This window comes from Fundulus heteroclitus, chromosome 18 (assembly GCF_011125445.2).
Source record: "Fundulus heteroclitus isolate FHET01 chromosome 18, MU-UCD_Fhet_4.1, whole genome shotgun sequence".
Taxonomy (NCBI): Eukaryota; Metazoa; Chordata; class Actinopteri; order Cyprinodontiformes; family Fundulidae; genus Fundulus; species Fundulus heteroclitus.
The window spans coordinates 11,526,371-11,739,792 of record NC_046378.1 but is presented as its reverse complement, the minus strand read 5'-3'; the positions used below and the strand labels follow the sequence as shown (position 1 = coordinate 11,739,792).

Sequence of the window (213,422 nt, the reverse complement as noted above, 5' to 3'; positions counted from 1 at the left end):
ACCACTCTATCTTTACTCTTCTCCCAGACCACTTCAGGATCTTAACACCATTCTTTGTGTAATGAGAGTCGAGGCTGGTGTAGGAGAAACTCTAATTCGTTCCTCTGTCAATCACAGCAGTGGGAAAGTCCAGATATTTTTGCTTAAAACGTGGAAAGACAGTAACCAATTTTTCTAGTTTATTTCTTTGACAAAAAATTACACAATCATTACACTTCTATTTGTTCTACCAAAGTACTGGAATCTGCTTATTAATTTATATTTATGATATAATTGCTGGTTGGTTCATATAGCACTATGCCATCTCCCAATAAACAACTCAACTATAATTACTGTTTTAGCGCTGGAGAGAGATATACGAGAAAGCCCAGATGTAAAGTACTGCGCAGAATAATTCATATTCCTCGAAACTTTTGCTCATTTTCTCACATTACAGCAGCAAATTTCAGGGTACTTCATTGGGATTTTATGCAATAAATAAACATGCGTGATTGTGGAGTGGAAGGAAATTGATACATGATTTGAATTATTTATTTTTTCACAAATGAAAACAGAAAGCGTGTTTGTACCTTGTACCTTTTATGTAGATCAATTGCATTCAATCAATCAAAGTTTATTTATAAAGCACTTTTCAACAAGCCATATGGTGCACAATGTGCTTTACAAGCTAATATACAAACAAAAAGAGGCTGAGACTAAACAAATAAAATATGAGAATGTATAGCAAAGTATCAGGATAAAAAGAAATAGAATCTAAAAAAGTGCATGACAGCAAAACTCAAAACAGTTTAAGAGCTATATAGCAAAATAAAATCACAAAATAAACAAAAGTTTGTGAAAGGCCAGTGTTTTTAGCTGTGATTTAAAGACTCCTAGCTCAGTAAAGGATCGTCGCTCTGGTGGTAAAGCGTTCCACAACTTAGGAGCAAAAACAGACAAAGAACGATCACCCCATCTTTTGCACCTAGTCCTGGGAACATACAGTTTTACAAGCTCTGATGAGTCCTGATATTGTGGCAAACAATTCAAACTTCAGACAAATATGTTGGAGAAAGGTGATTTATGACTTTAAAAGCAAACGGCAGGACTTTAAGATCTATCCTAAAGCAATTTGGAAGCCAGTGGAGAGAGAACGAGGGTAATTTGGACGTGTCTGGGTGCGTTTGGGAGAAACTGAGCAGCTGCATTTTGGACCAGTTGAAGCTTATAGAGAAAGGACTAGCTGATTCCTGCACACAGAGCATTAATTAAATTCAATTAAATTTTATTTATGTAGCACCAATTCATATAGCATGTCATCTCGAGGCACTTTACAAAGTCAAATTCAATCATATTATACAGATCGGTCAAAAAATTCCTATATAAGAGAACCAGTTGATTGCTTCAAAGTCCCGACAAGCAGCATTCACTCCTGAAGAAGCATAGAGCTACAGGGAGAGTCGTCTGCATTGTCCATGGCTTTGCAGCAATCCCTCATACTGAGCAAGCATGGAACAACAGTCCAGCCTTGAGCAGAAATCCCCTAATTGGTAAAGAGAGCCTTCCTGTGAGTAAGTTATTCTCAGTATGAAAATAACCACTCTGTGCAGGCCTCAGAGGTTTGTTGAAGAGTTTTAGCAAATAAACAGCATCAGTTTGCTGTGTAGGGGTTAGGGTTGAAACACACTCTCCCTGTCATGAAGCATGATGGTGGAAGCATCAGGCTGTGGAAATATTTATTTTCAGCAGACCAAGTTGTTGGGAAGATGGATGGAGTCTAATACACGGCAAACCTGTTAAAGACGGCAAACTGTTGCAGACTAAGATAGACGTTTCTCCTTCCAGCCAGACAGTGAAGCCCAACATACAGTCAGGTCTGCAACAAAATGGTTTACATCAAAGCATATTCATATGTTGGAACTGCCAAGTTAAAGTCTGCAGCAAAATCTAATTGAGAATCTGTTGTAAGACTCACAGACCCCTTCCGTCCAATCTCACAAAGCTTGAACTATTTTGCAGTGGGAAGAAGGATGGGAAGAAAATCCGTCTGTGGACACACAAAGCTGGCAGAGATACACCTAAACACCTACAGCAGTAATGGCAACAAATGTGATTCCATAAAGTATTGATTTAGGGAGGGCATATCAAACGTTGGCCACACTTTTCATGATTTTATTTATAGAAAAACAAAAACTGTGTGTCATTTTTATATTCATATTTTGCTATCATATAGATCCCGAAACCCATTGACAGTGCGTAGCACCAAATCCATGCCAGTGCAGCTGGTGTTTATGCAAAAAAGGAGAGGGGTGTTTAATTAACATAAAAAAGCATAAATAGGTGTTGAAAATACACTTAGATGAGATTATATTGATGAGTGGTTCCTTCATTCGCCAGCTGAATAGATGCATTTGCCCAACCTTGCCTTGAGCATCTGATGCACAACTCTAAATCTGCAGGAATAAAGCTAACGATTAACATGCCAATAACCCTACTTTTTAAAGCAAGCTGGTTTCAGAAACTAACAGTTTCTGACACTGGTTAATGTTGACATCTAACGTTAACTGGCCTATCATTGTCTTTATACTTACAGCAGCGAGCAGCCTGGTTAGCAACCAGCTAAGCTAAAGACTTCTCGTGAGCAAACAGACATCAGCAGCAGCTGTCTGGCCATGGACTACTTTAACTTTAATTGGACTTTGCATAACAAACAAACTCGGCTCACCTTTGGGAAGAAAGCATTTAAAAGCTGCATCCCTTCAGTCTGTCTTCTTTCTTCTTCTTTCCTCTCTTTCTTCTTTTGATGCCCTGATACAGGTGTTTTGGGCATGATGATGATGATCATGATTATGACCCCAGGTCACTAAACCTGGGCTCACTAATGTTTCACTTGTCACTGTTTGCTGTCAAGCGGACTAAACCACTTTTACGCTTCCATGAGGGGGCCCCCAGAATGTCCGAATAATTGGGTGGACTGTGATAAAGTTCATTCTCTCAGAAGATGTTATCAATATGTTTGAAATAAATTATGAATTGGAGGGCCTAATTTGTTTGGGGGGAAAAAACATCACAAAAAAAATCAAAAAGAGGATTTTCATGGGCCCCTTTCCCTACTTTGGCTCTGGTTGGTCAGGTCCACTTTCCCCCCCACTACCACGTCCATGCCCATTGACAATAATGTTAGAAGGATCTGAAACATTTCAAGGGGCAGGACTATTTCTGCAAGACACTGGAGAAGGACGTCAGCTGTCATTTCAGCTGTATTTCTGTTTTAGGGCTGAACAAAGTGATACAAGGCAGCCAAGAAGGAGTAATGAAAAGTGAGGAGAGATCCACCGTCAAAGATATTTATTACGGAGGAATTGGTAGCATGCAGATGAGGAGATGAGTCATTGTGGACCTTTTCCATCCTTGTCGCACTTGGAACTACAACATTTTGAAGCACGTCAAAAGCTAAATCAAAGTGTATCAAACTCAAAATATTTTTCCCCTTTTAATTTCTAAGTAGTGAGAGATACAACAATGACGTGACAGGGCAGCATGAAGGAAGAGAGAGTTGCACGAACAACAGAAAAAGCATTTAAATAGGCAAGAGTGGATGTAAGATGTAAATGAGTTAGTGGTAAATATGAGTCCAATGAAATCCCACATATGCTTTAATTTTAGACTGGTTTTGTCTGCTGCTTCGCAAACCTGCTAACAGACAGGGACAGGTGAGAGCACTCATGCATTAAACAGCTCCCTGTGGCCAAGCTCCGCGGACCGAGACTCCACAAGATATCCAACCAGGTACTCAGAGATTTGACTCTTCTGAGGTCAAGTGAATAGATCAGTGATGGAGCGACAGCCTTCAATTATTTAGCCCAGTAATGAGATCCAAACGGACTGGACACGCAGCATCAGAGGGGACTGGGGCAAAGGTTGGGGTCAACCCTGACTGTCCACCTGGCCTGCAGATAACTTGGTTTAAAACCTGTCAGAATGTTCTATTTAGCTTTATGGCTGTGGCGTGCATAATTGTACTCATTAAAGGAGCCATAAGCGAAGTTTCACCTCTAAGCAGGGCTTGAGTACTGTCTGAAGACCAAAACAAGATGTGTAATAAGCCACGCCTCGCTCTATATCCACTGCAGCTGCAACCCCGCCCCCTCTTTCCTCTCATCTTCTCATTCGTCGCCTCAAATGTGCATATTTGCAAAGGATAAATACACAGTAAAAACAGCATCACCTTTCAGAGGAACATGTCTAGTGAAGAAGTAAGTAACTCATAACTTTATAATGCTGTTAGCAAGAGAACGTTTCTATCCGCTGGACGTGCTCTTCACCATTTTGCTGCTACGCTACACTGCTCCAGTGGTGGCATTTTATGGGCAGGGAGGGGCTAAAAACTGACTGGCAGCTGTTCACATGCACGTACACGCACATGCTTTGTAAACAGGAGACTAGAGAACAACACGGAGAGATGGGGTGTGACGTAATACCATAGTCCATCTGAAATATTACCTTTAGCATCATTATATTTTAGTTATATCTAAAATAATAACATTTTGCGTATTGCCACTTTACGACTATGATCGCTGGGAAACACTAAATGGACCGCTCCCGTACCATAAAGCTACTTACTGTACAAAAACAATCTGGTTCCCCAACAGTGAGCTCTGGGATTTTTTTCTCCTTTCTTCTCAAAAAAAATATTTTTTATTTCTAAAAAAAGAAATAAACACACTCAGTTTAAATGTCCAATCTTTCTACATCTTAAAAAATGTATGCTTTTGTAATATTATTATTCTGTTTCACCAAGTGCTTTATGAGGTTTACATCGACGGAGGGGAAAAATAGATTATCGATGTCTCACTGTTCTACGTTTATATTCGTTAGGGGGGGGATGTTCTGAGTAAAACAACGGTTGGCACGTTTTCACCGGACTCACACAGGCCTACGCAACGCACATCAGCTGGAAGATGTGCTGCTTTCCAAGGTCACCTGCTCAGAGGATTCCTAACACAGAGTTTATCTGATCTGACCTCTCTGTTACTTCTTCATCACTTAGTGGGAAATCCTACCGTAAGCAATTCACGTCATCCAAGGCCTTTATCCTGAAGCTCTGCTGAGACGCAAACTGATACAGAGCACTGTGCAAATGGACACTGTGTGTGCTGTGACACACACACAGACTCAGGCTAAATTTATTACCTTTCTAGAGCAAACATAATTCTGTTTAGGCAGACTAACGGGCTTCAGCTACTTCTTAGGAGTTAGGGTTAGATGATTAGAAACCGCCAACGTTAAGGTGTAGGAGGATTTGTCTTTTTGTGGAAAACACTTCCATCTTTCATGTGATGAGAAAACATCTCCAGTGACAGTCCAGAGGGCAATCTAAAATAGTTTTCTCTCTTACGTGTAGGATGGTAATACTAAAGTTTAAACCCTAATGAATAACATATCCTTATCTTAGCACGCAGAATTTATTTGACAGTACCAGCATGAATTGGTGCAGTATGAGCTACTTGAACTTCAACAAACTAGTTTGCCTTAAATCTATCCTACACTGCCCGCAAAACTGTTCATAGAATGACTAACTTCAGTGTCTTTTCTTACACTTATCCATGATTAACAAACACAGAGTGGTTGGCAGTAGTTTTTTGGGTTTTTTTTAAATGATGGGTGTTTGATGGGTGTTTGCAATAACTATTTTTTTTTCAATAAAATCTGCTGCAACCAGTGAAGAAATTACCTATTTAATAACTGGTGTGCAAAGCCGTGCATCATCGTCAAGATGGGATTTAGGAGCAAACTGGGAGAGAGTTGTTTGATACAGTGCCTTACAAAAGTTTTCACCCCCATTGGCTTTGTAGCGATTGTGTTAAATTCACAAGTGTAATTTAAATGCTCTTTAGTCTTATTTTAAGTGATGGCTCTGCACAAAATAGTCTAAGTTGGTAAAAAAGAAATGAGAAAAAAATAATAAATAAATGCTTGTAAAATATATTTACCCCATTTGCTATGACGCCCAGAAAAAGTAATTCTGTGGGTCTAGTTAACCTTAAAGGAGCTGCAGAGGTCCACAGCAGAGACTGGAGGATCTGTCCTCAGGACCACAATAAGCCATGCATCCAATAGAGCTGGGCTTTATGGAAGAGGGGGGCAGAAAAAAGACGTTACTTAGTGATAAAGTAAGAAGACGTGTTTTGAGCTTGCCAAAGGGAACATGGGTGACTTCCTAAACGTTTTGAGGAAGGTTAACTGGTCGGTTTAACTTTTTGGCCACTAATGAAAATGCTGTGGGATGTTTTTCAGCCACAGGGACTAGGAAACTGGTCCAATTTAAGGGAAAGAAGGATGGTGTTAAATGCAGGGATGTTCTTGAGCAAAACCTGAGTCACTCGGCCTGTGACCTGAGGACGGAGGTTCACTTTCTAGCAGGACATGCAGCTAAAGCAACACTGGAGTGGTTTTAGGGGAAACACTTAAATGTGTTGAGGTGGCCTAGTCAAAGTCAAGACGATCTAAATACGAATCTGTGGTTAGACTTGAAAATATGACATCTACATAGTTGTAGACATGTTCTGTAGTTGAAATGATGCAAATTGCCAAACAATCTATTTTATTTCCAGATTGTGAGGCAACAAAACTTAAAAAAGTGGGGGTACTTTATGTAGGTACTGTAAACTGAAAGGGTTTGAAATTAAAGTCACTGATCTGCGCGTGAAAAAGGCCCCTCAGGCTGCAAACTATATGGAACAATCTGGAACAGCTGCTCCTTCCGTTTTAAATTAAGCAAAGTAAATATGAGCCTCTGAACGTCCCACTGGTCTCATTTTCACTTAGAACTAATTAAGACATTTTATTTAGCATTGCGTGTTACTTTAATAAGGTGACACCATAGCTATGCAAATTTCCAAAGATCTACCCTGCTTTGGGGTTAAGGCCAACTGTTGGGAGACCCAATTGACAGAATATACCATAAAATTCACTTATTTTATTGGCATAAAATAAGGATCCAACTCGACTCCTAACATTGCTGTCCTGCTGTAGTGAACCACTACCCAGACGTATGCATGCAGATATCTGTCACAGTTTTGAGGTGTTTGGTTATGGATTCCATTTAGATCCACATTTTTCGTGTGATTTATTATGTTCTATAGGTCTTGCCATATCCTGTTATTAGTTTTACTGCTCAGGTTTTGCTTCATAGGTTCACTTTTCCATATACATACATGTTAGATGTTTTTTTCTATTTTTATGTATTTCTTTACTTTTAGCTTTCTAATTTATTCTTGTGTTAATTTTTACTTGGTGTCTTGTGCTTTTAATCTCAGTTAGATTTTGTCAGTGCTTCTGTTCAGCACTGAAAATGTCACGCTCTTTTAATATGGCTTACCTGGTGGCATATCTTACAATTTCTTACGAATCCATATTAATGGCTTCCTTATTTACAACCAAGCTTTGTATTTTTTTTATTTGGGTTTAAGCATTAAACGGACATTGCATTTTAGAAAAATGCTGCTTCGGCACCTGGAACTTGATGTATTCTACCAGAAAACCAGGTTTGTGACTTTTTTTGTGGTATATGAATCACCAGGATTCATATACCACTGAAGTAGTAAAAGTTCATCATATTATGCATGTCTATGAAGAAGTACTCAGTAGTATATGCATCTTGGACTATATATGGAAAATACGTTTTTTATTCCACCTGAAAGTTGGACGAAATATCCTTATGCTTGTGATCTGGTCAGGATTTTGACCCAGGATTACTCAAAAAGTGCACAGCAAAAGTACTTCATATTATGCATGCAAGTACTCTATGAAGTACTTTGTTCAGTAGTATATGAATCTTGGATTTAGTTCACTACCAGGAATAATTACTGTAAACTAGTTATGGTATGTTTCACGGGTCTGATTGAGAGACTGCAACCTGCCCAACAGTCACTACCAGCAGCTCTTCAGGGCTGTTTCATCACCAGTACCGTAAATGTTAGTGGATTGGTGCACTTGAAAAATAATGTGCGGCTGATTTTGACCAAGCAAAGGCGAGCGTGGGCTGGCTGGACGGCAGTCAGACATGCACGTGGGCACATTTTGTCTCAATTTAGCTCAAGTGTTCCTGCCCTCCCTGGTCATCTGGCACTGACTTATAAACACATTCTCACACCCCTCTGTCACCGGGAGCATTTATTATTGTCCGCACAGACAAGCTTTGACCGGAGACAGCTTCACACAGATTGCTGCAAAGCCGCATGTTCCTGGGAAGCAACACACAACGCCGCTGGTTGGGGGGGAAAAATTAACTCTTAGTCATCCATCATTTGGATTCCTAAATACTTAACATATCTTCCATTTAATATGTGTAGCCATGTCACCATTTTCTCTGAACAGGCTTTAAAGTTTCTCATTAGATTTTTCCGTCACCAAAACCTGGGTTGTCTGTTCAGCTTCCTGTGGCTCCCTCTGCTGGACTGGAAAACCGGAAACGCGCTTTCCTCGAGGAAAAAATGTTTTTTATACCAATAGCTGTGTATTTCTACAGGTTCAGTAGGAAAATTCAGACATCACTCTGTAGTTTGAGACTTTTTTGCTTATTCTATGGAACCGTAAATGTTTATCCCAGGCCAGGAGGGATACAAACTCCCTCCTGTGACTTTATATCTCTCAACAGACCCCCCCACCCCACACACACTTTAATTTGCACAAAATGTGATTATTCATCTGCTATAAACCCCGTTATGTACATTAGGCAGTTTAATTTTCCTAGAAGTTGATAGCCTTGAACTAAAATCCAATCTGCTGTAAACAAAACACCCTTTAGTGCCTAAAGGGACTTTAACTTTTAGCCTTACTAATTCCTACCCGTAGTTAGAGTTTCAGAAATAAAGAATGAGGGGGAAACTTATTTATTGCTTTTGATAAAAACACATACCATTACAATGATTATGAATACATTGTATTACATTATAAGTAACTAAAGTATAAGTAACAGTAACGCTAAACTGTAAAACATACAGAGGTTATTCAAGTAATGTAAAGTCAGACTCTTTAGTGAACATATCTTTTCCGAATCTTAAAACATAAATTAAAGCATCTAGTTTTAGTTTTGAACAGTTTTGCAGTAAAACCTAAATTTAAAAAGAACGAGAGAGGTAAACATTACATTAAATTTAAATAAGCTGCATTTAAACAGCAGGAGTTGGACGACAGTAGAAGGAACAAGTCTCTTTGTTGCCTAAGCAAATATCACAGCAGCTTTAATTTTAAATAAATATTCATTTCGTTGTGCAATATAATTTAAGAATGCTTTCGTCTAATTGAAAACCTGGGCAACTAGAATAGGAAGACCAACTCAATATTGATATTACATATCTTTGTGGCTCATCTCAGTTTCCCGGCAGTTCATCAATAGCCGTGGAAGCAAAGGATGTGTTGACATCCGTAGCAGCTGTAGCGAGAGATGCGGACGTGCCGGTGGAGGTGCCATCTTTGGGTTTGGGCCTGGGCTTCATCATTTCCTCCTTGTTGCGATCGGGTTTGAGCAGGAGAATGTAACACTTGGGGAGGAAGATGCAGGTGAGCAGGCCGAAGCTGGAGGCTAGGATGGCAAAGATCTGCACAGCGACCATGAACTTTCCTCTGGTGCTGAGGTAAGCCGGAACAAAGGAGATCCAGACGATGAAGAAGACCAGCATGCCAAAAGTAAAACACTTGGCTTCACTGGAAGATAAATCAAAAGCATACATGCTGGCTTAAAGTAGAACGGGAGGTCCAACCTCCTACAGATCCTTTCTTATTTTGTCTCCAAACAACTTCAAACTATAATGTTTTTTATTGGCATTACATATCAAAAACCAACACAATGTTTTTCAGACATTTTTATGAATAAGAATCATATGAATGTAGGATGCAATGGTATTTTGCCCTTCTGAGTCAGGAATGTGTAGAATCTTTGCTGCGATTACAGCCACAGGTCTTTTGAGGCATGTTGCTACCAACTTTCTACACCAAGACACTGAGATCTAGCTCATTCTTCAATGCCAAAAATCTCAACTTCAGTCAGATTGGATGGATGGTATCTGTGAACCTTGCTGTAATTCATTATCATGCTTTAACTGGAGCCTTTGCATTGTAGCCCAGACTGTGTTAACGCTTGTTGTTCTGCTGGGAGGTGAAGTCCTTTGCAGCATTTTACAGGTTTTTCTATCCCCATCCATCCTCCCATCAACTTTGGCCAGTTTTATTGTCCCCACTGAAGAAAACCCTCACCTGATGCTGCCACCGCAATGTTTCTCATCTGACTTTCTTCCCTCTGTTTGACAGGACTCCAACCCAACTTTCCATGGTACTTCTCGTGGCTCTTTTCTTGCCAAACTTGCATAAAGCCCAGATTTTTTAGAAACTGTCAATAGAAGTTGACAGTTTCTAAAAAACTGTCCATAGACAGTTTCTGTCTATGGACTTCTGTCTACAGTCCATAGACAGAAACTGCCTCTTGCTCTGGCTTTTAGTCTTACACTGTCAGCCGTGTCTCTAGAGGTTTGCACTTGATGCCATCCTCTTCCCATTGAACTGGGGATGAACTGAGGATTTCTAAGTGCTCTACAAGATGTTAAACACTTGGGATACTGTTCACAACCTAACTCAGATTTAAAACCTCCACAGCTTCATCCCTGACCTGTCGGCTTTGTTTCTCGGCCTCTGAGGCTTTCACGTTGCTCTGGATTTTATTCACGGGTATTGAGGACTGAACACAAATGCGTACACCAGAGTTCTATTTGCGAAAACCTTACAAACAAAACATTTACCCCTGCTTGAAAAACGTCAATCTGTTCGTTATCAAGCACTGTGCTACGTACCTGAAGTGGTCTTCCAGTTTGCGGGCTATAAAGGCAAAGACGAAAGCCAGCAGAGCCAGCAGGATGTCATAGGCGAAGATGCAACAGATGAAGACCACAGAGCCTTCGTCACACTCCAGGATGATCTTTATATTCTGGGCAGCGGTGTTCTTGACCGGGTGTGGCGGGAGGATGATGAGCCAAACAGTGCACGCCACAGCCTAGACAGAGGGAGGATCGTTTTTAAGATGAAATACGATAAGAAATTGCTTTATTGACCCACAATGTGGACATCTGGGAGGGTTACGGTTCGGGTTTTTATGGGTTTTTCAGGACCTGAGGTAACCTATGTTCAGAAATCAGGGAATTTACTTTTGTGTTTCTTACACCTCTTTTCATCTCATGTGACTAGTTTAGTCTTTTCCCAAAATGTCTCACCTGTATTAATGTTGCCACAGCAGCCATCGCCCTCTGGTGGCCAAAGGTGAGAACGTCAACTTCGGGCTTATCCAAAGCGCCTGGATCATTGTTGGCCGGGCTGGTAAATATCACGTCAGGACTGCCGCTGTTAGCTGCTGCTTCGGCTGCAGCTTTTGCAGCTTTGGCAGCTGCCTTGGCTTTGACTCTGGCCTTTTTCAGAGCTCGGGCTCTGAGCATCAGCACAGCTGCCTTGCCTGGGATCAAAGAAACAGGTCAGGGTACCTGGCTATCCTAAGATGAGGAGAAAAATGAAACGTAAAGCTGATTTCTACTGTTCACTGACCCATAATGCAAGAAAGGCACAGGGCAAAGCCAAGAGCTAAAGCTACTTGGCTGGTCATGCAGCTCCAGTTTTGTGGCTCTCCGAGGAAGACGATGGAGCAGAGGAAGGTTACAACGAGAGACAAGAGCAGCAAGAAACTCAACAGGGGGTCATTGGCTTTGACCAGAGGAGTTCTTATGTACATAAATAACACCACCTGGAAAAGGAATTAGGGAAATTAAACACCTAATATTTATGCTTCTGCACTCAGTTTTCAGTGGCTACATGCACTGTATAAAAATACATATAACCATGTTTTCCTTACAGGCTGATGTTACATCAGGATAACCTTATCGTGTTTTGGTCAGATAACCTTATTATAATCTTTTTTTTTTAACTAAATGCCAGAATAATGAAGCATATAATTTTGGAGAATTGTTATCATCTGCATATTGAGATGTTTACACACACTAAGGCCTTTTGTGAGCTTCTGATAGGTTCATTCAGCCTCTAATTCAACTGGAGGCAAACTTGTGGGTGCATTTTAAGGCAAAACATCAAACATACAGCTTGCTTACGTGATATCATTGGAAAATCAGCCAAGATATCAGGAAGAGAATAGTAGACCTCGACAAGTCTGGCTTGTCCTTGCGTATAATTTCTAGCTATCTGAAGGTGCCGCGTTCAAATGTTCAAATAACAACAGTATTGGGAATGTTCGACCATTTCACTGTTCCTTCTGAGGGTGTTACCAAAGAGATGTAAGTGTTTTGGTGCAGATGAGGGTATCGCCCCAAGAACCAATGCAAAAGACTTGGTGAAGACGCTGGCTGAAGCTGGTGAGAGAGCGTCATTATCCACAACAAAATGGATCCTGCGCTGACATGGGCTGAAAGGCCACTCGATAAAGAAGAAGCAAAATCAGCATAAAAAAGCCAGATAAGATTTTGTAGATGCACTCAGGGGCAAAGATGTCCTGTGGTCTGATGAAATGGCTATAAGGACCATTAGTACATTTGGAAGAAAACATGGGAAGCCCCCCAAGTCTGAGAACGGCACGCCGACTGGGAAGTGCAGGCATCATGTTGTGAGAAGATAAATGGAATCGGTGGGAAAGAAAATTTTGTGCAAATATCAAAACATTTCAAGACACCAGCCAGGAAGCTTGGGCATAAAGGACTATTCTAAATGGACAGTAATCACTAGCATGCAGCTAAATTAGTCACAAATTGGTCTCAGTCCCGTAGCAGATTTTTGGACATAGCTGAAAAGGTGTGTGTGAGCAAGGAACGGACCATACTACCTGCAAAATATTGTAGGAAACTTGTGGAACAACAACCAAAATTCTTGACTCAAATCACAGAAATACTAAAGAAATGTAGATGAACTTCTCAATTTGAAGAAAGTAATAAAATATTTCCTAAAAAACAAAATCTCTCTGTCAATATTGTGGTATTTTGCCAACAGTGTATCCCTAAATGACCAAAGTTGGCAAAAGTTTGAGGGAAAATATCATTCTTTTTAAATCCTTCATAAAAGCCTCCTTATAAAGTGTATGTAAAAATATTAATTGAGATAATTCTTACCCCAACACCTATGGTTATTAAAGCTCCAAAGGCAGAGATGACTATCAGTGTGATACCCAGCGGTTCTCCAAAGGCCAGGAACTCAATGATTTTAGGCACACAGGCATCGTGGGCTTGGTTAGACCAGTCATCCCCAGTACACAGGATGCATTCACGGGCATCTGTCGAAGTAGGAAAACAGAACATTTAAAGAGTAACAGATACGAAAGCAGTGGGGTAATATCTTTAAATACATTAGGCTTATTAGAATGATCTTATTTATGCTGTCAAAGAAAAGTGACAGACTGTAGACTTGAATGTACTTGTAAAGGTACTCTTGTCTTTTTGGGTTATAACGCTTAGATCTCAGGTAAAGAGAGCCATGGGCACTATTTTACAAAAAAAAAAAAAAAAAAAAAAAAAAAGGAACTTTATCAGCCACAATAAATCAAAGCATTCAGCTCTAACAAGTTTTTCAGAACTTTAAAATGAAGTGATAAAGATTTTCAAAAGGATCACTAAAAACATCGAACAACTCTGGGTTATTATCATTTATTTATCGCTAACTATTCTTAATCGAGGCTGGAACGGCTGCTCCTTGAACAATTAATCAGAGTTTTGTAGAACAAAGATTTTTTTAGCACATGTTTTAATTACAAGTAGATTTTTTCCCCCAAAATAAAACATGAATAAGCTTAAACGTATGTGTCAGTTTACCATAATGTCTTTTGTAAGCGGTGGTGAAGTTTGTGGTTTCTATTTGTCTGACAGAACTAAATAATTTGGCCAGTACTGAGGAAAATTAGACAGTCAGAGGAACTCAAATCTAAAAATTCAATCGTAGAGTTATAAAACATGGGAAAGCCTGCCAGAGCAATTTCCAAACAATGGCCGACTGCAAGATCATGTGTTCAAATTACTACATCTGAATGGGAGTGTTTGCGATGGCTGATCCATTTACCGAGGTCTGGAAAAAGATCCATGCAGTCATTATCAACTAAAAGGAAATCGGCCAGGGTGTTTAGAAACAATCAAGACACCAAGGCCTAAGTTTGCTATGAAATAGGAACGGCTGTGTCCCTTTCCATGGTGAAGCCAGTCTTACACCCTTATTGAGCTTAATGGCAAGATAGGAGAAACACTGAGCTGGTCCAACAGTCTTCAAAATAGGTGACGCTATCATTAAGTTTCTTGAATGGCCGTCCCATAACCCTGACTTTAACCTATTACAACTATATGGCCAATTCTGAGTCTTTGCGAGGACGTCCACCGATTTGCAAAAAACACCACTTCTGTCAAAAGGAGTGGTTAAATATATGGCCAGGGCCAAGGCAACAGCTCAGGGAGGTGTGACTAAATATTAGTTGGGGTATATAATGTGTTTCAACCTGTATGCATCACTTTAAGATACCTGAAAGAAGACTGGAAAGCTGTATACTGACTTGTGGTGTTACTGATTTCTCCGTCAGCGCATGGGATGCAGTCGAAACAACAGACCGGCTCCCCCTGCCGGATCCCCTTCCTGGTGCCGGGCTGGCAGTTCTCGCTGCACACTGAGCGAGGAGGCTTGGACACGTTCCGGGGGAAAGACAAGTTTAGTCACAGTAACATGGCATAAATGAGGCGCATCCTTAGCTCCTGTACCGACCAACCATCTAACTGACCTCCAGTTCTTCGTTGTTCCACACAATGGACTCGTTCCTGATGTGCATCCTCTCCTCCGGCGCGGCAGATCCGTTGTAGTGTCCCACGGTGACGTAGGATATCTCTCCATTCCCGTTGACCTGCCAGTTAATGATGTCATAGAAGGCCTCGATGTCGCCGTCTTCAAAGTAGATCTCCTCCCCGGTGTTGGGCATCTTGTAACGCACGTTCTTCACATAGTACATCAGCTACGGGAGACATGGTTGGTGAGTTATGAGGACGTCGAGAAGATCTTTGTAAAATCTGTACATGCCTACCTGCCAAGGCTCAAAGTTGGTCATGTTGGTGCAGCTGCCTCCAACAAAGGGGCCGTTCCCTTCCACGCAGTGCTCCAGGTTGTGCAAGGCGTGGGCCACGGCGTACACTGCCTTGTAAACACTGTGGAACCACGTTTCGTCTTAGCAATCGTCGTCATTGTCTTCAACCGAAAACATTGGTTGTATATACAGTATTTATGGCCTGCTGTCCCCAAAACAGTGTCAGTCATTGGTTGAATGATGTGTAAATAGCGGTCACAGTTGCAGCGGTAGAGGGACGGAGTATGGAGATTACAAGCATCAGTGACTTGTTTAATGGTTGCTTGAGCTGGGGTTACTGACCTGTAAGTGATTCGTAACTGGGAGACATCAGAGTAGGTATTATTGAGCTGAGCCACAGACTCACTGCCGGTACACAGACCATCTGGTAGCCCCCTCCCCGCTCTGGATAGAGTGCCGTTCACCTCTTTGGCCATTCTCATCGCTTTCTTATAGTCCAGTGTGCAGTTGAACAGCTAAGAGACACAATTACATAAAATTTACACATTTACAGCCTAATGGATCAGCTACACAGTTCCCAACAAACATGTGGTGCGTTGTCGAGTTTGCTGGGTCAAATAAACTGAGGCACACCGTCTCCCAGAACTCCTCTGTGACGGCATCTGCATAGGGATCCAGATCCAGCAGATGGCGCTGAAGACCAGGGATGTCAGCCTTTTTCACCCCGAAGCCAAGCGTACCAGACAGGATCGAGTTCACCTGGAGAAGGAAAGACAACAGGCACATTAAAGGGAAGGGTCATGATTTTTTAAAGGCTGTGTTTTAATCGGTTAATACCTCCAGTAGACTCTACTGTTGTCTCCATTCATTGGTTGGCCACAGAGGTCAAAACTAATGGGCAGTCCGAGGGGGACGAAGCCCAAAACAGATTTCTACAATCGTATCAGTGATTGACTTTTGAAAAAAAATCTTTTGATTGAGGTGTGTTGGACAAGGGAAACATCTAAAAGATGTGCAACTGTTTTAGGCAGTTTTTATTGTTTTAATTTACTGAAGTCAAGGATTTTGTTACACAGAGAATCAGTGAGGGAGGCTATGCTGGTGAAGATTCTCAGTCATTCAGGTCATGATCAATCCTAAAAAGGTTAAAAAAATAAAAGAACTTGACTTCTGTTCTAAAGCTGAGGACGTTTCGCTTCCTATCCAAGTAGATTTCTCAATTCAAAATGTCTGGAGTAGCGTGGAGGCCAAGCTTTATAGACCTGGCGAGAACTTTTTAGAGATTAGATTCACATGTAAATTCACCTGGAACTGATCGACCGAACAACAGAGGAGGGAGAGCTCAGGTTTCAACTTTCAAAAACTTACAACACAGCGATAGGTTTGATTCCTGCCAAGTTTCACTCCAACTCACACCGACATGTGACCACAACATTCCTCCTGTGTGCCAGGCAAACGATGAGCCTAACGGCTCTCCATTGTTGGGCGACCAGTTCCAGGTGAATTTGCATGTAACTGAGCTCCTCTGAGCTCGCCTGCAGGTCTATACATAAATATATAAAGATTTAGAGGTGATGGGAGTCTGCTTTGCTCTTGGCCCCTTTAAGGACACGCTGTTTAGCTTCATCCTCCAGGACCAACTAATCTGGGTTCGTACTAAATGAAGACACCTACATTTTATATATATATGCCAGTAAGGTATGAGCTGCCTCTAGCCTTTCAACAGAACCCAACCTCAAACATCCTGTTCTTTCCCTCGATCAAATTAAGCTAAAAGACGACATCTTCAACAAACAAGTCAAATGCCATCAGGTCGCTGAGCTCTCACCCCAGGCTGATTGATGAGGGCCGAGGTGACCCAGGCCTCGCTAGCGATCCAGGTCCGGTTCGTCACGTTGTGGCGGAGAAGCTCGCCGATGAGAGGGCTAAAGTCCACGTCTGACGAGAAGACCACGATGATCTTGGCTGTGGACTCAACTATGGTTTGAACGATGCTCTGGATGGCCTCTGGTGAGCTCACCTAAATTTCACGCACAGAGCTGATGTTAGGACACAGTGCCGCTCTGCCCCAAAAGGGCATCGGACGATGCGAAGGAACACGATCTACCTTAGGCAGAGTTTCCGAGAAGGAGATGCAGACTCCAGCTTCCTCCACCTGCTCCTTGAAGTCCTTGATGCCGTATTTGCCATAATCGTCTTCGGCAGCGATGGTGCCCACCCAGGTCCAGCCAAAGTGGAGCACCATTTGGGCCATGGCTCTGGACTGGTGCAGGTCGTTAGGAATGGTCCTTAAGAAGGTGGGGAACTGGAACTTGTTATTCAGTGCAGAACACGTTGAGGAGTAGCTGACCTGAAGACATGAGCAGTAAAAAAACCTGTTATCCATTTCTCTCATCTTCATCTCCTATTCTGACGATCGACAGTGGCCTACCTGTGGGAAGTGATAAAGCCCCAGTATCCTGGCTGTGGCGATGGACAGATCAGAGCCTCCAGCACCCACCAGAGAAGCGAGAGGTGGCCCATCGCCACAGCGGTAGTTGGGTACCGCTTCATCTTGCCCCGTCAGGTAGGTCAGGGTTCCCTCCACGGCCTTAGAGATGGTGAAGCAGGAGTCATAGATGACGTAACCCAGGTCAGTGTTGGGCAGCAGGTCCTCCCTTTGGTTGATTTCATTGATGGCGAACAGCATGGTCTGTGCCCAGCGGAAAGTACGGAAATTGAACCTGGAGCGTGGTCAAAGAAAAAGGAAGCAGCACAACTGTTGAGAGGGTCGGCTCGAATCACAGCAAACTAACCTGCTGGTTGGGGTCCCCACACCAGCAGTCGATCCCAGCAGCATTAAAACTATCACACAAGTCAGAATCCATATTTAAAAGTGAAATGTTATCACAGTTCAGAGCTAGAAAAGCCACAGACCTTGATTTTATCAAGCATAAATAAGGTACAATGAGCATTTCCATTGTGTTTCCACCTGGAAGCTTTTAAATCTATATACTCAGGGCGCCGGTCTGTTAGTTAAAGCTACTGATGATGCCATACGGCCTTTAAATGTCTTTTTTTATAAGTGATAGCGAAATTGGTCCTTTAAGATGCTGCATGCACGTCTCTCTTCAAATGAATGACCTGCTTTAGAGTTCTTCTGGTTTTGCTTTTTCATCATACTTAAATATTTCAAATCATTAAACAAATTTTAATGAGAGAAAAAATAAGACAAAACACAAAATGCAGTTCTAAAATAATTATTTCATTTGTATGCTAATCAAACCAACTCCTTCCCATGTGAAAACACATATTTGCATTTATCATTAAAATTATAGCTTTTTTTAGACAGTGTTCCAAATGTCTCACATGGGGGACTATAAGATACTTTGACTTAATCACCCTCTTGTTCAATTAATGGGAATAAACAACTTAATTTTCCTTAGGAAACGGATTCAAAATAACATCTGAAGCCCTGCAGGTCTCACTTGTCTCAGTTAAGGTCAGTTTTTTTGAAACATCTTTGGGAGAGATCTGAGGAAAAAGCCACAGTTGACCAAAAATAACACAAAGACTGGTGAGCTTTTTGGAACATGTGGCTCCTTATAGATCTGCCGACTAACTAACCTCGACTAACAGCTTCCTAGAAAAGAAAAACATCAAACATGGTAGAGGTTGTGTGATGGTCCAGATCTGCTTTGTTGGTTCAACACGCGTATGGGTTGTCGTAAAAGATGGAACTGTGTGCCAAAAAGTCCTGAAAGAGGATTTCCCGCCATCAGTTTGGTACTTTAATCTCAAGCAGCGGCAGGCCAGAAAATCTACAGATGAATGGTTGAAAAAATGAAAACAAAAATGAAGGTTTTAGAGTGGCCTAGTCAAAGTCTTGCCCTGAATTCAATCAAGATGCTGTAGGATGACTTTAATCAGGTTGCACATGGTATAATAATAAATAAAAATAATAATAACTCTGATGTGGCTGAATTAAAGCCATTCTGTAAAGACTTGTTTTAACTTTACCAACGTGTTTCTTCTGGTTAGCAGCTAGAAGAAGAACTCACATACTAATACACTGAAAAACAAAAAGGGTATAAATACATTTTAGAAAATAATGTGATTATCTAATAAGACATAAATAAAAATTTCTGACACCCTTTTTTTTTTTATTCATTTTATTACCTTTCACAAAATCCCTGTCTCATTTCCTACCTGAAACAAACCTTTTTAAAATCTAAATCTGCCTGGGGCATACTTTAGCTCAAAAACAGAAAAATCTGTAAACGCGAGGTATGAATTTAACGTTTTAAAACCTCCAAATATGATCCGAAGAGTTGAGCGAATATGATTCCAGCGCTACACATTTGGCTATCCTGTGACTGATGCTGATTTCTAATCGTAACCTGTTACTACTGGCTTCGTTAGAGGAAGAATGAATATTTTAGAGAGAGAGAGAGAATATTTGCTGAGTTGTTTTTATTGTGCTGAGGCTAGTTTTACTCGCCTATTTTGCTGAAATACTTATTTCAGACTAACTTTTTTTGTGTGTCTCGGCAGCATCGCTCTAATTCAGCGCTCACGGACTCCCTTATTGTTTAATATTACACCATAAAGACATGTTTTCATAACAGGACGGCTGCTGTAGCTAATTGGCCCCAAAGGCCCTGATGACCGGGGGAGTTGTGTCAAGAACTAAAGTCTGGTTATCAGATGGTAACCGGCCCGTTAAACCTACGAACTTTAACCGATATAGCAGATTGTTCCAACTTTTAAACTCTGTTTTTCAAGCGAGCGAAGCTTTGTAGGGAGCCCACTCACCCATCACACCCCGAGGAGGCGGGCAGGGCCGAAGTGTTGCCGTCGCTGGAAGCAACGCGCATGTGGACAGGAAACATCCCCCCGATCACGACCCGCTTCTTCTCCACATTCTTGTAGCCGCTCAGGTTGAACTTGGCCTTCAGCTTGCAGGTGGATTCCGCCCGAAGAGATTCGTGCACGCAGAAAAAGCAAAACAGTCCGAGCAAGAAGCCTCTCATTTTCGTGCCTTGTCAATGCTGAGCAGGTCTCTCTCTCTCTCTTTGGAGCAGACAGAGAAGTGAGCAGCATCCTGCGACAGGTGTCTCCTCTGTCCTCTGGGGAGGAGAGCAGCAAAGGTAACAGATTCAACAGGAGCGAAGCCGAAGCGCAGAGACGGCCGATAACTGATGGAGGCGTTAATGTTCAGATGTTAGGACTGAGGAAAAGTAAAAGAAAAAGAAAAAAAGTCCTGCCACCATGAATCATAGAATCACCCATGGGTCAGGAGAGGTCCCGGTACATTGGTGTCCTTTAGACTGAATCCTGGACTTTCAGAAGAATTCAAGCACAGAAATTGTGGAACCACTTCGGGGTTCCACAATTTCCAAGAAACGGGCAAATATATTTTCGTTTCATCTCCTGGCCTCCCCACCTTATGTCTCGTGTAAATACGCCTCATTATTCTGTGCAAACTGCCACAGGCTACAAGTTAATTGTCAGATGCGTGTGGTGACTTGTAAGTTACACGCAGTGCTACAGTTCACACACTGTTCCAACATCGGCCCGGGTCCCCAGAGCACCGGTCGGCGGTGTAACGGACCTGTTTGATCTTGTCTCTCAGTCTGGGGGGAGCGACACACACCTGAACCTCCAGCAGACAAAGATACATCTGCTGGGTGTACTGAACTATTAATCAGAAGCAGCTTTAATCGGCAGGTTTCTGCATACGAACAGGGAATCTGACATGGGTTCCACTGTGCTCTTAATGAACCAGAACCAGAACCAAACATGGAGAAGCAGCATTTAGTTCTCATGCTCCACTTATCTGAAACAAACTCCCAGAAGACGGTAAACGTGCTGAAACCCTGAGTGTCTTTAAATCAAGGTTAAAAACCTATTTGCTCAGCGTTGCCTTTAAATGTTAATGTTGAAATTTGCAGTCCAACTTGTCTTATACTGTATCAGATCTGCTGCTACTGTTCCAATGCAATGTGCTTTTGTCTGTAAGGTGTTCCCTCTGTCTCTGTAAGGCTTTCTTACAGAGAAATTGTCTAGTTACTGAAAAGTACTTTATAAATAAAACTTGCCTCGCCTTAATGAAGACATTTCAAATATAAATATATAAATATATATATATAGATCCATCCATCCATTTTCTTCCGCTTATCGGGGGTCGAGTCATGGGGGTAGCAGCTTCAGTAGGGAGACCCAGACGTCCCTCTCCTCAGCCACTTGGGCCAACTCCGCCGGGGGAATCCCAAGGTGTTCCCAGGCCAGCTGAGAAACATTAGTCCCTCCAGCGTGTCCTGGGTCTTCTTTATATATATGTGAGGCAGTAGGATGGCAACAATCCTGCAGCAGGACCAGGTGGTCTGACTGCTATTAGGTAGATGAGCTCCTCAGATCCATTGTGAGATCATATGCTGGTGCGGTTGGCCGAGAGTTCTTCCTAATGCAAGACGACGCCAGACCTCATGTGGCTGGAGTGTGTCAGAGGTTCCTGCAAGACGAAGGCATTGATGCTATGGACCGGCCCGCCCATTCCCCAGACCGGAATCCAGTTGAGCAGATCTCGCTCCATCCACCAACGCCACATTGTACCACAGACTGTCCAGGAGTTGATGGGTGTGTTAGTCCAGGTCTGGACCATTCTCCGCGTTGTAGGGAGGTCATACAGTCAGGTGGAGGCCAACCGCTGCTGAGCCTCGTTTTGACTTGTTTTAAGGACATTACATCAAAGATGGATTCACCTGTAATGTCTTCTTCCACTTTAATTTTGAGTGTGGCTCCAAATCCAGAGCTCCATGGGTTAATACATTTGATTTTCATTGATAATTGTTGTGTGATTTTTGTTGTAAGCACATTCAATTATGTAAAGAACAATGTATTTAAAAAGAATATTTCATTCATTCAGATCTAGCATGTCTTACTTTAGGCTTCCCTTTATTTTATGAGCAGTATATCTATCTATCTATATCGATAGATAGATAGATAGATAGATAGATAGATAGATAGATAGATAGATAGATAGATAGATAGATAGATAGATAGATAGATAGATAGATAGATAGAGTGTGTTTTTACAAAACAGGAAGTCATGGTTGGATGGATGCAAACATGTATGGTAATAATAACGGGCGTTCTGGCTTTCAAGTGTTCATCAGAGCCTGGGGGAAGGAACTGTCTCTGGGGCGGCTGGTTTTTATAAATCGTGCTCTGTAGCGCTGACCTGAGGGTAAAAGTCTGAACAGTTTGTGTTCAGGGTGTGTGGGACCTGGATTATGGTTAGGGTCAGCCCCGACAGTCCTCTCCGCAGGCCTATTTGTGTGTTGTTGTCTGGACCTGTTCTGTTTTGTGGAGGAGCCAAACAACACGGTGATGAACGTGCACGAAACAGAATGAACGACGGCCGTGTAGGAGATGACCAGCAGCTCCTGTGGACGGCTGTACTTGTTGTGCCGTCTCTGCTCGGCTTTCTCTCAAAAAGCTGTTTACGTGTGAGGAGGACCGTTTATTTAAATAGCCTTTTTCAGTACAGGAAGGGTTGACTGCATCCTCCACCGACCTGTTCGCCTGACAAGCAAACTGCAGAGGGCCCAGTAGGGGTCCTGTGATCTCCTTCAACACCAGGCTCACTAAGGAGGCCATGACCACAGATTAAAACGCTACTAGCCTGTAGTCATTGGTTGGTGGTGTGTTACGTGGGGACTGGGTTGATGGTGGAGTATTTGAAACACAAGGGAAGCTCAACATCTCCAGGGACTTGTTAAAGGTCTGAGTGAAGATGAGGGGCTCAGGGATTGTGGGGGCAGTCAGGTCTAAGAGCTTTATGGGTCTTTTTGATGCTGAATTTTCCTCAGGGCTTCACTCTGTAAAGTGCCTTGAGATGACGGGTTGTGAATTACATAAAAAAAACTGAACTGAATCTTAAATCCAGTCACTTCCCTCAGACCATTTCAAACTGTAGCTTCTCTCAGCTACCCTGATCTCCTAGGTCCAGGCTCAGGAGTTTTTTAAATTTCTGCCTATATGTTGGAAAGAGATGAAGCAGCGGTGAGAAAGTACCAAAGCGGCCCAGGTGACAGCCCAATAGGCATCTTAAATGGGGCTCCATTTGGTCAATTTTATTTTACCAAACCCAATTAATCAATTTTTTTCTCCTCCCATTTCACAAAAAGAAAATAACTGAATTACTTTTAAAAACTTATTTTACGTCTAGCATTTCTTCTGGGAGGTGACCTGAAGTCAAAGTAAATACAAGCTGTGAAAACAGCTTGTTAAACAAGATGGCGGCCATGCCATTGTAGACAATGAACAGGCTTCACCTCACTTGTGTAACTTCAAACTAACTTTAAAAAAAGTAAATAACTAAATAAAGTGCCTCGTATTATGGTAAAAAAAAAAAAAAAAAAGGTTTCTCTTTACAATATTTTGACAATATATTTTCCTAAACATATTCAGCATTGCATGATTTTCTCTCCATGGAAACCCAGTGAGTGCTGTAATTGGCAAAATAAAAATCACGATTTTCCAAAACTAAAACCTTAAAAAAAAAATTGTAAATTGGAATTAATCGCCCAGCCCTATAGGTCCACCCCTGGTGGGGAACCATCCAACAACGAAATGGTGCTTTATAATACTTTTACAGGAAGTGTAGGGGTGTTTTGAGTGTCTGATTTAAAAAAGGCAGACATCAAATAGTGATATGTTCCGAAAAACATTCGGTTGTTGAATTTAACAGAAATTTGATTTAGAGAAAAAGCATAGTTAAAAGAAACATGTGGTTAAAGAAGTTAGTTTTTAGTCCACGACATCTAAGGCCTCTTCACCACTTCACGTTTCCATGACAAGTCAACAGTCATGGGAAAAAACCTGCTGTTCCTCATGAATCAGCAGAGGGAAATTTAGCACCATCGTAATAAAAAGAAAGAAAAAAAAAAGCTTTTTTTGGACAACTTAGTCTTTCACGTCATTGTGGTTGAATTTTGACACACACACACACACACACACACACACACACACACACAAACACAAATCCCATTTCATTGTATTGAGGTCTGGGGAAGTTTATTTGTTCCAACACTTCATCTGTTGTGCTGTCAGTTTATTCATTGCCCTGTGGATTAGAGTTAAAGCTGGCAAGTTTCACCTGTTGGACAGATGGCCTCACATCTGACTCTACAATACAGAGCTTTAAGGAGGAGTTTGTGGTGGTTTCAATTATTGTGAAAAGGTTTAGTGGCTACAAAACTAGCCAAAAATCACCTACCTTCCTTCACCACAGCAGACGGTCTGCTAAATATTAGAGATTTCTTTTAGATGTACATACATTTCCCTGGTATTTGGAAAATGCTATTTTAAACTGCATAAGTACCAGATGGTTTTTGCTATCCTCCTTCTACAAGCTTCTTAAAATAATATATATATATATATATATATATATATATATATATATATATATATATATATATATATATATATATATATATATATATATATATATATATATATATATATATATATACATATATATACATACATATACACACACACACACACACTATTTAGTAAACAAATAATTTTGATGAGCTCACCTGAACCAAAGCAGGGAGAGTTTGGTCTAATTTAATGTTATACTTGAGCGGTTAATGGTCATAATATTATGCCTGAACATTGTATATTAATTTCTGGAACAAGAGAGAGAGCGAAAGAATGACCAATAATAGAAGTTAACATTGAGATCTTTTATTAAAGCTCAGTTTTGTACAAATGTCATAGTTGAAACTGCATGCAGTGGCTTGGTTTGAGGCACATTACTAAAGGAAAATGATCATCGCTGAGCAAACTTCAAAGTAAAGAAATTGAACACAGTATTGCATAACTTAATCTTTTTGAGATTTGCAAAAAAATCCACTTTAGTTGCTTCATGGGGACTTGTGTAACATAAAACACACACGCTTTAAAAAAAAAAAAAAAAGGCAAAAGAAAAGGACGATCCCAAACAGCAGTTAAGGTTAGGAAAATCAATGTTGTCGCTAAAAAGTCGAGTCAACAGAAGGATGAGAGGCACACGGACAGATGGAGGCATCACGTCTCTAACGGGACACTACACGCTTTTAGAAACTCAGTTCAACCTGAGCGCTGTATTTACTGAGGTCTAAACGACGAGACTGGAGGCCGCAAATGACGTGCTGAATGTGGTGAACATGTAATACAAGGAGCGCCGGCCCGCCTCCACCACCAAACGGACCTTTACCTCTACAGAGGGACGGGTCAGGCTTAGGATGAAGGTCCCACATGATGTCTGTACTGATGTAGCACCGAGGCTTTATGGGTGAAACGTGTGCAAAAAAATAAAAACATGACTCTGCACAATGCAGGAGCAGCCAAACCATCAAAACATAAAAAAAAAAAAGTCTCACAATGTGGTTAAAAGCTTTTACTACTGTACTTATAGGTTTGATATTAGTCATTTTGCCTTATAATCTCCTTTTTTATTTAAAAAAAGCACACATACTGCAGCATGAGGAGAACAGCGTCGTCCTCTCTGGACAGAGCCCATGTCGTTTCACACCGGACGAAGGAAAAGACAAAAAACGTAGAAACACACAACAGGCACATACAAAGTTACCAACCGGATCGGCCTCCTTTACAGGCCGCACGCGAGTCGGCGCTCTGAAGCTGCCGTCAGGCTGTCCCACAGGGAGGCACAGACTACCCGACAGCCCCTGTCCACAAACGTGAAGAGTCCACAAAAGTCAACACCACCACAGCATATTCCACTTTTGGCAAAATAAACAAAAAAGAGAGCGATCTTTAAAAACGGATTGGTCACACTGGCTGGCTGACTCGGCAGCCTACGCTGTAACACAGTATGGAGGCTGAGAGAGACGGAGGGTCGTCTTAGGCTGAAAACATCCTGCACTACGAGAGCCAAACAAAACAGAACGGCTGAAGAGCTCCGTCCATCTCCCACTACTGCGTTTCTCCTTCATGACATTCCTGTTAGCTTTTCACATTTTATCCAAGCCACAAATTAAGTCTTTAGGCACAACATCGAGTCAACTTAACCATCACAGCTTCTTACCGCTTGCCTTTAAAGGTTAAGCTCACAAAAGGGAGCAGCGAGTTGCCTTTGTATAATAGCCCGAACATGTACGTGAAATAAAAAGGACGACGCGTCAACCAGAACCAGCACTATTCAATCCATATTGCCGAAGAAAGAAAGAGAAAAAAAAGTAAAAATAAAAGTAAGACTAGGTAGGAGTGGGGGTGGGAGTGCAGAATGGAGGGGCTTCGTCACAGTACGGTCTGCCTTCCATGGGAATGTCGAAGAGAAAGAGGAGGTAAGGAGGGGATGAGGGAGGAAGGACAGAGCGGCTCAGCGGCCCTCCTGTGTCTGCGGAGAGTGTTTGTGCACGGCGTGTGAATGTGTGTCCCGCTGACAGGAGTCACGTCCCCGGGGCTCTACTCCCACTCTGTGGTGCCGGGGGGCTTGGAAGTCAGGTCGTACATCACTCTGGAGATGCCGGGGATTTTCTTGATCTCGTTCACCATCTTTAGCACCACCTGGTGGAACAAGCAACGGTTACGTCTTTAGAGGCCGAATTAGAGCCATAAAGTGATGCAAAAACAAACGAAACAAAGAACATTTGGCATATTATACATTTCTTCTGATTCGGTTGTTTTGTGTCAAACTAAAACCCGGCAGATGATCAAACTCTTTATGAGACAGTTGAGAGAAAACAGCATGAATGTGTGAAAAACGTGTGAAAAAGTGATCATCTTGATCAACATTAACTACTGGATAACTCACTAGTTTTGCTCAGCCAAGTTTCATTTCTCAAGCCACACCAAGGCACTGTTCTAACCTGTATATTTACAATATCACTTAAAATGGCACCAGTCCGACGACATGATGCAAAACAAAAGGTTGCAAAAAAAACAACAAATCAAAGCTCGATTTGAAGAAACAGAGAAATTCACTGACATGGATCAGTCTGGACCGGATCACTGTGGGAGAACCGTTCCCAGGAGTCGCCACGCCTCAGTTACTCTGAAAAGCACGTCTACATCTCATCTAGGAGGTCCAAAAAAAACCCAGGGCAACGTCTAAAGTCCTCACTTGCCTCAGTTAAGGTCAGAGTCCATGTTTCAACAAAAAAGAAAGGAGTTCCTAGGAGAACATCACTCCTTACAACAATCAGCACCGCACCATGTCTCGTGTTGCCTAGAAATCCCAAAGCTTTTTAGGAAACCGTTCTATAAACTGAGGAGATAAAAGTAGAACTTTCTGATGTTAAACATCATCTACAAAATGAGGTGTGATTAAATCTGGCTGGAGTAAAATCCACTCAGTGCACACAGACATGATCAATGAAACGTGGTTCTAAACGTTTGCACAAACATTCACCAGATAAATCAAGCAGGCTGACTTGAGCAGCTTCCCAGGGTGCGTTCAGTAGCTTTAAAAAGGGAAAGCAAAACATTTCTTTCCGTCTGCTCATTAATCTGCTTCTGGGTGTCGTCTCCTCAGAAGCTCAACATGATGCTGCAGCTTGCGTTGCTGTGATATTAAGCTGTGCAGGAAAACAATAGTCATAGTCCCACAGACTGAACGATCCTCCTGCTACAGACCTCTGGGCCCAGTGAAAGCTTAATCCTGCATCTGAACTGTCAGACAGAACCGACCAAAGTCCTCACGGCAGACCTGACGTGGAAGACACTGACGCGAGAGCTCAGACTGTGGCAAACGGCGTCGGACTCTGCGGGTCGTCATACCTCCTCGGGGATATGGTTGCCGGGCATGGCAGCGATGCCCGTCATGAAGTCGCTGGTGATGAAGGTGCGGACCACGACGGAGCGCCGGCAGGATGGCTGCTTCTGCAGGGGGTCGCGGTCAAAATGCAGGGGAGTGAGGATGACGGGCATCTGGCTGATCTTGCTTGAGTAACCTAGTGCGAAAAACAAAGGCTTGGCAGTGAGATTCAGAAACATCCTCCGTCAGATTAAAATGACAGCGCAAGGCTGGGAACAGCAGCTTTTTAAACTCCTTTTAACATTTATGAGGAAGTACATCTCAGGGGCTCAAGGGAAAGATGAGAAAAACCAGATCTGATCATGCAGACAAGCAGAACTGCAGTATTAAGACAGGAAAACATGAGCTTAGCCATGATACCCTAAGCAACTACTTATAAGCTGAAATCCATCTATTTGCACACATTAAGTTGAAACGTATTATTTTATTCTGAGAGTCTCTAGTGCTCACCGTAATAAGATAATGGAAGGTTTCAGTTCATTTATGGCACTAATTACAGCGTTTATTTGTCAGATCCCTTCACAGAAACTTACCAGACTCCCTCAGAATCGAATGAGCAACAAAGTCTGCCTGTCTGAGCGTGCTCAGAACGCCGGTGGTCAGGAACGTCGGGGTGATGTCTGCCGGCGGCTCCTTCACGTGAGAGCCAAATATATACACCACTCTGGAAACAGACAGCTCTACTTTAGCGAGCTCTTCGGATTTCTGAGGCCTGAGGGCAAACCGCTGATCTCGGTTACCTGTTGATGGTGTGGCACATGCGAGGGATGAGTCTGGCCAGGAACATCAGCGACTCCCAGTGAGGAGACTCTTTACTCGTCACGCCGCACACGTAACTGTAGGACCGGCAATCTCCCTAAAGCACACAGAATAAGAGGTTATATGGCGAGGACCCAACCAATAAACGGAAACAAAAGCTTCTGAATGGACATTGAAGATTCATGAAATCCTGTTTTGAGGTTCAGCTCAGGCAAAGAAAGCCGCTGGTGCTTAGCTACGGTGTCCTGTCCTGCCCACATGTTGAGGTCTGAGTTAAATTTAAACCTCTGGAGTCAGACAGGCAGTGAAAGGACACGCCTACAGCAAACAGTGGCTGGCTGACTTTGGCGAGGTTTAAACTGTTTAATCAAGCAGTCGGGTCTAACACTTGGACAGGAGCTCGCTCTGAACGGGTTCTGGAGGACAGAAGTGGGGCCAGGAATGAAAGCACTGAAGAAATGTGGCGGTTTGGTGTGGGTGTGTCCTGTGGTTGACGACCAAATTACAGTCCCTGCCCTGCAGGAGACAAACAGCCGGGGACAGACACGGCGTCAGAGTAGCTGTCTCTGAACAGACGCTAGTTCTCCCACACGTGTGCAGCAGCAGAAAACAACACCGCTGTTAACCGCTGAAGACTTCTGCTCCGCCTGTCTCAGGCTTATTTAGCCGTCGGATCTGCACAAACTATTCAGGGACGATAATGTTTAACGGGAAACGCTTTAGAACCGGAAACCCTTAAAATCACAAGCAGGCCTATCGGCTTTCAGAGCCGTTTTCTAGAAGCATTACATGCATGCTATTTTTGATTTCTGACACAAACAGAACAAACCATTTGGATGACGTCGTGTCTAGAGCCTCAGAGAATGAGCTCCAAACTAAAATAAACAGTTTCTAGACCAAAATAAAAAAAAAGAATTTGGTCTTTATTGGCAATACAGGACAGGATGGAGTGAGGGACTTGTCCCACAGAGTGAGATTTGTTTAGGCACATAGGTGAAGAGGGCAGATTCCTCCTGACACACGAGTACCAGCCTCTGTTGGACACAATTTGTCTCTGTGATTATAAAAGAATTCAAATTTAGGATTTAAGGGAAGGAAAAACCCAAAGCCGAGGGATAAGAACATAACACGATGATGCCATGGCTCGACCAGTCAGCAGCCAGACCATCAAGGCAAAACATTTCTCAGGTAAGAAATATTCAATGGCAAATGAAAAGTTATGATAAATCAAAGCTTAACACAGAGGTTTAAAATAAAAGAAGTTCAGTCATCATGCCCACCGACTCCATACCTGATTAAAACTCATGTTGTATGGAAAATGTGAAAATGGAAGAAAGTGTCGTAACATCTGTGATGGTGTGGCTTACCTGGACACCAACAGTTTTGATGGGCAGCAGGAAGGCATTAAGTGAATGAAGGCTGGTGATCTGCATGAGCTTTTCCTCCTCTTCATCTGATATGCACGACTTAACTCTCTGGAGCAAGGCATGAGGCTGGAAGGGAAGGAGACACGAGAAGGTCGACCGTGACGGAGTGAAGGGACAGCAGCCAGCTTTGTGCCAGCAAAGATGAGCTGTAACTGGGGAAATCACTTCAAAACATAACCTGATCAGCAAAACTCAGCAAACTCCACGTTTAAATGTCTTTAATAATATTGTTTGGGTAAATTCTCCATTTGAACTCACTTCTCGGAGCAAGATATTAGGGAAACGTGATTAATCAAGCAGAAGAAGCATCTCATTATTATGTCAGAGGCACCCAGATAAACAATAAAAAAGGTTTACTTCACAATTGAGTTTAACATCTAGTAATTAAAATTACTAGATGTTGCATTTTGCCTCAGTTTGTAATTTCACCCGACAAATCAAAATTGTTGCTAGAAAGCAGCAGGGAGTGGTCATCAGTTCTGGCGATCAGACCTTATTTGGTCATTTTCCTGTGGAGGTGAGCTTTGCTTTATGCAGAATGTTCGCTTCAGAGAAAACTGTTGCAGGAAACTGGCCGATCGTATTCTCGTGCTTCACAAACAAAAAAAGACTGCCCGGTGAGACAAAAGCCGATTCCCTATTTCACACTAACCTTTTTGACACTTGCAGAAAAGTCTGTGATGATTTTGAGGATGTTGTTCGTTTCAGCAAAATCCTTGCAAATGTAAGGCTCCTCAGCACAAATCACTCTGATGGACAAACCAGGTCCTACAGAAAACAACGATGGTCCATTTATGGTAAAAAACAGCAGTAATGTTTAACGCGGCTGCAAGACTTATTCAAATCAGTATTAAATCACATGATTTAAAGGAAGAAAAACTAGCAAAAATAAATGTATGATAGTGAAGGCATGTGCAGATATTTACTTACCGGGAAAAGGATGCCGAGAGACGATCTCTTCTGGCAGGCCTAGTTCTCTCCCCAGCGCTCTCACCTCATCTTTATGGAAATCTTTTAAGGGTTCGATTACTTTTCCCTGGACAGAAACAAATGGGTTGTGGATTTAAATCACAGGGTTTAGCCAGACAAACTAACGCATGGGCAAAAATCTGCAAAACAACCAGCAGAGCCTGCATGTTTTATTGTGCTGATTAAGTATGCAGGAGCACGTATGAGCCATTCTAAATGAGTTAAACCGATTAGTACAGTTTGGTTTTTTTTTTATTTACTTTTTGAAATCCTACTTGAGTTCAGTAAAGAACGTGAGCTAACACTCCAGCTGGTTAGGTCAGTGTGTGTGTGTGAGCACGGACCTCATCTCTGAGCTTGCGGATGAGCTCGGTGTCGTTGTGGTGCGTTTTGATGACCTCTGCCTTTCCGCTGGCAATATGAGAGGCGCTCTCAATGAGATCGGGCCGCAGCGTGCCCTGCGCCAAGAACACCTCCTCCGGGTTGAGGTTCATTTCTCCGAGTACTTCATTAGCCACCTGTGAAGGGACACAAAGCGGGATCGAAGGGTGAACCGATGGATTAAAGAGTTTGCTCTAAATGTGGCCAAACAGACCGACCGAAATGATCCGGAATGCCAACAGCTACTGCCAGGAAGATACAATTTTGTGTTTTGCAAATTTGCTTTAAAGATTTCTTTAAGTGCGGTAGAAAAAAAGTGTAATGACAAAAACGTAAATAAGAATTTTAAGCAGGGAATTTTTAAATAGCTGCTGCTCACTTTAACAAATGTGTCTCCGATAATCTTCCTTTTCTCCTCGGGATTGGTGGTCATATTCAGGGTCTTGCTGATGCGTTTCCGTGGCGTCCTGTCCTCCTCAGAGATGGGAAGAGTTGTTGTCCCGTTGTAGAAGGTGTGAGCTGCATTTACCACTAAAGAACAAAATAAAAGTGCACACTGATAGTAAATATCCATATAATGAACATGAACAATGAATGTTATATAATCTACATGTGCAGCTGAATATACAGTATTAGATGCAACTCGAATGATTTATTACAGGCAATTGTTTCTACTAATTTAGGATACTGTGGTTTACAGTTAATGAAAACTCTAAAATCGGTTTCTAAGAAAATTTGGGTACTTTCTAAGACTATTAAGAAAAGATTCTAATATAGCCATTTTCATTAGCTGTAAACAATGCTTGAAATCTATCACAAGAACACTTCTGCAGAAACCATAAAAGACGCAAGAACGTGTTTCCCACCTTTGAGTTTAATACCCAGCTTGGTGAGGGCCTCCTCCACACTCTGACTTTCTTTCTTCCTCATGAAGCCGTTGTCGATGTGGACCGCTATCACCTGCTCCTGGTTTAGAGCTTTGTTCAGCAGAGCCGTGCACACTGTGGAGTCCACGCCACCACTCAGCAGCACCTGTGGGTGCCAAAGGAAACTGCAGCTTTAAAAGGATGCATCATAATCTGTACAGGTGTAGCGTGAAAGCTCCCTGTGACAGATCATAGTTTCATTTAAGCAGTCAATTCTAACTGAGCTGCTGTAACCTCCTTTAAGCTGTGCCACTTACCAGAACTTTAGATGCGCCCACTTTCTCTTGGATTTCATTGATGCAAACCTGCTGCCGGTTGTGCACGGTAAAGTTACTCGTGCAACCTGCAATTTCAAACAGGAAGTTGCGCAGCATCTCCATCCCTCGCTCCGTTAGGTCAACCTCGGGGTGAAACTGCGTCCCGTACAGCTTCTTCTGTTCATTAGCGATCCCTGGGAGGGGAAACAGGATTGTTTCAAAGTCATGACCTGACCTGTGTTACTTATATGGCCCATTTGAAAATGTCTAGGATGCAAAAAGACCAAATAGTGTTTTTAAGTAGCACTGGAGCTTATACAGAAGCCTACATATAGGTTATATGACAACAACAACACAGGGCTGGATGATGTCAGCTCTGGGCAAAGGTTATCTGGCAGGCCCCTCACCAGCAATGATGTTCCCTGACTGGGCCACCACCTTAAAGCCATCAGCCACTTTATCCACACTGTCACCGTGGGTCAGCAGCACCAGTTCCTCCTTCTGAAGGCCTCTGATAAGAGACACACAGGCGTCAAAGGAAGATCGGAGGCGTTTATTGATTTGATGCGTGCTAGTTAAAGGTATACTACCAGTGTTTAAAACAAGAGCATAAAACATTAATACATTTGACATTTTTTGTGACTTTGGGGGGAAGATTTGTCAAGACATAGTTTCTGATCAATTATTAACATATTTTCTCCCAACATGACTAAAGTGTCAAATTAAACTTCCACATATCATCTGTAAATGTGACATGACTTAGGCAGAAGCTAGTTGGCAATGTTTACACTTACTCCGACCAGCCCTTGGAAATGAAGTGTATATTCCTCACAAAGAGGAAATTATCAAACATATAGTACTCAATCTGGCTTTCCACAGTTGATCTAAGCCTAAAGTTTACTAAATGAGTAGAAATGCAATATAAATAAGCTTTATTTCACCTGAAATTAGAATAAAATGTGTTATACCAGCTGCTGTAAGCAAATAAGCATTTTTATGTACAGCTACACCACTAATGTTTTTCCAACATTTATGTCTGTGTGTATATGTTCAGATAGTCCTTATAAAAGGTCCCCACAATACCTGAAAAGAGAGCAAGTGTTGTCCAGCGCAATGCTGAACACTCCATCCTCCCTTACGCTCTTTTTGTGGACTGTACCGCCGAAAACTTTATTCATCATCTACAGCAAACACACACAGAAACGTAGAAGCTACAGTAAATCATCTCAGAGGAGAAGTAATGTTTCCTTTTTCCTTTCTTAAAAAGAGGCAAACGTCATAAAGCGTGAAGCTTGGACACGGGTACCTGCATCCCATAGCAAATCCCAAGAACCGGCTTTCCTATGGTGAATATAGCCGGGTCGAACCAGGGAGCATCTTCTGCATACACAGACGCCGGACCTCCTGAAATAATGATTGCTCTGAGGAGCGCAAGAGAGGAAAAGCAATCAGGTGACACAGAACAGAGCAGCTTCACACCTCAGAATGAACAGAACATACAAAAAAAAAAAAAACATAAACGTTCTAAAACTAAAACGCTTTCTTCCTTTCTCACCTGTAACCCTGTTCTCTGATTGCAAAGGCTGGGGTCTCTAGAGGGAGGATCTCTGAGCGCACGCACAGCTCCCGCACCCGCCGGTCGATCACCTTCCCATACTGGGCTCCCGCATCCAGGATCGCCACCGCCCCCTCGCATGATCCGTTCTGCTCCGAGCTGTTGATCTCCAGCTGTGGACGCACAGTTTCACGATACAGTCACACACCGATGAAAGTTCCTCTGCTTTCACGTCTTTACAAACCAAAGCATTCTGCGAGCAGGGTTTCCGCTACATGCAATTCGACCGTGGCGCACCGCCACTGCAAAAATAAAAGCCGCCACGCCTTCAGAATAATTTTTTTGTTTAATATGCTGAAGCAATGTAAAGTAGCGCTGTCTCACAGGCACACCGCAGCTGCTGCTGCCTCGTCACATGGATATAGTTCTTAAAATCGTCCTTTTTGTTTCTGAAACTGTTGCACTAAAATAATTCCCTGAATGTGATTCACACAGTTTTAATAACTTATTCGCCTCATTCATTTTGTGCACCTCTGATAGCTGTATTTTTTGGTATAGTTTGTAGTGTGGATTCAGGCAATGTATTACAATTCAGAAATCATTTTATAAAAAGGTAATTTTTAGTTCCAAACATTTAATCACTATTTTTAATAACTTCTCTGTCTTGGCAAAGGGTCTCCTACTGTTTGGGTCCCAGATGTGTGAACAAATCATGACGTCATTTACCACCCCTCCACCCAAAAAAAAACAAACACCACCACGGTTTAGAAAAATCCTGGAGGAGAGACCCTGTGCCAGAGTTATAAAAATACAGACAGTCAATAGTATGTTGGTAGATTTGCAGGAGAGGCAGCATAAGGAAGCCGAAACTTTCCTGAGCTCCACTTTTTGGCCTCCTTGTGGGAAATGTGACTCAGTAATAGGCGTAGCGTGATGAAGAACACGTGAGCTACAACATAGACAGACAGGCACTCTTTTTAAAAGTGCTGCAACCATTCAAAAAAAAAAAAATACAAAAAAGTCACATTAAACTTCAAGTTAATCTAGGGTTGTCTGCTTCCTAAATGGACACTTTGGCTATTTTGGGACCCAAAAGTTTGCTCGAAAAGTAGAATTTCAGCCAGGGATTCTGCTAGAAATACAAAATAAACAACAACAATGAACCAAATGTCAAATAATACACTGTTCTATCCATCATGTGAAACAGGAACGATAATGCCCACGTAGCCAGACATTGGCCCTCCACCAAAACTAGCAAGAGAGGCAAGGAGAGCTTTAATCCGAAAAATATTCCAGAGGCCTACGGTGACGCTGGCGGAGCTGCAGAGATGGAACAGCTCAAGAAGGAGGTCACTGATGAAAGAAAAAGCCTTCTGAGGTCCTGCTCTAAAAAAAAATCTTTGCTACAAGATATGTAGAGGAAACAGCAAATATTATAGAATGTAATCTGGTGTGGGGGAAACCTCTATTGTTTTAGCCCGCCTGTGAAAGGCCATGACAGGTGGAGACCCAACCAACGCCAGACATCAACCTCAAAAACACCATCAACACTGAAACATGGCGGTGGCAGCATCATGCTGCGGGGGGGAGGGTTTTTGTAACACACGGACAGGATGAAATCACTCGTGAAACACGTTAAGTTGTGGTTGTAACCGACAAAATAGAGGAAAATCAAGGGCTAAGGGGTATAGAGCTGCTAAAATTGCCCCCACGTCGTGTTTCCCTCTATGATATTTACACATTAGAGGAAATTGACACATTAGGTGATGTTTCTTCTTTCTTTTTTTGGTAAGTGTGGCCAACGCCAGGTTAGCGGAGGACCTACGGAAACGGAGGACCAGCCAACCCGTTTACAACGATCCCCAAACGGACTCACGAAGAGCGGCAACAACGGGCAACACTACCCGCGTGCAAAGCGAAACCTATTCGAGTCGTTTCTCAATGCGCGTCGTGTTGTTTATCTATCTAAACCTAAAGTAGAAACGACTAATAAACAAGGGCTGGGGGGGGGGGGGGGGGGGGGGGCTAAACTTACCGTGTTGACCGCTAACATCGCAGTGGCAGCGAGTCGCCGTCGGTTTGAAGTTTGCTCAGGACTAGCTTAGTCCGACCGTTAGCCAACTGTCAGTTAACCGTCCTCGTTTCACCCTCAGCCGCGTGACAGCAGCCGCGCAGAGTGAACGAGTCCGCCACGAGGCACCGCTCTGGGTCCTAGCCCGACCCCGTGGCTCAGATAAACCATCATTACTCTGTTACTGGCGCTGTCCTGAACAAATGCCGCCCGGGCTAGGAGCTCGCTAGCAAAGCCCCCCCCCCCCCCTGCGTAGCGTGCTAGCGAGCTCGTGAATCAAGCCGTAATAACGAGCGTTGGCTGGCTGGTTGGGTGGTTAGCCGGCTAGCAGCACGGTTCACAGAGCTATGCTAAAAACCCACGTCGCGACCGGAGCTGCGGGGACCCACTGGACGTGGACCCAAACGGTGTGTGGGGGGGAAATATTGTGTGACAGACTTCCTCATACACCAGCGTAGCTGATTAGCAGCTACGTGCGACATGTTAACGTGAAACCGCAACAGGCGCACCAAAAAATGCTCCTCCGCGGGGGCTGTTGGGTAACATGCTGACTAACTTTCCCCCCCTTTTTGGAGGTGCACGGAGGCCGTCTCCGAACCGCGGGTGCTCTGCGGCTTCCGACGCCAAGTCGCCCGGTGGCCACTCGGCACTAAAGGGAGCATGCTATCCACTGACCTTGCTGTCTCCGTTGCACAGAGCCATGGAAGACCGCCGCCGTGTTCAGCTCTCCCTCTTTTCCTCGCTGTCCCGGCTCGCGCTCTAAGAGGGGCTGCTGGGTATCAACACGCCGACTGCCGCTGGAGAGGCAGAGCGCGCTTCGGGTCTAGTGCAGCTCCTCTTTCTCCTCCTCCGGACGGGGAATGGGAGCAGACTCAACAGTGGCTCCTTCAGGGTGGAGCGCAAAGTGGGATTCAACAGATAGTAGAGGAGCATAGTAGTCCCCCAGAGGGCTGGGCTTACGTTTGACTCAGCCTACAGAGACAGTCCTCTTTATTCTAATAGCTTTGAAAAAGACTAAAACTGATGATGTCTTACGTTTTTAGACACGTTTAGAACATTTCTGCAGCTTAAATAACGAATGCTATTGAACTCTTTCCAGTTTCGAAATACTACAAAACAAGCTGTATTTACAGTGCCCTGAAAAGGCATCCATATAGCCAGGCCCGTATTAAGACAATGTGGTGCCCCTGGGCATGATACCTCAAAGCCCCCCCCCCCCCACCCCCCCTTACCCGTGCTGTCCTCCGGTCAAAAACATCAGACATAATCAAGGGGATTTCTTTACTATTTACTAACTTACACAACTACATGTAGGCATATGAGCTGTGAGCAATATTCAAATATCTAATTTTAAAATGTTGAAATCAAAAAAAATCTTGATTTATTTATCATTTATTATTATTGTGACATCAGTGTTCACAAAACGAATAATGCATGGTCTTTCAACAATTCCAAGTAAATAATATAACAATTTATGAAAAATATATTTTTAAAGCATGTGTCATATGGTGCCCCCCATGGTTGGTGCCCCTGGGCGCTGGCCCACTGGCCCTTATGGATAATCCGGCCCTGCATATAGCCACTGAAACGTTTTTCATTTCTCCATGTTACAGCCTTAAACCTCAATGCGTTCTCACCGGATTTGATGTGAAACACCAATGCAAGCAATACATCATTTTATTTACTTATTTTTATTTTTTATTTTTTTTGCAAACAGGTCTAAAGGTGTTATGTGCAATCAGCCCCATACGCTCCGCTACCCTGAAGTAAAATCTAGTGCTTCAGAAATCACATAGGATATATGAGTATCCATCTTGGACAGGCCGCCAGTGCATCACAGGGCAACAGGACAGACAGAAAAAAAAACTGCACATAGCACTCTCATTCCAATTTAAGGAGACTAATTAACCAAACTTGCATGTTTTCTTTCTTTTGTTTGTTTGTTTTTTGAATGGGTCTAAACGAGTAAGTGGTTTCCTCCCCCTGTAAGTAATGAAAACTCAGTATACAAAAATGAAAGTAAAGTTTTTTTTTAAATGATCATGAGGTTGCTGTGTTGGAACCTCACAGATAATTAATAGGAAAATGAGAGACAACGGATCCAACAGCGCAGATGACCTGACGGCTGTTTTCGAAGCAACCTGGGCCTTGATTAGGCCACCACAGTACAGGCTGCCCGCCTCCATGTCACGCTGCATTGATGCAGTGATTCTGGCCAAAGGAGGCCCGAGCAAATATTGCGTGCATAGAAAAGATCCATGCTTTGCCGGACCCTCACATTTCTGTTAAAACCCTTTTTTCTATTGGTTTTATGTCATTATTTTATTTTATTTTTTCTGAGAGATTGAATTCTTGGTTTTAATTCTCTGGAAGCCATTATCAAAGTTACAAGAAACTCAGTCATATTCAAATAAAATGTGAAAATTATTAAAAAGTTCATTATTATCAGTAAATCGGTTCACAAGGGGAAACACGTTATATGGATTAACAGAGACTGATAATGTTTTAAAGCCTTTATTTCTATTATTTATAATTTTTTCCCACTTCCAGGTAATACAAACACAGCATTTAAGATTAGGATATTGTATCAGACCAATAAAAAAAATTCATGCAGAAATTGGGGCTTAATGAAAAGCATGTTTAAAACAAGTGTTCACTATACCAATCAGAAAGACACACCTTGGTTAATGTGCATGCCCAGCAATGAAACCTGCATAATTGATAATTTGTTAAATTCCATTAATCATTTCAGCATAGCTCTGACTACGAGTGGTTTATGTGCATCATATTGCGTATTAATTACCCATTACTTAATTACATAACTTGTAAGAAATGTATATTGACGTTTTTTATAATTCTTTGAGCAAATGGGAGACACCTTCCCCGAAACTGATAAAGATCAAACATGTCAAAATCTGTCAAAACAACATTCCCCTTTGTTAATTGTGTTTTCCAACAAGCACCATTAACATACCACTTCACAAACGTATGCTGTTTTGATAAAATAGTCAGATACACAGACAGCCGGAGGTATAAAGATTAACTACTGGTATGCCACACTGACAGAACACCGGCTTAAAAAATGTACTTTTAACAAATCTGTTATAAATGGATGATCTAATGCATTGAACATGAATGTAAAGGTTTGAACTCTTTTCCCAACAAATCTATGAGCTTCACTTTCTAAAATGAGCGACAAAAACAAATTTTGAAAAGCATCATGAAGACCAAGGGCCACAGCAGAAACATCAGGGATAATTTAAGATCGGACATGTTTTAAACAGGCTAAGGTTTTAAAACAGTATCCAGAGTTTTTAACACCTCCAAGAGCACCGCTCAACACCAAGACGTGTCCGTCGTTCTAATTCAACAGGCCAGTAAATGACAGCAATAACTAGAGCAGCAGCCAAAAGACACATGGTAACTCTGGAGGAGCTGCAGAGATATACGTCTCAGGTGGGTAATTATGCGTGCTCTCCACAAATCTGGCTTTTATGGAAGAGTGGCAAGAAGAAATCGATTGCAAGTCCTATTTAGCGTTTGCCACAAGCCATGTAGAGGATAAAGGAAACATGTTGAAGAAGGTGCTCTGGTCAGAGGAGATCAAGACTGAACTTTTTGGCCTACATGCACAACTTTGCGTGGCAGAAAATAACACTTCCTCATCCTGAATAAACCATCAGCACATGTAATGGGATGCTTTCCTTAAGCAGAGACATGGAAGCTGGTTAGACTAAATGGGCAGCTGGAGGAAGCCAAATCTGACTTATTTTACTGACTTTTTATTTATTTTATTTTTTTTTACAGAATTTTGAAAGCCATGTATCCTCTTTGCTTTCACTTGATAGTTGCGTAGAGCATTTTCTTTTGGTCTATTACATGAAATTACAGTAAAGTGCACCAAAGTCTGTTGTTGTAACAGGGGAAAATGGGAGCTACAGGTCCAGGAGGATGAATAATTTTACAAGTAAATCCTTCAGGTCATTAATTTGTAAATTTTACTACCGTAATATGTACACCATAGTGCCTCTACACTTCCAACTCTGTCATGCTAAAACGTCAATGATGTGAGAGATTTCTACTGTGCTGTTTATTACTTTTAGGTAAGTAAATTATAACAAAAGTTGCTTTGGAGTTCATTTCATTTCTTTCATTTTTGATATTCTTTTTTTCTGCTGTGATAATTTACAAAATGGAAAAAAGAAAATGCCATCCAATTCATAGTACAAGACATCTTTGTCTTTGCTTCCTTTTTTAGGGTTAGGGTTAGTTGTAAAAAATAAAAATAAAAAAATAACCTAGAAAATTTAATAAAACAGAAAACTGCTGGCATGAGTAAGGGAATACTTTTCAGCATGTGTTTTGAAAACATAACCAGCCTATTTTGCACATTTAGGAAACTATGTCTGTAACAAAGAGGCCAAACAAGGCGGAAACTTCAGCGGTGAGATATGATGATAACAGCCCCATCATGTGGAACATTTAATAAACAACACTTTATAACTGATGGCCTCCGGAGGTACTTGTGTCTGATCAGATTATATATATCTATAGTAGCAATCAGGAGTCCCTGAACCCTTGTTTTAGGTTCATTTTAAAGTTTAAGACCACACAAAGCCACACTGTTAGCCATCATCGACAGTCGGGTCCAGCTGTGCTCTGCATAAATTGCAACTGGTCTTGTGGAAATTCACAGCCTCAATAGTCAAGCATGTCTCTCTAAAAGCTACAACCAGTGTTGCCAGATCTGACTTTAGTTTCCAGCCCAAACACAACATAAAACCATCCATCCATCTATTTTCCAACACGTCTATCCTTTGTGGGGTCGTGAGGGGTGCTGGTGCCTGTGTCCAGCTGTCAATGGGCGAGAGGCGGGGTACAACCTGGAAAGGTCGCCAGTCCAACATAAAACTAAAAAAAAAAGCAGCTCAAATCTAAAACTCTTGAACTCATGTTAAAAGCATAGAAGTATTACACGCATAATGAAAAATAACGGCATTAGCGCACAAAAGCATCACACATACAGGCTACGTATAAAATGTGCAATCAGACAACCAAATACCTACACACACTAGATAACTTTTCCAATCACGTTGTGATAGCAACCATAGTTTTTTTTTTATCAATAGCCTCGAAAAATGAGTTGTAAATCTAATTTTATATAACATTTCTTTCTCACAGAGTACAGATCAATCTAAACATTTCTATTTCACACAAAGCCATGAAACATTTTGAAGTTGATCAGTAGAACTCAACCCCATCTGGGACATCTACGCCTGACATGACCAATATCATTTCATGTAGTGACACTTGATTAACCACAAACTATTAAAGGTTAGACAGATTCTACACATTTTCAAAATAAACAAACTAATAAAATGAGCACAACGAGACGCATTTGATAAAAACGTAGACGTTTTTACATTTCTGCCACACAATGACAATGATCTTGATATAATGTCCCCATCAATAGTTTCTAAAAACTCGCCAAATGTGAAATCTTAAAAACCAACCCAGAGCAAATTTTTCCCAACCCAACATGTTCAAAAAAGGCCCATTTGGGCGAAAACCCGCCCAATCTGGCAACACTGACCCCAACATTAGCCTTGGATCAAAAGTGCTTTTACACATCATGCTGTGTGCTATGAGCGTTGACGTATCCATGAGATACTTTCCCGTCCTCTGTTAAAATATTGTGGATGGTGTTTTATTTTTGTTTAGCTCATTTTGTTTTTTCCTCAAAGGTAAGATGAAATGTCAACTCATACGACCCTGGGGAAAAAAGACTTAACCCCTACATGAGCATATTGGACAGAGACAAAGCAGATTCGATTATATTGAGGGAAATGTTTTGTTTTTTTAAGATATAACTCATATAAGTGCAATATATCTTGGTATTATTACAGTGTCCCACCTGAAGCAAGAGGTTCCCAGCATCCGCCTCTAAAGGATCAGGACTTCCCCAAATTCAACGACTCGTGTTTGCCACATGAATAGTCAAAGACCTTCAGTTAGTTACTTTTCGATCATGATGTGCATGCTTATTAAAGCAGCAGTGGTGTTAACAAGCCATGCTTCCTGGGAAAGATGTGTTTTGGGGAAAGAAAGTTTTTACACACTCTGTGCATACAAAATGACAATAAAGTTGTCTAAGTCTAAAGTCTAAGTCTAGTTTTTGTCGCCTTTTAGAAACCCTGACGGCTCCTCTGGAAATCATTTCACAGACAAAATGTCAGCAGGGTGGTGGATACATCAGATCAACATATAATATATGGGTAAATAAAATCCAGAAACATAAACAGTCTAAAAAGCAGTTTATTTGGGAAGTGCAGTGAAATGGCATAGTTGTGTGTGGTAATGGCATCCCTACTTCTCAGAGAGTTGTACATTATCTGGATTAGTGGCTGTAATGGCAGTTTTACCGTGGCCCTTTCATCACATGCTGTGGCCCTCAAATATGCCTGTGTTGTCACATGTTTGCTGTTGGGATAAGCAATTTCACATGCGCTCACACCAAGCCACAAGGCAGAGCATGTCGTTATTCATTAGCTCTTAATTTAATGTGGGGTCAGGGGTGCATCATGACCCTAACTAAGATAGGAAGACATACAGACTGCTCGCTTAGAGTTAAATCACAAAATAGTATCTAATCGCCTTGACTCAGCAGCAACTAGATTAAACCAGAAATACATTGAAATAAATGTTATGTTTGAATACAAATTATTTATTTTTAAGTTTAAGAAATTGTTCTGAAGTAGAATTACAGTTAACTAAAATAGGAAGACAGGGAATGAGTCCTTTTTATAGTCTGACGTGTGTTCTCTTTGCTGTTGTCCTGGCTTACCAGGAGAACTACAAATAACTCTAGTTTTTAATGAGAAATCCTTGTCTGAAAAAAACAGAGTTGCTTCAAAATAAGGCACAGTATGGATAAAGGGGAAATAAAGTATTTTACATGGCAATTCAAATAAAATTGTAATCAGTGCTTTAAGGCAAAGCTTGCTCTTCATGAGAGTCATTGTCTGCTGGGGCGCTCTCTTTTAATTTAGCAAGCTGATTAAATAAACAACCATCAACCAATCAGTAAATTTGCTTCTATTCAAAAAAGGAAATGTCATCCATGGTGAAATAAAATGAAAAGAAACAACAAAAGACAAGGAAAAATTAAATCTACATTAAAACGTTTTTTTAATCCCGATGAAAATAAGAACAGGAAATTTAAACATAAGAAAAACATTTAAACAATTGAAGTTGGTCAAAGAAAGAAAGTTATGTAAATTTTATGTAGTTAGAAATAACTAGCACTTCTAAATGTAAGCAGTAGCAAAGCACACGTGTCTCTCCTTTATTCTCTCCAACATACACGTGCAATCATATAAACCGTTATTCAGTAAATTAGAATGTGCATTTCTAGGAGGCTTGTTTGTCAGATTAAAAGTACCCCTTGAAAAAAAAAACACTTTAAGCCGGTTTTAAAAAATACATTTCATGTCATGAAGCCCCCATTTCTGGATGAAAAATTTTGCTTTTTTATTCATCTGATGCAAGATTCTAATCTTAAATGCTGTGTGTGTGTGTGTGTGTGTTACTGAATGCACTTTCCAAAAATACTCATTTAACATGATAGTATAACTGTACTGGCGAACATAATGAACACAACACAAATTTTCAAATGTATCATTATTATTATTATTATTATTATTATTATTATTATTATTATTATTATTATTATTATTATTATTATTATGAAATTAATAGATAAAATTCTAAGGTTCGACCATTAGACTTTCACACCTCACTCACACAAAGGACCCCTGAAACCCCTTCCTACAGGCATCTTCTCTGTAAGCTGGCCAGCCAGGTAGATAATGTGTAACTCTCTGTGCTGCACAACACACAAATACCGCGAGAATTCAGCTTGCAGGCAAGGTTGCCTGCTCTCCACCGCTGCTGGAACCTAAGATCAAAGAGGAAGATGTCAACAGGGCCTTCAAGCGTCTGAGTGGGAAGAAAGCACCGGGTTCTGATGCCGTCTCCCCCCTCTGCCTAAAAACATGAAAAAGATCAACTGTCCCTCCACCAAAATATTCAAAGAGTCTCTAGAATTGAGTAAATTTCCCATTTGCTTAAAATACACCTATTGCCCTGACATCTGTGGTCATGAAGTCCTTTGTGTGCCTGGTGCGGAAGCATCTGAAATAAATCACAGGCCCCCTGCTGTACCCCCCGCAGTTTACCTACCGGGCAAACAGGTCAGGAGAGGACGATGTAGAGCTGGGCCTACACGTCACCATGCGCCACCCACCTCCACCATCCAGGAACGCACAGCAGCATCCTGTTTGTAGACTTCAGCTCGGCCTTCAACACAATCAACAATGACATTCTCCACCAGAAGCTTAACCTGCTCACAGTGCCCCCCCCTCCACCTGTCAGTGGATCACCAGCTTCCTGAGTGACCGGCACCATCAGGTGAGGCTGAGGATCATCTTCCTCCACCCAACAATCAACACTGGTACCCTCCAGGGGTGTGTTCTCTCCCCTCTCTTCTTCTCTCTGCACACTAACAACTGCACATCCGTGGATCTCTCACCCATACGTGAGGCTCCTAAAGTCTGCAGAACCATCAAAGACTGTGGAGACAATGCTTGATTTCAGGAGACAGTAGATGTCGACCCAACTCATCCTACTTACAGGTTATTCAGACTTTCGCCCTCAGGGTGCTGAGTGCTGATGGCTAAAAAACGAGCCAACACAAAGCCAGTTTCTACCCCCAGGCTGTCTGAGATGAACACCTTACAGCCAGGGGAGATATACTGCTGAAAGAACATATACAGATATATATGGAGGGGGGAAAAGACTCCCGTACATACTGCTCCTCTATATAAAAAAAAAATAATAAAAAAAATACTGCTCCTCTATTTTCCCCCAATGTTTTATATGTTATATAGGCTGTAGTTTACTGCTTTGCTTGTTACTGTTGTTACACAATGTGAGTGTTAGAATCTATAGTCAAACCTTGACTGTACCCACAAACTTGGCGGATAAAGTTTATTTTGATTCTCAGAGATGTAAAGTAACTAAAGCGCAAATACATTGTCACCTTACTTAAGCAGCAATTTTTGGTTGTCAATAAAAAACAAACTCAAAACAAATATTCAGATAAATAGCGCTACCCGAACAGAGTGATTTTGATTGTGGCTGGAGGCGGTACTGCCGCAAATAATTTAGGAAGAAGCACAAAACGTAGAAGAAGAAGATTTTGTTATTTTCCTGTTTTTATTTTTTGATTAGCCACTAAGATTAAGATTTTGACAACACTGTCTACTGTGTGCAGACAACCATACAAGGGTGATTGTTATAGGAGAGTAATTCACTCATTTTCATCTCCAATTTTGTTGTCTTACATCTGTTGTCCTTATCAATTCCTGTAGCTACGTATGGATATTCATTTACATTCCAGTAATAACAACTAAATTACTTCTACTTAAATAATTTAATTAGTTTTAAATCCAGTACGTTTATGCTTTTACTTGAGCAACAGGTTGATACTTCTACTTCTACAGAAGTACTATTAAACCCTACTATCTATACTTCTACTTGAGTGATAAATGCTTTCTACACCTCTGCTGGTTCTAAACTACCATTGCTGTGGTCAACAGATTATTAACTTATTTATTACTTTTAATTGTTTATTGAGTACTTTCTCCTGTTTTTTTTTTTTTAAATGAATTGAGACATTTGATTTACGCTGGCTTCTGTAATAAAGATCCGTCCGTCTTTATTCTCACGGCCTCTGAGGCGGAACTTTGCGGAGCGTCACTTTAGACACGTCAGCTGAAGCTACCCGGACACATTTGCGCGGTGCACACAGCGCTCTTCCTGGTCGTCCCGTGTATTTGTCCGCTGATGTGTTTTTAATTCAAACGGTAGCCTCCTATATTCGTCGTGTCCGTGTTTTCTCTGTTAGGATGTCGGCGTCTTTTGGCCGACCGAGCGTGTGAAACCAGCCGCTGATTGGCTCCTTCCTTCCTTCCGCTGATTGTGTGTGTTTGTCTCTGATTCTGGCATGCTGTCATCACCAGGTAATGCATGGACCCATCTATTGCGCTTCTTTTCTCCTGATGTGCTTGTTTTTTTTTTGTTTTTTTTTTTGCGTGTCGGTGGTTTTATGCAGGTTGTTTAAGTGTGTTATAACATTTGCTTTTAAACGACACCAAGGTGACAGCCGCAGATCTCACATTCTGTTAATTTCTCACCGACTTTAGCTTATGATTGAGCTTCCTGTTGGAGATCAATGGGTGTCTTCTTGACATGTTCTGTACTACACTTGAAATCAAAACTGCTTCTGAATGTTTTCTCTTTCTCGCCGCAATTGTTTTTTCTATGGAATGGATCAATTTGTTTACATTTCCCTTTTCAACAATATAATTTTTGGAGAGGATGTGGTTAATTTACACAGGAGCTTTCCAAGAGGGGGGAAAAAAAAACGAGATCAGAGTCCCCTGAGCCTCCATCCAGCTGTTTCACTGCTACTTCTACTTTCTTCCTGCAGATTCGTTGTGGGCACAGCAGGTTTGATGCCCTCAGCTCCGTCATGGAGCCCTCAGATTTGACCACACGCAGGAACGGGCGGCAGAGGAGAGTAGCAGGCGCGTCCACCCTGCCGGAGCACACTGGGTTCACGGACAGAGGGGAGGCCAGCTCTCCTGAGCCGGAGATGGAGGAGGAGGCGGATGGCCTCATCAGGAGCTCAGACTCTGAGGACAGGAGGCGACAGCGGGTCCGGCCGGGGATCCGCGCCGAGCTGGGCAGCATATCGCTTCTCCTGTTCCTCTACGTGCTGCAGGGCATCCCCCTGGGACTGGCCGGCAGCATCCCCCTGATCCTACAGAGCAAGAACGTCAGCTACAGAGACCAGGCCTTCTTCAGCTTCGTCTTTTGGCCGTTCAGCCTGAAGCTCTTCTGGGCGCCGCTGGTGGACGCCCTGTACTTCAGCAGGTTTGGGAGAAGGTAGGGGACGAACCCGAGCTGGGGGGGCCGATCCTGATGTGTGCCCTGATGTGTGCTTCGGTCTCTACACTGTGGCCCGTCTCTCCCGTGTCTCTGCAGGAAGTCGTGGCTGGTGCCCACCCAGTACCTGCTGGGCCTCTTCATGCTTTACCTGTCTGTCACAGTCAACTCGCTGCTGCAGAGCGAGAAGGGACCCGACGTGCTAACGCTCACAGCGGTCTTCTTCATGCTCGCCTTCCTGGCAGCCACACAGGTAACCATTAAAGAGGACAGTCACGGGGGGTTTTACGCGACGGCTCGTTCCAAAACAGCACTTAACGATGAAGCGGGAGAAAATACGGATATGATGTGTAGCTTTGTGCTGGTCTGTCACAAAAAAATCAATCAGATGAGAAAAAAGGTTTAACATGATGTGAATACCTGTATAAGTATATACTTAGACACTCACGTTGTCTTATTCCTCTCTCTCTCCGTACGCTAGGATATAGCTGTGGATGGCTGGGCTCTGACCATGTTATCCAGAGAAAACGTGGGCTATGCATCTACCTGTAACTCCGTAGGCCAGACGGCTGGCTACTTCCTGGGGAACGTGCTCTTTCTGGCTCTGGAGTCGCCTGAATTTTGCAACAAGTACCTCAGATTAGTGCCCAAAGACACGGGCATCGTCACCTTGCCAGGTACAGTGGATGTCATAAGTGTTACACGGCTCTAATTCCTATGTTTTTGTGACCTAAAAAAAAAAAAAAAAAACTTTGAAGCTTTCCTGAATACTTCAAATGAAAAACCAACAACGAGGGGGAGTGAAGGGTGAAGGAAGGAGCTGCATTTACCTGGTTGCATAAGGGGCCCACACCCTTAAACTAATACCAGCCCGTCTTCTGACTCGATTTCAAAAGGCAGCCATTTTTGGTACACACCTATCATCAAATACGGGGGATCAGGTTTAACTGTAAAAGGCCCTCGTCCAAGGTCCAAGTTCATCTAAAGCCCTAGTTAGCAGAGAGGTTAAAAAGGGTCAGATTGGTCTCATTGTCCAAAAGGTATCAGATGGGAGAAGTCTACCTGATTTAGCAGAGAAATATATGCACTACATGGCTCTGGGAAGGCAGACGCCAATGAATGGAGAGAATGTATAGCAAAGGCGACATAATTAAACGTGGATGTTCCTCCAAAATCTTTCCAATTGTCCCATTGTGGTGATGTGTTAGACCCTTACCAAAGGAGGCTTTAGCAAAGTGTGAAGTTATAGGTGTACACACTTATGCAACCAGGTTATTGTAGCCCTTATTTTTTATTTTACCCTTATAATCAGAAATGTAAATATTTTGTTTCAGGTAAGTTTGTACAAGAAATATCTCAGGAAGACATTTTAGAATGTCTTTTTTTTTACCGTCTCATTTTTTTGCATGAAAAAATGTGAGAGCCGAAGTATTCCTGGATCTTTTAGCTGAACGAGAGCTGCTTTTTTTTTTTTCTCTCTCTCTCTCCTGCTACAGATTTTTTGTTTTTCTGGGGGATGATGTTCCTAGTTTCCACCACTCTGGTGGCCATCTTTAAAAGAGAGAACGCTCCCGTCAGAGGAAGGAGGAACGTCCCCGAAGAGACTCAGGGCGTCATGGAAACCTACAGGCTCCTGTTCTCCATCGTCAAGATGCCCACCGTCTTCACCTTTTGTTCCCTGCTCCTCACAGCTAAGGTACATTCCTCTGATCAGAAGGACGACCTGTGGCGTCTCCATGTGACGATCATTCGCAGCGAACACGTCTTTTTGTCTTCTTTTTTTTTGCTTTAGATCGGGTTCTCTGCAGCGGATGCTGTTACAGGTCTGAAGCTGGTTGAAGCCGGCGTCCCCAAAGAGCAGCTGGCACTCCTGGCGGTGCCCATGGTGCCCCTGCAGATCCTCTTGCCGGTGATCATCAGCAGATACACGGCGGGGCCCCGGCCCCTTGACGTCTTTTACAAAGCGTTCCCGTTCAGGTAGCGGCTCCCAGAGACGCGTTCTTGTCACTGAGCTATATAATACACTGGAGTGCTGATTTTGCCGAAAAACTGAAGTCACTGGCCGCCATCTTGCTACTCCCTACTCTCACAGAATCCCATAGGATTTGGTTGCAACAACAAACATTTTTCTGGCTGTGTGAAAACGTTTCACAGGTAATTCTACAGTCAGTGGGTATACTAACACTATCAACTACTAGGCAATTAGGTGCTGAAATATTTTACATGTTTATATATAATTATATATATTATATATATATATATATATATATATATATATATATATATATATATATACGTGTGTGTGTGTGTATATATATATATATATATATATATATATATATACGTGTGTGTGTGTGTGTGTATATATATATGTGTATATATATGTGTATATATATGTGTATATATATATGTGTCTATCTCTATCTATATATGTATATATATCTGTATATGTCTATCTGTATATCTGTATATATCTCTATCTGTCTCTCTGTCTATATATATATGTATATGTATATCTATATCTGTATCTGTATCTATCTATCTATATCTGTATATATGTATCTCTATATCTCTGTCTCTGTCTATATATGTATATCGATATTATATGTGTATTATATATATTGTAATGTCTATGGTATATAATATATATGACATGGTATTCTATGATATAGATATATATATATATAGTATATATATATATATTTAATATTATATATATATATATATGATATTAGATATTATATGTATATATATATACACACACATTTATATGTGTATTTATATATTTATAAATGTTATATGAATAAAATGCTAAATATTTCAGCACATGACTTTCTCAGTACTTGATAGTTTTAGAACATAACATAAAAGTATATGGCATTTGACATTTTAAAAGTTTTAAGCCCCCCCTGAACATGAGAAAATCATCGTTATTCAATGCTGTAGCGCACATATTCCCTAGTTACTGGGAGAAAATAGGGAGTACCAATATGGCGGCTGGTGGCTTCAAAGCGACTCATTCTAACAGCGGGCTATTAGCACTCCCGTGTATTATATAGCTCAGTGGTTCTCGTGTGTGTAGGCAGGAGGCAGCGAGCTAGCAGAGTCCTGTTCTGTGTTGCAGGTTGCTTATTGGGCTCGAGTACGCCCTGCTGGTGTGGTGGACCCCCAGCGTGAAACAAGAAGGAGGATTCCCACTCTACTACTATGCCATAGTCTTTTTCAGCTATGCGCTGCATCAGGTTTGTTTCTCTTTTTTTGTTTTTCTCTGTTGGTTGTTCTCTCTTGGCTTTTGCTTCCAGTTCAGACAAGTTGTCCTGCCATCTGGTTCTTAACATCCCAACCATCACACTCCATCTGTAAACCAGCTACTAACGTTCTCTACTGAACCTTGGTTAGATAACGCAGAATTTTCTTTACAGTCTCATTTATGGAGGGTTTAGTTTCTTATTATTTTCAGGTTCTTAGTCTGGTATATCTGGATCATATGTGTTGATTTAGTCTTTGTTTTTCTGTCATGTTGTCTAGATCCTCTGAATCACAATTAGCCTTATTGGCCATGATTGTGGGCCCAATTAAGGAATTTGACTGCGGTTACAGCGCTCCAAGCATGCAGACATTAAATATATCGTCACCTTGGACCCTAACTGTTGCAGAAAACTGAAATTAACGGCACAGTGGACGATCTTTCAGCTTCAAGTTCAATGGGGTCATCTTATTTAGTGACCTGAGCGTTTCTTACCTGCATTTCCAGAAAAAATCGTCCACTATATCTTGCTATGTAGTTTTTAAAAATGTCCTTTCCCTAGTGTGTGTTTTCTTAATGTTGTCTTTGGTTTTCTAGATGTCATCGGATGCTAATTAAAATCAATAAGCCAGTTTAAGAGAAATCATAATTTTCTCTCTTCAGTTTTCTCCTTCAGTGTTTAGATTTTACAGGGTTTTAACCTGCTAACAGTCTGCGTCGTTACAAAGCGAACGTCATAAGGGTTTTATAATTATTTCACCCAGGATCCTGCTCCTATAATACCAGAATTGGCTGTTTGGTGAACTACATTTTACTTCTACTTGCCCCCAGAACAACGAGACACATGCAGTGTATAGGGCCTTGGAGCGGTTCTGCAGACGGACCGTATCAGATCAGATGATAGACGCCCTGTCATAGTATATCAATGAGAAAAAACATGTTTCCCCTTCTACAAGCGTTACACGCGCTTTTTATCACCATGAAAGTCAGTCAGGATATTTTTTGGGCTTATGAAGATGCATTTTAACCTTTTATGGAGGTGGCATGATGATACATCAAGCTACTTCAGTGGATTTCACTAAATGCACTGCAAAAACAGAGCTAAAAATAAGTAAAATTTTCTTGAAATTAGTGCATTTATCCTTGATTTGAGCAACTAAATAAGATTATCTGCCAATGGAGTGAGTATTCTGACCCCTAAACTAACATAATTGGATATACTGCACTTGAAATAAGTGCAAAATATCTCATTCCATTGGCAAACCACCTTGTTTACCTGCTCAAATCAAGGACAAATACACTAATTTCAAGAAAATTTGAATTACTTTTAGTTTAGTTTTTGCAGTGTGTGATTTTGGTGCACAAGTTATTAGGAATAGTTGGGAATTTTCTTTAATCTGAACCTGCTCAAATATATACATATGCCTGATGTCGTAGAGGAATTACATCTAGCCATCAACAAGCTACTGGTATAACTGTCTGGATATTTGACCAGGCTCCTCATCAGATATGATAGGTTTTATTCAAATTGGTTGGTGCAACACAAATAAAAGCAGTTCAGTAGCAACACGTACTGAGAGGTTCCTGAATGAGAAAGCGCCGCTGGTTTCAGTATCGACATCTTCAAGCGTGACAGAAATGCACGGCTGTCCTCACGGAGAAGCTCAGGGTTTCTCCAGAAATGGTTTGTGGTCAGAGACAGAGATATTTGGCAACATCGTCAAGAGGAGTGTAGACATAAGGCTGACCTGATCATAACCCCGTCAAACAGGCTGATGGCACGTCTAGAAGTACTGCTTTCTTCTTGTTTGCTTAAATCAAGCTAACAGAGGTCTGGATTGGGCCTGACATCAGCCGGATGGAAGTTCTGTGAACCAAGTTTTAACAAATCAAGTCACACTGCAAAAACAGACATAAAAAAGAGTAAAATGTTCTTAAAATTTGTGTTTTTGTCCTAGATTTGAGCAGGTAAATAAGATTATCTGCCAATGGAGTGAGTATTTTGACCCCTAAAATAAGATAATTAGACATCCTGCACTTGAAATAAGACGATAGGGATGGATTGTTCCTATTTTAAGTGCAAAAATCTCATTCCATTGGCAGATAATCTTATTTACCCAGTCAAATCAAGGACAGATACTCATTTTAAGAAATTTTTACTTATTTTTAGTTCCATTTTTGCAGTGCAGATCAGTGCCTGTAAAACCAAGAGGTTCAAACGAGCTCCACCATTCACTGCAAAAGCGGAACTAAAAGTCAGGGAAAGTGTCTTGAAATGAGTATTTGTCCTCGCTTTGAGGAGGTAAATAAGACTTTTTGCCAATGGAATGAGTATTTTGACCCCTAAAACAAGATAATTTAATAAACTGCACTTGAAATAAGACGATGGAGATGAGTTGTCCCTATTTTAAGTGCAAAAATCATATTCTATTGGCAGATCATTTAAACTTGCCTCCTAAAATCAAGGACAAACTCGTTTATTTCACGAAACGTTTACTTATTTTTAGTTCCCTTTTTGCAGTGTTTCTGACGAGCCGAGCGGTCAGCATCACGCTGGAAGCTTGTTTTATTTTTATAAACACCATGAGGATGTTTTTTGGTTTTTTTTGGAATGTCATCATACCACTTTAAAAAATAAAATGGTTCCAATGCATCATTAAAACCCAGAGATGAACAAAGTAACGAGCAAACCTGCGACTCGTGACGGTAAAACAGCCGACCAGCCGGTTGGACGGGCTCTAAATGTCTGATGCGGTCGGGCTCCTGTTTGCCTGCAGGTGGCGCTGTACAGCATGTATGTGGCCTGCATGGCCTTCCACGCCAAAGTGAGCGACCCCCTCATAGGCGGCACCTACATGACCCTGCTGAACACGGTCACCAACCTGGGGGGAAACTGGCCCTCCACCGTGGCCCTGTGGCTGGTTGACCCCCTGACGTCTAAGGAGTGCCAGGGGGCCGCGGGCCAGAGCTGCAGCACGCCGCTGGAGGCGGGGGTGAGCGCAACGTGAGACGGCTGAGAATCACCGTGCGTCTTTATTTAGAAAGTAACCCCCCCCCCCCCCCCACCCTACTTTTTCCTTCTCCTCCTCCTGCAGTTGTGCACTAAGGAGGGAGGCGTGTGCGTGACCGCCCTGGACGGCTACTACGTGGAGTCTGTGGTGTGCGTGGTGATCGGCCTGCTCTGGTGGCTGTGGCTGGGCAAGAAGATCAGGCGGCTGCAGGACCAGAGCCCCGCCGCGTGGAGATGCAGAGTGGGCCAGTGACACCGATCCCACGGACACTTGGTAGGGAGTGCACCTTGCTGCTCTGCACCAAAGCCGGCTGGACTCTACGGCACGTCCCCCTACCACCACACACCTTTATGCTCTGGCAGAGGAGACATTCCCCATTAAACCTGCCACTTTGATGCGCACACACGAAGCAAGCCACCACCGCTGTCTTCTTTTTATATATAAAAAAAAAAAAGCTGTTATCGCCATCTTTTAAAGATAGTCGTTTTTTTTTATATATATATCATGTGCTGCTTAAACTACAGAGAGCAGAGGCTGGGTCAAACATGTAGAAATCTTTTTTTTTTTTTATAGGAACTTTATTGTCTACAAAGAACCCAAAAGGTTCTTTAAAATGATTTTTTTTTTAAAGATGTTTGAATGTCAGCACTTCAAGTTCTGACTTACCTTACCGCCGTCTACCTTACATGACAGGAATATTCCCAGAGCAGATCCACCAATCAGAGCTCGTGTGTTTTCATGTACTGTACCTGTCAGATGGCGGGCGTGTACTATGAAGCGGGACCGTTGTCTCAGTGAGCGGAACCCAAACAGTATTCGGCTCATTATTTAAAAACAGAGAAATCAGATATGAGCACACGGAAAGAAAAAAGGACATCTGCAGCGCGAGGACGTCTCTTCTCTTGTCCCCATGTAGAAAAACGCACGTCGTCAGACATCCTACTCGCCTCCGAGACTTTAATATTTATGATTTAACAGAATCCTTGTCTCCTATAGTAAATAGTGTGCTGCATTACAACCTAAACTTGTTTTTATATTTTAGTATCGATCTTATAAGTTCACGAAACGTTTATTTCAAGCAGAGTTGCACCAATCAGGCTTTCGTTGGCCGGTACCGATTTTTTATTTTTTCTTTTTTTTTTATTTTCCTGGGGTCCAACGTTCCACTTTTTGTTTTTTTTCTACTCTAAGGACCGTAATACATAAAAAAATAATAAATAAATTAAAGGAACCGTGGGTTCTTTGGTAGATGCTGTAGACTTGAATTCAACAGAAGATGAAGGAGTGACACAATTATACCCGTTTATCCATCAAAGCACAGGCCTATAAACTTTACCCAGTTTAATATAATCCTAATAAAAAGGTATCTGCTGTTGGTTAATGTGCCTATAGTCCAAAACTATCGCACATTTTAGATTTGATCCATTTTATGAAAATAAAAAAACATTGTGATTAGATTTTTATCAGCATTTGACATTCGGGGGAAATAGTTTCCAGTCTTTGGCCAGTTGATTGGCACATCTGTACGATTTCTGAACCCCGAGTGGCAGGAAATTAGAAATGCTGGTAAATATGCCGATATTAGTCGCAGTAAATCCACATTTAACCCACTCCGGCACCCTGCGGTTACCTTTAGCATCCCGGCCGCTGTAGCCGGCGTCAGGCTCGGCTACCTGTTGCACTGAAGCTCCGACCAAAAGGCTGAGATCTTATTGCCATAAAATAAATCACGGCAATCGCTGACGCTTGAAACACAGACAACAATGGCTGCATCCCAAACAGTGGCTAGTGATATCACCATAGCAATGACAATACATTCATCCTGTAGCCCTAGAATGAGACCCGTACAACAGGGATGACTGTTCTTCTCTGTCTGATGGAAGCAGATTAAAACAGCTAATGATAAAAAGCAGCCTGTAGAACAGATGCTTGCATGTTAATAAGATCGGCTGAACCGACGGGGAAACCCGCCTCCTTTCATGATCGATCCGCTCAAATCTTTTATCATTTTGATTATTGCCGTGTTTATTTGGTTAACCTGTGCCTTGTTCTGGGCCGACACTTAGCTGTATTTGAGAAGTTATGTTGTCATAACGCGCGGATGGCAAACCCTCCATGTTTCTCTGTCACCAGAAATATAACGCAGTTCACCCGGTTTCCTGACGCGCTGCGGCGGCTTTAACCCGTCAGTCATTTGTGCGCGTCGCCGGAAGCGTTCGTTCCTTGAAGGATCCGATTTGCACTTTGTGGTCAAAACTGTCATCTATGGAGAAATGAACGCAGATGTGTTGCTTTTTTTTGTTTTTGTTTGTTTGTACATTACAAAGCTTCAGTGAGCATTAAAAAAAGGTTGGTCAGTATATTGTTCTAAGACATGATTTTGGTTTGTAATATCTAAGAAAATCTTTGCTTTCCATTTCTCCAGTTTATGGGACCTCTCATAACTCCATATTACTGTAAAGCATTAATGCTGGAAGCGTTTAACATCCATCTAGTCGCTCTCCATCCGTGGTTTTGCATCACTTTGACACCAGCCATGAAGGAAGAACAGCCAGCTGCCATTATTCTGTTTAGATGCTCGGTGAAAATGTTTAGTAGATGGATTTTGGGGGGTTTAGTTTAGCTTTTGTGTGTAGTAAACGCACTGAAGTAAAGGCAAACGTCTGTAACGGCCGAGGTGCACCTAAATAATACCTGAGCTGTTTCAGCATCTCGTGCTCTGAGTGAGTCGGACGACAGGAAACTAAAGATGTCCGGACTCCAAACCCGACTCTCAGCCTCGTTACGTTTTATATCTGCAGATCGTCAGCCGTGGAGACTTTTCTGGCATTGACACGGCGCTTTACTTTGACAGTCAACTACCCTGAGTTTGCTGTGAGACGGGTTTTTATTTTTTTCTCCCCTGGAAAATGTTTCGTACATTACTGTATTTTAAAAAAACATATTTATTTTGAAATATTGCACATCTTTTGTTCACAGCTGTTCCCATGTCATTTAAACAGAGGGAGGGTCCAACACGTTTTCTGCTTTAGCCTCGGGGCCCGGCCTAAACGAGCTCGGGTTTTCGGTCCAAACACTAAACCAGTTTCTGGTGAAATAAATTGATTTAAAAAAAATAATAAAAATGTTTATCAAAGTGAATTTCTTTCACATGCTTTATTAGCCCTGTGTCAGCGTAGACGGGACAAATGGAGATTATAATCGATTGAGTAGAGGCACTTTGAGAACGCCCACTGTAGCTTTCTACATTAGAAAAGACCACAAGAAAGGACTTATTATGGGCTGCCATTAAACTGAAGACGTGATGACGAAGAGTTGGCAACCTTTGTAAAAGGAAAGCTGTTTTTATACAATCCTGCTTTGAGTGATGCGTCTTTGAGCTGTTAAGGCCTGTAATTTAGATTTTAAGAAATATCCTGGTTTCCATTGTCAGAATTAGTCTGTGGATCTGACTAATGAAGTCAAGGCATCCGTCGGATCATTTTGAAGAGTTTACTGTACTGTTTTTAAGTGTTTTTACTTTATTTCTACATTGCAAAGACCAAAAGAAAGAAAAATCTACTGCAGTGCAAATAAAATCCCTCCATCACCCGAGGAATGAGTGCTGTGGGTTCTCACGTCAGAAACTGATGGATAACACTTTACACTCTAACTTATGGTTAGATGGAATACAATTTAATTTACTTTGAGAATAGAAATCAATCAGAAAAAAGATCATTTTTTTACTTTAAAGGATGGAACAGATTAAAATTGCAAATGTTTTCCTTCACATACGAGAAATACTGTGTAGTGATTCTGGGTTTCGCCCTCTAGGAGCGCTCGAAATCCCTTCCTGTTTGAATGGAGTTGTTTCCTTCCACTGTCGCCACATGCTCACTCAGGAGGGATTGCTGCGAGGTCAGCGGCTCTATGGCATCGATAGTGTTGTAGAAGGAAACGGACCGTCTTGTATTATAACTAGAAACAAATTGAATGTAACTGGAATGGTTTCCGATTCATCGGATCATCTCTGGGTCGCCATCGGGCCCGTTTGTCTTGTAAAGTGCCTTGAGATTACGTTTGATGTTAAAGTATGAAATGACGCCATATAAATAAAGTGAGCAGAGTGAAAAGTCAATCCAATGTTTAATAACACCGAAGGAGCCCTGTGTAAGGGAAATGATGGTTAAGAGATCTGAAATATTTGTGATTAAAAAAAAAAAACATCTACTTCTTCAGGTCTGCTTTCTGTTCTTTCGGGGATGTTGCAGTTTGTTTTATTCTACATTTTATCTTTTTTTGGTTTAACTGTTTTCCTGACGTAGTCGACGTTGACGCCGCTCCAGGTTGTCTCCAGCACCGAGGTCCGTTTGGCGTTGATGAAGCGACGGCGCTGCATGGAGCTGAATTACCACCGATGCTACATGTGTGCAGAGCGATAACTCAGCTATGGATTAACACGACGCGTCATTTCACAACACCAACGCTGGATGGACTGATAGTTTTTGTGTTTATTTAGAACAGAGGCTCTCTGAGTAGATTCACAGAACAGTAAATGGATCCACTTTAAGACTTCGTAAAACAAAGCAAGACTTTTTATTTGTTGAGCCTCTTTTTTTTTCGCCTGCTCATCATAATCGGCTTTTTTTTTTTTTTTTTCACATAGTAATCCTAATTCAGCTCATTTTCCAGAACCAGGAACCATTTAGTCAAATAATCCATCCAGTAGAGTTTACCGGCATCCACTAAAAGAGATCGGAGCACTTTGGATATCTTAAAGTACAGCAGACCGACTGCGTCTCAGTTCCAAGCGTATCGTAGCTTTGATAAATGACCGCCGGACGAAAGGTCGACAGACCTGAGGAGTCCGAGGAGGAGCGGCGAGGGCCGCCGCAGGGCCGGGCCCCCGAGCACGCGCTCCGGGTTGTGACAGTTCAGATGTGCAAGAAGTTTGGATTTTCATTGTCTTTAGCATCCATTCCTGTTTCTTTGCCTTTAAAAAAAGATCACCAAACCAGAGGGAGGAGGGGAAAGAAGAAAAGTCAGTGGTCATAGGTTCATACGTAGGTGCTCAGGCCGCTTGGCCACCACGGGGTAGGCTTGCTGCTTCATGTGGGCCACATTGACCCCGGCGGGTTGTCGGATGGGGAGAGGAGCGGAGGCCTCGTTGCTGCTCGTCACGTCCATGTGCTCTGCGGCGGACAGGTCCATGGCCTGCTCCAGAGGAGAGGGAGGGACGCTGGTTCCTACGCCGGGGACCAGGGGACTGCGAGGCCAGCCCGGGCTGAGAGGACGGCACACAACGCGGGTTAGAGGGGCTTCAGGGGGAACGTTGGTCAGTAATCTGCTCAGATCACACGTACCTGAGAAGAGTCCTTGGACTGTCCATGATGCGGCGAGGAGAGCGGGTCTTTGGCTCGAACGAGAACCTCTCCTTGATGTTCTCCAGAACCGATGGAGCGACATACGTAAAACCCTGAAGACAGAAAACAAGAGAGGCACCTTTTAGTTATTTCTAGCACACGTTCCCCCAAACGTGTCTAAGGCTTAATCTTCAATGTTTGCTGAATGAATAATGTTTGAATGTTTGTACACTGGCTTATAATCGTTTCCCCACATATTGCAACACTGCAAAAACTAAACTAAAATTAAGTAAAATTTTTCTTGAAACGAGTTTATTTGTCCTGGATTTGAGCAGGTAAATAAGATGGTTTGCCAATGGAATGAGATATTTGCACTTAAAATAGGAACAACTCATCTCTATCATATTTCAAGTGCAGTATATCTAATTATCTTAGTTTAGGGGTCAAAATACTCATTCTATTGGCAGATAATCTTATTTAGCTGCTCAAATTCAGGATAAATGCACTAATTTCCAGAAAATGTTACTTATTTTTAGCTCCATTTTTGCAGTGAACACTCCAAACATCTGATGTGTCCCGTTGGGAAGACTGTAAGGAGCCTAAATATGAAGTGGGCAGGAAAAGACATTTTCTTTACCAAGTCACCACTTTGAAGCGTTTCATATATTCCTGTTTACTCTCATTTAATCCAAGCATTTACAGATTACCCGTCGGTCTTTTGGGGTTATCCCTCTACTGGCTTCAAACATCTATGGATGCTAAATAGCTCAACCTCAGATTGGATGGAGGCAATTTGGTCATCGGTTTTTAAATCTTGCCATAGATTTTCTGGTGAATTTAGATCTGGACTTTGACTGGATCCTTTAAAAACACACAGATACGTTTTCATCTAAACCCTTCACATCCTGCAACCTTTAGGCGCGTCACCGTGTTTCAGGGAGGGGAACGGTGTGTTCAGCACTGCTAGAAAGTGGTGCCGTTTTCTGATGGTTGACTGAACAACACTCAGATGGTCAAAGCTTGGCATCTTTAGTTATAATTTACCAACTAGGTAAAGAGCAGATTTTATTCAAGAGTATCAGGAGTACTGGCCAGAAAGGGCCTGATGGCTGCGTCTCTCCCTGTTAGCTAAGACTAAACTTGATGGTCAACATCAGCGAGGTGAAAGTGAGGCCGAGTGTCTTTCGGCCTTACCAGGAAGGCTTGGTTTGCGCTCTCGCTGAGGGTCGAGTCGTCGGGGCTGTCCACCGGAGTCTGGCTGGTGAACTTCGAGTCAAACTGACTCACGTCATCCGCCGATTGCTGGCCGGACAGGAGAGGACACGCAGGTTTGGGATTACAGCAACATGAGACGGACAAGTCAAAGCAAGCAGCAGCCGTAACAGTAGAAGGCTGGGCCAGATCCTACAACAAGTATAGAGCGTCTGTTCATGGTTTTACTCACCAGGACCGGCTTGAAGGGAGGCTCCACCTTCCGGGCCAGCAGATCTTCCCAGTTGATGTGTCGAAAGAAAGGATGAGCCTTTAAATACAAAGAAAATGTATAAAAGGAAGACGCTAATGGTTAAATCCATAGACATAATATAAGAGTAGACGCGTCATTGGGCGGGTTCTGCCTATGCTGCGATGCGTCAGAGCGTCCGCCATCTTAAATGGGGCAAATCTGCAGTTACTCAGTCACTTAAACAGTATCAGAGGGACTTTAATCTCTGAATATACTTTGTATTCGTAGTATTTATTTTTTGTAATATTACAAGTTTATTTTCGTATCCCTTTAGTTTCATTCTCCTGAATTTATTCTCCTTAAGAATAAAAATAATTAAAATAATCTAACCTAGCCCTATTACTCCAGGAGTGAAATAATTCTGCAAACTGTGATTATTCTGCAAATGTTCCCCCTTAATTCTCATAATATGATGTTTTTATCATAACATTACCACGTTTGTTTGTTTATTTTTACTTTAGGACTTTTTTTTCCTCATATTAGTAATTTTACCTCTTTAATACTCACCCAAAAAGTCTGTTCCTAAAGGTTCACATGTGACACGGTTTTATGAAATAATGAAGACCAGATTGGTTAGATTTAACAAATTGATCCTTATATATATATATATATATATATATATATATATATATATATATATATATATATATATATATATATATATATATATATATATATATATATATATATATATATATATATTCTCTGATCCACGTTCACAATAACAGAACTCAACTTTTTTTCTGCCACATACAATATGGCGGTGACGTTGACGTGCGAACCTGCGTCCTATGACGCGTCTACGTATATATGTCTGTGGTTAAATCCGACAGACTGACGCTTGAGTCGGCAAAATGCTCGTTCCCGTTCTCACCTGCACTTCTGTGGCGTCTCCAGGTCCTGCTCCCAGCCGCGATGAAGCATTTCTCTTCAGCAACTGTTCAACCGGCAGTCAAACGTTAGGAGAACACCAGAAGGGCACATGATCCCCCCCCCCAAATGCCACTGAAGCCCCGGCAGAACGTACCCGCTTCAGGAGGTCCCTTGCTTCTTGCGTGAGGTAGGGCGGGAGGCTGAGCTTGCACTTCAAGATTTTGTCAATGGTCTTTTTTCGGTTCTCCCCGGTGAAGGGCGGCTGTAATTAGAGATGGGAGACGGGGGGTTACTGACACAGTCCGCCGGTCGACTCGAGCCGACGGCGACGACGGACCCGGCGTGCGCTGAACTGACCGCGCCCGTGAGCATGTCGTACATCAGAGCGCCCAGACTCCACCAGTCCACGGCTCTGTTGTGGCCGCTCCTCATCAAGATCTCCGGCGCCCTGAAACGGAGCAAGCACATTGGCGAGTGGGATCAAAAAGGGGGGGACCCTGGATGGGAGGCCGGAGGAGCAGAGCGGGACGTACATGTACTCGATGGTGCCGCAGAAGGTGTGGGTAACCGTGCCGTCGTGGATGGATTCCTTACAGAGGCCAAAGTCCGTCAGTTTTACGTGACCTGAGGGGAAATTAGGGAGAAACGGTCACATGTACGCAGTCACAGCACGGGCAGCGACAAACAAAACTCAGCGGAAATGTATTCACACCCCCTTGCTTTATTTCACTGCCGTTTGTAGTTTTAGACAAAGAGAATACTTTGCAGAACGATTAAAGCTGCAGACAGATATTTACTGGCTTCGCCCGACTGCATTTAGATTATCTGGACTTTATTTAGGAGCCGGCCCAGATTTTTTAAACCTAATTTAGGTCTGGACGTTTCTTAATCCTGGTCCTCAGGGGCCTCTGTCCTCCATGTTTAAGATGCGTTTCTGCTCCGGCACACTCGATGCTAACGACCGCCTCACCTCCTCGGCGCGCCACCGAGTGCAGCAGAAGAGTGGCTGAAGGTAAAACACCTAAAACATGCAGCACAGTGGGAGCTGGCCTGAGAAACACTGGACTACGTCATTCTGAGACACCAATCTGCCGCCATCTAAACCATCTTTTTGGAAATATACCCGTCTACATCCATCGTCCTGCTGCGAGGTGAACCTCCGCCCAGGTTTCAAGTGTTTTGCAGCCGCTAATACGTTTTCTTACTTCCTAATATGATTTCCCTGCATTCGGCTCCATCCATACTCAACTCTGATCAGATTTCCTGCAGAACAATAGATTTTATGTGTGTTGGGTCGCCTTGGTCTCAAAGATAGGCGTGGATTGAAATCACAGCTCTGTGGCGTCTGCAGATCTCTACAAATCTGCGCCGTACCTAAAACATAAACTCAGGGGTAACCCCTTTTTCCTCCCACTCCACAACTGTGCCCTACTTTGTGTTGGTCTGACACATAAAATCCCAATTAAAGTCTGTGGTTATGTGGAAAAATAAAGTCACAGAGGATAAATAAATACTTTGCCAAATATGCACACCATCCCGGATGGACCAACCTTGGCTGTTCAGCATGATGTTCTCAGGCTTCAAGTCTCTGTAGATGATGCCTTTTTGGTGCAGGTGACCCAGAGCCATGGAGATCTCTGCCAGGTAAAAACTACAAGAAACAAAAATAAAGAAACTTTGAATGCAACTAATACCACACCAAACATGAGAACAATGTGACATTAAAGCAAGCTGAATGTTACTAAGGGTGAGCCGATTCCTCGAACGATGCGAATGCCTCGATCACTTCGAGGGAAATTATCTGCCTCCAGACTTTGTTAAATTCTGTGCTAATATTCAGCGCAAAGTTTGAAGAGAAAAAGAGAAAAGAAAACACCACACAGCATGTGCTGCTACACGGAATCAGCTTTCCATCCATATGTTAGGACACAGGAAGAGTTTGGGTCGTCTTGGGGTATAAGCTACAAGTGCGACCCAAAAGCAAAGCAGCATCTGGCTGCAGTTTAAAGGCAGAGTGAAATGAAGTTTAACCTCAAATCTGCAGAGACATGTCAGAACTAACCATCCTACTGGTTCTGCAGTTTTTGCAATAAAAACAAGAAGAGTATAACTTTGCGCTAAAGTACACTACAAGGATTCTTTCACTTGGATATAACATTATAGTTTTTGATGTTAAAAAAAAAATAAAAATCCAGAATGCAAAATGCTAGCGACACTTAAGCACTTTTTGTTAAGTGAAGCAGAAAGGACTGAGCTTCTGACACGATGCTGAACAAATGTTTAACTGTCCGCTGAAAACGTACAATGTCACTGGACTTCAAGACATAAAATGTTGATTTTCTTTGAAAAAAAATAAAAATAATTGTTTAGTCACATTTCCTTTTCTGTGTATTTCTATAACTCATAAGCTTAAGCAATTAAATACAATACCTTCAGAATATTAACAGTTTTTGTTTTTGTCCGACTACTTGATTGTCAGAATAATGCATTACTCAAATAATCATCAACTGCAGCCTTAATTGTGATGAATACATGTTTTCAGGTTTTACCACAGTTCCGGATTCACGACACATTATATTTAATATATAGCATCCTGGTAAAGATAAGGTATAGTAAAGGCCTTAAAGAGTAACTCACCCTCAAATCAACTTTTTTTGCCAATAAACTGTTACATTGTTCTTTTATGGTACTGTCTACATATCCTGGTCATCTTTTTGACAAATGAGTGCATATATGTTGAAATCCTGCTTTTGTGTCTAAAATTGTCAGTGTGGCACCCTGCTAGGGTTAAACGGTGGTCTTGCATTGAATTTTATAATTTCGTATCTGTATTCCTATCAGTTTTAAACCTTTTTGTGACGCAATTTGGAGAAACTGACGTCATTAGTGCTGCAGCTGTGGGGTAAAAAAGCAGCTCTGTCTTAGAAACAAAGACAGAACCACCGCTCCAGCTTGTGCCTCCGTAGCGACCACTGTTGCATTTTTCAGACCCCCCTGCCAAACAAAGCTAGCAACTTTTTATGCGTTGTTGGCAACTTTACATAAAAGCACCAATTTCTCTGCAGTTAACCGTCTCTAGGCAGCAGCGAGTCCTGCCGTGAGCCCCCACTACTTCCCTCAGCGCTGTCTCACAGGCAGGCAGCTGCTGCCTGGTCCTGAAACCCGCCTGCAGTCAGAGCAGAGAGGAGACCAACTCCGTTTCCACATAGCTAATGAATCATGCAGGCGCGAAGCTGTCGGTGATCTCGCCTGGATTACAAAGCGGGAAATAAATGATAACTGCGCATTGCCGAGTCAGCGCTTAGGTTGATTTTGTTTCTGGGTAACCATATCCGATTTGACCATGTGGTTATGGTCATAACCCCAGTGTGACGTTATGCTACTGCAATAAGAAGCGGACTTTATTATTAAGGCTTTTTTACATGAGAAAATAATTGAGGAGAGCGCTGTGACAACAGTTTTATCTTCGGGATTAACTGTTTTTTTCCCCCCCCAGGCCTTGCGTGAACTAGGGCTGGGTATCATCTAGGATGAGCCGATTCGATACGATTCTCGATACACAGCTCACGATACGATACGATTCTCGATACATAGCTCAGCTTGATTTGATTCCAATATCGATATTTATTACTTTGAATTAATGCTCAGTGATTCAATCACCAAAATCAGCCAAATATTATGTTTATGTTCTATTTATTGATCACAGACATATTAACAGGAAAATAAAGTGCATTTGCTTCAATGCATTTAACATGTCACAGAAACCAAAAATGTGCCCAAACATCTGATTTTAGGGACAAAGGAGCTTCTAAAATCCTGTCGGCCGTTCCACAAATTCGTCTCACTTGCTCTCCTTCGCTGTGAACTGTAATGGTTGCGCTGTAATAACGCCCCCTAGTGGTTGGGAGGTATATCGATATTGAAAGCCAGAATATCGATATTAAATCGTTTTTAAAAATATCGATATTAATCTTTATATCGATTTTTATGCACAGTCCTAGCATGAACACTTGTCCTTGACAGTCATTTGAACAAATGAGAGTCTTAAAAGGCAACTTCCTGTTAGATGATACTAAACAGAAAAAAAAATAAAAAATCAATTATAACATCCGCAGTTAATGATTGAAACATGACGCCCAATCGACGCTCACCAGGCTGTGTCTTCCATGAAGATGCCCTCCCTCTCCAGCTGCATGAACAGCTCTCCTCCTGAGAAACATGAGAAACACGGATCAAACGCAGCAACGTAACAAGATGTGATGACGATCCAGGAATGAAAGCAGAACGTCTCTAAGGCAAAAAAAAGTGCTATGCCTTAAATTTCCTATCTTTACAAAGAAACTGAGAATAAAATGGCTGCAAGCAACTCATGTAACAGAAACAATCCTAATAATAGATTTATCCTGTCTGTAGCTCATTTACAAGATCAAAAAGTTACGGTATTTATCTGCAAAATATGGCTCAAAATATCTATGGCCAAAATTATTGAAACATTTTTTGCAATGTTTTAAAATGTAAAAGTAATAAATAAATGCTAGCCTTCACTTTTCTTTTACACTAACAGTTGAAGGAATATTTATGTGACGTAATGTTTTGTGTTTACGTTCCAAGCTACGTCCTTTTAGGGGTCATTTTCTTTCAATATTCTTGGCTGCATCAACGAAAATCTATTAATTAAGTTAAAGACTGACGATTTCCTTTATTTTCAAACCTAAAAACAAAAATAAAATTGTTTTTATTGTATTCAAAAAGCAAAGCAACCTGTAGATATTCAAGTAGAAAAAAAAGGCTATTGTGATTCTAAACACACGTTGTTTAAAAGCAGCAGGTCTGGTGTGTTTTCTTATAGTTACAGACCACTCAGGTACTCCAGGATGAGGTACAGCTTCCCCCCGGTCTGGAAGGCATAGATGAGATCGACGATAAAGGGATGCTTCACTTCCTCCAGGATGTTTCTCTCGGCCTTGGTGTGGGCTGTGTCCTTAGCGTTACGAACAATCATAGCCTGATGGTCAGGAAAATAAAGAAATACATAAAGTACACACATATATAAACATTATGGCCACACAAAATGGAGACATAATTTTACCTGACAGAAAACAAAGAGTACAATAAGAACAAAATTGATAACAGGATCGAGTCTGTAGCGCTGCCACAGAGAAATTCCCTCCTTATTATCGTAAACCTAAGCTGATAAACACCTTTGGTTCACATCAAAGCGCCACCAAACAATTCAAACATGTTAGGACCATTTAAAACCTTAGTAAGTATAATTTAAACGGTTAGTTTTTTTTTCTTCAGAGACTAGTCGTGCGTCAGTATCTCCCAATGAAGTAGATAAAAAAAAACAGACTTTCCAAAGTGATAATTTTTTTAAAACGCCTGCTGGGTATGCAGAAATTATTACCAGCAATGACGTGTGCATCCTGTCTGCACATGTCCAATATGTATGTGTGTAGAAAAACAGAAAAACAGAGGAACCGTATTACGGAGTGATCCATTATTTCCTGTTGTGGTTCCGGCTGAATTAAACTTGAAATGTGAGCAAAAAGAGACGTAGGATTGTTTTAGGGCAACCTTTAACCCATCACTGCTTTAGCCGTCCTTATAGTCCACGTTAAGGCCTCCGTTATCGCCAGCTATGGCCACCAAACAGGTATCACAGCATTTTAAACAAGATTCCATTGATTTTTGTTCTATCAGAGGAAATCTTTCTATTATTAAAAAAAAAAAAAAAAGAAGCTGTGTAGCTGTGGGCTGGTCACACTGTCGACATATCCTAGTTTCTACACGTCTTTCACCCGGCCTTTTGCAGGACTGTCCCTCTCCTGTGACCGGATTTTCCCATCTGTTGGCAGCGTCTCTCCTCGCTTCTGTTTACTAAACACATCTGTCTGACGGCTACAGAGCGGCCTGTCAGCAGCACTGCCGTCTCAGCGCTGACTGTTCAGAGCCGTGACGGCAGGCCAGTCAGCTCCGACGCTCCCTCGCTCAGAAAGTTCAGCGTACTCTCAAAAACGCAACGAAACCGAAGCTCTGATTTCTACAGCGCGGCTAGATTACGAGCAACACTGAACCGGTCACAAAGGACGCGAGGTTCCTGAAGCCGAAGGAAGACGTTACGCGCCCGAGACGAGACGCTCGACTTCCAACGTAAACGTATCATCTGCACCTGAAAGATATTTTCGGGCAAGTCGAGACGAAACGGAAACCTCGGGCGCTCCAAGTTTCTAAGCCACCATCAGATCTTTCCTTAATACGCCGCTTATGCTTTCCCCTGCTATGTTTTTCCATTAAAACCCCCCCAATGTGTAAACAGCATCTGACTGACAGGGTTCCTACAGCATAAGGCAAGTTAAATTCAAGACTTTTTAAGGCTTTTTAATGCCAATTGAAATAAAAAGTTAAGACCAACTTCACGATAAACAAGATAAACCTGGTTGCCACATAAACCATTACTTTCTTTTTGAAAAACATTCCATATAGGAAGAAAGCTAAAAACACACAAATTACAGATATATTTTTAACAACTACTGAACTGAATTTACAAACTTTGTTTTGTTCCCTACTAAAATAAAACTATAAATCAGTTTTAAAAACCACAACATAACCAGTGCCAACTCTTTTTCGCAGCTATGGTCGGCCGCAACAGTTTTTATTGGTTCCGCTATCGGGACGGAACCAATAATGGTTACATTGAGCCGTTTGGTAAATTAAAAAAATTATAATTTTGTCAATTATTTTTCTTTGGTAAGGATTACAAAAATAAAATCCTATTTATGACCTGGTAACAATTTTAAGACCTAAGAAAGATTGATTTAAGACATTTTAATGCCAATTAAGGCCTTAGTTTTATATTACAGAATTCAATGCCTTTTAGGACTTTTTAAGGATCCGCGGGAACCCTGGACTGACGTGTCACCAGGGAGACGCGGGCCAATCAGCTTCCAGCCTGGAGCTGAACCTGACGGGGCTCCATCAGAGAGGCTGCAGCAGAGCGCCAGCGACTAACTCTTATCCGGACAGACGTAACGTCCGTTTTTAAAGCACGCCAACCTGTTTATAGGCAACAACCTGGCTCTGCTTTTTTTTTTTTTTGCTCACATGAAACTCAGATTGAGAAAGATAACATCAAATACCTTCTTTAAGACTTTCATGGCAAATATTTTGCCCGCTGCGGCGCCAACAACTTTCCGAACTTGGAAAACCTGCAGAGCGAGGGAGAAAAAATAAAATAATACATCTGAATGTTCAGAACGATCACGCAGGGAGCTTGGGGGGGAAAAAAACACGGGTCGGCGTGATGTTAAGGAGGCAAAATAATTCAACACGCGCACCTTTCCATAGCCGCCTTTTCCGAGCACCCGCAGCAGCTCGAAGCACTCCGGCCGGATGTTCTCCGTCCCCTGATTGACGTTATCCTCGGAGATCTCGATCTTCTCACAGTCGTCCATGTTGCTGCGGAGAGCGACGTTTAAAGAATGGCTTTTATTTTTTGAATAGAAAACGTTTAATCAAGGCAACATAGCTCTGTATACTCACAACTCAAAACCACTGCACTGATCCATGATGTCGCTGTTCTGGGCCTGGTAGGAGGAACAGAGAACTGATCACAACAGCAAGCATTAAAAACTTATTCTGGCACCTACAACAATAAAAACTGTAATAACGCTCATATCTAATATTATTTGTGCAATTAAACCATTAAATCGTTTTAAAACGTCTATGATGAAGGTAAGCTTGACAGTTTTTCTATCTAATGCTAATGGAGAGTAGTTATTTTATGGTCATAGCTGGTTTATAGCAATAAAATTTGAGAATTTTTTTTTAATGTGAAACAAATAAAAAGTAATTTACATCTTGGTTTAACATACTTTGAATCGTTTGGATAAGGATCTCAAAAAACAGGAGCTGCTGTGATGCAGTGCAAAGTAGGTAAACATGCACAACCTTTAGCCTTATTTTCATCTGAATAAATAAAAAAAAAGTAAACACGCAATTTAATTCAGTTGTACGTATTTTGACGATCAAATCAAACTTTTTGTGTTATGATCGCTTAAAAATAAATAAATAAATAAAAACCATGAGTGACCATTTTTAAATCGCCGTCTATTTGTGGCGTGAAGCTGGCTCCCCCTGTGCAAACAGCAGACAGCCAGTCCTCAGCCCACACAGCCCCGCTCTGTCACATTTGGCCAAAATAAACTGTTGCACACGGAGCCACATTCATCGCCGCGGCACCTTTGGCCAAGTGGGGACGATTTGCACAACAACCCCCTGCATGACAGCGACGCACAAAACGCCCCTTCCTGAACCGCTCTGTAACAATATAGAAACCTAAAGCGGTGGTTCTGTTGGGTTCGCCGCTGATAGTAACCAGCAGACCGGGAGGCCCCGGCGGCTCCGGCTGCAGCCTGCAGGCCCGCGGTGGCTGCTGCCAGGCTTCCCCGGGCTAACGCAGCTAGCCACCGTGCGGCGGACACCTTCTAACCCACCACCCCCACGGCCTCCGTCAAGGTACCTCGTCGTTCTCGTCGTCGGAGACATTTTCCTCCGGCTGGTCCAGGTCGATGTCGAACACTCCAGCCATCGCAGCGAGTCGCTCTGTCACAGACCGCGGCTACAGCAGGCGTCCTCCCACCTCATGGACTAACACGCTCGGCCGCCATAACCGGCTACTACACCGAGCATGCGCAGTGCGACGCTCCCACAAGGGGGCGGGGACTTGTCAACAGAAGGCCCCCCTTTACACTGGATATGCTGGGTCTGCTCTGCTTTTACAGTTTCATTGAGTCAAATATAAAACCCGTTTGTGAGCAGAGTTGATCAAAATAAGTCAAATGTCTTTATTAGCTCCTTTATTTGTTAGTAACGCGTTTCTCTCTTTTTTTGTCGTTGTGCTATTTTGACTCAACTGGTCTTTAAACCAGTCACGTGATAGGGGGCAGCATTTAACCATCCCACACAAATTATGTGTTTCCACTGCGGCAAACTTTTACTGATGTCAGTGTAGTTTTCTGGGGACCCTCTGTGTCTCCTCCGGAAACCAAACAGTAACTAAATGTCTAGGGTAGAACTTGATTAAGGGAGAAGGTCCTGGTAGGGAGGTAGAACTATGAAATTGCAACTTAAAAGTACAAACCGAGCACTCCCATGAGTCTTCACAGTTTTAGTTGTCGCTAATATGTTTTTGCCTTGGACAAATTAAATTCTTATTTGTAATCAGAAGTGTAATGTAAAGATATCTAAGATGATACCCTTACTAGTAAACATATACTCCATAACTGACATTGTATTTGGAAGACCTGATTTTGTACATTTAAATGTCCTTTAAAAATATAAATGTTAAAAAAAAAAACTCTTACCAGCAGGAATGAAACTTTATATATACGACACAAAACTCTTATAAAGAAGAACTTCCACTGAGAGTCAGTCACAGCAGTATTCCTTTTAGTCCAGGTGTCTGAGCTATAGGCTGTGCTTTATGGAGCAGAAGCATGGACTGGTGCAGCTACTAGCAACAGGGAAGAAATCTTTTGGAGCCTTTTGCCTTATCAGATGGGAAAATAGACTCTTTTTCTTTAGGATAGGAGGATAAAGCAAACACGAGCAGGGTTTTATCCAAAGAATCTTGGGACCTGTTGATCAGCCTGGTCTGGTTGATGGCACGATTTTGTTGAAGTCGGGGCCCCTTGACCATACTCCTCCTTCTTGTCTGCTCTGAAGTGTCTTTTTTCTTGTCGGATAGGCAAAGCTTTCTTTCCTGAAAGTCCATAACACTTCAGTAACATGAGATAATCAACAGTCTACAGATACTGTAACATATGGCATCATACTGAGTTAGATTTGTAACATTATCAAATAGGATATTTATCTCATACAGAATTAAGGGAAAATCCTCTGTAGCCTTTAAAATGAAACAAACCACAGACTTGGGCAATTTACGACCTGTGGGCCACATCCGGCCCGCTGACTTCCTTTGATCGGCCTACGTAAGTTTGTGGTAAAAGTCTAAATCCTATTACGATATTATACACATATTGAGGTCATATGGCTGTTATCTTGAAGGTTAATACTACTTTCAAGAAATTAGCTCTGAACAATTGAATAAGTCAGATAACATTAAAAAAAAAGAAACATTTATGCAGAATAAAACATTTTTTAAAAGGCATTGATTTTTATTTCTTTATTTTTTTGTTGCTGAAATCAAGTATAAAGCCGTTTGCTTATTGTCTGTAGAACAAACACCGGTGTTTAAGGATTGAACGGACATTATGAGAGTAAAACATAGAGAAAAGTACACTTTGATGAAGAGTGGGAACCAGAATCAGAATCTTATCTTATCTTAAAGCAGGAAGGACCAGCTTTGTAAAATCCAGCACGACTGCAATGTATGGTGAGCTGTTCTCTGATGGGGACTTTATCAAAGACTATTTGGTGGAGTCTGCAACGCTAATTTTCCCTAAGAAAAAAACAGTACGCTTGCAAATATGTCTCTTAAGGCGCACTGTAACAAGGTTGTGGGGAATATGGTCCTCAAGCTAACAATTTTGACTTGTTTTCCTTGGCTTTAGAGAAGAGCTTTGAGATCCATACAGCCTGATTAGTTATGTTTGTACGTGGATTAACAGAAGACTTTGAGAAGACAGAGGAGCTCTTTGGTTCTCTCTACCTATATGAACAAACTTTCTTGGTCATGAAGTAGAAAAAAAATTAAGGATGCATACTTTGTGCTCCTCCTAACATTTTCCATTTAAAACTGTCTCCTTTCCGTTTCGTTACAATGGCATTTGTAAGCACGATAAGAAGCAACACTATCATATTTGGCTAAAAAACAAACAACAACAAAAACATGGTCAAGAGCAATGGAGATTGGTTGAATGGTGTGCACACACTTGATAATATAATATATTTTCTTTTCAATCAAACACGCAGCAATTCAGGTACACATTTTAGCAAAAAAAAAAGTAAAAGCTGATAAAACTCACAAATGTGTGTAAGGATGTAAATGCATTGAACTGGAATTTTGTTTTAAAACCTATGACAACTTCAGTCAGACTGATCACTCAAAACATCTATAATCAGAGCATACCAGAGCAGCAGTGTACTTTCCACACCACAGTATAGGGATACAGGAAAGAACAACTGATAATTAATACTGTATATACTATATTAAATATAAACAGTAGAATTTGTGGTGATACCCTTGAGTTTAAATTGGACTAAAGAACAGAATTGTCAAAAATATGTTAAAACTTCTGATAGTAAATCAGCTTTATCAAACATTAAAGAACTCAGTAAGAAAATATATAATTAACCAGATTCTTCTGTACAAATTTCACATCAAAAATGTCAGTAGAATTTGTTTGGATTACAGCACATTGCAATCTAAAAACCTAGAACTTCAGATTCCATTGAGGAAGGCTTAAAGCAAACTAATTATTAATAATTAAGTTAAAAAAAACTATAGGAATATTTGGAAATGAACAACACAGAAACCAATGTTTAAGCTGTTTTATACTAAGTTTCCTGATTAAAGCAGGTTGAAATGAAGCTTCTTGGATGTTGTCACGTTCCAAAATGATTGGTATTGCGGTTGTTGCCATTCTAGTTTGCATTCTTCTTGTCCGACCATCCGGGAAACCCGGGCTGTCTCCGATCAAATGTGACGTCATTTGAGGAATGTCCCATCGTACAGCATTCAAAAAAATGTGTAGGACATGCAAGAAAAACAGGAAAACAAGAGTCAGTTATTACATGTCTCACAATAGATCACAGAAACCTAAACAGAACACTTAAAGTTACTGAAAGGCAAACGTCAGGGTTACAATTGGTGTTACTGTAATTTGCCTGAATCTGTACAGCATGTAATCAGAAAGGAGCTCAAAGAAGTGCTGATTTAACTAAATGTTAGCTACAAAATTCAAAAATATATTTTGGTTTGATCTGATTAAAAGAAAAACTCTTTTTGAAAAATACCACCCTGATAAACTATCCCCCCCCCCCCCCACTTCACCTTCCTGTCTACGCTCCAGTCCATTTTTTTTTTTTATAATCTTTATTACAATATTCTTTATCATATACACTAAAGGAAATAAGCATAACTTTCAATAAACAATCGCCGGGGGTTTGAACAAATATAACAATAATAAGTGAAAATAAATAATAGTAATAATAGTAGTAATAAAGTAAAGTTACAGATAGCAGCATGGAATGGGATTATATAAATACTTTGAATGTAGAGCACACAGATGCAGTTTTAATAGCTTTTTTGTTATTGGAGGAGGACAATGTAGAAAAATAAGTTGTTGCTTCCTTTAAAAAAGAGATATGTGAGGGTTTAGTCATAATAACTTTGCATTTGTGTATATGCTGTTGGCATATACTGTTGGCCAACAGTAGCAAAAGATTGCATAAGAAAAAAAGGTCAGAAAGTTATTTTTTATATTTTGTGATTCCAAATAATACATCCTCAAAGTAGAGTTCAAATTTGTGCTGTGGTACCGTTGCTGTTATCCAGTAAAATAATTTTTATATTTAATCAAAAATTATTTTACTGGATATCAGAGATGAATGATCTTAAAGGAAACCTCTTTAACCTTGTTCACTAGTAAATATTTATCGGGCAGAGACCACGTTTTGTTCCAGCATACATCTGAGACCATACCAGACCAAACTGAAATTACATAAGGAACTGAGATGCAGTTTCCTTGGAATAGAGTGCGAATATGTTTGTTATTTTTAGGAGATTTGGGTTGAAAACACAATCTACCTACAGTACATAAGTGTCAGTTAGATCAGGCTAAAGTCCCTTAAAGATCATTTAATTTAAGGGACTTTAGATCAGGCAGAGGTCTTGGGCCTCCAGTCCAGTTGGTGTGGATAATGCATTGTTCTGCCAACCGTCATAAAACACCAGAAGAAGAAGAAGAAGAAGTAAAAGAAAAATAATACGTTTTTCCCAGACATCATATTCCTATAAAGGAATATTTTTAGTTATTTGATGGTAACTGAGTTAGTAAAAAGAATACAGTTTTTATTTTCTTTTTATTCATTTATTTTGAGGACGCTTGTCCCGATACACGCCCCTCACCGGATGGTGGCGGTAATGCACCAAACTGTTGTTTTGTCGACCGCGATTAAAAAGAGAAGAAGAAGACTCGGAGCGCCGTTTCCAAAACAGAACCAGAACCCGAAGCCCACGGAGCCCGATGCTGGGACGTAGCCACGCCACGGGTGTGATCAGCGGCCATGTCTGTGGTGACAGTGCAGCTCGGCCAGTGCGGTAACCAGGTGGGTCAGCAGCTGTTTGACGTCATCAGCAGCGATGCTCAGGACGGCCAGAGGAAGACGTACAGCTCCGTCAGCTGGGAGCGCTTCTTCCGCCAGACCTCACAGGGAGGTAACAAAAAGACAAAAGAAAAGATATAATAAAAGTAAAGCAATAAGAGGAATTTATTACGATTGCTGTTATTACGTTTTTTTACGTGTCCCAGACTTTGAAGCCAGGGCGGTGCTGGTTGACATGGAGCCCAAAGTGATCAACCACAGCATGAACAGGGCAGCGAAGTCCGGCCGGTGGAGATATGCGGAGGCTTCCCACTTCAGCCAGAAGCAGGGCTCCGGAAACAACTGGGCCAATGGGTAAGAAACGTCACCCTCTGCCCTGCAACCCACCCCACGCCCCCTGAACGTCTCCACCTTCAACACACACACCTCAGTGGAGGGATGGACCCTTACAGAGTACTGCATAACCGGGAAACGGAGTGAAAGCGAGGCATGGCTTTCATCCATCCATCCATCCATTCATTCATTTCTGGGGTTTTAAACCAACAGCTCCTCCCAGAGTCAGTACCATGTAGATCCACCTTTCACTTGTTCTTTCAAACTTTACAACACATTCCGATTGCATTCGAGTCTGGAGCTTCTGACAGCTTTTCTTCCAGCGTTGTCCTTTATTTAAAGTAGTGTTGCGCCGATGCCATTTTTTGGCCCCGATACCTGGCTGTGTAGTATTGGCTGATACCGATACCGATACCATCTGTTTGAAATAGATGTGTGTGTATATATGAAGAACTGCATCCTACTTAGGGTAGTAGAACATTGTATTGCCTACCTGGAATGGGTGACAATAGTTGAATAAACTTTTGGCTCTCAAAGGCCAAAATAGTGCAACATTCGTGAAATTATAACATGTATAATAGTAGTGCAACAGTAAGACAGTAAAAATACATTAATCATTGAATAATCTCTTTTAAACCCTGAGTTTTGGCTCTCAAATGCCAAAATAGTGCAACTTTCATGAACTTATATAACATGTATAATACTAGTCGGGAGAGAGAAGGCTGCGTTCAAGTGACATACAAACATTAAAATGGTATCAGTGCCCTATTTGTTGGTACTCGCCGATACCGATACCACCATTTTAGTGCTGGGTCGGGGGCCCCGTCCGATACTGGTATCGGTGCAACACTAGTTTAAAGCAATTCCCGTTTTTCTGTCCCCGATGAAGAGGCGCGCCCCCGCAGCATGGCGCTGCCACCAAATAAAGAGATGGGGATGTTGCGTTCAGGGTTCGTTTTCTGCACACATAGTTCTGCATATTGGATCAAAAGTTCCATCTGGAAAGGTTGAACTAAAGGCAAATAGTTGCACCGGGTTTTATTCTGGGGGAGGATTTAGAGTTAAGGTGGCTGAATACCGACGCACTTTTCAGATTTTTTATTGTAAAGATTTTCGTTTTCCTTCTATTTCAGAGTGTTGGTATATCGCGTAGCGTCCCCTTTAAAAAACACCTAACTTTGTCGGGGAATGGGGGCAAAAAAGAGAAATGTTTTTTTTTTTGCAAAGCGTTATAGTTGGGCCTTTCATTCTGAGTGGAGAGAACATTTTCTCACCATGCGCTTCTCCTCCAGGTATCGCGTCCTTGGCCCTCGCCACAGGGACGCGGTGGAGGAGCTGGTGAGGAGGGAGGTGGAGCACTGCGACGCGCTGGCTGGGTTCATCCCCATGATGAGTGTGGCGGGGGGCACGGGGTCAGGAGTCGGGACCTTCGTCACTCAGTGTCTCAGAGACGTTTACCCATCATCCTTTGTCCTCAACCACCTCACCTGGCCATATGGGACTGGGGAAGTATGTGCACATCATTTGACTTATGACTTTCATATTAAAGAGGTAGTATTTATAAGTAGTAAATTGTCCACATTTATGTGAAGAATCAATATTTAGTGTAGGTCCCTGCTTCCTTATACCTTTTGCAGTTCACTCTGACCTGCTGGGTGTTAATGTTAGGGAAGCCATTCCTGTCCTACAAGTGCTTGGAGAGTTGTTTGTATTTTCTTTGCTTCGGTTTTTCGCCTCCTATTCGCAAGCTGAGCGCAGATCCCCACACGGGGTTAAGGTCTGAGGAGTCTCCTGGCTAGAACCATTTGTTGTAGGCCTGAATTAAAGTGAAGCAAAAAGTCAAGGAAAATTTTTTGTTTTTATGCCTCTCTGCAAAAGTAATATTCTGGACCTGACCACTTTTTCCACATTATTCTAAAACAGAGTTAAACGTCGGCACAGAACCACCACGACGCAAAGTTTGCAAAACACCGACGATTGTGATATTTCAGAATAAATTAGAATAGAAAAATCCTTGGATTTGTCCCTCTGTGTGGAAATTCCTAGAGTACATCCACAAAAACTTTTTTTTTATTATTTTTTATTTTATTTATTTATTTTTCCAGTATCTCTTAAAACAGATTTTTTTAAAAAACGGTTTTTATACATGTTTATTTATTTATTATCATCATTATTATTTTTTTCTCTTCTTTCAAATTTTTATTGTGAATATAATGTAACATGCTCCTTTATGTATTTATTTATTGTCTTATAATGGAATTTTTATAGTAGTGTTATGTGTGAATGCAGTGTGACACATAGTTTGGACTATGTAGCAGCCAGAGTCTGTAACCCAAATCAAATTTCCCTTTGGGACAAAAAAGTTAATCTATCTATCTATCTATAAAACAGGAGAGGGAAAAGAAGCACAATAAGCAATAATAAAGTAGAAAAACTGCAGAAGGGAAATGAATAGGGAATTGAAATTGTAACCAACATGTGCGCTCACGTCCAGCCGTCTTTCACGCCGTCACCCCCCTCTGCGCCTCGTCCTCCCAGGTGATCGTCCAGAACTACAACTCGGTGCTGACGCTGGCGCACCTCTACCAGCTGTCCGACGCTCTCCTGGTGCACGAGAACGACGCCGTGCACAGGATCTGCAGCCAGCAGCTGAATCTCAAGCAGATCTCCTTCGGCGACATCAACCGGGTCATCGCTCACCAGCTGGCCGGGGTCCTGCAGCCGGCGCTCACGCCCGACTCCTGCGGCGCCTACAGCGGGAATCCTCTCGGTAAGGGCGGGGCGGGTCGGTCGGGGGGTTCGTGTGTGCGCGCCGCCGTCGGCCCCCTGTAACTCTGCGCGGCTGTCGCCTCTCAGGGGAGCTGGTGAGCGCGCTCGCCTGCCACCCGGAGTACAAGCTGCTGAGCGCGTGCAGCATCCCTCAGATGGCCAGCGCCTCCATCGCCTTCAGCACCTTCAGCTGGCCGGCGCTGCTCAAACACCTGCGGCAGATGCTCATCGCCAACACCAAGATGGAAGAAGGTAAGCTCAGTCAAAAAAAACCCACAAACACCAATGGTAGTATCACTCACTGAGTTGAAAGGATGTGTCGCGTGTCAGGAATAGACTGGCAGGTCCGTCCACCTCCAGCCTCGGCGAGCCGGACCAGTAGCCTCACCGCCGGCGGCTTCAACGCCTCGCTGGCCAACCTGCTCATCCTGAGAGGGAAGGACGTCTACAGCGCAGAGACAGGTCAGGGACACACGTTTTAAAAGGACTTTGAATCGTTCAGGACTTTCATGCTGTGTGGTGTTCTAGCCACCGGCGTCAGTGTCTACTTGGAGATTGGATGTACTAGACCAACATTAAGTCATGCATAGTTGTGAAGGGGATGCAAAATAATGTATGGTTTTCTACATATAAGTCTAAAAACTGTGATGTCCAGGTATTCAGCCCCATTTACTCTGACTCTCCTGAATAAACTGTGGTCCAACCAGCTGGCTTCAGAAGTCCTCTATTCTGTAAGTCGGGTCCCTCTGTGTGAAAGGGAGTTGAAGGAGGGTCCTGTTTGCCTCTGCTCCTGCCACATGGGGGACAAAGGAAACATCTGGAAGAAGGTGACCCAGTCACATAAGACCTAAGGCTCAACCCCTTAGCCTACGTGTAAAAACGGGAGATGAGGTGGAAAACTAACGTTGATCCTCGATCTTGGTGGTGGCGGCATAAATTTGGAGCCAGAGCTACAACATAAGGGGTTTTGATCAAAGCATTTTTCTGTGTTTTAAAAGGGCCTAGTCAAAGTCACAAACATAAATTGAATTGAGTGTGTCACAGCCGTTCAGCCTGACTGAGTCCGTGTCAGTGTAGACGAGCAGAGCCAGTGAGGAAGTAACCTAAAGGCTAACGATGAGGAAAGTATTTGCTGTGGATTTTGTTTAGCACAAGGGTCATTAACCAGTGGTGGCTGGTGGAAAAAAAATCTTGGTGGGGCTGGCCAATAGATTTCCCTGCCTAACCCAGTACATGCCATCAAATTAAAAGTCAGAAAATTACTACGATTCCACAATAAGCATTTCATTCCCTTCTCAGAATCAGCAGCTTACAAATACATTCAACCATTTACAGCTATATTAGGTCTTATTTTGGAAAGGAACAGTATTAAATATAACACTAAAATTCACTATTTGTCACCAAAGTAGGCATACACCATACTGTACTGTCATTATCTTCAGCCAAACAGTTTCATACTGACACAATGGGTTTCACAACACAACAGAATTTCAAAATATGAAAAAAAAATATCAGCTGACAGAATGATGTACCTGATACAATGTTCACAGCACCTTCCAAAATCCTTTTAACATATAGTCCAATATTCAAACTCACTTATCACATGACAACATGTGTGTCTCTCTCTCTGTCGTCCTCGCCATCTCTATGTCACTGCCTGACTGACTGCTAGCTACATTACTTTATGTTAAAACGGCTTGCCATATACTTATATCACTGTGCAGCAAGGGCTATTATTCCAGTAGCCCCAAAGCCATTCATTTTGGCGATGCTGATTGGCCAAATATTTATACATTTTCCCTAGCAACAGTATACGATTGGTTATTTCGCTACACTTGTGGGGCTCCTAGAGTGACAGCCCTACGGAAGAAATGCTACGTTCTGTCTGTGGAAATGCACTGTTAAATGAAAGTCAATTAGTAGAAGTGTTTTAATAATTAATATTACACGTAGCCACATACTATTAATTAAAAACTGACATTAATAATACTTTTGAAATCTAAATATATTTTGACTTTTCCCCTCCACATCTAGGGAGGGCAGCGCCCGAGCGCCCCCTATGGGCCAGCCGCCACTGTTGTTAACCTTAATTATAAGTGGTGTAAACACGGATAGATAGGTTGCTTGAACTAGCTTCTCCCATTTTATTTTTTTTTCCACCTTTTTTTGTAATTTAAGTGAAGGTGAGTCTGGATTCCTCCTGATTTAAAGGCATCAGTGTAAAAGGGGCTTCCACATCACAGACGCCCCTTTGTGTTGGTCTAGCTCATAAAATCCAGTTGTTGTTATATTAAGGGGTGTGAATACTTTTTGCCCGGCCCTGCAGCAAAAGGTGTGTAATACCGTGAATGTCGTTTCTTTATACGCCCAGGCGGCTTTGAAGACCCGGCCATCTACACGTCATGGCTGCCGCCGGCTGAAGCGCTCAGCCTGTGGAAATCCCCCGTTCCCTTCGATAAGTACGAGAAGTCGGCCACGCTGGTTAGCAACAGCCAGGCTCTGCTCAGACCTCTGGATGACATGGTGAGGAAGGCCTGGAACATGTTCGCTTCCAGGTGAGCTTCGTCCTCTCATCACTCTGAACTCAACTCAGACATGTTCAGAGCCAGCGGCCTCGAGTCCCCTCATTTCTACCCAGGGCAGCCATTGGATAGTTTATGATGAGCGTAACTATTCAGTCTGGACTGATTTTTATTTATTTATTTTCTGTTTCAGGGCCTACATCCATCAGTATGTTAAATTTGGGATATCAGAGGAAGATTTCCTCGACAGCTTTACGTCTCTGGAGCAGGTGATCTCCAGCTACGCTCAGCTGCAGTGCTAGCAGTGATGGAAGCTGCCTGGCACCACCCACCGCCGACCGCATCATATATCATTTATTTTGGTTTAAACTGATATTTCAATCAAAATGATTTTCTATAAGAAATTTCTTCAGTCGATAATTATTCAGCCCAGCTTTCATCACAGCTGGTGAACCTCTTGCTTTGAGGTTTACGGTTTGTTAAACGATGGCTTTGGTTACAACCTTACTGGCAGCGGGATCCTGGCGTATGACGCAGAGTGATGACATCACAGCGGCTCGAAGGAAACAGGCTTTGGATTGTAAATGACTCCTTACAGTTCAGTCATTTTCACTCTGACTGGCTGGATAAAACTTTTAGAGCTGCAATTGTGGGGTCGTCAGACTAGTTAAAGAGTTGTACAAGTCGTTCACCATTTGTGGTAAATGATGTAAATATTTTTTTTAAAACAGTTTCCAACCTAAAGACAAGAAAAAATAGCTCTACAGAATATTAACAATTTAATATCATTCTATGAATGAAAGCTGATAAAACCTGCATTTATATCTATATTGAAAAACTTTAGTAGAAAAACTTGTCTTTAACCGTGAGTGTCTTGAAAGAGCTTCTAAATAAAAATGTTATATTAACGGTTTTAGCCTAAGTTATTCGGAGCTATTGTGTAAGATCAAATGAGCCGCGCGGTCTTAGAGGAAACCGTGGCTGAACTACGGAGAAGGATTTCAGCCACAAAAGTCCTTCTCTTCTAACTCCACTGCTTTTTTTTTCTTCTTCCATCTGTCTAAACTCAGCAATGCCTGGCACCCAACAGGCAACGCTTGACAACTCTTCTTTTTTTATTTCCTTTGGTTTTTTTCATGAGTTAGAGGTCGATTACATTGGACAACACAAAGTTACATCAGTTAAATTCCAATCGTTAAGCTAACATTTGTTAATCATAAAGCTTTACCATTTAATTTAGCTCAAGGTCTTAGATATACATCTACAAATCCATTCTTTATGCTTACACAAATAAATGCAAAATCACAGGAATAGATCCGTGCTCTTAATTTACAAAATATAAGACCATCCCAAAAGCATCTGTGGTTGCCAAACACAGCAAATAAAAGCTAAAAGGTGTCTGGCTGCCTGTGATCATTACCTAAAGACAAGGTAACCACTCTTATTGCTGCTGGCACTAAGCTGCCCTCTGGTGTGCAAATAACTAGAAGATCAGACCAAAAACAAGGAAAGTACAACTCCCTCTGGTGCAGCATGGCAGCCTTCATTAACACTTTACCCTGGCTGACAGGTCATTTAGCTGGCTGTTCCCCCTAAATGTGTTCACTTTGTAATTTACTTCAGTTCATCTGACCACTTTTCATGGCCATAAAAACTGAAGCAGTCTCAAGTATTTTAGTCTCAACACCTTAAGTTAGAGTGGTTCTCTTTAAGATTCAGTTTTCATTGTATGAACCAAAATAACTTGTTTCTAATAAACTGCTAAAATGCCTCTTAGTCTGTAAGGTCCTAAGCTTTTTGAAATGATCTGTTCATGACTGATTTCTACCATTTAGAGCTCAGAATTACTAGACATTATCTGTATTGGTAGTAGAAATAAAGGGGTGTAGACACATTGGGATTTTTGTTTATATTAGGAGCAACTGACTATCTTAACAGGCTCAGTTGTTTCATTAGATGTAGGAGTCCAGAAGTAGAATACATTTAAGCTAAAAGAGCAGAAATCACACTAACATTATACTTTCCATCTGCTGGATCATTCCTACAGCTGCTGCTCCAACCATGAACCACCAGCAGATTCATGAATGTGGATATCTAAAAGCCTTCTGACTAACCCGAAGGGCAAAAGTGGACAGAAACAAGACAGCGGAGGTGTTCAGTAACTGAGTTTATTGTTCACTGGGCTGGTTCTTACACAACAGGAGAGGGCCGACAGGACAGCAGAGCAGCAGTCAGCCACTGGGGGGGGCGGGACAGAGACGCTGAAGGGCCCACCGCTTCAGCCAGCTTACAGACCGCTGCTGCCATGGAAAAGTCGACTGCCAACACCAGTCTGATAAGCTAGCTGACGGGGCGGCTACAGAGCATCTTTTGGGAAATGTTCAAAATGTCACGCGTCGAGAATCAGAAACGTCTTAAACTAAAGATAATTTCTCTGATCAGACACACATGACTGAAACTCGATCCATTTACTTACCTTGTAGATGCTCAGTTCTTCAAAAAGGAAATTAAACATTAAAATCTCGGCTAGAGCAGTTGTTTTTTTCTTTTAGCATGAACATTTAAAAAGAGCAAACGTTAAATAAGACTCGGACTGAAAAAGATGTCATCGTTTCCATGTTTTATAGATGATCTGACCTAAATGTACAGAATAGAAATGGGACCGTTTGCTGAGATTACAATGGAGATGTTACCACCTTCTCTCTTACTTTTTTTTTTTTTTTTTCTTGGTTCTTGTTCACAGCAACAACTGGAATAGAAATACATCTGATCATACAGTCAAAAAGATAAACATATTTACACAATGTGCAAACCATTGATACCCCACTTGTGTAAGTTGATATTGCTGCCCCCCCCATCTCCATCACTTTAAACAGACAGTACAGGAAATAAAAAAGACAAATGTCTTGTTTACTGGGGGTAAGACGTGAAGACCCTGAAAAGAAAACATCCATTTGCACTTGTCTTGGCAGCACATCACAAAATAAAAATAAAAATAAAGTCAGACCAGCTCCCATCCGTCATTAATTGTTACATAATTAAATAAAAATCAAGTCCGTGAGTGGAGAGCTATATTCAAGGGAATTCAGGCGTTCCCGTCTTGCATAAGGCATAGCATCTGATGGGCGCTGCCTTCAGCGCGGCAGCCACCATCAAACCCCCGCTTTACGTCTGAGGTTAATCAAAGGATTAATTTACCGTTAAAGTAACACGTTAAGACCGCTAGCAGGAGTCAGTCACGCTACACACACGCAGGGTGAGATGAGAGGAAGAACTATAAAACCTGGAGACAGAAATAACACTCAACATACATCCTTGATAGCACGTGTGTGCGCGCGCACAGGCAAGGGATGCCCGTTTCGCTCTTTTCTTCTTTTTTTTTTTTTTTTCATTTTCAAACGCCTTCAGCCTCTCTTGAGAAATGAAGATGGTGAGGTTTGTTGGTAAGTTGTGAGCAGCAGCTGCAGAGACACAGTCACTCGGATGCATGTGGCGGCCTTGCGTCGCCGTCACTTGCTCTTCTCCTCAGAGTGCCTCAGCTGCTGCAGCCGCTTGGCGTAGCTCTGAGCCATGGAGTTGATGATGGAGATGACGAAGTAGCAGACCATGGCCAGCACCACCTTCTCAAACACCCACGACAGCCAGTTCTCATCCTGGAAACCACAAAAAGGAACACGGATATGGTATAAATGACGCTCATCCCTGTGAACCACTCAGATGGTGAATAGTCAAGGCCTGCTGGTGCTGAACTCCAGTGTAACTAATAATTTAAACACGTTTATAAAGGTTAGCCCAATGGAATATTCTGTTTGTTTCTTCAGCAACAATAAATCATGTTTAGTGCACTGTTTCTATTAAAGAAGATGTTGGAGAGAAGGGAAAAAAAAAGTCTTAAAATGTGTCTGAGGTCATTAAAAGGCTGGAGTTACTTCATTTGTCCAGCAGAGGGCGACACATTTAAGATCAGGAACTATTTAAATGGCCACATTTCTAAGTCTAAACCATTTGGTAAGCACATTTCTAAACTGAAATAGTCATCCTAACCTATCATTTGTCAGCTGCTTATTAAGCCATCTGTTAGATCTAAGGATCTTCTCATTACACAGATGGACAGACAGATGGAGGGTGGAAGAAAAAGAAAAAACAAAACAAGTAAAGGTTGTGAAACTAAAAAGCCATTGTTCTCACCGCTGGTCCACTCTTTCCAGCATGGTGCAGCTTGTTCTTCTGGGCTTCCAGGTACTGACTGAAGGGCTTCTGCAGTGAGGGTCCTATTTTAGGCACAGACCTGAAAGAGATAAAAATAAAATGGGGGAGAAAAAAGAAGAATAAGATTTACAACTCACCACTCAAGCAAGAGCCTTTAAGAAGCGTTGAGAGCTGGAAATAAAGTCCTGTCTGTCTCCAGTCACTGAACCACGGGGCCCACCGGCAGCATCCGGGGGCCCCATCCTACACACGGGCCCCGTGCTGCAGCGGCCACCACCTCTAATTGTTACTGTGAGCAGGAGTAGGCATGCAGAGAGGACTGAAGCACAAACTCCTCTGCCCTCCTTTTATATTCTTAAGCTCCTTATAGGAGTCTGTGTCAGCCCCTTCAATCAGGAAGTGAGTCGCCATGATGTCATCACCTTTCCCACCACTGCTGCTTTCGTGGTGGAACGTCAGCCAATCAGAATCCGCTAATTCCCCTATCAGGCAGGAGTGGAAACGCTCACCGGGGGGGGGACCAGTCATAACGAATACCACTTGAACGTTTCTCATGCCAGAGATCAGCTCTGCTGCCGTGGCTTTACGTTGTGGTAAAGCGAACGCCAGCCTGAATGGAACATCTACTTATAATTACAATGAAAAGAAAAAATGACCGACAGCCTCTGAGCACAATGCTCAGAATTCAGCCGGTCAGGGTGTAAGCATGTCGTCTAGACTAGACTAAACAAAAAGGAAGAGAGATAACAAGCAGCAAACTGAGAAAAAAAAAAAAAAAAAAAAAGGGTAATTCCTGCTGCTGAATAACACTAGATTTGACTGAGTCAGCGTTATCTCTCCAAGCCTCACACACACACACGAACATGAAACACATCCCGTGTCAGCAAGGAAGCTCCGTCTGTACAAATCATGGCGAGTCACCCAACGGCATCTTTGTGGGAAAGAACCTTAAAATTGACTGAATCAGGAAGACAAAAAAAAACAACAACTTTGGTCTAAATATGGTCAATGTTACTAGCCTGGTGATGCATGTTAGGCGACTAACCATATGAGAAACGAGTGGTCTCAAGATGTAGTCACAGGTTTTCAATGTTTAAACCACAAATTTCAATAAAATGTTTACTGGGCCAGACTAACAAAAAACAAATCTATCATTTCAAAGTGAAAAGAAAATGAGACCTGGTTATGCAAACATATTCATGCCTCTTTACTAAATGAACTCCAGTGGAGCCAATACCCATCTTCTGTCCACCAATTATTAAATACGGGTCTATAAAGTGAATACTGGCGGATAAAGATGTTGGGAAGCTGAAAGCAGTGTTAGGATATCCAAGCTTTATGCATCTCACATGGCTCGGTCCATTCTCCACACATGGAGTGTGGCACAGCAGCAAACCTACCAAGACAAGGCTGCTCATTTGAGCTGATGGCCCGAAAAAGGAGATCAATAATCCAATTAGCAGACAAGAGGCCCAAAGTAACGCTGAAGGAGCTGGAGAGAGCAACCGCTCAGGTGGACACTCCACAAAAATCAGACTTTTATTTTTTTAAGCCAGAGGAAGTCCTGTCTGCCACAAGGCGTGTAGAGGAAAGCTGTGGAAGAAGGTGGTCTTACACGCACATCCCCCCGCAACACACCAGTGAAACACGGCAGTAGCGCCATCATGCTGTGGGGACGCGTTTTGTCCCCAGCAGGTACAGGGAAGCTGGTCAGCACCGATTGGAGGATGGACGGAGCTCAGTGCAGGACAATCACTAGCAAGAACACCTGTGAGAGGGCAAATGTCACCGCCCAGCATCAGCAACACTAAGCATGTAGCCAGAGCCCCAATGGGCTGGTTTGTTCAGAAGCATTTCCATGTGTGAGAACGGCCTAGTCAAAGTCCAGAAGACTTGAAAGAAGTTTACAGCTGCTCTCCATCCAATCTGACTGAGTCTGAACTCCATCACAGAGGGAAAAAAAACAGAAATAGATGCGTAAAGCTGCTACACTGCAAAAAGGGAACTAAAAGTAGGTGAAATCATCTTGAAATAAGTGTATTTTTTATTGATTTGAGCTGGTAAATCAGATTATTTGCCAATGGAATAAGATTTTTGCACTTAAAATCAGAACAATTTATCTCTATCATCTTATTTCAAGTGCAGGATGTCTAATTATCTTATTTTAGGGGTCAAAATACTCATTCCATTGGTAAATAGTCTTATTTATCTGCTCAAATCAAGGAAAAATATACATATTTTAAGAAAATTTTACTTACTTTTAGTTCCCTTTTTGCAGTGTACAAACATCCTTTTTTCTTTTTTTTTTTTCTTTTACAAAATATTGTTCTATTACAGCTGAACTCAAAAGACATTTGACACTTTCTAGATTTTTATTTGAAACTCATGCATCAGCTTTCTTCCCCTTCATAATCAAGCAGCACCGTTTTATTTATTGAGGTGTGCAGTCGTAATCAGACTGAAGACAGGAAGGTTCAAGCAGCAGGGAAGAGAGCACTTTATCTCTGAAAACAGACTCTCTGATCCCAGTTTGATCATATTTAAACATTTCTGCTCAGCGACATTAATAACCGCTTATGGCTGCTGCAGATGCAGCGGGGGAAGCCTGAGAGGAGCTGAGCTAAGGGAGTTCCAGGCAGGCCCATCAGGCCTGAGCGTGTTGGGGCCGTCCTGTCAGTCAGAGCTGAACCCAGTGAGTCAGATCATTCGAAGGTGATCTCACCCCCGGCCACCGCTGCAGCAGAGATGGATTGCATGTGTGTTTGTGGGAGGAGGGGGGTAATACCTTTATGTTCACTCCTACGCAGTGAAAGCATTTCTTCATACAGGAGCCCCCCCTCCACCCTCCCCATCAGGGGAGAAAAATTCATGGGAAAACGTTGACGAACGTATCAACAACCACAATAACCAGACCTGTGACCCGTCTCCTTTACAGAGAAATGAACTGGGTCAGCCTTTCTCGCACACTTACCCCATAAGTGATACCATTTGCTCCACGATGTGCTTGCTGAAGGTGATGATGACAAAAAGTTTCTGTGGGGAAACGAGAGAGGACAATCAGCGGCTTTTGACTGATGATTTATAATAATAGTTTCACAAAGGAGACTCACAACTTGAACATGTCTTAAAACGGGAGCCTGAGCGTGTCGGGAGAAAAAGCTTTGACACGCGGCAATTAAAAAAACTGGAACCTGGAGCTTAAGCAGAATTCTGGGCTGGGAGGAGTTTTTCTGTGTGGTTTGCAGAAGACCAAAGCAGAGGGGTGGTGTGGGGGGTGGGGGTGGGGGGTAAAACCACATTATTTCCCTCCGGTTCTGAAAGTGATCAGCTTTGAACAGAGTGACGCATAGGCCCCCTGGACAAGATCAGACGGGGCGTTTCACGTGATGTCTGAGGAGTTCAAGGTGCCGAAGCGGCGGCGCTCCCCTGCAGCTTCTCAAGTCTGCTCCGTTTCCTTCTGCCTCCTCCTGTCCACTCAGCGCGGCCCGTAACCCCCCCCCCCTCCACCTCCACCTCCAGGTGACCTCCTGGAGCAGAACCTCCAGGAGATGGATTTGTTCTGAGCGTGGCGAGTCACTTTGACACAGACGGCCCCTCTAGTCTCGGCTTATATTAGTCACTGGTGTGAGTCTCAACCCCACCCCCATGTAATTAACAAAGATCTGATTTGATGAGTCGCTTTTTTTTTTTTTTTGTGTGTCATTGCAAACTGTTGTTAAAGAGTTCAAAGGTTTCTGCTTTTGGTCTTGGAGCCTCTTGAAAGGATCTGGAAACTCGCTCAAGCTAAAACTAGAGGAGGGGGGGGGGGGGGGGGGGGGGGGGGAACTCCAGAGGGGCAGAGCAACTATTGGTGAGAGTCAACCAGAAGTGCACAGTTAGGACTTTCATAGTAACCAACGCATAATCTCAGCACCAGGCCTGAGCTTTCCCACAATGCTTTGAGGTTCTGGAGACTCATCTCAGTACGTCAGTCAGCAGAGAATCCTTTCCTGCTAAAGAATAAATCGGATATTCTGCGTTACGCTGTGGTTAGAGAACCGCGACGCTATGCAGAAAGATGAATCATATCAGAATTAGATACGGTTACGTGGGCACGCCTGCATCGCTTCTTAAGAAAGAGGGAACAAAGCATGAGACGAGAACCTGAGGTGGAAACCGCCTCAGATGAACCCTGACCTGTATATGCATCTTGATGATGGCCTTCCCGATCAGAGTTGCACCAAAGAAGGTCCAGAAGGGAACCAGGAAGTGCCCGCAGGTTATTCCAGCCAAGTCAAACAGAGGATTGGGAATCTAAGAAACACAGAAACACATCAGCATATGCACTTTTTTAATGAGCTCAGAGAGTAAAAATCATAGAAACAAAGACGTTTTCACACAAAAGTATTCACAACATGCGACCAGCAGCGCTACACTGCAAAAAGGGAACTAGAATTAAGTGAAATTTTCTTGAAATCAGTGAATTTTTCCTTGATTAGAGCAGGTAAAGGAGACTATTTGCCAATGGAATAAGATTTTTGCACTTAAAATAGGAACAATTCATCTCCATCATCTTATTTCAAGTGCAGGATGTCTAATTATCTTATTTTAGGGGTAAAAATACTCATTACATTGGCAAATAGTCTTATTTAGCTCCTCAAATCAAAGAAAAATATACTCATTTCAAGACATTTTTACTTACTTTTAGTTCTCTTTTTGCAGTGTAATGTATTTTATGGGACACATTAACACAAAGCAGGGCAAAATGATCCAGTTTTTACCGCCTATAAAAGTCTGAAAAGTGCGGCACGTGTTTGTACTCTGGCACCCCGAAATAAAATCTAGTGCAAACAACCTCGGCCGTCAATCAGTCAACACAGTCCACCACTGTGTGTGGAGAACATCAGAGAACAAACGGCACCAAGAGGAGCATGGCCGACTCATTACGGGTTCAGGTTGCGACGTTTACGGCAGAGTTGGGTCATAAAGTGATATTTCACATTTTGAGCCCCTCAGAAAGAACTCGCACAAGCGCCAAACCACCGAGGCACGACCTGAAACCCGGCCTTTTGGCAAGAAGACAGCAATCGGTGAAAGAACGGCGGCAGAACTCTCATCTGCAGCTCTTCACGAAAATAAAAAGACGAAAATAAAACCAGCTGCTCTGCAGAGGGAAAGCAAATCCGACACAACACTGCAAAAACAGAACTAAAAGTAAGTAAAATTTTCTTAAAATCATTGTAATTTTCCTTGATTAGAGCAGGTAAATAAGACTATTTGCCAATGGAATAAGATTTTTGCACTTAAAATAGGAACAATTCATCTCCATCGTCTTATTTCAAGTACAGGATGTCTAATTATGTCATTTTAGAGATGAATTGTTCCTGTTTTAAGTGCAACAATCTCATTCTATTGGCAAATAGTCTTATCTACCTGCTCAAATCAAGGTAAAATACACTCACTTCAAGAAATTTTTTACTTATTTTTAGTTCCCTTTTTGCAGTGAAAGCACCGTCTGCACGGTGAAGCTGGGTGGTGGCAGCATCATGCTGTGGGGATGCTTCAGCTGGCCAGAGTTGAAGGGAAGAAGGACGGAGATGAATACAAGAGAACCTATTGGGGGGTTTAAAGTAGACCCTGTGGTGGGGGTCCACCTTCCACCAGGACAGTGACCCTAACCAGCCAGAGCTAGAAAGGAATGGTTTAGACCAAAGCCTTTAATGTGTTGGAATGGCAGAGACCCAAATTCAAATCAAAGTCGGGAGCACGGCATAAAACGGGATGCTTACAGATGTTCTTCATTCATTCAGTCTGGCTGAGCTTGAGCTATTTTCCAAACAAAAACAGACATACATTTTGGGGAGACACGCTCCAAAAGACTTGCAGCTGCTGGGAGAGGTGGTCGCAAAGAAAACTGAGTCATGTCGACGCCACGCCACAGTTTCCACATTTTTATGCGTTAAAAAAAAAAAAAAAAAAAAAAAAAGAAGAGAAACCCGTGCATCTTTTTCCCTGCCTTTTCTCAATTATGTGTTAAATTTGCTGGTCTGTCACATAAAATCCCAACAGAGAAACTGAAGTGGTTGTAGGGTTTTAAACACGTTCGCACGGTTAGGTGACCTAAAGGAGGAACAATCATGTCTACTTACAGAGGCACAGGCCAGGATCCCAAAGAATCCCACTTTCTGCACCATGTGCTGAACTCCCAGCTTTGCTCTGGTAACAACATCCTGGAAAACAAAGAAAGAGATCGCAGTCAGACACGATCAGAGAAACTAGTCTGCAGCTACCTTCAGGCAACAAACCCGTCTTATTCTAAAGCGTATTATTTTTGAACGTTTCATTCGTATGAATTTTAACATCTTGTACATCTAATTTGAGATCTTCACCCTTCTGTTCTGGTTCGGATAAATCGATGGCCTTTTCTTGGTGGCTGTCATTACGCTGCTTTACTGTAACAGTATAATGAGGAACAACAGCCCTGTGGTGAACTATCTGCTATTTTTGAGCACTGCAATTTTTGCTTCTCTCCTCTGCGTTCGGTAAATCTCGTGGCGTTTTTGCTCAAATCCATGGAGGTAGCAAAGAATCAGAGCTCTTCTGATTGCATCGGTGTTCCTGCAGGGCGGGCGTGGGGTTTAATGGTACAGATCACATGGAGGGGGATTAACAGGATGTTTAAAAAAAAACAAAAAACTGGTACAATTAAAAGTTCATTGGTTTAGTCTCAGTTTCATGAATGAAAAAACCTCCTGGCCTGATTTTTAAATCAGGTCAGTTCATACATTTGTTTCTCACAACCTTTGCCGCCATGATTTGGTGACATAAACTTCCCTTTGCTTGGTTCTAATTAAAGAATCCGGTTTCCAGATTCTCTGTTACGCTCATTCTGTAATTTTACTCAGAGTTAAGTTATCGTCTTTTCTGACATGTCGCTCTGAGGCGGAGACGGGCAGAAACGCAGGTGCAGGGATCCTCTTCACCAGTGGAGTGGGACTGAGTGATGGAGACAATGTCTCCGTTTCTGTGCTGCTGACTCAGCACCGGAGAGCCCGGCCATGTGAGCTCTGTTCCTGACAGCGCTGTCCGTCATTCAAATTAGAGGCCGGTGAGAGGCAAAGAGAGCGAAGCCCCGAGGGGATGATTAAAGAGGGAGCCGAGCTCAGGGGGGGGTGACTCACCCACCGACACAGGCATTTACTGGAAGAGCAGCGAGGGAGGGGCCGCGCTCAACTCGTGCGCTTTGTCCAGGACCAATCGCAGGCCCTTTTGTTCGCTTTTCAAAAGGAGGGCAAATTAAAACGGGAATCTGATCGTAGTGAGATGATGAGTAGCGAGGAGATCACCACGATGGGATGAAACCGCACAGATCAAAAGTTAAACACCAGTTTGGTTACAGGGCTTTTTTTAAAGTTTAGGCCGAGGATGGCACCAAGTAAAGGAAGGAGGAGTAAAACCCATCGGCTGCTTTAAGACCTCTGATTGTTTGGAAACGGCCGTCGGTAAGAAAATAGATGTTAAGCTGACACGTTTTTGATTAACGTTTCTTTAAGGCAACATTTAAATAAATAAAACAATTTAAAGCACCAATAACCTTCTAATAGAGGATTAAAGAAGTCGGTTCTTTACAGACGTATGCGTTTAGATTGCTGACCTGTGCACCTTCTGCTTGCTCGAGCATCTCCTCAAACTCCTCATAATCTTCATCGTCTGGATCGGTTCCTGACTGACGGGCCGCTCTGGCCATGAAATACGGCGGCAGCTCTCCGATGGCGGTCCCGGCGCCCTGAAACACACACAGCTGCCATCACGATGGGCTCCTGTCGTTGGTAATTGGCCGACATGTGCGGTAGCTGAAAGCGCGAGCTGGCAGGCATTCTGGTCGTCTCCTCCACTCACCCACATGCAGGCCTCCAGGCGGACCTTGGACATGATTGAGAAGATGGAGATGCTGGCCTCCACCCCTCCGTCTTCGGGACAGATGATCTGGTCTGGGTACGGAGGCTCGGGGAAGTCCGTGGAGCCGCATTCATAAGCTGCCAGGGTGACTGAAGCTATGTGAGGACCCTGAAAGAGACAGTTCGGTCACATGGAGACGATCAGAAATGAAAAAAAAAAAAAAAGACCTCTACAAGTCATGAAATACGAAGGGATTAAACATGGTTGTGCAATTTATATAGCAATTAAATCAGCAGAACGCGGTCCTGTAAATGTTTGGCTGCGTTCTGCTGTGCAACTCTCTTCTTCCTTTGTTCTCCGAGTAAAATAAACGCAGCGGATCTAAAAAAAAAAAAAGGATCTTAAAACGAGTAAATGTTCGCAAAGTTAGTCTATTTGTCCTTGATTTGAGCAGGTAAATAAGATTATCTGCCAACGGAATGAGTATCTTTACCCCTAAAATAAGATAATTAGACATCCTGCACTTGAAATAAGATTATGGAGATGGATTGTTCCTATTTTAAGTGGAAAAATCTTAGTCCATTGGCAAATAGTCTGATTTACCTGCTCAAATCAAGGACAAATACACTCATTTCATGAAAATTTTACTTATTTTTAGTTCTGTTTTTGCAGTGTAAACAAAATGACCGATCAGGTTAAAACAATCCTGATCTTAACACGGGCCTAAATAATTCAGATGTGTTTCCCTACGGTTAAATGCAATAACCCTAACCCTTTACAAATATCATTCATATCTTATTTCAATAATATAAATTCACCAAATGGAGAGAGCAACGTAAGTCGCAGCAGTTTAAACAGTCCCAGCTTATGTAAGCCTGATGAGTCCCTAATGGAGGACGTGAAATCAGGATCTACTTTCAGTCTCCATCTAGCAGTATGATCACTCAGGTAATGATTTCAGCAGCGATGCTGAGCTTCACTGGACCAAAGGGCCTCCGGTTTGCAGCTGGCCAACAATAAACGTTATTAGGCTTGATGCGTTTTTTGAGCTGGTAAACCAACAACATCCACCCTGCCACAGGAAGACAGACTGAAGCAGAGTCACACGGCGCTCCTCTCACAGGTAGACCTTTGACCTCCAAAGATTTCTGACGACACGCGCCCACCTGGCCGGCCCACCTGCAGCTGCAGCACAGGTAAGCCTTTATGCTGACGGACGGATCGCCGTGAGTCAGTGACAGCTTCAAACTGAGGAGAGCCTCACTGAACCGCCGTTTTTACAAGACACAACAAGCCAGTGTTTGACACACAAGAAAAAAAAAAAAACACTAAAATCAGCCACCTGACAAGACCAAAAAAAGAAAAAAACATCTGGATTGAAAGAAATCGCTTCAAATCCAAAAGAGAGATTACATCAAAACGTAAATATCAGTTCCAAGAAAGCTAAACGTAGGACTTCTTAACGCCGTCATTTTAACTCAAGACCTACTATTATTTACACTGAACTTGTCTTAATGCTTCCCTCCTATAATTTAAACTAATGAAAAACGTAATTAATTATGGCTCCCCCCCTTGTGTGGTTGGCCCTGGCATGCATGTCTGTTGCTTCAACACTTTTTTTCCACGCCTCAAAGCTTCAGACCACAGCATGCTGCTGGCTTCAGCTCTGTTAGCAGATTGTTAGATTTTAGAAACCAAACCTGATGAAACACGCCCTCTGCTGACAAAGGAGCTGCTTAAGGTAACAGGAACCTTTTGATTTCACTTCCTCAAACAAGCTATAATGAGGAGCAGAAGTCTTTCTGCGGCTTTTCGGGGAAGACTTGAGATAAAGCCTTTCCACCAGAGCCGTCTGCTGCCCGGCATCAAAGGCCTGGGTAGTCTCATCACAATACCTGAGCTCCTCAGCTATAAGCATGAATCCCACCAAGAAGAAATAAACAAGTGCAAAAATTTGAGCCTAAGGTCAAATTAAACCTAAGGTTTAATGTGGCTTACCAGAAGGTATAAAAGGGACTAAAATGGAGAGGATTAAATGCAATACTTTTTACCGATCCAGTAGAAACTCCAATAAAAGCTCCCAGTTTGCTTTAAAGGAACTTTTTTTATAGCCCTGGAAAATGAAAACCGACCTTTTGAAGAGGTTAGTTGAAACAAATGACAACACTGTTCCATTACAATTTATGTCCTGCCATTTTTTATTAGAATAAAATAAAATAAACTACATTAAGCATGTTTGAGCTGCTAAAACACAGATTTGAGCTGCGGACATTAAATGGACCTGTAGCGTTACTCATTCCTCTGCATTCTCTGAGTAGCGCTCTTCTTCTGCACGCCTTTTATGGGAAATGTCCTGCTACACATATTACCGTAGTAATAATAATATTTCTCTTTACAATCACACAGAGGGGAAATGTGTCTGTGTTTAACCCATGCCACAGGGAGCAGTCTGTGGTCAGGGGTCTTGCTCACGGACCCAGAGCAAGCTTCACTGCCCACTTTGGGTAACGTCTGGCTCTCTGACCGCTTAGATCACCACTTCCACAAATGTAAAGTAATACAAAATTAGATATTTCAGCATTTTACAAAATATATAAAATTAGTAATACAAAATTAGAATGCCGCATTGGACCCCCCCATTTGTATTTTTCTATTTTAAGATGTAACTGCATTTGTTTCAGAAAATACTTTTTTTTTTTAATCAAACAAACTAAATGGCTGACAGTCACGCTTTAGTTAATTTAATCATTGTACTCTTTAAAAGGTTTGGTTTTAAAGCCAAAAATAGATTCTCACTTAGTATTACTTTCTTTAAAACATTTATTCAGCATTTTTTAACTTTAGAAAGTTATATGGTCAAAGCCGATAATGAAGCTAGAAAACATAAAAATAGATGGGAAGTTTTCAAATGTTTATTCTGAAAATGTAACTTTGTGGATTAATAAACTAATTCAATGTGGGTGAATGAATGTGAATGAGTGGGAGTGGGGGGGGAGGTTTTTGGGTTGGTACATTAACTGTGTAAATGTATCCTGTGCTGTGTTTTATGTTGGTTTATTTAAAAAAAAAAAAAGAAGAAGAAATAAAAGCTAAATGGCTGAAGTAGAAAGGTACTGGCCTTTGGTTTGTCACGTCCTGGATGACTATCTATGTCGTTTGAATCCACCAGCAGATTCAAACGACAAAACTCTGAGGAAAATGAAGCACTACAACCAGACAAACAACTCTCATCTGTAATTTGCACTGCAAAAACAGAACTAAAAATAAGTAAAATTTTCTTGAAATTAATGTATTTGTCCTTGATTTGAGCAGGTAGATATGATTATCTGCCAATAGAAGGAGTAATTTTACCCATAAAATAAGATAATTAGATATACTGCACTTGAAATAAGTTGATGGAGATGAATCGTTTCTATTTTAAGTGCAAAAATCTTATTCCATTGGCAGATTATCTTATTTACCTGCTCAAATAAAGTACAAATACACTCATTTCAAGAACATTTTAACTTATTTTTAGTTCTGTTTTTGCAGTGTGAAAATTATTTCTATGCATAATTGATTTTTTTATAAATATAATCTAAGAAATATACCCTTTAAACTCATGTGGAAGAAACCAGAGGCTACAGTTTAGGCAGAAATAAGATTTACATTGTATTTTCTCTCTGTTTAAATTGCTGTAACATAAGAAATGAAGCAAGACAAAATGTTCCGTTTTGGACCAAAGCTGAGAGTGGAGGATCGGCGTTTTGAAACATCATGATGAATCACTGTGGTGACTGACTCCCATGAGCAGCACCATGATCTAATCCTCTCTGTGGGGCGCTTAAATCACCCTCCAGGGTGGAGGTAAGGCAGCAGAAACTCTGTGTGTGTGTGTGTGTGTGTGTGTGTGTGTGTGTGTGTGTGTGTGTGTGTGTGTGTGTGTGTGTGTGTGGCTAATCTTTACAATTGCCACATGTAATATGAATAACTATGGGATGGTGTTAAGTGAGGATGAACTAAATTTAGTGCATGGAAAAACAGGAACTGGCTCCTCGTCTCGTGAGACGCAGCTTCGTATCATGTGACGACGTTTCAGCTTTTCAGTCAAGGATGAAAATAGTCGCAGTAGATTGGAGACGCTAGAACCAGAGTCTGAGCGCAACAGGTCAGAGATCAGAGGACCTTTCAAATAATCAACCCGTTACCAACAATCAGCCCTACGCCATGTAGCTAAGGAGATTAACCCTTTAAAATCTGTTTTCTACCAAACATAAAAGTAGTATTAGAAAGCTGAAGCTCTAACAAAGAACTTGAAATGCCAAAGAATAAAACAAAACAAAAAAACAGACTTTCATGTACAAAGACAAGAAAGGAGCAGAGAGAATAACCGAGATGAAGACAGTTTTCTTTTTCGTGTTGAAGCGAGTTCCCGGCTTCTCTGACACGCAGTTAAACGCGTTATTTCCAGGTCATTTTCACAGAATGCTCATGTTCATAATATGAATGGAGAGAAAACCTCCAAGCAGCGGTGGGTTAGGGTTAGACATGGAGCTTTTACCAAGGACTGAGGTCACACTCCCTCTGCGTCATGTTGCAACGTTAGAAACAAATAGACACAAACAAGAAAGACCATGCGTACCAGTATGATAAGAACAAGTAAGACAAAGCAGAGAGAAACTAATAAAAAAACTAAAAATATGGACACTGACCCCAGGAACGACTTGGGTCTAGAAAGTCGCTGTAAACAGAAAGGTCACCCGTGTATGTTTTCCTATCATTTTGTTGCAACGGAAATCGCTGACTCAGCAGGCCCGCATGAACAAGTCCTCCAGAATGAAAGTCCACGATCACTTAAAAGTGAACAAACTCTGCTCACTTTCTTCCACTCTTTCTTAAAGCCAAAATCATGAAAGACAAATGACACACGAGAGTGACTCGGTTGATGTAGTCACTCTCTGACAAGCGTCAGCAGGGAAACTGAAGGCCACACCTGGTTAGCCTTGGGATACGTGGCTGTTGTGACTCAGAGTGTTTAACAGGACAACGGGTCTGTCTCAGTTCAGGGGCCACATCCTTCAAAGGACGTGTTAGCTGGCCCATTACGTCACAGCGCAGCAGCGACGGCTGTCCCAATTCACAGATCATTCTAAGACTCCTTCAAATGTGTCGCTTTCCCCGATTTGAAGGGTCGGTCCTTTGCTAATCCTATCCCATGATTCATTATGGCTCAAACAGAACTTTTTAACTAGAAACAGCAACGGTGGAGGGGGGTAAAAAGCTGTGAATTAAGTTGGATTTATTACACTTTCTGTGAAATAAAAGTAACTTTTAAACCATTTTTAGGCAGGAAGATAGCCGAGGTTCACCACGCCCAGAGAGAACACCTCTCTCCAGGCCGATCGCCCCCTCTGGGCTCGGTTTCCCCAGAGAAAACGCCTTTTTTTTCCCCCGGCACGTTGCTTTCAGACCCCTGCTGGCTTTACGCTATGAGAAATAATTCAGCTATCTAATGTCAGTGATTGGCTAGTTCAATATTATTATTGTCTAGAAATAAAATGATTCAAGCTTTGCTCAGAAGGGTTAGTGTTTAAGATGGAAAATGTTTAAAAAAAATAAATAAAAAAAAAAATCACACAAATGGTATTTGTCATCAATGGATTTTGTTTAGTGGTATAATTCAACTTATAGTTAAATATTTGGCTGATTAATGAATTAGTATATAATAAAAGATGATAAAGCAACATTTTTAACTAAAATATTGTGGGCCATAATGAATATGCATAGAGGAAAATACAGTTATTTGTAGTGGAGACAAGGGGATCAATCTTCAGGTTCAGTTTGTTTAGCTTCACAGCTGCTGAAGGGCGGGGACAGCTGGTGGAGGCCAGACCGTCCCAATTCACAAGCCGATCTCTTCATTCTTCTCTTTTTGGCGGTCCACAAAGGACCCGGCCCACATAGACCGGGGGACAGACCTTTGACTTCTATCTAGGACTGCGATGATGGCGCCATCATCTGGCGACAACAGGGATCGACTCGTAAGAGCAGCAAAGCAGAGCCAAGCAGATTACACCTTCTCCATTTATGATGTAGGCTGTCAGTTTTGCAAACACTGAAATAAATATTATTTTAGAAAAAGGACTCTAGTCCAACCTCTAAGTGGAATTAGTTGAAACTGTCGTATAGGAATTTAAATGGAATTCATCCAGAAGACGATTAGCTGCTGAAGTACTCTCCGGCTGCTGTAAATGTTCTCCATCTTTGTTAACCTATAGGATGACATTACGGAGCGTGCTACGATGCCGCGGGCGTAGTGAGCACCACCCATAAACGGCCGTAGTCCTCGACGAGGCTGACCGAGGTTTGATTCTGGCCTCAGGTCCTGTGCTGCATGTCTTCCCCACTCTCAAAACCAGTCTTGTATAGTAACGAAGTAAAAATACTTCACTACTGTACTTAAGTATATTTTGGAGTACTTTATACTTTCCTTGAGTATAACATTTTTTGATACATTTTACTTTTACCTCACTACATTTCCAAACTTAATTGCATACTTTTACTCCAATACATTTTTAATGTTTGGTTTAGTTTCTCATTACAAAAAGAGAGAGAGTGAGAGAGAGAAATGCAAATGTTTTGACCCCACCTACTGATAACGTTGCAGGTGTATCTATTAGCAGGTTTACCACTTCCTGTAGGTTAACTAAGCCTGGTTTATCACTTAACCATGTTCTTAGTCTACATCCCCTTGCCTGCACTTGGTTGTGTACAATTTTAAAGTGCATAGCACTGACCTTACTTGAAGAAGGAAAACTGAAAGCTTACAAAAAGTTAGTATTTTCTGTCTAAACTTGGTCTAAATTTCTCCTGCACTTGGTTGTTTATATTATTTTAAGTCAATTTGACCTTCAAAGTTAACCAAAATCTGAAATTTTTTTTTGCCTTATTTTACATTTTACTTATACTTTTTATTACATTACTTGATTTCATCTATTTTTACAGTAATTTTCATACTTAAGTACAAGACATTTCAGATACTTTACTTTAACTCAAGGTACATTTTAGTCAGTGACTTGGACTTTTACCAAAGTCATATTTTGGAGAGGTACCTATACTTTTACTTGACTCTGAGATTTCAGTACTTTATACAACACTGCTCAAAACCCCCTTTCCTGTCAGCCAACTTGTAAAAAACGAGCCACTAGTGCCAAAAACAACAACAAAAAAAACAGAAGAAGGATGTCATTACGACGCTTTTTGTTCAAACTCAAATTTGCACATAAAAACTGAGAAATATGGCATTGTACGAGTCAAGCAGATTGAAGTGTTTCCATGAGAAAGACACAGCTGGGAGACAGGAACTTTGTCAAAGATCTTCTACTTCTCATCCCCCCTCCCCATATCACCACAGTATAACGACTGATACAGACTTTAGAGCGTAAAACGTTATCAGCAAAGACCAATCTACTTCAGTTATCTTTTTTTGCATGTATTCAAACTGGAATCAAGTGGCCTGTCTTTCTGCGGAGCAGAGGTCGGTTAGAAAGTTTTGCTTATCCAAACCCCTGCGGCTCACGCTCTCTTACCAGGTAGAGGAGGAAGGTGTGCAGGCCGGTCCCCAGCCCCACTGAGGACAGGATTCCCAGGCCTACCCAGTAGGCGCACCACAGGAACTTCTTCTCCAAGTATTGAACATACTGTCAGGAAATGTGTGTATAAAAGAAAAAAAACAAACATTTTAGACCAACATAGAAAACAGAAAAATGTCAGTTTAATGTAAGACTTTGAAGTAACATCTTAAAAGATTCAGTATACTTTTATTTATATACATTTATTTACTGAATGATACTTCAGTAACTTACTTCAACGTTTGCTTTGCATAAAAGAATAAAAAAAAAGGAAAAACAAAAGGATTCCATATGTGACAATGGATACAAAGTTAAGGCTCTTGTATGAAAAAACACGACAAAACAAGATACCATCCATCCCTGATAGAGAAAGTTTCAGCGGATACCGGCAGTAATGAGAAAAACTAAACAGTCGCTGCTTCGGCAGGATTTAAGGATCAAATTAATTTAATCAACTCATCAACCTGTTTAGAAGCAGTCAGCTGCTCAGGGGAAAACGTTTGTGTTACCCCAGGAAAGGTCAGGAAGTGCAAAAGTCCAAGAGTGGTAATTCAAACTTAACGTGCGTAACTTTCATCCTAACAGTCCAACTCAAAAGAGACTGACCATGTTTGGCTTTTCTGAGACATTCTCCTGAGAAAACCTTTTCTCTAAGTTAGCACAACTTCGGTTCGCAAGGTTTGATCCGGATTACCCACCAGACCACTGCAGCAACGTCTAACGGGAAGGTGAGGCAGAAGCAGAAATGTGTGACCGTAACCCTAGCAGTATCTGCGATAAAACCAAAAAATACACCAAACACCAACTGACACGCATGGGGCGAACAGATGAGGATTTGCCGCTACAGGAGCTTTCTAGTCACTCGCCTCTCGCACTAAACACCTAAAGCCAAGATTTAGACGTCTGGTCACCAGAAGTGGGAACTTTCTGAAAAGAACTGGGGAGTCTTTTAACTAACACACACACACACACACAGGACAATGTTAAAGTTCCCTGAGAGAGAAAACCTCTCTGGACTTCAGAAAGTTGGAGTTTCTTCAGCGGTGGTGATGCTTGGAAATAAAAACAATAAGGCGTTCCACGCCATTGCCAAATTTAACCCTTTAGAACCGGGAGACGTGCGACACTCTGAGCACGCACATGCGGTGATGTGTGCAGATTGGTTTGTGATTTCGGAGCAGCAAGCAGAGGTACTTTGCAGGAAACTTGCAGCTTAACGAGAGAACTGTTTCATGAACGGCGGTGTGGCAATAGACTCCTCTGGTTACCAAAGTATTCTAATGTTGCAGTGGCGCTGTCAAAGTAAGGACTTCCTGTAATGGACAAAAATAGCTGCAAACCTCAGCAGATAAAAAAATTCTCAACAAAGATAGGAGGCCGATAAAGAAACAGAAGAAAAACTTCAAGTTATTCCGGATAAAAGCTGGTTTTGCAAGTGTCTGAATCATGTAGTACACTATGTGCAAAACAGAGCCAAGAACAACCCTTACTGACAGCGTGTAATTACAGGACTGCAGACCTTGGTTTAAAATGCTTCGTCAAGGGCTTGATTTCTCCTCATTTCGACTTGTTACTTTTCAGCCAGAGATTGTGAAACGAGCTTCTGTGCTTTAACTGAACCTTGTCAGGCGACCGGCGCTGTAAACAAAACTTCCAGCCAGCTGAGAGTGTGATCAAGGGTTACTTGACAACAGTGCGCACTGCATAATCTATCAGTGCAACGTTTCTGGAAGCAAAGTTTAAAAAGATAAAGACGGCATTATCGTTAACCGGTCCGCAGTTCGCGACGAGGCAGCGGCGTTCCTTATTTATGTGGCTGACAACACAGAGTGAAGCCTCACCGTTTGGTGCGATCCATCGGTGGAGTACGTGATGGAGAACAGAAAGCACAACGACAAAAATATGAACACTGTGCCTCGCCGGTGCCAAAGCCTGGGGGTGAAAAAAAACAAAACAATAGGATCAGTTAAAACCGTCCAACCATGACAACTGATTAAATCTTAAATAATCTTATGAGACATTACATTGTTTTTCATAATTAAAATCAGTATGAAGCTAGATTAAAAGCTTCGCTCTTACAAAAATGCACTCTGTAAGGTGACATATGGTTATATACTACAGGTTCTCAGCAGCTATGAGGGATTAGCCAACACAGGAAAACTGTAGCTGTTTGAAAAGCAAACAGGGCAAAGGGTCACAGCTATAAATGTATACCTGCACGACCCCAACAGAGCAGAGCAAAAAACCGGTTCGAAGGCTTACTCAAAAGTCAACTCCTTTAGCTTTACGAGGGTCTCCAGGAGGAAATAACGCAGAGTGACCACCGGCCTCCTCCACAGCACCAGAGACAGACGTTCCTCTTTGTCCCGCTGCCGCCTCTCTCTCGACGACAGGTCTGAAGGACAAACAGAGCAGGGATCACCTGGCGTTCCCGCACAACCACCGGGCTCATTAACCATCACATCCTGAGGAATGGACAACGCCAGACACATGACAACGCTGGCCGCCGCGGCTCTGCCCCGCTTCCTGACATGCGGCGAAAGCAACCAGGAAGTGACCCCAGCCTGAGAAAGTCAGCCACGGTGCCATGCGGTTTTTGCGGTTATCAGTCAGCGGGACCTTCTGGGTGGACTTTTAACTCCCGCCACCAACCTGGGGACGTGCCGTTCTGTTTATCTCTGGGTCCTGCTCGTTTCTGGGGCTGCTCGCAGCTTGCTCCGTTGGCTGCCATCTCAATCCGTCGCCGTTTCCAAGCTGCTCGGGCAGTCTGTGTGGGAGAAAAGGGGAACAAAAATGTTAGTTTCGCGTTCAGTCGCTTCCTAGTGCCTAAGGAGGCGAGGAAAGGACAGACTGGAGGAGCACTAAGCGGGAGAGTTAAGATCCCAATTAGCGGCTGTGGGGCAATAACCTGTCAAAGTGTCAAACACACCGGCTAGCTGCCGTTTCTGGTCGAGGCGAAGACGATAAGGGAGGCAACACACAAATAAAGGCAAAGGCGGAGGGGAATATTACCGACTGACGTCCGAAAACAAAGAATGAAGCCGAGTGGAAGAAATGTCTGTTTGTAGGTCAGCCTGTAACAGGACACGAAGTGAAATGCGCTCACAACACAACCCTCCACATGCTAACCGGCTAGCCAAGCGGGACACCGGAAGCCCTTACGTTTAGAAACCAGCTCGAAAACAAAAAAATACCGTTCGCCTCGTTTGCGGAGAAATGTGTCACCTTAAATGGTACCACGATACAGAGGAAAGAAAGGCTAAAAAGAAATAAAATGTATTTTTTTCCTTCAATAAAAAGGCACCAACCTACCTCGTTCCTGACTTCTTCACCCGGAAACACAAAACCTGAGCGTGTCAAAGTAAAAAAAAAAAAAAAAAAAAGACATACCAGCGCCGCCAAAGTCAACTGATATTCGGCAATATTTCATATTAAATAAAAGGGTGGTATTTTACCGGTATAGCATTTTTTTTTACATTTAAAAACTTTTATTATAAAATGAATGGAAATACGCATTTCCGTCATGGTGTGGCCGTCCAATAACGAGCTGCCAGATTTACAAAGCTGGATACGGTCACCAAGGCAACGCAAAGCTTGGCGTACCACAGGCTGGTCCCACCTGCGTCATTTTGGGTTTCCTAACCTTAAAAGCATCAATATCAACCTCATGAGGTCAATTAAATATTTTTCACTTGATATATGCACTTCATGCCTAATAAAGATTTTTTTGTTTCGTATGTATTGAAAAAAAAATACAGATTTTAAATGTGAAGGTTTTTACTTTTTTGCTTTTTCTAATATTATAATCACAAACGTCAATGTATTTTATTAGGTTTTTTTTTATAAGATAGACCAACACTAACAGTAGTCCTAGTAATAGTAGTAGTGGTCTCTCCTTTACGCTGATACCCACAAACATTTTATGCACATAGATATATTAAATTGCATAGACAAAAATACTGTACAAATATTTCACAAAAATTTAATTTTTGCATCTAATCTTTTTATATATATTTTTAATTTTAACTAGACTAGGCAGCAAACCAAATGAAATGGAAAAACACTATTTTAACATTTTTTTATTAAAAAATTTTTTTTTAAATCACTGGTACACACATTCTCCAAAAACATACTTTGAAAAACAAACATACCACTCAATGCCAACTGGATCAATCAAATGAAAGTCAAATATTGACCAAAGAAATGCTTTGAGTAATCCAATAACAAGTATCAACTATGTCAAAGTAGCCCTCAAAATAGTACTGTAATTGAAAAAAAAAAAAAAAAGGTGTTGTTTAAAAGGGTTAAATCATAAATAGTGCGATGTTTGCCTTCCTGCTGCATAAAATAGGATTTGACTCTAGATCCCCTACAGTGGTAACAGTCAGATCAAAGGTCCACAACAGCTTCTGCTTAAAGGTCCTACGGCACAGACAGCAACAGGAACCATAAACCCCGGCTCAGCAGATGGCCTGCTCTGTTCCTGGACAGTAGCTCGACTTGGTAGTGACGTGTTCTTCCTCCTTTGGCCTGAGCCCGCTTCTACTCGTCATAATGAAGAGAAGAAAGGAACTTATCCACATCCAAATCGTGGGGGAAACCGTCCATTAGTTTCTTTCTTTCCTGAGAAAAAAACAAAAACATAAGGGTTACATAAGCACAAATATCTTCATGAGGCATTCTTCATTTAATAGGGTGGAGGGGGGTATATCGACATCTTCGTCAAATAAAAATTTGACGAAGATGTCACACCCTCCATTCATTCTAGGCAGGTTTCTTTCCATGCCCATGCAAGAAGGGATGTGTCGGTGAAACACCTCTCTGACTTGGAAGAACCAGGGATTACGTAATCTAACATTCTTGTTCTAACTTCATGGTGTTTCACTATGGCAGCGGTCCCATTTTAGGGCTGAGGTGGAGCACTGTTGGCGCTAGCTCAGCCCGTCTGTCGCAGACGTCCACGGACCTCGCTGAGCGAAGTTGGAAAAAACGGACAACAGGGAAGAATATAATGAGCCGGTACACTGAACGACCCACAATAGGTCAGATTTAAATCAACAAGGGGACAGGGCCTTGAAAAAGGACTCGTGTTGTCCACATCTTCTCACATTACAACCAAAAACTCAAAAAAGCGAGTGACCAGCACGCAGTGGTGGACAACCGTGAAATATAAGGACATGACTCATTTTTAACAGAAGTCAAAGAGCGTGCTATCCATTTACAAACAGCTCTCTTTAACCTTAATAGCCCTAAATGAAATCCATCAAGTTGCCTGAGCGGTCCAATTTAAGATAAATACGGTTGTTCTGTGCCTGAATGTTTCGCTCTACGTAAGGAACATAGAAGGTTTCCCTTCCTGAAGTCAGTTTCACCATACTCACTTCTGGAGATGCTCCTGCACAGACGAACAGGGATCAAATATACGAGCGGTAAATCACATAAAGCAAATAAATCAATCCCGCTCTACTTACTTTGTCTTTCTTGCTGCTGGGGGACCGTCGGCGCTCCCTCTTGGCAGGAGGGCTCTCTCCCACCGGCGACTGCTTGCGCCTCTTACTCTTGGAGCTCGCCGGCGACTTGTCGCCCGCCTCCTCCTGCCGCAGGCTGTCTTTGAGCGGCGTCCCCGTCCTGGCGATGGCGGCGCGGGACAGGATCATGAGGGTGTGCGCGGCCATGTTGATGCTGTTTTCGCTCCCCGCCTCGCTGGCGGGGCTGCAGGTCGGCACGTCGGGGGTGTTGGGAGGCAGCAGCCGCTTCGGGGTGCCCTCGGCGCTCCTTTGACGGGAAGGGGTCCTCTGGCAGTCGGCGGGCGCCTCGCGGGGACGGTCGGTCCCCGGCGGGCCGAGGTCTGAGCCGCCCGGCCCGGCCTTCCTGCCCGGGGGAGGGGAGCTGAGGCCTTGCAGGTCTTGCAGCATTTCGGCGGCCTGCTTGGCCAGAGAGCTGGTTTTAGACGCGGCCTTTGAGGACTTGGCTGCCGGGACGGCCGGGGGGCTCAACTCCCTGGACGCGGCGGAGGATGGCGGCGGCTGTTTTCGTTCTTGCGAGCCGCCCTTCATCTCGTTCTCCTTGTTGGCTCTGACATCTGGAGCCTCCTGAGAGGAGGTCCTCCTCTCCGTCCGTCCCTCGCGTCCCTTTAAAGAAGACTTCTCGCCGTCCGTCCTGCCTCCTGACGGGGCTGGAGAATGGGACGGCAGCGACCCGGAGCTACAGGCGTCCTCCGCTTTTGGTCGGTCCTCCCCGGGTCTGGGCGATCCGTCACCAGACCCCTCCCCCGTTTGCGACTTCTTCTCAGCTTCAGGCGGCGAGGCGCTGTTGGCGCTTTGAGGCTCCGGGTCGTGAACGACGTGCATCTGTTTGCGAGGCGTCTTTTTAGCAGAACCTCTCTGCCGGGTTTGTAAAGAAACGGCCTCCCCCGCCAGGCCGCCTCCGCCCTGGGGGTCGGCCGGACACCTCACGGTCTCCACCCTCCTCTTTGGCTTGCTGCTGCCCAAGATGGCCGGTTTGGTGGCGTGGGCCGCTCTTCTGTGGGGCCGCTCCGCCTGCCGGGTGTGTGGTGATGCGTTTGGAGCAGCGGGTGTCGGAGTCACCTGGGACCGGACCTCTGATGCCGGAGAGTGAAAACATAAAATCCTCCGGTGACTGGATGCTTTGGCCGCATCCTGCTGGCCTGGAGGCGGAGGGACAGTCGCGTTTTTCTCAGCTCCTTGAATTCACATTAAAAAAAAAGAAAACAGAAGACAGAAAGAATAAAAGTGAAACCGTATTTTCCTGATTCTTTCAGAAAGCGTGAAGCTTCCCTGAACCTACAGCTTTAACTTACCTGACTTCATAGACTGTTCAGGCGCCGCCGTTCTGGGCTCGGCTTGGACCTTTTCTGCTGGCTGTACGGGTTTAGGGTTTGTTACATCGACCAGCTGTAAATATATGAATGCAAGTGTTAATATTTATAATGTAGATCCCAGAATAATCTGAATATTCACAGTTTATCATAAAAAAAGGAATAATTCAACTGCCAAAAGATAAAAAAAAGATAAAGTCACCTGACTGGAAACCACGGTGAGATTTCCCATTGTATTCTGTCCCAGAACAGAAACGGGAAGCACGACCGGCTTCACAGGAGACGGTAATAAAAGTGCTGGACCTGCGCAGGAAGAACACATTCAGGTTCACAACTACAACAACAAACAACCCTAAGAGTAAGAACCAGATGAGGAGTCTGCACCCTGTGGTAGCTAATAATGATATAGAACTGAGACCAGCATCTAAAACACCTTTTTATTTCCCATTTCTTATTTTCCTAATATTCTTGACGGTTTTGCAGCTAAAAAGCCATTTTATTTTGTAGTATGGAATTATTATTTTATTTCTATACGTTGATTTGCACTGTTTTAATGACCTGCTGAACTGAGATTGATGAACTGATGTTGCTACTGAATATTTCTCATTTTACTGAGACTTTTTACTGGCGACTGAGATGTGCTATAATGCAGCTCATAACTACTCCATGTTTCCAGACTTGATTTAAGTGTTACAGTTTATATAAAAAGCCGAGTTGGTATCTAAGCCCATTAAATCAGGTCGCAAAATCTGGGTCTGAATAGTCCAAATAGAGCAAATACAGATTCTTTAGACTCCAGTTTGTGATCGGTTATATCTTAGCGTCGTTTGCAAAGGTTAAAAACAATCTTAGCGCAGTTGCTTTGGGATCAAACAAAGACACTTCTACGGTTTAAGAATAATAACTAAGAATAAAAAAGAAACAGGTCCGGTCTATAACCTTGACCTGAGAGGGCCTACAGTCCAAAGAAGCGGGAGAATTGTTCTTTATGATTTTTGAAATAATGTTCAGATAGTTGCAGCAAATAAAAGATATGAGATGTAATCTGAAAATAAAATCAATAAAAGATTCTCAAACACAAAAACAAAGAGTCACGAGAAAAAAAGCAGAATTTAGTAAAGTCAAGGTAAAAAGCCCCTAATCTATCAGAAATTCAATTTAATGTTTTTTTCTATGCCTATCCAGCCTTCAGATAAAGATCAAATCCATCTCAACACCTTTCAGAGGTTTTGGTAAAGAGGCTGTCTGTAAAATAAAATAATAAAAGTGGTGAATAAAGATAAGCAGCCCCCTTTCAGAGGCGCGCCTCCTCCTCCTCCTCCTCCTCCGTTCTACCTGTGGAGAGGCCTGGTGGAGCGACGGCGTGCTGCGCCGTGGCGAGTCCAGCGGGAAGCAGCACCGGTCTGGACTGACCCTCCGGAGGCGGGGCCACAAAGAAATAGCTGGCAGCGGGTCCTGGGAGGCCGGGGCTGGCCGTGTCCACGGGGAGCTGTATGATGTACCTCTGCTGGGCCTGAGGCGCCGCTGCAGACGCCGCTGCCCCCCCGGCCTTACACACCAGCGGGCTCCCGCACCCCTCTGACCTCTGCAGGCCGCTCACGGCCTGCGCCGCTTCATCGAAGCCGGCCTTCGGGGTGGCGGGACGCCCGGGTGACTTTATGGGCGAGGAAAGGTAGATGGTGGGGATTTTGTCTGAGGGAACGCTGGGAAAGGCCTGATTTAAGGCGCCGTCGCCTTGAGAGTCCCCCTCCTGGCTGTCGCTTACGATGATCTTCAAAGACACGACGCCGCTCGGTTCTCCGGCCCTGCGCGGGCTGACGGGGACGGCGGCGGTCGGAGGGCTGAGCCTCGCTGCAGCCGGGGCTCCAGAGGAGGCGGAGGCAGCGGGGGGTCCAGGCGTGGATGGGGCAGCAGCTGCGGGAGCGGAGGCTGAGGAGGCAGACGGTACGGAGGCTGGAGCCGCCGTCAGACGGTCTCCACCAGGACCAAAGACGGCGGGTCGGCAGGAAGCCATCGCAGCGGCGCCGTTGACCTGAACGGCCACAGGAGACACAACCTCACGCTGATCAGCAGCCGCCGGGGGGCTTGGGTCGGTCCGCTGGCTCGGTCCTTTTGCCTGCTGATGCTCGTGGTTTGTGTCGCCATCTGAGGCCGACCTCTCTTCACCAGGGGGAAGCTGAGCCACGTCTGATTTAGAGAGTGCACCTAGTAGCGTGGTCCCCTGTGAAGGGGGTTCCTGGGTGAGCAGACCGTCCACAGGAGGGGGCGGCGTGTTCAGGGGTTCGTCCATATCCATTTGTGTTACGCCGCCGCCGCTAGTAGCCGGGGGTTTTTGCTTCCTGCCGGAGCCCCCCGCTGCAGACGAGGCGCCTCTGGGCTCCACGTGGCTTATCAGCAGTCTGGCTGAGCTGTTCTCAATCCTGGACGCTCGGCCGCTCGAGTCCAAGATGGTTTTCCTCAGCAGGGTGGGAGCGGCAGGCTTCCTGGTCTTACGCTCCTGTCCGGGTCTCGCCTTCAGCGTCCCCGCCGTCGCATCCGAAACGTTTAGATCCCTTTCAGCAGGACCTGAAAAATGAAACGAACCAAAACCTGTTCTCGTTATGGTGCTTTAGGCGCGTCAGCATCAGGGGTAAAAGGTGCAGAGAAGAAACGTTACCCGTCTGGGGCCCTTTTTTTAACGTCGCCTTCATAAAAGATCAGATTTTGCAAACATCTAAGCTGTTACTATTATTGCACTGACTGGATACGACTTAAAGGTACTGTCCAAGGCTCACATACAATAACCCTGGGATAGACTTATATAAAAAAATATATATAATAAAAAATAAAAAATAAAAAATAAATTAAAAAAAATATAAAAAAATAAAACACAGCTTGGGAAGGACGTATGAAATTTAATTATTTTATAATTTCAATATTTCCCTTTTATATAGTGCCACAGAGGAGAAATTTGTCTTTGCGTTTAACCCGTCCTCTAGGGGGCAGTGTGCTGCCACACTGAGTGGTACACAGGGAGCTATCCGGGGTTAAGGGTCTTGTATTTGTATTTATTTATTTAAAAAGGGACAATGAATTTACATAGTATACGTCCAAATCTGCAGAAATACTAAAAAAAAAAAAAAAAAAAAGATTATAGCCAAGGTTGATTTCCATCCTCCATCTCCTGCCGGCCCAGCTACTCAGCTAAGAAAATTCAATCTAATTCTTTGGTCCTCCCCAGGTTGCAAATGCCCAATCCTCTAACCACTAGGCCACCACTCCCACAGTTTCACTGCAGGATTTCACAAAGTTTCTAAAAAGCAATAGGCCGTGGGCCAGAATCTGTAGGACGCTTCCTTAAGAAGTTTCGTATGAACTGTCAGGGGGCAACTTTCTTCCACCAGGATAAGTTGCTACACATAGCAGTGATCTCAAAACACCAATGTTCCCACGTTTTCGCTTGCACATTAATAAGTTATAGCCGATAAAAAATCTAAACTGTGGCGCTCCGGTCCAAGAGGTCACGTGATTCGATTTTTGCTGCTCAGCCAATCAGATCGCTGTATTGTCAGCTGTGCGCGTTCATCAGTTCATCATGGCTGCGCTCGTAAGATGTTTGTATGCATTTGTTTCCAGATGAAGAAAGCCCAATAATAGCATTTTCTGGCGCCAGCTGGCAGAGATCTTGATGGCAAGAAAAAAATAAATAGCCCAGACCATCTGTCCATCCATCCATCCATCCATCCATTTTCTAACAGGCTTATCCCCGCTGGGTTTGCGAGGTGCTGGTGCCGAGCTCCAGCTGTCAATGGGTGAGACGCGTTGTATAAACTCGTTGTGCCAAACGAGTTATCCCCTTCGGAATTTGTAGAATTTTGTATTGTATTTTTGAAATCAATAAAAGTTTTAACCTCCAGCTTTGTGAAGTCTAAATATTTTAAACATCACATTCTAGTAAAATGAAATTTATTTTTTTTAAACTCCTAATACGTTGTTCTATTTTTAAAAGAGACATATCTCGTTTTCTTAATACGGTTAATATCTCGATAAGGTTCTTGGTTGAATTAAAATCTTATTAAATCTGATAATTTTGGCTGTGCCTTTATTCAGTGTTCATTTGATCACACGTGAAATCCGCTTTATATAATCTATTCATGCGGGTTTAGCTACCAAAAAAGAAAAAAAGAGAACCAGCAGACAGCTGTGATGGACTTAGGAAGGTGGATTTTGGTTTCAGCAGACAGACATTCGACAATCTAATAACATAAAGCTAATATTTTCGTGACACATCTGGAAATGACCGTTTTCTTTCTCATAACGTATTATACTGGATGGATGGATGAACGATAATGTAACGACACCATTGCTATATTTCGTTAAGAAAAGTAAAACATCCTCATTTCCACGCCTAATAGGTTGGAAATGAGGCGGAGTTGACTAGATTCATTCTTCCAGCTGAATGCGCTCTTGGCGCAGGGAATACAAATTCTGGCGGGGATAAGTCGTTTGGCACAACGACACCTGTGCTATCCTAGCGCAGCAGGTCTTGGTAATATCACAGTAAATTGGGCAAAAGTCTGGACTATTTCTGCCTTGCGATGGACTGGTGACCTGTCCAGTTTATACAACGCCTCTCGCCCATTGACAGCTGGAGATAGGGACCGGCACCTCGCGAACGCAGGGATAAGCGTGTTAGAAAATGAATGGATGGATGGATGGATGAATGGATGGATGGATGGATGAATGGATGGATGGTCTGGGCTATTTATTTTTTTCTTGCCATCAAGATCTCTGCCAGGTGGCGCCACAAAATGCTATTATTGGGCTTTCTTCGTCTGGAAACAGACACAACAGAAACAACCATCTTACGGGCGCAGCCATGATGACGTGGTAAACTCGCTCAGCTGACAATACAGCGATCGGATTGGCTGAGCAGCAAAAATCGAATCACGTGACTTATTGGACTGGAGCGCCACAGTTTAGATTTTTTATCGGCTATAACTTCTTAATGTGCAAGTGAAAACGTGGGAACATTGGTGTTTTGAGATCACTGCTATGTGTAGCAACTTATCCCGGTGCAAGAAAGTTGCCCCCTGACAGTTCATACGAAAAGTCACCGTACAGATTCTGGCCCACGGCCTACAAGCACAGAAATCTACGTGGACAGCTAGCATGAGGAAAAGCTACGATGAACAGAGTTCTACCAGGTTTGAAGCCTAAAGGTGACAGTGCCGGCGTTGACACAGCGGCGACCCAGGGATGGATCTCACTGTGGAGGCTAAAGCAAACGGGGACGGCGACAATGACCTCCAGCAAAAGGTAACCTGGTATGAATTTATTTATACTCCATTTGAGTTTCTCCATCTGGTCGTTTTGGCGCACAGTTGCTACCCATAGAACGAGGACGCTCGTTAAATAATGGTGACGATGGCAGTAAAGTGGCTCTCTGAACTCACTACTCTGGTTTAGGTGAACAACTTCTCCCTGTCAGACCGCTAAGCAGTGGGAGTCTTTGCTTACTGCTACCCTCTGGAGTTGGCTGGACTGACGGGAAGGAGAAAGGCTGCACTGGAGAGCAGGAACACGCATAGAGGAGCTAACTGGTAGCATCAGGCTCAGTAAGACGTCACATTCCTGGGAATGATTTTCAGCAGAATTAGCCACTGATGCAAGAGCTCATGGAGAAAATAATACAAAAGGAGCTCATCAACCACCCCATATGGTTCTTAAATCACAACCTGAGTCTATACATGACTAATGTAGATCTTTGATAACAAAGCCTGGCTGTTACAGTCCGCTCTGCTCCACAACCTGCCTCCATGTTTTATTGTTGCCAATTCTTCTCACACAAGGCTCACATCTTTTTGCTGCATCTGTGCAGAAAACACACGAGATGCACGTTTTTGCTTCGGCCCTGAAGGACACAACCGAACATCGTTCACTTTTCTGCTGAACTTGGTCTAAAAACCACCTGGACTATGTCCTGTAGTTACGACAAGTGGTCATAGGGGGCAGTGTCCGAAATTAACTTCCTGATTCAAGTTGGCCTGTAGATGTAAAAATAAACCTGTCATGCATATTTTTACCGAACAAAATATTAATTCTGACTGACTCCTGCTACATATCTCCACATAATCCCGCTACGTAACTAGCCTGAGCTAAACGCTAGTTGTTAGCAGACATGACGTAGTTGCTGTCGTTCTCGCATCACGTGTGTGAGTGTTTGTGTTTGTGCACATTTGTTGTCAGTGCAGCTGAACCCTGACTTGATCCAGACGCTGGATCAGAGCTTGTTTCGTCTGCAGCAGAGTTTGGAAAGCTTTTGCATCTCCCCGAATCAAGTAGGCCATCAGTGGGAAACAAAGTGGGCCAGACCGCTCTGGTGTGAACGCGCCCGGGGGAGACCAAAAAACACAAACGGACCCGCTCAGAACATCGCTGATCAGGTATGCTGCCATTGGAAGCTGTCCGCAGGGAGGCTTCTGTTTTGGACGGTACCCTTTAACTTCACTAAATAAGGATTTCCTGCGTATAGCAAATAGTGTTAGAAATAAGACACTAAAAAGCCTCTAAAAAGGACAAATTAATGTTAGTCTGTCGCTGTTGAAAGAGACGGAGTGACTACCTGGATCGGTGCTTTGGAGGAGCTGGACAGCAGACGAGGGTCCGGCTGGCTCGTTCTCGTCTGCGACGCGGGCGTTGCCGCCGTCCCCCTCATCTCCATCGGCATCTTTACTTTTATCTGCAGGAATGGGAACCAAGTCTCAGCCGGATGTTCAGACAGACATTAAAATAATTTCACAGGGAAAAACAAACAATGCAGATGATAGTTACGGTAATCAAAGAGGTCGAAGAGGGCCTGGAAAGCGGGGTCGGACTCGGTTTGCTCCAAAATATCGTGGATGGCGTCGTCGCTCATGTGGATTTCTCCCTGATAATGATTCAGAAAATGAATCGAGACAACATAAATGTAGGGTTATTTATAGGAGCAAAAACACTGTCACGGGTGTTTCACTAGATTTTTATAGCACCTCTAGTCCTAGGATCTCATCTATAGACTGGTCTGGCTCCACTGCAGCTGAAGAGGCCTTGGATGTTTGGGGTACTCCGTCACTAACGGCAGGAAGGGGAAAAAATGCAGATGTTATTTTAAGCTTGCTTACTGCGCGTCATCGTCACCATCAGCTTTGCACTGCAAAAATAGACCCAGAAATAAGAAATTTTTTCTTGAAATGAAACTATTTTTCCTTGATTTGAGCAAGTAAATAGGACTATTTGCCAATGAAATAAGATTTTTGCACTTAAAATAGGAACAATTCATCTCTGTCATCTTATTTCAAGTGCAGTATATCTAATTATCTTGTTTTAGGGGTAAAAATACTCATCCCATTGGCAAAAAATCTTATTTACCTGCTCAAATCAAGGGCAAAAACATTTATTTCAAGAATATTTTACTTATTTTAGGTCTCTTTTTGCAGTGTGTGCCTAAGGCAGCGCCTCAGTTTACCTGGAAAGGATTTTGTTGATGTTTTCAGCGAGCTTCTCCTGCAGAGACCTGTCCCCCAGTATCTTGTCGCGAGCGTTTTGGATCACGAGTTGCTGTGAAGATTTAGATATTTGCAGAAAGTTGGGAGAGCGTGTGAAATCTTTAGATGAGCTCAGCGTGTTGTGTCAACTAGGGCTGCAGCGTACGGGGGAAAAGATGTGGTATGAGGTAGGTAGTTTATACCCGCTTTAATTCCTTTTCCAGAATATGTTTAGAGTTTTCACTCATTTAAACATACAAAATATATAAAATACAAACATTCACGAGGTGGCAGACATGTCTACAGCTGATAGGCGTTATATAGGAGAGGAGGACGGGATGTAGGAGACGAAACAGAAGAAAAGGACAGGATGAAGGAAAGGAGGAGCACACAAGGAATGAATGGAGGAAGGAAAAAACACATTTAGACAGTGTAACGGAGAGTAAAGTCTGAAAATACAAACAGCTTTTACCTGCTATATTATGTTTCTTGCTCATTTAGAAACACAAAAAACTCTACATTCAGAGCAGGAAGTTCAATGAGTGAAAACTGATTTCCTACTTCAACACATCTGTTGAAAAAACAAGACATGCTGCCCCACATGAACTCACTGGGAAGTTCTCATTGACTACCTCCTCCGGCTGGGCGTCTGCACTCAGACTGTTGGGAGCCAGGGCCGTTTTGCTGGGACCCCCGGACCCGGTCGCACCGCCTCTCTTCCTGGGAGTATCCCTGAAAGCAGACGGCAGGTTAGAGCGCAGTTAAACAAACATCGCAAAGGCAAACTAATACATTTCTCTGCCAGTGTGTTCCTGATGGAAAACAGGAAAAAACTAAACTGAACTTAAGCAGAAGCGTCATGGTACAGGTCCACCAGCAGATACTTGTTCAACTACAGACTAACTACTAGCTAGGAAAACAGAGACGTGCTCACTGCAAAAATAGAACTAAAAATAAGAAAATTTTTCTTGAAATTAGAGTATTTTTCCTTGATTTGAGCATGTAAATAAGACTATTTGCCAATGGAATAAGATTTTTGCACTTAAAATAGGGACAATTCATCTCCATCATCTTATTTCAAGTGCTGTATATCTAATTATCTTATTTTAGGGGTAAAAATACTCATTCCATTGGCAGATGATCTTATTTACCTGCTCAAATCAAGGGCAAAAACATTTATTTCAAGAATATTTTACTTATTTTAGGTCTCTTTTTGCAGTGCTCCAACCATGGTGAAAATCACAATAGTGATTTGACCTACGATCAAATTATCATGTCCATTCGACAACATTTTACCGCTGTCCATTTAAAAGATTTAGCTGTGGGGAAACTAGCAATCTTTAGCATTTCTCTTGTTTGTTTTCCTTACAGCTAAAACTGCTACTGAACTTCTGAACTTGGCCAGAACATTTCTGCAGCTACTTTAGGTTTACAAGACAATAAATCGGGCCTTTAGCAGGCGCTTCATAATCCTCCATCAGCAGCTGTTTGTGGCGATGGTTCGTTTCCATTCTCACCATTTCCTCCGACCAGGAGAGACCGGGCCTGAAGCGAGTCGATGCTCTGAAATGACGACTTGTATGGGTGAATCTCCTGCGACGAACAAGAAAAGTACGCAATTCTTCAAAAGCTACAAAAACAAAGAAATCCCAACATATAAAGAAAGCTGCGGCGATACTGACGGGGCGTGCTGAGAGATCGGCTGCCATCGTGGAGTGGCTGTAGCGCCGCCACGCCGCCGGGCGCCGCTCTGCTCTGAGGTCCCACGTAGCTGACAGGAGTGGAGTGGCCCAGCATGCTGTAGGAGGGGTGCGCAGGGCTGATGATGGAGCTGCTTTCAGAGACGGAGGAGCACACCACGCCGCTGGAAGACGCCACCGTCAGCACCCGCTGCCTCGCCATGTTCGCCAGCCCCACGCGGGAACGTGCTGCGGCGGACAGAGGCCGGTGAATACGAGGGCCGCGAGCAAATGTCACAGGACGCTGTGCTGCAGCCGCCATGTTGGCAAACCATTATAGGACCGTTTTAGTCAGAGCACTGAAACACTCCTACTGTGAACGCTGAATTTTCTAAACTCAAACCGGATAAAATGCGATTTACACACGGCTTAAAAACACAGAACGTCTGCCTCCAGGTCCCGCTGTGAACTGCCACTTTAAAAGATTACATCAGCGTCAGATAATCAACACAGTTTTCTTTTCTTCCACACAGTTTATACATTTAACCTCAAAGATTCATCAATCTGTCATTTCATCGTTGGCTCTTAGTGATACAAAAAATTAACAAAAGTAGATTATATATTACATATTCAATTGGGCATATTCCAAATGAAAAGAAAATAGCATTTTAATCTCTTATTAACGTGTGTTTGAACTAGAGCTGAATGATTTTGGAAAATAATCTAATTGCGATTTTTTTTATCTTGATATTGCGATTTAATGTGATTTTTTTTCAGGTTAATTTATCATGTCTTTTCAAAACATATACAAACAACAAATCAATCTGTTTCATTGCTGTGCAGATCAGGTGCTAAAAGAGCCGCTGCGTCTCAACTCGGAGCAGAAATGATTGCGTTCTGCCAAACGATATATTTATACCAAAACTGCGATTTGATTTAGACTTTTCTCTGCATTAACTGCAAGCAACAAAAATGGCTTCTAGATAAAGATGCTTGTAAACAAAGACTATTTTAAACAAGAACTTTTAATGTTTTTATTAATCAGAATATTATTCAAGAGAACAGCTTTTAATTTAACTGGACATCAATCATTGTTGAACATAAAGTGCAACAAACAAAACAAGTCTGTGTATCAAATTGATTGACCGCTACTTAATGCCATGGTGAGATTCCTGAAAGTTTCTGGTAAAACAGTATGATTATATAAACTCTAAAACAAGTAATAAAATTAGATTATCTCACTGCTGCAACTCTCTTCCCTTCCATGCGGAGTAAACCCACTTTAAACATGTTACCCACACCTAAAGGACGCGTCTGATTCATATAAAGGTTACCTGGTATATATATATATATATATATATATATATATATATATATATATATATATATATATATATTAGTTACATAGCCAAAAATTGCAGACCGCTGCGTTTTGGAAATTGCGTTTTTTTTAAAATTGCGATTACATTGCAAATGCGATTAATTGTGCAGCCCTAGTTTGAACCTTAGAAACTGTAAGGGTGTGGAAACAGAACCGATGACTGATCCACGCTCGCTCTGTTTCATTTAATGTCAACAAGAGAATCTAATAATATATAAAATAAGATAAGCTTTATTGATCTCACAATGGAGAAATTCACTTGCCGCATCGGCTCATACAAGAAGGTGCAGAGTAGGAAAGGTGCATTCAGTTATATACTGTGAATCTTCATATATAAAAAAAAAACAACTTACTTCTCTGACTTGCAGATACAACAGGAGAATTCTGCAAAGACCTAGACAAAAAACAAACCAAACATAAACATCAGATCAACCCAGATAACATCAGCAGATGAACAGACTCTGATGTCTCAGCTCGTCAATCATCACTTGATTTGGTTGAGGGTAAAATCCAGCTTCTTCCACAGTGACGTCATCACGAGCGGGACTTCGTGTCCGGACTCTTTGAGAAGACAAAAACAAAAACAGTGATTATCATCCCCCCACCATGGTGAAAGAAAACACGCGTTTTTAAAACAGGACAGTCACCTTTACCTTTCGCTTTCACGGCCACATACTCGTTCAAGATGGCAGCTAGCCCCTTCCCAAAGATGGACTGCGTGAAGGAAGGGTTGGTTATCGTCTCAGCATGACAATCACAAGACAGGTACATGCGTGGGAGCAGCCTTCACACTCACGAAAACACAGGCGGGGATCGTCCCATCCCCCGTGGTGTGCTCGGCGTACTCCCTCAGGTTGGGGCTCTCGTGGATGAAGGTCTGGCTGGTGGCTGACAGCCCCTCTTCCTGGAGGTACCCTGCAGACAGACAGGAAGACAGACAGACAGACAGACAGACAGACAGGGATTAGCGAGCGAGCTCTGTCCTCACTTCGTTATGGCTGCTAGCTAAAAGCTATACGGCGGCCGTAGCTTCGCGTCCGGCTTACCCAAAACGAGCCGAGCGACGTCAGAAGGGAGCAACATGACGGCTCTGGACGCGATAACAGTAAAAGCGAAGGGAGGATAAACATAGTCCACGACACGCCGCGACGACTCGTTGCTCTGGCCGGCGTTAAAAGGACGCCGTCGGCGTTGTTATGAAAGCGACATCCTGACTGGGCTCCAGCAGCTTTCTCAAACGGCGGGGAACTCGAGCACCCGGAAGTAGCAGTTGAAGCCGCCGCGCGGATGCCTGGTAATTGTAGTCCGTTCGGAATTTATAAACGTCAATATACCCTGTAATGTGCCACATGGACATATATATCGGAACCTTTTGAACTTAATACGACAATAAAACTAATATAGGGATTTTTTTAGTGCTTAAAGCGATATAAATTTTATCTATTGACGTTGACAACCAAGTAGGCGAACTCGTGTATCTCTTTGTCACGACCAGGAAGTGAAAGCAGCGTCGCCGCACTCATCCTGGGGCGGGAATATTCCTGCGTGGCCTGCGTCAGTGTGCGTGAGAATGAACGCACGCCGATATGGCGAAGTAATCTTTGGTATGAAGGGATAAAATCTCCTTTGTCTGCTGCACCTGATCGAGTACCAGCGTGAGGACTACAGCCAGTGCGGACCGATGAGGTCAGAGAGCATGCCGGGAAGTATGCAAGTTCACATGGAGCTCTGCAAATCAACTCCAGAGTTAGTTTCGATTGTGTTTGTGTGCATGCATACACGCTCAGCTTGCTTGTGCAGAGTTTTTTATTTATTTATCAGAAGTTATGTGTTTTTAAAGCTTAATTATTTTTGACATACGTATTTTAGAGATGATTGCTGATAGCAGTTTGCCTACAAACTGGTTGATTTAGATTGTCCATCTCTGACGGTGATGTTTCCCACTTTAAAGGCCACGGCGCAGCGGATTGCACCCTTTCTTAGCACAGATTTGTTGGGGAGGGTCCTAGTGGCAGCTCTGCGGCCCCCATCCTCTGTCCGGTCTATATTTTCTTCTGTCATGTAGGTGCACTGCATGTTCTCAGATCCTGGTTTTTCCCTGGGCTTGTGTGGAGACTGTCACCTATCAGGTGTTTATTCCTTCAGGAATACATGTCAGTCATGACAGAAATTTAGTTTTTCACAAACCTTGTTAGCATATTTCTCTATAGATAATAAACATCATACAATCTGAATGATTTTAATCAGATCTGCCCCCATTTTGATTCAAATGACCATGGGTTATGATAGCTGAAATAAAAGAATCGTTTCAAGCACCCCATTCTTTTAAATGAACTGTTCTATTCTCCTTAACCCTCCCTCCTGAGCTAATCAGAAGACTCTGGGACTCCTCACCCTTTTCTGATGTCTTCCTCACCTTGTCCCAGAGTACATACTGATCTGTAGTCTGCAATGATGTTGTTGTTGTTCCTCTGTTGTTTCATTTGCAGCAACATATGCAGGGTGTCGGCACTGCTGTCTTTGCGGGTCCAGCCGTCTGTAAACTGACGCCACAATGAGTCTGGTTCTTCACGATCTGCTGGCCTGCTGCAGAGGCTTGGAAAATGACAAGGCTACAGAGAGGAAGGTGAACAAACTTTAAGGAAATCAAATTCAATGTTTTTTTTGTCTCTCTCCAATATCATCAGCCAATTCATCACTTATTTTGTTCCCTCCTTTGTGGAACCAGAAAGAAACCGAGCGCTTCAAAAGACTCATTCGGTCGAAAGAGGTCATCCAAGAATTGGATCGCACCTCTGGGACTAAAGCTAAAAGCTCCAGTCAGCTCACATGGGACGCTGTGTTCAGGTGAGTCTCTGCAGATATCAGAAACTGGTGTCTATGCTCATTCATTTCTTAGTACTGGGATTTTTTTTTCTTTAATTTGCGCACACTGTTAAACTTTTGTCCTGTTTTTTTTTTTCTTTTAACACTTTCCTTCTAAAACTCCTTACCTAGTTGAAATCAAATCGGGTTTAAACTTTTTCAGCTAGCCGTTGCCTTTCGCAGCGAAAATGCTGTATCGGACTAAAACATTGATTTTTTGTTTTTTTTTGTTTTGCACAATCCATCTCCACCCCCATCAGGTTCCTGCAGCGTTACGTCCAGAAGGAGACGGAGAGCCTGCAGTCGAGTAAATCCAACGTCACAGCGACCACGCTGGCCACGCGGCAGAAGAAGATGGCTGAAACGTGCTGTTTGGTCAAATTCTTCATTCGCTACGCAAACAAACGTAAGCTAGTCCAGCTCTGGGTTAGAATTACCTCCAGTCGGTCGAGGCAGATGGCCGTTCATACTGAGCCCGGTTCTGCTGGAGGTTTTTCCTTCCCGCTAATGGGAAGTTTTTCTTTCCACTGTCGCTTCATGCTTGCTCAGTATGAGGGATTGCAGCAAAGCCATGGACAATGCAGACGACTCTCCCTGTAGCTCTACGCTTCTTCAGGAGTGAATGCTGCTTGTCGGGACTTTGATGCAATCAACTGGTTTCCTTATAAAGGCCATTTTTTTTACCAATCTGTATAATCTGATTAAATTTGACTTTGTAAAGTGCCTCGAGATGACATGTTTCATGAATTGGCGCTATATAAATAAAATTGAATTGAATTAAACATAATTATGCGAGGTTAGTTAAAATCATTTTTATGGATAATATTTGGGGCATGCATCAAACAACCTTTTATTACCTAACCGTAGTTTCCAACACTGAAACTTCTCTTTACTTTATCATGTTAAGACCATAATCTCTAATTGGAAGTCCTTCAAATGTGTCTAAATTGGTTTTAGGTGTTGGTGTTGGCTGGACCACTCTAACCCATGAATATGATGGGATTTAATCCACTTTTGCAGTCTAAAACAAGTTTGCTTACAGGGTGGGGCAGAGTTAGTTTTCTGCCACAGGTGTTAGCACGTAAACACAAAAGTTTATTTATTTATTTATATTTTTAATGCTTGTAAAACTGATATGTGTGGAGATGCAACGTGGGCCGCAGTTCCAGGGTCTGTTTTGGCTGCAGGTGGGCCTCGTCTGAAATGCAGCGAGCTGCTGAGACACGTGATGGAGGTGCTGCAGAGTCCCTTCCTCTGCTCAGCGTACGGAGAAAACTACAGCAGCCTCCTGTTGAAGGACATCCTCTCTGTCCGCAAGTACTGGTGCGACATCCCTCGGCAGCAGTGGCAGAGTAAGTGGCCATTGGTCTGAAGTGGAAGTTGTCCTGAAGCATTCATTCTGGCCCTGGTTAAGAACCGGGATTGGTTCCTTGCAAAACAAGTCCAGCGTTGTTGTTTCTTTTTTTTTCTTCTCTGCTTTACTTTTCACCAAATATTTCTGAAAAATGTGAGAAATCTCAGAAACCTCTCAGAGCTTAGCGATTGTCGAAAGCGTTTGGGTCACGCTCGCATCGTAGTTATGTCCTTCATCTTCATTTAAAACTGTAAACCTGATCGCACTTTCTGTTGACCTTTTATAAAATACAAGGCTTATTTTTATTCCTTTATCAACTAAAAAAAAAGGTGAAACTATTACAGTTTTCCCATACAGTGTATGCCTTTCCAGTCTCATGCATCAATATTCATTTCCAAAGCCCCTTTATAAAATGTTAGCAGTCTTAGGGTTAGAAGATGCTTGCAAGTGATGTAAAAACAACTTAAACAAGTCTTAAAAACACACTTTCAGTATAGTGCATTACATTCATCGAACAGTCATTAATGATCAGGTTTACCAGTACTTTTTTAAAATGGATTTTGATTTGCTTTCTGTTTAAATGTTGCAGCTCTGTTGTCTTTTACTAATATTAAGGTTAAAATTACATAAGAGGCATTAGTTTCATAAACTGTACTGTGTTACTTATCTGATAAAACCTACATCAATAAGCGTTCTACCAACACTCTAGTGCAAGACGTGTTTTTGCCTCTCAGTGGAACTGTGGATATGAAGAAAGTCCTTAACCCATCCTCTTCACACTAAACTATATAGTTTAGATAATGATTCATTCCACTGCTAGGTTTAAATTCAAAGTCTTTTCTTTTTGTCCAAGATGCTTGTTTCTTTTGGGAAATGAGACGGCATATCTGAAAAGAAAATAAAGCAAAGGAGTATCAGTGTAGGGAAAATATCAATTTTATTTAAGTGAATAAAAAATGGAAGGTCAAAAATTATTTATACCTTTTCTCAAAAATCAACAGAAAAGTTATTTTTGGCATTACAGCAGTCAAAGCCTTTTTGTAATTGCTGACCAGCTTTTTGGAAGTTCCCTCTGATATTTTGATGATTTGTCTTTGGTAATGAGCTCAAAGTCTTTTAGGCTGCAAGTCCTCCTGGCCATCTCCCTAAATCTTCCTCTGCAGATTCTTTAATGGATTCAGGCCGAGACAATGGCTGAGCATTTATTATTACCTGTTGATAAAATCCAAAGATGACTTTTAACCTAAATCTGCCCGTTCAGAAACTCTGAAAGCCGTGAGCCAGAACGTGAAAAGTCTGCATCAAAACTAGTTTGTGGTTAGTCTGTGGTCATAACTGAGCCAGATCTATGCACAGATTGATGTAAACATGTGTAAGTTACTTAATGCCCATTTTTTTATTTTAATTAGACTATTATCCTTTCATAAAATAAAAGTTCAGAGATATTTTTTGCTTTTGCTTTGTACTCCAGGTCAAAGATCTAAATCTAAATCAGGACATCTGCTGGAGGCAATGTGGTCAAAAGCAGGCTAACTTCTATGTTTTTTGGAGGTTCATGAGGTCCTGGAAGAGGTCTTTAAAAGGAAAATAAGATACAACTGTTGTATTTTGGAGATCTTTCTGTAATGCACTTTTCAAAAGCGGATGTTTTTACAAAGGCTATAACTCGAAATTGGTTGAGTTCAAAAACGCCTACATTAAACCAGTGGATAGATCAGATTTATAATATTTTCAAAATGGAAAGGATTACCTTTAAACTGAAGTTGGAGATGGATATATTTCAGGATTACTGGTCAAAGTGGTTGACTTATGTGATTGTAAAAAGGCACGGTTTTGTATATTGTCATATTTGTATAGTTGCCCCCACTGTTGAACAACCTTAATGTGTGTTTTTGTTGTTAACAAAAATGAACTAAAAAAATAAATGTTTTGTTTGACATCTGAGGCTCCCAATCAGTAGATTAATCGGTAAATCTCCCTAAATGGTTATTTTTATCTCTTGTGTTACTAAAAATGAGTCGGATCAACTCATTGGACTGACTGGATCTGAGAGCCGCTTTATGTTGACACGTAATATTTTCTTAGTTTCTGGGAGACATTTAGAAATATTTAGAATATCCTACTCCCTGCTGTGGGCCCCTAGTTGTCATCTTTTACATTTTTTTGTAAATTATTTCGTAGTTAAAACGTTGATTTAATTAAAAGTATGCTCTACTTGCCTTGTTACTTTTTGATCTAAAGGTCTTTTGGAGTTGTACTGTGGCTTGTTCAGCTCCTCCTCCAAATCCATCAACCGAGTGCTGCTGAGCAGAGTCATCTACGCGGTGGTGAAGGGCTGCTGCACACAGACCGAGGGATTCAACGACGCAATGTTCACCTTCTTCTCTAAAGCTATGCTCAACGCCAGGTAAAAACTCCTGCCCCGTGCTGCTCTGCCTGGAAAAAAAATGTTGTTTTGGCGTCGTCGTGTTATAAACTGTGACGGTACATGAACACACATGTTGCCTGTCAGGCAGGAGAAACACCTGAGTGTCCTGGAGCATCTGGTGTCGGCGCTGAACGTCTTCCTGAGGGCCGCCGCCATGAACTGCCGGATGAGGGTGTGTCGCCTCGGAGAGGAGCTGCTTCCCTCTCTGCTGAACGTCTGGGCGGACATGAGGCCGAGCGCCAACCTCAAGGAGGAGATCGTGGAGTTCTTCAACCTGCAGCTCCGGGTCCACCATCCGAAGGGAGCCAAGACGCCGGACGCAGGTGCGGTGATGTTTCCTGTTTCAGAAGGAGAAGGTTTCAGCTACTGAGGGCTCTGATGGTGTCCTGCCACTTCAGCTGGTCTTTATAGCTGCAGTTGCACCGTTAAGGCAAAGCGAGGCTAGTTTGTGTGTATAGCATCCTTCACCTGGAGGTATTTCCAGGTGTTTATGAGATCATAATCGAATACAGGTGAAGAAAATACATTAAAAGAATAATAGGAAAAAATAGGCATCAGAAAAGAAACATTAGAAAGCACATTTAAGTCCCTTAAAAGACGTCATAAACATTCTCTGATGGAGTAATCTTGGAACTTTATTGGCACGCTGCAGTAAACATGTTTTCAGGCCTGATGTACAAGAGCGTGTTCAGATTATCTGAGCTGGGTCCTGAACGAAGGAGCTCAGCAACTAAATGCTGCTTCCCCCGGTTTATTTCTGTTCCTACCAACACGGAGGCGTCTACATGGTCGCAAAGTAACACGTGGTGATCTCTTAATCTGTGCGTAACACTGATTTGCGATATAAGAAACAGAAATACGATCGCAGGCAGATGAGCTTTCAGTTCACGTTGCTACAACGGTGGAATTAAAAGGGGCGGGGCTCAAGACTTGCAGCCGTCAGCTGCGGGAGCCTCAAAGTGAACGGCTGCAGTTTAAACTCTAACATCAGGTTTGGAGCACACTGCAAAAAGAGAACAAAAAGTAAGTCAAAATTTCTTTAAAATGCTGTATTTGCTGTTGATTTAGTCTTAGACTTAGACATCTTTATTTGTCATTTTGTATGTACAGAGAGCATACAGAACGAAATTTCGTTGCATACAGCTTGTAATTAAAAAGTAAACAGTTGAAATGTAAACAATGGAGGAGAAGAGAACAGTGAAAAACCATTTGTATGTGCAGAAATGATTGTGCAAAAGGCATTTGTGCAAAAATGCATTGGGAAACTACAAGTTCGGCAGCATTTCTAATGCTAAATAGAGATGCAATGATGCAAATGTGCAAGGTAAATAAGATGATTTGCCAATGGAATAAGATTTTTGCACTTAAAATAGGAACAACTCAATCATCTTATTTCAAGTGAAGTATATCTAATTTTCTTATTTTAGGGGTAAAAGTACTCATTCCATTGGCAGATCATCTTATTTACCTGCTTAATTCAAGGACAAATGTACTAATTTCAAGAACATTTTACTTACTTGTAGTTCCCTTTTTGCAGTGCATAAAGCGGAGTTATCAAAAACGATAAACCGACTCTGAAAACGGCATTCAAATTTGACAGTAGTAGAAATGTGACACGAAACTCTCAACCAATACACGACGGTCGCTCTTTTTTTTTTTTTTTTTTTTTCTCTCTGCAGGCGCTCACGCGGAGGACTGGACCAGGTGGCGCAGTCTGCTGTACAGCCTGTACGACGCCTTGGTCAGGGAGATCAGCCACATCGGCAGCAGAGGGAAGTACGTGACGGGCACCAGGCACATCGCCGTCAAAGACGACCTCATCGAGGTCACTGCCGACATCTGCCACCAGGTGGGAAACAGACCAGGTCAGCTTTGGGCTGCGGTCCTCCGTATCTGTCGTATCTTTTCCATCGTCTTGTGTTTTGCCCTCAGCTGTTCAGCGATGACGGCGACGCCCACGCGCTGGAGGTCACTCAAGGCTCGCTCAGAGGGATGCAGGTGGGCAGCCCCGGCCACGGAGCGGCCAGCAAGCGCCGACGCATCGAAATGGGCTGGGACGTTCTCCGCGACCACCTGCAACCGCAGCAGAGCGACTTCGACGTCATACCGTGGTATGGAGGTCGCCACGCCGGTCGGTTAGAAACCCATTCCTGTGCCGAGCTTCAAACCCGCGTCTTCCTCCCTCAGGCTGCAGATCACTGCGGCGCTGGCCTCCAAGTACCCGTCCATGGTGCCGGGCAGGGAGCTGGTGCAGCTGCTGTCGGTGCTGTGTCAGCTGCTGGCGGAGCAGCGGAGAGGAGACCGGGGGCCGTACGTGCTGCGCTGCCTCAGGGAGGTGGCCCACTGCCAGGCCCGCATCCCGCAGAGAGCCCAGGTCCACAGGGCGGAGCTGGGCAGGATCTGGGCTCGGATATGGCCCCTGGCGCTGCGCGGGGTCAGCTCGCCTCAGACCGAGTCCCTCAGCCTGGACCTGCTGGCCTCCATCGTCCACAGGGGGCTGGTCGACGCCGACAGGGAGTTCTGGAAACTCTTCCGCGCGTCGGCGTGCAAACCCACCTGGTGCGTCGAAGCGGTTCATGCATGAGAAATGTGTGCGAGTCCGCACTGCAAAAATAGACCCAGAAATAAGAACATTTTTTCTTGAAATGAAACTATTTTTCCTTGATTATACAGATTGGGTCAGATTATACAGATTGGTCAAAAATGGCCTATATAAGGAAACCAGTTGATTGCTTCAAAGTCCCGACAAGCAGCATTCACTTCTGGAGAAGCGTAGAGCCACAGGAAGAGTCGTCTGCATTGTCCATGGCTTTGCTGCAATCCCTCATACTGAGCAAGCATGAAGCGACAGTGGGAAGAAAAACTCCCCATTAACGGGAAGGAAAACCTCCGGCAGAACCGGGCTCAGTGTGAACTGAGCCCGGTCCTTGATCCTTGAATAACATTTTTGCACTTAAAATAGGAACAATTCATCTCTCTCTCTTTTTCTTCATAGTAGGTACACCTGGTCTGGTGTTCTGTTAACTGTGACATCATCCAGGGAAGACAGATCACCCGCTACTACCATCTAATGTAGAACAGATTACTAGATCAATGTGTGCTTCTGTGCTTTATTGTTTCTCTTGTTGTGTCTCTGTTCTGTCTTCTGTAACCCCCAGTCGGTCGAGGCAGATGACCGTTCATACTGAGCCCGGTTCTGCTGGAGGTTTTCCTTCCCGTTAATGGGGAGTTTTTCTTCCCACTGTCGCTTCATGCTTGCTCAGTATGAGGGATCGCAGCAAAGCCATGTACAATGCAGACGACTCTCCCTGTAGCTCTACGCTTCTCCAGGAGTGACTGCTGCTTGTCGGGACTTTGATGCAATCAACTGGTTTCCTTATATAGGACATTTTTGACCAATCTGTATAATCTGACCCAATCTGTATAATATGATTGAACTTGACTTGGTAAAGTGCCTTGAGATGACATGTTTCATGATTTGGCGCTATATAAATAAAATTGAATTGAATTGAAGTGCAGTATATTTAATTATCTTGTTTTAGGGGTAAAAATACTCATCCCATTGGCAAAAAATCTTATTTACCTGCTCAAATCAAAGGCCAAATACATTTATTTCAAGAATATTTTCCTTATTTTAGGTCTCTTTTTGCAGTGGCGTAGAACGAGTCTCTCACCTGTGCATTTGCTCTTTTGGCAGGAGCGCGGCGCTCTGTCTTGCCCAGGCCATGCTGACGTGGCCGATCCCGAAGAACGTCCTGTCAAGTTCAGGTGTCGACTACACGGGCGCCCCGGAGGGGAGCGCCTCACCCAGCATGAAGGAGAGCCTCATAGCCTGGCTGCTGATGAGCGACCAGAACGATGAGCTGGAGGACAGCTGCACACCTCACCCCGTGATCTGCAGGTTGCTGCTCAATTTACTGCTCATTCACTGTGTACCAGTTTAGGTGTTTGAACTGTAAAACAGACAACTTTCACATTAAAATGGAAAGTACGGCGCCTGAAAAAGTGTTTATAGCCCTTGAACTTTTAATCTTTAGTCAATTTGTTTATAATCAAATTTGATTTCATTTGTTTACAGCTCACCTGGCACCAGGTTTAGGGTTGTTGTCTGCCGCTCTGATTCTAAGGATCTGTAGATGTTTGGCCTTGCTCTGATCGGTTTCCAGCTGTGCCTTTATTTAGACGGTGGTCTGAGCTGAGCGTATAAAACATGTAGATCTGGACATAACATGGTTGGGATGTGTTTTTTTTTTTTTTTAGTCCTGCGTTAAACTCAATGTGTTCTTGATGCTGTTCCTTAAGTAATGTTCCACCCAAGCCTCTTATTTACTAAGTGATTCTGAGGGCGACTGGTTGCACTGAACTTTATTTAGCTTTCAGGGTATATTTATTGCAGGTATTATAAAATCTCTATAATCTACATTGAGTGGCGGTAAAACTTTATGGACTGTAGCCGACGCTTAAAGCCACTGGAGTGTTTTTAAACCGGAATCTCACGGTTGACGCGCATTTGCCGTGGTGAGACGGTTAACAGGAAATGTCCAGACGCTGTTCTTGCAATTAAAAGCCGATTTATTCTCACTTTTGCTTGCTTATAAAACAAAAGATGATACAGGCGGCCAGCTGTGTGGGGACAGCGTGTCCCGGCCCAGCGGTCAAAACCGATTCACCTTTCCTGGTGAAACACACACCCATACACACATCATTTGCTGTCTTATTATAATATTATAATTTACACACATTGGTTTCTACATGGGATATTGATCAGGGTTCCCGCGGATCCTTAAAAAGTCTTAAAAGGCATTGAATTCTGTAATATAAAACTAAGGCCTTAATTGGCATTAAAATGTCTTAAATCAATCTTTCTTAGGTCTTAAAATTGTTACCAGGTCATAAATAGGATTTTATTTTTGTAATCCTTACCAAACAGTAAAATAATTGACACAATTATATATTTTTTTTAATTTATCAAACGGCTCAATGTAACCATTATTGGTTCTGTCCCGATAGCGGAACCAATAAAAACCGTTGCGGTCGGACCATAGCTGTGAAAAAAGAGTTGGCACTGGTTATGTTGTGGTTTTTAAAACTGATTTATAGTTTATTTTAGTAGGGAACAAAACAAAGTTTGTGAATTCAGTTCAGTAGTTGTTAAATATATATCTGTAATTTGTGTGTTTTTAGCTTTCTTCCTATATGGAATTTTTTAAATAATTTTAAACATGTCTACTGGGGCAGAAAGTATTGGTTTATGTTTATGTGGCAACCAGGTTTATCTTGTTTATCGTGAAGTTGGTCTTAACTTTTTATTTCAAGTGGCATTAGAAAGCCTTAAAAAGTCTTGAATTTAACTTGCCTTATGCTGTGGGAACCCTGTTGATACTTTTGAAAGACAATATAGCTTTTGTTAACGTGTGCTCTAGTTTATTGACTTTTATTGCCGCCCAAATGTTATGTTTTCTGTGAAATCCTTATTTTGTGCTGTATTTTAAAGCCTGCATGGGTGATTGTGGTGTTGTCTGCAGAGACTTTCCTCATAATCTTATAGCCGGCATCCTGGTTTCGCTGACCTTCAAAGACACCAGGGCGGGGCTGAAGTTTCTGCTGGGTGCTGAAGGGCTAAAAAGGTAAAAAACAGAGGCCATCTCAGTTTTATCACAGCTAAATATACATTAACACAGATAATGTATCTGGTTTAAACTCAGCGCTTTATTTTTTTAGTGCCTCTCTCCAAGAAGACGTTTCCCCCGACGCCAAAGACGAGCTGGAAGACATCGAGACGCTGTACCAGCAGTTCAGCTTCAACGCGCCGCCGTCGGAGGTCAGCGCGACCGCCGGCGACGCGGGGAAGACCGCGCCGGCCGAGATCCCGCCGGCCGCCGTCCCCGCCCTCAAGAGCAGGCTGGAAAGGAGCCTGCTGTCCGTGGCTGACAGCCTGCTCAGCTGCTACTCCCCCGACGTGAGTGGAGCTTGACGTGTTCGCCCTGCTGGCTCCTTCCAAGCTAACGCCCGCTCCTCTCTGATCCTCCGCAGTCTCAGTCCACCCCCCCTGAGTGCCTGGTGCGCTGTGTGAGCCAGCTGACGGGCGCGCTGGCCGCTTTCGTCTCCACGGGGCTTCTGGCAGAGGAGGAGGCCTGCCGCTCGCAGCTTTTCACCAAAGCCAAGGTCTAGACTGCAAAAACTGAACTAAAAATAAGCAAGATTTTCTTAAAATCAGTGCGTTTGTCCTTGATTTGAGCAGGTAAATAAGACTATCTGTCAATGGAATAAGATTTTTGCACTTAAAATAGGAACAATTCATCTCCGTCATCTTATTTCAAGGCAAGGCAAGGCAAATTTATTTGTATAGCACAATTCAGTACAGAGACAATGCAAAGTGCTTTACATGATTAAAATATAAGAATAAAAGCAAGTAGGGATAGAATGTAGAAAAAAAAACATTTGAAAACAGTAAAACAGTTTAACTGGAACATTCAAAAGCAATCCTAAACAAATGTGTTTTTAATCTTGATTTAAAGGAATTCAGGCATTTAGCACTTTTACAGTTTTCTGGAAGTTTGTTCCAGATAAGTGGAGCATAGGAACTAAATGCTGCTTCTCCGTGTTTGGTTCTGGTTCTAGGTATGCAGAGTAGGCTGGAGCCAGAAGACCTTAATGGTCTGGATGGTTGATACACTGATAACAAGTCTGTGATGTATTTAGGTGCTAATCCATTCAGGGATTTATAGACTAACAGAAGTATTTTAAAGTCTATTCTCTGAGATACAGGGAGCCAGTGTAAGGACTTTAGAACTGGGGTGATGTGCTCTACTTTCTTAGTCTTAGTGAGGACGCGGGCAGCAGCGTTCTGGATCAGCTGCAGCTGTCTGATCCACTTTTTAGGCAGACCTGTGAAAACACAGTTGCAGTAATCAATTCTACTAAATATAAACGCATGGATTATTTTTTCCAGATCCTGCTGAGACATTAGTCCTTTAATCCTGGAAATGTTCCTCAGGTGATAAAAAGCCGACCTTGTAATTGTCTTTAGATGCTTTTGGAGGTTCAGGTCTGAGTCCATCACTACACCCAGATTTCACTATTTGCCAACACTATTGGCAAATAGTGTTGGCAAATAGTGTTATTTAAAGTGCAGTTTATCTAATTATCCTATTTTAGGGGTCAAAATACTCATTCCATTGGCAGATCATCTTATTTCCCTGCTCAAATCAAAGGACAAATACACACATTTTAAGAAACTTTCACTTATTTTTAGTTCCCTTTTTGCAGTGTACTCGCTTCAGTGCGTAAAAATCTAGTCCATTCTCGTGGTTTCCGTAGAGCTAAATGTTTTTTTTTGTTGTTTTTTTTGGTATCCAGGCTGTGGCCCAGGACCTCAGCGGCTTCGTTTCCAGCGTGAAGGTGAAGATGAGCGAGGAGGGAACCATGTCCGCTCTCAGGTCGCTGATGAAGCTCTGCACGCGCTGCACCAGCAGAAGAGCTACGGTGACCGCCGCCGCCGTTGTTGTCACGTCTCTGATCAAAAAGTTCAATAAGCGGGAAGTTTCAGTGGTTTAAATGAGTCTCGTGTTGTTTTCCCCCCACAGGGTCACGTCGGATCACTCTCCTCGCGTTTGTTTTTGATGACTCTGCCCCCCGGCCTGCTGAAGGAGCTGGCAGAGATCTGCAAACTGCTCGTGGTACGTGGCTGACTTCAGACGACCGCCGCGTCACCCTGCTGACCAGGAAGCCGCTTTCCTGATCTCTCTGCGTCTCTCCGCCGCAGCTGAACAACGTTTCTAAGCGAGCCGGCGTGGCGGACGACGACGACCAGATGGAGGACGAGTGGGAAACGACCAGAAATCCCCCGGCGGGTCACGACATCGACCTGTTTGAAGACGGCGAGGAGGCCCAGAGCAGCGCCAACGGGAGCCACGGGCAGAAGGAGGACAGCGCCGACGCCTCCTGCGGCCCAGGTGAGAGCAGACCTCGTCTTTACTGAGAGATTCACAGGTAGAAGCTGCTGCCTCAGGTATGTGGAGCTACATTTTGTTGTCCGGGGCTTCACTTTTGTCTTCTGGACTTTGACTGGGTCATTTTGACAAAACCAATATGCTTTGAATGAATTTGTTCAGTGCACAGCTAAAAGTTGCCTTTTTACGTCTTGATACACTGCAAAAACGGATCTAAAAACAAGTAAAATCTTCTTAAAGTTAGTCTATTTGTCCTCGATTTGAGCAGGTAAATAAGATTATCTGCCAATGGAATGGGTATCTTTATCCCTAAAATAAGATAATTAGACATCCTGCACTTGAAATAAGATGGAGATGAATTGTTCCTATTTTAAGAGGAAAAATCTTATTCCATTGGCAAATACTGGTATTTACCTGCTCAAATCAAGGACAAATACACTTATTTTAAGAAAATTTAACTTATTTTTAGTTTTGTTTTTGCAGTGTAGGTTTTCCTCTTTTCTGTTTTAGTTAAAAAAAAAAAAATGTCAGAAAAGTTTGAACTGTTCAGGTGGTAAAATGACCAAACTAAAGAACCGGCTGCCTGATTCATGGCTCTCCCTCTACCAGGCGCCAAAAGCCTCCTGACAGACGACTGTCTGGGAAAGCAGGACCTGGCTCTCCTTGCAGTCCTGGACTTCCTGTGCGAGTGCAGCTCCGCCCAGCCCCCCCATGGCCTCCTCTTTACTCCTCAGGAGGTGCGGCGCAGGCTGCTGCTCCTGCTGGAGGACGTCGACTTCGGCAAATCTCTGCACCTCAACACGGTGGGTAACAGCCGGTACACTGCAAAAACGCAACTAAAAATAAGCAAATTTTTCTTAAATATAGTGTATCTGTCCTTGATTTGAGCAGGTAAATAAGACTACCTGCCAATGAAATAAGATTTTTGCACTTAAAATAGGAACAACTCATCTCCATCATCTTATTTCAAGTGCAGGATGTCTAATTATCTTATTTTAGGGGTCAAACATACTTGTTCCATTGACAGATAATATCATTTACCTGCTCAAATCAAGGAGAAAAACCCAAATTTTAAGAATATTTTACTTATTTTTAGGTCGGTTTTTGCAGTGTAGACAGCCAACAGGTGTGACGGCCTTTAGCTGAACGCCGCTTCTCTTTCAGTATCTCGTGCTGCTGAAGAAGCTTCCTGCCGAGGACTCGCTGTCTCCGGAGGAGTTTGATGCCCTGCTCCGTCCTCTTGCGTGAGCAGCCGTTTCCTTTTTTTTTGTTTGTTTTTTGTGGTTTCAGAGGAGGTGTGAGCCAGTTTGGATAAGCTCCCTGTCTTCCCTTTGTCTGCAGGGACTTGTGCTCTTTGTATCGGCAGGACCAGGAGATCTGCGCCGCCGTGCTGCTCAGCTTGTTGCCCTCCATACAGAGCCTGGGGAAGACCAGTCACACGGCCGAGGAGATGAGACACGTCCAGGGATCCCTCCTGCAAGTCCTGTCCGGCTTCTGGTAGGAAGCCCACATGGATGCGGCACAAAATCATTCCTTTTTGTAAATCTATCCTTTTTTTTTATGTAAAGACAAAGCATCGAATGCTGAAGACGTGAATATGTTTCAGTCTCTGCTTCACCTCTGCTGTTTTCCAGCTTCCTGAGCCAGACGGGCAAATGTGTGGCGACCGTGCGAGCCGCTTTAGTTCAGTGTCTCGTGGCCCTGCTGGAGGTAAAGTCCCAGAAACGTCGCCTTTTACACTGCAAAAACGGAGCTGAAAATAAGTCACATTTTCTTGAAATTAGTGCATTTATCCTTGATTTGAGCAGCTAAATAACATTATCTGCCAATGGAGTCAGTATTTTGACCCCTAAACTAACATAAATAGATATTCTGCGCCTGAAATAAGATGATAGAGATGAGTTGTTCCTATTTTAAGTGCTTAATATCTCATTCCATTGGCAAACTATCTTATTTACCTGCTCAAATCAAGGACAAATACACTCATTTCAGGAAAATTTGACTTATTTTTAGTTTTAGTTTTTGCAGTGTACAAAGAGTTTACTTCGCTGTCGTTCCCTAAAGGCGCCTCCAAACCCCGCAGCCAAATATAGTCTTTCAGCAGCATTCGGCACAAAGCATCCATTTATTTTCCCGCATCCTCTCACGCTTAGGCCGACCCGCTGTGCGACTGGGCTACCCTGACTCTCAGAGGGGCGGAGACGGAGAGGGACGCTCCCGTGTCGTCTGTTCTTCCATCTCACCTGGCAGATGCCCACCACCACGTCCGCATGCTGGTCGCTCTGTCCGTGGAGAGGTAAACCTCCGCTGAGCGGCTCCGCTAATGCCAAACCTGGATAAACTGGAAAAAAAAACGGGCACGCCTATAAGATCAGTTTAAGCTCTTTAGTCGGTGAAGATTTGGGACAAATTAGAGTTTTAACATCAACACAGACGAGTCCCAGATGTGGCTGATGGTGGGAGCGGATCCAGAGGAGCCTTCATTGTTTTGTGCCCTTCGTCAGCTTTTTTAATTGGCCGCCATGACGAGCCTGCCGCCATGCTAAACCGCTAATCTCTGAGTTCAGAAACTCATTTGTGCTCCCATGGGTATAGCGGTCAAACGTTTACATCGTTCTTACCTGCAGAATCTTCTCCTTTTTAAAAGGAGGTTTTTGATAACGGTGGTAAAATTTAGCAGAACTTGAATGTTTTAGGGTTTTAGGAAGGCAACAACCAACAGGACTGAACAAGACAGAGGGGAGGGTTGGGTTTAACTTTTTTAAAAGCTTAAGCATGAACTGGGGCTGAACATCTGCAGTCATATTCAGTAAATTAGAATAAGTTTTCTGATGAGGCTCCTTTGTCCGATTAAAAGTACCTTTTCATTAAACCCACATTTCTGCCTAAACGTTTTTTTAATTGTTGTGATGTAATTAATATTCTCATCCGAAATGTCGTGTTTTCTTTAGCTGTGAGCAGAAAATTAAAACATGAGTTGTTCTATGCATAATTGTTAATCTATGTAATGAGATCCACATTAAGCTCTGAGTTAGTCAATGTTAGGGCCACACACAGTGCAGTCAGCTTAGGACTTATTTTCTGTTGTTGTTGTTTTTCAGAATATACAAAAGCACAGTAAAAATGTGCTTTACGTCTACCTCTAACGCTACGCACAGTGCGTTTAAAAAATAAATTTAAAATAAAATCAGAAACATTAAAGATGCATTTAAATTTTGAGTTGATCCAATCCCACTCTAATCAGCTAAAATGATTTTAGCTATTATGTTGTTTGAGTGCAATAAATGCTGATTTTATTTTTATCCAGACTCAATGATTACTCATGTTAATTCAGGTGATATTTATCTTATTTTTATTTTTCAAATGAAAGAGAAACGCTACCTGTGCGTTCAACATTAAACTTTTAATTTAGTTTTAAAACAAAAAAAGTATGGAATAAAAAAAAATATATATATATATATATATATATATATATATATATATATATATATATATATATATATATATATATATATATATATATATATATATATATATATATATATATATATATAAACACGCACGTGTGTGTATCTGTGTTTCTTAGAAGATTTATTTATGAGTTAGACCAAACGTTTTAAGATCTAAACTTTTTTTCATCATCTTTGGCATTTTCTGCTCTGCCTCCAGGCTGTTTCTGGATTTAAGACCCAATCAGTCAGACAAGAGGAGGATGCTGCCGCTAAAGCACCAGCAGGCAGCGTTTGAGAACATCTACCTGAAGGCGCAGGAGGGGATGAGGCTTCCGGTGAGATCAAGCGGCTTCTCCTCTCGTCAGCGGCTGCGTTTTCTGTCGTTCCACTCAAACCTCTCTCCCTGGGGGTGGGATCGATCACAGAGGGGCAGCTCCTCCGAGGACACGCCGGACGAAACGCTGAACCGCAAAGCCACGCTGCTGAGGAGCCTGTCTGTGGTTCTGTGCTGCAGCCCCGTGTGTGAGAAGCAGTGCCTCTTCGCGCTCCTCCAGTCCTACAAAGAGAACAACGTGGAGGAGGAGCTCATCAAAAAGGTGACGGGTTGTCATGGCAGCAGCGAAACGGGTCCCCTCCATGTTGTCCTCTCTAAAACCGGGGAGGGGCCGCTGACAGCCTCACGGTTTGTGTTGCAGATGTTATGCAGCGTGTCCAAAGTGCAGAGCTACAGGAGCGTGAAGGCGTTCATCGCCTCCCACCTGTACTACCTGGTAGCAGAGTGGCTCGCACAGAGGCAGTCAGACGACCGCTACACTCTCGGCTCTTTCCCCTACAGCCTGCTGGACCACGACACAGTCAAAGATTTCTACGAGTCAGAACACGTTTTATCCCCCCCGTCATGTGCCGTTTTAACCAAACCGGCCTTTTCTCACACCCGCCTCCTCCTACGTTCTCAGCTCCTGCTACCAAGTGCTGATCCCCCACCTGGTCTTCCTGGACGACTTCGAGCAGGTGAGGTCCATCGGCCGGTGCCTGGAGAGGGACTGGAGGGACTTGCTGGCCGACTGTTTCCCCAAGATCATGGTGAACATCCTGCCGTACTTCGCCTTGAAAGGCCAGGACTCCCAGGTGGCGCAGCGGAGGGAGAAGGCGCACAGAGTGTACGACCTCCTCAAAGACGCCAGCTGTCTGGGCAAGCAGGTGAAGCCCAGTGTTGCTTAAAGGCTCTTTAGATTTAGGCAGAACACAGTTGTTTTATTCAGCTTTTTCTTAAGCAGAAATGGGAGTTTTGAAAGCAGTGAAATGTTGAGACTCCCTGATTTAAAGAGCAATTTCTTGTGGATCTATTACTAAGGAGCGAGTGAAACCAGGTTTACTCATAATTGATGTTTTCTGAGTTGGTCAGCAGTACTTTTATGTTAGTGTTGCACTAGTCAGTCGTCCAGGGATCAAAATGAGCCAATTTTCCCTTGTCTCTTCTTAGACATGATCACCATGATCAAACTACAAGTGCAACTGAATAAATCACGATGTAATCAATGCCAACAAAAATCAGTTTTTGTCTGTCTATGGGCATGAGTGGGATCGCGTTTCTAATACTTATTGTTTAATATGATGAGTTTAAGGACTCCGTTTCTTCTGGGAAAGCTTTCTGGAAGTTTTGGGGAGTTTCTTTATGGGAATTTGTCCAAACATACATTTGCGAGGTGAGACACTAATGTTGGGCGACGCGGTCTGGACACCATTCATGCAAGAACTGCCGCTGCCCACAAAATTAGGGCCAAAAAATGGTCTTCATGCTTCAGTAGAACTAATGCAGCCAAGCTCAACTCCTGAAAAAAGAAAATTTAAACACTTGGCACCATGCATTTGGAAAAGAGCCATTATTTCAGCTGCTGCACAACCTAGAGCGGTACTTTATATTTCTCTATGGAGGCACGATTCGTCCCTCCATAGAGCAAGTCTTCACTGCTCTAGACTGTAGTGGTGGAGCGATGGATTTAGGGACGTAAGGCTTGGGTACAGCTGCTGACATGGAAACCCATGAAGCTTTCTACAAACTGTTCTTTAGCTGATCTAACGTTTGGAGGTCTGTTGCTACTGATTGCAGAAATGTAGCAACCTCTGCGCCCTGTGAGCTTCAACCTCGTTGTGTGACTGTATGCAGCCTTTCACGCTGTGGCCGAGATGATTTTGTTCCCAGATGCATCCATCCATCCATTTTCCGTCACGCTTGTCTCTTGTGGGGTCACGAGGGTCGCTGGTGTCTATCTCCAGCTGTCAATGAGTGAGAGGCGGGGTACACCCTGGACAGGTCGCCAGTCTAACGCAGGACAACACAGAGACAGACGCACTGCAAAAACGGAACTAAATATAAGTAAAATTTTCTTATATTGAGTGTATCTGTCCTTGATTTGAGCGGATAAAAAAGATTATCTGCCAATGGAATAAGATTTTTGCACTTAAAACAGGAACAATTAATCTCCATCATCTTAATTCAAGTGCAGGATGTCTAATTATCTTATTTTAGGGGTCAAAATACTCACTCTATTGGCAGATAATCTTATTTATCCGCTCAAATCTAGGACAAAAACACACATTTTAAGAACATTTTGCTTATTTTTAGGTCCGTTTTTGCAGTGCAGGAAAAAAACAACCATTCACTCACACCTAAGGAGAATTTAGAGAAGCCAAATAACCTAGCTGTCATGTTTTTGGACTGTGGGAGAAGGCTGGAGTACCCGGAGAGAACCCACGCATGCACAGGGAGAAAGCATGCAAACTCCATGCAGAAAGACCCAGGGCAAGGGTCGTACTTGAACCCAGGACCTTCTTGCTGCAAGGCAGCAGCATAATCTGATACAATTATAGTGTTTTTATTGTTAAAATAATCAGAAATGTTTTTTACAAAATCCTTTATGGAGTTATGAACTCTCCCTCGTTTTGGAAATGTGCCCACAGCAAATTGACAGCCTGATTCACAGTAACCTGGCGGACATCGTAGTGGAGCTGCTGATGACTCTGTATGAAGGCTGCGCTGCCGACGGAGACACGGGAGACCTGAAACGCTTCACCGGGTACTAATACTTAATTACCCATGATTTTCTCATGCAAATTCATTTCTATGGTTTTCCTTTAATTTACCGGAAGGGCACATGAAGCAGATTGGTTTTGTGTCCCACAGAGAGCTGGACCCCGTGCCAAACCCACCCTACTTCAGCTCGTATGTCATCAAAGCCACCCTGGACTACCTCAGCAAATGCCACAGCGCCAACCACAAGTCCCTGGTGGCCATTCTGTCCAAAACCCCGGTACCGTGGCTCCTTTGCTCTGCCTGTCAGATGTTGCTGTATGTCATAGAAGGAGGTTAATCCCTTCCTCCTGTCGGCGGACTGCAGCTCTCCATCCAGAAGATCCTGCTGGCGGTGTGTGAAAAAGCAGCAGAGACGACCAACGGCTACGAGCGCCACCGCATCCTCCTCATGTACCATTTGTTCGTCGGCCTGCTGCTCAGGGAGGTGAAGGACGGCCTGGGAGGAGCCTGGGCCTTCGTCCTCAGAGACATCATCTACACCCTCATTCACCACATCAACAGCAGGTCAGGGAGCCCTCACAAGGGGGCCGGCGTCATTTCTCCCTCTAAGACCCACAGACTCAGCAGCTCTGTGCTCCTTCTCGACCCGCAGGCCGCCCCAGCTCGACGAGGTTTCCAGCAGGAGCCTCTCTCTGTGCTGCGACCTACTCTCCGCCGTGTGCCAGGCAGCGCTGCAGTTCTGCGACGACGCTCTAGACTGCCACCTTCAGGTGATTGTGGGGACCCTCAGCGCTCAGGTGACCAGTCAGCCGCTCATTTCCAAGCAGGTGGGTCATAAGATAACTAAACGTTCAGTAAGATATCTCTCTTAAACCTGACGGGATGTAAGAGTCTGTCTTCAACATGCCTGGAGTATTTGATGCACAGAGCATATATTGATAGAAAAGTGATGCGTTTGGGTACACTTTATTTGAAGCGGTGTACATAAGACTGACATTACACAGTCATAAACATGACATAACACCTGTTATGAACATAAATGACTCTTTATGAATGTTTAGGACTGTTGTCATTGTCATTCGGTAAATTATGACACTATTAAAGCAAAATGTCTTTGTTATGGCAAGCCCTTAATTTAACATAATCCCAATCAAGCCCTTAATTTAACCTAATCCCAAATCAAGCCCTAAATTTAACCTAATCCCAAATCAATCCTTAAATTTAACCTAATCCAAAATCAAGACCTTAATTTAACCTAATCCCAAATCAAGCCCTTAATTTAACCTAATCCCAAATCAAGCCCTAAATTTAACCTAATCCCAAATCAAGCCCTTTATTTAACCTAACTCCAAATCAAGCCCTTAATTTAACCTAATCCAAAATCAAGCCCTTAATTTAACATAATCCCAATCAAGCCCTTAATTTAACCTAATCCCAAATCAAGCCCTAAATTTAACCTAATCCCAAATCAATCCTTAAATTTAACCTAATCCAAAATCAAGACCTTAATTTAACCTAATCCCAAATCAAGCCCTTAATTTAACCTAATCCCAAATCAAGCCCTAAATTTAACCTAATCCCAAATCAAGCCCTTTATTTAACCTAACTCCAAATCAAGCCCTTAATTTAACCTAATCCAAAATCAAGCCCTTAATTTAACATAATCCCAATCAAGCCCTTAATTTAACCTAATCCCAAATCAAGCCCTAAATTTAACCTAATCCCAAATCAATCCTTAAATTTAACCTAATCCAAAATCAAGACCTTAATTTAACCTAATCCCAAATCAAGCCCTTAATTTAACCTAATCCCAAATCAAGCCCTAAATTTAACCTAATCCCAAATAAAGCACTTTATTTAACCTAACTCCAAATCAAGCCCTTAATTTAACCTAATCCCAAATCAAGCCCTAAATTTAACCTAATCCCAAATCAAGCCCTTTATTTAACCTAACCCCAAATCAAGCCCTTAATTTAACCTAATCCCAAATCAAGCCCTAAATTTAACCTAATCCCAAATCAAGCCCTTAATTTAACCTAATCCCAAATCAAGCCCTAAATTTAACCTAATCCCAAATCAAGCCCTTAATTTAACCTAATCCCAAATCAAGCCCTTAATTTAACCTAATCCCAAACCAATCCTTAAATTTAACCTAATCTCAAATCAAGCCCTAAACTTGACCTAATCCCAAATCAAGACCTTAATTTAACCTAATCCCAAATCAAGACCTTAATTTAACCTAATCCCAAATCAAGACCTTAATTTAACCTAATCCCAAATCAAGCCATTAATTTAACCTAATCCCAAATCAAGCCCCAAACTTAACCTTGTCTCTGTTAATGTCAAGTTGTCATAACAAAGACATTTTAAACAATGTCAATTTTGCTTTAATAGTGTCATAATTTACCGAATGACAATTAATGACAACAGTCCTAAACATTCATAAAGAGTGATTTATGTTCATAACAGGTGTTATGTCATGTTTATGACAGTGTAATGTCAGTCTTATTTACACCCCTTCAAATAAAGCGTTTCCATGCGTTTATGACTGAAAGAGAAGGAGGCAGCGAAATGGTTACAAAGCTGCAGTTTAAACCAGATAAATTGATTCAAATCTAGTCAGAATGTGTGGATTAATGGCGCACGTGGCCTCGTTTCAGCTCGTGTACGTTTATAGTTTTGAATTGTTTTGTCCCCAAGGTGCTGAGTCTGCTGCAGTTCCTCGTAATAGAGAACCAGCAGAAGCTAAAAGGAGCCATCAGCAGGTTGGAGCCTTTCTCCGACATCCCCGAGTTCAGGGAGCTGCGCTCGGTGCAGCAGAAGCTCAAATACAACAGCGGCGACTTCACGCTGAGACAGGTACGCGCATGCTGCAGCGTAGCAACGTCATGAAATCTTTCTTTCAAACAAGGAAGGCCAGACCTGTTGAGTGTGCAGCTAGCTGTCCTACTACCAGAGCTGTGGGTCTGTCTACGTTTGCACTTGTGCCACGGTCTCTATTTTCAGATGAGATAACGAGCAGCTGAGATGTTCAAGGCCTGGGATCCTGTTTCATGACTCGCTTCTGTCTCAAACTTCACCACAACCTTCTGCCTGCCCTGTTCCTTGATCTTCATGATCCGCTCTGTTCAGTAATCTTCTCTAATAGATCTCAGAGGCGTCCGCTGAGCAGCTGGATTTATGCTTGGATCACATAAACACACATTTACTCATCAGGTGACTCATATAAAGGCGACTCTCTGCACAGAGTTTTGTTTAGGGGTGTCGGAGTAAAACGGGGTGAATTGAAAGAATACCTCTCTTTTCAAAATGTTGTAAAATAATTAGCAAACCGTGCTTTGTTGTCCTTTCAGCTCAGCATTACACCCTGTGTTATGTCGGTATATCGCGTATAAACCACAAGCTTCAGTGCAAATCAAGCTTGTGGTGATAATATGAAAACGTTCCAGGGTTATGAAAACAGCTTTTTGCATTTACTTTATCTTTTTTTTTTTTTTTTTTTACAGGAAATAACTCATTTCCTGTCCGCGTCGCCGTGCGACTCTTTACCTCTGACCAGACTGGAGGGCTTAAAGGAGCTGACCCGACAGCTGCATCGCAACAAAGACCAGATCCGAGAGCTGCTCAGGGAGTGCCACGGTGTGATGCTGCGGGGGGGAAAGAAAAGCCTTTCCTTAAAAAAAAAGAAAACTGGACACCTTTGTTGAAATAGTGTCTCTCTTTGGGTCCAGCTAACCCCAGTGACAGCGCGCTGGTGAAACTGGTCCTCAGTCTGCTGCAGCTCTGCAAACTGGCCGCTAATCACCCCGGAGGAGTCGACATTCTAGGTAGAATAAAGCCAGGCGCCCTCGTCCGCTGTGATGCTGGCGCCACGCTGATCCGGTATTTCTCCCATGCATGTGGGCTCTTCCTTCAACCTCTCTCCCCCGCAGAGGCTGCAGGCACGTGTCTCGGCGAGCTGGGTCCAGTTGACTTCTCCACCATCGCCCTGCTGCACGGCAGGGACCCCCTCTACGAGAGAGCCGCGTCTCTCTTCAGCCCCGACGCCTTGCAGCACCTTTACATCATCCTCAGCTGCATGAACGACGCGCTGACACAGCAGAGGTACGACAAGCCCCCGTAGGTTTGGGATCCCTTCGTTTTGCACCATACGTTTTGGGTAATGATGGATGATTTCACTGTCGTCCGTCAGCATGGAGGTGAGGCGCGCTGCAGCTCAGTGCGTGAAGAGCATCCTGGCCACTCAGTCCGGCGTCGATTTCTGGGAGCAACACAAAGACAGCGGGGACCCCATGCTGGCTTACCTCAATCCGTTCAGGACAGCCAAACACAAGGTGAGTTAAAGACTCAGTCTGCTCAAAGGAAAAGACGTTTCATCTGGATGCTACAGTATATTCAAGTGGTATTTTCAAAATAACTGCAAAAAAACGGAACTAAAAATAAGTAATATTTTCTTAAAATGTGTGTATTTGTCCTTGATTTGAGCAGGTAAATAAGATGATCTGCCAATGGAATGAGTACTTTTCACCTCCAAAGTAAGATAAATAAACATACTGCACTTGAAATAAGATAATGGAGATGAGTTGCTCCTATTGTAAGTGCAAAAATCTCATTCCGTTGGCAGATCATCTTATTTGCCTGCTCAAATCAAGGACAAATACACTAATTTCAAGAAAAGTTTACTTATTTTTAGTTCTGTTTTTGCAGTTGCATCTGAAACATCCTAAATCAGGTAATTTTCAAGGTGTGCTGTAGACTGCAGTAATCAAACCTGTGCTAAAGAGGCCTGAGTAATAAATAATTACAGACCAATATCCAGCCGGACATATTAGACAGAAGGTCATTGAAAAGGTGGTTTATCCACTAATTTACTCCTTTTTAAAGAATGTCTTTAATGCTCTCCAGTCAGGTTTCTGACCACACCACATCCCTGAACCAGCATTGGTCAATGTTTTGGATGTAATGTGTCTAAACAGCGATGTGTAAAAAGGCTGGTTAAGAACTTATGGCAGAACAAGACTACGGTTTGTGTGTGTGTTTATTTTTATATATATATATATATCAGGTTGTACTACGACCTGTTTTACATCTAGCTTATACATCTGTTGAAGACGCTTGACTATAGCCCTCTGACTCGCACTAAGTCAGTTTGTCAAATATATCCCTGAGTCGAGGGGTTGGAGTTTCCTGTATGGAAAAGCCTCAATTTTAACAACCAAGGCTACAAAATCAGCCGATAACATGAATGAACATGCACTTGTACTGTTGTTCCTTATGTAACATTTATAACTTTATATAATCTTTAGGATCAGGCTGCTTTATTAATATTCAAAGATTACTTTGCATTAAAGTGAGTTGAGAAAAGAAAGAATGTTATCCGTTTTACACACTATAAAAACTTAACATACCAGACCTAAAAAAAACCCCCACATATTTAAAAATGTACTCAGAGTACTCAAGGATCCTCGTTAAAAATATATATAAAGATAAGCCTGTGCCACATAGTCCATTAAATGTGCAAAGTATCTCTACGTCTTCTTCAATTCAGTAACAGCCGCAGGAACAAAACTATTTTCATAGCTATGAGTTCTGCATTTTGGGACCCAGAATCTCCTTCCAGAGGGGAGAAGCTAATTTTTAAAAGTGAAAGAAGCTGCCCGCTGTATCTGCCTGGTCTAAAGGGACAGAAGAGCCTCTGGTTACTCAACAATCAGTCTAGATGACCATTTAAATGGCACTTCTCTCCTTTAAAGACGCACGTCCGAACCAGGACACCAGTGAAGAGGATAAAACAGACTGAATAAAGATAAAACATGGTCGTTTTGGTTGATATGAGAGTTTCCCTTGAACAGGACAGACCTTTTTACACACAGCTTAACAGCAGGCTTAGTTCAATTCACTCAAGTTTAATGGTCTGACCTTTGGCTAAAATGTCACGTTGGAACGGCTCTCGCTTGAAAATTATTTCTCAATGAGAATTATCTTGTCTAAATAAAGAAAATGTATGTGCTTGTATTGTCAGTGGGTTAGGTTATTGTAAGGGCGAACGTACGGTCCTCTGTAAGGAAGGCAGGCTGCTGCAGCTCATCCAGAGTCCTGACCAACTCCAGGAAAGTGGATTACGTCACACCAGCCCACGGATCGGTGCATCGGCTTCCTGTTTGGGAAATGACCGAATTTTAAAATCGTGTTAATGAGCTGAAATACATGTCAGAGCAGCCGGTCCGGTTTAAACCATGCAGCCCTGACAGGCGTGTTCACCTGGCCTTCCCAGGATGCAACGGGAAAGCAGCGTTTAGTTTCTTTGCTTCTCGGCTCTGGAACAAACTCCTTCAGAAAAGTTTGGGTTCTTTTTTTTTTTTTAACCTTTATTTAACCAGGAAAAAAAATCCCATTGAGATTAAAAACCTCTTTTTCTAGGGAGTCCTGACCAAGAGGCAGCAAAGTTACATATTGAACAGAGATACAATAAATTAAGTGACAAGTACATAAAAAAAAAACATATCAGGTAAAACAATTGCAGATAATTGAAGCCGTTTCAAATTCTTTCACTTTCAACTAAAAAGCATTTAAGGATAAAAACTAAACTAAGACTCTTTATATCAGGAATGAAAACATGACGGTTTGCTGCAGCTTCCCCATTAAGGTCAAAGATCACTGTATATGTTCGTCCCTCAATTAGCTTAACTAACGTTTTTCTTTTCATAGGATTTGTCTGTTTTTAGTTTGGTTCCTTTAACGTAATTGGTGGTTTTGATGCACCCCCTACCCCCCACACCTCACACCTCTGTTGTTACCCCGTGTGTAAACGATGCTGCAGGAATGATGCCCGCCTTGCCTCGCAGCACACCTGACGTTTGGCGCGGGTCTATTTGCTCTCGTGTTTTACCAGGCGGCTGCTGTGAGCGCCGAGGAGAGTTCAGAGGCCAAACGGAGGCTGCAGAGCCAGGAGCTGTGGGTCCCGCAGGCGGGCGCTCACAGGGCCTGGCTGAAGGCTCTGAGCACAGCGCTGCTGGACAGTGGAGGGGTGAGGAGCGAGGCTCTGCTGCTGTCACGGCCCCTGTGTCTGGTGAGCTCCTCGGCTTTCTGGATGCTTTTAAACTTTTTTTTTTTTACAGAGCAGGAGATGCTTCTTAAACTTGGCCTTTAGTTTTTCTAGCAGCTTTTAGTTTGGTCACAAACGTCTGTCTCCAGGTGATGGAGGACTGCTGCCAGAGGCTGCTGCCCCTCATCATCCACTCCATCCTCCTGGACGACCCCGACGGCTCCTGGAGGGAGCTGCTCTCCTCCCACGTTCAGGACTTCTTCAGCTTCTGCTCCCGCAGCGCTCAGGCCGCCAGCAGATCGGCCACGCCTCTCAACTCTGACTCCGGTGAGTCTGACGAGTCGGCGACGAGCCGGCGCGGCGCTTGGGCCGTGACTCGCAGTGACGAAAGGTTTCTGGTTTCTCGCAGAGTCGGACTCTGCCAGCCAGGGTTTGTACGACAAGACCTCCCTGCGGACCATGCTGGCCGTCGTTGACTACTTGAGACACCAGCAGAGACCGGTGCAGGCTGATAGGTTAGTCCTCATGCAGTGTTGTAGTCAAGTCACTATGCCTCGAGTCCAAGTCCAGGTTCGAGTCACCAGTGTTCAAGTCCAAGTCATTAAAAAAAAAATCCAAGTCGAGTCCGAGTCGAGTCACTATTGATCCAAGTTCGTTGTAGGATCATGCCGTGACTTGTGATGTATGACATGAAGCAGTAACATTCCATTGCACTAATAATGGCGTCACATCACGTCTTTTGCTGTAGTTACCCTGGTTTTACTCAGTAAAACTACTGCTTTTTCCAAGTCTAAGACGTCTCCTAACCATGGTTTTTAAACATTGTTGTTATGGAACGTGCAACAGCGACTCGAGGTACGCTGATAGGCCGCATATGAAGGATGTTAAAGCCGCAAGCGGCGTCGATCGGCCCTTGCAGCCAAGCGTGCTCCGGCCCATTGGCCACCGCCGCGGTGCCGGCCGCCACCGCAGATGCTGTCACGCATTTTCCTCGCCCGTCCACCGGGCGATTCACACAAACGCGTTCGGCAGCGTTCCCCCAAGACTCACAACAAATCTGGTGTGGATCGGTCGATGCAGCGAGGAGATACAGCCGTTGGATAATGATAATACATTTGGCCACCGGACCGGACTAAATTGTTCGGCGGGCCGGAAAATTTATACCGATTCCTGGACGGTGACTACAAACAGAAAAAAAAAGGCCGATCACGCCATGAACGCCGAGCAGGAGAAAATCATCGACTTACCGTTCTATCAACTCGGCCCGTTTTCCAGTCTTTCTAAGCCCTCGACACTCAATCCATCGTTTGAGCTGAACGTTGGTATGTTGTTCCACAGTTCTACCAGTAAAATGGGCGCCTGGACATTCTTTTGTGAAAGTTTAACAGCTGAAAAGTCGGTCATATCCTTGTATCTGTTGCATGTGTAACGGCTGGTTGCTACGTGCGCTCTCACACTGTTTGCCCTACATTAGCGGCAAGGGGCGTTGCTCATGAGATGGTGACGTCACGTGCGCGGTACGACATTTAGATATTAAAATCATACACCAAATAATATTCTAATGACATATTAAAATTATAGCCTAATGATATAAAAAAAGTCGAGTCTTTTTCTCAATTTCCGAGTCAGAATGATCTGAATGTAGGAGTCCGAGTCCAAGTTCGAGTCATCAGTGCTCAAGTCCAAGTCAAGTCACGAGTCTCTAAATTTAGCTAATGACTCGGACTCGAGTTCGAGTCTCGGACTTGAGTACTACAACACTGTCCTCATGTAAGCTCAGTCTATTCCTGAGGCTGCTCGCGTCTCCATCAGCTTCCTCACGCTCGTTATGGTACAGGACGGAGGGCGTATGTCTTGTAATAACTCATTGTGCCTTTAAAAAGAAATGATTCTTCACATTTCTTGGGAATGTAAATGTTGCGTCAGGCTTGGTCTTCCTTAAATGAGCGGCTGTGCCTGTAGCGCGTTTTTAAAAATGCTACCCGCTGACCTCGCAGTGACTCCTGCGGCACCGTGTGCGACTCCAACTTCTGGCTGGAGCTGAACTACCTGGAGGTGGCCGGGGCCGCCCAGTCCTGCTCGGCTCACTTCACCGCTCTGCTCTACACGGAGATCTACGTGGACAAGATCAGAGCCGACATGGAGGAGAGCTGCAGGTGAGCAAGGAGCCGTACAGGCGGTGTAAGTCAGAGGTAAATGTAACCGTTTAGCAATTTGTTCGCCTTGAACCAACGTGCAGAACCAGGTCCAGAGCCACGCGCAAGATCAACTTTGAGGACAACAGCCAGAACTTCACCATCTCCAGCCTGACCCAGAAGAGTATGGAAAACACCAACATCAGTCTGCAGGTATATCACTTCGCTGTTATGTCCTGTGTTTTATGTTTTGGGATTTTTCTCTGAAACCTGATGAGGATGGTCAACGTGTTTGCAGGAGCTGCTGATTGAGGTGTATCGCAGCATCGGGGAGCCTGACAGTCTTTACGGCTGTGGGGGAGAAACGATGACCAGTCCTCTCACCAGGTACAAATCTGAATCTTTTCCTCCGCCACTACGCGCCGTCCTGCAAGATTTATATACCCAGTTAGCGTTTTTTGCTCATTGCCGAGTTGCAACCGTACATTTCAGTCTGTTTTTATTGGGAATCTATGTGCTAGGCCAACATAGAGTAGTGTAAATGGGAAATGGAAGGACAATGATGGACGTTTTCTGATATTTTTGAGAACAATTATTAGTTATGGGGTCCACAGATGTAGCCTTTGTGGGAGAGAGGCATAGCAAACATGTGGAAGGAGGTGTTTTGATCAGCAGAAACTACATAAAAAGCTCTGGATGTATGAAACATGGTTCACGTCACGCGCTCGTACGCTGAAACACGGTGGTGGCAGCATCATGCTGTGGGGAAAACTGCAGCAGGGACTTGGACAGCCGGTCTGAGTTGATGGGACGATGGATGACGCTAAATACTGGACAATGCTGGAATTTCAGAGGCCGCAAAAGACGTGAAACCGGATCAGAGGTCCATATTTTAGCAGGACAGGGACCCCCGAACACACGACCATAGCTACGGTGGAAAGCTTTTAGGTCAAAGCAAAACTTAAATGCAATTAAAAGCAATGTTTGCAGAAAGTCCTCTATCCGCTCTGGCTGACCTTGAAGCAATCGGTAACAAAGAAGAAGAGAAATGTTTAGATGTTTGACTCAGAGCTGTCAGACTTTTGGCTCTACGAAGCATCGAGGTTCTGAGTTCAACTCCCACAAGCTGCTATTCTGGGTCCCTGAGCAAGACCCTTAACCCCCATTACTCCCCAGGCGCCACACAGTGGCAGCCCACTCCTCCCCAAGGGGATGGGTTAAGATGCAGAAGTGAATTTCTCCATTGTGAGATCAATAAAGTTCAATTATCATTATTAAATGCACGCCATACTTTTAAAAGCTTTATTTGTATTTATTTTGTTTGAAAACCGTGCCTCATTTTCCTACTGCTTCACCCTTATTGGCTACATTGTGTTGGTCTCGCATGAAAGTGAATGCGTTGCAGTGTGAGAAAATGCGGTGGAGTTCCTGCGGGGAGTAAACACTTTAGCAAAGCGCTGTGTTTTTATAGCTGCACGCAGACATCACTGCTCAGACTACAGTTTCCGCTTTGTGGCGCTGTCTGTCGCTGCAGGATACGAACGTACGAACACGAAGCGATGTGGGGGAAGGCCCTGACTTCCTATGACCTTCACTCTGCTCTGCCTGAAGTGACCCGACTCGTAGGAATCGTGGAGGTAAAATGACACAAGCTGCGCAAATCGATGTGGTTTATAACAATATATATACACGTTAGGAAACCAGGAAGTAAGACTCTGACGAGGTGTTTTCTTCATCTAATTGAAAATGACGCCTTTTTATATGGGAATGTCTGCAAATCAATGGCAGAAAATGTTTCGCAATGTTTCTCCCGTGTGGGAACAGGGCCTGCAGAACTTTGGGCTGAGCGGCATCCTCGCCACCTACATGAGGGGGCTGGAGAGCGAAGGCGTGGAGTGGGGCGCCGAGCTGCGGGAGCGCCGCTTTCAGGCGGCCTGGAGGAACACGCAGTGGGACTGTGAGCAGTCGGAGAGGTGAGGAAGAAGGACGCCCCCCGTCGCCGGCAGAACGTCGCCTCTTGTTTGAAAGCAGCTCTAAGACAAACCTTTAATTCCCCTTAGAAGCGACAAATCCAACCCGGGCTTCCACGAATCGGTGTTTTGCGCCCTGCAGGCCCTGAGGGACAAGGAGTTCTCCGTGTTTGATGACACCCTGAAGCGAGCCAGGTACGGTGGACACGTCAAATGTCAGACTTTGGGCCTGGGTTGTTGTCGTTCGCCCCCAACCGTGTCCCCCTGCGCAGGGCGGCTGAGGTGGAGGAGCTCTGCAGAGGCACCCTGGAGGCCGTGTCTTCCCTGTATCCGGCCCTGAGGAACCTGCAGAGCATCAGGGAGCTGGAGCGCGTCAAGCAGCTCTTCGTGAGGTGACCTCGCCTTCGCCAGCGGCAGTAAAGCAGGAACTGGGCCAGAGTAACGTGTGTGTGTGTTGTCCCGTCAGGCCCTTCTCAGACGTGACTCTGAGAGAGGTGTGCAGCCAGTGGCGGCAGCACTCCCAGCTGCTTGTGGACAGTGACTTTGCGGTGGTGGAGCCCATCCTGGCCCTGCGCTCTGTGGCCCAGCACACCCTGCTGTCCAGAACGGAGGACGCAGACGGCAACCATCAGCTCAGCTCTGTGCTCACCGACCACCTCATGGAGTTCTGCCGCCTGGCGCGCAGAGCTGGCAACACGCAGGTAGGTGCTGCTCTCTCACCGCCGTCTGCACGCTTTGCCGCGCGACAAACATTCGTTTCTGTGTATTTTATGGGAGTTTGAGGTGATCTGTGAACACAAAGTGACGAATAACTGTGAAGTTTCTTTTCTTGTTGCTTTTCTTACAATAGAAGTCTTGCCTTTTTATAAAATATCGCTAAGAGGAAAGCATCGCTAAAAGAAATTCCAATTTGCAGTTCGCCACGAAAACCAACGCCCGCTGTGAAACACGGCGGTGGCAGTATTATGCTGTGGGGATTTTTTTTTGGGATGCAGCTAAATGCAGGGCACGTCTGGGTGATTTTTGTTGCAGTGTGATAAGACGGGAGAGAAGGTTAAAGGCAGTGTTGTATAGTAACGAAGTAAAAATACTTCACTACTGTACTTAAGTATATTTTGGAGTACTTTATACTTTTCTCAAGTATAACATTTTTTGATAACTTTTACTTTTACTTCACTATATTTCCGAACATAATTGCATTCTTTTACTTCGATACATTTTTGATAGGTTTAGTTACTCGAGAGTGAGAGAGAGAGACAGACACTCACGCATGCAAGTGTTTTGACCCCACCTACTGATTAACTGCGACAAAGTCGGGACTTGCCTGGTCTTGTTCATCACCACCAACAGGATAAGAAGCTGGTTCAGTGGTAAAGCAGGTTAAATTAACCTTGTGGTATAGGTAGAACATCTAATAGTAGAGCCGGGAGTCCTAATTTTCTTAACTAAATGCTACCTGCAGGTTTACCACTTCCTGTAGGTTAACTAAGCCTGGTTTATCACTTAACCATCTTCTTAGTATACACACCCTGGTCTAAATTCTGCATGCACTTGGTTGTGTACAATTTTAAAGTGCATATCATTAACCTTACTTGAACAAGGGAAACTGAAAGCTTACAAAAAGTTAGTATTTTCTGTCTAAACTGGGTTTAAATGTTTCCTGCACTTGGTTGTTTATATTATTTTAAGTGAATTTGACCTTCAAAGTTTACCAAAATCTGAAAAAATTTTTGCTTTGTTTTACTTTTTACTTATACTTTTTCTTACATTACTTGAGTAATGTAATAAATCTATTTTCACAGTAAAAAAAGACATTTCAGATACTTTAAGACTTTTACTCAAGTAACATTTCAGTCAGCGATTTGGACTTTTACCAAAGTCATATTTTAGAGAGGTACCTATACTTTTACTTGACTCTGAGATTTCAGTACTTTATACAACACTGGTTAAAGGCCTGTGGATCCCTTACAAAATGCAAGTAGCTTTCAGACGCATTTAGCTTTTCCATCCGGTTGATCGTCCCGGTTGTGTGTCCCAATGCGCCGTCAAGCTCGCAGAGCGGGCGGTGTATCAGATGAAGCAGCACGGCGATGGAGGGACCGCGGCGGCGTCACCTGTGTCGTCGTGGCAGCTGGAGGAGGCCCAGGTGTTCTGGGCGAAGGGAGAGCAGGGTCTGGCTCTGGGCCTGCTGAGGCAGATGATACACAGCCTAGAGGAAAAGGTCAACACACACACACACACACACACACACACACACACACACACACACACACTGACAAAAATGTGCTGCAACCAGACCTGCTTTACACGTATGTTGTTGTTCAGTTTTGTGTGACGGTAAATGGCAACACTGTCCTGATTTCTGTGGACCAGGTTGATTTTAACCCAGCTCTGGCTCCGCTCTTCACCGAGTGCCTCCGGCTGTGCGGCAACTGGCTGGCGGAGACCTGCCTGGAAAGTCCTGGAGTCATCCTGGAAAAGTACCTGGAGAGGGTGAGTTGGAGCTGATAACCTGCTGGAAGCTTTTCTTTACAGGAGAACCGCGGTCCCTTTTTAAAGGTCCGGGGTTTAGTGTAGGACCAGGCCGCAGACAGCATGGAGGCTTTGCTGCGACCGCGTTAGTTAGTTAAAGCAATGTGTGTGAAGCTAGTGATGCCCCCGTCAATTAGGGCTGAAGAATTTTGGAAAACAATCTCATTGCAATTTTTTTGTTTTGTTTTAATATTGCGATTTAATGTGATTTTTTTTTCCCCAGTTTAATTTATCATGTCTTTTTAAACACATACAAACAAATCAATCTGTTTCATCGCTGTGCAGATTAGGTGCTAAAAGAGCAGCTGGGTCTCAACTCGGAGCAGAAATGATTGCGTTCTGCCAATGATATATTTCAACCACAATATTGATTTGATTTTGACTTTTCTCAAGCATTTTAAGCACAAGCAACAAAAATGGCTTCTAGATAAAGATGTTTTCTAAACAAGGACTAATTAAAACAGGAACTTTTAATGTTTTCATTTATCAGAATATTATTCAAGAGAACAGCTTTTAATTTAATTGGACATTAATCCTTGTTGAACATAAAGTGCAACCAACAACTAAGTCTATGTATTAAACTGATAGACCGCTACTTATTCCTATGGTGAGATTCCTAAAAGTTTATGTTAAAACAGTATGATTTTATAAACTCTAAAACAAGTAATAGAATTAGATTATCTCACTGCTGCAACTGTCTTTCCTTCCTTATGGACGCAAACCCACTTTAAACATGTTACCCACACCTAAAGGACACGCCTCATTCACCAACTGATCCGCGATTTGGAAATTGCGTTTTTTTTAAATTGCGATTACATTGCAAATACGATTAATTGTGCAGCCCTACCGTCAATCAGCCAGGGGTTCAAGTCTGAAACATTTCTCTTGATCATCCGGCAAAGCAACAGCAAAAAGATGCTGTTTGCGAAATCGAAGCTAAAAACTCCACAGCATATATGTCCTCTGTTACACGTCGAGTTGAGCACTAAAGTGTATTTCTTTAGTCCTTTTTTTCATTGTTTTAAATGTTTTGTCATTCATTCATCCATCCGTCTATTTATTTTTTTGTATAAATGTTAAAAAAAAATAAGCACGGGGAGTCACCCTTTCTTATAATTGGTCCATTTTCCGTAGGATTTAAAATGCTGGTTTCTATCAGGCGTTCTCCAGCCACATTTAGTTGATAGATTAGAAATACAGGTTATAGTCCGCTGAAAGAAAGCTCTAACTTTAGCGGGAGCGATCCTCATCAGCCTGCTGAAGCATTGTCTGTCCATCACTTTCTAAAACGTCGTCCATGAGTCAACGGACACCAGCGCAGATAATTATATATAATATTTAAAAACAGGATCCCAGAGAGGTCCGACACGCATTACCCTCCTCCCTCACTGAATTAACGGCAGGCCTCCCTGAGAGCAATGAGGGAGTCATTACACACACACACACACACACACACACACACACACACATCGTTTATTTATAGCCAGATAAATCAGAAGGCTGCAGCGTAAATATTCCATTTCTGGGAGTTTATAGTTTCTGTCCTGCGGCTGTGGCAGATTCATACGAACAAAAAGGAATAACTCATATATGCATGTCTGTGTTCCTCGGGTAGGACGAGGCCTTTCTGCCGCTGTGATTTATTTATTTATTTTTTATGATAACTAACCTTGCAGCCGTGTCCTCACCAGGCGGTGGGGGTGATCCAGGGGGACTCGGGGGCCCAGGACCCCAGGCTCCAGGGCCAGCGCACCGAGGCCTTCTTGTCCCTGGCCCGCTTCTCTGACGCTCAGTACCAGAGCATCGACAAGTACATGAACTCGTCCGAGTTCGAGAACAAGCAGGCGCTGCTGGAGAAGGCCAAGGAGGAGGTGGACCTGATGAGGGAGCGTAAAGTCACCTCCAACAGGTTTGTTTGTTTTTTCTCAGAAAGAAAAGCCCCACTGTGGGAGTTGTCTTTAACAGAGGACGGTGGCTTCACAGGTACACGATAAAGGTGCAAAGGGAGCTGCAGCTGGACGAAAGGGCGCTGTCCAACCTGCGCAGCGACCGGCAGCGCTTCCTGTGCAAGGCGGTGGAGAATTACATCCAGTGTCTGGGACAGGGAGAGGAGCACGACACCTGGGTGTTCCGGCTGGCTTCGCTCTGGCTGGAGAACGCCGACATTAAGGATGTCAACGACATGATGAAAGTTAGTCCACGTCTGCGTTCCTTCAGAAAGTACCAGGTCGGATGTTTCTTTCTTCTTTATTTTTCATTTTCCCGACTGACGTGCTTTGCAGAGCGGCGTGAAGCAGATCCCGTCCTACAAGTTTTTGCCGCTCATGTATCAACTGGCCGCCCGCATGGGAACCAAAATGGCGGCCGGCGCCTCGGAGGACACCGGATTCCACGACGTCCTCAATGACGTAATTCTTAACTCCATCTGTCTACTTAGTAGAAAACTATTTAATTTAGTCTAACTTAATGTCAGACAGAAGAAATGTTTTTTTTTAATACAACCCACCTCCGCTCTATCAACACAAAGTAGAGGAAACCTAATTTTCAGATTTGGTTTTCAGTCCAAATGTCTGGTTTCAGCAGTAAATGACGCATTTGATGATGCACAGCTGAACATGCACCAGTGTTCCTGCTCAGCTGTTAAACTGTGTCTGACTTTGACTATGAACTCACCTCGGCTTCCCTCCTCAGCTCATCTGCAAGGCGTCTCTGGATCACCCTCACCACACGCTCTTCATCATCTTCGCCCTGGTGAACGCCAACAAAGACGAGAGCTTCTGCAAGACACGGCCGTCCAAAAGCGCTCCGCGGCAGCCGTCGCAGTTTGATCTGGTGGGAGTTTTACCGACGAGCCAGACACACCCTTTAAGGAGTTTTCTATTTATTTCATGCTGCGACTTGATGCTTTTATTTTAAATTAGGCAAGCTAAACAAATGTGTATATAGTAAAACTACTGCCTAAAGCTTCTTAGGCTTCTAAAAAAAAAAAAAGTTATTATAACTAGAAAAGGCTGTTCATGCGTAACAGTGAGTGAGAATGCTAATCTGCAGAATGATTGAGCCGAAGATGCAGAAAACATTGAAATCAGATTTGAAGAATTTGAAAAAATTTAAGAATTTGAAGGGATTTGAATAATTGGAAGAAATAGATGAATTTGAAGGAATTTGAAGAATTTAAAAAAGGTTTAAGGAATTTGAAGAAATATGAAGAATTTAAAGAATTTGAAAATTTGAAGAAATTTGAAAAATGTGAAAAATTTCAAAAAATTTGAAGGAATTTGAAACATTTGAAAATATTTGAAGAAAATAGAAAAATTTGAAGAATTTGGAAGAAATAGATGAATTTGAAGGAATTTGAAGAATTTAAAAAAGGTTTAAGAAATTTGAAGAAATATGAAGAATTTAAAAAATTTGAAGAATTTGAAAAAAGTTGAACGAATTTGAAAATTTGAAAAATGTGAAAAATTTCAAAAAATTTGAAGGAATTTGAAACATTTGAAAATATTTGAAGAAAATAGAAAAATTTGAAGAATTTGGAAAATTTGAAGAAATTTGAAGAATTTGAAAATATTTGAAAGAATTTGAAGAAATTTGAAATTTTTTCAAATTTTCAAAAAATTTGAAGGAATTTGAAAAATTTGAAGATTAAGAACAATTAGAAGAATTGGAAGTATAGGAAGAATGTGAAGAATTTGAAGCAATTTGCATTGATTTCAATGGGAACAGCCAAAAAAATCGCACAAAAAGGGAAATATTTTAAAAAGTGTAAAAGTTAGCATAACCATGAGTCATAGCAGGCATGCCAGGAAGGAGCCGAACATTTTGACACCAAAATTGTTGAAATTGGTTGAAGTATGCGGGAGTAGTTAGACGCGGACGGAATAATAACAATAACAAAAAACAGGAAAACAATAAGTGAGAATGCTGTATAGCATTCTCACTGATGAATATTCTGTGCTGGTCAATTTGTGTTTGAAGGAATGAAACAAGCTTAGTTGTTGTTCATGTGAATTCCCAGCGGAGCCCTTTAAACAGCATCCGCTTGGTTCCGCTTTCTCATGCAGGAGCGCTCAGACGTGGCTCGCAAGATCATCGGCGTGATCAGGAAGAAGCGAGGCGGCTTGGTGCGAGGGATGGAGCGTCTGTGCGACGCCTACATCACCCTGGCTTACATGGACGCCAGCAGGCACAAAACGGAGAAGAGTGAGTCGTGAGCTCCCCATCATTCCTGAACTGTTGTTCCTTTATCCTTTCCTCCCAGGAGCCGGGCTTTCTCGTGATCTCCTAAAAACGGCCCATCGGGGATCTCTGAACCCGCTTAAAACATTTCTGCGAGGTTTCTAGTTTTCGTTGTGGTGTTTGAACACTTTCATAGAAATGTTTTTTTTTTTTTCTTTCATTGGTTGAATCTTGGCTGTGAATCATGCAGGAATAAATATCTGCACACATAACGGACAGCTTATTACATCATTTAAGGTCTGATGACTTGTTAATAAGGGAGAGAAATGTCTAAAAACGGAAAGTTTCAGAAATCCCGGCTGTATACTGGCCAAGTCCACAGAAAAAAGGTGAGAGGAAAGTCTGGCTTCCTGGAAGGAGCACGTTGCATATTTTTTTGTTTTACTCTTTTATTTCTGGTATTCAGCGTTAAACCTGTGGAGCGCGTTAGAAAAAAAACGCTGCAGAAACTTAGACGCGTGCTGCATCTGTGTGTGTCCGTCTCGCCCACCAGAGGCCATCCCCATCCCGGCTGATCAGCCCGTCATGCAGCTCAGAGACCTGGACGAGGTGGTCATCCCCACCATGGACATAAAGGTAAAGGGAGCGCTGCGCTGATCAGACCAGGCTTGATTGATAAAATAATCACGCGTCGTCGTAAACAGGTGGATCCGTCGGGCCGCTATGAGAACCTGGTGACGGTTAGATCCTTCCTGCCCCACTATCACCTCGCCGGAGGAGTCAACCTGCCCAAGATCGTGGACTGCGTGGGCTCTGACGGGGTTAGCAGGAGGCAGCTGGTCAAAGTAAGCCCACGTGTTTGTTTGTGGTGTACGACGTGCGACTCGAGCCGGTTAGAAGTTCTCCTCTGAAGGACTCGGTGGGTGCAGTACAGCGACCCGCACAGGAAGGAAACACGAGCTCTCTGACGGTGAAGCTGGCCACTTTGGTTATTTTCCATCGGCTCTGGCTCCAGCTAATGATTAATCGCGTTTTCACGCCGGGACAAACGGCCTCTCACACCTTCCTGATGGAGACATTCCTCATAGCGGTGAGAGCGACGTGGAGCAGGGCAGGAGTGTGGCCACATGTGTGTGACGGCGTGTTTGTAGAAACATTTGAAAGACACTCAGAGGCTAATGATTTACCCATTGTTAGTCATGCTGAGACAGCGTTCTGCCCTTTTATACCTGACCTCACAATTCCCTTAATAAAAGGAAACACAAGATGTTCATTACAACACATGAGCCAGTTCAATTGAACATTGACCTCAGTAAGATGTTTTTTTTGTTTTTTTGAGTCACGATATTGGCTGTGGATTATGGATTAAACTAGACGGAGAAACTTCTGTCAAATGAGAGCAGAACCAGTGGGGAGTGGACCGTTGTAATCCTATCTATCTATCTATCTATCTATCTATCTATCTATCTATCTATCTATCTATCTATCTATCTATCTATCTATCTATCTATCTATCTATCTATCTATCTATCTATCTATCTATCTATCTATCTATCTATCTATCTATCTATCTATCTATCTATCTATCTATCTATCTATCTATCTATCTATCTATCTATCTATCTATCTATCTATCTATCTATCGTGCATTTTTCACAGGAATCTGACTTATAGACTCAATAATAAAGGAAAGATACACTATTTAAATGTTTGCACAGGGATGTGATCTTCCACATATACGTACAACACAAAACAGTAAAAACAAGTTCAAATAAGCTGTTTAAATAAAGAAAATGGTTCTTCGCGTAAGGTTGCACAAAGGGAGACAAATATTTGGCCAACTTTAGACGGCAGAAACTCTGAGGACAGGACGAACGAGGACGAGTCTGTCTTGCCTACTGTAGGAAAAACGTTCCCAAAGCTCACTTTCTGAGAACTAAAGCAAAGAGGGACTTTTGGGAAGGTACCAAAGCAACCTTTTTTTAAATACTGCACGACAACCAGATGTTTTAAAAGGTTTTTGTTTTTCTACCATCACAAACGTCAACTTGTGGAGTTTATTAAACGCCTTTGGGAGTGAGTGAGGAGGGAAAAGTGGACATTGCTCTAGGGGCCTTTGTACGGTGGAGGATCTGTGATGCTGAGGAAGGCTTTCTCTTCCAAAGACCCCCGGGAACCCTATGAAAGTGCCTGGTAACAGGAACTCTTAAAAAAATAACTAATATTTGATCAAAACAACACAGAAAAGGTTCACTCGTTACCTTCCTCCGTGGTTAAAATATATATGGAGTTAATAGATATGGAGTTATACATGGAGTTAGTTTTTTTTTTTTTACTGCAAAAAGGGAACTAAAAGTAAGTCAAATTTTCCTAAAAATTAATGTATTTTTCCTTGATTAAAGCAGGTAAATAAGACTATTTGCCAATGGAATAAGATTTTTGCACTTAAAAAAGGAACATTTCATCTCATCTTATTTCAAGTGCAGGATATCTAATTATCTTATTTTAGGGGTACAAATACTCATACCATTGGCATTAATTTCAAGAAAACTTCACTTACTTTTAGTTCCCTTTTTGCAGTGTACCTACAATGTGTTTGCAAATTGCCAAGTTATTGTTCTGTAGATAGGCTGGAGTTTTTCCTCTGTTTAGTTTGAATATTTCATTTTTTTTTAGTATGCCTTATCATCAGTAATTGTCCAATATATACTCTGGCACTGATTTTTACTTTTACATTCGTCATTTGTGACGAAGCTCATCCTCTGTCGCTTTACATCTAACATTATATTAGATTAGCTTGTTTCCTTTTTCATCATTCTTAATTGTGTGTAACTCTGCCTGTGCCCGCATGTCCCCACTGTGGGACAGTAAAGCAACGTTCTTATCTTAAAATCGTCTTTAGAAGTAACCGTAACCACTATAGATGTGCCGGAGCTAAACCAGGAGAAAAAGCTTCATGTGAGCGGAGGCAGCGCTCTCATCTTGCCTCCCCGTCTCTGTGGACAGGGCCAGGACGACCTCCGGCAGGACGCGGTCATGCAGCAGGTCTTCAGCATGTGCTCCATGCTGCTGCAGCGCAACACCGACACGCGGAAACGGAAGCTCAACATCCGGCGCTACAAGGTGACGCAGCATTGCATTATGGGGGGGATAACGCCAGGGAGTGCTGTGGCGGCCGTCTGCGGTGTCTTTGAACAGCTTTTGCTCCTCTCCCTCGGGAAACGTCGCAGGTGGTGCCGTTCTCGCAGCGCAGCGGCGTGCTGGAGTGGTGCTCGGGCACGGTGCCCATCGGGGAGTTCCTGGTGGAGCCCAGCCGCGGGGCCCACAGGCGCTTCCGGCCCCAGGACTGGACCAACATGGCCTGCCGAAAGAAGATGATGGTAGGGCGTCTGAAAGAACTGAACACCATTTAATGTTTGGGATTAGAAACGGCTGCTTTTTTTCTGGATGTGTATAGTAGCAGAGCAGAGCGTATGAAGTTTAGCATAAACTTGTGCATGGCGTGTCTGCAGGATGCTCAGAGGCAGGGCTTTGACGAGAAGCTTGAGGCCTACAGCGAGGTGTGCAGGAAGTTCAGACCCGTCTTCAGGTACTTCTGCATGGAAAGGTTCCTGGATCCCGCGGTGTGGATGGAGAGGCGGCTAGCTTACACGCGGAGTGTGGCCACTTCCTCCATAGGTACAGCCGCCGCCGCCTCAGAAAGGGCTTCTGTAGTAAAGCAGCAATAACTTAACCTGACTCTAGCCAGATTGATTTCACTCTGCCTAGCTTCACTCACATCCATCTGGGACCTCTCCCATAGAGAGTGATTTCTCCAACCAATTTTATTGTCCAGCCAATCAGGACGCAGGGCTGGAGTTTCATAGATGTGACGTAGTGGAGAAGCGACCGTGACGTGAGACTGTTTTGATTCAGACAACAATGGCGGCTCGCATCGAGGAAGCAAGCGTTAACATTGATGCTGCTATTTTTATCCATGTTGTCCAATCAACCTATCAGAGAACGGCTCTGAAGGCTTTTGTTGGTGGAAACCATGTTTTCGCCCTTCTCCCGACCGCATTTGGCAAGTTTTGTTTTCCGTGGTGCGCCCGTGGCGGAGCGGTTAGCGTGAACCATGTTAGGAGGTCTTTAGTCCTCGACACGGTCGGCCCGGGATCGACTTCGACCCGCGGCACTTTGCCGCATGTCTTCCCCCCTCTTCCTGTCAGCTCACTGTCAATAAAACGCGTAACACTAGAGCCGCAAACACATTTAAAAAAAAAAAAAAAGTTTTGTTTTTTCCTGCGTCGCTCTCACAGCGTCACGGGTTAGCTTCGGTGTGAGTGGTTGAAATAGCACGTCGATAAAGATGACAGACAAGTGGCTTATCCAATCATAAGCAAGGATTTTTGATAAGGCCCAGCCTTCAAAAAAGGCAATTCCTATGGAGAGGTCCCAGATGGATGTGAGTGAAGCTAGGCGAAGCAAAATACATCTGGCTAGAGTCAGGTTAGCAATAACTGGCTTTTGTTTGTGTTTTTTTCACCCACAGTTGGCTACATCGTCGGCCTCGGCGACAGACACATCCAGAACATCCTGATTGATGAGCAGACCGCCGAACTAGTGCACATCGACTTAGGTACTCTTCATCCTTTGATTCATGCAAGCGAGCGCGTGTATGACCTGTACTCATCGTAAACCTGTAACTTAGCTGAGATCTGGTGTTTTTCTTTAAGGCGTAGCCTTCGAGCAGGGGAAGATCCTGCCCACCCCAGAGACTGTCCCCTTCAGGCTCTCCAGAGACATAGTGGACGGGATGGGGATCACCGGCGTGGAGGGGGTCTTCAGGAGGTAAAGCTGAGGCGTCTGAGAGAAGCTCTGTTTAGACGCCACTTGGACATTGGTGTTGATTGCCTGCATAAAGCCCTGCAAAAATATTCACACACTGCAAAAACAGAAATAAAAATAAGTAACATTTTCTTGAAATTAGTGTATTTCTCCTTGATTTGAGCAGGTAAATAAAATTATCTGTCAATGGAAAGAGTAATTTTACCCCTAAAATAAGATAATTAGATATACTGCGCTTGAAATAAGTTGATGGAGATGTGTTCTTAAGATAAGATAAGATAAGATAGTCTTTATTGATCTCACAATGGAGAAATTCACTCGTCACATCGGCTCATACAAGAAGGTGCAGAGTAGGGAATGTGCATTCAGTTATATACAGTTCATCTTCATATATACAATGGATCAAAAAGAATACCAAAAAATACAAAAAAGGAAATAGGAATGTAAATGTCTCATTTACATTCTTAGTGGTCTATATATATATATATATATATATATATATATATATATATATATACGTATATACGTACCTACGCGTATATACGTGCATATACATTGTATACATTTGTACATACATACATACATACATACATACATACATACATGTGCATTGTATTGTATGTGTACTGACTTATGTTCAGGTGTTGATAGCAGCAGAAGTCACTACATCAGGATTATTGCACGGGTTGTAGGACAGTGTATTAAATAGATTATTGCACCTTGGTTATTGCACATTACTTGTTATGGTCATAGTTACAGTGCAGCATTGTAAAATCTGATAGCAGCAGGAATGAATGACCTGCGGTAGCGCTCCTTTTTACAGACAGGATGTCTAAGTCTGGCACTAAAGGAGCTGCTCAGCTCCTCTACAGTCTGGTGCAGGGGGTGGAAGGTGTTGTCCATGATGTGGGTCTTGTTCTTCCTATTTTAAGTGCAAAAATCTTATTCCATTGGCAGATTATGTTATTTACCTGCTCACAAATACAAATACACTCATTTCAAGAAAATTTTAACTTATTTTTAGTTTAGTCTGTTTTTGCAGTGCACTGCTTCAATCTTTGTGCATTTTTTCGAATTACAAACAGAAACTTTTAATACAAACTGGTGCCTGATTGTGAAATGATGCATGTGTATACTCAGTCTATGAAATAAATGCTTTTTAGAAGCAGCTTTTGCTGCTGTTATAGCTGCATGTCTATTATGGGCTACGTCCCTACCAGCGTTGGACATCAGGAGATGGACAATCATCTTTGCAGGATATATCAACATTGGATGGAGAGTGTCTGTGGGCATCGGTTTTCAAGTCTTACCAAAGATTCTCATCTGTCTTGAAGTTCGCTCTGCCTGTATGTTCAGGGTTGCTGTCCAGGTGAAAGGTGTACCTTTTAATCAAAGTTTCAAGTCTTTTTTAGCCTTTTGCAGGTTTTCTTTCCAAAAATTCCCTGTATTTGCCTTCATCTGCCGTCCCATCAACACAGACAAGCTTTACCGTCCTTTTGATGAAAAACATCCCCGCATCACGATGCTGCCGCCATCGTTTACCGCGAGGGTGGTAGGTGTAGGGTTAATGCTCTGGCACACAGGACATCAGTGTTTTGCACGTGGGCCAAAAGGTTCAGCTTCTTCCACATGTTTGAAGCACAGCTTATGAGAAAGCACAAACCAGTCGTCTTGTGGCTGTTTCTAACGTATAAAGCCCTTAATAATCAAGCTCCATCATATATCAGAGCTCTGATTACCCCGTATGTTCCTAACAGAGCACTTCGCTCTCAGACTGCAGGTCTGCTGGTGGTTCCTAGAGTCTCTAAAAGTAGAATGGGAGGCAGATCCTTCAGCTATCAGGCTCCTCTCCTGAGGAGGAGGGACGCAAAATAACAAGATCTGAAAAAGTTAAAAACATTCGTGATGTACTGGAACAAGAGCTGACCCCGACCCGATTCTGTGCTCAGATGCTGTGAGAAGACGATGGAGGTGATGAGGAGCTCTCAGGAAGCTCTGCTGACCATTGTAGAGGTACGGCGACCACGAGGCAAAGCTGCCCTCTCCTCACCTGTCACACAAAGCTGATGTCTGCGTGACGTGCCAACAGGTGCTGCTGTACGACCCTCTGTTCGACTGGACCATGAACCCTCTGAAGGCCTTTTACCTGCAGCACGACGAGCAGCAGGAGCTCAACGCCACCCTGACCTCCACCATGGGTGGAGAGGACCTGGACAACCACCGTAAATCCAGGTGACCGCCGAGAGGAGCAGCCGAAAGGTTGGACCGACTCGTTGGATCCCAGAATGTTAACACCTGTTTAAACTCCTCTCCTCCTGCAGCGACAGCCAGAGCTTCAACAAGGTGGCGGAGAGGGTGCTGCTGCGGCTGCAGGAGAAGCTGAAGGGGGTGGAGGAGGGAACGGTGCTCAGCGTGAAGGGGCAGGTCAATCTGCTCATTCAGCAAGCCATGGACCCCAAGAACCTCAGCAGACTCTTTCCAGGATGGCAGGCCTGGGTGTAGACCCCGGGGGGTCCGGCTGTGCGCCTGCTTTCACCGGGCTAGCACGGACCCAGCAGACTTTGGGGGGTCGGCCTCAGCCAGCTGTTGCACTTTAACACAAAGTGGTGGATCGGACGAAGGCGTGACTGAAGACGTGGAGCGGAGGAGCGCTCTGCAGCAGACCTACGGTTCCCTTTGTGAATGCTGGTCTTTAACCGTGTTTGACCCGGTTTGGTTTGAATGTTTTCTCTTTACTGAAGTATGAATCTGTCACCGTGACCACCCAAAGAACAGGCTTTATGACTTTGTGTAATATTTAGCCTTATGCAATGCATGCCATCCTTTTTTAGCACACTTTTTAGCCGTTCCTGCCTTTTCCCTCCTTCTTTATTAGATTACGGTTTTATTTCATACATTTAGTACCAATTAATAAGAGTACAGAAAGATGTCATCTGCACAGTTTGTTGACCTACAGAAGAGCTACTTCTGCTGATATGAAAGTTTTTTTTTCTTCTATTCATATCTGTGTTGTACTGAGTAAATAAAAGTCATCAGTGGTTTTAGAACAAAGTTATTTCAGCAGTATTAACTTGGTGCCGGACAGGAAATCGACCAAATGGGAGCAAAAAGCATAAGCTCAGACCTCTGGTTTGGAAAAACAGCTAAGATTCAGAATAATTTGAAAATTATGTTTTGCTGATGTTGAAATGCCAATTTTCTTCTGTGTCTGGAGTTATCTTTGAGTGCTTTTCAGAGGAAATATCTGTTCATTTTCACACTTCTGTCACTCAACTCATTCGCTTATATTTTCACGTTTTATTTTTGTCAGGCCAATGTTTTTAAAACCTTGGCCACTTCAGAATAATCTGCTATAAATTTAGAAAATGGGCCAAAAAACAAACAAAAAAAAAAAAAAGACAGGGAAATTGGAGCATAGAAACAACAAAAGTATGGAAAACAATGACGTAAAATTAAAATTAACCGGAACCCTGTAAATACCAAAAATAATAATTAAATACAATTGTTGGATCCTTTCTATCGCCTCCGATTCACAGTTTTGGCCAAATGTTTTGAGACTAGCTGAAATCTTGACAATGTCTGATAAAATTCAGTTATTACAACGTTGAGGAAAAATGAACTTGATAATTGCTTAATTGTTCCTTTTATTTTAGCCCAACCATAAAATGAACTGCTGGCCTAATGTCAATTATCCCATGGTTAGTTCAGGGTTGAAATTAAGAAATCACAGTAGATATCACTCTAGAAAAGCAGATGGTTGGTTTAAAAGAGAGGGATCCTTGAAAAAAACACGCATCCTCGTCATCGTTTTGCATCCAGAGAGCAGAGGCTGCAGCTAAATGAACCGTTCATCAAAGCGCCTAACAAGTCTAGGTAAGCATGGAAAACATGCTTCAGCTGCTGGGAGGAAAGTTTCAGGGCACCCAAGAAAGTCCAACAAGTGCTTTGACTGTTTCCCAAAGCGGACCCAAAACCAAGGTGGGGATGCCACCAGTGCAGAGCTTGCTTAGGAAAGGCCGCGTGTGTGAGGAGTGTTTCTGTTTGCACGGTGAGACAAAGCTGTGGGTGCTGACCTGGTGTCAGGAAAGGCTGCAAAGAAACCACTTTTATCCCGGATACACCTTCATTCATTCAGGATTTAGCCCACAAGCCGGCGTCCCAGCACGTCTTGAAGAAAAAGCTGCCTTGCAAGTTTAGATTAAAGTATTTCTGTGTGAAAGCTAAGGAATCATATCTGGACGGACGGATGTAACTGGTGCAGAAAACATCGACCCAGCTAATTTCTTCATAGAGCAAAAAGCCCTGTACACATGTTTACAGCTGGCTGATGAAGTGATGACGTCTTTCATTTAGTGTTGTAGACTCACTGCAGTGCGAGAAGCCCTTCAGGGACGTCCAGCCTTTGTTCGTTTGGGAAACTTGAGTGTCGGCGTGTGAAGTGCGGGAGTGGCCCTTCAGATGTTTCAGACGAACCGTGCCATTGGATTATTTGCACAGCGACAACGCCGCAGGGGCCGAGCAGAGAGGGGATGCTGAAGGGCCTAATCTTATCAGAGAGGCTTTTCACTTTCAGAGTCAGACGCTGATTGTGAGCTCAGGTAGGTGGATGAGAAACTGATGGCAGAGTGATCACTGGCAGAGACTTCACCGGCAACAGATTATTGTTGGATTACCCGAAGATGACCACCAATCCCGTAAGTCTTCTTTCCTGCTTCATTCCTTCAAATAAATTCTAGAAGCGTTCAACTTTGAAGTGTTTTGCATTTGTTTCATTTACAAACCTCGTTTTTAGCTTAATCTTTGCTGAGGAAATAATGACATGGTGAAATCGACAATGTGTGCTTTTTGTGCACACATAATAGATTTACATACTTTTACAATCTGGCCTTTAAAGGCTAAACTTTCTGTTTACCACAAAGCTCTGTCTGCATTTAAATATTCCAGTTTTTAAGTGGTAGTGAATGTTAAAGTAAAATGTACTCAAGCTATTTGTCAGATCTGACTTTCAGGAATAACATCCATGCTTTACCAACAGTATCTCAACGCAGCTCCGTCTTTCATCTATGAGGACAAAAGAAATCTCTCACCACCGGACGGCTCAGATGTTAAACCCCAGTACGTTCACCACGTGTCCCCAAACCCCCCACCAGAGATCAGCCACTCCACCCCCACAAAAAAAGGTAAACCTGGGGTCCCTTTAAAAAAAATAAAAAAATCTACATTATATTCAGAACTGTCCTTTTAATCCAACTACAAGACACCTGAAGCATTCTACAGATGCATTAAAACACAGAAAACCTATTTCTAAAAGCCTCTTTATTAGGCTGCAAGAGGATAAAAATAAAATAAGACATAATGGCTTCTTTTAGAAATCTAAAACTATCACTATTCTCCGCTTAAACATTCAACAAATATCAGTCACGCGTATTAGTCAGCGAGCTCACAAAGGAACAAAAGCCCTCTCACAATGAGTGATGTATGAAGCAGGAGAAGCTGGACTGAAGACGTTGGCAACACCAAACTTACCTTAGATCTGAAGAAGAGGCTTTATGTTTAGTGAGAGTAAAACTCTGAGCTTAAGAAATGTCTTCATGCTATCATGGATTGGCTTTTTTTTAACTTGATAGAGCAGCTTTCTCTTTAGTTTTCGTTTTTTTTTTTACAGATTCCACATAAAAGGCGTTATGATTCACAGTTCCTCGCAAAAGTATCCGTATCAATTTAAACTGCCAAACCCACAAACTTCCATGTATTTTATTGGGCTTTGGATGTTAAAACAAAGTAGTGCATAACTGGGGAAAGGAAAAGAAAAGAATACATGCTTTTCTTAAAGGTTTTGCAAATAAAAAGTCTGAAAAGTAAAGGCAGGTATGTCTCCAGCCCCCTACTGCTCTGATGCCCCTAAATAAAGCCTTCAGATCTCACAAACCCGGCTTCACTTCATGCGTACACGTCCTTTCAATCCAAATGTGTAAATAGAAAAAAGTCACCTGATCCTCAGAGCTTGGGTTACTCTAGAGGACTAAATGCTAATTTGCATTTAGCGACAGCTCTGAACGGTGGGGGTGGGTTGAGAAGGGTTTCCACTCACTGCGTCGTCGTCGTTTCAGATCCCAGAGAGAGATGCGTGAAGTTCGCTGTGGCCGCTGTGATCTCCCTGCTGCTCCTCCTGCTGGTGGCTGGAATCCTGCTGGGATATTACTGTGAGGGCAGGATTGACCTGCACCGCTAAAAACCTAAATTAGGACATGTTTTCCGCTGATAAATATATTTTCTAAAGGTTTTTTTTTTTTTTGGTTGGGTTACATCTTCCAGATTCCTCCTCCTGTCTGCACGGGAGGCAGTGTGGGGATGGGAACTGTGTGTGGGAATCCCAGTGGTGTGACGCGGTGAAGGACTGTCCTGCTGGCCAGGACGAAGCCAACTGTGGTAAATAATTATGTTAGATTTATACAAGGAAACGTCTCCCACTTCTGCTACATTTGTGCAATCCAATCTACACCAAGTGATACACAAACCGCCTTTGTCATGGTTTCCTCCGTCTCACTTGATGCATCTTATGAGAGTTCAAGTTTATCAAATAAGAAATACTTTGGTGGTACAGTAAAACATGGTGGTGGCAGCATTATGATGTGGAGAGGCCTTTTTTTAAAAGAGGGAAGATTGTCAGAGCTGGTAGGAACCGATAAACTCAAATAAGCACACTAGCTGTGTTTTTATTTTGCATTTCTGTGTAAATTTCAGCCGGTTTTTTGGCATATTTTATGAACGTCTTTGGCTCTGGTCCGGAGATCCTACTCAGACACTAGAATAAAATCTTCCCGTGCGTGGATCTGTTCTCAGTGAGGGTGCGCGGCTCAAGCTTCCTGCTGGAGGTTTACTGGACTGAGGCTAAAGAGTGGAGGCCGGTCTGTGCCGAGGGCTGGAGCGAGCCACGGGGTGAAGCAAGCTGCCGGGACATCGGCTACAGCAGGTACCGTCGATAAAATCGGAAGAATCGTATCGGTGGAAGAGACGGGAGATTTTATCTCCAGCTTAACCTGTAGCATCGACTGCGTGTCTCGACAGGGGCACTTATTTCAAGTCAGGACAGCAAAGCAGCGACTCTAATGGAGGCTTTTTGTCGGTGAAGCCGGGCTCCGACCCGCAGACGTCCATTCTGCGGCAGCTCGTCCCGAGGTCAGAGCCGACGAGGAGAACGAAAGCGTTGTTGAATGCTCAGCCTTCAAATATCTTGACCCTGCTCTGTTCCCCTCCTGTTTCAGCACTTCGTGCCACGCCAGCAGCGCGGTGACGCTCCGGTGTACAGGTATGCTCCTCTCACACGCAGTCGGCCTGAATGTAAAGACCCAGAGCCGTGGAACCGGCCCGGTCTCATAGCGCTCCGTGTCTGCAGACTGCGGGAACAGGGACGACTCCAGCGAGGCCCCTGGAGCCCGCCTGGCCTCTGTGGGCTCCTGGCCCTGGCAGGTCAGCCTGCACGTGTCCGGCTCTCACCGCTGTGGAGGAGCGATCGTCTCCCCACGCTGGGTCGTCACCGCGGCACACTGCGTGGGCAGGTAGGGGCTTTTCCACCGTCCCGCTCTTTAAAGCGAAGGCTGCAGTCCGGTCCAGACTGACACCCCCCCGCTGGTTTTATCTCCCTCTGCAGCGGCCCCGGTCCGGAAGACTGGGCAGTGTATGCCGGGGTGGTGGACCCGTTGGGCCCTCTGTTTAATCCGGCCCACGCTGTGAGTCGAATCATAGCACACCAGGACTATAGCAGCCAGACCCGGCAGAACGATGTGGCTCTGATGAAGCTGTCTGAGCCCGTGGACACCACAGGTACGGACAAAAGTCAGGCTACAGCCACAGACGTCGATGTATTTTCTGACAGAGAGGCCGAAACAACACTTTCTTCCAACAGAGGCGTGGTTTTTGATATTTTCTGGGAAGACACACGGCAGAGAGGTTAGAAAAATGAAGTTGTGGCGAGGTCTAAAGCAGCGTTAGTTTACAAAAACACGATCACAAGCTTTAAGACGTCTCCCAGAGCCCTGTTCAGTTCATCGCTTTAAAATGGAAATGTGAGAAGTGTGACACAGAAGTACAGAGACGTGGTCATCCATCTGAACCGGCAGGCCCACGGCCTGTAGAGCATCATGCCCAGATGTGGCCAAGAGCCCCATAGTGACTCTGGAGGAGCTGCAGAGCTGCACTTCAATAATTTGGCCTTTATGGAAGAGTGGCAAAAAGAAAGCAATGGAAGTCTTTCTGCAGTTCGCCACAAAGGGGACACGGCAAATGTGTAAAAGGAGGTTCTCTGTTCAGGAGAGACCAACGCTGAACGTTTTGACAAGACTTGCAAAAACGCTGTGCATGGTGGAGGGCCATCGTCTGTCCCCTCTGTGAAACGTGCTCATTGTTGGAGTCGAGTGCGTTAAATGCAGGGAGATTCATCAAGACGTTGCAGGACTTCAGACTCCTGGTTTAGCTCAAAGCACGTTTCTGTGTTAGAATGACCCAGTCGAAGCAGTGTCCCCGACAAAACCGTCCAAATACTCGCCAGGCAGGCAGTCTCCCCGAGCCGGACCTACTTAGCTCCAACCTGAAAGGCTTGTAGTTAACTGGCAGGTTCTTCAAAGTGTGGAGGCCAGGAGGCTGAAGGAAAATGCACGCCAGACTTTTTATTTGTAAAAAGAAAAGAAAAAAAGAACATAATTTCCTCATTACTTTGTGGTGGTCTGTCCATAAATCTTTATAAGACGAACCAGTTTGTGGTTGAAATGCACACAGAGTGATGTAAAACGCATCAGGAAGCCTACAATTACTGTGCTGAACGTAGCATCCATGCTTTCCTCCATTAAGCTCTAACGCACATCACCTCACTGTTGCAGCTTCCGGTAAGGTCCGGGCCGTGTGCCTCCCTAATCCCGGTCTGAACATCTCTGATGCTGAGAACAGCTGGGTGACGTTCTTCGGCCGCGCAGGAAACGCAGGTAGGTCAGAGTTAACATCCCACCCACTCAGCATCGGCTGTCAGCGGAAACTTTAACCACCGCTGGATGGCGCTAATGTCCAGGGCATGCACCGTGGTTAAAAAAAATCTGCTTGCTCTCCTCGTCAGACTCCGGCTCTCTGTACCTGATGGAGGCCCCGGTGTCCCTCGTCCACCCGGCGGAGTGCAACGGCTCCGAGGCGTACAGCGGCAGGATACCCGAGGATCTGCTCTGCGCCGCGCAGGTCGACGCAGGCGCCAGCGTGTGCCACGTAAGACCAATGCGCGCCGGGCCGGTGACCTGACGCACGCGTCTCGCCACCAGCTGACAGGTTCCTGCCGCGCTGTTTTTTTGTTTTTGTTTTTTTTTTCCGGGCATCATGTTGCTTATCTGCAGAGATCGCAATCAAGAGAAGCTCATCTGATGCTGTAAAAGAGAGCACTGAGGGCAAACGACTGCCCGGTTCCTTCCTCCCCAACCACAGACAGATGGGTTTCTGTTCAAGAAAGAATCTGAAGCATTTTTATGCTCTTGTGTAACCCGCTTTAAGGCACAGTGCGGACAAGACCCGCATTATGCCGCGCACATGGCAACAGGTTTAAATAAACACATTTTTTTTTTTGTGTGTGTGACTTATAACAAACCACTTATACAGCCGCTGCAACAACGGAGGCTCAGTTGGCGCTCAGAGGAGGCAGCTGACCACCATGTCACAGCGCTGAAACTATTCAGCCCTTTTCATTGAGAAAATCATTAAAAGATCTTTTCTGATTGCACCCCCAATCTCTGCGCAGCCCGACAGTGGCGGTCCTCTGGTGGCGCAGGCCGAGGGGCTGTGGTGGCTGGTTGGGGACGGCGTTTGGGGGGAACACTGCAATGGACACAACAAACCAGGCGTCTATACCAACATAGCGCACCACCTGAACTGGATCTACCATCAGATGCAGGTAAAAAAAAAAACAAAAAAAAAAAACAGGGCGCTGTTTTAAGACACGCTGGTCCTTTTAGTGACGTGTAAAGCCATTCCCTTTGTTTAAACTTCTGATTATTAGGAGAGGCTATAACACAGTATCGTCTGTATTACTCAACCGTTTGACAAATGTGTTGAAGTAAGAAAAGCGATAAAAGATCAGTTAATTGGAGAACTGTCGTGGCTCTAATGAGTATTATGATTATTGATATGGTACAATCTTTGCTTGCTGATCTGCTGTTCTCTTCATATGTTGACTAGTTCTGTGTTTACAGAAGCATCAAGACGCCTGACAACGAGACCAAAGACGATGATCAGCCTGACGAGTTATTTGTGTTAAATGTTTTCCTGTAATCTTATGTACAGCTGATTGGTTTAGTTTGATTTCCTTGCATAAAATAATAATAATAATAATAAAATATATATTGCCACAGCATCTATGAACAGATCAACTACAAAATTGTTACCCTTCTGGACACCCTCCTTATCCCATCTCTAGGAAGTCCAACGGTCTGCGAGTCGAAGCTCTTTTACTGCCGTAAGGATTTTTCACAGGGGAAGATGAAGAAAATAGAGAATTTAGTTTTTATATGCCGTACAAAATGATGATGCTATGTATCGTCTAAACGTATTAAGCTGTTGTCTCAGTGTTTATCTTGACACGTTCTCTGCTGTGAAAAAGTTTGTGCCCCCCCCCTTACAGATTTCACGTTTTTTTTTGTCCCACTTGAACAGTGCAGATCAAACTAATCTTAATGTTTGACAAAGAGAACCTGCATAAAGAAATGAAATGCAGTTTTCTACTGATGATTGCATTTAAGAGAAAAAAATGAAATCCATCTAAAAAAGTAATTGCCTGCTGATCTGTATAATTTAGCTGTGCTCAACAGCTGTGGAGTAATTTTGTCCCACCCTCCTTACACAATCGCTATAATTCGGCCACATGGGAGGGTTTCTGTGTTCATGCTGCGGCATCTTAATTGGATTTAAGTCTGGACTTTGACTAGGCCACACCTAAAGTCTTTCAGAAGTGGACTTGTTTGTGTGCTTTGGATCATTGTCCTGCTGTATGAACACTTGAGCTTAAAGTCACAAACAAAGGCCCTGGAGCTTTTAGAAATGGGTTTTTCTTTTAGAAATTTCTTTGATTTTTTTTTATTTAATTTTTTAGATCAGCCTGTAATGTGTTACTGTTAGCCTAATTTCATGTCGCCAGACATGCTCTATTTAAGTGATTATTTGTTATTCTGAAGATCAAGTATTAATCAGGCAAGTGAATAAACACAGCTCTATAAAAATATGTCAGTCACAGTTTACTGATGATTGTAAGCTATAGTTGGTAATCCTGTTCAGAAACACCTTTTGTTATACTGAATAAATTCGTCCCTCCATCTGGAAAGTAGTAAATTATGTATTCAGAAAAAAACAAGGTTAAAAAAAATAATTCTCTGTGAGAGCTGTAGGAGTGTTAAAACTCAATCCTGGTGTTCGATTCAAATGGCAGGGATTGGTTACAGTTTTGTTCCTTGAAGATCCGGTCTTGCACATGCGCAGTTCAAAAGGGACATGAGGAAACTTCCAGAAAAACCGTCGACTCTAGCTTTAACATAAGGTGGGACATGCTGGTGAAGATTCTCAGTCATCCAGGTTAAGGTGGGACAATTACTTTTCTGACAAAGAGCAAGATTGGTCTGGATGATCTTTTTCCTTTAAATCGTTGTTTAAAAACTGAATTTTATGTTTACTCAGGTTGCCTAGCTGTAAAATTTGTTTTAATGCTAAATATTTTTTATGACAAAATAAAAACCAATGGAAAAAAAAAAAAAGGCATGTTTTGTCTAACATCCAACCTTCTCAAATATGTCTCTATTGCTTTTGATCCGCTCTTAATCTGTATATTATGAATTTTGGAACGATGTGCTACATCGTCGTAATAAATAAAATTGCCTTTGCTGTGACATCACTATCACATGTGTATATATATATATATATATATATATATATATATATATATATATATATATATATATATATATATATATATATATATATATATATATATATTCTTTTTTTTCTATACCCAATGATTGCCTTGACAACTCAGTCTTTAAATGCCCTCAAGTGGTCATCTAATTATTTGCTTAATAAGAAACTAAGTCTAATGTCCCTACAATGGCAGCATCAACATGGATGCATTCATGCTGAAATAAGCATCTCTTCAACAGTGCAGACAGAGCATTAGCATAGTGTAGCATGATAATTAATAAAAATATTGCTATGAAATTTGTGTAACATTTACATAACTTAAGTAAAATATCATGAATCTTCATGCTATTAAAACAAGTGAGGTGGACAATTGTGGGATGGAGGTATAAAAGGGTAAACTACAAAAAAATAAAAAAATACAAATAGATTTTTTTTTTCCTTTGGCTCCCAAAATATTTATTAATTTAAAATGTGTGATTTGTCCCAAATTTTTATTTACAGCACAGTTCCAATGTTTGGCACAGAAAACATGAATTAAATAATGGTTAAATAAATGAACAGTCAAATAGTTGTGTGTACCTCAAATTAAAGATTTACATGTTCACACTATGGGTGTTTAGTTCATGGTATCTCACATAAAATGAAATCTACATTATTCCACACAGTTTTCCTCTCCACAGCTTTAGCAGAGAGACATCTTGTGTAGCATTCATATCCGTCTTTACAACAGAAGCTGTCTCCTGTGTCACAGTCTGCAAAGACTTTAGTTAGTAGCCATCAAGTCAGATTTGCAATTTATTATTTATAGTCTTACCCAGAGTGCATGAGTCTTTCTCCAACTTATGCACTTCACGAATCCCACACATGTAGTGATGGCTTTGTAAAACAAAAGGTGCTGTACAGAAATAGCCTGGGACATTAGGCTACAAGGTTGGAAATAATTACAAAGAAAGTAAAATAATCACAATACAAAAAAAAAATGCATAGCTGATATTGATCTGTCACTTTACATCATACTGTTGATTGACTTTGGAAACAAAGTGCAATTCAGGAGAGTAAATCTCAACCTGCTGATTTGATTTGTCTGAGCAGAGGGCTAAGGATCAAAGGCACTACAGTATTTAGGCATCAATAGTACTACCATTAGTTATTTGAGCAGCTTTAATTCCCCAAACCTCCTTTCCCACATGGGCATAACGTCCCAACAATCAAATCAAAGAAGTGTTATAAAATGCAAAAAGAAAGATTTGTTATAATCAACAGACTTAAAATGACATGCCCCTTGAATAATAACAATAATAATAATAATACACCGGAGGTCTAAAAGTGCTCCCCATCTCCTTACCTTTGATTGTCTAATAATACTCACAGCTGGGGTGATGTGCAGCAAAGAGACAAGCTACCTTGTGGCTCTTTTTAAAGTTTGGTCGAGCGTCATATGTTGGTTCCTACATTTTGTCAAATACCTTGGCACAAGTGGGATGTAGAAAGTGAGAACAAACATCTTAGTGTATTCATCTTCCCATTAGGGGGAAAAAAAAAAAAAAAAAACGAGCCATAACCACAAGTGCATTATGGCTCATAAAAGCTATGGTCAGTGCATCATCATCATCTTATCTAGACATTGTTCACCTTGTATGATTACAAGTGGGTGTAAGAAAAATAAGCCACTGAGGAAAACCGTCAGCATACATTCAGCTTTAGCAGCTGGTTAAGGACGTTTTCAAGGGGGTGTTTTTTTTTTTTTTTGGGGGGGGGGTTCCCTTTAAGAGGTAGCTGAACTGTCCGTCTACCTCCAGGGGTCATGCTGAGGAGAGCAGTCTAAATTCAGTCCGATATTCAGTGGGGCTGATCAGTGCAGACTGACCCCACCTCCTACTCCGCAGCTGTGGACGGGCTCGGTCCGCAGTCCCCCAGCCCTTTGGCCGCGCTAGCCCGTCCGTTTCCCCGCAGTCACTTGATCCGGTGTCGCACCAGCGAGGACTCGTCTGTGATCTCCCCGCCGTCGCCGCGCCTGCAGGGCAGGAGGAGCAGCAGCAGCAGGCCGATGAGGATCAGGGCACAGACCGCCACCAGGGCGTAGGAGATCACCCACAGGACGGGCTCCTTCAGCACGCCGCCGGAGCAGTCCGCCGCCACGTCCGCCGCCGAGAAGGGTCCGCCGATCTCCGAAAGAGGCGCTCCATCACTCACTGCAGACGGAGACCAGACAGCCCAGGAGCAGGAGGTTATGCAACAACCACAATTTTCAGCGTGCTTCGTTTGGATTTTCTGTTCAGCCGACCATAATCGCTAATGGAAATAAATTGTACATGGTTTTTTTGGTTTTTGAATAAATCTCTGAAAAATTGTTGCATATATGTGTATTAATAGAATCCAGTGCAACCAGAAGCCATCAAAAGTCACCTTATTGGTTAATAGTCAACATGTTTGTAATCTGATCTTAAAAGGCCTCAGATTGTTATTTTTTTGTGGAGAATTTCAACAAAGACGAAAGAACGCAACAGACAGGCCAGGGATACAACTTTAGAGCAGGGCTAGGCAAACTGAAAACCACATCTCACAGAGAACCGTTTAACCCATCTTCCAAAAACAGAGTACCGTATTTTCCGGACTATAAGTCGCTCCGGAGTACAGGTCACACCAGCAATAAAATGCATAATAAAGAAGGAAAAAACATATATAAGTAGCACTGGAGTATAAGTCACATTTTTGGGGGAAATTTATTTGATAATATACAACATCAAGAACAGACATGTTATCTTGAAAGGCAATTTTAAATAAAAATAAAACGGAGGCAACAACAGGCTGAATAATTGTACGGTTAGCTTACGCTACATGACACAACTGAGAACGTGCCTGGTATGTTAACATAACATATTAAAAGCTATTCAGATAACTATAGCATAAATAACATGCGAAGAAGTTAACCAAAGCGCCCGTGTCACTCCAAATAACTAAAATCCAGTGAAATCTTCATCCTCTGTGTCACTTTTAAATCACTCCTTTAACTCTGGGGGTAGAAGATGCGGCACTTCCGCTTCTACGTCGCTTACGTCTGATTCAACACAGGCCTAGAGCGCCCTCTTGTGGTTTGGTGTGAAAATAACAGGTGTAATGATATACCGGTAAAAATGTGTAATAATTTCACACATAAGTCGCTCCAGAGTATAAGTCGCACCCTCGGCCAAACTATGAAAAAAAAAAAACTGCGACTTATAGTCTGGAAAATACGGTATTGCAAAACTATGAACCTACCAAGACACGGTCCATCTAAACTGACAGGCTGACAGCAGAGCATTAATCAGTCAAGAGGCCCGAGGTAACTCTGGAGGAGCTGCAGAGATCCACAGTTAAGGTGTGAGGATATGTTAACAGGATAACTATTGGTTCTGACTCTAGAAATCTGGCTTTTTATGTCAGAGCATCATAAGGAAAGCCAGTTGCTGGGACAAAGTAAACATGGAAGAATTTACAAATACGATCTTTTCACCCCACCCTCCCCAAAAACCAAACAAACTGTTCTGCCACTTCCATATGCGGACAATAAATCGTATACACATTGGATAGTTTTCAAAGCGCCCACAGTCGTGTTTCCTGCGTTTTTGACGTCACCGTCCTGCCTTTCCCTCCACATCCACACAGTCCTCGCTACAGCAGTAACAGTCAAGGCTCCACAATCACCCACGTTTAGTAGCTGGACTCTCTTCGTCTTACCATGATGTGCTCTTAATAAAGTTGGCTTCCACTGTCTCTTACACTATATATTCATTATACATTATAGCAGCTGATGACTAAACATCAGAAATCTGTTGTTCAGACACAAATGGGGCATTTTAAAACAGGTTAAAAGCCATTTTCAAACTACTTGATGTAATTTAGTACTTTCTTGTGACAAAGTTCAATGGAGACAAAGCTAATAGAAAAGACCTATCGCAGCTTCTTAGGAAGGCTGCCAGCCACAGGGCAATATCCTCAGGTTCGTGTTGAAAACTGAAATTGCTGGTTTCACAGAAGCTCATCAATGGGCCCATTTGTCCGTGCGCCAGATGAGAGAGCGGAGTCGGCAACTAAACGTCACAAGCTCGCATCCTCAGCCTTAGGCCGACATCTGCTCCAAGTCCGTCTGCTTAGTGTAAACAAAAGTGATCTTTGTACTTTGGGATGGGAACAGGAACACTTTCCGAAGCTCATGCAAAAAAACCAAAAAAACAAAGGCTTCAACTTATTTAATACCCGATGCAGCACATGAGCATAACTTATACCAGAAATGTCGAAGGCGGATTCTGCACACGGGACAAGGTTTACCTTTGGCTGAGCCGTTTCAGGTCAGTCAACCTGAACTTTAGAGTTTGCTAGGGATTGGTTATTAATTAATCCAAGGTTATACGGTGCCTTTCAAACACATTCATATCCCTTCCACTTTCTGAACTTGAACAATGTATTATTTCACGAGGGGTTTAATGGGATGAACCAACACAACAGGGTTCATTCTGAGTTAAGGTTTAAAACATTTTTCTGAAACAAACATGAGAATGGTGTGGTCTGCTGTTGTATTTGATGCTGATGTGTTCGGAGGGACGTGCAATGCTAGTTTACTACCCCACAGCATTTTCTATGTATGCCAAGAAGTTCAGTGTAGGTCTCATATGACCAGAACATATTTGCTTTGTCCACCACATAGATTGCCGCAATCTTTTAAATGGACCTTTTATGGCTTTCTTGTTGCCAACCATCCATAAAGGCCGTCCTGGGTCTTTGTGATGCTGTTCGTTCACCGATGTTCTCCAACAAACCTCTGAGGCCTTCACAGAACAGCTGGATTTATACTCTGACCAAATTACACACAGGGTGACTCTTTTTACTGATTAGGTGAAATCTGAAAACAATTGGCTGCACTGGATTTTATTTACAAGTAACAGAGTAAAGGGGGGGGGGTATCTACAAATGCATGAAACAGTTTCTAGATATCCATTTGTAGGAAATGCTGAAAAGTATTTTTTCTTTCCAATTCACAGTTTTAGACTAATTTATGTTGGTCTGTGGCATAAAATACCACTAAAATACATTCAAGTTTGTGTTTCTAACATGACAAAATATGTAACAGATTAAGGCCACTGTAAGGGAATCTGGTGAGGAAATTTTCTGTTAAACACCAAGGACCATCATGAGCTACATTGCTTTTGTCAATTCATTTCTAGAGGTTCTACTTCTTATAAAACTGCATAGAAACTTTCTTTAAAAAAAACAAAAAACTTTACATGAGTTGAAACAGAGAAGAAACTATGAAGTTGAATTAGTTTGTTGGTACATAATTAACAATTAGACTTGCAGTTCTCAAATTCAGCAGAAGTTAGCTTCTTATAATGTCTGATTCTATGTTTAATGAGAGGAAGTCTTAAAGGAATGACCCGGGGCTCACACTGACTAAGGTGTTGGTTGCGGTCCTGATCCAGATCCAGTTGCGGTTTGCTGACTCACATTGCACCTTGGGAAACAGCGGCCAGCTGTGGCTCTGGCTGCAGAAACGGCGCTGGCGAGAACAGAAGTTCATGCGGTCCTTTCTGTCGCTGTCTCTCATAGATGATTAAAAAAATTATTTATTTTTTAGGGTAAAACTTGTTATCCGTGCGCTTCAATATCCCATTTCATCCTCCAAAAGCCTCTCGGTTTGCTCGGGTTTCTGTGTCCCCATTTGTTTACACTAGTTAAGCTAATTAAGTTGGTGCGGTGATTTTATTCTGAAATTCACCAGAACTTCATCCTGTCTAGCGCCCAACGTTTCCTGTTTGGCTCGTGAAATTCAGGAGTTTTATCCGCAGAACGCTGCGGCGTGCGGTCAAACTTCCTTCTTGCCGAATTGTTTGCAGCGCCGCACCGCCTCAGTAATTGGACCGGCAACCGCACGTAACCGATGAGAGCGGACACACTGATTTGTAATTATCTGGGTTCCTTGTGGCGTCGTGACCGCACCGCATTCAGTGTGAGCTTACCTGCACAGCTGCTGAGTGCGAAGCCCAGTCTCTTCTGGGCGCGGTCAAACACCACATAGAAACCTTCCATAACGGTGGCGCCGATCACCAAGCCGTTAGCCGACGAGGACACGCCGAAATCGGAAGCAGTCCAGCTCGCCGTCCAGGTCTGCGATTGGCTGGATGTAAAGCTGCAATGTGGAAAAACAATATGAGCCATTAGTCTTGTTTGGGCTGATAAAGGACCTCTGGGGGGAAGGTGGAGCTGGGATGTCTGTGCATCGCTACCTGAGGCAGGATGGTAATGCGGAAGGACTGGCTAGTGTTGGTGGCTCTGAGGTAGATTGAGAGCTTGGGGAAAAAATCCCAGGGGTTTTCACCCTTCGGCCAGCATGCAAGCTTGGTGCCATCCCAGAACCCTGAAGAAAAATCCTGGATCTAAATCAAAGAGAGACAAAAAAAAAACAAAAACAAAGTGAAACAGAGAGAGACAGGTGGGGTGAACTATAAAAGAGCAAAAACTGACGGTCACTACGGCACCAAAGCGAGCACTGATGTTGCTTTTCCTTTGGCAGCTTTGCAACAATCACAGCATATTACAGAGAACTGTTAAAATCTATCTTGAATGCAGTTTTAAAAGGTGGGTAAAAAGCATAAAGATACATGGAGGTGAGATGCTCATTTTCCCAGCAGGAAAACCCTGAACCCTTCTCCTTACAGCTGCTGCATCCCCAAACAGGGAGTGTGCACTATTTCTCCTCTGCATCCCTTTGCTCTGACAACATGTTTCATCACTGGTCCGCCAGAAGAAGGCAGCGTACCCGAGAGCTGCGTGTGATGGCTTCCACCACCGCATTGAAGACGTTGATCGGAAGTCTCAGCAGCGTCGTCCCGCTGTCAACTATGGCTTTATCCACGTTATACTGAAAGAAAGAGACACAGCAGGGATTTTTTATTTTAGGCTCAACAGGCTTCGCTGAAACACATTGGAAAAAAAAAACAACAGAATAAAACACAAGGTGGCTACATTTACTTGATTGTTTCATTGAGAATAAAAAATAGCTTTTAACATTGTCCAACTAGTACATCTTTTGTATTTTTAGATATAAACACAGTTTCTCCGCTGTTCAAGGACAGTTACTGTGCTGACATCAATGGTTGATGTAAAGATGTGTAAAAAACAAAGTTTTAAGTAAATTTTTTTAGTGCCATAGCATAACCTTGTACACAATTTTTTAAAGGATCCAACTATTAATTTGATCCTTATTCAGTGGACAAACGAATAACTTAATATATTTCGTTTACATTTATACTCCCAAGTCTCCATAACAATGATTAGACACTGTCTACATTTGAATCCGGAGGTTTACATACACTATATAAAAATACATAGTTTTTTTTTTTCTCACTGTCAAGACATGAAATCTAAATAACCTTTTCCTATTTTAGGTCTGTTCTATTTGCTACTAGTCGAAATAATGAGAGAATCATTATTTTATACAATAATCTATTACTGTCTTCATATTTAGAGGTTTATAAACACTAAGATCAATAGCCTTTAAACAATTTGGGAATGCCCTGATGATGATGATCTCATGTCTTTGGAAGCTTCTGGTAGGTTTTATTGATAACATCCGAGTTGATGTGAGACACACCTGTGGATGTTTTAAAGGCACGCCTAAAACACTCTCCCATTGTGTCACACACACAGGCAAAGTCAAAAGAGACCAGCCAAGATATCAGGAAGAGAATTGTGGACTTGCACAGAGCTTGAAGGTGCCTCGTTCATCTGTTGGAACACTTGCACGTAAGACTGTCCAGCCATCATAGCGCTCAGGAAGGAGACGGGTTTTGTGTCCCAGAGAAGAATATGCTTTGGTCTGAAATATGCATACCAACCCAAGATCAAAAGCAAAAGATTTTGTGCAGATGCTGGTCGAAGGTGGTTAAACTGTCATTATCCACAGTGAAGCGAGTTCTGTACCAACATGAGCTGAAACGCTACAGGAAGAAGCCATTACGCCAAAAGAAACCCATAAATGCTGATTGCAGTTTACAAGTTCACACAGGGACAAGGAAATACATTTTTGGAGGCATGCCCTGTGGTCTGACTAAACTAAAACTGAACTGTCTGGCCATAATGACCATCGTCACATTTGGAGGTAGAAGGGGGGACGCTTTCAAGCCTGAGAACACGGTCCAGACTGTGACGTGGGGGTGGCAGCATCATATTGTGGGGTTGTTTTGCTGCAGGAGGGACTGGTGCACTTCACAAACTACATGGCATCATGAGAAAAGAACATTATGTGGAAATTCTGAAGCAACATCTCAAGGCATCAGCCTCAGAGAAAGTTGAAGCTTGGGGGCAAATGGGTCTTCCAAGTGGGACAATGACCCAAAACGTACAGCAAAGTGGCTCAAGGACAACAAAGTCAATGTTTGGAAGTGGTCTTCACAAATCCCTGATCTCAATCCTATTGGAAATGTATGGGCAGAGCAGAAAAGGCGTGTGTGAGCAACGAGCACCTCATGCTCATTATTAGGTATGGAGGGAGATCTGTGATGATGTGGGCCTGTTTCTCTGCCAATCATGTTAGTAGGGCTGGTTAATTATTTAAAAAAAAGTTAATAGAACTAGTTTGGTACATATTGAAATCTCTTTGATAGTCAGAATAAACTTTATTCACCAAGTTTGTGACTTCACTCTTCAAAAAGGGATCAAAGTTGGCAGACAATATAAAATAAATTCATCCTTCCAGAAAATATGGCCCATAGAGAAGAGATTAGTGATTTCTTTATTTTTTATTATTGGTTCTCAGTATGCATTTCCCCCCCTCTATTGAATAAACGTACTAAAAATAAAATAAGGATTTTCTGGTGTGAGATCATGCTGGTAGAACAAAAGATGGCTCTATTAATTTGTCTTTTAACACATCTTTACCACAAGTGCCAAAAAAATGTGGGTGGCATTCTGTACTAAAATCAAAGACAATACATCAGTATCAGTACAGAGTTCGATGGTTACCTCTCTACAATCCAGATTCAGATTCTGGTCTCCAACTTCCAGCTTTAAAACTTCCACTTGGTAATACCAGGCCTCTACGATAGGGGTGTACCAAATCGACCCCCGATACAGAGTTGGCTCAGCCCCACCCATTATCTGCGGAAAAAAAAAAAAGCAAAGGTTTATCCATCTGCTCGCGTCCTGGCACAGCACAGCTCCTAAACACACAGAGGCCTCCTGCTGTCTAACCCGTCCGTCAGCATCAGAGGGTCACATGATGGAGAGGCAGTGGGCGAGGTGCCAAAGTTGTGTGCTACAAAGACCTGGTCTCAGCAGGAAGCCATCTTAGTTTAATTAGCTCCTCTCTAACCAGATTGGGCGTCCAAAGAGGAAAATATGCTGACACGGATGACATCATCTATTATGTTTTTAAATGTGAGTAGAAACTGCTGAACAGCAAGCCAGTGGTTCACAAACTATAACACGATTACAAACCCGAAGCTGATATTAAACAATTAAAGAAAAAAAAAGAAATCAGATTTTGAAAATGATTGGCATACGATGCATTATTTAGGCAGACGTCTGTATGGCCATGTTGGATACTCACAAAACTGCCAGCAGGAGGGTCGACTGTGCTGCTGGCTGATAGTCCAGCCCCGCACATTTGCAGAGAAAACGTGTCGGGAATTCCCAGCTGCTTCACCACAGAGTTGAAGAACGGGTCCACGGACGGGTCGGGCTGGTTGCAAGACAGGAAATGCATAATCAACAACCATCTGTTTATTTGAATGCTGTAATATGACCTTATAGGGCGTCTTGTAAGGTTATACATCTCTCTTAAGCTTGTGCACATCTTTTCCACACGACAACCCTAACTCAAATGTTTTTATAGGGATTTTATGTGACACCACCGTGATATGGAAAGAAGGAAAGCATTTAAATGTTTAATTGAATCTCAGTATAAATGCAGCTTTATTATAAAGATCTCAGAGGTGTGTTAGAGAAGATAAGCGATGGTGAATGGCCTGCAGTTGTATAGCGCTTCGCCAAGTCCAAGGACGCTACATTCACTCATTCATTCATTCATTCACATGCCTACGGTGGTGAGCTACACTGCAGCCACAGCTGCCCTGGGGCAGGCTGACACAGGCAGGGCAGCCAGACAATCGGAACCACCGTCTGCTAGCTCCAGTTTCTCCTCCAGTAAAAAGAAAGTCGTGTAGACGTTAAAAAACAGTAAGATCTAACCTCTGAGAATGGGGGGAAAAAGTAAAAGTTTACATGTGGCACAATTAAGTAAACTCCAGTGCAACTAACCTCCTTCAGGAGTCACATAGGGAGGCATCGGAGGCCCACAGGGAAAATGTTGGTTAATAAACATCATCAAGGATACAAAGGACCAATTCAATTAGTGCCAATTCACCACAGATGACATCTCAAGGCACTTTACAAAGTCAATTCTGTCAAATCATACAGACAGATTGGTCAAAGCGTTTTCTAAGCAAACCCAGCAGATGGCACTGAGTCTTTTAACTTGCAGCGTTCCCTCCTCCTGGATGAAAATGTAGCAACAGTGGACAGTCGCTTGCATTCTATCATTGAGCAGGGCAGGGCAATATAGTGAGATTCTTAAAATATAGATAATTTTTTTTAAAAAGAGATATAAGATGAGACTATATCGTTTATATCAAGCTGGTCAATGTTACGCTAGAATTGTATCTTTATGTATTCCAGTAGGTTATTTTTCTGCTGTTTCTCATGTTCATCTACAAATGTCTGTAAGAAAACTTTTGATTCAGAGACACCTTTTAAGAATTATTTCATGAAAAGAAAAACATATCCAGATAAATATCATATATCGGCATTCAGCTTAAAAGTATAAATATATTATTTTTGGTCCATACCGCCCCGCCCTACTTTGCAGCAATCCCTCATACCGAGCATGCATGTGGCGACAGTGGAGAGGAAACCTCCAGCAGCCATCTTCCCATCAGTGCTAAATGGAAGATGTGTGTGATGGAGGTGAAGACGGCATTATGCTTTTTACACTTCACAGCTACGCATTACTTAGTATTTGTCCTTCATACAATCCCAAAAACATACAGTGTCGCTTGAAGTTATGATGTTAAATTTAAAAATCCTCTAAAATAGTGTCATAAATCGATGGATGTGCAGTACATGCATGAACTGTAGGTCTAAAACACCTTTCTGCCCTTTGACCAAAACAACGTTTCTCTGTTGGTTCTGTGTTCTGGCAATGATGACAAACGGCCCTCAGGTAAGCTCAACCTGATCTTTTCAGCGACAACAAAAGCACAAAGTCACCAGTGTGCGCATATCTGCTCTTTAGTCGCTGGCATTTGATCCCAAAGGTTACTAGTCAGCTTGGCAAGAAAGAACCTCTTGTCCTGGTCCCGACTAAACGACCCTGTTGATGAAAGCCAACACCTGGTGAAGCAGTTTGGAACTCGTCACATTTCACACTTACAGTGCTGTAACAAAATATGTACCTCTTCAAACATTTCCTCTGTTTTTGCTGTTTCTGTCTCACTTAAGTTTTAGACCATCAAAGAAACATTATTGTAAGAAAACGATAATGAGTGAATCCAAAACGCAGTTTTCAAATGATAATTTAATTCTCAAAGTAAAAGAAACTATCCAAACCAACCTGGCCCTACGTGAAAAAGGAATCCCCCCCCCCTTGTTAAATCATGACTTACCTGTGAGTTACCTCGTTTTGTTGGTTTAGTTTTAACCCGATTTTGGCCCACCAAAATTACTTATTAAAATTACTTAACAACCCTACTGGAGGTCAGAGAACAACCCAGAACAAATCTGAAACAGTGCAGGGATCAGTTAAGGTCAAGGTAGGGCTCGGTGATATGGCTTAAAAATCTAATATCAGATTGTTTTTAAACAAATCCGATTAATCAATTTTCTTCCATTTTGCTTCGTAAAAACAAGTTGATGAAATTATTTTCACTGCAAAAACAGACCTAAAAATAAGTTAAATGTTCTTAAAATGTGTGTTTTTGTCCTAGATTTGAGCAGGTCAATAAGATTATCTGCCAATGGAATGAGTATTTTGACCCCTAAAATAAGATAATTAGACATCCTGCACTTGAAGTAAGATGATGGAGATGAATTGTTCCTATTTTAAGTGCAAAAATCTTATTCCATTGGCAGATAATCTTATTTATCCGCTCAAATCAAGGACAGATACACTCATTATAAGAAAATTTTACTTATTTATAGTTCCGTTTTTTGCAGTGTTCAGAAAATGTACTTTTATTTCAATAATCTCATCTGGGAGTTGACCTGAATTCAAAGTGCAACTTATTACGAGCTTTAAAACAAGCTTATAAAACAAGATGGCAGACGCCGCCATAGTAAACAATGAAAATATAACAAAATGTTTGCACATCTAAGAAAAGGCTTCACTTTGCTTGTGTAACTTCACACCAACTTAAAAAATAAGTAAATGAATAAACAAAAGTGTCTCGTCTCAAGGTAAAAAGGTTTCCTCTTTGGAGGATTTTGACAATATATTTTTCTAAACATATATTCAACACTGCATGCTATTACCAAAACAAATTTACCCTTTTGGGACCGAAATAGTGCACACTTTGATGGAAGCCCAGAAGCGTGTATTGCCAAAAACATTAAATTTAATTAAAAAATGAAATCATCACGAGCTGGAAATGAAATAAAAGCGATTTATTGCCCAGCCCTACTTCAGGGTTAAGATTCAGCAGCAAAAGAGAGAGACTGGACAAAGATGGCATACAGAGGAGATTTCAAGGGCTAAAAAACATTTGGATGATCTACAAAAAAATATTCTGTGGACTGATGAGACATAAGAGCAACTTTTTGGAAAGTGTTCATCTGGTATGGTCTCAAGACCAGACGCCCAAAGGACCTTCTTTCAAAATTTTTTTGCTCAAAATAAAAAAGCTTGAATCTAATCGCGTTTTGTTCAGCCGTTACAAACGGCATTTGTAATGCATGCTTTAATTTAAAATTTAAACAACCCTGTACACATTGTGTGCCGTGTTATTACCTGTTCCCATTGTTTATTTATTGCTTGTTGTTTATCGTGTGTAAACAGAGCCGGATTATGTCCCAGAAAATATTTCCTCATGGTAACACAAGGTGACAATAAAAGATTCCTGATTCTTGTATTTAGATCATTTATGATTGCCCTGCTATGTTGCTATGTTTGACAAAGGAAATTTACAATAACAAACCAAGGAAAGAAAAAAAAAAAAAGTAAATTCCTCCCACCAGAACTGGGGGTTGTTGGGCTTAAGGGATTAATGTGGATTCACACGGCAAGATTTTTAAATTATTGCCTGATTTTAAAAACCTGAGACCCCACATATGACGATAATAAATCGTAGATATAAGAGTTTGCCCCTACGGAGTTTTGCGTCCGGCCAAACGGCAAGCATAACACCCCACACCCTAACAGATATGACCCAGGGAGAGTCGGGCGTCCAAAGTAAACAAACATGGCCGACGAGGAGGAACCGTGGTGATAGTTTGTGGGCTAAGTTTAACAGAGAAAAAAACTTACAAAAAGAAAAAGCCGTTGTTTAAAGCAGTGGAGACCACAGGAATAAAGGCTCTACGCTACGAAGGTGAGCTGCTGTGTTTTGTTTTTTCCAATCACCTCGCTTTCTGATTGGCTACACGTCACAGACAGCAGGCGGCGTGCTCGTTTGTCCTCGGTGAAAACCACGCATGCCAAGATATCGGGCCAAGACAATCCAACATGTTGAATATCCCCGATTCTCCCTGATATTCCTGCAACGCATGGCCGCAATATCCCATAAATTGATCCTTAGAGCCGTCACGACCCTAAGGATTGTGGGAAGGTGGAAACGGACAAAGCAGAGTAGGCCAGAATTCCTCCACAGGGATATAAAAGACTGATTTACCAGTTGCCAAACACCTGATGGCAGCTGCTGCGGCCAAACGTGGAACAACCAGTTATCACAGAGAGGCAGGTAGGCTTGGATAGTTTCTGTTCTTCCTCTAACAAGTTAAACCATACCGTTGTTCTGAAACATTTAGGTGGGGCAGAAATCTGTAACACTTTCTCACAGCTGTCATTAAAGCCTCATCAAAAAGAAGAGCGACGTATCTGAATCCAAGCCGTACGGACAGAGGGAACGAGATGAATACGAATCTGAAAACAAAAGTAACTCAGAGAGAAGAAAGATGAGCGTCACGCTGCTGCGAATGAAGGGATGAATTGTGACCTCCCTGCTGTCATGTGAAACGTCAACGACAACATTTAGATTAGATCTCAGACGGAAAGTTATGTGGAACTGTGAGAGACATGGAGATATCGGCAAATCGTGCAGCACTGCTAGGCAGAAGAAGTTCATACTAAGGAGTTCCTCTGCCTTTTCTTGTCATGACGCCCGTTTGTTTGTTGAACATCATTTCATGCGTTGTTCAGGACATTAGATCAGCTTTTCTAACCTATTTAACTCATGTTGCAGCGTAAAAAAAAAAAAAAGCAGCTCCAACATTGACTACCATCCTATTTTGCATAAAACCTTGTTTATTTCCAGAATACCTGCACAACCCGACTGAATGGACTCAGACTATTTAATATATGATTCAAAACTGACTCATAATTAAGCTTGTTGTGACCTGACTGCTGTTTAAATCCCTGTTATTTTTTTTTAACGCCTGCATCTCACCCGTGCCAGCGCTGGATAGGCCAGCCCCAGGATGCCTTGCCACTTGATCTCGGGCAGGAAGAAGCCGTCAGACGACAGGATGCCGGCGATGTTGATGGCGATGGATCCGTTCGGGCCCTTGGGGATGGTGACCAGGTCGGTTCCCAGCTCGCCTTCCCAACTGCCCTGTGTGTACCTGACGGCCACCGAGCGGCCCGTGGACTCGTAGGTACTGGAGCTGGAGGGAGGAGGAGAAGCATTAGGACAGAGGAAAAGAGAAGTGTTAAGTGAGGAAGATGAAGAGCAAAGAATACAGTTGCATCAAATAGACTAGAATATCATTTAATATAGAAACTTAAGCTCAATCTGTAGGTTGACGGCACACAGTTTCTTTCTGTTCATTTTGATGATTGTCTTACAGCTACTTTACGTAGGTCCCAAAGTTCAGGGTCTCAGAAAAAGTAATTCTAAGATACGACCAATAAAAAAAAAAGGGATTTTTAAACGTATGTCCATGTACTCCACAGTCTGTAAAGCCAGGACTTGATCTGACCTCCTTTAGCATACGTTGCTGACTCAACACAGCATCTCATGGAGGCCACCAGCCTGTGGCTCTGGTGTCTCATCTTCCTCTTCACACTGCAAAAATAGAACTAAAAATAAGGAACTTTTTCTTGAAATGAGAGTATTTTTCTTTGATTTGAGCAGGTAAATAAGATTATTTGCCAATGGAATAAGATTTTTTACACTTAAAATAGGAACAATTCATCTCCATCATCTTATTTCAAGTGCAGTATGTCTAATTATCTTATTTTAGGGGTAGAATTACTCATTCCATTGGCAGATAATCTTATTTACCTGCTCAAATCAAGGAGAAATACATTAATTTTAAGAAAATGTAACTTATTTTTAGTTCTCTTTTTGCAGTGCACAATACGCAGCGATTTGTCCGTGGGGTTTATTCCAGGGGCTTTGGTTGGCTAATCACGTCGACGTCTGGGTCGCCGAAGCGGCTATCTCTACTTTTTGGCAGTGTGGCCAGGTGCCAGAGCCTGCAGGAAGACGACATCTGCATCTCCACAAAGCTTGTTAACAGAAGGAAGCATGGAGTGCTCAGAACCTTCCTGGTGGCGAGCCAACACCAGCAAAACACCCAAACCACGGCTGACTGTGGAAAACTGACGCTGGACCTCAAGCCACTTGGATTCTCCAGTCAGATGAAAAGCCAAAGCTGGGTTTTGGTTGCCTAAGTCCAATCCTTGTTTTCCTCTCATGTCTCTGGTGGAGTAGTGGCCAAAGCCAATCTTCATGCCCTCCATACGTCTGGTGTGTGGCGGCTGTTGAAGCAGCGACCCCAGCTGTAGTCCACGCTTGTCAAGGCTGTTGTTATTCCTGTTACTTTTTCCTTCCACTCAACTTTCCATCAACACTCTGAACAGCCAGCTTCTTTACCTTAGGCTCTTTTGTGGCCTCAATGACTCTCTGTTCGACGGCTGTCCAGTCCTACAGGGCATAACGTGGCCCTGACATCAAAATGTCCGTTTTACTTTTCCCAGAGGACCTGAACTTTGGATTTTTATAATCTGTAAGCCACATTAATCAAAATGAACAGAAGCAGAAGCCTGAAATACATCACCGTGTGTCAGCAATCAACACACTAAACAACTTCCTTCCTCCCAAATGCAGGAGCCGAGCCGACTGTTCAGGAGCGTGTGTCGGCGCCACTCACAGGTCGGTGTTGAAGTAGCGCGTGATGAGCGGGTGTGGAGCAGCGGCCACAGCGAAGTTACTGCTGCCCGTGTCCACCAGGATGTTGAGCTGAAACACACAAGAGAGAGTTTGCTTTAACAACCGTCCTTACGTAAATAACTCACGAAACAACGCTGTCAAAACGACGGGTAGTCTTTCCACCGCTTCATGTTTTATTTAGAACGGATAAAGAACGAAGCGTCTCAGGCGTTTACTGAGAGTCTGACTGTTTTTTTTTTTGCTGGCTGGGATGAGCTTGTTCCCACAGACTCTACAGTGACACCGACTGCTGTAAAGCAGAGAAAGGAAAAAAAAAAGCACTGCGCACACACTGCGACATAATTACTCTCTAATGTGCGATGTGAGAGATGAACATGACAGCCTGGAGCGTCTGACATGACCGTGTGACCCAGCCAGCCGTTGGGGTACGCGTGCCGTGCGGCGGGGGGACGGCGGCGGGCAGAGCTCTGTCTTCCAGGCATGGAGTCGGCGAATACGAGCTAATTAGCCAGCAGACGTCTGTCACCTCCTCGGCTGAGGCGGCGGCCACCTCGGCGCTCACCGTGGCGTCTGACGCGCCTCCATGGATCCACACAGGCGGCGAAGGCTTCAATCCTTCGCCCAGCCTCAGGTCTGTCTCCTCCTGCCACAGACAGAGCGGACCGGCAGGAAGCAGCCGGAAACGTTAGAGCGCAGAGAGTCGTGCTGAAAATAACTTCCTCGTGCTTTGCTCCTGAACCGGTTTGGTGAATACTTCCTTACTGTTAAGCGACGGTGACACAAACATTATGAAAGGATGACATAATCAGTGGGGGTTTATTGACTTGTTCTGCTGAGGATCAGCTGAGTTGCTCCGCGGCGGGTCGGCTCCGGTGTCATCGGCCTCCGTGCCCGTGGCAGACATCCACTGCCTCAACAGGCCTGACTGGAAAATCCTTGAAACTTGTGAGGATGGACAGTGAGGGCATTTCTACGTGTCTCAGATCCTTCTGTAGTTTAGCTCCCTGAGCCTGAGGCAAATCTCTCCCTCCCTCCCTCCCTCCCTCTCATCTCGGCAGTGGAGCGCTCGCTGCCTAATTGGCAGCGGCTCCGTGGTGGCATCGTGCATCTGCTACCTGTTTGTACCAATTAGCAGATGCGAGGCTCTCCGCTGCCTCTCTCAGCCCGGCTGTGCCACATGTTAACAGATGCAGCAATTAGAGGCTGATTTGAATAGCGCCTCGTTTAACACCACGGCCCTGTAATCACATCATGATTTAGTTAGTATAATGCTGAGAGTGTGACCCGATCATGTTGAATTACAGGACATTCTGCCAACAAATAACCAATTTAATCCAAAGTGGATTGAGCTGTGCTGGCGTGAATAACTGATGTAATGGACTCGCTGTAATTATGCCCAGAGAGGGAAAGTCTAATGGCCGGTTTATGAGAGCAGGAATATCAGAAGGTGGTGGAAACGCTTCAACCCTCTGCTCGTTTCAACACGCAACGATGAAATACAAGCAGCCTTTACCAGAAAGAGGGAGGGAGGGAGGAAGGCAGGGAGGATGGATGGAAGGAAGGAAGGATAGATGGGAGGAAGGAAGGAAGGAAGGAAGGAAGGAAGGACGGAAGGAAGGAAGGAAGGGAGGAAGGAAGGGATGGAGAGAGGATGGAAGGATGGAAGGGAGGGAGGATGGAAGGAAGGAAGGGAGGGAGGATGGAAGAGAGGATGGAAGGCAGGATGGATGAAAGAAAGGGGGAAGGAAGGTAGGAAGGAAGGTAGGAGGGAAAGGAGGGAAAAAAGTAAGGAATGATGAAAGGAAGGGAGGGAGAGAGGGTTGATGGAAGGAAGGGATGGAGGAAGGGAGGAAGGTAGGAATGGAGGGAGGATGGAAGGATGGAAGGGAGGGAGGGTGGAAGGAAGGAAGGGAGGGAGGATGGAAGGAAGGAAGGGAGGGAGGATGGAAGGAAGGAAGGGAGGGAGGATGGAAGGATGGAAGGGAGGGAGGATGGAAGGAAGGAAGGGAGGGAGGATGGAAGGAAGGAAGGCAGGGAGGATGAAAGGATGGAAGGGAGGGAGGGTGGAAGGATGGAAGGGAGGGAGGATGGAAAGGATGGAACGGAGGGAGGATGGAAGGCAGGATGGATGAAAGAAAGGGGGAAGGAAGGTAGGAAGGAAGGTAGGAGGGAAGGAAGAAAGATAGGAAGGAAGGATGGAAGGAAGGGAGGAAAGAAGAAAGGAGGGAAGGAAAGTTGGACGAAGGAAGGAAGGGGGATGGAAGGAAGGTAGGAAGGGGGCACGGATGGAAGGAAGGAAGGGAGGATGGTAGGGAGGTAGGATAGAAGGGAGGAAGGAAGGAAGGAGGGAAAGGAGGAAAAAAGGAAGGGAGGGAGAGAGGGTTGATGGAAGGAAGGGATGGAGGAAGGGAGGATGGAAGAAAAGATGGACGAAGGAAGGAAGGTAGGAAGGGAGGGAGGCTGGAAGGGAGGGAGGAAGAAAGGAAGGAAGGAAGGAAAAACAAGCTAGAAGGAAGGAAGAGAAGTAGGACACAAGGATGAAAACAGAGAGAAGGACTCAGTTTAGAGAAATTAGGAACAAGGTCTGGAAAAACAAATATTTTCTCTACTCTCTTTTTCAAGACCTATTCCAGTGACGTACATACTGACTTTGAACGGAGTTACTGACAAAGACACGTAACACAGCCAGACGTCTTCCTTTACAGCCTGCAGACACAGACAGACACCTGAAACAGCCCCCCCCACCACCCCCCCCCCCCGGTCAGAAAACACGTAGCAGTAGCTACTAGCGTCCCGCTGACTGATCCCACACAGGTGGAAGCGCTGCACTGGCTGAGTTAATGGCTTAAAACGGCTGTGCATAAAAAAATACAGAAACGTCTCTGAATACATCTGGAGACGTTTCAGGGCGGCTTCCCTTATTTTATTAATAAAAAACAGCTTTCAGTAATGATCCATGGAAATGTTGCCACGCATTTCTTTTCCTTAGAAAAACTGAGTCTCTCCACACTAACAGGAGGTACAAGGTTGGAATACAGAAAAATTTAATTTGAAAAAATATTAGTAAAAATAAAATAAAACTGATTCCATAGGGCCCTAATCTGGTCTGCTGCTTCTATTTTTTTAAACCAAACATTGAAGATAATTTGTCAGTTCTTTTTTTCTTCTTCCAGCAAAGTAGAAACAATCGGCGACTCTAAAGAACACGACACCTTTTGCCTCACATCCTGTGGACAAATTGTTTTTAAGTCAGGGTTATCATAGAAACCCGGGTCGGCACACAACGACGCGCTTTAAATATTTTTAATCCAGTTCCATCGCAGCCCCTTTGCCTTCTGAGAGGAACGTGAAACTCTGAGGAACGGCTGGAGACTGCGTAGAAAAGATTCCTGTGACAGTACAGTAAATCTGTTCTTTCATCCGTCTGCTAACGCTTCATCAAAAACTACACGTCTTGCGTTTTCGCGCACGTGAAGAAGCCCTCTAAGAATCCCCCCGCTGCTTTCCATAGATTAGAACCCCACACCGTGTTCAAAAATCTGTTTCAAAACTAGGATGTTCACCGTATTTTTCCCCAGCAGGGAGAACTGATAAGCCTCTAGGAGTGGGAGAGACTAAGCGGCAGCACCCAGGAGTCTGAAAAGCTCTGATGTGTTTAACCTGAGAGACCCCCGGGGGGGGGCAACAGGTCAACTTTCCTAATGAGACAACTCACCTTTGCTTTAAGCTGCGCTTCAGACGCGTCTCCGCTCACAACACAATGGCTCGTCGCTGCCACCTCCCCCCTGAGGCCTCATGTATTCTTAATTCCCCACTCGTGCACATTTAGCCCCTCTTAAATCATTAATATGATCTCGTTAGGCACTTTACGTTACAAGGAGAATAAAACGACGACAGGTCGCCCCTGGCTAAGTTTCCTAGCAACTCAAAGGAGAGGGATATGAGGGTTTGTCGTCTCTGAGGGGGAAAGCGATCACGATTAGCATTAGCAATGCTGTGATAATAATAAACTGTAAATAATGTTGCTAACGCCCCCCGCCCCCCATATAAATGTTTGTTTTGGATCACTACCCTGGCTGTATGTACTATTGCTCCACCACTGGTTTGATGAGATCCTTACTAAAAGCTGCGTTGGCCATTAAAAATATTACCTAATAAAACTGTGGTGTACCTATTTTTGAGAGAATAAAGTTTTATTATAAAGGAGCATTTGTTTTTGTTTTTGTCGGGACTCCACCCATAGGTAGCGATAGAAAGAAAGCTAAAATCCAGGGATGAATTATTTATTCATTTATTTTTTTCCCAGAACACTTAGCCAATAATAATTTAAAAAATAAAGTTATTGTGCTAAAGTTTTTAATCTGTTTCACCCGTGTCTACCAGTAGGTGTGACTGTCAATCCCCTACTGGCCACTGCCTCCTTGGGTTGCAGTTTAAAGAATTTTGATTGATAATAGGAAGTAAATCTACCACAAACTTCTCACCGCAGTAAGCAACAAGGCAGGAGTTTGCTGCTGAAGATTTAATTTGACTGATTTGTCTTTTCGTAAATCCACCAAATACTATATGCCAAGTAAAGTTTTCAAGCGCCAATAGACCAAAGGTCAATTCCTTTTCTATTAGAGGACCCGGTTAATCAGCCTGAGCAAGGTCCATAATCCAGAAAAGAAACCGAATCTGAAATATTTATAATTCCTTTTCAGGATTTAACTCTAATGACTCACTTGGGAAAAGAATGCGAGTCAGCTGTGTTTTCGTTTTCAGGCAGAATATCCTCTGTCGCAGTTTGCAATGGAGAGACTGTTTCCCACAGTAGAAAAACAGCTGGCCTGATAAAGGGCCTGTTAAAAACACAGTTGTTCTAATAACCAAAAAAAAAGACATAATATTGATTAAAGGTCGTTTGCTGAATGCTCCACGGTAATAACGAACATCAAACTTTAAAATTAAGCTTTTTGCTTTGTAAATCTGGGGTTGATCTTTGCTCCACGGGAGCCTCATAATCCCAGTCAGCTGCCTGGGGAGAAACATCGGTCCTCACAGGCAGCATCATGTGAGCCCATGTGAGAGGAGAGCTTCCACCTTACAGACCCCCCACTCCCCCCTGATCTCATTATAATTCTGATCCGTTCAATAAAGCGCGTTAACAGGGCAGAAAATGAGCAAACGCAACAACAACAACTGATACAAATCAAACAGAAACATCTGCGGCAGAGACCGAGACGAAGCGCTGACCCAGGCGGTACCTTTTGGCCCGGAGTGCCGATGGACATCTCTATGTAGTAGCCTCTCCCAGAGTCCCCTTCCAGGTTGTTCACCATGTCCAGAAAGTTGACAGTGCCGCTGGGGTCCGAGGCCAGAGACAGGCCGTCCCCGTCCGAGCGCAGCGCCAGGACCCGCACGGAGGACCGGTTCGCCCCGGCCGAGACGTTAAACTTCCCCGGGAATATTTTCAGCGGGATTGAAAAGTGACATTCCGTCGCTCCGAAGCAGAAGCTAAAAACAAATGTCCAAATCGAAAGCGAGGCCAAGTTTGCCATGGCTGCGGCAGTTGTTAATTTTCTTTCTCTCTTTTTTTCTTCTTGTAACGTTAGTAACTGAAGAGTTTCAGACACGCGACCAAGTTGTTGCTCAAACTTTCGCCTCGGCCGTCGTCATGTCATGGGAGCAGCGGCTGTGCTGTTGTCGCCATCACGGAAACGCAGCCTTCCCTTCGCCTCAGGCAGCCCGAACATGCTCTCAAGGCAACGGCGTCCGGCCCCGGCATTAAAACGGCAGAGCTCAACTTCGCGCAGAGGTCAGTTTCTCTCCCAAGATGCGTCGCCTCCATCCACACCTCCGTCTGCGTCAAGGCTGACGCTACGCAACACGTACTTCCGGTTCTTCCCTTCAAAGTAAAAGAACAGCATAGATTTGATCTCGCAAGAGTGGCGCGTCGCTGCGTAGTAAAGCTTGTTATTTTTACAATATTATTAGTCATTAAAAATACCATGGGTGCGCTAATAATTTAAAAACTCTTCCGCTACCTTATTCGGGCTTTGTATATTTTCTGAAGCAAAACTAATTTATTTGTTTTATTTTGAAAAGTGCGGTGGTTCTTTATTGTATAACAACTACCACCTTACTGAACTAATTATTGCGAATATATATTTTAAAAGGATATAACATGACTTGGACGTTTTCATTATGTTGTCGTGTGTCATGAAGAAGACAGAAAGAATACTTTTTAACAATATCGTCTTACATAGACATCGGTTGAGTGAAACACATTATCACGTGTTGCATTTTTAACTCAATACACAGAAGTAGAAAAAGTACTTAAATTTATAAGAACTGAAATGAGATTATTATAGATTCTCTATTCAGGTATAACAAGGATTACATTATATATATGATAACATTTTGCATTGTTAGTAGACCAACAAATTGTCTGATGATTCAATATAATGATTCTAATATTGAATTGCCTTTCATGTGTAGTCTCAGGTTCTCCTTTGAGGGCAGAAGTTCTTTGTGCACAAATGAATGACAAAGTAACCAAAGTCCAAAGAAAACTCTTAATGCTGGCTTTCACAGCACAATCTGACAAAGCAACATCTTTTTTTGAGGTATTAAAGAAATGCATCACATTAAGTTACATTTGTGTAATTTTTGTAACAATAAACTGCATAGATTCCGATGCAAAGTTTTGAACTTCTACTCCAAGGTTTAATTCAGTTCAATTCAATTGCATTACATGTTTTACACAGTGACAACTCACAACTTTTTTGTAGGTTGCGTTGACGTTTTCCAGTCAGGTTTCCGTGCTCACCACAACACAGAGACTGGCCTTGTCAAGGTGTTTAATGACATCCATATAAATACAGACTGTGGAAGAACCACCGTGCTGAAATTATTGGACCTCAGTGCAGCATTCGATACTGTCGATCACTCCATTCTGTTAGAGCGCCTGAAAAACTGTGTCGGCCTTTCTGGTTTAAATCCTACTAAAAGGACAGAGACTTTTTGTGTCAGTAGGTAACTTTACATCAGAGATGACAAAAATCACATGTGAGGTTCCTCAAGGGTCCATCCTGGGTCCCCTCCTCTTCAATATCTACATGCTCCCTCTAGCTCAGATCATAAACAACAACATCAGTTACCATAACTATGCAGACGACACACAGCTCTACATCACCATGTCACCAGGTGACTATGAACCAGTTCAGGCACTGAATAAATGCTTAGAAGAAATCAGTGCATGGATGTGCCAAAATTTCTTCAATTGAATAAAAACAAAACTAAAGTAATAATTTTTGCACCACTAGAGGAGAGATCAAAAGTTAGCTCACAGCTTCAGTCGCTTCAGCTAGTAACCAATGATCAGGCCAGAAATGTGGGAGTAGTGATGGACTCAGACCTGAACCTACAGAGGCATCCAAAGACAGTTACAAACTCAGCCTTCTGTCACTTGAAGAACATTTCCAGGACTGAAGGACTAATGTCTCAAAAGGATCTTGAAAAACTAATCCATGCGTTTATATTTAGTAGAATTGATTACTGCAACGGTGTTTTCACAGGTCTTCCTAAAAAGTGGATCAGACAGCTGCAGCTGATCCAGAACGCTGCTGCCCGCGTCCTCACTAAGACTAAGAAAGTAGAGCACATCACCCCAGTTCTAAAGTCCTTACACTGGCTCCCTGTGTCTCTGAGAATATATATTTTTAATAATTCTGTAAGTCGATAAATCACTGAATGGCTTAGCACCTAAATACATCAAAGACTGGTTATCAGTGTATCAACCCTCCAGACCACTCAGGTCTTCTGGCTCAAATCTACTCTGCATACCCAGAACCAGAATTAAAGACAGAGAAGCAGCATTTAGTTTTTTGGTTCCACTTATCTGAAACAAACTACCAGAAGACTGTAAGAGTACTGTAGCCCTGGGTTCCTTTAAATCAAGGTTAAAAACCTATTTGTCTAGAGTTGTCTTTAAATATTAATGTTAAAGTTTGAGTCCAAATTGTCTTATACTGTATCAGACCTGCTGCTACTGTTCCAATGCAATGTGCTTCCTCTGTAATGTTCCCTCTGTCTCTGTAATGCTTTCTCTGCTCTGTCTGTTTTCTGTTTTGTTCATGTACAGCACTTTGAATCGTCTTGTTACTGAAAAGTGCTTTATAAATAAACTTGCCTTGCCTTGCCTTACTGTGACAGCTAAGGATAACCTAGGCAATTCTAACTATAAGCTTTGTCAAAAAGTAAAGGTATGATCTCCCTCCAGACCCAGAGACAGGCATCCTTGGCTCGTCTCAACAGCTCAAGACTTTTGGCTGCTTGAAGGTTCTGTCAATTCAGCATGGGATGTTCCTGCTAAGAAAATTGTTCTCAGTGTCAGGAATAAAGACTTATCTCTAGGTTCTGAAAAAAAAAAATCAGATTTATTGGGGACATTTACCAGATTCCATCAGATAGGGTCCCTTGATCATATCACACAGTGGAGAGGACTCTTATGAAACTTCAACATCTTAACTATGTTTGAATTTTTATTTGTCTGTAATTTAAGTATAATTTGATTACAGGGCCTGCAACCCCATGAGGGATTAAACGGGTCAGAAAATGGATGGATGGATGGATGACCACCAAGTCACCATGTAATGTACAAACATCCTCCCACAACCTTTTCTGTCCCAGCCAGCTTTGAGAAAGAGGAGTGGGAAGAAAGGGGAAATAGTTTGGGTTGTTCTTTACCTTGATGTGCTGTTCTGTACGTCAAAAATCAATAAATAAAGTTTTTAACAATAAAATAAATATTGTAGACCAGCACAAAGTACTGCGTAATTATGAATTGGAAGAAAATAAGTTATGCTTTCAAAACAAAAATGTGAAAAGTGTGATGTGCATTGGTATGCAGGCCACTTTTCTGTGATACTCCTCATTATTCGCACCGCTTGAACTTTGACACATCTAGTCACATTACAACCTCAAACGTCTATGATAAGTCTCTTCTGCTGTGCAGCTTTAAATTTAGCATTTTTCATATAAATTAATCTTGTGAGTCTGGTGTTTTATGTCTTCTTGTATTTGCCACTACACACGCAAATTTCCCCATTGTGGGACAATAAATGTATTTCTGTTCTATTCTATTCATATTATTGGGTTCCTATGTTATAGACCAACACAAAGTAGCACATAACTGTGAAATGGAAGGACAAGGATACGTGTTTTTATGTTGTTATTATAATAACAATATCAAAAGCATGACATTTATTTCGATTTGCTCGAGAACATTACTCAGCAAACGTCAAAAGAAAGACCAAAACACACAGCAGACAGACAAGTCTGTGAGAAAGTTGTGATGTTTAAAACACTCAATCAGATCATTAATCGTAAAATGCAGGCAAGAGGCCCATGCTGACTCTGGAGGAGCTGCAGAGATCCTCAGATTTGATGAAAGGAGAACCATCAGTCATCCGGTTCTCCATAACGTTATTTACAGAAGCATGGAAAGAAGTACCACAAGGCATGTAGCAGGTGATGGAAATTAAAATGTTCAGCTGACAACTAACAATGCACATTCCCTGAACACCCCAAAGTGAGACATGTTGGCAACATCATGCTGTCGGGAAGCTTTTCTTCTGTAGTGATAAAGAAGCTGTTATTGCAGTTAAAGGTGCTTTAGCAGAAGTATTGACTCAGGACAGTGAAATACAAATGCCCCTCACCGTTTTCAGAATTTTGTAAGGCAAGGCAAGGCAAGGCAAATTTATTTATATAGCACAATTCAGTACAGGGACAATGCAAAGTGCTTTACATGATTAAAATATAGCAAATTAAAACAGAATAAATGCAAGTAGGATTAAAATGTAGATAGAAATTAGAACAAAGAAGTGGTGATTCAGTTAACTAGAACAGTTGAAGGCAATCCTAAACAAATATGTTTTTAATCTTGATTTAAAGGAACTCAGGCTTTCCGCACCTTTACAATTTTCTGGAAGTTTGTTCCAGATAAGTGGAGCATAGGAACTAAAAAACAATGGAGGATAGGTTTTCATACTTGTTCTTTGAAAGTGTCCACCACCCCCCCCCTCTTTATTTTTTACTGTTTGCTAAATTTTGTGAAAACAATAACAAACACCGCCTTTACAAGAAAAACTACATGCTATTTTCAGATGTGGCAACTCCATTGAAGTGTGGCTGGTCGGAGTTACAGAAAATGCTTAACATTGTCACATTTAAATAAGATACCAGCATGATTTACTGCATATAAACTCAGCAGAAGCCACTAATCGAATTCATTTTCTTAAGGAATGTCATCCAACATCAGCTCAATTAACCACGCACATCAAAAAATAGAAACATTCAGATATTTTAATGGGCGAGGAAGGAAGGCATTCTCTCCCCCCCACCCCCTTTTAAAAAAAAAAAAAATCCAAGACAGTCTCTTTGCCACGGTGACAATTCAGAGAAAGAGGAAGAGGATCCCAGTGGTAAGGCGAGATCAATGATACAGGCCTTCTCCATGCTCCCTGTTTCACACAGAGACAACAGTGTCTCACACTGATAGCCGCATGAGTCCCCAGATACACTGTCACATGATTTCTCCTTCTCTCATTGAAGTTAATCCCTATAGTTTGGATAAGTTGTATAATGTGGGGGAGAGGCTGTGACAGATAGGTTTCCGGTGCCTCGCCTGTCATGCACTGGGTCTTGTGAATGACCCAATTAAGCACAATTCCTGTTTCTTCTTCCCTTTGGCCGCGTTAGTTCCATAGCCCCGGAGTATAAAAACAGGGGAAGCGCTGTGAATCTGGTGGGTGATCATGTGCGCCGTCCATCCTGACGCTGAGAAGATTCCTCCAATCTTTTTTGTCCCTTGACCTCCTTTGTAGGTGGCAGTACGAGACATCTTAATGAATTAAAGAACCAGAGGCTTGCAGAGTTGCCATGTAAAGTAGATTTTTCACGCATGCACGTCTGCCTTCAAATGCATTACACGTTGCGCAAGATAGCCAACCTATAAAATGTCTTTAGCAAGGAGACAATGATCCTCGTGTGGTTTTAAAGCCTGCATGTGAATGAATGCATAGGTCAGAAATCAAAGGCTGGTGAGTGTTTAAAGTTGATTCCAACTAATTTCTCAAAGGAATACGAATTTTGTCACAGGTTTTCCCCATTAATTTAATTCACAGAGCGTCCGATACGGTGTTCCATCGTGTATTCCAGTTTTTTTTTTTTAAATATATAAATGCAGATTAATTGTTTCCTATGTTGTTTCTGAGCGTCTTCGGCGCAGTTCCGCTTTCAGCCACCGGAGGGCGCGTCAAGCCGTTGCGGCGCGTTTAATCACGGCTGAAGGAGCTGTGGCGTCTGTGGCTGAACAAATAAGGCAGCTTAACGGAGCCAGTGGTCCTACATTTGGCATCACAAAGCTTCTTTACTGGGACACTGGTGCTTAATCCTCACAGCTCTGATCATTACAGCTGATGAGAGGAGGAGGGCCCTTTACAACGTCTCATATGTATGCCCACCACCCTCTTTTCTTGTCTTTACCAAGTAAACACAGTTACAAACCTTCTGGCTGGGCTTTAAGTTCATTTGGGACTGTGGATATTAATCAGACCTCTGTTCATGTTAAAATAACATATTAAGACTAACATTAAGATCTTACAGTGTCTTTAAACTTCCCTCCCTTTCCAAGTTGGCTCGCTGAATATGGATTAGTCGATGATCTATACAGGGGTGATCTGGGGGTCAAACAGGACCTCACAAAAGTATTCACAGATTTGTAATGTTTTAAATGTTCTACAAATTCAAATAAAAAACTGGTTTGACATGCTTTTATATTTGTCCCCCTGAGTCAAAACGTTCTAGAGCCACCTATTATTCCAGCAGTACATCCTTTGGCATAGGGTGTACCAGCGTTGCACATCAATAGACTGACATTTATGCCCATTCTTCTTGGCAAAACAGCTCAAACTCAGCCAGAATGGACGAAGAACATTTGTGAAGATGAATTCTCAAGCCTTGTCACAGTTTTCTCGACTTTGGTCCATTGCAATTCATGAATGTGCTTTGATTAAAAGCATTCTATTGTAGCTCTGTATGTTTAAGGCCATCTTCCTGCTTGAAAGTGAGTTTCATGCCCAGTTTAAACGCTGACGAGCTTCCATTGCCAGTGGCCTGGGCTACGCTGCCACCCAAAGGCTAGATACCACTCTATACCAGGTAGTGGTGCTATACACCATAAGGTTGTTTGATGAACCTCCAGAAGAAAAAGAAGAAGAGAAGAGAAGTGAATCTGTAACCAAATTCATTGACCTTGATGATCAGTCGTTTTCAGTGGTCAATTATATTGCTAAGTTATTTATGATCTATAAGTACAAATTTATTAAGTACTCAGTATCAGTACTTGGAATCGGCAAGAATCTAAACTGAAGTACCCGTACTTGTACTCGGTCTGGAAAAAATGGTATCGGGACACATCTAGTTTTAACTATGAAGGTAGATGCACCATGGACTGCATCTATTAGAGCTGATGTTTCAGCGCGGTCGCCATCTTGGATGGGTTTCTCATGCACCCCCAGTACATTTATTTGTACAGAGGAAGCTGTTTGCCCGACTAAAATTAATAATAACTGCCTGAATCTTTACCTGATTTTCCCACAGTTTGATTCGTTGCAAACGACAGAGATGCGGTTAAGATCAAGGACATGGTCACACGTAAAAAAACACGTTTAAATGTTGTTTTATGCTCTTAAAAGACAGACATATGACATAAAAATATGCAATACTGAAGTACTTTATTTTATGCTCTTTAACAGGCATATTAATGTATAAATAAATGCGTGATTTCATACTGAAATGCTTTGTTTGATGCTATTTAACAAAGACTAACATGGTATGGCATATTATTAAATATGTAAACAAATTCACGCTTTCATGCTGAAATACTTTGTTTTATGCTCTTAAACAAAGACATTTATTTGCATATTAATATATGTATAAATGAATGCATTTCATATTTTAATAAAGAAACAAGTTGGATTGTTTAGTTACATTTATTTCACTTTCTCACAGCATACAATCCGAAGCCTTCTCTAAACTCTAACAATAATTTCTTTATATTTTTGGATCGTCTGCATGCACATATGCATACACACGTTTTTTTTTAAAGGATGGAAGAATAATTATTTTCTTCGCAGGTCATTCCAGTGTTTTACCCTGCTTGCTAGCTTAAAACCCTTAAAAAAATAACTGTTTTCACAACATCTTGCATGTCTTGGCACTCTGTAACTACAAGGTACTTTGGCAATGTGCTTCAGCCTTCGTTGGTGACATACAACAATAATAAATAAGCATGAAATTATGGTGCATCGGTTGTGTTTCTGCAATATCCTCACCAAGTAAAAAGACATCTTCAGAATCAATCTCAGCCCAAAATGGTGATCTGCACTGTGTGATTTACTTTGAGTAGTTATCGCCGGTTATTCCAACCGTAAGCTGCAGGAAATCCGGTCATGGTTGTTGTATAAAGACTCTACAAACTTTAATGTGAGCCTTGTTCAGTGTGACAGTCTGCCTGGAGGGCCATGTCTTTATTTCATCTTTGTTCCCTTTTAGGTGATTGATTGAACTATGTTTGGTGAGATGTCTAGAAGTTTATAGGCCCACCCATTAACTTCTAGATGGGTTTATCCCTGACTGTCAGCTGTGTTCCTTGGACCTTATGATTCAGTTTGTTCATTAATGTTCTCTAACAAACCTTTTAAGGCACCACCATACCAACTAACATACAAACATTATTTATAAAGCACTTAAAAACAACCCACAGCTGAAACAAAGGGCTGTACATAACTAGAAACGTAAAAACACAAAAATACAACCAAACATCCATTAAAAGAAATCACAGAACATCTGAATTTATATAGAGGTTAAATTATGCACAGGTGGACTCTATTTACCAAAAAGCTGACTTCAGAATTCAGTTGGTTTCTCTGGATTTTTTTTTACCAGATTACATAAAGGTCAATGCAAATGTACCCCACACTTTTCAGATTTCTTTGTGGGGGAAAAAAAACTTTCAAAATCATTTATAATTTTTATGGCACTTTAGAGTCTTCCTTGAATAAAATGTTGGTGTTTCTCATTAAACACAAATAAAATACACTGAAGCTTGGAACTTTAACACAACAGAATGCTTAAAAGCTAATGAGCATGAAAACTTTTACAAGGCACTACTGTTTTTTACATTTAGTTTGGACATCAGTGGCAAAAATAAATAAATAAATTGAAAAGCAGAATACTTTTTTGATGAGCTGAAAACTGAATTATCCCTTCATATTAAAATATGAACAATAGATCATAAACGGTGTTTGGCTTTGGATTAACTTTGTCAACCAATAGTTTAGATATTTTGATGTCAATGAGATGGAATGACCAAAACAGTTTTTAAGCACTACTCTGGAGAGCTATAAAAACAATGCTGAAGCTCCAGCCATCCACCTACTCCCCCCTCTTTTCAGCATCTCTGAGCCCCACGATAATCGGCCCCGTCACTGTAAGTCTATGACGAGAGATTTACTGAATCTGCTGCCGTTTAGGATGCAGCGTAATTACAGCACGGACACGATAGAGCTGGATGAGCAGCAAATGGGGATCACAGTGGGGGCAGACGTGTTTCTGAAGCAAATCTCATTTGGGAATCCAATCTAGCATACTGTTTTATTAGTAGAGCGGATGGGGTCAATTAGCTTTTGCACCAGTTTATTCAAATGTTTAAACAGATAGAATGTAGCTTTAGCTTGCTTTGGTAATTGATTTACAAATAAAAAAAACAGTTAAAAATTGTATTCAATACCTTTCTATTTCAAATAATACCCTTTGTTTGTTGCATTTATGTCTTTGAGCTTTTTTTTCCCCTACATGTCGGAGTCGGAGACCGACATAGATAGCCTGGTTTTCATAATAAGCTCTCCCATAGCTGTCAACCTTGCAAAAAGGTGTTCGCTACAAGAGAAGAGAGTGCAGATGAGATTCAATGGACTAACAAGACGGACAGTTCACAGAAACACCGTTAATGCATGCCGCAAGCCCTTTGAAGGACGGAGGATTTTGATTGCATTTCTTTTGAGATTGTCGTTTTTTACCTGTATGCATGCACTCAGCGTTGAGACAGGCAGAAACACGATAAGGGGTCTAACACTGTCTCGCAAGGCTATTCACACTTCCCCTCCCCCCTGTGGTGGCAGTGTTGCCTTTGCAGGGTATCCGCGTATGTTTGCTCATTCATAGGAAAAAGCCGTACTGACACATGTGTGAGTCATAGAGGCTAGTGTCTAAAAAGGCTGTGGTGGGAGCTAGATACTCTATCGCTGCACTCCTCAAGGCACTAGTCATACCCACACCATTCTCCCTAGTTACTCCACAGCTTGCACACACAAACAGAGACGCACAAGGGCCTTCTGTGTTTGTTCAAAAACCACGGATCCCACCTGATGCTCTGGGTGCAACAGAGCAGATGTTGCCGTAGCTGTGGGCGGGAGAGCGGTGATAGGCTGTGGACATCCTCATTACCGAGTTGCTGTTAGGGCACGACTCTCGAGTGGGATATGTTTAATGAAGTGGACCTGTAATCATTCACACCGAGGCCCACATGGAACCTGTAACAAACCCACCTTGTAGAAATCTGCCTAAATCCACCGGAGCGATCTGGGAATTCACACGGAGGTTCACTGGAGAGCAGGAATTGGTTTAAGGTTTCGCCAAAGCTAAGATGGAGACATGTTGCCCTGCAAAGGTACTCGCATCTTATGACCGTTGTCACGTTTTTGCATGGGTAAAACCTCAAACTTTAATGTATCTTATTTGGATTTTATGGGACCGATCAACAGAAAGTAGTGCACTGCTGTGAAGTGAAAGGAAAATGATACACGGCTGGATGGAAATCTGAAAAGTGTGGCTTGCATTTGTATTCAGCCCCTTTACTCTGATACCCCTACCCCCCCCCTAACTTGCAACAAACTGCATTCGGTTAGGTGATTAAAAAATATCTTAACCTATGTACATCTCATTGAGCACATCTGAATCCATCATCAAAAACACACAATATGGATACAAAACCAATCTATTAAGACAAGGCCACAACGCTGATCTGAAGATCCACAGCTCACGTAGGGAGAATCAGTCAGTAGAATAAATATTAGCTGTAGACTCCGCAAATGTGAACTTTCTAGTAGAGAGGCGAGAAGGAAGGCATTGTTGGAAGAAAAGTCATGATATCCTGACTCATTTACTCAGATTATGCAACACAATTTTGGTCAATCAAAATAAAACATTTAAAATTATAAAACATGTGCAAGGCAATGCATTTTTTTTAGGATGAGGCCAAAGTGAACTTCATATGCAAAACAGTATGTGTTTACCTCATATTGTGATATGAGTGAAATAGGACGATGATAGCATCATGCAGTGGGGATGCTTTTCTCCAGCAGGGACAGTAAAGCTGGTCAGAGCTGATGGCAAGATAGACAGAGCTGAACACCGAGCAATCCTGGAGGAAAGGATGTTAGTGGCTGCAAAAGGCTTGAGACTGAGGTAGAGGTTTACTTTCCAACGGGCAAAGGCCATGAACACACAGCCAGGGCTACAATGAACTGGTTTAGACCAAAGGATTCTCAAATGTCAGAATGGCCCAAGGCAAGGCAAGGCAAGGCAAATTTATTTATATAGCACAATTCAGTACAGAGACAATGCAAAGTGCTTTACATGATTAAAATATAGGAATAAAAGCAAGTAGGGATAGAATGTAGAAACAAAAAAGGAACATTAAAAACAGTAAAACAGTTTAACTGGAACATTCAAAGGCAATTTTAAACAAATGTGTTTTTAATCTCGATTTAAAGGAACTCAGGCTTTCAGCACTTTTACAGTTTTCTGGAAGTTTGTTCCAGATAAGCAGAGCATAGGAACTAAATGCTGCTTCTCCTTGTTTGGTTCTGGTTCTAGGTATGCAGAGTAGACTTGAACCGGAAGACCTGATGGGTCTGGAGGGTTGATACACTGATAACAAGTCTGTGATGTATTTAGGTGCTAAGCCGTTTAGGGATTTATAGACTAACAGAAGTATTTTAAAGTCTATTCTCTGAGATACAGGGAGCCAGTGTAAGGACTTTAGAACTGGGGTGATGTGCTCTACTTTCTTAGTCTTAGTGAGGATGCTGGCAGCAGCGTTCTGGATCAGCTGCAGCTGTCTGATCCACTTTTTAGGCAGACCTGTGAAAACACCGTTGCAGTAATCAATTCTACTAAATATAAACGCATGGATTAGTTTTTCCAGATCCTTCTGAGACATCAGTCCTTTAATCCTAGAAATGTTCTTTAAGTAATAGAGAGCCCACCTTGTAATTGTCTTTAGATGCTTTTGAAGGTTCAGGTCTGAGTCCATCACTTCCCCCAGATTTCAGGCCTGATTAGTGGTTTTTAGCTGAAGCGACTGAAGCTGTGTGTCCAGACCTAAATTCAAGACTTAAGAATTGCTGTTCACAGACACTCTCCATTCAGTCTGCATGAGCTTGAGCTACTTTGTAGAAATGTACAGACAAAATTTCAGTCTAAAGATAAAACTGGTAGACATGCCCCAGAATACTTGTGCCTTGTGTCAATAGGATTCAGATATTGACACAAGAGGGCTGAATGTCAGTGCATGTCCAAGTTTTTGTACACTAAGTATCATGTCCCTTCCACTTCCCATTTATCTGCTACTTTGTGTTGGTCTACTGGTGGGAATAGTCAAGTCAAGTTTATTTGTATAGCAGAGTCCAGCAAAAAGGCAGTTCAAAAGTGCTTTACATCATGAAAGCATAAAAACATCATAAACACATTGAAACGGTCACCGGTTGTGAGATCAGTAACAAACATAAAATTTTATTATGTGAAAATATCAGTACACATCAAATATGTTGGTCAATGTTCCTGTTATTATGGGCGTAAATCAACTCTAAACAGGTGGGGTTTCCATCTTGATTTAAAGGAACTCAGTGTTTTGGCTGTTTTGCCAAGGTTAAAGCTGAATGCTTTAACTTTGACTCCAAAATTTGCTGATACGGTTCAATTCTCAATGTATTTAGCTTATCTCTGTCTTACTGATGCGAGGAGGATTGTTAAAGTTGCTTGTGTGTAGATCGACAGGTCGACAGATGGAGCAGCTGTGTGTGTCACACTCCCAGGGCGACAACCAGAGGTTTCATCCGATGCGACGCCCGGAGTTCGCTCCCCTCATTAGGACGGGCATCTCCAAGGTTTCCCCAATTAGAAACGCTGAACCTGGCTCTTAGTTCCCATGAGTGAACAGAGATCAGGAACACCTCATCTCTCACCAGCAAATTGCCCTCACGCCCTTCGTGTGCAACTATTGCAAGGCTCATTGCAGGACGCCAACATTATTCCATCGTTGCCTCATTTTCCCACCGGTTCTGTTTCGCTCCACGCTGAAGGAAGATTGCGATGACGCCAGCTCACCTTGCAGACCGCTCTCGAGTCTCCTTTGCGCTTGACTGTGTCCCTCTGTTCTTACAGCTATCTATCAGTTTCATAGTATGCAATCTGCATCATCCCAGCCTCCCACCACCCGCCCACCAGCGCCGTGTCTGTTGTGTTCGGCGTGCATGTGGGGAAGGAGGCGGGGGGTGCAGCGTGGTCGTAGGAAGGCCTGAACGATAGCAGGAAAGGAGGAGATTGGACGGTAATGTGGTGGTGGGGGGGGGGCCAAGAGAGGGGGGTTCCTTCATACATTTTTATGACCACATAGATAAGGTCAGCGGTGTGCCATCGTTACTAGGCAACACTGCGACCCTGAGTTGGATTGAGTCGCGGCGCCGAGAAGTCAGATATCCTTCTTGCAACAGCCCCGCTTCAGTTGCGCTGTGTGCATTCGCCAGCAAGCCTCCCGTCTCCCGTGTGTGCGCTGGGAGTCGAGGCTGAAGGACCGCTTCAACGGGACGATTGACTGTGACACTGGAATAATTAGAAGGTCATTGGGGGGGGGGGTTGTTATGTTACAGCCATGTTGGTGAAACACTGACATCCGCGCCCGTTAACACGCGCGCGATGACGGTAATGGGCATGAAAAATGACAATAAGGGAGTTTTATTATATATTTTTAATGATCGGGTTCAGGCGGGGGATATACCAGGCTGTGGGCATATTGATTTTTCCAGTTTTTGAACAGAGAAAAGGAGGAGACTGAGAGCAGGCGCAGATGGAGACAGTACAAATGACCAAAATCCACCCTGTTCTCTCCCTCCCTATACTTCTATTTTCCATCTTCACTCTATTTCCCCCTCCACTCCCCCTTACTCTACCCCCACTCCTCCATCAGCCTCTCTTCCTTATTCCTGCCACACCTCCAGCAGATTTTCATTACGTTTTTGCCCCCCACCTCCCCTTACGCTCTCCCTCCTCCGTACGCTCTGGCTCCCCTGCACTTTTCTCCTCCCATTTCTGCCCCCTTCAGCGTCCTAGTTTAGCACGTCAAGGTTGGCTACAGATATGTTCCTCTGTGCCTTGGGGCTAACCAATGGGAAACCGGCTCGGCTTCTTGCTGTAGTTTGCTGGGGTGTTCGTTGCAGGAACGGAGTGGGAGATGGGAAAGGTTACTGTATTGAAGGGCCTGTGGTCCGTTCCTCAGGCAGGACGTTTAATCTTTCAGACTGCGTCAAGTTAACAGCTCGGGATATCTGCCAAGATAAGGCTAAAGCAAACTATCAAAACTTGCATTTTTACGTAATTTCTCACATCACCCAAACAGTATAAATCCCAAGTATCTCTCGATGAGTCATGATGGCAGCCATAGCCATAAAAACCTGTCCCATTATGTTCATTGCATTTTCATGTTCAGTTGGGAACATTTTCGATGTGATTTATGACTCGCAAAGTTTGTAAAATAGAATTGAAATCAGATATTTCCATTCACCTTGAAAACAAAATAAAGTAGGAAGGAACAAATAAGTTAGGTAGTAAATGTGGGTCCGAATTGACACAGGAAATAGGTATGGAACACACAAAGAAAAGGACGTGTAAAAAAGTATAGAAAAAGCGATGAAACTGGTTGAAACCTGTGAGTATTTGGAAAAGCATTTCTGTTACTGGTAACTATATCATGGGGTTTGATGATAATTGATGGCCTATAAAATGGTTTCTCATTGTAAAAGATGCACAATGGCCAAAAACAAAGAGACCTTCACAAATATGTCTTGCCGTTGCAAAACATAACAATGACAACGGTTGCAACTGCATTTATAAACCTCTGAATGTTCTGTTTGGCACCTAATGCCTGGTTTATACTGCAAGATTTTTTAAATTATTTGTAATTTTGAGAGTTACCCACACACGACAACGAGTACATCCTCAGCCCCTATGGATGTACTCACCTCCGATCTGGACCTCCTCCATCTCTACAAACGGTAAGAATCAGTTTTCTTCTCTTCAACACTTGCCTCTCTTCCTCAGCACCTTACCGGATACCTTTCTCACGCTCCAAAGAAACATTTAGTTTATTTAAATAAACCTTTGAAATCGTCCTCAGTTTACTGCAGTTGTGGCCTGCTCAAAGGTCTTACAGAGCACCAACAGGACATGGTGTGGTACAACACTGAGCAAGCTACACCATTTCTACAGGCCAGCCATTGTGAAACAAATCTCTACATTCTTTAGCTGTTATTAATATTAATGTATGAAATACAGATTGTTCTAAAAGCAATATAAGTTTAAACCAATGCCCTACAGTATACCCTTTCAAATCAGCCATCGCTGTTGATGTTCGTGGGGATTTGACAGAATTATTTAAAGAACATCCGCAATTACACTCCACAATGTCTCAAGCCATTTTAATTTTAATTCCTGATGTACTAGTGACGATTTCAGCTCTCTCAATAGGTTTTCAGGGGAATTAAGATCATGACTCATTGCTTTTCACTTTAAAAGTGCTCCACTTTTTTTTTCCTGCTTTAAAAGCATCCTTTTGTGCAAGTGGATGTTCACATTAGGCTGCATTGAAAAAAGAAAACCCTCCGAAATAACCTGCTTTTGAATTTGAACAATGCTTTAGAATATTTGCTAAAAAGTATATTTTGACATCATGTCAAATACCTGAGCTGGCAAAGGCTTTGTTTTCCTCCTATTTGACAGTATCCAAAAAGTACAGGGGTTTCGTAAATCACTGCAAACTAAGGTCCTGCCAGTCGTGATGTTCTTTGTTCATCCTCACCTGAATACCATTACTTGGTTTGTGTAAAGATTTTTGTAAAGCAGATCCAGTCCTTACAAGTATTTGAGGTGTGTTTGTTTCTTTTGTCATTCCATTCACACAAATGTACAGAAACAATCACAGCAAAGGGTCATTTAGAGCGACCATTTAACCTAGCGGTCATGTTTTTGGCTTCAGGTCGACGCATGCGTAGCCGGACAGATTGCACACATCCTTTACTATCCTCTTAGCTAACTGGCCTCTATTTTTATGTAGCTTCGTTGTTAACCTCTTTGAATCAACACTTTATCACGCCATTGTTTCTGTGCTTTAGGTTCAGTGTGAAGTAATCATGTGTTTTCTTTGTTTTAAATCATTTAACTGTTTTTAGAATATTTCTTGCATATTTTTTGGGCTGATATCAGTGTTTAATTAGTTTCAACTTATTTTTAGTTCTAATGTCTTGAATTTATGTCATGTTTCACACATAATACTATTATTTTCTTTTTCTTTTTTTAATGTTTATCTTGACATCTATTTTGTCAGGAAGATCTCAAGGTTAAAATCCTCTTTTTCAAGGGAGTCTTATCCAAGATAGATGGCAGGAGTACAATTAAGTTACATAGTTACACACACAAAAACAATAAAAAAAACCCTAAACAAACAAAAATTAAGACAATGGCATCATAAGAATATGAAATACACCTATAAGACAAAAAAAAAATGTAGGCCTACATGTAACTGAATTAAGCTAAAATCTCCTCATTACAAATTAAAAAGCCTTCAAAGACATTAAAATCCCAGTGTTTAAGACTTACTCCTATCTAGTGGTGCATTAAATTAATTACAAATGATGAGAAAAGTGCTGTGGTGCCTCGTTGTTAAATGCGTAATAACGACTACGGAAGCTGCAGAGTGTCACAAACCCTAACGTAGCTCGTCCATGTTAGCTAACAAACAAACGAGCCGTCCCTGCTGGGAGGACAGAGCTGCTGGGCTACACTGCTCTGCTTCTGACATAATGCCAAAATAAATTTCACTGTTATATTGAATTAACTTAGCTGTCCAGGAGAACGCCTGCAACATCTGCATCTGTTTTAAAACCCCGCTCCCTCATGAATTATCTGACCTGGTAATAACTATGCTGATACAGACTCTCGTTTTCTTCCGGTTATTACTTCCTTTTCTTTTCATGGCTACTTTCTCTTCCCTCTTGCTGGGCAGAGTATGGATGATGGTCCTCTATTTTAACAGAAGACAGCTAGTAGAATGATTTATGATCGTCTTTGCTTGTATTATATTCCTCCTCCACCGACAGCACGTCTTCATATTGACGACAGATAGGTAAAACGCACAAGGCTGACAAATTTGTCCCCTTTTGGCTACTGTAATCAAAAATGGTGACGCAAGATGTCTTCCATTAGGTACATCGTCACCTTTAAATTTATAAACAACTCATTCTAAGGAATAATCCGGCTCTCATTTTTTATCAGACTGTTATTAGAATTTGGCAGAATATGTATTTATGAAAGCAGTACTTTATTTATGCTAATAAAAGCTAAATTAGTTACACACTTTCCATTTAAGGCTCTCAATTTGTAGTCATTCTTCAACATATTCGATGCAGAAGGTGAAGAATAAACAAAATCCATTTTATCTATTTCAGTATTGGAAAATGGAGCTAAAAGCAACAGAAAGTCACAAGAACAGAAAGAGTAAGGTGCTTTTCTGTAACTATTAGGTTACATATGTACAAAGTCAGTAGTCCAATTATTTTCTTATATATAAAATAAGCCAATGTCTCTTCCTGCAAGAAGGCAGGACTGGCCATCCCATACGAGAGTATAACTCACAATGTCAGTGCTTTTCAGTTACTGATGAACCTGAGAGCCTCATGACAAGCAGTGTCAGCCATATGAAGACACTGAGCAGGAACATTCCTATATAGAAAAGATAATTCAATAGAGCTAAAATGTTGCAGCCACAGGCTGCTTTCAAAGAAAAACACAAGTTATTTAAGGATTAAAAACCCAATGTGACCTTCCGCTTCTTCACATGTTTTGCCACGTGGGGGTCAACAGGGTAAGCTGACCCTAGCCAGATGACTGAGCTCCACTCATTCATCTGGAACCTCTCTATAGGAATTGCCTTTATTGAAGGCTGGGCCTTATCAAAAATCCTTGCATATGATTGGATAAGCCACTTGTCTGTCATCTTTATCGACGTGCTATTTCAACCACTCACACCGAAGCTAACCCGTGACGCTGATGAGACCGACGCAGGAAAACACAAAACTTTTTTTTTTTTTTTTTATGTGTCTGCAGCTCTAGTGGCACGCGTTTTATTGACAGTGAGCTGACAGGAAGAGGGTGGAAGACAGGCGGCAAAGCGCCGCGGGTCGGAGTCGATCCCGGGCCGACCGCGTCGAGGACTAAAGGCCTCCTAACATGGTTCGCGCTAACCGCTAACCGCTCCTCCACGGGCGCTCCCCGGAAAACAAAACTTGCCAAATCCGGTCGGAGAAGGGTGAAAACATCGTTTCCACCAACAAAAGCCTTCAGAGCCGTTCTCTGATGTTCTTTTAATGAAACAATATTAGGTAGATTGGACAACACGGATAAAAATAGCAGCATCAATGTTAACGCTTGCTTCCTCGATGCGAGCCGCCATTGTTGTCTGAATCAAAACAGTCTCACGTCACGGTCGCTTCTCCACTACGTCACATCTATGAAACTCCAGCCCTGCGTCCTGATTGGCTGGACAATAAAATTGGTTGGAGAAATCTCTCTCTATGGAAGAGGTCCCAGATGAAAGTGAGTGGAGCTAGGCGGAGCGACATCAATC

General features: G+C 42.8%; 10 protein-coding genes across 18 annotated transcripts; 4 read left to right on the top strand and 6 right to left on the bottom strand.

Moving 5' to 3' along the window:
• Nucleotides 1-8,866: 8,866 nt before the first annotated feature.
• LOC105934691 (vomeronasal type-2 receptor 1) lies at nt 8,867-20,199 on the bottom strand. The gene is made up of 14 exons (XM_012874799.3): nt 19,868-20,199; nt 17,505-17,796; nt 17,181-17,423; nt 16,902-17,093; nt 15,707-15,832; nt 15,416-15,588; nt 15,074-15,194; nt 14,777-15,004; nt 14,555-14,678; nt 13,134-13,294; nt 11,569-11,764; nt 11,244-11,479; nt 10,827-11,026; nt 8,867-9,687 (listed from the first exon to the last, which is right to left on the bottom strand). Exons 1-14 carry the CDS (start codon nt 20,083-20,085, stop codon nt 9,354-9,356), a joined length of 2,844 nt encoding a protein of 947 aa, XP_012730253.2. The 5' UTR covers nt 20,086-20,199; the 3' UTR covers nt 8,867-9,353.
• Nucleotides 20,200-24,791: 4,592 nt separating this feature from the next.
• On the bottom strand, nt 24,792-37,140 carry gmps (guanine monophosphate synthase). 2 transcript variants are annotated; one of them, XM_012874816.3, is made up of 16 exons: nt 36,905-37,140; nt 34,159-34,331; nt 33,910-34,024; nt 33,687-33,784; nt 33,011-33,114; nt 32,604-32,797; nt 32,287-32,452; nt 31,800-31,951; nt 31,384-31,557; nt 31,001-31,106; nt 30,723-30,838; nt 30,011-30,136; nt 28,625-28,740; nt 28,418-28,548; nt 27,848-28,020; nt 24,792-26,635 (listed from the first exon to the last, which is right to left on the bottom strand). In XM_012874816.3, the coding sequence occupies exons 1-16, from the start codon at nt 36,929-36,931 to the stop codon at nt 26,534-26,536; spliced, it is 2,073 nt and encodes a 690-aa protein (XP_012730270.1). In that variant the 5' UTR covers nt 36,932-37,140; the 3' UTR covers nt 24,792-26,533. The 2 variants fall into 2 exon arrangements, with proteins under 2 accessions (XP_012730270.1, XP_012730271.1); XM_012874817.3 differs by lacking the exon at nt 36,905-37,140 and adding an exon at nt 36,194-36,460.
• Nucleotides 37,141-46,074: 8,934 nt separating this feature from the next.
• slc33a1 (solute carrier family 33 member 1) lies at nt 46,075-54,515 on the top strand. Of its 2 annotated transcripts, none has more exons than XM_036150011.1 (9): nt 46,075-46,155; nt 46,782-47,239; nt 47,339-47,492; nt 47,721-47,916; nt 48,736-48,935; nt 49,032-49,216; nt 50,364-50,481; nt 53,264-53,479; nt 53,582-54,515. In XM_036150011.1, exons 2-9 carry the CDS (start codon nt 46,824-46,826, stop codon nt 53,747-53,749), a joined length of 1,653 nt encoding a protein of 550 aa, XP_036005904.1. In that variant the 5' UTR covers nt 46,075-46,155; nt 46,782-46,823; the 3' UTR covers nt 53,750-54,515. The 2 variants fall into 2 exon arrangements, with proteins under 2 accessions (XP_036005904.1, XP_012730281.2); XM_012874827.3 differs by having other exon boundaries at nt 46,081-46,311.
• Nucleotides 54,516-57,967: 3,452 nt separating this feature from the next.
• On the bottom strand, nt 57,968-69,918 carry rps6kb1b (ribosomal protein S6 kinase b, polypeptide 1b). Its single transcript, XM_012874808.3, has 15 exons — nt 69,738-69,918; nt 68,759-68,802; nt 68,554-68,674; nt 68,356-68,424; nt 66,074-66,221; nt 65,368-65,425; nt 62,767-62,867; nt 61,750-61,840; nt 61,574-61,664; nt 61,371-61,478; nt 61,218-61,280; nt 60,284-60,361; nt 60,034-60,141; nt 58,840-58,952; nt 57,968-58,760 (listed from the first exon to the last, which is right to left on the bottom strand). The coding sequence occupies exons 1-15, from the start codon at nt 69,804-69,806 to the stop codon at nt 58,526-58,528; spliced, it is 1,497 nt and encodes a 498-aa protein (XP_012730262.2). The 5' UTR covers nt 69,807-69,918; the 3' UTR covers nt 57,968-58,525.
• A 4,425-nt stretch (nt 69,919-74,343) lies between these two features.
• tubd1 (tubulin, delta 1) lies at nt 74,344-81,033 on the top strand. Its single transcript, XM_012874830.3, has 8 exons — nt 74,344-74,618; nt 74,713-74,860; nt 76,132-76,348; nt 77,378-77,609; nt 77,696-77,860; nt 77,939-78,070; nt 79,980-80,163; nt 80,324-81,033. The coding sequence occupies exons 1-8, from the start codon at nt 74,468-74,470 to the stop codon at nt 80,430-80,432; spliced, it is 1,338 nt and encodes a 445-aa protein (XP_012730284.2). The 5' UTR covers nt 74,344-74,467; the 3' UTR covers nt 80,433-81,033.
• A 1,697-nt stretch (nt 81,034-82,730) lies between these two features.
• On the bottom strand, nt 82,731-103,212 carry vmp1 (vacuole membrane protein 1). 4 transcript variants are annotated; one of them, XM_012874821.3, is made up of 12 exons: nt 102,840-102,997; nt 102,480-102,594; nt 102,090-102,222; nt 101,669-101,759; nt 99,786-99,896; nt 92,218-92,385; nt 91,973-92,104; nt 90,468-90,548; nt 88,516-88,632; nt 87,311-87,372; nt 84,319-84,418; nt 82,731-83,783 (listed from the first exon to the last, which is right to left on the bottom strand). In XM_012874821.3, exons 2-12 carry the CDS (start codon nt 102,556-102,558, stop codon nt 83,640-83,642), a joined length of 1,218 nt encoding a protein of 405 aa, XP_012730275.2. In that variant the 5' UTR covers nt 102,559-102,594; nt 102,840-102,997; the 3' UTR covers nt 82,731-83,639. The 4 variants fall into 4 exon arrangements, with proteins under 4 accessions (XP_012730275.2, XP_012730274.2, XP_021178380.2 ...); XM_012874820.3 differs by lacking the exon at nt 102,840-102,997 and adding an exon at nt 103,140-103,212 and having other exon boundaries at nt 83,640-83,783; XM_021322705.2 differs by lacking the exon at nt 102,840-102,997 and adding an exon at nt 103,022-103,112 and having other exon boundaries at nt 83,640-83,783.
• Nucleotides 103,213-103,909: 697 nt separating this feature from the next.
• On the bottom strand, nt 103,910-118,496 carry npat (nuclear protein, ataxia-telangiectasia locus). Of its 2 annotated transcripts, none has more exons than XM_036150272.1 (17): nt 118,277-118,496; nt 118,027-118,145; nt 117,884-117,944; nt 117,719-117,791; nt 117,584-117,624; nt 115,853-116,098; nt 115,688-115,763; nt 114,782-114,902; nt 114,152-114,243; nt 113,676-113,757; nt 113,479-113,575; nt 113,270-113,386; nt 108,001-109,230; nt 106,868-106,968; nt 106,648-106,741; nt 105,299-106,530; nt 103,910-104,450 (listed from the first exon to the last, which is right to left on the bottom strand). In XM_036150272.1, exons 1-17 carry the CDS (start codon nt 118,311-118,313, stop codon nt 104,370-104,372), a joined length of 3,900 nt encoding a protein of 1,299 aa, XP_036006165.1. In that variant the 5' UTR covers nt 118,314-118,496; the 3' UTR covers nt 103,910-104,369. The 2 variants fall into 2 exon arrangements, with proteins under 2 accessions (XP_036006165.1, XP_036006166.1); XM_036150273.1 differs by having other exon boundaries at nt 114,803-114,902.
• Nucleotides 118,497-118,763: 267 nt separating this feature from the next.
• Nucleotides 118,764-164,054, top strand: atm (ATM serine/threonine kinase). 3 transcript variants are annotated; one of them, XM_036150271.1, is made up of 63 exons: nt 118,764-118,916; nt 119,720-119,856; nt 119,959-120,077; nt 120,356-120,501; nt 121,283-121,447; nt 123,691-123,856; nt 123,962-124,200; nt 125,557-125,726; nt 125,810-125,988; nt 126,065-126,436; nt 127,575-127,778; nt 129,403-129,504; nt 129,599-129,836; nt 129,911-130,042; nt 131,237-131,362; nt 131,464-131,556; nt 131,643-131,832; nt 132,439-132,632; nt 132,994-133,073; nt 133,171-133,326; nt 133,464-133,539; nt 133,983-134,125; nt 135,499-135,616; nt 135,707-135,877; nt 135,977-136,152; nt 136,238-136,481; nt 138,243-138,358; nt 138,466-138,592; nt 138,680-138,879; nt 138,968-139,142; nt 141,016-141,174; nt 141,822-141,954; nt 142,047-142,142; nt 142,248-142,419; nt 142,508-142,649; nt 145,208-145,384; nt 145,510-145,687; nt 145,770-145,875; nt 147,358-147,516; nt 147,600-147,708; nt 147,794-147,882; nt 149,030-149,132; nt 149,320-149,468; nt 149,556-149,660; nt 149,738-149,857; nt 149,932-150,166; nt 151,516-151,686; nt 151,839-151,958; nt 153,689-153,906; nt 153,981-154,188; nt 154,280-154,405; nt 154,689-154,829; nt 156,062-156,200; nt 156,730-156,812; nt 156,881-157,021; nt 159,183-159,299; nt 159,407-159,556; nt 159,689-159,854; nt 160,708-160,794; nt 160,892-161,006; nt 162,953-163,016; nt 163,093-163,235; nt 163,325-164,054. In XM_036150271.1, exons 2-63 carry the CDS (start codon nt 119,785-119,787, stop codon nt 163,503-163,505), a joined length of 9,291 nt encoding a protein of 3,096 aa, XP_036006164.1. In that variant the 5' UTR covers nt 118,764-118,916; nt 119,720-119,784; the 3' UTR covers nt 163,506-164,054. The 3 variants fall into 3 exon arrangements, with proteins under 3 accessions (XP_036006164.1, XP_036006162.1, XP_036006163.1); XM_036150269.1 differs by having other exon boundaries at nt 145,770-145,887; XM_036150270.1 differs by having other exon boundaries at nt 118,764-118,976; nt 145,770-145,887.
• A 1,448-nt stretch (nt 164,055-165,502) lies between these two features.
• LOC105934690 (transmembrane protease serine 2) lies at nt 165,503-171,706 on the top strand. Its single transcript, XM_036149899.1, has 13 exons — nt 165,503-165,697; nt 166,039-166,183; nt 167,114-167,206; nt 167,319-167,432; nt 167,847-167,976; nt 168,072-168,182; nt 168,269-168,312; nt 168,400-168,562; nt 168,655-168,827; nt 169,880-169,981; nt 170,110-170,252; nt 170,776-170,928; nt 171,227-171,706. Exons 1-13 carry the CDS (start codon nt 165,683-165,685, stop codon nt 171,242-171,244), a joined length of 1,404 nt encoding a protein of 467 aa, XP_036005792.1. The 5' UTR covers nt 165,503-165,682; the 3' UTR covers nt 171,245-171,706.
• A 1,705-nt stretch (nt 171,707-173,411) lies between these two features.
• bace2 (beta-secretase 2) lies at nt 173,412-195,209 on the bottom strand. Its single transcript, XM_012874815.3, is given in 10 exon segments — nt 173,412-175,129; nt 178,931-179,048; nt 179,050-179,100; nt 179,198-179,347; nt 179,731-179,832; nt 181,935-182,069; nt 182,521-182,652; nt 187,628-187,844; nt 189,336-189,424; nt 194,602-195,209. Coding segments are annotated over 10 exon segments (1,527 nt in total). The 5' UTR covers nt 194,896-195,209; the 3' UTR covers nt 173,412-174,890.
• Between the last annotated feature and the right edge of the window lie 18,213 nt (nt 195,210-213,422).

What these genes read in the sequence shown, in the direction of transcription:
- tubd1 (XM_012874830.3), top strand. Translation starts at nt 74,468, where the DNA reads ATGTCTGTGGTGACAGTGCAGCTCGGCCAGTGCGGTAACCAGGTGGGT. An exon ending in CTACAGCGGGAATCCTCTCG is followed by an intron (nt 77,610 to 77,695) that starts GTAAGGGCGGGG and finishes GTCGCCTCTCAG; the next exon opens with GGGAGCTGGTGAGCGCGCTC. An exon ending in CGTCTACAGCGCAGAGACAG is followed by an intron (nt 78,071 to 79,979) that starts GTCAGGGACACA and finishes TTATACGCCCAG; the next exon opens with GCGGCTTTGAAGACCCGGCC.
- LOC105934690 (XM_036149899.1), top strand. An exon ending in GCGGCACACTGCGTGGGCAG is followed by an intron (nt 168,563 to 168,654) that starts GTAGGGGCTTTT and finishes CTCCCTCTGCAG; the next exon opens with CGGCCCCGGTCCGGAAGACT. An exon ending in CAGGCGCCAGCGTGTGCCAC is followed by an intron (nt 170,253 to 170,775) that starts GTAAGACCAATG and finishes ATCTCTGCGCAG; the next exon opens with CCCGACAGTGGCGGTCCTCT.
- npat (XM_036150272.1), bottom strand. Translation starts at nt 118,313, where the DNA reads ATGTTGCTCCCTTCTGACGTCGCTCGGCTCGTTTTGG. An exon ending in TTTACCCTCAACCAAATCAA is followed by an intron (nt 117,625 to 117,718) that starts GTGATGATTGAC and finishes TTTTTTGTCTAG; the next exon opens with GTCTTTGCAGAATTCTCCTG. An exon ending in CTTCGACCTCTTTGATTACC is followed by an intron (nt 113,387 to 113,478) that starts GTAACTATCATC and finishes CCATTCCTGCAG; the next exon opens with ATAAAAGTAAAGATGCCGAT.
- LOC105934691 (XM_012874799.3), bottom strand. Translation starts at nt 20,085, where the DNA reads ATGAGAGGCTTCTTGCTCGGACTGTTTTGCTTTTTCTGCGTGCACGAA. An exon ending in GCCTCCTCGGGGTGTGATGG is followed by an intron (nt 17,797 to 19,867) that starts GTGAGTGGGCTC and finishes ACCACGCTCCAG; the next exon opens with GTTCAATTTCCGTACTTTCC. An exon ending in TAATAACCATAGGTGTTGGG is followed by an intron (nt 11,765 to 13,133) that starts GTAAGAATTATC and finishes TTCCTTTTCCAG; the next exon opens with GTGGTGTTATTTATGTACAT.
- gmps (XM_012874816.3), bottom strand. Translation starts at nt 36,931, where the DNA reads ATGGCTCTGTGCAACGGAGACAGCAAG. An exon ending in ATGTGCCACACCATCAACAG is followed by an intron (nt 28,549 to 28,624) that starts GTAACCGAGATC and finishes GTCTGTTTCCAG; the next exon opens with AGTGGTGTATATATTTGGCT. An exon ending in TTCGATTCTGAGGGAGTCTG is followed by an intron (nt 28,021 to 28,417) that starts GTAAGTTTCTGT and finishes TTTTCGCACTAG; the next exon opens with GTTACTCAAGCAAGATCAGC.
- vmp1 (XM_012874820.3), bottom strand. Translation starts at nt 102,558, where the DNA reads ATGGCAGCCAACGGAGCAAGCTGCGAGCAGCCCCAGAAACGAGCAGGA. An exon ending in ACACCTTCCTCCTCTACCTG is followed by an intron (nt 92,386 to 99,785) that starts GTAAGAGAGCGT and finishes TGTCTCTTTCAG; the next exon opens with GGTCCTCACATAGCTTCAGT. An exon ending in AGCAAGCAGAAGGTGCACAG is followed by an intron (nt 90,549 to 91,972) that starts GTCAGCAATCTA and finishes TTTGTTTTCCAG; the next exon opens with GATGTTGTTACCAGAGCAAA.
- rps6kb1b (XM_012874808.3), bottom strand. Translation starts at nt 69,806, where the DNA reads ATGGCTGGAGTGTTCGACATCGACCTGGACCAGCCGGAGGAAAATGTC. An exon ending in GAAAAGGCGGCTATGGAAAG is followed by an intron (nt 68,425 to 68,553) that starts GTGCGCGTGTTG and finishes CTCGCTCTGCAG; the next exon opens with GTTTTCCAAGTTCGGAAAGT. An exon ending in CATCCTGGAGTACCTGAGTG is followed by an intron (nt 65,426 to 66,073) that starts GTCTGTAACTAT and finishes CATGTTTCTCAG; the next exon opens with GAGGAGAGCTGTTCATGCAG.
- slc33a1 (XM_036150011.1), top strand. Translation starts at nt 46,824, where the DNA reads ATGGAGCCCTCAGATTTGACCACACGCAGGAACGGGCGGCAGAGGAGA. An exon ending in TACAAAGCGTTCCCGTTCAG is followed by an intron (nt 49,217 to 50,363) that starts GTAGCGGCTCCC and finishes TCTGTGTTGCAG; the next exon opens with GTTGCTTATTGGGCTCGAGT. An exon ending in GCACGCCGCTGGAGGCGGGG is followed by an intron (nt 53,480 to 53,581) that starts GTGAGCGCAACG and finishes CTCCTCCTGCAG; the next exon opens with TTGTGCACTAAGGAGGGAGG.
- atm (XM_036150269.1), top strand. Translation starts at nt 119,785, where the DNA reads ATGAGTCTGGTTCTTCACGATCTGCTGGCCTGCTGCAGAGGCTTGGAA. An exon ending in CATTCGCTACGCAAACAAAC is followed by an intron (nt 120,502 to 121,282) that starts GTAAGCTAGTCC and finishes TTTTGGCTGCAG; the next exon opens with GTGGGCCTCGTCTGAAATGC. An exon ending in GACTTCGACGTCATACCGTG is followed by an intron (nt 125,989 to 126,064) that starts GTATGGAGGTCG and finishes TTCCTCCCTCAG; the next exon opens with GCTGCAGATCACTGCGGCGC.